The sequence below is a fragment of the Phocoena sinus genome, chromosome 7 (assembly GCF_008692025.1).
Source record: "Phocoena sinus isolate mPhoSin1 chromosome 7, mPhoSin1.pri, whole genome shotgun sequence".
Lineage (NCBI taxonomy): Eukaryota > Metazoa > Chordata > Mammalia > Artiodactyla > Phocoenidae > Phocoena > Phocoena sinus.
In genome coordinates, this window is record NC_045769.1 from 48,390,450 (window position 1) to 48,678,807 (window position 288,358).

Sequence of the window (288,358 nt, forward strand, 5' to 3'; positions counted from 1 at the left end):
TGTGTGTGTGTGTGTGTGTGTGTGGTATCAATATAAGACAACTCTCTCTCTCTTTTTTTTTTTACCAAGCATGAACAACTGTCTCAATTTTATTTAACATTTTTAAATGACTATACAACTTTCTATAATACACAATATAAAAAAAGTGCAAAATATTTACCATAAGCATGTGGTTATGAAAGTGAATACCCACAGCGGTTGCATCATCAACCGAACTAAGTACTTTTACTCATTTAAAGAAGCCACAGCGTTTTCTGAAAGTTTGTTGGACGTTAACAGCTGTTCTACATCTTCTCCCACTACCGTCTTCAGAACTGGTTCATATTGCTTAGCACATAACCACTGGGGGTTAAGAAGGTGGTAAAAAACACCATGAGGGCAATAGCCACCTCTACGGTCGACGCGGGGCACTGGCGGGGAGGCTCCAAGTGGGCCAGGCGCTGACCAGGCTGCAGGACCAGCAGGGTCACATGGCAGCTGGGAAGTAGGCAGAGAACCGGCAGGCGCGGCATGACTCGTTGGCTGAGGCACAGCAAGGCGAAGACGCGAGGCGAGGTGAGGTGAAGTGAAGTGATGTGAGGCGAGGTTTTTTGACATAAGATCTGAGCTCTGTAGTTAGCAAACTGGAGATGCAGGAGAGCCAGCTAGTGGTGTAAGTTCCAGACTGAGCTTGAATGCAGGAGAATACTGATGTCCCAGCTTGAAGACAGTCAAGCAGTTAGAAATAAGTTTTCTTATTGAGTCTTTTAGTCTATTCATTCCTTCAATGGGTTGGTTGAGGCCCATTCACATTGGGGAGGACAGTCTGCTTTACTTGCTTTTATCAATTCAAATGTTAATCTCATCTAGAAACACCCTCACAGACCCATAAATATGTTTGACCAAATATCTGGCCACCCCGTGGGCACCAGTCAAGTTGACATTAAAACTAACCACATCAGGAGCTCAGATGATTGATTTGAGGCAGTTGCTTCTCCATACCTGCAAGGGAATCACAGTGTTGATATTTTAATAGATTGCTTTACATAGTGAAGAAAATGTTTCAATGCATAATTTTATTTTCTTTGCTATGGAACCCTATCTATCCTTACAGCTAAATGAGTAGAAGAGCACTGGTTATTGTTAGATAAGTATCCTTTATTATTAGCATGGTTTGCTTAAACTCTTTCCCAATGCAAGACAACTGGGATTAGCTAGTTTAACTAGATTGCTAGATTTTCAATGTATGAGCTCTAGTAATTCCTAACTAGTACAATTGCAGTTGTATATACAATTAGTTTCATAAATTAGGATGTTTATTTAACTATTGAAGCATAAGCAGGTGGTTAGGTTAATAAAGTAGTGTAACCAAAAATCTTTAATTTAGGCAGTGGTGATAAATTTAGTTTTACTCTTATGATCCATGATAAAATATTATATAATATATAATTTTCTTCCAATAAGAATAAAACAGTTGAATATGGACCAAAAGTTGGTGCTGAAACAAAGTAAACCAAGATAGAATAAAGGTTAACTTTTTTTTTTTTTAAACATCTTTATTGGGGTATAATTGCTTTACAATGGTGTGTTAGTTTCTGCTTTATAACAAAGTGAATCAGCTATACATATACATATGTTCCCATATGTCTTCCCTCTTGCGTCTCCCTCCCTCCCACTCTCCCCATCCCACCCTTCCAGGCTGTCACAAAGCACCGAGCTAATATCCCTGTGCCTTGCGGCTGCTTCCCCCCAGCTAGCTACCTTACTACGTTTGTTAGTGTGTATATGTCCATGACTCTCTCTCGCCCTATCAAAACTCACCCCTCCCCCTCCCCATACCCTCAAGTCCGTTCTCCAGTAGGTCTGCGTCTTTATTCCTATCTTACCCCTAGGTTCTTCATGACATTTTTTTCCCTTAAATTCCATATATATGTGTTAGCATACGGTATTTGTCTTTTTCTTTCTGACTTACTTCACTCTGTATGACAGACTCTAGGTCTATCCATCTCATTACAAATAGCTCAATTTCATTTCTTTTTAAGGCTGAGTAATATTCCATTGTGTATATGTGCCACATCTTCTTTATCCATTCATCTGATGATGGGCGCTTAGGTTGTTTCCATGTCCTGGCTATTGTAAATAGAGCTGCAATGAACATTTTGGTACATGACTCTTTTTGAATTTTGGTTTTCTCAGGGTATATGCCAAGTAGTGGGATTGCTGGGTCATATGGTAATTCTATCTGTAGTTTTTTAAGGAACCTCCATACTGTTCTCCACAGTGGCTGAACCAATTCACATTCCCACCAGCAGTGCAAGAGTGTCCCCTTTTCTCCACACCCTCTCCAGCATTTATTGTTTCTAGATTTTTTGATGATGGCCATTCTGACTGGTGTGAGATGATATCTCATTGTAGTTTTGATTTGCATTTCTCTAATGATTAATGATGTTGAGCATTCTTTCATGTGTTTGTTGGCATTCTGTATATCTTCTTTGGAGAAATGTCTATTTAGGTCTTCTGCCCATTTTTGGATGGGGTTGTTTGTTTTTTTGTTATTGAGCTGCATGAGCTGCTTGTAAATTTTGGAGATTAATCCTTTGTCAGTTGCTTCATTTGCAAATGTTTTCTCCCATTCTGAGGGTTGTCTTTTGGTCTTGGTTATGGTTTCCTTTGCTGTGCAAAAGCTTTGAAGTTTCATTAGGTCCCATTTGTTTATTTTTGTTTTTATTTCCATTACTCTAGGAGGTGGGTCAGAAAGGATCTTGCTGTGATTTATGTCATAGAGTGTTCTTCCTATGTTTTCTTCTAAGAGTTTGATAGTTTCTGGCCTTACATTTAGGTCTTTAATCCATTTTGAGCTTATTTTTGTGTATGGTGTTAGGGAGTGATCTAATTTCATACTTTTACATGTACCTGTCCAGTTTTCCCAGCACCATTTATTGAAGAGGCTGTCCTTTCTCCACTGTACATTCCTGCCTCCTTTATCAAAGATAAGGTGTCCATATGTGCGTGGGTTTATCTCTGGGCTTTCTATCCTGTTCCACTGATCTATCTTTCTGTTTTTGTGCCAGTACCATACTGTCTTGATTACTGTTGCTTTGTAATATAGTCTAAAGTCAGGGAGCCTTATTCCTCCAGCTCCTTTTTTCGTTCTCAAGATTGCTTTGGCTATTCGGGGTCTTTTGTGTTTCCATACAAATTGCGAAATTTTTTGTTCTAGTTCTGTGAAAAATGCCAGTGGTAGTTTGATAGGGATTGCATTGAATCTGTAGATTGCTTTGGGTAGTAGAGTCATTTTCACAATGTTGATTCTTCCAATCCAAGAACATGGTATATCTCTCCATCTATTTGTATCATCTTTAATTTCTTTCATCAGTGTCTTATAATTTTCTGCATACAGGTCTTTTGTCTCCTTAGGTAGATTTATTCCTAGATATTTTATTCTTTTTGTTGCAATGGTAAATGGGAGTGTTTTCTTGATTTCACTTTCAGATTTTTCATCATTAGTATATAGGAATGCCAGAGATTTCTGTGCATTAATTTTGTATCCTGCTACTTTACCAAATTCATTGATTAGCTCTAGTAGTTTTCTGGTAGCATCTTTAGGATTCTCTATGTATAGTATCATGTCATCTGCAAACAGTGACAGCTTTACTTCTTCTTTTCCGATTTGGATTCCTTTTATTTCCTTTTCTTCTCTGATTGCTGTGGCTAAAACTTCCAAAACTATGTTGAATAAGAGTGGTGAGAGTGGGCAACCTTGTCTTGTTCCTGATCTTAGTGGAAATGCTTTCAGTTTTTCACCATTGAGGATGATGTTTGCTGTGGGCTTGTCATATATGGCTTTTATTATGTTTAGGAAAGTTCCCTCTATGCCTACTTTCTGGAGGGTTTTTATCATAAATGGGTGTTGAATTTTGTCGAAAGCTTTCTCTGCATCCATTGAGATGATCGTATGGTTTTTCTCCTTCAATTTGTTAATATGGTTTATCACATTGATAGATTTGCGTATATTGAAGAATCCTTGCATTCCTGGAATAAACCCCACTTGATCATGGTGTATGATCCTTTTAATGTGCTGTTGGATTCTGTTTGCTAGTATTTTGTTGAGGATTTTTGCATCTATGTTCATCAGTGATATTGGCCTGTAGTTTTCTTTCTTTGTGACATCCTTGTCTGGTTTTGGTATCAAGGTGATGGTGGCTTCGTAGAAGGAATTTGGGAGTGTTCCTCCCTCTACTATATTTTGGAAGAGTTTGAGAAGGATAGGTGTTAGCTCTTCTCTAAACGTTTGATAGAATTCACCTGTGAAGCCATCTGGTCCTGGGCTTTTGTTTGTTGGAAGGTTTTTAATCACAGTTTCAATTTCAGTGCTTGTGATTGGTCTGTTCATATTTTCTATTTCTTCCTGATTCAGTCTTGGCAGGTTGTGCATTTCTAAGAATTTGTCCATTTCTTCCAGATTGTCCATTTTATTGGCATAGAGTTGCTTGTAGTAATCTCTCATGATTTTTTTTATTTCTGCAGTGTCAGTTGTTACTTCTCCTTTTTCATTTCTAATTCTATTGATTTGAGTCTTCTCCCTTTTTTTCTTGATGAGTCTGGCTAGTGGTTTATCTATTTTGTTTATCTTCTCAAAGAACCAGCTTTTAGTTTTATTGATCTTTGCTATTGTTTCCTTCATTTCTTTTTCATTTATTTCTGATCTGATTTTTATGATTTCTTTCCTTCTGCTAGCTTTGGGGTTTTTTTGTTCTTCTTTCTCTAATTGCTTGAGGTGCAAGGTTAGGTTGTTTATTCGAGATGTTTCCTGCTTCTTAAGGTGGGCTTGTATTGCTATAAACTTCCCCCTTAGAACTGCTTTTGCTGCATCCCATAGGTTTTGGGTCGTTGTGTCTCCATTGTCATTTGTTTCTAGGTATTTTTTTATTTCCTCTTTGATTTCTTCAGTGATCACTTCATTATTAAGTAGTGTATTGTTTAGCCTCCATGTGTTTGTATTTTTTACAGATCTTTTCCTGTAATTGATATCTAGTCTCATGGCGTTGTGGTCGGAAAAGATACTTGATACAATGTCAGTTTTCTTAAATTTACCAAGGCTTGATTTGTGACCCAAGATATGATCTATCCTGGAGAATGTTCCATGAGCACTTGAGCACGTATTCTGTTGTTTTTGGATGGAGTGTCCTATAAATATCAATTAAGTCCATCTTGTTTAATGTATCATTTAAAGCTTGTGTTTCCTTATTTATTTTCATTTTGGATGATCTGTCCATGGGTGAAAGTGGGGTGTTAAAGTCCCCTACTATGAATGTGTTACTGTTGATCTCCCCTTTTATGGTTGTTAGTATTTGCCTTATGTATTGAGGTGCTCCTATGTTGGGTGCATAAATATTTACAATTGTTATATCTTCTTCTTGGATCGATCCCTTGATCATTATGTAGTGTCCTTCTTTGTCCCTTTTAATAGTCCTTATTTTAAAGTCTATTTTGTCTGATATGAGAATTGCTACTCCAGCTTTCTTTTGGTTTCCATTTGCATGGAATATCTTTTTCCATCCCCTTACTTTCAGTCTGTATGTGTCTCTAGTTCTGAAGTGGGTCTCTTGTAGACAGCATATATAAGGGTCTTGTTTTTGTATCCATTCAGCCAATCTGTGTCTCTTGGTGGGAGCATTTAGTCCATTTACATTTAAGGTAATTATCGATATGTATGTTCCTATTTCCATTTTATATATTGTTTTGGGTTCGCTACTATAGGTCATTTCCTTCTCTTGTGTTTCGTGTCTAGAGAAGTTCCTTTAGCATTTGTTGTAAAGCTGGTTTGGTGGTGCTGAACTCTCTCAGCTTTTGCTTGTCTGTAAAGGTTTTAATTTCTCCATCAAACGTGAATGAGATCCTTGCTGGGTAGAGTAGTCTTGGTTGCAGGCTATTCTCCTTCATCACTTTCAGTATGTCCTGCCACTCCCTTCTGGCTTGTAGGGTTTCTGCTGAGAGATCAGCTGTTAACCTTATGGGGATTCCCTTGTGTGTTATTTGTTGTTTTTCCCTTGCTGCTTTTAATATGCTTTCTTTGTATTTAATTTTTGACAGTTTGATTAATATGTGTCTTGGCGTGTTTCTCCTTGTATTTATCCTGTATGGGACCCTCTGTGCTTCCTGGACTTGATTAACTATTTCCTTTCCCATATTAGGGAAGTTTTCAACTATAATCTCTTCAAATATTTTCTCAGTCCCTTTCTTAAGGTTAACTTTTATATTAAGACAGGCAGAACTAGCATAACTCAGATCAAGCTAGATTTTTTAGATTCCCGTGGAAGAATAACAAAACAAACTAAATATTCAGTTAAATTTAATAATGAAATGAACCTCCCAAAGTTCATGCAATATGACCAACCATCATAGTATTGTATCAGAACTTCAGGACCCACGGTAGACTGATAGAACCCCTTAGTCTATTTCAGGTCTTCCCAGCTTCTACATAGATTAAGATTTGGTCTTCACACCCTTTTATACCTATATTTATATCTATATTTATGTGTATGTGTGTGTATATTTATATATGTGTGAGTATATATATATATATATATATAAAAACTTAACAAATAATATACATATATACTTTTCATATCAAGAGACTGGAAATTTTGTAATATCTAGGCCTGAGACATCAATCTTAACTTCGTGTTCCAGTTTTACTTACAATTTGTGACACATAATATGTGTTAAATCAGTTTTCTAAGTGAAAATGTAACGTCATATATCCATACTCTAGAAGTTGTAAAAGACAGAATTATGGGATGATTCAGGTAATCTAAAATATGCCAATCTACATCCCATAGTATACTTTCAAATTACTTTAGTTTTAACTTTAGCATTCTTATTTTATAGGTTGTTTCTAACTTCTGATTATTTTAAATATTTTGTGTTATAAGGGAGGACAATTACATTCATTGAAAAAAAATTTTCTAATACGCATGTGATTTTGAGTGATTCTTAAAATTTGCAGTCAGGAACCTTTTAGATCTATTGTTTTGAACACCAAAGAAGAGAGTGCTATTACTGAAGTCATTTAATATAATCCACTTTGACCATTGCCAGAATACTGTTTACATGTTTTCTCTCTACTTCAAAATATACTACTCCTTATACAGATAAGTTTTATAGTCACTCACCAATATAATAATAAATTGTCATGACTATGAAAAGGAAAATTCTTTACCTATAATGATAAACTATCAAATTAAATAACAAATTTTGACCCACATCCTTAATATGAATTTTTATTTCATTTACCTATGCTTAATGATAATTTGAGTATTTTTTAAATATGCCATAGAAAATATTTATTCTAAAATTTTAAATTAGTAGACCAGACAAAAAGAACTCATTATATTATATGTAGCACAAGCAGAACTCTTTGCCCATTTGAAAAGATGAATATATTAGTTATGTACCTGGTGTAACATACTCTAAAACATAATTTAAGGGAGTGGCTCTCAAAATTTTCTCTCAGAAACTTATAAAATTCTTTAAAATTGTGGAGACCCTTAAAGTGGGTAAATTCTATCTATATTTTTCATATTAGAAATTTAAATGGAGAACTTTTAGAATTCATTTAAAATAGGTATTGTATATAATATAAAACAATATAATTAAAACAAATATATTATGAAATATTTATAAAATATTCTATATATTTATATAACTATAAAAATAACTTTAAAACACAAAAATAGCAAGAAGAGTGGCATCTTATCATTTTAGAAATCTCATGTTTGGTTCAATAGAACAGAGCTTATTCATTCAGTTGTAGTATACATCATGTGGTCTGGAATACTTAAGAAAGTAGCATGAAAAAGGCAAACTTGTTCTTCTCCCCCTCCCCCTTCTCTTCTTCCTCTTCTTATTCTTCCTCCTCTTCTTTCTCTTCTGCTGCTTCATATTACTGTTATTATTGAGAAAATAATTTTTACTTCACTGACCATTTTATGAAATATAGAAAACCAAGAAGTGGCCTTTTAAGTTACCTATTAGTTTTCTATAATCATGTACTATTCGACAGCTATGGAAAAATTCTCCGATTTGTCCTCAGTGTCAGACCTTTGGGGTATAAAAATTCTTATCAGTATGTACCTGCTGGGCATTTAGTAGCTCAAGCAAGTTGACAAGATTGTCAGCACTCTCAGAATACAGAATTTCTCCACAAATAATATATAATGTGGTTTTATATGCAGAAACCTATTTCAGTTGATACAGTAAAAAGATATAGGATAAAATACTGATGAAAACATGCAAGTTAACAGAAATTCCTTTGTAATCATCTCCTTTCTCCATTATCTATTATAAGCTTTTTTTCCCTATCATTAACTTATTTCCAAAACTTGGTGTATTAGTGTAATGATAATGACTTTGACAGTTATTCTGTGGAATTTTCCCTTTTCACAGTCTAGCAAACAGATTGCAAATGACTGCTATGTAGCATTAGGCTATTATTTACCCTTATGAAATTCATGGTCTCATATCAAGTGGGGCAATAATTCCTTTTTTACTGAGTCCAAGATCATACTGCTCACCTCATGACAGGCCAATAAATGAGAGACAAGTTGTTGGGGCAAGGACTAGTGTCTTTATTTGGAAATCCAGCAGACTGAACCAAAAAGATGGTGGACTAGTGTCCAAAGAGCCCTTACCCGAGTTAGAATTCAGGCTTCTTTTATACTAAAAGGTTGCAGACTTCTTGGTGAAGAAATCCTTTGTTCTTGCAGCTGCCCTTCACAATGTTCTTGTAAGCCTCCAAGAAGGCAAATGTTATTCTCTGTTCTGCAACTTTTTATCTCTATATAAATGGAAAAGTGTTATACCTTTAAAGGTCAGAGCCTATCATGTATATCTCAGGCTATAGGTAACATTCTTTTACAAAGGCACACAGCCAGCATGACTAAACACAGGCAACAGAGCACAAGGGTTAGAGCTAAAAGAATAGATCCAATATGGAGTCAGGTTTGTTTTTCTCTGTTACACTCTCATATCCATCTTACATAGTTATTAAATATATTAATATACAAAAAATATAATGTAAACTATAAGGTGATATCCAAATATAAGCTATAGTTATTTCAATGAAATATGAACACAGTGCATCTTAGTCATTGACATATGTAAATTCAAGACACATACCTGGATCCATGAATAGATGATGCCTTGATCTCTAATATCCAAATATTAGTGTGAAAATATGATTCCAGGTCGATGGTTGAAAAATAATTGTTGGGTAGTTGCCTGGTTTCTCTAGTGAAAATGACATTAGAAAATTCAGTCTAACCATAGATCCTTATAGATTAGTGGTTGCTCGAAAATGCAACTAGTTCTGAAGCCCCTTTGGGAAGTTTTAATTTTATCATAGTAGTCTAACTTGTGATAGTTGATAACTGGGGAAGTGTGTATGTGTGTGTGTGTGTAAAATGATGAATTACCTGAAAGCTTCATATTGGAACATATTCTATTTCCATAGCCCCTAGCTGTTCTAGAAACATGGCAACCTCTGGAGATTCAATATAATTTTATTTTTTTGCATCAATTTTATGAATTTAGTATATTACTTATTTACATTAAAGGACACTCTGGACTCTTTGCCTACAATGGGAAGTGGAAGTTAACTGCTTTGTGGTACCAGCAATGGACTGCCTTCTGTCACTCAATTGTTATCAGTGACCTAAGTGAAATAAGATAGTTTCTTGGTAGTGAATTCAAAAGGAAAGCACTTAAATGTTTTCCACAGGAATCTTAGTATGCCTTTGTGAGCATAATATAGCTGATATAGTGGCAACCTAATTTCCCTGTGAGTATTCACTTTAGCCATACCAGCTGCTAGTCTCTACCACTAGCAACAGCTTTGATATTAAATAGAGATAGTCATTTTTGTAAAGAAGTAAATTGCTTTATTTATTACTGTTGTTGCTTGCCTCATATATTGAAACACTTTGTCACAGCTGGAGAATGCAGCTGCTTTCTTTTTCCTTATACTGCAATAAAAAATAAATCATAAGTGAAATACATTAGAGAGTAAAATAGTTTATTCAGTGTTTAAAATAGGCTGTCAGCAAGTTAGAAATATATAATTTTCAGAAAATGAGTATATAATTTATAGCAAAACATATTGATAATGATCAATTATCTGATTGTGTTATAGTATTATTTTGAAACTCTTATTTCTTAGTTAAGACAATACCCTATTTCAAACTTTTAAAAAAATTGAAGCTTGTGAATTTTGGAATCTTTTGTGTAATCATTGATAAATGATGATCAGATGTAAAATTTTTATAAATATATAATATCAGAGCCTGGCACATATTAGCAACAGGAGTCTTAAACACAAAATATAATTGTTCTGAATGATGTGATGAAACTGTTTAGAACATCAAAAAGTGATTTATCTAAACCACACTTCTCAAGTCAATAAAAAACTAAACTCATACACTCTAACTAAGAGTTCTCTAAGGTCAGGGATATTTAGACTTGGTGTTCTAAGCTCAGAGGAAATTCATGTGCCCCACAAGGAATGTATATAAAACTGTCTTGATCATGAACTGAACTGATTAAACTCTAGTGTATAAAATCTTTTAGTTGATCTGGTAGGAAGTTTTCAACTAAAACTACCTAATAGTTTTCTAATAAAATTTTAAAATAAGAGTAAAAATAAAATAATAACTTCCCTTTCCATCTATGACAGAGTAATGAATTGGATTTACCCTTTCTCCTTCAGCAAAAACAAAATCTGAAGGCAGACGAAAAATATGAAATAATTGTTTTTGGACATTGGACAAAATGCAGTGTAAGTCTGTGATCCTTTGAGAAGAGAAAAGCGAACAACATGATCCTGTGATTTTTTCCAAATTATTAGCTGGAAATGGTTTTCTCACTGCAAGGCAAAAAGGGCTTCTAGGTGTGGAGTGGGGCTGGGTGAGATTTTTACCTTTTCCTCATGTTTTTATAGAGTATGGAACATCTGCACAAGACTCAATAGTGGAGTGAATATTTCTGGCCTGTGAAGGAATATTAGGGCATTGAGGATATTTGATCTGAATGAAAATTATCTGTGAATTATACAATTCATTAATTTTAGAAAAAATTGAAGTAATGGTAAATTTAACTAAAATTCATCAACATACAGCAAAGTAGCTGTTACTTAGAATAAATACTTGTAAATCTGGCCTTAAATTTTATGATCTATGACCTTGGGTAAGTCTGTTAACTTTTTTCGATCTCACTTTTCTCATCTGTAAAGTGAAATTGCTAAACAAAGTCAGTAGTTGATAATAATTAAGAGTAATAACAGTTATTGAGCATCATCTACATGCCTCAATAATTCTTCACTACATCTCTGTGAAATGGGATTTCTTAGTATCCCATTGTACAGCAAGAATAAGTAACCTGTCCCAGGTAGTGGGTGACAGAGAGAAAATATGCACCCAGGTGTGTTTGTTTCTCAACTCTTTGTCATTATTCACCACATTATAATATTTAAATATGGATTAACCAAAACCCACGTGTTTTGACATGTACTCCATAATAGATAATGTAATAACAGAAGTAGTAGATAATTAACATAATAGCAGAAAGGAAGATCAATATAGCTATTCACTTATTAATTTTAACCCCAAGAATATTTTATAAAAGAAAAAAGTAAATGCTCCTCAGAGCTAAAACAACTGTTTCAATTTCCCATATCACTTTCCAGACTTCTACTTATATACATGCATATTTATAAATGTTTTTATATCTGACTTCCAGATTCTTTTCTATGATGGTGATATAATACAGTTCTTTATATTGCTTATATTTCCATCAGTTGTACAGTTATTTTTTTTGTTACAGAAGACATATTTGTATTTTCATTTTCTACAAATTTATTTATATAATTACTATGGAACTGAAAGTTCAGTGATTTAAAAATTATGCTATTTGGTACATTTAGATATGTTTTTCATTTATCTTTCATGTTTTGTTTATATTAGCCATACTACCTATTTTACATTATTGTGATTATCAGTTAATATATATTCCTTGTATACTATACTGAGCCAGAGGCTGCGAACTGTTTTACTTATTTCTGTATTACCCAATGTGAGCAGTGCCTGAGATGTAGTAGAAGCTCAGTAAATACTTGAAGCCATCCCTTTTTGTGGCATTCAAGAGCATTAGGATATATATCTAAAATCCTGTGTGCAATTTAATTTAGTTTTTGAGATCATCAACATAGCATTTGTAGTTTGCATATATTGAGGTGAAAAGTCATAACTACCTCTTGTCTGTCTTAACTCAGATCTTTCTGGATGCAAGTGGCAGTATTCTCTAAGGAAGCCACTGTGCCCACTGAGAGCAATTTATCTGACCAACATAACATCTTTACATGTTTATTGGGGTAAAAAGAGCTAGTTAACGCTTACAAGAACCAAATTTAACTGATACGAGCACTTCCTAAGTATATTTATTATTCTTTTTTATCCCTAGAACTCTTAGCACATTTCCAAATCTATGATTTTACCTCACGTGAAAATACCACAAGACTTCCTTGCCATAGGTCCCTCGGCCGTCACCAACTGCCTTTGAAAAAATTGTATAACTGTTAACTCTGCTTTTGGTCTAAAGTAAACCAGGTGCCTTTCAATATGATTTCCTGGATTGTTTTAATTCTCCAGGGAAGAAATTAGGAATGAGAGTTTAGTTGGGAATATATGTTAATTATTTCATTTGAGCACTCTTGAATTTACTTGTGTCAGGCTGTTCTAAGTGCTTTACACATTGCAAATCATTTAATTCTCATAACTCTTCAATTTTCATCATATCACCTCTCTAGTACAACTTTCTTGGAATTTCAGTCAGTAAGAATTTTTGAAATAAGATTTTTCTTAGAAATTCCAAAGGTGATTTTATTCCATCAAAATAAAGACTTACGTTATATGTACTATCAAAAATATTCTCCTTCACAAAAGTATATTTCACTATGCTTTTCAACTTTTGAAATGCTTTAAATAGCATTATTAAATTAAACGGCATTCTTATAAGTGCTATAGCATAGAAACGTTTGAGAGCACATTTTTTCTTCATGATACTGGAAATTTTATAATTTAGTGTTACTTTTGAACACATGATCAATTTGTAATAACATATGATTAATTTGTAATATAGCTATATTCCAGTTTTTTTTTTTTGCCAGTAAAAGCACTGACATTAAAGTGATAACAAATGATCTATGAAATTTGGGAAGATTAGTAGTTTTGTTCTCTAATATCCTTTTAAGTTAGTAATTACTTTGAACATCAATTGTCTAAATTTACCAATTAAAAGACAAGTTGTCAGATGGGTAAAAAAATAGACTAAGTGTATGTTGTCTACAAGAAATTACATTAATATGAAGACATATATAGGTTAAAAGTAAGGGGATGGAGAAAAATATAATATGCTAATACTAATCAAAAGAAGACAGGAGTAGTTATATTAATTTTAGACAGCAAGGACTTCAAGGAAAGATATCAGAGATAAATAAGGGCATTACATAATAATAGGATAAATTATCCAAGAAGTATAACAATCCTTAACATGTATACACCTAATAAGAGAATGACAAACTACATGAGGCAAAAACTAATAAAGTTGCAAAGAGAAATAGATAAACCAATTATCATCACTGGAAACTTCAACATCCCCATATTATAAATGGGCAGATTCAGTAGGCAGAAAATCAATAAGGACAATCAACTGGATATAACTGACATCTATAACCACTTTCTCCAACAACAGCAGCATATACATTCTTTTCAAGCACACATAATATATTCATCAAGGCTGACTACATTCTGAGCCATAAAACACACCTTAATGAATTTAAAAGAATGGATATCATATAGTGACTGCTCTTAGAACACAATGGAATTAAACTAGAAATAACAGAAAAATAACTAGAAAATTCCCTCTATTGAGTCGTTTTTATCCTATTTTAATTCTTTAAACATATATATAGTTGAAGCATTTATCTACTAAATCCAACATCTAGGCCCTCTGAAAGTCTATTTATAGTGCCTGCTTTTCTTCCAGAGTATGGATCATGGTTTTCTTATTCTTTCATATTTCCTAATTTTATTGACAAAATTGTGCATTTTAGGTAATATGTTATAGCAAGTCTGAATCCTGCTTTACTTTTTGTGACTTTCCTGCATCTCAAAGAATATATCTGGTTATATCTCTTCTCATATTTTTTATTCTAATTATTTTTTAGCCTGGTGTCTAAGAGGCTAAGACTGCAAAGCTGTCAGCCAGTGATAGGGGAAAAGCATGTGCTCCTATAACTCAAGTCCTTAAGAATTTAAACCTTAGCCTAATTACCTGCATGTACGTTGAAATGCATTCAAAATACAGCCAGTCTTCCAGTCTTTCTAGGCTTCCACTTCTCAGATATCTGAAATATCTCATGGATGAGAGATCTCAGGATCTCTCAAGTATCCCTTATGCATGTACATAGTTTCTTTGTCAGCCAGGAATGTGTCAGCCAGGACAGCTTATCTCACCCTTACATAGTTCTCCAGTATCCAGCCTCTCTGGCTAGGGCACTGTGTACCAACTAGGACTACAAACTATTCCTAGCAGAGTTACAGGTTTTGCCCTTTATTTCCCACTCAGTTCCCTACTATTAATGAAAAAAAAATCACCACAAGTTTTTAGCTTTCACCCCAAATCAAGTGTCCCTTTCTGGTTATGGTGGTCAGCCATGCTCTGTGAAAACTGTCCTAGCTGATCAAGATGGGAAGAGAGAAGGAAGGGAGCAGCCCCACACTGCTCCCTGCACTGCCCATGCAAAAAACAGACTCTGTTCTTACCTGAAATTATGAATAATACCTTCCCAAATTTTTTTGCCATTGGTCTATTTCCAGATTCCTAATATGGTTTGTTTTGATAATTCTATCTAATTTTATACGTATTTTTGAGGAGGAGGATTCATTAAACTCCTCAAAGCCATAGCCAAAAGTCCCAGCCACAAGTTCTACACATTAACCCAGGCAATACTTTGGTATTCAGAGAAAACAGTTTCTTCATCTTTCTGTAAGTGTTCTAATATTCCTTCCCTTCGCCTTCCATGGGATCTCACTCTGCTAATGGAAAAATAAACTTATTTGACAACATCCTGTTATTCTTTTTTAAATCTCTTTTGGTTACATGTTCAGTTAATTTAAGCAGTATCAGAGGACAAATAGTCTTTTGGGGATGACTGCTTCAATTGAGCAAGTATTGACAGTTGGGTTTCCTCTCTGATCATTGCTCTTAGCCTGGTGAGGTGATCCTGCTAATCTTCAGTCGTTTCAGGCCCTCTAATGACACCCACCAATGAAATTCATCACCCCAAACTTTGTTTTTGGTCACAAAGCTTAAAGCTGCCTTGCAATTATAATAATGTTTAAATATTCATATATGTGTGTGGGTGTACTTGAATGGGTGCATGTTTATAAAAAATCCATAGGATTGGTAATTTATTTGATATATTTAAGAATCGTAGTGACAAATTTTATAATCGCTATGCTTTTCTTCATGCTTTGAAATACTTGAGTGTTTGATTTTTTAAATTTAAAAGTCTGACTTATTAAATTTAAAAGAGTTTTATAAGTGGTAGGAAGCCTTTGTTGTCTAGATTGAGATGTAGATATTTTGAATGCTTGAGAAAAATAAACTAATTTTTTCGTATAGCTTGAACCATCTTAAGGAATTTACCTAATGAAATTTGTAAACTGGTAAATATCTAAGGTAATTCTCCACTGTCAAAATGATAAACCAAGTATTATTTGAACAAAGGACACAAGTAAAAGTGAGTGCCTTTAATTTTAACACAAATTTACTATATTTACATGTGACTATTATAATTGACAGGTTGTGTTACAAGTTTAAGGAGACTTAGATTTACAAATTGAATAACTGAATACTAAAAACAAAAATGCAAGCTTTGAATCAGTGAATTTTGGGGCCTATAGTACAGGCACTGTATTATTGTTAACTCAGTGCCTGTGTCCCAATTAAATAATCTAACACATTCCAAAAATTTGATCCCTTGCATCACTCTACAACCAAGATGGTCTCAAGAAAAAGAAATAGAAATCAGGGAAACAGGAGTAGGGAAGCAGATGGAAAAGGGAGGTCTAAGAACTGACCTGATGGAGGAATGGTCAAGAAGTCAACAAAGATTGAGGGCTAATCACTGTTTTCCTCAAAGTTTTATCAAGGGCTCCATCTTGCCATATGCTTAATTTACATCTCAGATTTGTAGTTTTTAATTGCCTTTAATTGAATGTAAGCAGCAAATGAAATTAGATCCTCTTGGATATATGAGGGTGAACTCATAATTCTATGTATGAAGTAATGTGTTAGTTCAGTAATTGGTCTCCTTTCTTCTTTAGGAAAAAATGCAAGTCCGGTATTAGAGTTTGGTATAAATTAAGGAAAAAACCCACAAAATTTCCTTAGAAATGCTATAGGCCAGCATTTCTGACCATGCTGCAGTGGGAAACTGCACATTGCATTTGGTCATGATATCTATGTTTTCCAAAAAAATAGAGTATGAGATAAAACTATTGACCTGATAAGCTCCTTATTGAAACTGATGCCTAAGATTAGCAACATTGGGACAGCTAGCTTTAGGACAAGGTGAAAGAGGGAAGAAGTTAGTTTTATTATGAGGATGTGAAAATATATGAGAAAGGTTTATATAATGCAAATATAATAAGCAAAAGTGAGGGAAACCTAGTATTTAACGTCTAATTAATATTGTTAAAATAAGAACAGTGCTACTGTGGAACACTAGTTTGAGGATTTAAAACTATAGTAGAGGTTAGTTTTCCATTATTCTATTTATTAGCCCTTTTGCATCACTACAATGTATGATAAAGAATATCCATAATAAAGAATTACAGAAACTGTAAAAGATTGCATTTCTTCTGAATGGTCAATGAGGATTACAATTTCAGCCAGTCAGTTTTACTGCATTTCCATTCCCAGAGTCCAGTTTAAGAGGGTAACAGAAGAACTGTGTCTCACTGCCCACTCATTTCTTCTCATCATTGCCTTTTTCACTTACCTTTAAAAATGTTGCATCCAGTTGTCTAGGTTTATCTATTAAAATAGGTCTTCCTGTTTTCTGCATTAGATGTGCCTAGTAAGTAACTCTTTTCATTTATTGATGCCTTTCTCTGTTCAGTTATTCTATGTCCAGTTCTAGTTAGATATAACATCTTCAGTTTCTCTAGAAGGGTGAGAGTTTTAAATTTCTTTTATTGTGATAGAGCATACAATATTTTTCATTTTAAACATTTTTAAGTGTAAAATTCAGTGGCATTACATTCACAGTGTAACCATTGTGAGGATTACATCACCACTATTTGATGTATAGTGGTGAGGAATCATCACCACTATTTCCAAAAATTTCTCAGTACTCCAAGTAGAAACTGCAACAATTAAGTAGTAATTGTAAGCAGTAATCTCCATTCCTACCTTCAACCCCTGTTCCTGGTAACCTTTTATCTACTTTTTAGGTCTATGCATTTGCCTATTGTATACAATATATAATTTAAGTAGAATAAATATTTGTCCTGTGTCTGGATTATTTCACTTATTTAGTATAATGTTTTAGAGGTTCATTTCTGTTATAGCATGTGTAAGAGCTTCATTCTTTGATGGCTGAATAATATTCCACTATATGTGTATATCACATTGTTTTTGTCCATTCATCTGTTGACAATAGTTGCTTCCACCTTTTGACAAATTATACTGCAATGAATGTTACTGTATAAGTATTTGAATTCCTGTTTTCAGAGTGGAATTGCTAAGTCATATGGTAATTCTATGTTTAGCTTTTTGAGGAACCACCAAACTTTTCCACAGCAGCTGCAATTCCCAACAGCAATTTAAGAGAATTCTAATTTCTCTATGTCCTGGCCAACCCTGTCATTTTCCTTAAAAAAAAAAAAAAAAGTCATCCTAGTATGTATGAAACAGTAACTCATTCTGGTTTTGATTTCAATTTCCTAATGGTCAATGATACTGCATGTTTACAAAAGCTTATTGACCATTTTTATATCTTGTTTGGAGAAATGTCTATTCAAGTCTTTGTCCATATTTTAATTGTTTTTTATTTTGAGTTGCATGAGTTCTTTATATATTCTGGATGTTACACCTTTATCAGATATATGATTTGAAAATATTTAAATATTTTCATCCATTCTACAAGTTGTCTCTTCACTTTCATGATAATATACTTTGATGCACAAAAGTTTTTAATTTTGATGGAGTCCAGATATGTTGCTCACACTTTTGGTGTCATATCTAATAATGCATTGCCAAAAATATAAGAAATGAAGGTCTTTTCCATTTATTTAATCCTTTTAAAATTTCTTTCAGAAATGTTATGAACTTTTTACTGTATAAGTCTTTCACCTCCTTGATTGATTGATTATTATTTTATTTAGGTATGCTCTTGTAGTGGGAATTGCTCTTAATTTTGGGGGGGATTATTTATTTTAGGTGTATAGAAATACAATTGACTTTTTGTGTTTATATTCTGTTCTGTAACCTTGCTGAGTTCACTTATTCTAGTAGCCTTCTTGTGGATTTGCATATTTGGGGATGTCTTTTCACATCTGCAAATAGAGATAGTTTTCCTTTTTTCTATCCCACTTGGATGCCTTTTATGTCTTTTTATTGTCTAATTGCTGTGGTAAAAAAAAGTTCTATTATGATGTTGAATAGTAGTGATGAAACAGGGCACTAAAAATCTCCCAACAGAGAAAAATCCAGGACCAGGTGGCTTCAGTAGTGAATTATACTGAACACTTAAATGAGACGTAACACGAGTATTTCTCAAACTTTTCCAAAAATGGAAGAGGAAGGAACATTTCCTAACCTGTACTATGAGGCCAGCATTACCCTGACACCAAAGCCATGTAAGGACATCACAAGAAAAGAAAATTAAATACCAGTATTTTTTATGAATATAAATGCAAAAATTCTCAACAGAAAACTAGCACACTGAATTTAATAGCATATTAAAAGGATTAGACATCATGACTCAATGGGATTTATCCCAGAATGCAAGGAAGGTTCAACATGAGAAAACTAACCAATATGATACACTGTGTTATGGTTTGAATTGTGCCCCCCCCAAATTCATATATTGATTTTCTAACCTCTCTACCAAATAAAGTCACTTTATTTGGAAATAGGGTCTTTGAGGATGTAATTATTTGTTGAGATGAAGTTATAGTGGAGTATGATGGGACCCTAATTCAATATGACTAATGTTATTGTAGAAGGAACATCATGTAACAACCCAGACATACACAGGGAAAATACAATGTGAAGACTGGAGTTATACTGCCCAAAGCCAAGGAACTACCAAATGCTAGAAGACAGGCTTAGAACAGATCCTGTTCTAGTGCTTTCAGAGGAAGGATGGCCCTGCAAACTCTGATCTCAGAATTCTAGCTTCTAGAACTGTGAGACATTTCTGTTGTTTAAGCCATTCAGTTTGTGGTGCTTTGTAACAGTAGCCCTAAGTAACTAATTGGGACTACGTTAATAGATTGAAGAAGAAAAGTGATCATCTCAATGAACAGAGAAAAGGCATTTGACAAGATCCACCATTCCTTCATGATAAAAACATTCAGAAAACTAGGAATGGAAGGGAACTTCCCCAACATGATAAAGGGGATTTATTAAAAATCCACAGCTAATAACATCATACTCAATGGTGAAAAGTGGAAAGTTTCCTATTTTTTGGTCAATCTAGCTAAAAGTTTGTAAATTTTCATTTTTTTCAAAAACACAAACATATGGCTTCATAGATTCTATTGTTTTTCTAGATCATATTTTATTTTTCTTCATTCTAATCTTTATTATTTCATTTTCTCTGCTAGCTTTGGGTTTATTTTGCTCCTCTTTCTAGTTCCTCAAGGTGTGAAGTTAAGGTTATTGACTTGAGATCTTTCTTCTTTTTTTAATGTAGATGTTTACAGCCATAAATTTCCCTATGAGCACTGCCTTTGCTGCATCCCATAAGTTTTGTTATGTTGTATCATTATTTTAATTTATTTAAAAGTATTTTCTAAACTCTTGAGATTTCTTCTTTGACCCATTGGTTAAGAGTATGTTGTTTAATTTCCACATATTTGTGAACTTTCCAATGTTCCTTATTGATATCTAGCATTACTCCATTGTGGTCAGAAAAGATACTTTGTTTGACTCAGTCTTTTAGAATTTATTGTGATTTGTTTTGTCGCCTAACATGGTCTATTCTGAAGAATATTCTGTGTGCCCTTGTGGATTCTCTTCCTGGGTGGAGTGCTCGATATGTCTGTTAGGTCTAATCAATTCATAGTTTTACCTTAGTCTTCTATAATACTTATTGATATTCTATATAGAAGTTCTATTCATTATTGGAAGTGGTATACTGAAAAACTGTTTCTCCTTTGAATTCTGTCATTATTTGCTTTATTTATTTTGGGGGCTCTGTTGTTTGGTGCAGATATGTTTATAATTGTTTTATTAATGAATAAACCCTTTCATCAACATATAATGCCATTTTTTGTCTCATAACATTGACCTAGTCTATTTTGTCTGATATTAATATCGCAACCTAGGCCTCTTTTGGTTACTATTGGCATGGAGTATCTTTTTCCATCCTTTAAATCTATTTGTTTCTTTGGATCTAAAATGCGTCTCCTGTAGGCAGTATATAGTTGTATTATTATTATTTTTCTATATGCCTCTGCCTTTTGATTAGAGAATTTATTCCATTTACATGTAAAATAATTACAGATAGGGAAGGATTTTTCCATTTAACTATTTTCTGTGTGCTTACAGCTATTTTTATCCTTCACTTTCTTCATCACTGCCTTCTTTTGTGTGTTGTTGCTTTTTTTGTGATGAACCATTTGACTATCTTTTTATTTTCTGTATATTTTTAGATGTTTTATTAATATCTAAAATGTTAATAAAATAACATTATTTTATTACCATACCATGGAGAGAATACATTTACAAATTTATAACATAATTTGAATTGATGTCAACATAACTTTAATGGCATGGAAAATCATTTTTCTTATACAGCTTTATCTCCTCTTCTCCCCTGTACTTATTGTATGTAGAATACAATAAGTATTGTAAAAAATATATACATGATATGGCCAATACCACTGAATTATAATTTTAATGTATTTGTCTTCTAAATCCTATAGGAAAATATGGAGTTACAAACCAAAATTTAATAACATTGTCTTTTATATTTGCCTATGTATTTACCTTTACCAGAGAACTTTACTTTTTCACAAAGCTTTGAGTTACTGTCTAGCATCTTTTCATTTCAATCTGAAGAATTCTTTTTATAAATCCTTGTAGGGCACGTCTAGTGATAACACACTCCCTCAGCTTTTACCTGGGAATGTCTTAATTTCTCCCTATTTTAAGGACAGTTTTGTTTGACACAGAATTCTTAGTTGATAGTTTTTTTCTTTCAGCACTTTAAACGGGTCATCCTACTGTCTTCTGCCACACATAGTTTGATGAGAAATTACCTGTTAATCTTATTGAGGTTCCTTGTAAATGAATGTGAGGTGTCACTTCTCTCACTGTTTTCATGATAGCTTGTCTTTTGACAGGTTGATTATAATGTTTCTTGGTGTGAGTCTATCCAATTTTGAAACTAAAGTTTTTAGATTCATGAATTTCGATAAATTTGGGATGTTTTGGTCATTATTTCTTCACATATTCTTTCTGTCCTTTTTCTCTTTTCCTTCTGGGATTCACATAATGCATATTTTGGTCTGCTGGACAGTATCACATAGGTCCTTATCTCTTATCATAGGTCCATATATATTTTTTAGGCTCTGTTTATTTTTCTTCATTTTTTTTTCTGCTTCTCAGACTAAATAATTTCAATTTTTCTATCTTCAAGTCCACTAATTATTTCTTCTGTGTGTTTAAATCTTCTGTTGAACCCCTCTAGTGAATTTTCTATTTCAGTTATTGTACTTTCATCTCCAGAATCTGTATGGTTCCATTTTTTACAAGTTATTATTATGATGATGATAAAAATACATAACAAAATTTACCCTTTTAACCATATTTAAGTGTGTAATTCAGTACCATTAAGTACATTTACAATGATCTACAAACATTACCTCTATCCATTTCCAGAACTTTTTCATCATCCCCCAAAGAAACTCTGTACCCGTTAATCAATAACTTCCCAATCCACACTCTCTCCAGTTCCTGTTAACATCTATTTGACTTTTCTCTGTGAATTTTTTGGTTCTGTGTAGCTCAGATAAGTGAAATCATACATTAACCATTTTTTGTTTCTGGTTTATTTCACTTAGTGTAATGTTTTCAAGGTTCATCCATGTTATAGTGTATATCAGAATTTTATTCCTTTTTAAGGCTGAATAATATTTTGTACATTTATACTGTATCTTGTTTATCCATTCACCTATTGATGAACATTTGGGTTGTTTCCACCTTTGGCTATTGTGAATAGTGCTGCTATGAACATTCGTGTACAAGTATCTGAATCCCTGCTTTCAGTTCTTTTGGGTATATACCTAGAAGTGGAATTAATGAAATACGTAGCAATTCTGTACTTAACTTCTTGAGGGACTGCCAAAATTTTCCATGGTGGCTGTTTGGTTCCCTTTTATAATTTCTACTTCTGTATTGATATTCTCATTTAGTTCACATATTATTTTCCTGATTTCCTTCGGTCTATGTCTATGTTTTCCTTTGGCTTTTTGAGGATATTTAATATAATTGTTTCATGGTCTTTGTATAACTACTCCAAAGTCTGGACTCCCTCAGGGAGGGTTTCTTAATGTTTATTTTGTTCCTCTAAAGGGGCTATATGTTTCCTGTTTCTTTGTATTCCTTGTGGGGTTTTTTGGGTTGTTTTTGTTGTTGAAAACTGGACATTTGCATATTATAATGTGGTAACTTGGAAATCAGATCTGCCTCTTTTCCGTGTTTTTTGGTGTTTTTATGTTTTTGATTTTGAAGGCTATAGTAGCCCATTTGTTTGGTGACTTCCCCAAACTATATTTTCAGAGGATGTGTTCCTTATCTTCTGTGGTTACTGAAGTCTCCGTTCCTTGTGTTAAGCTAGAGTTTTCATAGAGATTCCCTTGAAGACCAGGAGCTAAAAAACATACACACCCTAGTCTGTGCAAATTGGATCTATGAAGGGAACTACGTCAAATACTTAGGTAGGCTTACACTGAGCCGGATTGGTTTGAGGTGAAAATTTAGGGTGTTTCATATCTTTTCTGAGCATGAGTTTTGTTCTGGGCTTGTCCATGGCTTTCTAAATTCCTCTCACGGATGCTTTTGAATGCTTAATTTCTTAATGAAACTCCCTAACTTTTGTTCCAGGGCTTTTGGCATCTGTTTTACGTTTCCATCACATTTTTTTCCCCTAAGCATCTGTGAGTTGTTAATTTGGCTTGCAGCTTTTTTGAGCTATGCCTACTGCTTTTCTGGTCTGAGTTCCCGGTTAAGCTGAACAGGGACAAGTGCTTTTCTACATTTCAGGCAGCTCCCAGTTTGTAACAGACAAACACAACAATTTTCCAATGAAGTCTGTTCTGCTTCCTTCAAAAACAGGGACCAAGGACTTACACAAGGAATGCAAGTTTCTTTCTTTAAGACTGCTACTGTGCTGGGGAGGGGGTGGGGCAAGGACAAGTAAAAACATCATAAATCTTTGCTACCATTTGAAAGTTACCTTTTTCTTGATTCAATGTTTGATTAGTTACTGTAAACTTTTAACTGTTTTCCAGAGTTCTGAAAAGTTGGGTTTGACAGTTTTTGCTTGTCAGTGTTTCTGTGGGGGTATGGGAACTTCAAGGTGTATACTCCATTTTGCTGCAATCTAGACTAATGGTGAGGTTTTCACAATGGTGATTACCACGTGTTCTGAAAATATGTCTGGATCCATTTTGATTGGCTATTTCTAAGGTAATAAACAATTTTTACTGGAAATTCAACCTCACATTAAGTCTTGATCTAACTTTCTTTTTCCAACTTTCTTTTTCTAACTCAAGGTATATTTTAGCAGAATGCTCATGTGCCTTCTCAGCAATGTATTCAATATCCAAATTACTAAAAATAAATATTTAAACCTTATGTATTAATTTTTTGTAATAAAATTTGAAACTTCCCTAGTAAAATTCATTGCTTTTGTTTGTTTGGCCTCACTGCACGGATTGTGGGATTTTAGTTCCATGACCAGGGACTGAACCCAGGCCCTCAGCAATGAAAGCTCCAAGTCCTAACCACTGGACTGCCAGGGAACTCCCAAAGTTCATTGTTTTTAGAAATATATGTGCCTTTAATATCAAACTCAGTTTATGGGTCCCAAATTTTCATAGTACATGAGTCAGGAAACTACCACCCATGGGGTAAACCTGGCCTGCCATCTATTTTTGACAAGCCTGCAAAGTAAGAATGGTTTTATAAGTTTTTAATCACTGGAAAAAAATGATGTTTTGGGGTGTAAAAATGTAAAAAAACCCTCAAATTTTACTTTTCATAAATATTCATTGAATTCCCGCCACATTCACTTGTTCATATATTGTCTATGGTTGCTTTTGTGCTAGCAAGGCATAATGAAATAGTTTTGACAGAGACCATTATGCCCTGCAAAAGTATGATGTTTACTATCTATCCCTTCACATAAAAGGTTTGCCAGCCTCTGTACAACAGAAACAGAGTCAACAACCTGAGAACTCATTCCCATGCCTTATGGATTAAGAGGTATTCTTCAGAATCAAAAGCTGGTTACTTATAGAAATTTAAGCTACTACAGACTTTATCAGGTAATATGCATTTTTTCCCACTAAGTTATCTAAACAGTCACAAAGTTGGTTTTTTTTTTTTTTTTTTTTTGGCGGTATGCGGGCCTCTCACTGTTGTGGTCTCTCCCGTTGCGGAGCACAAGCTCCGGACGCGCAGGCTCAGCGGCCATGGCTCACGGGCCTAGCTGCTTCGCGGCATGTGGGATCTTCCCGGACTGGGGCATGAACCCGTGTCCCCTGCATCAGCAGGCAGACTCTCAACCACTGCGCCACCAGGGAAGCCCCACAAAGTTTCATTTAACACATGACATATAACAGAAGCTCTTTGGGATTAAGGTTTTTCCTAGAACTTAAATTTATCAATAATTTAAACCACTTTTTCCATAATTTTGACAGCTTCAAGAATTCTGAACTTTATGCTTCTTTCTCGAGTTGGAGAAAATTGGAAATCTCCTTTATCATTAAAAACCTTCTATTAGAGAGTACATTACTCTTATATGTTAAATCTTTAATTAGAGACATATGTGAACCAGAATGCCTTAAAATCAGTGCATTTCAGCGCTAAAGATTTGATTATTTCCTTATCAACTTTTGAAAACATGGACGAGAACTTTGATAAAAAAATTTTACACTAAAATCTTCTGTTATGTTAAAAGGCAACCTAAAAGTATGTGATTTCTGAAGCTGGGGAGCATCAGTGGTTTGTTTGGATGACATCTGTAAGGATACTTTCAATACCACTGTCAATTTATGCACACTGGAAGAATTAGTTCTCCTGAAAATTGTTTTGATCTGGACTGCCAGTCATTTCTCATCAACTATCATTTTTGAAAAGGTCTACACCTATAAGGTACATCATTTCGTATGATCTTTGAGATCAAATAATTTATAAGAGATTATTATAAATAAACTACTAATTGAGTAGCTTCATCATCACTGGAATGTAAAAATTCTTTATAATTACATTTTTTCCCTCTGGAACTATCTGTCATAACGTCACTGACTAACTTTATTAAAGGAAATCCAATTTTGTAAAACAATTTTCTCAGATGTTTCTGCTTTAGCGCTGGCTACTGTCAAGAAGATTATAGATAAAAGGTACCACATTCTCTAAAAATGTGTGAGTCAGCATTAGGGTAGATAGTGATGATGACTGAAATTCTTTACTGTTTGGTCCACCTTTTTTATCTTTTAAACAAGACTTTTAGAATCCAGAGGCAAACATGCTGAACGAAGTTGGATCCATGTCACAAAGTAGCAAGTTAACTGATTTTGAAAAAATAGCACTAGCTGTCCATCTTTTTGCTTTCCTCAGTGCTTTTTATGTTCTCACAAATAGAATCTTTATATCTATATTCATATAAGGTATCTATATAAAGGATTTAATAACTTTATTGACCAACAATTTATGTATTGATGGTATTTTAGCCACAAAATGTACCTTGTCAGAAAAGTGTTTTTTAGTCACGGGGTCATTTTATGTATATATAATATTTTATGCACAATAATTCTTTACTTCTTGATGGTGCTTTATACATAGTTGGATCTTTCTGGGAGGTGTTTTATAAACTGATGAAATTTTATCTGCAGGTGGTATAGATACTTTTATTTGAACATCCAAATACATCTTTTATAGTGAACCAATCAGTTTCATAGCTATGTCATAGAATTAAGCTTGAGTTTCATCTCAGTTTGCTAACTATTTTGGTGAACATACCCTCTAAAAATTTAACAGGAAAAATTCAAGTTCATTTTCTGATGGGTAATGAGGACTAACTGGTTTACTAGGTACACTTTTTGTCTCTTTATCTTCATGGCATGTCTGTATTGAATAATACTAGCACTCAGCATCTTCTTATACCAAAATGCTTATCAAAAGCATTATCAAAACTTTCTCTCACCCAGGTCTCTAATATGCTTCTCTTGCTTTTAATATTTTGCTCAGCATTACAGGAATCATCTTACAGGACACTATGTTATGTTTTAAAAAACATTTTATTTTCTAAGGGAAGTAAGCATAGTTATATCAGGTATAGAAACTTCAGTGCTTGTCCTGGTGAGGTGGTGAGGAAGATTTGGAAATACTGGTGTTAGTTCGAGAAAACACCTTTGACAGAGCTGAAGATACCTTTGCCAGCATTTTAGATCCTTGTTTAGGAATACTAGCCTTCGGAGTTTCTGTGGACAAAGCAACAAAAGTAGTATAGATAATTATTAGACATTCTAGTTGAGGCAGCCATACTATACAATTAATGATTTAGAATTCAAAAACTGACATTTATAGAATAATTTATGGGATTAAAAAAGAAGGATTCTTTTGATTGGATTCTTCCAACACTCCTGTGAAGGAAACAGGAAAAATATCTCCATTTTTGTATATGAATCTTGGCGAGGTCAGAAACCTTGCCTAAGGTCACATGAGGAGTGGCCAAGCTTGGACGGGGAACAGCTTTCTCTCATGGCATTATTATATGCTGCACTCTGATACTTCGTTAATCAGGTGTACAAAGAATACCTTTCTTTTTCTAGCAGAAAAACCTCTGAAAAAGTCTGATGAGCTAAACTCACATGGGAAAGTAACTTTCAATGCTATACAGTGAGGGTGTCTATTTCAGAGTGCTCACTTGAAAACAGAAGTGCATTAAAACTGCTATAATTTCTCACCACTTTGGGTAAATTTTTAGTTGATAACTTCAAGTATTTTTTATTTTTTGTCATGTAACAGAAAACTGTATAGATAATAAAAATTTCCATTTGGATTCATTTTTCTATACCACTCTTCAGGGCATGGACTCTCAGAATATATTATAATTTAACAAAATGAATATTTTACATGTAAAGACAAGTAAATATGTACTTTTCTGAAACTTTATGATAGGATGTGATAGGACATGAAAACACACATGATAGTAAAAGCCCATCTTTTCTTAATTCCACTACATGCCAAAGTTCATGACTATACCTCTTGCAGTTACCTAGATTTGTCTTTTCTAGCAAGGTAATCTTCTATTGTTAAAGCTAAGATAGCCAACAGCAGATTTAAAACTAAGAAAGCCAACAGAATAAAGAATAAAAATGTATGTTTAGGTTTTTACTGTGCTATAAAAAGGAAAAAGCTAAAATCTGCAGCAGATAAGACAAAAGCATGAATGAAAGAGAAAGATGTATATTCTGAAAAGGCAAGATAAAAATTTTACTAACACGACCGAGGCACTGATACAAGCCTTCTGAAATTCTCGTTGGAGAGGTAAGAGTTAATGTTCTGAAAACTTGGTGGCCTTGTTAAAAATGCAGATTCCTGGGCATCATTACTCTAAGATGCTAACTTAGCCAGCTAGAGAGGGTCCATTGTTAAAAAGTATTCTGGGTGGTTCCAGTATAAAGCAGTTCCTAGAAACACAATGAAGACCCTGCCCAAATCCATATTCACTATTAGAAGACTGGTAGGTTGCTGGTGTCCTAGATTAATAGCATCATCCCCAGAGAGAATAGTGAATGCTTGTGTTTATCAGTTAATAGCTCTTTTCACAGTAAAACTTTAAGCTATCTTTGTCATTGAGGACATAATTCTGGCATGCAATGGCAACTCTATGGAACCACAATGTAGAGGGAAAAAAGAATGTTGGGTCAGAGTCAGAAGATATGTTTTTGAGCCCTAAAAGCTCTCCATTTGTTGGCTGTATAACCTCAGCCAGTTATTTACCTACATTTTCTCATTTGTAAATTAGGGCTCTAAGACTTGCAGGGGGAATATAATATGGTGTAGGAGATATGAACAAGTTTGGTTTGGTCCATAAAGTGTTTTGCATTACTTGATAAAAACTGAAAGTCAGGAATTTTCACATAGAACTTCCATTTCCAGTTTCTTTTGAAAAATGCTAGAAACTGAACTAGAAGTCCTGGCAACAATCCAGCATGCCAATGACTGGACCTGAGTAACAGCTCCCTTCTTTAAACGGGGCATGCCATCTCCAGTGGACCACAGACCCCTTCTCAAAATACTGCTCTTGTTTTTTACCTACCTAGCTCCTGTGAACTTTTGATTATGTGAACTGTGGTCATGTTGAATGAGCTTAGGCTTTGAAGTCGGGCAGATCTGTTATTTGAATCCCAGCTCTGCAGCTTACTAGCTTGGGGTGACCTTGAGTAACCTACTCTCACTTTCTCTTTAGTAAAATGAAGATAGCTGATACCTGTTCAACGTTAGTTCTGTTATCTATTACTCCTTTGGTTTAAGAATTGCATAGAAAACTGCAAATGGAAATAATATCTTACTATTTATATTTTTATATATAGCAATCTCATATTGATAATACATGTCAATACTGCAAGGGAGAAACTACCCATTCTAGGAGTAATGTTAAAAGGATAGTATATTTTGTACCTGAAATGACTTCTTTTGAGGAATTCACACTACCAAGAATATTCTTGTTTCCTTTAAACATGGTGATAAACTGCCAAGACAAAACAAAAATTGACTCGATCTTTTGTTGGATACTACACACTAGAGATACCTAGAAATCCTCAAGAGATGTAGCACAATCATTACAGCATTTTATATAATTTCTGTGTTCTGCAGTCACAAATAATTATTCTCTGAGAGACTCATACGTTTTGCCAATTATGATGGCTAGGATTGACCCTTTTCATAGATATGGGCCTTGGCTACCAAATGATGATTAAAGGTTCAGGCATGTTAAAAGTGACAAAAAAATGTCAGCTCTGTCTCTCCCCCCTCCCCTTTTGGATAAATTGGAGTGAGAAGTAAGTTATAAATTCTTTTCTGATAATAGAGATAAGAGAAGGAAAATGGATGTTTACTATATAAGCCCAATTTCCTTTTATGGAAAGTTTAGCAATTTTGGAATCTAGGGAAGTAAAGTAGGTGTGTGGAGCTAGGGCAGGGAACATGGCTCAGGTACTGGTTTTACTCTGTAGGTCTTTATCATATCTTTGAATGCAAAGGGAGCAATTTTCCCAGAAAGGCATAGAATAGCCTGGGACAGGTACCTGGGCTTCACTGTAACTATTCTATAATGCTAGAAATTTAAAAAGTAAAAAAGTCAATGAAGTGAGGCTAAATACATGTAACATAAAATGTATTGTATATAGATTATGTAAAGACTACCAGATATTAATGAGTTTTACCACAATTCCTCCAAAAGGACTTGAGGTAGTTTATGTATTGAAATATTTTGAACAGGATGCCTGAAGAATAAAATGGAGCAGAGACTACCTAAAGAATTTATTCTCGGCATTGGCTTCACAGAGTTATCTGTGGAAAATTTTTTAAAAATATGAATGCCTGGGTCCCATACCACCACTGGAATTGAAATCCTTGAGGGTGGGGCAGATATTGATATTTTAAAAAATCATGGCTCTAATTTGTGAGAATTAGAGTTGATAAGCCCTAATCTATAAGTAGGGAGCAGATGCTCCCTACTTATGAGATGAGTAATATACTTAAGTTCTGCTAAGAACTTCTAGCGTTGCATTAGATTTAGGAGTATTTGCTATTACTTCATGGAACATTGTTAAAATCACTTAAGGTTTTTGTCTGAAAATTTCAAAATCTTGGCTATGTTGGAGTTGGCATCGCTTGTCCTTTCCCTTGAAAGTGGTAGACATTGTCTTAGTTCTTTGTATGTTAAGTAATATTGGATTGTATCCTGAGCATTTTAAACAATGTATGTGATTCTAAGAACTGTTAAAATTCTTTGTAGAAGGTTGATTTTTTTTAAAGTACGTAATTAACCCATTAAGTTTTAGACCACACATCCTACTCTGCCTTCTATGGCTGTGGTTCCAATGTAAGTTCAGTTTTCAAAGTCTTGGTGGTATTTTTTAGTCTATACCACTATTAAGACTGTAGTTCAAGTTCTCATAGTCTTTTGTCTATAGAACTTCAGGTCAGTCCCTGGCATGCACATCTCAGGAGACAATTTATAAACAGATTTGGAGGGATTCCTTTTTTGATATCCCTCCTCTCTTTGATTTTAGTGTCTCTGACTCTCAGCAGTCCCCTTTTCTGGTTCTATGCCTAGAATGCTGTGTGCTTCTAGCCTTCCTGTGTGCTGTCTCTCACATCCCATGACTGTATCCACGTCTGGGGTAAATTAACAAGAGAAAGCAGAGAAAAAAAGTAGCACGTTTCCCCCTAATGTTCTTCAGGTTACTGGAGCCTTTTTCCTAATTCCTCTGGTCAGAAGGATTTTCTTTCAGTCCTAAGTGCCTCACAGCCTTCGTTGCCATTGTTGTGTAGCTTCATGGCTGAAACTTACCTTGTGGCAGGGGCAGAAGAGGGGGAAAAAGTGGGCTTCCCTATTTTCCATTTCATAGGAACTTCTTCCTAATTCTGGTAAGAGAGCAGTGGATTCTCTTGGAGCTTTCTTATTAGATGTGAGAGGAAAAAACCCAGGAAACTCATAATGGTATTATTTTCTGAGTTTTGATTTCCCTCCTCAAACTCCTTCTATTATTTACTTTTCAGAACCCTCAGTAGTTGTCCAAAGTTTTTAGTTTTAATCAGTGAGAGATACAGGTGGAATGTGCTTACTCCACCTTACTCAGAACTGGACTGAATAACAACTTTAGTTATAGTTTTACCATGGAAAAAGCAGTAAGCAAGGAAAAGAGCAAGAACCAAAAGGGTCCAGATTAGCCTGCAATTCACTTTGGTACAAGGAATGGCCTGTCATCAGACTAGAGAATCATTGTCTCCCCTTTAGTGCCATATGATTTTACTTGGAAAATATGACCTAAGTGCAGCCTGAGGTTGTCAAATAGATGTTTATGTTCAAAAATGAAGATTAGGTTGAGTGAGGAACTAACCCAGCATCTTTAGATATGTGGCAAAAGTTATCTTAAGTATGAGTTGTAGTTCTGAAAATTACTCTGATAATGAGAAGTGGCTGGATAATCGATGGACTGTAATGTCATGGGGTTGGAGAGATTTGCTTAAAAATGGGATTAAATTGAGCGAAGAAACAAACAACACAGAAGAGGATTTGTAGCTTGAGCACTCATTGGAAGGTTTCTGAAAAGGATTAGCAAAGAGGACACTTTCTGAGTTTACACTGGAGAACAGCTGGGCCTTTTGGAAAACTGCCTTTAGACAGTCCTTAGGAATACAGAGAAATAGATGGAATCAGCAATTATTTCTTATAAACTGCTCTCTTCCATTTTTGCTTGTATTTCCTCCCTGCCTCCACCAAGTCCCTCACTTGGGTCTACCTGCCCTAGGCAGGGCCAAGTGACTCACTCCCTCTAGGATTTCCTCCAGAGACTGCAGTAACAGGGTTAAGGGATGGAATTGCAATTAGGTGCTAGGGAGGAACAGTGGCTTATCCAGTGCACTTAAGCAAGGAATGATAACTTAACCCTAAGGTGAGAACTAATGGATTTCTTGGGTACCACCAACAAGTCTCAGCCAGGAGGAGAGATCTGAGCATGAAGAAATTGCAAATAGGGGAATGCTTCCTGATGCCTCTCAAATAGCACCACGTAGTCCCTGGTTTGACCTTGAAAATTGGGCTATGTTCATCTGGACTCCATGTATTCTAATTAGAGGATATTGAAAAATATTTACCTTAACACTGTTTGAATTTTCTGGCCTTCGTTCCCGAGAACTTGCTGTAGAGGGGGGAAAAATAGTATTTTTTCTGAGGCATAAATAGTGTTGACACAAATCTGATCTTATTGTTTTTCACCAAAAAGTCATATAATTTAGGCTGATAGAGGAAATTATTATTATTTTTAGTGTACAATGCGAACAAAACTGAAATAGGTGAGATTGCTAGAATTCTGTGGCATATCTTAGCCCTTCTTTTAGAAATTATGAAAGATGAAGTGTGATGTAGTAGGTAAGGCAGATTCTGTAACTTAGTAGGCATACATCTATGCATGGCCACTCAATCCGTACGGGCCTATTTATTGTACATGTAAAATGAGAAGTTACCCTGTAGGTGATTCCTAAGGGTCTTTCTAGCTTTAACACTCTTTGATTCTACATAGCTAATTAAAAGCAGATAATTGGAACAAAGAGGAAGGTGCTGGTCTTATGAAATACTCTGAGTGAAAATCAGGAGAATTTTGAGGCAATACCAAGAAGAAACCTTGTGGAGTTGCACAGAACTAAAAGTTACCTAAATTTCAGGGGAGGTCAAGACACCAGTAGAAGAATTCAACCCAAGGAGGTATGAGATAAGTTTCATAAAGACCCCAGCTAACGTGTTAGGGAGTCAGAAAACCTGAGTTTGAGTCTTGGCTTCACTACTTAGAGCTGTGTGAATATTGGCAAATTTAATCTAACTTCTCTCCCAGTTTCCTCCTATGTAGAATGTGAATAAGACTATCTTCCTGCCTGTCTCTCAAGAGGACTCAATGAGATATCTCATACGTAAAAAGTATGCATTTTATAGACATGTGATCATCCAGAGTCCACACATGTGATTACTCTCTGAATTACCCTTTGTGTCAATGTAGGTTCTGGAAAAAATAGTAAAACCTCAATTAACTCAAATATGATAAGAGCTGATAATCTGACTTATCTGAGAAAATTGGTAAAATTTCATTGTTGGTTGATAATATTTCTGGAGTGTCTGACTCTATATCACATATAGCTGAACTGACTTTTGCTTTTAAACGACTGAGGACATTTGGGTTTACTACCAGGACTATTATTCCAAACACCAGTTTTTATGTTTCCAGGTTAGATGGCTATCAACTTTCCAGGATATACTAGGAATTTGTTTTGATGAAGAGTCACAGAAAAATTCCTGCTAATTCAGGATCTAACATACTCAGATTTGAGATTTTCTCCCATATTCTATATAAAACTATAAATTAAAATTAGGAATGTATGTGTTCAACCCTAAGCTTGTCACTGAACTCCAGACTGAAATATCCTATTGCTATGTGACACCTCAACTTAAATATCTAATATCTAATACCTTAACATAACCAAAACAGAATTCTTGTGTAACCTCCTTAGATTCCCATAGTCTCTCCTATTTTACTAACTCCTCCTACTATATGCCTGTTTTAGGCTCTTGGGAATATAGCTGTGATCTTCATGGAGCTTACATTCTAGAGGGAGGTAGTGAAAAAACAATTAAAACATACAGTCTGGCATATAGTAATAAATGCTAGGGAGAAAAATAGCAAATAAGTGGAATATGCAGTGCCATCTTGAGAATGAGGTTACAATTTCAAAAAGTGGTCAAAGAAGATGTCACTGAGAAGGTGACATTGGAGCAAAGTTCTGAAGGTGAGGAATGAGCAATGTAGATACAGAGGAAAGAGCACTACATGAGGATCAGCAAGTGCAAAGACCCTGAATTCCTGGAATATTTGAGGAACAGCAAGAAGGTCAGTGAGGCCTGAGCAGGGTGAGCCAGAAAGAAACAGAGGAGGAGGTTAGAGAGGTAATAGGGGTTTGGAGTGATATCCAGATGATGTCTGGTTTTGCAAGCCACTGTAAGTTCTTTGGCCTTTGTCCCAGATGAGATGGGAAATACTTATACTTGGAATTATCTTTGATGCCCTGCCTCAAGTTACAATGTAAATTCTTTGAGATCAAGGACTTTGTCAGTTTTGTTCACACATGGGATTTTAGAACACAAAGGAGGTGCTCAGTAAAATCTTTGAATGAATGAATGAATAAACGATTGAATTGGACAGCTGCAATATTACTGAAGGATATAAGAATTAAGCTGGATCATTGCAACAAAGTTGGAAAAAACAAAACACTGAATTTAGGGTCAGGAGCCTTGGGATCTAGACTGTGTTCTGCCTCTGACTCAAAGTAATCTTGGACATTTTCTCACCTTGAGCTTGAGTTTCCTCATGTAAACAATGAGGGGCGTTATAGTAAGTGATTTCTGTCTAACTCTAGCAGCCTAGGATTCCATAATACAGGAATCATACAGTGATTATTTTGACCCCTGGTTATGGTACATTTATAGAATTTTGGCATGCTTACTGTTACTCTATGAATCCCATCTTAATAAAAATGACTTCCACTTCCAAGTTGAGAGAATATGTTTCTTAAGTAACAACCTAAGTGAGTTGTATGTTTGAAATAGCTGTGGTTCAAATTTCAAGGCCACTTTATAGTAAACATGACACTCAACCTCTTGGACATGCTACCATTGTTAGAACCACATTAATCATCTGAGGTTTCAACAGAGTGCCAAACAGTCGTCACACAAATGTTCTAAGCAGTCAGTACAATTATAGATTTAAAAAACAACAACAAAGTGAGGTCCATACTAGCCATATTTAAATGTAAGCAAATAAATTTAGCTTTAAAAGTCTTTTTTGGGGTACATTTTGATAGGGTTAAGCACAAGTGAAGGATAACTTCTCAAAGAAATTGTTAAATCCTAGTATCATGGATTCTGGTTCAGCTAGAAACTATCATGATATACCCTGATTTGGGGAATATTTCTCACAGGAGCATGGTAAATATAAATTCATATTATACCATATTCTTGACCAAAATCATTAATAAGACAAACTAGCTGACTTATTTTAACACACGTGTGATGTAGTACTGGATCATTTCTAAAAGTAGATAAGCTCATAGGAAAAAAAAATAGTATGAATTTCAGGTTTGATAAATAAAAACACTGATCAAAGCAGTAGAGTGTCCTTTTGAATACTTTCTACTTTAAATCAAGAAATACAAAACTCCAACCTTCCGTAATTTTTGTACTTTTATCTGCCATACAATCTTCAGTCTCACTAAAACAAAAGAAAAAAAAACATTTAATTTTTTTGTGTATTTAATGAATCAAGAAATTACTGGTTAAGTAAAAGAACAATCTGTCAGTCATTCTTCATATGGAAATAAACCTGGAAGAGTGTATCACTGAGTTTCCAAATTGAATGCAAATTATTTATAAATTGGCTCTTTTTTCCCAACTTTTAAAATTTTGGTTAAATACACATAACACAAAATTTACCATCTTAACCATTTTTCAGTGTACAAGTTCTTTGCTTGAGTACATTCACATTATTGTGCAACCATCACCACCTATAGTTCTATAGTCTATAGAACTTTTTCATTTTCCCCAATTGAAACTCTGTACTCCTAAATACTAACACCACATATTCCTCTCTCTCCATCTCCTGGAACCAATATTCTACCTTTTGCCTCTGTGATTTGACTACTTAGGTATCTCATGTAAGTGGAATCATATAATATTTGTCATTTTGAGACTGACTTATTCACTTAGCATAATGTCTTCAAGGTGACATATAGTATGTGTCAGGATGTCCTTCCTTTCTAAAACTGAATAATATTCTTCTGAATGTATGTACCATATTTTGTTTTTCCATTCATCCACCAATGTACTCTTAGTGCTGCTTCCATGATTTGGCTATTGTGAATAATGATGCTATGAATATGAGTGTAAAAATATCTGCTTGAGTCCCTGTTTTCAATTCTTTGGGGTATATACCCAGAAGTAGAATTGCTGGATCATATGGTTACTCTATATATTTAACTTTTTAGAGAAACTCTCACACTGTTTTCCATTGAGACTGCACCATTTTAAATTCCCAGCAGCACTGTACAAGGGTTCCAGTTTCTTTACATTCTTGCCAACGTGTTATTTTCTGAAAATTTTTTTGATAATAGCTATCCTAATGGGTGTGCAATAGCATCTCATGGTTTTGACTTGCATTTCCCTGATGATTAGTGATGTTGAGGATCTTTTCGTGTGCTTATTGCCCATTTGTACATCCTCTTTGTAGAAATATCTATTCAAGTCCCTTGCCCAATTTTTAATCAGGTTGTTTGGTTTTTTGCTGTTGTTGAGTTATAGGAGTTCTTTATATATTCTGGATAGTAATCCCTTATCAGACATATGACTTGCAAATATTTTCTCCCATTCTATGTGCTGACTTTTCACTCTGTCCTTTGAAGCACAAAAGTTTTTAAATTTGGTTAAGTCAAACTTATCTAATTTTTCTTTTACTGCTTGTGCTTTTAGTATCATATCCAAGAAACTATTGTCAAATCCAGTGTCATGGGGCTTTCCCCCTATGTTTTCTTATAAGAGTTCTATAGTTTTATGTAGGTTTTTGATCCATTTTGAATTAGTTTTTATACACAATATAAGGTAAGGGTCTAACTTCATTTTTGTTTGTGTGTGGTTATCTAGTTTTCCCAACACTGTTTGTAGAAAAGACTTTTTTTTCTCCATTGGATGGTCTTGGCATGCTTATCAAAAATTATTTGACCATATATTAAGGATTTGTTTCTGGGCTCTTTATTCTATTCCATTGGTCTACATATCTGTCTTCATGTCAGCACCACACTGTTTTGATTACCATAGCTCTATGGTAAGTTTTGAAATCAGGAAGTCCAAGTATGTTCTTCCTTTTCAAGATTGTTTTGGCTGTTTGGAGTCCTTTGAGATACTATGTAAATTCTAGAATGAATTTTTTCTTTTCCTGCAGAAAAAGGTGATTAAGTATTTTTATAAGGATTCATTTAATCTGTAGAATCCTTTGGGTAATATTGAAATCTTAACGGCCTATTTCCATTAATATGTGTCTCCTTTAATTTCCTTTAGGTATGTTTTGTAGTTTTCAGTGTACAAATCTTTTGCCTCTTGGTAAGTCCATTCCTAAATATTCTGTTTGATACTAGTGCGGATTGAATTTTTCTTCATTTTTGGATCGTTCATTGTTAAGTGTTTAGAAATGCAATTTTCTTCTTCTGTGTTGATTCTATATCCAGCAACTTTGATGAATTCATTTATTTGTTCTAAGAGTTTTCTTTCTTTTTTGTATAGAATCTTTAGGGTTTTCTACATATAAGATAATGCCATCTGTGAACAGAGCTCACTTTACTTCTCATTCAATTTAGATGCCTTTTATTTCTTGCCTAATTGCTCTGGCTAGGACTTCTGGTAATATACTCAACAGAAGTGATAAGAATGGGCACCCTTGTCTTTTTCCTGAGCTTAGAGGAAAATCTTTCAGAATTTCACCCTGAGTACAATAATGTTAGTTGTAGTTTTTCCATATATGGCTTTTATTATTTCAATGTAATTTGCTCTTATTTCTAGTTTGTTAAGTGTCATTATCATGAAAAGGTGTTGAATTTTGTTAAATCGTTTTTCCTGCATTAGTTTAGATAAGAATGTGTTTCTTTTTCTTTCATCCTGTTGATGTCTTGTGTTACACTGACTGATTCTCATATGTTGAACTTCCCTTGTATTCCTGGGATAAATCAACCTTAGTCATAGTGTATAATCATTTTAATCTGCTATTGAATTCTGTTTACTAGTATTTTGTTGAAGATTTTTGTATCAATAGTTTGAAGAGGTTTGTTCTTGTTTTCTTTGGTGGAAGTTTACTTTACATCAATAGTTTGAGGAGGATTGGTTTTAATTCTCCTTTAAATGTTTGCTACAATCCACCAGTGAAATCATCTGGTCCTGTTTTTCTTTGTTAGGAGCTTCTTAATTACTGATTCAATTTCTTTACTAGTTATAGGTTTCTTCAGATTTTTCCATTTTTTCATGAATCAATCTTGGTAGGTCATGTTTTTAGGAATTTGTCTATTTCATTTAGATTATCCAATTTGTTGGCATACAATTGTTAATAGTACTCCTATACTTCTTTTTATTTCTGTAAAATCATAGTACTCTTATAATTCTTTTTATTTCTGTAAAATCAGTTATAATGTCTCTTCTTTCACTTATGATTTTAGTTATTTGAGTCTTCTCTTTTTTTTCCTTAGGCAATGTAGCTAAATTTTGTCAATTTTATCAATGTTTTGAAGAACCAACTCTTGGTTTCAATGATTTTATTTTTGTATTCTCTTATTTTGTCTATCTCTACTTTAATCTTTATTATTTCCTTCCATCTAATAGTTTTGAGTTTAGCTTATTTTTCTTTTTCTAGGTAGGTATTTAAGATGTAATGTTAGGTTGTTATTATAAGATCTTTTTTCTTTTTTATTGGAGTATAGTTGCTTTACAATGTTTTGTTAGCTTCTGCTGTACAGCAAAGTGAGTCAGTTATACGTATACATATAACCACTCTTTTTAGATTTCCTTCCCATTTAGGTCACCACAGATCATTGAATAGAGTTCCCTGTGCTAAACAGTACGTTCTCAATAGTTACCTATTTTATACATAGTAGTGTATATATGTCAATCCCAATCTCCCAATTCGTCCCACCCTACCCTTCTCCCCTTGGTAACCATAAGTTTGTTCTCTACTTATGTGACTCTATTTCTGCTTTGCCAGTAAGTTCATCTGTACATTTTTCTAGATTCCACATATAAGTGATATTATATGATATTTGTTTTTCTCTTTCTGACTTACTTCAATCTGTATGACCATCTCTAGGTCCTTCCATGTCTCTGCAAATGGCACTATTTTGTTCCTTTTTATGGCTAATATTCCATTGTATATATGTACCACATCTTCTTTATCCATTCCTCTGTCGATGGACTTTTAAGTTGCTTCCATGTCTTGGCTATTGTAAACAGTGATGCAGTGAATATTGGGGTGCATGTATCCTTTCGGACCATGTTTTTCTCTAGATATATGCCCAGGAGTGAGATTGCAGGATCATATGGTAGCTTTATTTTCTTAAGGATCCTCCATACTGTTCTCCACAGTGGCTGTACCAATTTACATTTCCACCAACAGTGCAGGAGGGTTCCCTTCTCTTCACACTCTCTCCAGCATTTATTGTTTGTGGATTTTTTTGATGATAGATATTTTGACTGGTGTGAGGTGATATCTCCTTGTAGTTTTGATTTGCACATCTCTAATTAGCAATGTTGAATATCTTTTCATGTGCCTCTTGCCCATCTGTATGTCTTCTTTGGAGAAATGTCTATTTAGGTCATCTGCCCATTTATTGATTGGGTTGTTTATTTTTATGATAGTAAGTCACATGAGCTGTTTGTAAATTTTGGAGACTAATTACTTGTCTGTCACATCATTTGGAAATATTTTCTCCCATTCTGTGCATTTCCTTTTCATTTTGTTTATGATTTCCTTTGCTGTGCAAAAGCTTTTAATTAGGTTCCATTTGTTTACTTTTTTTTTTTTTTTTTGGTGATATGCGGGTCTCTCACTGTTGTGGCCTCTCCCGTCGTGGAGCACAGGCTCCAGACACGCAGGCTCAGTGGCCATGGCTCATGGGCCCAGCCACTCTGCGGCATGTGGGATCTTCCCGGACCAGGGCATGAACCCGTGTCCCCTGCATCGGCAGGCAGACTCTCAACCACTGCACCACCAGGGAAGCCCTACTTTTGTTTTTATTTCCATTACTCTGGGAGATGGATTGAAAAAGATATTGCTGCAATTTATGTCAGAGAGAGTTCTGCCTATGTTTTCCTCTAAGAGTTTTATAGTGTCCAGTCTCACATTTAGGTCTTTAATCCATTTTCAGTTTATTTTTGTGTATGGTGTAAAAGAGTGTTCTAATTTCATTTTTTAATTTTTACATGTAGCTGTCCAGTTTACCCAGCACGACTTATTGAAGAGGCTGTCTTTTCGCCATGGTATATTCTTGTTTCTTTTGTCATAGATTAGGTGACCACAGGTGTGTGGGTTTATCTCTGGGCTTTCTATCCTGTTCCATTCATCTATATATTTTTTTGTGCCAGTATCATACTGTCTTGATTACTGTAGCTTTGTAATATAGTCTGAAGTGAGGGAGCATGATTCCTCCAGCTCTCTTTTACTCTCTCAAGTTGCTTTGGTTATCTGGGGTCTTTTGTGTCTCCACACAGATTTTTTTGTTCTAGTTCTGTGAAAAATGCCATTGGTAATTTTTTTGTTTTTTTTTTTTTTGCGGTACACGGGCCTCTTGCTGTTGTGGCCTCTCCCATTGCAGAGCACTGGCTCTGGACGCGCAGGCTCAGCAGCCATGGCTCACGGGCCCAGCCGCTCTGTGGCATGTGGGATCCTCCCGGACCGGGGCATGAACTCATGTCCCCTGCATCGGCAGGCGGACTCTCAACCACTGCGCCACCAGGGAAGCCCATCCATTGGTAATTTGATAGGGATTGCATTGAATCTGTAGATTGCCTTAGGTAGTATAGTCATTTTGAGAATATTGATTCTTCCAATCCAAGAACCTGGTATATCTTCTGTTTGTGTCATCTTTGATTTCTTCCATCAGTGTTGTATAGTTTTTGGAGTACAGGTCTTTTGTCTCCTTAGGTAGGTTTATTCCTAGGTATTTAATTCTTTTTGCTGCAATGGTAAACGGAATTGTTTCCTTAATTTCTTATTCTGATCTTTCATTATTAGTGTATAGAAATGCAAGATATTTCTGTGTATTAATTTTGTAACCTGCAGCTTTACTTAAATTCATTGACAAGCTCTACTAGTTTTCTGGTAGTGTCTTTAGGATTTTCTATGTATAATATCATGTCATCTGCAAACAGTGACAGTTTAACTTCTTCTTTTCCAATTTGAATTCCTTTTATTTCTTTTTTTTTTTCTGATTGTCATAGCTAGGACTTCCAAAACTATGTTGAATAAAAGTGCAAGACTGGACATCCTTGTCTTGCTCCTGATCTTAGAGGAAATGTTTTCAGCTTTTCACCACTGAGTATGATGTTAGCTGTAGGTTTGTCGTATATGGCCTTTATTATATTGAGGTATGTAATCCCTCATTTCCTCCACTACTGCCTTCCTTTGTGTCAGTTGAGGTTTTGCAGAGATGCGTTTTGGTTACCTTTTTATTTCCTTTCATTTATATTCTATATTTTCTTTGTTACCACACAGATTCCATATAATGTTCTAAAGTTATGACAGTCTATCTTAAATTGATACCAATTTAACTTCAACTTCATACAAAGACTCTACTCCTTTATAGATCAACCCTCATCCCTTTGTTATTACTGTCCCAAATTATGGCTTTATATATTCCATGCCCATCAGCATAAATTTATAATTATTTTTATGCGTTTTTAAAATCTTGTAGAAAATAAAAGTGGAATTATGAACTGAAATTATTATAATACTGGTTTTTATATTTGTCCCCGTGTTTACCTTTACTAGACAGTTTTATATTTTCATATGGTTTTGAGTTACTGTCTAGCATCTTTTACTTTCAATTTGAAGAACTTCTTTTAGTGTTTCTTGCAGTCATGTCTAATGGTAATGAACTTTCTCAGCTTTTTTAGTTTTTGTCTTAGAACATTCTGATTTCTTTCTCATTTTTGAAGGGTATTTTTTGCTGGTTACAGTGTTCTCACTTGATAGTTTTCTTTCTTTTAGCCCTTTAAATATATAATCTACTGCCTTCCATCCTGCAAGATTTCTTCTGAAAATTTTACTGATAACTTTATGGAGATCTCTTGTACAAGTCATTTCTGTCTTGTCACTTTCAAGACTCTCTTTTTGTCTTTGGCTTTTGATGACTGTGATTATAAGATGTCTCAGGTAGTCTCAGAGTGCTTATGCTACTTAGAATTCACTGAACTTATTGTATTTGTATATTCATGCTTTTTCAAATTTGAGGAGGTTTTAGCCATTATTTCCTCAAATAATCTCCCTGCCCCTTTCTCTTCTCTGGAACTCACCATGGTGTGTGTGTGTGTGTGTGTGTATATATATATATATATATATATATATATATACTTACATATGTATATATCACTGCTTGAAGGTATCCATTAAGTGCCACAGAATCTGTTCACTCTTTGTTCAGTCTTTTCTTTTTGCTGCTCAGACTCAATAATTTCAAATGACTTGTGTTCAAGTTCACTGATTCTTTCTTCAACTTGATTGAGTCTGCTCTTGAATCATCTAGTGAATTTTTGAGCTCCAGAATTTCTGTTATTTCTGTCTGGTTCCTTTTTAGTTTCTATCTCTTTGTTTTTATTTATATGTATTTTATTCATATACTTTTGCCCTGATTTCCTTTAGTTCTTTGTCTGTAGCTTTTGAACATATTTAAGACAGTTATTTTAAAGTCTTTGTCATGTATGTCTAATTCTTGTGCTTCTCCATGGACATTTTCTGGGAATTTATTTGGTTTCTTAAAATGTGCCCTATTTTCATTAATATGCATTGTGATCTTATGTCGAAATTTGAGCATTTAAAGAAATAGCTACCTCTTCCAGTTTTTGGAGATTGTTGTAGAAGCCCTTCACTAATTAGTAGGACTCTGAACCTTGGGAACAGTCTGAGGTAAAGCCTTCAAATCTTACTTTTGTTCTGGGTATATGTCCTTCTGGGCCTATGTGTGTACTTTCTTTTTTCCTTCTTCCATTTTCCTGACCTGCTTTTCAATGTTTTATTTCCTAAGTGTCTCATCATGTTTCTTCTAAGGGCCTTAGCTATCCTATTGTTTCCCCCTGCCTGTAATCTCTTTCCCTCAGGTGTTTGTGCATCTGCAGTCCCTTGTGATTTTCATGCACCATGGCATCCATCTACTGACTTCAGTGGCTTCTAGGCTTAGACCCAAACAATGCCAGCATTCCCAATTTGAGCTCCTATTCAGGTGAGACAGAAAACATTCTCTCAGGCAGCCCACAGATAGGCCCAAACATTACAAACAAGTTCTAATCTGCTCTTTCCACCTCAAGAGAGAAAACTGAGAATTGCACCATTTCTTCCCAACTGTGCCACATCATGTTGCAGAAGGGGGTTGGGCAAAAACAAGTAAAAGTGTGTGGAATTTCCTGCCACTTTGAATGTGGCTTTTCTTTGATTGGGCATTCCCTTGGTTGCTGCAGTTATTTGACTGGTTTCCAGAGCTCCTATAAAGTTGTTTTAGCAATCTGTAGTTGTTTATTTTTTGTTCCTACAAGAAAATAAGGGTGTGCAGTTTCTTGGTCTGCTATCTTGCTCTAAATTGTCTTTTATTTGGTATTATCTGTGTCCTCTGTCTCCACTGATATAAACAATAGAGAGGTACCGGCATTACTAATTTTGTATGTTAATATAATCATTACACAGGAAAAAAGAGGCAATGATTGGCCAGGAAAATATGTCCCCAAATAGTGTCAGTGTCAAAAAGAAACAATTCCATCATGTTGAGTGGGAAAAAATTATAACCAAGTAGATTTTTCTCCTATTTATACCTATTGCTTCTCCCACAATAGAAATGCTACCTCTTCTAGGTTATGAATATTCTTATAAACTTAAGAATAATTTTAGACAAGTTCTAACTGTTTTAGATAGTTATTGTTTTAGATATAGTTATTAATTAGATTTCAAGTCTACAGTGTACTTTTTCTCTCTGTCCTCTATAAATGCCATATAGTTCAGACTTTCCTCCTATAGTCATCCGAACTTGGGTTGCCTTCTCCTCATGTAAATGCTGTCCATCTTTACAGGCCCACATCAAACTCCATTGCTTTCTAGAATTCATCCCTGAATGCTTCGGCTTACACTGCTCCCTCTCTTATTTGGATTCTTCTTAGAGGCAGTTATACACACTGGAACATTTTGTTACTTAAAGAGAGTTGAGCAGGAACCCTTTGGGCTGAAAGGCACTGGGTCACAATAGAATCTGCTCTATCTTCCAGGTAAGAAAAACAAAAAACAAACAAAAAAAAACACACTAGCAAATTCTTCATCCAAGACACTGCTATACTAGGAAGAACATAGAGGCCAGGTAACTAGAAATAGGGAATCAGATAGAAAGGAGAGGGTTTAGGGAATGTCCACAGTAGGGAGCCAAGGGAGAAAAGGATAAGTAGTGAGGGAAGGTCTAGGGCTGAATACTTGCCCAATCGTAGTTTTACCAGAGACCTCATTCTTCCCATAAGCATTACTTTCATCTCATATTTCTATTTTTATATTGCTTTAATCTCATGTACCCAGCAGATGAAATCAGGTCTTCTTGGTTGTATGAAGATGAACTCATAATTCTGTGTATGAAGTAATGTGTCGGCTCAGAAATATGGTTTCTTTCTTCTTTCTGGAAAAGTGCAAACCATATGTTACATAAAGCAGCGTTTGATATGCACTTTCTCATATACTTGGCATATTCTGCCCTCTAATCTACACTATTATTAGAAAAAGTTTCAGAGATTACATTAAAAATGGATGAACACTAATTCTAATTAAAATGTCTCTTTCCAATAATTCTTTGGAAATGGCTAGTAAAGATGATCTATATTATAATATTGAAGTCTGAATAAACATTAAAGATTAACCTAGCACAAACTGTGAAGAATATAGTTTTCCATTTCTGTACTTTACAAATATTTTAATGAAAACTTAGTTCAAAAAGAAAAAAAACAGAGATATATATAATTCTGGTCAGTTCAGAAGCTTGTCAAGTCAGTCATCTTAACCGTACTCTGATATGTTTGTTGGGAAGTCATGTGTGATTTTATGGCTATAACTTTTGTAAGAATACCTTAATTGTTATGTCTATTAGAATCTTGAAAAAACAGACTACTATTATTGGGATTACTGTATATGAACAATAATCCATTATATGAAATCCATTTTGACTTTTGGTATTGTTATAACAATTCTTTAGTTATCTATGAAGCCAGGATTTCTGACTATGAGGCTCAAGAAAACTACTCTGCAGACTGCATTTGATCATGTAATCACACATAGATTCCCAACAAATAGGTCAGAGTATGTGTTAAGATGATTTACCTGGGAAACTTCTGAACTGAAGAGTTGTATCTCTTCTTTTTCTCTGGCTCATCTCAGCTTTTGTGTTAACCTAGGAATAATGTCAAATGGATAATCAATAGAGTTGTCTCACCAGGAAATCCTGTATCATATACACTTTTCCAAGACATGTTTTGGTATGGATTTTTGGACAGGAACCACCCAAAGGGTCACTGAAGTCTAGACCATTATGTTATGTGAGGGGTATGGTATTAGGGACAAGAGCTGTTCCCCATGACGAGAGTGGAGTTTATGGGCTGGTTGCAAGGGTGATATTTAAAATATTTTGATTAACTTAACTTTGGGAAAGTTGGCTAACTTGTAAGAAAAAAGTTGGCTATGTAACTGCCCAAAAGATATGTATCTATTAAAGTGAGAGTCAAGATTCAAACTCAGACAATCTGAATTCATGTGGATTCTTTTTTACCTCTTCCTACCTTGGCCCATTTTCTGGTCCCACCCTACCTGCTCAAAAGGTATTTGTCAGCCAAAATACAAAAGGGCTGGAATCTATTAAAAGATGGATGTAAATAATTAGCTTGCATTTCTCTTAAATAGCTTCCATTTTCTGTTATCCCTGGACTTCTAGCTAATATATGTCTCTTTCCATTACCTGCTTTCCCTCAATTGTGTTTTATGGCTTCATCTGTTAGTTATTTCTCTCATACTGTAAGTGTTGCCAGACTAAGGAAGAGACTATCTGGAACCATTTTAGTATTTTTTTCTGCCCAATTAAGGTACATTCTTGGACAGAATTTCTGAAGATCTCTACTCTTTCCATAGATATCTGGTTATTGACAGTCATATTTCTCACTCACCTTCCTCTGTGGCTTTTCCTCCCAAATAGAATTCAGGCTACTTGTGCTTCGTGTTGGCTTGGGAGAAACAACTTTGGTTTCTACTGGCTTTGTGGCTTCTTTCACTTGACCTTCAACTTTTTCTCCTAAGTGTTCTTCTTGTACAATCTCTCTTAAAACAACTTCATTTTCATCAGACATTAGTTCCTCTTCTATGGTACTTTCTGAAACTTCTTGATCAATATCATGAGCTACTAACCGAAGGATGAGTTCTTTTTTGTTCTGAACATCTTTTAAAAGCTCCACCTTGGTGATATCAGGCTTCCTTATATTCTGAAATGAATTTCTGCAAACAGCCTGGAATTGAAGGTATAATGAATATCAAAAACAAATGCCTCAATCACTTTTCCTATGATTCTATTATAATACAGCTATTTTAGTATGATTTCTAGTTTCATTGTTAAAGTAGTATTATCTTAAGATGCCATGCTTACATTAGCAATATTTTAAAAAAGAAGCATGAAAATTGTAAGAAATATTTGTTGGTATCTATCATTTCTTTTACCTTCAGAGGTTATTTTATTAATCTACCATAATTTACTTCAGAGTTTAAAGGAAGGATTAAAATAGGTTCTTTTTCTTCTTTTTTTGGTTAAACTTTATATTTTGTTGCATCATATTTACTTCTTTGTTTTTTGGTTACTTTGAAAGTTTGTGACAGAAGTAGACATGATAATATATTTTTCTAAAATTGTAGGTGGGTTATCACAGAGAAATTGAAATGTACATATTTTCAACAAGAAAGCAAGGTATTATCTGATCTTGACTTTTAAAAATGATGAATAACCAAGATTGTGAAGGTCTTTGACTCTTTAATCCCTATCATTCCACCCCTGATCCTTTGGATATATTTTCCAAAAGAATCTTGAAAATATAAATCTTCATTTTTTTCTCACCTCCCTAGTCAAATCTCACTTTCCATTTTCAATGTCTTAAGACAGATAAAAGACAGTTACAATTAAATAATAGAACTTCCACATTTCAGTAGCCTTTGATGATGCCACAGAACCTCCATATTGTTTTGAGTTAATAATTCTAGACCTCAACATCCCTGTGTAACACTTTAAGCCAGCTTTTCAGATATTGGTGTCCTAAAAGAGTATCTTCTGTGGAAACAAAATATAGAAACAGCTTCCTTAAGAATTTAAAACCAATCAGTTTTGATTTTCTGTGTTAGTGGAGGGGACCAGTGGTTTACAAAATCCAAAATCTTTCTATATGGCTTTGGAATTTGTGACTATATATGGTTTTCATATGTACATGCCTAGTGTGTTGGGAATTTATGGTATCTCAAAACAGAAAATAAAGCCCTTGGGTGAGGCCAACAAGTGTCTAGATTCGCTGATCTAATCTACTGTTCTTTGGTTTCTTCTCTTGTCTCTATGCAGGAGATTGATACTCAGATTGGTACAAATCGTGTGTCGTATCAGAGTTGTCTAGGTCTGCTTCTTTGTGTTTTATTTTGAGGATGGATTTTCTTCCCCTTAAGAGGACAGCAGAAATTATTTTGGTTTAAATATTCCCATCCTGCTTTCCTGTGGTCTATAAATGACTTAATGAAAGAGAACTGGTAAATACGAGTAAGATTTGTGACAGAAAATTCTACAGATAATTAAAAACTGCTTTTGACTAATGTTATTCCATAGTCTGTTCAACAAATTTTACTCCTAAGGGGTTACTTATGTATGAATGAAGACTACCAAATGATATGCTAATGCAAACAATGAGAAACCATGTGGAAGGATAAATTTGAGAGTTTGAAAGGACTGTCATCTGGTTCAAAAAATTTAGGGAAAAGAAGATTAAATTAGTATGTCAGCCCATAATAATCTCAGTATTTGAGTATGAAAACACAAAGTGCCAATTAACATATTTAACAGCCCTGAGACCTAGTTCAATGGGTTGCAGGATAGTGCTGGAGAAAATTTACTTCAAGTTTATGCTCCAGGGAGAATGGTTCTATAAAACTTTGCTCATTGTCCAGGCCACAGACTGTACCCCTAAGCACACTCAGTCCTCTTATGAGTGAATACCATGAGTAGAAGAGGCTCTGATAAAAATCAATATGTGTAGTAGATCAGTGTAACTATTGGCTAGACCACCCTTTGTCCTCAGTGGTATAGTTTCCTTGAAAAAGGACATCATTTTAAAGTCTCAATTAGTTTAATATATTTGGGGCCTAAGTATGGAGCTGCAGGGCAGAGCTAGGGACTAAAGCATGAGGAAACAGGTTCTTAAATATGGCAGCATTAAAGCAGCTAAATCTAGAACAAGGATAGAAGAAGAAAGAAACTTGCCACTTCTTGAGAGTATAGAAGAACTTGAGGAAGGCTAATATATAATTAAAGTGAAATAATAAGAAACAAGTATAACCTAAGAGTTTATAGAGCAGTAGTAATCAGAGTAGTCTGATATGTGTTGATGAATGTTGTTAAAAGTAAAAAGAGTAGTATTACTCCTGTAGGGCCTTAGGTTTGGGAAATCTATTTTAGATAGTTTTTATCATTATAATTTCAGGCAGCCTGATTTTACTGTTAAGGGTATGTCCCTATATTCCCATTATTTTTTTAAAGCCAGTTTAAACTCATTGTCTTAGGAAAACTAGCCTGAGACCTTTAGAGTGAGCCACAGAGCTGATATGGCAAGTCCCAGTAAGTCATATAACTATACGAATGAACTTGTGCAACCAATTTTCCTATTGGGCTAGGCAATAACAACAACAACAAAAAATACATTCCCATATACCTATTTGAGGAAGGGAATCACAGAACAACCATGGCTCACTTTTTTTTTTCTATTGCTTTTTCACTTACCTCAAAGGGTTTTACGTCTAGTCGTCCCGTCTTATTCAATGAGGTACGTCTTTCTCTTTTTAACTGTCCTACAGTAGATGTGTCTGAGGAATAACTTCTTCTACTTATTGATGCTCTTCTCAGTTCTGCTATGTTATGTCCAGTGTTTTTAAAACATTCCACCTTAAGTTTCTCAAGAGGTTGAGTTTTTACAGAAATTACTGCTAAATGTTCTGAGATAATGTTTGGATCTATTTTGAGTGGTTTATTCCCAACGTGTGGAACTATTTTAATTGTAGAGTCCTCTACAATTGAATCTTTATTTGACTCTTCTTTATCTAAGTCAGGGATCACTTTAGCATGCTCTTGTGCCTTTCGAACAATTCTGTTAATGTCTAGATCTCCTAAGAGACCAGCATTTGAATTCTTTGGACTAACGGTATCTAAGGGAAAATTTGAAACTTCATTAATAATTAAACTGGCCACTTTTTTAGGGAAAACTCCATTTGTACTTTTTATATCATAATAAAGATCTTTATGGGTTCTAGGTTGTTGTAGTACATTACTATAAATAGAATCAATAACCTGAGAAATCATTTCTATACTTTCTGGATTTAAAAAGTGTTCTTCAGAATCAGCAGCAACAAGATTAATATTACTCTTAGAAATTTCAGCCGTCACAGATTTTGTCAGTTGAGATGCAATTTTATTTAACTCAGGCTTTGATAAATTTTTTGCATGTTTGCTTGAGGCACTTGGCACCCTTACTATTTTAGCCAAGAACAAAGCCAATGCTTCCTCTAAAAACGTGGCATCTAACACAGAACGTTTTTTGGATGAAGACTTTTCCTGGGACTTAAATTCATTAACCATTTTGGCCACTTTTTCCATAATTTTGATAGCTTCCAGAGCTAATTCTGAACTTGATAATTCTTCCTCTACTTGAGGTTGAAATTTAGAATTGGAAATTTCTTTCACCAATAAAAAACCTATTATATCAGAGAGGACATTACTCTTACCCATTAAATCTTTAAATATAGAAATGTGTGAGCCAGAGTGCTTTAAAATACTGGTATAAACAGAATTAACTACTTTTTCAACAGTTTCATTGTCAGCTAAAGGTACAGTAGGCAATTCCTTCGCTGGTGATACAACTTTAATCTTACTTTTGGAGATAAATTCTTGTATTGAATTTAATATTTTTGAGACAATTTTTTGAATTTCAGTTTCTAGGGATTTGGGTCTTTCATTATCTACTTTTGGAAACATAGATAAAAGCTTCGATAAAAATTTCACAGCAATTTCTTCTATTATGTTATAAGGCAGTATACGAGCATGTGATGGTTGAGGCTGGGGAACATCCGCAGTTTGGATAACATCTTTAAGAATATTTTCAACAACATTGTCAACTTCTGCACACTGATATGGAGTTAGCTCTCCAGAAAAGTAGTTCTGCAACTGATTACCAGTCACTTCTTGTAGAATTAAGTCAACCATGGTTTCTGAAAGAATTCTACATCCACTGGCTGCACAATTTTGTATAATCTCTTGTGATCCAAACTGTGACAAGAGATTATTGTAGAGCGATTGAGCCACTAATTGAATAATTTCATCATCATTGGGATGTAAGGATTCCACATACTGTATAATCATATCTTCATTTTTGGAGATCTCTGTTGTAACTGTACTTAATAACTTCATTTGCAGGAAATCTAGTTCTGTGAACCAGTTGCCCTCAGATGTTTCTGCTTCAGTGTTGGATACTGTTGAGAAAATTTTAGATGAAAGAGTGTAAATCACATTCTCTAAGAATTCATGAGGCAGCATGATGGTATATGGCGATGATGTTTGACATTTTTTGCTGGCTGTTCGAGCCACCTTTTGGACCTTTTTAACAACATCCTTAGTTTCCAGAGGCAAACATGATGAAGGTGGAAACTCATCACACGATATCAAACTTAGCTTATATTGAAAAATTTCACTTATCACTGCACTAGTTAGTCGTCTTGCTAAATTTCCCCCATTACTCTTTATATTCTTACAAATGGAGTCTTGAGATTTATATTCCTTCAAAATATTGCACACACAGGAGTGAACAACTTTGTTGACCAATGTTTTATCAATTGATATTTTATCTAGGAAAAGTATCTTATTTGAAGAGGGTTTTTCAGTCATTTTATGCATATTATCCACAGTTATTTTCTTGACATTGGATGGTGCTTTATCTATATTTGATTCTTTATGCCTGGGAGGTTCTTTAGGAACTGATGACACTTTTTCTACAGGTAGAAAAGACTGATTTTCCTTATCTGGCCTAAATACCTTAATTTGAGCATCTGAAAACTCCTTCAACAGTGAATCAATAAGTCTCATAGCTGTGTCATAGAGTTCAGCTTGATTTTCATCATCACTTACATTTTGACATCTATCATATGTTTGTGTTTCTGGTGAGGAAGAAAAGACCAATTTGTTAACCATTTCGGTGATAACATCTTCTAAAAATTTAGCAGGAAAAATTCCAGGTTCACTTTTTGGTGGGTACTGAGGACTGTCTGATTTACTAGGTTCCTTTTTAATATCCTTAACTTTTACTTTCTTTTTTTCTCTTTTTTCCCCTCTCTCTTTCTCTTTCTCCCTCTCTTTTTCTATTTCTCTTGCTTTCTCTTTTTCTTCTTTTTTCTCTTTGACAGGGAGATTTTTGTTAATTGACAGGTATAAATCCTTTGTTGAAATGGACTGTGCAAAATCCTTGCCAACCTCTTGAACTAGAGGCAATGATATATAACTTGGCAGACTTTGTCGTTTTGAATAATCTGCTAACTCTTGAGAATGATATATTCCTAAGATATTATCATAAATATTTTCAATGACATTTTGAACGTATTCATAATCTGAGCACTGTCCTTCCTTCATATCTATTTGAGCTGGAGAGTCTTTCCTTTCTTCATCGTTTGGCTTTTGGGCAACTGTTTTCTCTATTGTGGTCTTTGTATTTCTTGCTTTGGTTGTCAAAGAAGATAACTGAAAGGGCTTGTCTTCTTTTTTTAATGAATTTTCTCTTGTTTGGTCAATCTTCTTCTCAATGTCTATTGCAAAATCTGGTCCAAGTATTTCCTTTTCACATTCTGTACCATCAGTAGCTACTAGAAATTGTGTGTGTACCTCCTTAACTTGCCCCTCCTTATTTGAAGGTGATACGCTTTTCTTCTCAATTTCATTATTTTTAAGTGTTCCCTTCAAATACAGCTCCTGTTTATCTTTACTTTTCACACTAGTAGTTGGAGAAGTAACTTCTGATACATTATATTTTTGAATTGGAATTCCCATTTTATTTTCATTCTCTTTCTTTTTATTTGCCACATCTGCAGCTGACTCTGATAACAGGTTAACCATGTTGCTTTTCATAATTCTTGTTACAGAGGTAACTATTGGATCTTGGATGTCACCTTTTTTCATTGATGTCTCCTTAGTTTTGAAACTTTTCTTTTTACTCATTGCACCTCTATCTATTTCCAAAGTATCCAACACATTTTTCTGGTCTGAGGTTAGAGATGTGTGTTTATATGATTGTTCTGGTAAAGTAAGTTGGTTCCCTTTTAAGCATCTGTTTATCTGTGTAGAGGTTTTCTGTGGAAGGTGTTTAACCCTTTGGGTGATGTTATCTGGATTTAGAAATGAATAGAAGGTGGAAGACCAGTCTCCTGAAAAAAGTGGTTGAATCTTGAAAGCAGAGATGGCCTTCTGGGCTGAAGCAGCAATCATTTCTGTAACAATGTTGTTTTTATCATCCTTCTGAATAGCATTAGATCCATACTTTCCTATAAACTGATCATACACAAAATTGGATATCTTATCAACTGTCTCTTTATCAATTGGTGGAAAAGAAAAAATTTCTTCAGCATTTGGTAGAACTTTAATTTCACTTTTCCTAAATTCTCCTATCAGAGAGTTTGCAAATTTTATAGCCAAGCTCACAATATCTGGCTCTGGTGTTTCTTTTTTCTTAGAATCTTCAGTAATACTTGGAAGAGAGTAAAACTTGTGAACAAGGTCAACAATTACATCTTCCAAAAATGTAGCTGAATATAGAGAAGGCTGTCTCTTTTCTTTACCAGGTTTAGTATGTACAGAGACATGGTCATAATTAGATAAGTTATTGGAAGATGATTCTTCACCACGTAAAAATGGCCTCAGATGATGATCCATGATTTCCTTCATAATGAAAGCAGCTATTCTACTGAGGAATGAGCCTCCTTTTTTGTCTGCATCTTTCTGGACTTCAGCTTGAAATTCAGATTTTTTCAAAATATTATTACATATAGAGTCAACCAAATTCTCAGTCACTTCTAATTGCATACTCTCTGCATTCTCCTCTGCCGTAGCAAGACGGATCTCATGTTCAGAAATTTCTTTGATAATTTCATCAGTTAATTTTGATGCTGCATCCACAAACTCATAATCTGGTGAAACCTCTTCCTCTTGTAGTTCACTTTCAGTGTCAGTTGAAGGGAAGATATGCACTAGAAGCTTGTAAATCATGTCTTCTAAAAGAGAATGTGACAGCACAGTAATACATAATGGCAAGGCATGGCTATCTCTCATGATGACATTGAGCACATTTCTGATGATTTTATCAGCTTGAGGGGAAGAGTAGGAAGAAGATACTAATTCTCCTGAAACTAATGACTGCACCTGATAATCATAAATTTCTTCCAAAAGCAAATTATATATTTTTCTTCCAAAACAAGCTGTGTCACTTTGTATAGCCCTATATATTTGAATCAGAGATTTATATTCATCTAATATTTTTTCATAAATTAGGTTGACTGTTTTTTTAACCATTTCTTTATATCCTTCTGAAAAACACATATCATCATCAAAGTTATCTGAAACTAAAATCTCCGATGTGGTGAACTCCAGAACAATTGATTTTACTAATGTTGTAACAATGCCAGTAATTTTGTCTTTAACTGTATCTGGATTTTCAGCAGCCAAGACATTATGTGAGAATGCATAAAGAAGTTTACATAAAAGTTCAGAAATTACTTCCTCCAAAAAGACAGCTGAATTCACAATTAAAGACAACTCTTTTTGTTTAGGATCTACTACTTTCTGTTTGTAAGTTTGATCAACTGCGGCTGAAAGGAGAGTTTTATCTCCAGGTAAAAATAACTGAAGATGATGGTTAAAGATTTCTTTTATTATAAAACTTGCTATTTTTGAAACAGGTATATTACTTATATCTTTTTTATTTTTTGTAAGAGACTGGTATATATTTGAATAGGAAAGATCAGCATAAATGGAATCAACCATGGATTGGATATCTTTTTCTGAAATCAAACTATGTTTTTCATTCCCATGTTTAATAATACATATTGAATGTTTTGAAATTATTGACATGATTTCATTTATCAGTTTTATTACTGTATTACTTAAGTCTGATTGAGAAGTATTTGGGTGTTCTGTACTGGAGGCCAATGGACTCATCTGAGATATAAGCTGAGACACAATTTTTTCCAAATGAGTATGTGATAACATAGTAGTATATATTGTTGAAGCCTGTCTTTGGAATCTTGATTTAGTAATGTCACATTGAACTTTCTTTATCAAAATATCAGTACTAAGTTTGGATTGTGATCCAAATGGAAACTTTTCTATAAGATTTGTGTGAATTTGGAAATCAAAGGTTTCGGCTAGGATGGTTTTAGTTATCCTTGCAGCCAGTGTCTTTGTGTCATTTAGAAAATCTTTATCAGGCATCATATCCATTTCATATTCTTGCACAACTTTGCTGTACACCATGTCAATAATGTTTTTGACTACATCTCTCTCCACTGGAGGCAAACATAAATTTTCCTCAGCATTCTCTAAAATGCTAACTTGGGCTTTTGAGAATTCCTCTGTTATGAACTGTATGAGTTTTTCAGCTTTATCAAACAGCTCATCTTCTGAATCTGTTACTGATTTTGTTTGTACAATGCCTAACACCCTGTGGAATATCTTGCCTAAAACCCCAGAAATCACATCTTCCAAAAAAGTTGAGGAATAAACACTGGCATAAAACCACTGCCTTTTCTCATCTCCAAAATATGTATATGATGAAGAAGGTAATGACTTTCTGTTCACAAATGGCTGAAGATGTTGTTGACAGATATGTTTAATGATAAAACCTGCTATTCTGTCAATAAAAACATCATTACTGCTTGTGATATTTTGCTCAACTGATTCTTGAGACTCAGAGTTTGAAATATTTTTGAATACTGAGTCCACAAGATGCTGAACATTGTCTTCTGAATAAACAAACTTGGTTTCTTCATCTCTTGAAAATCGAATTTCATGTTGGGAAATCTTCATCCTAATATCACTGATTATATTTGAAGCAATTTCATTGAAATTAACTTTTGATCTATCTTTTGGAGTTTCTCTGTTTGCAACAATGCTAGATGCAGAAGGGAAAATTCTAGATAATAGTATTCTGATCATGTCTTCTAAAAATGTATATGGCAGCAAGGTGTTATACGGAGATAAAGTCTGACTTGGCTTGGTAGACCTACTGATGTTACTAAGAACATCTTGAATGATATTCTCAGTTGTTGAAATAAAATATGAAGATGACAAATCCCCAGAAAACAGTGGATGAAGAAGGTAATCTGAAATAGCTGCTACAACTAAGTTGGTAATTTTTTCCACAAAAATATCTCTGTCTTCAGACTCTTTATCAACCTCAGGGTCTAATCCATGCTGTTTTAAAACATTTCTATAAACTGAGGTGACGAGTTCATCCACAATATCTGTATCTACAGAGGGGTAAGACTGTTCTTTGTCATTATATAGAATGTGAACTTTAGCTTTGTCAAAATGGTTATTTACTGAGTTTACTATTTTTTGGGTCATGTTTTCCAGCTCAATTTCAGTGTTATGCTTTGGACTGAAAATTTTTGATAAAAGTCTGGCAACAATTTCCCCTACAAATGTCTTAGGGTAAATACCTGAGGGTGATGGTATCTGGGGTCTGTGTGACTCTATGACTTCACTGAGAACCTGTTTAACCGTATTCGATATTGTATCTGATGGAGTCTTTGGACGAGGTAAACCTTCTCCACACAAAAATGGTTGAAGATGATTTTCAATAATCTCTTGGATAATAAAACTGGCTATTTGGTCAACCATAATTGGGCTTCTGCTAACTATACTTTTCTGTATTGAAAGAAGGGAGTCAGATGTTTGCATAATATTTCTATAAACAGAATCCACCATCTTCTGGAGGTTTTTTCCTGTACATAGATATTGATTATCATATATAGTGAACCAAATTTTATGTTTTGAAATGGCTGATATAACCTTATTTATTATACAGGTAGATATTTCATTAAAATCTGAACTCATGAAATATTTTTTTCCCAAAGAGGACGCCTTACTGGGTGGAGGAATGAGTTGAGATAAAAGTCTTCTGATGATATCTTCTAAAAATGAGTGTGATAACATGGTGCTATAGCCCGCTGAAGACCTAGCTTGGGAAGTAAATTCTCTCAGGTTGTTTTGAAGTTTCTGTAATATAATTTCAGCATTGAGAGGGTAGTATGAATTATGTAAGAGCTTTCCCCTGAAGCAAGATGGGAGTTGGTAGTCCAAAATCTCTAACAATATGCTATTCGTTATTTGTTCTGCTATTGAAGTACTGTCACATGCCAGATTACCACCACAGGTCATTTTCAACTTATATTGCTGTAAAACATCATAATAAACTGAGTCAACAATCCTACTAAAAGTTTCTTTATGGATTGGTGGAAAACACAGCCTTTCTTCAGAATTCCGTAAAACAGTGACCCTTGCCTTATTAAACTCATTCACTACATTGTTGATAAATAATGCATTCATCTCATTGAGCTGGGCTTCAGTGATGTTTTCATTTTTGCCCCACAGTGAAATAGAGAGGTTAAAAAACAGTTCTGAAATTATGTCCTCTAAAAATGTGGCTGAATAAACACCCGTATTCATATCTCCTGGATATAGCTTATTATGGATGGCTATTGTATCCATATCCTTTGTTCCCTGTCTTTTAAGAGGTGACACATTAGCAAAATTTGCTGAATACTTCTTGCCAAATGGTGCTTGTATTTTGGAGTTTACACTGAGATTATTCAGGGGTCTTGTCAAAGCATTGCCATCATAACTCGTGAGTCCTAAAGAACCTTTACCTTGTCCTAATTCTGTTAACTCTGGCCTTTTTGTTTTTATGAAACTAGACTGTATTTCTCTCGTTCCATACTTCAAATGCTTGTTTGCAAAAGGTGGACTTTGGGGCAGTTGTATACTGTGACATAATTTATCCATCAATGATTTAACCAAGCTGTGGGAAAGAACAGTAAGAATAGAGTCTGATGACAGTAAATCTTGATCCATTTCTGCCAGATTTTCCAAAACGTCTGACATATAATCCCCTTGAAATTGTTCACAGTCCATCGTTCTCTTACAACAATCAAATTCTTCATCGTTTACACTTTGAAGTATTTTTAAAAGTTGACATTCTTCTGCTGATATCTCTTCAGAAAGAGGGCTATTATCAAGAAAGACAGAGTTTGTGCATTTTTCTAAAAGTGTTCTAATAAGTTTCTCACACACAACATTGAGAAGGAAAACTGATTTGGGGGTGAGCCCTAAGTTATTTCCAAGTATGTTATTACATTGCTGATCATTTGATGATGAAAAAAATATTGCTTTTTTATCAGCATCCATAGCCTCATCTGGCTGTTCATTTGGTAAAAATAAATCCAAAACAATACTGAAAACTTTGTTGACTACTTCTTTGGATTCATGAGGTTTGAGGCTACCAGCCAGACTATCTAACTTATGGGCCAGATAACTTAATTTATTTCTTTGAATGATATGATCAGTTTTGTGAGTAGATAATTTCCAGTCTCTGGAAGCTTTCTGTCTTTGCATGGTATTTTTTTTGTTGCAAATGGGCACACTGTTGCTTCTAAGCATGGAAAATGGTCTATTTCTTCCACTGTTTTCCAGGTGATGATTTAACCCTATTTCTTTGGACAGTACATGAATCACACCTATTAAGAGATCCTGAAAGAGATCATCAAAGTCAGCAGCAGCTACTCCTGGGCAGCAAATGTACTTTCTTTTTAATGAAAACATTTGCTGTGCAATGTCAGTCTCTATGATGTTACTATTTAAAAGGATTTCAGCAATAATTTCAGAAATACTTAAAGCAAGTTCTCCAACAAAAATTGACCTACTCTCAAACACTTGAGAATCAATTAAAATAATTGTGTTAAATGCTGCATGGGAAGCTTTCTCCTTTTCTCTGCTATCTGTAGTGCTATCAGAAATGCTTGAAATTAAATGGCAAATGACGGACTCAGTGAGATGTTCACAAAATTGATAAAGCGAATAATCATTGTATATGCTTCTTAGAGGCTGTTTTGATTCATATTTTTTTCTTGACGGTGTGGAAACAATAGACACCTCCTCACTGGAAACTTAAAAAAGAAAACATTACCATTTTAGCACGCATTAAGGGACATATGGAAAATTCTATATATTGGTAGTTATTTACATATGAATTTCACCTTTGGAACACCTCACTAAAGAAAAAGTAAAATCTAGTCAAGAAAGATATTGGGTTTTCTTCAGATACTTATTTTCCCACCTGTGGAATCTTAGTTTTAGCCATAAAGTTGAGAAAATAACCCTGAAAAATTCAAATCTCTAAGTCTAGTGCTGATACCTGTCTTGCTTAGATGGGTGAAGGTGCTCAAAGAAACTGGAAATCCTGGGGCAGAGAAATGATTTCCAAGTGTGGTGTTACATCTTAACATGTCTGCAGTGATCTCTAGAGACTTCATATAATTATTTAAAAAATATTTTTAGTCAAACATATAATATTATGTATTACTTTTAGGAAGCTAAAGAGTTGTGTTGCAATAACAACTTGACTGAAATAAAAGAGTGCTCACTTCAGAAAGGTTAGGGATGGACTGTAACATCAGCAGTACTTTAACCCCTAGATTAGTTTGTTACAAAGATAATGGGCCAACCCAACCAGGCACAGGACTGTATTCTGCTATTCAACAGAGTACTGCAAATCATATACCTACTTGGTATGGCCAATTTCTTGGAGTGGCAGCCAGAGCTACATACTCTTTTTTTCACAAAACTACCTCAGAATGTAATAACCTATTATACCTCTGCATGTGGAATCAGGCAAGACTCAGTGGAGAGGGGAGGCTTTAAGCTGAACTTTGACAGCTAGACAGGTTTTGGCCATGTTGAGATGAAGGGAGGGAGGAAAGAGTGCTCCACGTGGAAGGAACATGAGTGAAATCGCTGGAAGGCCCTGGACATGTCTGGGAATAGAGAAGATATATGATAGAAAGAGCCAAATACCAGTGGGAGGGAATCATGGATCTTCTCTTGTTTGCTTTGTTTTTCTTATTCTCTAAGTTCAATTAGGCTATGCTTAAAGAAATTCTACTTATAAGCTTGCAATTGCAGACACACAACTGTCCACCTTGAAATCATACCAGTTTTAAGTATAGGAAATGTCCTCATGGTGCAGGTAGGTAGGACTGATAGTATGTGTTCTGCAATTTGAATGATGGGCAAGTGATGTATCTGGACTGGTAATGTAGCAACTAATTATTGGCAACTAGAATTACTGATCCAGTTCAAAGCTATAATAGATTATTAGATTGAATTTTATGAACTTTCCAATAATAAATTTTCACATATGAAAGTAGCTATCACATATGGTTCAACCTCTAGCATATACAGATAAGCCTTTTTAAGAAGGGAATGAAAATATATTTTTAAATATGTTTAGAGTATTATACCTAAAAGGAATTTAGTAACACTGGAATATAAGCAAAATAAGATGTTTAACACTACTGTTCTTATACACTGTGACTAATAATAGCAACGACTTCAACTGTACACATTAAAGTTGAATCACAACGTTCAGTTACCTGTACATTTGGTATGATTATAAAGAAATCATGCATGAGAACTTTAATAATCTTTGGAACTCGTACCTCATGTTCAACCAAAATCCCCTGCTTTAAAAAAGTCACATTTTCTCTCATCTGCAGATATGGAAAATTGAGAGACAGACCTTTTCAGATTCAAACCATATGAATGTTTATTTTTATATATTAATATATATTAATATATATATTAATATATATATATTAAGAAGTAATTAAATACCCTCCTTCTAAGGCTGTTTTCAGAAAAACAGTAAATGAAGCTTCTTGGACAGGAGATCTTTTAAATATATCTATTTTTTTCTAAATTGTGCCCACTCTTACCTCTAGTTTCAAGGTTCTTGAAATATGTGACCACAGATGTGGTGACATGTCTTGCTACCAAATGAATTTCATTTGGACCCAGTTCATGATCAGCAAAAGCAATGACTTCAACTTCCTTCAGAGTCTTTATCTTCAGGTAACTCTTATTTTCCCATTTTTGCATTAAAGAAAAATCTCCCCTGCTGGCTTCAGGTTTTTTGTTTTCTTCTTCAGGTATACAACTGATTCTTTTATCCCACATTCTAAGCAAACTTTTCTCCTCATTCTTTTGACCATATGTTACAGACAAAGGGTTTTGCTTTGTTATGAAAAATGGTTTCATTGTTTCTGTGCCTTCATTAATGTGTGGTTGACTTGGAAAGCCGTAGCTTGACAGCACAGTACTGACAATATTTTCTGCGGCTAAACAAATTTTGAGTGGAGAGACAGTTGTCTGAATTTGGTTTGGCTCAACAACTGGTTTGGAGATCTCATAATGAAACGCTCTTGGATTTTCACCTTTTCTCATTTCTGTGAATGACATGACTTGCTGTGATGCTGTTTCTGTGGATTCATTTGCTTTCTTTAACACTTTTTGTAAGACACTCCCTTCAGGGAGGGAGCTATTTCCTTTCATAGCTTGATCAAAATAGCTCAAGTCAGATTCCTTTCGGCTAAAGTCTTGTACTTTGTTTCTAGAGCATGATGGTATGTTTTCTGAATCAGGCCTTTCCATTGGCTCTGAGCTTCTAACTGTGTCTTCTACAGAGGCTCTGGAATATAAGGGTAAATTTGATGAAGACTTATACCTTTTTTTCTTATCTTCCTCTGAATAAAACCCTAAACCTGGTATGCTGCTTTGTGGAGGATGATTCCCGAATCCTACTTCCTTTAACTTTGACATGGGCATTTTCGTATTAGTTGCTAATTCAACCTGATTAACAATGTAGGTATTTTCTACTCCTTGGAACAAACTTTCCTTTGGAAGGTTTTTGATCAGAGACTCATTGAAATGAGTACACTGGTCCATCAGTGTACCAATGATCTCACTTGCTGCAATATTTTCTTTCAATATGCTACTTGAAGATGGTTCTGCTTGGCTTATTTCTTTGTCCAGCTTGCTCTTAATTATACCAAGCATGTCGCTGACAATATTAATGGCATATGTAAGTAACTCTGAGTGGAACGAATGAACCTGTAGAAGGGTATTCTGTACATTTTCCTTGGAAATAACAGTACTTGACTTGGATTCATCAGAAAACTTTTTTAGTGGTTGTAATTTGGGCAACATCTTTTTGCTTAATAGTCTCTGTTGGACAGGAAAAAGGTTTTCTACAGGCATTTTCGCTACTTCAGAAAACTCATATTTAGAGATATGTTTAAACTGTAAGTCTACAAATGACTCTAACAGGTTTAAAACCCTTTCTACAATTTCTCGAACAATTTGGTTGCTAGAGCCCAAAGGACTTTGGTCTTCGGTTTTAGTGTTATATATTGGTTCATTGCTGAGGATGTCCTTGGTTGGAAAACCACATTTACTTTTAGTAGTAATGTGTTCTTTCCTGCTTGCTGGAGTTTCTTTACCATGTGGAGTGGGCATTTGGGATAAAAAGCACAGCTGTAATTTTTCAAATAGCATTTCAACAATTTCCCTTCCAAACATATTAATTTGTGCTTTGGTGTCTTCAGCTCTCGTAGAAGCTCCCTTAAAACAACTATGAAACCTGTTTTCACAATCTTCAAGATGTGGCAAATTTAAAAGTGAAAGAGAATATTCTAATTCTTTTGCTTTTATTGAAATTTCTGTCAAACCATTTTCAGCTATCATCAAGAGCTTACATTTTTCATTTTCCATGTCATTTGATTCTGCTTGCCATTTGTCAAACATTTTTTTAAATACACCTTCTTCAGGAAAAATCTGTTCTAACCGTGAAGAAACATTTTCCAAGTAAAAACATGCTTGTGGTTTGGCAAGAGACTCTGCACCTATATTCCCCTGTGAAAGTTTGGGATCATCCAGATGACAGAATACGATAGGATTAGCCAAATTTTGGTTATTTGTAGTGTATAATCCTTGCAAAACCGTACTAGCTATTTTATTTGCTGCCATGATTTGATCGGATGGTAAAGCTTTATCACCTACCATTGCTCTAATTTGCGTCACCTTTTCAAATTCTTTAACAGTTGTTTTCAGGATATTACTTATTATATCCTTGGCATATATTTTTAGTTCTGAAGTAGGCAACTTTACTTCCAGTAAGTTTTTGTCATCTCCCGTTGGTAGGATGTGTGGCAGCCCAATGGCAGTCTTGGACCAGATGTCTTTTGGAGTCTTCTCTCCAGGACCTAATTTAGTCTTGCTTTTGGCCTTAGTACGACTAGGTCCTACGTGTGGTTTTGCTCTAAATTTAGGCAAAGGAGTAACTTTTGATCTTGCTTTTAAACTTGTTTTAAAACGTGGCTTAGGGTTGCCCTTAGGGCTTAGTTTAGACCTGTGTAGTCTTAGAGGTTGCAACTCAACAGAACAACCTTTATGGGACAGGGCCTCTTCTAGATAAAGTGAGGCAAAATTTGTGATCTTATTGAGAACCATTTGGACTAAATCCTTCCCCACTTTTAATGGTGAATATTGTAAAAAAGTTTTTTCCAATAGAGAGACATTTTGACTGCCTGCATAAGGATAAACCTGTGGTAGCATATAGCTAGTGAGATTACTTCCTATTCCTGCTTGTGTAGTTTCTCTGATGCATGATGATTTCTTTGGTAAAATATTTTTGTCAGTTGCTTGTACTTTATTACTTTCATATAACAACGTCACAACTACAGAGTACATTTCTCCCAAAACGCTTTCAATTATGTCACTTGCTACACTGTTAATATGGGATTGAAAGAAGTTTTTTTGTGTTATGTCTAATGTTTTAATTTTAGAGCTAGACATAAAGTGGGGGATTTCATTAAATGAAGGCAAATGGCCTATGATTTCCATTATTCTTTGATACACTTTACTTAAAACTTCTTCCACTGCACTGAATAATGCAGTTCTTTCTTTTTGTTTTGATTCTTCATTTTTTATAAATATTTCTTCTAGAACAATTCTCTGGCTTTCCCTTTCCAATGCCATTTGGTTTTGTTCTAATGGATACTTTAAAAACAGAGAGAGTTTGGTGTGTGTTTCCTGAGCTCTTTGTCCCAGTGATATTTCATTTGATGCAGTTCGTTGTGAAAATAAGTTAGGATTGTCCGTTGAGTAAAAACTGATTTCCTTTACAGATCTTTTATTATATAAAATCTTTAAGATACTGTTGACAATTTCACTCACAGTGGTGATTTCTTGGAATGAAATGTTTGGGTATGGATGCATCTTTTGGATTTTGAGGTCTAAGTCATTTTTAATCAGCTTCAAAATGGCACTGGCAATGATGTCAGCATATTCTTTAAGACTAGCTTGTGATAGATGAATTGTAGATCCAAGTTTTTCTCTGTAACTGGCAAAAGTGAAATCTGTGAGCTCTTCACTGAGAACAGTTTCATTTGATATTTTCAGAATATTCACATTTGATTCCACCTGGCTTGATTCATGAAAGATGCTTTCATCTCGTCTACAGTTTTCCAGTTCTGGGCTCAGAAATGACTTTTCTTTAGGCTGGAAAGCAAGAGTAATTAACAAATCCAGTCTTTCTGTGGCAAATGATTCTAACCGATTGAAAATAGTTTTAGTAATGAAGTCAGCACTTTCCTCACATGGGTCAGGAACAGATTTCTTGGGGTCTTCTTTCTCTACTATAGTTATATGAGTATCATTAGCATAAGCTGATTTCAGATTTTTTGAAGATGGAAAATGCCCTGTTTTTCTTTCACTTTTTGACTCCATAAGAAGAGGCTGTTGACATTCTTCTTTTGGAAACATATCACAAAAGGTCAGGGGCAATCTTGTAGAAGTAGGATCCTTTGAATTTATGCTAAGTATGACAGCAGAACTGAGATTATGAAGAACGATATCTACTATATCAGTGGATATCGATATGACATCTGAGTTAGGAACTGAAAAATTTGGAAGAATCTTATTTGCACCCTCAATGAACATTTCAGAATTTGCTCTGGAATGTTTGCCAGCTATGCTACATTTCAAAGTGGGTGTGGCAAATGAGAGATTATTCTGATACAGTAGTTTTTCATAAATATCACATAAGATACTTTCAATGGTATCTTGTATTTGAAACTGAAGTACTTTTTGATACTCAGTCTTAATAAACAGCTTTTCAATAATACCTTCTTGCTGATCTGAATTAATCTCTTTGTCAGGATTGTTTTTGTCACATTTTCCTTTAGATGATACAATATCTAACACTGTGTTAACAATTTGACTTGCAATACTCTCAGAAACCACAATGTTACGAGTTAAAAAAGAATTTTCCCTTTCTTTATCTAATTCATGTTTGATTCCTTGTAAAATTTTTCTGGCCACTTCTGTTGCATATGTATTTAACTTATTCAAAGAGACTTGACATAATGAGTTGGTCTTTTCTGACATAATATGATCCACTGAGCAACAGGAAGATTGATCATCAGAATACAAATCTTTGGCTGATAATGCTTTGCTTAATGTACTCTTATCCTGCTGAATAGGTAAAGCCATTGGAACTGTGAAGTTGATCTGGGGACAAAAGAGAGATTGTACTTTGGAAGTAGCAAAAATTTCTAAACTTATTAATACTGCCTGTATAATATCTTCAACTATGTTTACTTTAGCCTGTTTGTCAACATTGAATCTGGACTGAAGAGTATATGGATTCTTGTTCGGCACAGTGATGGAGGGCTTTCCTCCTCCACTGGTGTGTTCATGAAAAGAAACATTTGTTGAAAAGGTGATGGTCTTATACCTGTTTTCACTTGCATTTCTCCCTGTCATAGCAGCTGAATAAAGTTTATCAAACACAGTCCTAACAACATCATCTGCCACTATGGTTACATCTGCTTCAGACACCATCATTTTATCTATAAATTGAACAGATGTTTGAGCAACTGTCTCTTCAATATTGTGAGGGATGCCACTTAAATAGGAGTGGGAGAGAGAAAGCACATTTAACTGACTGACCAAAGCACTTTGAAAAATTTCATTCAAAATATTTCTTATAATGGGAACAACTGGAGATTTCTGTGGTTCTTTGAGTTTCACTTCAGTTTCGTTTAAGGTTCTTTCTAGAACACATTGTTGAAGAGAATCTGATTTAGTTTCTTCTCGAAGTGATCTTCTCTTTCCAATGAATTCTTTCTCTGTATTTGCATCATCTTCTAGAAATGAATCTGATTCAACTCCACCAGGAAGAAAATTTCCATAGGTTGGCCTGTATCTATAAGTTTGAATGCCTCTCTCTTCAGATTCAGTTTCATTAAGCATATCTGAGGATACTGCATCTAAAATTAAACTGACTATATTCTCAAGCATTTGTTTGTCAGGTGATGGTGTTTCCATACTTGTCCTCAAATCTAATGAGTTCATCTTTAATTCTGTTTGAATAGCTTTCAAAATAGCACTTGATACCTTCTTTGCATGCGTGTATAAAGCAGATTGCAATAGTTCTTCATGTGTGTCCGTGAAAACACTGGGACTTTCACATTCCAAGTCCATCTTACTGATTTTTTTATTTCCATCATTGATAGATGCCTCCAGAGTTTCTAAATTTCCACTGGCAAACCCTTCTAGTTTAGCAAAAACCATATTAAGAATATCTGAAGCCACAGCTTTCAGTTTATTAGAATGAATTTCTTTTTTGCTCCCTGTTTTGGAAGACTTAGGAGCAATAGATTTTCCCTTGCTTTTAGTCTTCTCTTTATTACCCTGATGAACCATCCTGGAAACTATGCTGGAGATTATGTCAGTGCACTTGGCCATTTCCTCAATAATTGAAGTAAACAATAGGCTGTCAATATTAAGAGACTCTGAGACAGCTTTAAATCCCGAACTTACAGAACTACTATCCATGTCAACACTACATAATTTTGCAAGGATATATTCCAAAATTGTTGTGGAAATGAGCTGAATATTAGACTGCATTTCAGTGGCTGTTTGCTGATTCTCATTTGTCTTCTCTCTGCTTAGCTTACTACAAGATGGCTGACAGTGAGGGTGGGCTCCTATGAGCTTGCATAACATTTCATAGAGTGTTTCCCCAATATCATCTAACACTTGCAATCTGGAATTCTCTTTGAGATCTTTTTCTTTAATGACACTGTGGAGAGCACATGGAGTAGCTAAAAATTTGTAAAAAGTGTTTTTATCCTGTCCACTTGGCAAAATGTTCCCTTTATCAACGTTATCAGATCCACATGACGTCATAGGCTTTGGATTATCTGAAGGGAGTGAAATATTGCTTTGATCTGAATGTCCCCTTGATAATATTTCACAAATGCAAGTTAATAATGGAGATGCCATAATGTCATCACTGAGATTTGAGACAAGAGATTCTGATTTATCAGTGTCAGTAAAAAATCCTTTACCTGTAAGGGATTTGGTATGGTCTGTTTCCCTAAGATTTAGGTTTTTCTTACTGAGTTCCAGTTCATTCTGGATAGCATGCAAAACAATGTTTACCACTTTAGTTGTATAAGTACTAAGTTGAGATTGTAATGAAGATTGCTCTGCAAGTGAAGGTTTGAAGCTCATTTGCAATTTTGGACAAACAAATAACTTCAGCCTTTTAAAAACTGCATTAATGATCTTATCAGTAATGGCATCTATAGGCTTAGGTTCACTTTCTTCAGATTTTAACAGGGAAGGCTTTGCAGGATCTATATCGAGTGAAGATAAATATTTTATTTTCTTTTCACTCTCGAACCATATTTTTAATGGCTTTTGATTTGGTGCTTCTTTGACCATGTGGAGAGTGTCAGGACTCTCTAGAGAAGTTTGAAGAACTGATGAAATGGAACTTTTGGTGGTATTAGGAATGCAGCTTGCCTTATAAAGTATATTTAATACAGCATCTGTTATTTCTTGAGCCACTGCACTAATTTCTGACACAGAAAACATCTGGTCCATCCATTCTTGATGTGACAGTTCTTGAGGTTTTTCTGAAACAACAACTGAAGCTTCTTTGCCAGTTTTACTGTCTAAATGACCAAGAGGAATAGAAGATACGTCCTTGAACATTTCCGTTAAAATACTTTTAACTATGTTTTCTGAAGCCTTTTGTATTTGATGCTTTTGATCTTGGCTGAAAAACAAAATGTCTTTATTTAAACAGGGATTTTCCTTTAGAATTTTATTCTTAAAAAATGGTAGCTCAGTCTTTAACCTCCGATCATGAAATGCAGTTTTGCTTCTTGGAGAAGCAGGCTTTGTAGGTTGTTTGCTATTTCTTTTGTATTCAAGACAAGTGTTTCCTTTTGTAAACCAATGCTCAGGAATCTGTTCTTGTGATTTTGCTTTTTCATCTTTAAAAGATGAATCAAGCACATTTTCCACAATTTTGTCTATTTCTTCATTATCATCTTCAGAATAAAGGACCATGCCAGGAACATTAATAGGTGGAAATGGTCTTCCAGACCCAGAACCATTAGATAATCTAGTGCCAGTGAGTCTGTACTTTACTTCAGTGTCAGAAGGACTTCTCAGTCTAGAATGTCTACATTTTTGATTATCTGCTTTTACTGGTTCCTGATGTAACTGAGTAAAGATTTCATCGAGCAGCTTAAGGAGTACTACAGTTTCATCAGATGCAATAAGTCTCTCATTGTTAAGTTCGGTTTGTACATGTCCTAGTATAGTGCTGATTGCTTCCTCTATATAGCCAACCAAAGAGGACTGGGAAAAAATATTTGACATTAAATTTTGTATTTCTTCTTTAACAATTAAATTAGCTGCATCAAGTTCAGGACATTTCTCTTTGTTGGCTTTTATAAAGCACATATATGGTGGGTCTGCCATATATTGCTGATAAGAAAGTTTAGCTGCATCTTCAAGATGAGGAAGTTCATATTGCTTGCAAGATGCAAGAGTCATCAGCTTTTTTAAAATGGCATGCACCATATCCTCTGCAATATCACACATGGGTTCCACAGTATGAGGCAGTGAATCTATTAAAGGTTTTCCATATGATGGAGTGAGAGATTCTCCACTGGGTGTTAAGCTTGGTTTAATGTTGACTGACAAATCTTCTTGTGAAAATATCTGGATACATTTTTTCTCAACTGCAGACTGTAGCTTCTCAAGCATATTTTCCACGATCTCTGAAGCTACTGAGCAGATATCTGCATTAGAAACCAAGTCTCCTTTTTCAGGCTCACTTTGGTCAACAAAAACTTCAGCAGTAACAGAAGAAATAGAAGGAATGGCCTGTGTTAAATCAGACATTATTTCTTGAAAAATGCTTTCCAAAATCAATTCAGTTTCCCCTTTTAAGTGACACTTAAAGTTAACAAAAACATTCTTTAAATTCTTCATTTCATTCATAGCTTTTGTTTTTTGATCAGAAAACAATGGACTCTCTAAGCCATCTGTTTCAGTGGTAGCATCCTTTGATTTTTTTGTGCCCGTTTCAAATGATGCTAGAAGGTGACTATCAGATTTACAACTTCTGAGCTTAGGGTATGTATATATCATGCTTGTTTTATTATATTTGAGTTCAGGTGTTCTAGATTGTCCTTTAATGTGATACGTTTTTCCCACAACTGTTCTTTCCACATGGGCAGATGGTGGTTTTAAAGGTGTGCTTGGTCGCCTTACTGATATGTCAACTGCAAATGCACAGGGCTCTCCCTGAAATGTTTTAGTTGTTGCAGATGTGTAGCTTCCATATGTAAACTCTTCACTGCATGTGCTACAAAAACTCGAACTATCTGAAGAGAGGATGGAGACATCAGACACTGGGTATGCATTATTTTTCAACCTTTCTTCATACTTTGTAATGGCTGGGTATAATATACTGGTCACTGTAGCCACAACCCAGGTCATTATGTTCTGAATTATGCTATTCAGTTCCCCAGAAGTTACCTGGAAAAGAGGCAAGCAGGAATGAAAAGAAAATCATGTTAACAACTTACTCTATTCTGGGACAGAGGATAACATTTAATTTTTTATGTCAAACAATGCATAGCTTGATACCACCATCGTTATAAAAAGAACACAGTGAAAGAAAACCTATTTGGAATTTCAAATTAATTTCAAGTTGGTTTATTCTGTGCTACAGTAAAATACTTTTTGTATAAGTTTCCATTTGACTCCCATTCCCTCAGAAGCTTTTTCTCCCCCCCAACATTTATTGCTAGGATAAATGAATTTCTGGTAAAAAAAAAAAAAAAAAAAAGATCACTAAATAACTAGCTATCCAGGCACATTACAGGCAAGTATTTCGGCAAGAAGAAATATGGTGTCTACAATCCAGCAAAATTACTTTAAAATGAACCAGATTATTTCTTTTTTTTTTTTTTTTTAACATCTTTATTGGGGTATAATTGCTTTACAATGGTGTGTTAGTTTCTGCTTTATAACAAAGTGAATCAGCTATACATATACATATGTTCCCATATGTCTTCCCTCTTGCGTCTCCCTCCCTCCCACTCTCCCCATCCCACCCTTCCAGGCTGTCACAAAGCACCGAGCTAATATCCCTGTGCCTTGCGGCTGCTTCCCCCCAGCTATCTACCTTACTACGTTTGTTAGTGTGTATATGTCCATGACTCTCTCTCGCCCTGTCAAAACTCACCCCTCCCCCTCCCCATACCCTCAAGTCTGTTCTCCAGTAGGTCTGCGTCTTTATTCCTATCTTACCCCTAGGTTCTTCATGACATTTTTTTCCCTTAAATTCCATATATATGTGTTAGCATACGGTATTTGTCTTTTTCTTTCTGACTTACTTCACTCTGTATGACAGACTCTAGGTCTATCCATCTCATTACAAATAGCTCAATTTCATTTCTTTTTAAGGCTGAGTAATATTCCATTGTGTATATGTGCCACATCTTCTTTATCCATTCATCCGATGATGGGCGCTTAGGTTGTTTCCATGTCCTGGCTATTGTAAATAGAGCTGCAATGAACATTTTGGTACATGACTCTTTTTGAATTTTGGTTTTCTCAGGGTATATGCCAAGTAGTGGGATTGCTGGGTCATATGGTAATTCTATGTGTAGTTTTTTAAGGAACCTCCATACTGTTCTCCACAGTGGCTGAACCAATTCACATTCCCACCAGCAGTGCAAGAGTGTCCCCTTTTCTCCACACCCTCTCCAGCATTTATTGTTTCTAGATTTTTTTTTTTTTTTTTTTAATTTTTTTTATTTTTATTTTTTTTAACATCTTTATTGGGGTATAATTGCTTTACAATGGTGTGTTAGTTTCTGATTTATAACAAAGTGAATCAGCTATACATATACATGTGCTCCCATGTGTCTTCCCTCTTGCGTCTCTCTCCCTCCCACTCTCCCCCTCCCACCCCTCCAGGCTGTCCCAAAGCCCGGAGCTTATATCCCTGTGCCTTGCGGCTGCTTCCCCCTAGCTATCTACCTTACTACGTTTGTTAGTGTGTATATGTCCATGACTCTCTCTCGCCCTGTCAAAACTCACCCTTCCCCCTCCCCATATCCTCAAGTCCATTCTCCAGTAGGTCTGCGCCTCTATTCCTGTCTTATCCCTAGGTTCTTCATGACATTTTTTCCCCTTAAATTCCATATATATGTGTTAGCATACGGTATTTGTCTTTGTCTTTCTGACTTACTTCACTCTGTATGACAGACTCTAGGTCTATCCATCTCATTACAAATATCTCAATTTCATTTCTTTTTAAGGCTGAGTAATATTCCATTGTGTATATGTGCCACATCTTCTTTATCCATTCGTCTGATGATGGGCGCTTAGGTTCTTTCCATCTCCGGGCTATTGTAAATAGAGCTGCAATGAACATTTTGGTACATGACTCTTTTTGAATTTTGGTTTTCTCAGGGTATATGCCCAGTAGTGGGATTGCTGGGTCATATGGTAATTCTATTTGTAGTTTTTTAGGGAACCTCCATACTGTTCTCCATAGTGGCTGAACCAATTCACATTCCCACCAGCAGTGCAAGAGTGTCCCCTTTTCTCCACACCCTCTCCAGCATTTATTGTTTCTAGATTTTTTGATGATGGCCATTCTGACTGGCATGAGATGATATCTCATTGTAGTTTTGATTTGCATTTCTCTAATGATTAATGATGTTGAGCATTCTTTCATGTGTTTGTTGGCATTCTGTATATCTTCTTTGGAGAAATGTCTGTTTAGGTCTTCTGCCCATTTTTGGATGGGGTTGTTTTTTTTTTGTTATTGAGCTGCATGAGCTGCTTGTAAATTTTGGAGATTAATCCTTTGTCAGTTGCTTCATTTGCAAATGTTTTCTCCCATTCTGAGGGTTGTCTTTTGGTCTTGATTATGGTTTCCTTTGCTGTGCAAAAGCTTTGAAGTTTCATTAGGTCCCATTTGTTTATTTTTGTTTTTATTTCCATTACTCTAGGAGGTGGGTCAGAAAGGATCTTGCTGTGATTTATGTCATAGAGTGTTCTTCCTATGTTTTCCTCTAAGAGTTTGATAGTTTCTGGCCTTACATTTAGGTCTTTAATCCATTTTGAGCTTATTTTTGTGTATGGTGTTAGGGAGTGATCTAATTTCATACTTTTACATGTACCTGTCCAGTTTTCCCAGCACCATTTATTGAAGAGGCTGTCCTTTCTCCACTGTACATTCCTGCCTCCTTTATCAAAGATAAGGTGTCCATATGTGCGTGGGTTTATCTCTGGGCTTTCTATCCTGTTCCACTGATCTATCTTTCTGTTTTTGTGCCAGTACCATACTGTCTTGATTACTGTTGCTTTGTAATATAGTCTGAAGTCAGGGAGCCTTATTCCTCCAGCTCCTTTTTTCGTTCTCAAGATTGCTTTGGCTATTCGGGGTCTTTTGTGTTTCCATACAAATTGCGAAATTTTTTGTTCTAGTTCTGTGAAAAATGCCAGTGGTAGTTTGATAGGGATTGCATTGAATCTGTAGATTGCTTTGGGTAGTAGAGTCATTTTCACAATATTCATTCTTCCCATCCAAGAACATGGTATATCTCTCCATCTATTTGTATCATCTTTAATTTCTTTCATCAGTGTCTTATAATTTTCTGCATACAGGTCTTTCATATCCTTAGGTAGGTTTATTCCTAGATATTTTATTCTTTTTGTTGAAATGGTAAATGGGAGTGTTTTCTTGATTTCACTTTCAGATTTTTCATCATTAGTATATAGGAATGCCAGAGATTTCTGTGCATTAATTTTGTATCCTGCTACTTTACCAAATTCATTGATTAGCTCTAGTAGTTTTCTGGTAGCATCTTTAGGATTCTCTATGTATAGTATCATGTCATCTGCAAACAGTGACAGCTTTACTTCTTCTTTTCCGATTTGGATTCCTTTTATTTCCTTTTCTTCTCTGATTGCTGTGGCTAAAACTTCCAAAACTATGTTGAATAAGAGTGGTGAGAGTGGGCAACCTTGTCTTGTTCCTGATCTTAGTGGAAATGCTTTCAGTTTTTCACCATTGAGGATGATGTTTGCTGTGGGCTTGTCATATATGGCTTTTATTATGTTTAGGAAAGTTCCCTCTATGCCTACTTTCTGGAGGGTTTTTATCATAAATGGGTGTTGAATTTTGTCGAAAGCTTTCTCTGCATCTATTGAGATGATCATATGGTTTTTCTCCTTCAATTTGTTAATATGGTTTATCACATTGATAGATTTGCGTATATTGAAGAATCCTTGCATTCCTGGAATAAACCCCACTTGATCATGGTGTATGATCCTTTTAATGTGCTGTTGGATTCTGTTTGCTAGTATTTTGTTGAGGATTTTTGCATCTATGTTCATCAGTGATATTGGCCTGTAGTTTTCTTTCTTTGTGACATCCTTGTCTGGTTTTGGTATCAAGGTGATGGTGGCCTCGTAGAAGGAATTTGGGAGTGTTCCTCCCTCTGCTATATTTTGGAAGAGTTTGAGAAGGATAGGTGTTAGCTCTTCTCTAAACGTTTGATAGAATTCACCTGTGAAGCCATCTGGTCCTGGGCTTTTGTTTGTTGGAAGGTTTTTAATCACAGTTTCAATTTCAGTGTTTGTGATTGGTCTGTTCATATTTTCTATTTCTTCCTGATTCAGTCTTGGCAGGTTGTGCATTTCTAAGAATTTGTCCATTTCTTCCAGATTGTCCATTTTATTGGCATAGAGTTGCTTGTAGTAATCTCTCATGATTGAACCAGATTATTTCTAACAAAGCATTTCTCAAACAGATGAAGTCAAAACATTTGGGTGCCTTCAGAGGCATCTGTCTAGCTAAGATGTAAGGATGGAAAAGAAGCCATCTCTCCTCCCCTTCCCTGCTGCAGGGGTGAGCCTGTGATGTGTATATATGGAAATGACTACAGCTAATTGCTAAGAATCATTTGGTAGGCAACAAAAAATTCATGCTTTACAGAGATTGAGTGGCTTTGTATCCAACAAAAAAGTATCAGTGGAAACTGTTAAGAAGGCTGAGAAAAGGTGATGCACTGAGGGAACAGATGAATTTAGATTGAAAACAAGGGTAATCTAGAACTGAGTCTCAAAGAGTCAGGAGGGCTGAGCAAGAATAGGTGTTGGAGAATCCCTCATTTTGGGCTGGAAATGACAACTCAGGGACCAGATTTGAATGACAGTTTCCTTAGTGGTCAGTGGTGCTGTCCTACATTTAAACTGGACCAACAGTAGAAACAAAATCTATCTGTTTCTATATACATCAAATTATGTACTGAAAAAAAATTTTTTTTTATTCATTTATTTTTGGCTGCATTGGGTCTTCACTGCTGTGTGCGGGCTTTCTCTAGCTGCAGCAAGCGGGGGCTACTCTTCGTTGGGGTACACAGGCTTCTCATTGCAGTGGCTTCTCGTTGCAGAGCATGGGCTCTAGGTGAATGGGCTTCAGTAGTTGTGGCGTGTGGGCTCAGTAGTTGTGGCTCACAGGCTCTAGAACGCAGGCTTAGTAGTTTAGTTGCTCCATGGCATGGGGGATCTTCCCTGGCCAGGGCTCAAACCTGCGTCCCCTGCATTGGCAGGCAGATTCTCAACCACTGGGCCACCAGGGAAGCCCCTGAAAATATATTTTGGACTCACAAAACATCCTCTTGCCTATAATAAACTAATAGTATGTTTTAAATTGTTATTACTCTTAAAACATAAAAAGCGGAGGGGGGACCTTGAAGATGGCGGAAGAGTAAGACGCGGAGATCGCCTTCCTCCCCACGGATACACCAGAAATACATCTACACGTGGAACAACTCCTACAGAACACCTACTGAAGGCTGGCAGAAGACCTCAGACCTCCCAAAAGGCAAGAAACTCCCCACGTACCTGGGTAGGGCAAAAGAAAAAACAGAGACAAAAGAATAAGGACGGCACCTGCACCAGTGGGAGGGAGCTGTGAAGGAGGAAAAGTTTCCACACACTAGGAAGCCCCTTCGCGGGCGGAGACTGCGGGAGGCGGAGAGGGGAGCTTCGGGACCGCGGAGTAGTGCACAGCGACGGGTGCGGAGGGCAAAGCGGGGAGATTCCTGCACAGACGATTGGTGCCGACGGGCACTCACCAACCCGAGAGGCTTTTCTGCTCACCCGCCCGGGGCGGGCGGGGCTGCGAGCTGAGGCTCGGGTTTCGGTTTGGACGGAGCTCAGGGAGAGGACTGGGGTTGGCGGCTTGAACATAGCCTGAAGGGGTTAGTGCACCATGACTAGCCGGGAGGGAGTTCGGGGAAAAGCCTGCACCTGCCGAAGGGGCAAGAGACTTTTTCTTCCCTCTTTTGTTTCCTGGTGCGCGAGGAGAGGGGTTTAAGAGCGCTCCTTAAAGAAACTCCAGAGACGGGCGCGAGCCGCGGCTAAAAGCGCGAACCCCAGAGACGGGCGCGAGCCGCGGCTAAAAGCGCGGACCACAGAGACGGGCGCCAGCCGCGGCTAAAACCGCGGACCCCAGAGACGGGCGGGAGACGCTAAGGCTGCTGCTGCCGCCACCAAGGGGCCTGTGTGCGAGCACAGGTCACTCTCCACACCCCTCTTCCGCGGAGCCTGTGCAGCCCGCCACTGCCAGGTTCCCAGGATCCAGGGACAACTTCCCCGGGAATACGCAGGGCGAGCCTCAGGCTGGTACAACGTCACGCCGGCCTCTGCCGCAACGTCATGCCGCCTCTGCCGCTGCAGGCCCGCCCCGCACTCAGTGCCCCTCCTTCCCCCATCCCCCAACCCCCGGCCTGAGTGAGCCAGAGCCCCCGAATCAGCGGCTCCTTTAACCCCGTCCTGTCTGAGCAAAAAACAGACGCCCTCCAGCGACCTACACGCAGAGGCAGGGCCAGATCCAAAGCTGAGCTCCTGTGAGCTGTGAGAACAAAGAAGAGAAAGGGAAATCTCTCCCAGCAGCCACAGAAGCAGCGGATTAAAGCTCCACAATCAACTTGATATACCCTGCATCTGTGGAATACCTGAATAGACAAGGAATGATGCCAAATTGAAGAGGTGGAATTTAGGAGCGAGATCTATGATTTTTTTCCCTTTTCCTCCTTTTGTGAATGTGTGCGTGTATGCTTCTGTGTGAGATCTTGTCTGTATAGTCTTGCTTCCACCATTTGTCCTAGGGCTCTATCCGTCCATGGTTTTTAAAAAAATTTTTTTTCTTAATAATTTTAATTGTAATAACTTTATTATACTTTACCTTTGTTCTTTTTCTTTCTTTCCTTCCTTCCTTCCCTCCTTTAGACAACGAATCACCCCAAATTGAGGAGGTGGTCTCTGAGAGCAAGATTTATGATTTTTCCCCCTTTACCTCTTTTTGTGAATGTGTATGTGTATGCTTCTGTGTAAGATTTTCTCTGTATAGCTTTGCTTCCAACATTTGTCCTAAGGTTCTATCCGTCCCTTTTTTTTTTTTTAATATTTTTTAAATTCAATAACTGTATTATACTTTATTTTATTTTTACTGTATATTCTTTCTGTCTTTTTTCCTTCTGTCCCTCCTTCCTTCCTCCCTCCCTCCCTCCTTTCTTTCCTTCTTTGCTTCTTTCTTCCTTCCTTCCTTTCCTTTCCTTCTTTCTTTCCTCATACTTCTACTAATTCTACTTTTTCTCCCTTTTATTCTGAGCCATGTGGATGAAAGGCTCTTGGTGCTCCAGCCCAGGAGTCAGGGCTCTGCCTCTGAGGTAGGAGAGCCAACTTCAGGACACTGGTCAACAAGAGACCACCCAGCTCCACATAATATTAAACGGTGGAAATCTCCCAGAGACCTCCATCTTAACACCAGCACCCAGCTTCACTCAACGACCAGCAAGCCACAGTGCTGGACAACCTATGCCAAACAACTAGCAAAACAGGAACAGAACCCCACCCATTAGCAGAGAGGCTGCCTAAAATCATAATAAGGCCACAGACACCCCAAAACACACCACCAGACGTGAACCTGCCCACTAGAGAGACAAGATCCAGCCTCATCCAGCACAACACAGGCACTAGTCCCCTCCACCAGGAAGCCTACACAACCCACTGAACAACCTTAGCCACTGGAGACAGACATCAAAAACAACGGGAACTATCAACATGCAGCCTGCAAAAAGGAGACCCCAAACACAGTAAGATAAGCAAAATCTGAAGACAGAAAAACACACAGCAGATGAAGGAGCAAGATAAAAACCCACCAGACCTAACAAATGAAGAGGAAATAGGCAATCTACCTGAAAAAGAATTCAGAATAATGATAGTAAGGATGATCCAAAATCTTGGAAGTAGAATGGACAAAATGCAAGAAACAGTTAACAAGGACCTAGAAGAAATAAAGACGAAACAAGCAACGATGAACAACGCAATAAATGAAATTAAAAGTACTCTAGATAGGATCAATAGCAGAATAACTGAGGCAGAAGAACGGATAAGTGACCTGGAAGATAAAGTAGTGGAAATAACTACTGCAGAGCAGAATAAAGAAAATAGAATGAAAAGAACTGAGGACAGTCTCAGAGACCTCTGGAACAACATTAAATGCACCAACATTCCAGTTATAGGGGTTCCAGAAGAAGAAGAAAAAAAGAAAGGGACTGAGAAAATATGTGAAGAGATTATAGTTGAAAACTTCCCTAATATGGGAAAGGAAATAGTTAATCAAGTCCAGGAAGCACAGAGAGTCCCATACAGGATAAATACAAGGAGAAATACGCCAAGACACATTAATCAAACTGTCAAAAATTAAATACAAAGAAAATATATTAAAAGCAGCAAGGGAAAAACAAGAAATAACACACAAGGGAATCCCCATAAGGTTAACAGCTGATCTCTCAGCAGAAACCCTACAAGCCAGAAGGGAGTGGCAGGACATACTGAAAGTGATGAAGGAGAAAAACCTGCAACCAAGACTACTCTACCCAGCAAGGATCTCATTCAGATTTGATGGAGAAATTAAAACCTTTACAGACAAGCAAAAGCTGAGAGAGTTCAGCACCACCAAACCAGCTTTACGACAAATGCTAAAGGAACTTCTCTAGACAAGAAACACAAGAGAAGGAAACGACCTATAATAACGAACCCAAATCAATATAGAAAATGGGAATAGGAACATACATATCGATAATTACCTTAAATGTAAATGGACTAAATGCTCCCACCAAAAGACACAGATTGGCTGAATGGATACAAAAACAAGACCCTTATATATGCTGTCTACAAGAGACCCACTTCAGACCTAGAGACACATACAGACTGAAAGTAAGGGGATGGAAAAAGATATTCCATGCAAATGGAAACCAAAAGAAAGCTGGAGTAGCAATTCTCATATCAGACAAAATAGACTTTAAAATAAGGACTATTAAAAGGGACAAAGAAGGACACTACATAATGATCAAGGGATCGATCCAATAAGAAGATATAACAATTGTAAATATTTATGCACCCAACATAGGAGCACCTCAATACATAAGGCAAATACTAACAGCCATAAAAGGGGAGATCGACAGTAACACATTCATAGTAGGGGATTTTAACACCCCACTTTCACCCATGGACAGATCATCCAAAATGAAAATAAATAAGGAAACACAAGGTTTAATTGATACATTAAACAAGATGGACTTAATTGATATTTATAGGACACTCCATCCAAAAACAACAGAATACACATTTTTCTCAAGTGCTCATGGAACATTCTCCAGGATAGATCATATCTTGGGTCACAAATCAAGCCTTGGTAAATTTAAGAAAACTGAAATTGTATTAAGTATCTTTTCCGACCACAACGCCATGAGACTAGATATCAATTACAGGAAAAGATCTGTAAAATATACAAACACATGGAGGCTAAACAATACACTACTTAATAATGAAGTGATCACTGAAGAAATCAAAGAGGAAATAAAAAAATACCTAGAAACAAATGACAATGGAGACACAACGACCCAAAACCTATGGGATGCAGCAAAAGTAGTTCTAAGGGGGAAGTTTATAGCAATACAAGCCCACCTTAAGAAGCAGGAAACATCTCGAATAAACAACCTAACCTTGCACCTCAAGCAATTAGAGAAAGAAGAACAAAAAAGCCCCAAAGCTAGCAGAAGGAAAGAAATCATAAAAATCAGATCAGAAATAAATGAAAAAGAAATGAAGGAAACGATAGCAAAGATCAATAAAACTAAAAGCTGCTTCTTTGAGAAGATAAACAAAATAGATAAACCACTAGCCAGACTCATCAAGAAAAAAGGGAGAAGACTCAAATCAATAGAATTAGAAATGAGAAAGGAGAAGTAACAACTGACACTGCAGAAATAAAAAAAATCATGAGAGATTACTACAAACAACTCTACGCCAATAAAATGGACAATCTGGAAGAAATGGACAAATTCTTAGAAATGCACAACCTGCCAAGACTGAATCAGGAAGAAATAGAAAATATGAACAGACCAATCACAAGCACTGAAATTGAAACTGTGATTAAATATCTTCCAACAAACAAAAGCCCAGGACCAGATGGCTTCACAGGTGAATTCTATCAAACGTTTAGAGAAGAGCTAACACCTATCCTTCTCGAACTCTTCCAAAATATAGCAGAGAGAGGAACACTCCCAAATTCCTTCTAGGAGGCCACCATCACCTTGATACCAAAACCAGACAAGGATGTCACAAAGAAAGAAAACTACAGGCCAATATCTCTGATGAACATAGATGCAAAAATCCTCAACGAAATACTAGCAAACAGAATCCAACAGCACGTTAAAAGGATCATACACCATGATCAAGTGGGGTTTATTCCAGGAATGCAAGGATTCTTCAATATACACAAATCTATCAATGTGATAAACCATATTAACAAATTGAAGGAGAAAAACCATATGATCATCTCAATAGATGCAGAGAAAGCTTTCGACAAAATTCAACACCCATTTATGATAAAAACCCTCCAGAAAGTAGGCATAGAGGGAACTTTCCTCAACATAATAAAGGCCATATATGACAAGCCCACAGCAAACATCATCCTCAATGGTGAAAAACTGAAAGCATTTCCACTAAGATCAGGAACAAGAGAAGGTTGCCCACTCTCACCACTCTTATTCAACATAGTTTTGGAAGTTTTAGCCACAGCAATCAGAGAAGAAAGGGAAATAAAAGGAATCCAAATCGGAAAAGAAGAAGTAAAGCTGTCACTGTTTGCAGATGACATGATACTATACATAGAGAATCCTAAAGATGCTACCAGAAAACTACTAGAGCTAATCAATGAATTTGGTAAAGTAGCAGGATACAAAATTAATGCACAGAAATCTCTGGCATTCCTATATACTAATGATGAAAAATCTGAACGTGAAATCAAGAAAACATTCTCATTTACCATTGCAACAAAAAGAATAAAATATCTAGGAATAAACCTACCTAAGGAGACAAAAGACCTGTATGCAGAAAATTATAAGACACTGATGAAAGAAATTAAAGATGATACAAATAGATGGAGAGATATACCATGTTCTTGGATGGGAAGAATCAACATTGTGAAAATGACTCTACTACCCAAAGCAATCTACAGATTCAATGCAATCCCTATCCAACTACCACTGGCATTTTTCACAGAACTAGAACAAAAAATTTCGCAATTTGTATGGAAACACAAAAGACCCCGAATAGCCAAAGCAATCTTGAGAACGAAAAAAGGAGCTGGAGGAATCAGGCTCCCTGACTTCAGACTATACTACAAAGCAACAGTAATCAAGACAGTACGGTACTGGCACAAAAACAGAAAGATAGATCAGTGGAACAGGATAGAAAGCCCAGAGATAAACCCACGCACATATGGACACCTTATCTTTGATAAAGGAGGCAGGAATGTACAGTGGAGAAAGGACAGCCTCTTCAATAAATGGTGCTGAGAAAACTGGACAGGTACATGTAAAAGTATGAGATTAGATCACTCTGTAACACCATACACAAAAATAAGCTCAAAATGGATTAAAGACCTAAATGTAAGGCCAGAAACTATCAAACTCTTAGAGGAAAACATAGGAAGAACACTCTATGACATAAATCACAGCAAGATCCTTTCTGACCCACCTCCTAGAGTAATGGAAATAAAAACAAAAATAAACAAATGGGACCTAATGAAACTTCAAAGCTTTTGCACAGCAAAGGAAATCATAATCAAGACCAAAAGACAACCCTCAGAATGGGAGAAAACATTTGCAAATGAAGCAACTGACAAAGGATTCATCTCCAAAATTTACAAACAGCTCATGCAGCTCAATAACAAAAAAACAAACAACCCCATCCAAAAATGGGCAGAAGACCTAAATAGACATTTCTCCAAAGAAGATATACAGAATGCCAACAAACACATGAAAGAATGCTCAACATCATTAATCATTAGAGAAATGCGAATCAAAACTACAATGAGATATCATCTCACACCTGTCAGAATGGCCATCATCAAAAAATCTAGAAACAATAAATGCTGGAGAGGGTGTGGAGAAAAGGGGACACTCTTGCACTGCTGGTGGGAATGTGAATTGGTTCAGCCACTATGGAGAACAGTATGGAGGTTCCTTAAAAAACTACAAATAGAATTACCATATGACTCAGCAATCCCACTACTGGGCATATACCCTGAGAAAACCGAAATTCAAAAAGAGTCATGTACCAAAATGTTCATTGCAGCTCTATTTACAATAGCCCGGAGATGGAAACAACCTAAGCGCCCATCATCAGATGAATGGATAAAGAAGATGTGGCACATATACACAATGGAATATTACTCAGCCTTAAAAAGAAATGAAATTGAGCTATTTGTAATGAGATGGATAGACCTAGAGTCTGTCATACAGAGTGAAGTAAGTCAGAAAGAAAAAGACAAATACCGTATGCTAACACATATATATGGAATTTAAGGAAAAAAAAAATGTCATGAAGAACCTAGGGGTAAGACAGGAATAAAGATGCAGACCTACTGGAGAACGGACTTGAGGATATGGGGAGGGGGAAGGGTGAGTTTTGACAGGGCGAGAGAGAGTCATGGACATATACACACTAACAAACGTAGTAAGGTAGATAGCTAGGGGGAAGCAGCCGCAAGGCACAGGGATATTAGCTTGGTGCTTTGTGACAGCCTGGAGGGGTGGGATGGAGAGAGTAGGAGGGAGGGAGACGCAAGAGAGAAGACATATGGGAACATATGTATATGTATAGCTGATTCACTTTGTTATAAAGCAGAAACTAACACACCATTGTAAAGCAATTATACCCCAATAAAGATGTTTAAAAAAAAAAACATAAAAAGCAGTAAGTACAAGTAATTGGCAGCAAAGCCTGGAAGGCTGGCTTGTAGACAGGAGGATAAACAATAGGATTCCTGTAATGGAGCTGTTCACACCCAAAATATTGCCTTAAGTTAGTTAGAATTATTCCCATTTCAGACCAACACTGAAAGATAAGTTAACACCTATGTAGCATACTCTCTCCTGATACATTAAAGACTGTTTACGGGCACCCCAAGGAAAGCTATTTTATTCTGCTCTAATCCCTGAATCTCCTAATACATTTTTGCATTTATTATACAGACAATGGCTAGTGGTCTGAAAAACATATTTTGGGCGATAGCATATGTCATATAATACTTATATAATCACATCCAAAATCAAATATTTTAAGAACAAAGCAACTGTTCTAATCTACTATGACATATAAACTAAGACATTCAATGTATATTATTTTTCTTAGTACCAGAGATAATAAACAGTAGCCCTACATTATTACTCTTAGGCTAGGTATGAGAAAAAGTTTCCAACCTTGATATATGAAAGATATTCCTAAAATTTTCTATGTAGTAAAATACGATAAATAGAACCTAGTTTGCAGTTGCTTTCCATTATAATATTAAACTGAGAGATATTCTCCTGAATCAAAGTTTTCATTTTGCTACATGTTCTATGAATTGAGTCCATGTGAAAAAGTATGTCAGAATATATGTTGTTTTCAAACCTCTCTCTCTTTCCTAACTGGTCTGACTGGATCCAGAATTAGGCCTTACAAAAATACCCTCTTATCCAAGTCTCAGCTCATAGGTGACCAGGTCCTTTCTGTGTGACTGGGTGCTTCCCACCAAACTGGCTAGAGACAAACCCAGGCATCCCAACTCATCAGCCAAGTCTGTGAAGTGATTTTGTTAACGGCTTCCCATGACAGACTGGGTTTATGATTATTTGATGGCTAAGTCCCTTAATGACCCTTCCCTGACTTCTTGCTCATCCCCATGAGACATCTTCCTGAAGAGGCAAAATTATATTTTGATGAGAACTTTAGACTACTGTGAAATCTAAGAATTAACTTAAAGTAAACTTATTAAAGAAGAAAAAAAGGGCAAAGAGGGACACTAATCAATAAATGATTACTCATTGTTTGATTCATAGTTTTTTTTCCTATTATGACACATACAAGAGTATCGTTAATATGCTGCTTTATCAATGAGTTTTATGATACATACTTTTTCTTGCAAGCAGTTTTGTAGGAGATTCTGTTGTCTGTAAAGTCAAGAAAGGTTGATGATTTAGTTATTATTTAGGGTCAAGGATTTATGTAGCTTTTTCCAAAACTTCTAATCAGTGAATCAGTTTTTTCTCTTTATATCTAAGAGATTTTTAAAAGAAATTCAAAAGAATAAACGTTTTTATTGTCCACCCCCACCACCTATTTCTCTTCCTTCTTTGATTTTGGCCCACATGATTTATTACTCAGAGGAGTAGAATTGTGGCTGCTGCATAAAAAATATGTCTATTTGAAAATTCCAATTCTGACCCATGTTAACCATTCATGCTTTGAGGTTCTCTGGGGAAGGCCACAGACTTGGAGGGAGACAGTGAGCTAGTCCTTTCTGTTTGCTAAAAGACAGCATGAGGTAGCAAGACAATCTGACGAGAGATTCCGGATAATCCTTACTTACCCTTTCAAATCCCATAGTCCTACCCACACTCTCATCAAACAGTAGTAAGGAATTAAGTGGTGACTATTTAATAACTACAGGTTAAAATCATAAATTTCTAGCCATATTAAATACTAATTTAGATGTAGCCCTTTTCTATGTATGACAATATTCTATCATGTGTTCTAATTAGATTTTTTATCATGATACTAATGAAATAAACAACATAGTTTTCTGAATTGTAAAAATTAAAGAACTCAATGAAAAATATAGAATAACATACAGTTAATGAAACAAGATCTAAGACTTTAGTTCTGATTTATTTTTGTATATTTCAGATATTTATTTTCATAAATTTCAACATAGGTCCTTTGCTTATCTTCCTCCTGCTTTAAGAGAAAATTGATATACCTTTTTTACCTTTTCTAGGCCTGTACTTTACATTATAAAATTAGACACTGAGTTTGTGTTGTGCAGTGATGAGAGCTGGGATCCTGCTCCAATAGCAGTGAGCATCACTGACCTCTGAAGACCACACGCAGAGGAAACAAACTTGGACTGAAATCAGTGATAGCTTACTCATCAACTGTGTTCTCCCAAGATCTCAGAAGAACATGTATACAGTTAAATGGGTTCCTTCAGAAGGGTGGCAAGATGGCCGAGTAGAAGGATTTGAGCTCACCTTCTCTCATGAAAACACCAAAAACACAACTAATGGCTGAAGAACCACTGACAGAAAAGACTGGAACCTATCAAAAAAGATAGTCTACATCCAAAGACAAAGAAGAAGCCACAAAAAGATGGTAGAAGGGGTGCTTTCATAATATAATCAAATTCTATACCCAGGTTGCCAACCCACAAACTTAATTATATCACAGAGGTTCTCCCACAGGACTGAGAGTTCTGAGTCACACACCAGGTTCCCCAGCCTGGGGGTTTGGCACCAAGAGGAGGAGCCCCCAGAGCATTTGGTTTGAAGGCTAGCAGGTCTTGAGTGCAGGAGCTCCATCGGACTGGGGGAAACAGAGACTCCACTCTTGGAGGGTGCACACAAGGTTTCATGTGCACAGGGACCCAGGGCAAAGCAGTGACTCTGTAGGAACCTGGGCCAGACCTATCTGCGGGTCTTGGAGTGTCTACTGGGGGTCAGCTATGGCCCACTGGGGGGCAAGAACACTGGTGGCAGAGGCCCCTGGGAAAATTCCTCAGCATGAGCTCTCCCAAAGGTTACCGTTTTGGCACTGAGACCTGGCCCCACCCATTAGCCTGCAGGTTCAAGTGCTGGGATGCCTCAGGCCAGAAAACCAACAGGATGGGAACACAGCCCCACCCATCAACAGACAGGCTGGCTAAAGTCCTCCTGAGCTCCTTGACACAGGCCTGTCCACCAGAGGGACATGACCCAGTTCCACCCAAAGTGGGCAGGTACCAGTCCCTCCTGCCAAGAAGCCTGCATGAGCCCCTGAACCGACCTAACCCACCAGGGGGCAGACACCAGAAGCAAGAACTACAATCCTGCAGCATGCGGAATGGAGACTACAAACACATTCAGGCCAGATATATGTAAAGTGAAGAAAGGGAAAAATGTACAACCAAGAATACTCAAACCAGCAAGGCTTTCATTCAGATTTGACAGAGAAATCAAAAGCTTTACAGACAAGCAAAAGTTAAAAGAATTCAGCACCACCAAACCAGCTTTATGTCAAATGCTGAAGGAGCTTCACTAGGAGGAAAAGAAAAGGCCACAGCTAAAAACAAGAAAAGTATGAATGGAAAAGCTCACCAGTAAAGGCAAACATACAATAAAGGTAGGAAATCATCCACACACAAATATGATATCGAAACCATCAATCGTGAGAAGAGGAGAGTATAAATGCATGATATATTGGAAATGCATTTGAAATTGAGACCAGCAACTTAAAACAACCTTGCATATATATAGACTTCTTTATCAAAACCTCATGGTAACTGTATCTACAATAGATACATACACAAAAAAGAAAAAGGAATCCAACACTAAAGATAGTCATCAAATCACAAAAGAAGAGAAGAGGAAGGGAAGAAAAAAACCCTACATAAACAAACCCCCCCAAATTAAGAAAATAGCAAGTAGAGGCAAGACAGGACACGTGCCCCTGAGAGGCTGGGGTATGGGGGCAGTTCCCATGCTCAGAGGGGCCCACACATGGAGAGGGGATCAGCAGGGATGGGGAGAGACTTTTGGGGGATCAGAAGGGAACACAGCCAGCATTTTCCCCATTGGCTCCGGACCCTGGGGTCCCAAGCCTAAACCTTTGCCCCCTGGCTGTGCTGAGCCTAGGCCCTGTCCCTCAATCCCCCAAGGCCTTTTCTGGCATGCCAGTCCTGAGCCTATGCCCTGTCCCCCTCACCTAATCCCCGACCCCCCCAGCGAGGTCTTTTCTGGCCCTGTTTTATTTTTGGTTGCTGTTGTCGTTTGGTTTTGCCTTGTTGTTGTTTCATTTATATTTTTATTTTTTCTAATGTATTTTTTATTCTAATTTTATTTTTTACTCTTTGTTGTTCTCCTTTTTGTTTGTTGCCTTTTTTTTTTTGGCTGTGCCACGCAGCTTGCAGGATCTTGGTTTCCCAGGCCAGGCGTCAGACCTTAGCTCCTGTGGTGGGAGCACTGAGTCCAAACCACTGGACTAACAGAGAACCTCAGACCCCAAGGAATATTAATTGCTGTGAGCTCTCTGGGAGGTCCTCATCTTGGCACCAAGACCCAGCTCTACCCAACTGCCTGCAAACTCCAGTGCTGGAAGCCTCAGGCCAAACAACCAGTAAGAGAACATAACCCCACCCATCAAAAAAAATGAGATGACAAAAAAATATGTTACTGATGAAGGAGCAAGGTAAAAAACTACAAGACCAAATAAATGAAGAGGAAATAGGCAAGCTACCTGAAAAATATTTCAGAGTAATGACCGTAAAGATGATCCAAAATCTCAGAAATAGAATGGAGGTACGGATCGAGAAAATACAAAAAAATATTTAACAAGGATGTAGAAGAACTGAAGAACAAACAAACAGTGATGAACAACATAATAACTGAAGTAAAAAATACACTAGAAGGAATCAATAACAGAAGAACAAATAAGTGAACTAGAAGATAGAATGGTGGAAATCACTGCTGAGGAGCAGAATAAAGAAAAAAGAATGAGAAGAAATGAGGACAGTCTCAGAAACCTCTAGGACAACATTAAATGCACCAACATTTGAATTATAGGGGTTCCAGAAGAAGAAGAGAAAGAGAAAGGGTCTGAGAAAATATTTGAAGAGATTATAGTCGAAAACTTCCCTAACATGCGAAATAGGCACCCAAGTCCAGGAAGCACAGAGAGTCCCACACAGAATAAATACAAGGAGATACACACCAAGACACATATTAATCAAACTAACAAAAATAAAATTCAAAGAAAAAACATTAAAAGCAGCAAGGGAAAAGGAACAAATAACATACAAGGGAATCCCCATAAAGTTATCAGCTGATTTTTCAGCAGAAACTCTGCCAGCCAGAAGGGAGTGGCAGGAAATACTTAAAGTGATGAAAGGGAAAAACCTACAACCAAGATTACTCTACTCAACAAGGACCTCATTCAGATTCAACAGAGAAATCAAAAACTTTACTGACAAGCAAGACAAGAAAATTCAGCACCACCAAAACAGCTTTACAACAAATGCTAAAGGAACTTCTCTAGGCGGGAAACACAAGAGAAGAAAAAGACCTACAGAAACAAACCCAAAACAATTAAGAAAATGGTAATAGGAACATATGTATTGATAATTACCTTGAATGTAAATGGATTAAATGCTCCAACCAAAAGACACAGCCTGGCTGAAATGATAAAAAAACAAGACCCATATCTATGCTATCTACAAGAGACCCACTTCAGACCTAGGGACACATACAGACTGAAAGTGAGGGGATGGAAAAAGCCATTCCATGCAATTGGAAATCAAAGAAAGCTGGAGGAGCAATACTCATATCAGAAAAAATAGACTTTAAAGACTGTTACAAGAGATAAGGAAGGACACTACATAATGATCAAGTGGTTCAATCCAAGAAGAAGATGTAACAATCAAATATTTATGCACCCAACATAGGAGCACCTCAATATACAAGGCAAATGCTAAGAGCTGTAATAGGGGAAATTGACAGTAACACAATAATAGTGGGGGACTTTGGTTTCCCACTGAAACCAATGGGCAGATCAGCCAGACAGAAAATAAGGAAACACAAGCTTTAAATGACACAACAGACCAGATAGACTTGCTATTTATAGGACATTCCACACAAAAGGGACAGAATACACTTTCTTCTCAAGTGCACATGGAACATTCTCCAGGACAGATCACATCTTGGGTCACAAATGAAGCTTCAGAAAATTGAAATTGTATCAAGTGTCTTTTCTGAACACAATACTATGAGATTAGAAATCAATTAAAGGAAAAAAACTGTAAAAAACACAAACACATGGAGGCTAAATAGTACACTACTAAACAACCAAGAGATCACTGAAGAAATCAAAGAGGAAAGAAAAAATACATAGAAACAAATGACAATGAAAACACAACAACCCAAAACCTATGGGATGCAGCAAAAGCAGTTCTAAGAAGGAAGTTGACAGCAATTCCATCTCACCTTGAGAAACAAGAACAATCTCAAATAAGCAATCTAACCTTACACCTAAAGCAAGTAGAGAATGAAGAACAAAGACAACTGAAAGTCAGTAAAAGGAAAGAGATCATAAAAATCAGAGCAGAAATAAATGAAATAGAAATTAAGAAAACAATAGCAAAGATCAAAAACTAGAAGTTGGTTCTTTGAGAAGATAAACAAAATTGATAAACCTATAGCCAGACTCATCAAGAAAAAAAGGGAGGACTCAATAAAATTAGGAATGAAAAAGGAGAAATTACAACTTCCACTGCATAAATACAAAGGATCATAAGAGACTGCTACAGGCAACTATATGCCAATAAAATGGACAACCTGCAAGAAATGGACAAATTCTTGGAAAGGTACAACTTTCCAAGACTGAACCAGGAAGAATTAGAAAATATAAATGACCAATCACAAGTAACGAAATTGAAACTGTGATTAAAAATCTTCCAACAAACAAAATCCAGGACCAGATGGCTTCACAGGCCAATTCTATCAAACATTTAGCGTAGAGCTAACACCAATTCTTCTCAAACTCTTCCAAAAAATTGCAGAGGGAGGAGCACTCCCAAAGTCATTCTATGAGGCCACTGTCACCCAAAACCAGACAAAAATATCACAAAGAAAATTATAGACCAATATTACTGATGAACATAGAATGAAAAAATCCTCAACAGAGTACTAGCAAACAGAATCCAACAGCACTTTAAAAGGATTCTACACCATGATCAAGTTGGATTTATCCCAGGGATGCAAGGATTCTTCAATATACGCAAAACAATCAATGTGATACACCATTTTAACAAATTGAAGAATAAAAACCATATGATCATCTCAATAGATGCAGAAAAAGGTTTTGACAAAATTCAACACCCATTTATGATAAAAACTCTCCAGGGGCTTCCCTGGTGGCGCAGTGGTTGAGAGTCCGCCTGCCGATGCAGGAGACACGGGTTCATGCCCCAGTCCGGGAAGATCCCACATGCCACGGAGCAGCTGGGCCCGTGAGCCATGGCCGCTGAGCCTGCGCGTCCGGAGCCTGTGCTCCGCAACGGGAGAGGCCACAACAGCGAGAGGCCCACGTACCGCAAAAAAAAAAAAAAAAAAAAAAAAAAACTCTCCAGAAAGTGGGCATAGAGGGAAACTACCTCAACATAATAAAGGTCATATATGACAAAGCCACAGAAAACATCATTCCCAATGGTGAAAAACTGAAGGCATTTCATCTAAGATCAGGAACAAGACAAGGATGTCCACTCTCGCCACTATTATTCAACATAGTTTTGGAAGTCCTACCTGTGGCACTCAGAGAAGAAAAATAATAGGAATTCAAATTGGAAAAGACAACGTATAAGTGTCACTCTTTATAGATGACATATTATATATAGAGAATCCTAAAGATGCTACCAGAAAAGATGCTACTACTAGAGCTAATCAATGAATTTGGTAAAGTTGCATGATACAAAATTAATGCACAGAAATCTCTTGCACCTCCTATACACTAACAATGAAAGATCAGAAAGAGAAACTAAGGAAATAAACCTAAGTAAGGAGGCAAAAAACCTGTACTCAGAAAACTATAAAACACTGATGAAAGGAATCAAAGACGACACAAACAGATGGAGAGATATACCATGTTCCTGGATTGGAAGAATCAATATTGTGGAAATGACTATCATACCCAGGGCAATCTACAGAGTCAGTGCAAGACCTATCAAATTGCCCGTGGCATCTTTCACAGAACTAGAACAAAAACTTCTACAATTTGTATGGAAACACAAAAGACCCGTAATAGGCAAAGCAATCTTGAGAAGGAAATGCAGAGCTGGAGGAATCAGGATGCCTGATTTCAGACTATACAACAAAGTACAGTAATCAAGAAAGTATGGTACAGGCACAATAATAGAAATATAGATCAATGGAATAGGATAGAAAGCCCAGAAATAAACCCATGCACCTGTGGTCACCTAATCTATGACAAAGGAGGCAGGAACATACAATGGAAGACAGACAGTATCTTCCATAAGTGATGCTGGGAAAACTGGACAGCTACATGTAAAAGAATCAAATTCAAACGCTACCTAACACCAAACACAAAAATAAACTGAAAATGGATTAAAGAACTAAATGTAAGGCCGGACGCTATAAAACTCTTAGATGAAAACATAGGAAAAACACTGACATAAGTCACAGCAAGATCTTTTTTGACCCACTTCCTAGAGTAATGGAAATAGAAACAAAAATAAACAAATGGGACCAATTAAACCTAAAAGCTTTTTCACAGCAAAGGAAACCATAAACAGGATGAAAAGACAACCCTCAGAATGGGAAATATTCTGAGAAAATATCTGCAAATGAAACAACTAACAAAGGATTAATCTCCAAAATATACGAACAGCTCAAGCAGCTCAATATCAAAAAAAACCAAACAACCAAATCCAAAAATGGGCAGAAGATCTAAATAGACATTTCTCCAAAGAAGACATACAGATGCCCTGGAGGCACATGGAAAGCTGCTCAACAACATAATTATTAGAGAAATGCAAATCAAAACTATAATGAGGTATTACCTCACACCAGCCAGAATGGACATCATCAAAAAATCTACAACAAATGCTGGAGAGGGTGTGAAGAAAAGGGAATCCTCTTGCACTGTTGGTGGGAATGTAAACTGATACAGCCACTATGGAGAACAGTATGGAGGTTCCTTAAAAAACTAAAAATAGAACTACCATATGACCCAGCAATCCCACTACTGGGCATAAACCCTGAGAAAACCATGATTCAAAATGAGACATGTACCCCAATGTTCATAGCAGCATGATTTACAATAACCAGGACATGGAAACAACCTAAATGTCTATTGATAGATGAATGGATAAAGAAAATGTAGTACATATATACAATGGTATATTACTCAACTATAGAAAGGAACAAAATTGGGTCATTTGTAGAGATTTGGATGAACCTAGAGTGTGTCATACAGAGTGAAGTCAGAAAGAGAAGAACAAATATTGCATATTAATGCATTATGTGGAATTGAGAAAAATGGTACAGATGAAACCTATTTGCAGTGCAGGGATAGAGCTGAAGACATAGAGAAAGCAGGTGTGGACATGGCGGGAAGGGAAGGATGGGATGAATTGGGAGATTAGGATTAACATAAATATATTACCATGTGTAAAATAGATAGCTAGTGGGAACCTGCTGTAGAGCACAGGGAGCTCAGCTCAATGCTCTATGATGACCTAGATAGCTGGGAGGGGTGGTGGGTGGGAGGGAGGTCCAAGAGGGAGTGGATATATGTATACATATAGCTGATTCACTTCATTGTACAGCAGCAACTAGCACACTGTCAAGCAATTATACTCCAATTAAAAAAAAGATTAAATAAATAAATAACCTAGGGGTAGTAGAAAGCATGTAGAAGGTACTCAATTAAGATCTGCTGACCAATGAAGGCTTATTAATGAACAGACTCCAGTGGAACTTTTCTGAAAGAAAACAATGAGTAAATTAGTATCACCCACATTCAGTGCCCTCTGTGTCTTCAGTTCAACAAGCCAAGCCCCAGGGACACAAATATGAACAAGATGTAGTCCCTGATCTTAAGGAGTGTACAGACTTGTGGGGACACAGATGTGTAGGCAACTGTAATATTTACAAAACACATGGGCACGTCTTATCTCATTTACATCATGAGAACCCAAGGTAGCTGGTATAACACGTGACTTTATACTCAATGTTTAGAAGAGAAACTGAGGTTAAGTGACTTGTCCAAGATCACTCCAGTAGTACGTGGAGTTGTAACAAGAACCCAGTTCTGCTGACTCTAAACCAAGGGCTCTTTCTGCTGCACACTAATGTTCTAGCATAACATGCTTATTTCCCAGTGCCAGTGACGATGGAGAAATCCAGCTCATGAAAAGCATTGATATCTAGTGAGTGAGAGGCAGGCATTGATGGCATCAAGGAAGGCAGGCGAATAGTTAAATATTTTTCTTCTCATTAACTATAATATTTCAAATACCAAAAAGAATTTGAGGTTACTTTTGACAAAGCATGATATCATATACTTTTTTTATGTTTAAAAGAATAAAGTAATGAACAGAAATAGAGATGAAATCCCTGTGTCAGAAAATTGAGGGTAAGAATAGGTGGGCAAAACTCTTAGCTCTGAGCTTCCTGAGAGACAAAGCAAACTGGGAAGTGACAAGGTTCTTGTATATAAAAGGAGGTGGACTAATTTTAATTTTAGCATATATTATCACCATTTGTCCTCTGATTTCTGAATCACACAGCAAAAATCAGTATTCTTACAGAAAACATTGATTTGAAAGTATAGCATTTTACCAATAAAAAAAGTGAATTTGTTATATTTGTAAATTCTGTGGGTTGATCAGAAAAAGATTTGGAAATTTGGTAACAACATACTCAATAGCACATGATTGCCAACATTAATGGTTTAGTCTGTTCTGTAAAGGAAAATGGGAGAAATGGCATCCAGTTTAGAAGGATCATGTAGCAGAGTATCAGAAATATAATGGGGATGGGGGGTGAGAAAAAGATTGCCCTCTTCATAAATAGTACACATTTCAAGTTCTTAACTGAGTGAACAATAGCCAAAATGCCATATCAAACATAAGATGACATTCACCAGCTATAAGGATATTTCATCATTCATTCACTCATTCCACAAACAGTTACTGAGTGCCCAGAGTGGGCATTCAAGCCCTGCCCTTAAGGATGAAGACAGAGCAGTAAACAACACAGACAAAAATGCCTGCCTTCGCCAAGCTTTCATGAGGCAAAGCCTAGCATGTAGCACAAATTAAAGATGGATGTGTACTTTGTCTATGAGAGAGCTGGAGTTCCCACAGTCACACTGGCATCCAAATGAGACATCCTAAAAAGGCTACAGCCCTGTGTTACTGCAGACTGTGAAACACATGCTTGGTTTTTGTCACAGAACTATCTAGAGCATAGGGGCAGCTAGGAAGGGAGGTGCAAACACCGATCCTAACTGCCGTAAAACAGGGCTGAAGAGTGGGTCCCACCTTAGAAGCTCACATCGGATGGAGGGTGGGCCAACCCTCCCACTGCAGAAGTAGCCAACAAGCACCTCCTTCAGTTTGAGGAAATGGTCCTCTCCTGCTATAAAGATGGCTTTAAGGAGCAGTTGGGGTGGGGGGGAGCTACAGCAGCCACAGAAGCTGTTAGACAAGGTAAAAAAAAAAATATATATATATATATATATATATATATTTATATATGGTTTTTTAAGACCCATACATGCACTTATTCAATTAATATTTATTAAATCCTCACTACATATGCAAAAAGCACCGCGGTAGGAACTAGGGAAAGAGAGAGGGGAGTGGGTGGAGACATGGTTCCTGCCCTCATGTCTCTTACCTGCTAGAAAGAGAGTCAGACATTGAACAACTAATCAATTAATTACAAGTAGAACATCTACTAGGAAGAATGATTAGAGTCTATAAGAACTTTAAAAGGGCAAATTAACCTAGTGCCAAAGATAACAGAAACCCTTTACACAATCCCACTCACTTCCTCTCTCCTCTCCCTCTCCTCCATTTCGTCCCCTCCCCCATCCCTCCTCTCTCAGACACATGCACACACACTTGTGGGCACACAGGTGCATACACAGGCACACATAGCTATGATGTAATCAGGCACCTCTTTGTCTTCCTTTCAAAGAGACAATTTTTGAGCTATAAATACTAAAGATACTATTCATTCTGGCTTTTAGGCCAACAGGCTGCAACCCTGGCAAAACCATGCCAAAATTCCTACTCTGAGTTAGGATGCAGTCAGGTCTAGATGAAAAAAGGAATGTTTCAACTGATTACATCTTCAAATATTTCCTAGTTATTTGAGTTTATGGTTGTGCTTGTCCTTCTTGATACTTAATTAGAATGTACAGGCCTCAGATATGAGCTTGCAGGAGACAGACAGTGTTCAAAATGAAAATGACAGCTTTCCATTGGCTTGTGTGCTGTTCTATAGCAGCTCAGTGTCAGGTGCTGAAGTTAAGCTAAACTACATAAAACCAGAAGATGTAAAGGCTAAAGTTGAAAAATTAAAACTTAGAGTCTACATATACTGAACTTTGGCTATTCAGTTATAACGTCAAATTGGGAAAAAAGCATAATAAAAACAAGTAAGGAACATAATTTTGGACAAAGCATTGAGCTGGGCAGATTTTAAAACTTTTCAATTAAGTTATATATCTACAAAATATTTGTGGTAGATAAAAATGAGAAAATACAGGTATATAGAGAGATAAAAATACAGCCATATTTAATAACCAAAGCACTTTCCATAAAATGACTATATCAAAGTATTTAACCAATTCTTTATTATTGGGCATTTATGCTTTTGCCTAATCTTTATTAACACAAATGTTTCAATGAACACCTTTATATACGCATTTCTGCACATCTCTCATTATTTTTTTATAATAAATTCTTAGAAGTGGAATTTCTTAGCTGGGCAGTATTCAGATGTTTAAAATCAGAATTAAAGCAATAGCCAACTTCAGAAAACAGAAATCATAAGTAACACAATAACAGTGGGGGACTTTCACACTCCACTTTCATCAATGGACAGTTCATCCAGAGAGAAAATCAATAAGGAAACACAGGCTTTAAATGACACATTAAACCAGATAGACTTAATTGATATTTATAGGACATTCCATCCAAAAGCAGCAGAATACACATTCTTCTTAAGTGCATATGGAACATTCTGCAGGATAGGCAATATGTGGGGCCACAAAGTGAGCCTTGCTAAATTTAAGAAAATTGAAACCATATCAAGCATCTTTTCCAACTATAACTCTATGAGATTAGAAATTGACTACAAGAAAAAAAAATTATAAAAGCCACAAGCAAGTTAGAGGCTAAAAAATATGTTACTAAAGGACCAAGGGATCACTGAAGAAATCAAAGAGGAAATCAAAAAATACCTAGAGACAGATATTGGAGATTGGTTCAAGATGGCGGAGTGGAAGGATGTGCTCTCAACTCCCTCTTGCGAGAGCACCAGAATCACAACTAACTGCTGAACAATCATCAACAAGACACTAGAACTCACCAAAAAAGATACCCCACATCGAAAGACAAAGGAGAAGCTGCAATGAGATGGTAGGAGTTGCACAATCACAATAAAATCAAATCCCATACTGCTCGGTGGGTGACTCACAAACTGGAGAACACTTAAACCACAGAAGTCCACCAACTGGAGTGAAGGTTCTGAGCCCCATAGCAGGCTTCCCAACCTGGGGGTCTGGCAACAGGAGGAGGAATTCCCAGAGAATCAGACTTTGAAGGCTAGTGGGATTTGATTGCAGGACTTCAACAGGATTTGGGGAAACAGAGACTCCACTCTTGGAGGGCACACACAAAGTAGTGTGTACATCAGGACCCAGGTAAAGGAGCAGTGACCCCATAGGAGACTGAACCAGACCAACATGCTAGTGTTGGAGGGTCTCCTGTAGAGGTGGGGGCGGGGGTGGCTGTGGCTCACCACAGGGACAAGGACACTGGCAGCAGAAGTTCTGGGAACTACTCCTTGGTGTGAGCCCTTCCAGAGTCCGCCATGAGCCCCACCAAAGAGCCAGGTAGACTCCAGAGCTGGGTCACCTTAGGCCAAACAACCAACAGGGAGGGAAGCCAGCCCCACCCATCAGCAGACAAGCTGATTAAAGTTCTACTGAGCTCTTCTCTACAGAGCAACACCCAGCTCTACCCACCACCAGTCCCTCCCATCAGGAAGCTGGCACAAGCCTCTTATCCACCAGAGGGCAGAGAGCAGAAGCAAGAAGAACTACAATCCTGCAGCCTGTGGAACGAAAACCACATTCACAGAAAGACAGACAAAATGAAAAGGCAGAGGACTATGTACTAGATGAAGGAAAAAGATAAACCCCCAGAAAAACAACTAAATGAAGTGGAGATAGGCAACCTTTCAGAAAAAGAATTCAGAATAACAATAGTGAAGATGATCCAGGACCTCAGAAAAAGAATGGAGGCAAAGATCCAGAAGATGCAAGAAATGTTTAATGAAGACCTAGAAGAATGAAAGAACAAACACCTAGAAGAATTAAAGAACAAACAGAGATGAACAATACAATAATTGAAAAATACACTAGAATGAATGAATAGCAGAATAACTGAGGCAGAAGAACAGATATTACCTGGAAGACAGAATGGTGTAATTCACTGCCACAGAACAGAATAAAGGAAAAAGAATGAAAAGAAATGAAGATAGCCTAAGAGACCTCTGGGACAACATTAAATGCAACAACATTCACATTATAGGGGTCCCAGAAGGAGAAGAGAGAGAGAAAGGACCAGAGAAGACATTTGAAGAGATTAAAGTTGAAAATTTCCCTAACATGGGAAAGAAAATAGCCACCCAAGTCCAGGAAGTGCAGAGAGTATCAGGCAGGATAAACCCAAGGAGAAACACATCAAGAAACATATTGATCAAACTGACAAAAATTAAAGACAAAAACTATTAAAAGCAACAAAGGAAAAATGACAAATAAGATACAAGGGAACTCCCATAAGGTTAACAGCTGATTTCTCAGCAGAAACTCTACAAGCCAGAAGGGCATGGCATGATATATTTAAAGTGATGAAAGGGAAGAACCTAAACCAAGATTACTCTACCCGGCAAGGATCTCATTCAGATTCGAAAGAGAAATCAAAAGCTTTACAGACAAGCAAAAGCTAAGAAAATTCAGCAGCACCAAACCAGCTCTACAACAAATGCTAAAGGAACTTCTCTAAGTGGGAAACATAAGAGAAGAAAAGGACCTAAAAAAACAAACCCAAAACAATTAAGAAAATGGTAACAGGAACATACATATCAATAATTACCTTAAAAGTGAATGGATTAAATGCTCCAAACAAAAGACACAGGCTCACTGAATGGATACAAAAACAAGACCCATATATATGCTGTTTACAAGAGACCCACTTCAGACCTAGGGACACATACAAACTGAAAATAAGGGGATGGAAAAAGATATTCCATGCAAGTGTAAATCAAAAGAAAGCAGGTAAAATAGACTTCAAAATAAAGAATGTTACAAGATACAAGGAAGGACACTACATAATGATTAAGGGATCAATCCAAGAAAATATAACAATTATAAATATATATGCACCCAACATAGGATCACCTCAATACATAAGGCAAATGCTAACAGCTATAAAAGAGGAAATCGACAGTAACACAATAATAGTGAGGGACTTTGACACCTCACTTACACCAATGGACAGATCATCCAGAGAATTAATAAGGATACACAAGCTTTAAATGACACACTAGACCAGATAGATTGAATTGATATTTATAGGACATTCCATCCAAAACCAGCAGATAACACTTTCTGCTCAAGTGCACACAGAACATTCTCCAGGATAGATCACATTTTGGGTCAAAAATCAAGCCTCGGTAAATTTAAGAAAATTGAAACCATATCAAGCACCTTTTCCAACCACAACACTATGAGATTAGAAATCTTTTACAGGGAAAAAAATGTAAAAAACACAAACACATGGAGGATAAACAATACGTTACTAAATAACCAAGAGATCACTGAAGAAATCAAAAAATACCTAGAGAAAATAACAACGAAAACATGATGATCCAAAACCTATGGAATGCAGCAAAAGCAGTTCTGAGAAGGAAGTTTATAGCAATACAATCCTATCTCAAGAAACAAAAGTCTCAAATAAACAATCTAACCTTACACCTATTGAAAGTAGAGAAAAAAGAACAAAGAAAACCCAAAGTTCATAGAAGGAAAGAATTCATAAAGATCAGAACAGAAATAAATGAAATAGAGAAAAAGAAAACAGTAGCAAGATCAATAAAACTAAAAGTTGGTCCTTTGAGAAGATAAACAAAATTGGTGAACCTTTAGCCAAACTCATCAAGTAAAAGAGGGAGAGAACTCAAATCAATAAAATTAGAAATGAAAAAGGACAAGTTACAACAGATATTGCAGAAATAGGAAGCGTCATAAGAGACTATTACAAGCCACTCTATGCCAACAAAATGGACAACCTGGAAGAAATGGACAAACTCTTAGAAAGGTATAACCTTCCAAGACTGAACCAGGAAGAAATAGAAAATATGAACAGACCAATCACAAGTCATGAAATTGAAACTGTGATTAAAAATCTTCCAACAAACAAAAGCCCAGGACCAGATGGCTTCACAGGCCAATTCTATCAAACATTTAGAGAAGAGCTAAAACAAATCCTTCTCAAACTCTTCCAGAAAACTGTGGAGGAAAGAAAATTCCCAAACTCATTCTACAAGGCCACCATCACCCTCATATGAAAAGCAGACAAAGATATCACAAAAAAAGAAAATTACAGACCAATATCACTGATGAATATAGATGCAAAAATATTCAACAAAATACTAGCAAACAGAATCCAACAACACATTAAAAGGATCATACACCATGATCAAGTTGAATTTATCCCAGGGATGCAAGGATTCTTCAATACATGCAAAACAATGTAATACGCCATATTAAAAATTGAAGAATAAAAACCATATGATCATCTCAATAGATGCAGAAAAAGCTTTGGAAAAACTCAACACCCATTTATGATAAAAACTCTCCATATAGTGGGCATAGAGGAAACCTACCTCAACATAATAAAGGCCATATATGACAAACCCACAGCAAACATCATTCTCAATGGTGAAAAGCTGACAGCATTCCCTCTAAGGTCAGGAACAAGACAAGGATGTCCACTCTCGCCATTATTATTCAACATAGTTTTGGAAGTCCTAGCCATGGCAATCAGAGAAGAAAAAGAAATAAAAGGAATACAAATTGGAAAAGAAGTAGTAAAACTGTCACTCTTTGCAGATGACATGATACTATACATAGATAATCCTAAAGATGCCACCAGAAAACTACTAGAGCTAATCAATGAATATGGTAAAGTTTCAGGATACAAAATTAATGCACAGAAATCTCTTGCATTCCTATACACTAACAACAAAAGATCAGAAAAATAAATTAAGGAAGCAATCCCATTCACCATTGCAACAAAAATAATAAAATACCTAGGAATAAACCTACCTAAGGAGGTAAATGACCTGTACTCAGAAAACTATAAGACACTGAGGAAAGAAATCAAAGATGACACAGATGGTGAGATATATACCATGTTCTTGGATTAGAAGAATATTGTGAAAATGACTATACTACAAAAAGCAAGCTACAGATTCAATGCAATCCCTGTCAAAGTACCAATGGCATTTTTTACAGAACTAGAACAAAAAACCTTAAAATTTGTGTGGAGACATAAAAGACCCTAAACAGCCAAAGCAGTCTTGAGGGAAAAAAATGGAGCTGAAGGAATCAGACTTCCTGACTTCAGACAATACTACAAAGCTACAGTAATCAAAACAGAATGGTACTGGCACAAAAACAGAAATATAGATCAATGGAACAGGATAGAAAGCCCACAGATAAACCCATGTATCTATGGTCACCTAATCTATGACAAAGGAGGCAAGGATATACATGGAAAAGAAAGTCTCTTCAATAAGTGGTGCTGGTAAAACTGGACAGCTACATGTAAAAGAATAAAATTAGAAAACTCCCTAACAACATTCACAAAAATAAACTCAAAATGGATTAAAGACCTAAATGTAAGATGGGACATTATAAAACTCTTAGAGTAAAACATAGAAAGAACACTCTTTGATAAATCACAGCAAGATCTTTTTTGACTCACCTCCTAGAGTAATGGAAACAAAAATAAACAAATGGGACCTAATGCATCTTAAAAGCTTTTGCAAAGCAATGGAAACTATAAACAACACGAAAAGACAGCCCTCAGACTGGGAGAAATTATTTGCAAATGAATCAACGGACAAAGGATTAATCTCCAAAATATATAAACAGCTCATGCAGTTCAATATTAAAAAAACAAATAACCCGATGAAAAAATGGGCAGAAGATCTAAACAGACGTTTCTCCAAAGAAGACATACAGATGGCCAAGAGGCACGTGAAAAGATGTTCAACATTTTTGCTAATTATTAGAGAAATGCAAATCAAAACTACAATCCAGTATCACCTATACTGGTCAGAATGGCCATCATCAAAAAGTCTACAAACAGGGAATTCCCTCGCTTTCCAGTGGTTAGGAGTTTGCGGTTCCACTGCAGGGCACCTGGGTTTGATCCCTGGTTGGGGAACTAGAATCCCACAAGCTATGCAGCACAGCCAAAGAAAAATGTCTACAAACAATAAATGCTGGAGAGGGTGTGGAAAAAAGGGAACCCTCCTACACTGTTGGTGGGAATATAAACTGGTATAACCACTATGGAGAACAATGGAGGTTCCTTAAAAAACTAAGAATACAACAACCATATGATCTAGCAATCCCACTCCTGGACATGTATCCAGAGAAAACCATACTTCAAAAAGATACATGCACCCCAATGTTCACTGCAGCACTATTTATAGTAGCCAAGACATAGAAGCAACCTAAATGTCCACTGACAGAGGAATGGATAAAGATGTGGTACATATATACAATGGGATATTACTCGGCCACAAAAAAGAATGAAATAATGCCACAACATGGATCAACCTAGAGATTATCATACCAAGTGAAGTCAGACAAAGACAAATATCATAGGATATCACTTATATGTGGAGTCTAAAAAATGATAGAAATGAACTTATTTACAGAACAGAAACAGACTCACAGACTTTGAAAACAAACTTCTGGTTACCAAAGGGGAAATGGGGTGGGAGGGATAAATTCAGAGTTTGGGATTAATATATACACAGTACTATATATAAAATAGATACTTAACAGGACCTACTGTATAGGACAGGGAACTCAACTCAATATTCTATATTAACCTATATGGGAAAAAAATCTGAAAAAGAATAGATATATGTATATGTATAACTGAATCACTTTGCTGTACACCTGAAACTAACACTGTAAATCCACTATACTCCAATATAAAAAAAATTTTTAATAAACAAATTAAATAAAATAAAAAATTTCCCAAAGCCTAAAATTCAGTTACGAGAAAGAGCAAGACAGAGAATTATATCCTATATCTTGGCAGAAAATGAAAACCTCCCTGGTTTCAGCTCAGACATGGGCTTTGTAGCAAGAGTCCATACTCAGACTAGTACTTTTTGCAATATGGAACCTGGAGCCTGAAAGGTAATGTCAGTGACATGTTTTATCTTTTGGCCTCCTTTATTTTTTCAGGATCTGTTTTCTTAGGTCAACCTAAGCACAAGTTTTTTTTTTTTTTTGATATTCTGCAACCTAATTCTCCCAGATTCATTTTTCCATTCTCGTCACATTATACTGTAGGCACCAAATGGAACTCAAGGAGTCCACTGTATTAACTGATACCTGTACCTGACTCCAACAGACTTTCTTCCTCAAAGGCATGCAGAAATATCCAAACAAAGAGAAAAGAACTAAGAATAAAAATAATCAAATAACTGAGAAAACTTCAAAGAAGACCACTAAAAAACAACTGTGATAACCAGATAAAGGTTGACATCAGTGAAAATGGCAGAGTAAAGAGCTCTGAAAATTTACTCCTTCTTAAAAGCAATAGGTAAACTAACAAATTTTTTTCATTATTTTATAGTAAATGGTTTTCATAGTCAATTTTTTTCAGTTTTCAGAACTCTGAAAATTAACCAAAGGCTTTCAGCATTCCAGAGGGAGTTTACTCAAGAAAAATAGATGATCTAGGTAAGAACAGTGAGCTTTGTGGTGTTTTAACTTGTCCTATTTCCATCCTCTTTCTCACCAACAGGGTATCTTTGAAAAAGAACAGCTCACAATCACAGTGGCATAGGTTTCTTCCTTGTGGTATCTGCCCAGTATCTAGCATTATGCTTTGAACATAAATAAATTCCCATTTAAAATCGTTTGGATTTGGGCCTACTCACTCTAACACAAAATGAAGCCTTTGTGCAGGCCACTAATGGACTTATACAACTGGTTCCTAGTTTCTTGCCATCAATTTTTCTTATATATTTCTGTTGGAGTTATCCATCATGTATGCTAATTTGACCATATCATTCCCCTTCCAAAACATCAGAGTATTGCCCAATAAGTAAACTATAAATTTCTGACCACAGTATGCAAGTAGCAGGCAGACTTACTGTCTTCATCACTGTTACTTCCTACATCTTCCATCCCAATAATATAAATATATTCATTATGTAAGTGTAATGCGTAATTGTTGAAACTGTTTATACTCACTGCTATCATACTTGCTTTGTCTTCATTCTCTTGGTCTTGAATTTCCATGTCTATTTTACAAATGTTTCTGTCTTTTGTATTAACATTAGAAAAAACAGAACTAATCAATAGATGAAAGGGAGGGAGAGATAGGGTGGATGATAGAGTACATGTAATGATTCCACAGTAAAGTCTTACGAAATCTGGAATTAAATCAGAATGAGAAGAATGTGAATGTGTATGATGGGCAGAGTCAGACCAGAAAGTATTGTTAGCTGTATTTTGTTTGTATTCTGACAGGATGTTAGGCTGGCTGGCTGCAACTAAAAGTATTTTTCCCTGTCAATTTGGGAGGGTGTGGTGAAGAATCTCCAGGTAATACACAGAGTTACTCATCTTACTGAGCTAAGATTTTTAATGAAAAAGTATCCAAAGTATTTGCTATGGAAGATCCAAATGACTCTGTAGTTCTATAATGTTGGGTGGAGAATAAAGAGGCAGCACTCAAGACTTTATTATGATCTTCCTCTAACCACTTCTATAAAGAGGCAGGTATTTATATTTAATAAACATTTATTAAATAACTAAAATAAAAATGGCCATTTTGTACAAATGATCACCATTCTTCCACCTTGTTCTATTTATTTAAACTGGACTAGTCCAGTTTCCTTCTTTCTGCATCTATTATAGTGCTGTGTATCCTATGAACTCTCAGTAAGTCAGTTAAACTGATGTTCATCAGTCCTAAAGTCAAGATCCTTCCTCCAAGAAAGCTTGGTCTGAATATGTCAACAGCATTTACCATCATATACCACTTAACTCTATCCAACCATTTTCATAGAAATTTGGTGTTTGTAAAGTCTTTCCTGGACCTCAGTTGAGTTATTGATTTTTTTAAAAAAGGCAACAGTGTTGGGTCTAAAATTATAGTCTCTAAAGTTGAGAAAGCCATATATAGACACCAACAGAAACAGGCTGCCACCAGTTTGAGGAATAAAAACCCCTCAGGCTCCCCAAATTTCTTCTCCAGAGACTTGCAAGTTCCATCATTAGAGATTATTATTTTGGATTATATGGCAAATACACTTTAGGTTAGGAATGACTAATTAAAATTTTTAAAAGTAAAACTAATCTAAACTAACCTGTCCTTAGGAAACCAGTAATCTCAAAAGGTTTAAGGAATGGTAAATGTTTCAAAGGGGAGAAAGGCAAAGAGACAAGTCCAGATCCTGGAAAGCTACCTGAAGAGGAGAAGACATGGTTGGATATACTTGAAAGTGGCATGAAGACTCTGAATATAGGGTAAGTGTAGAACCACAGTGGGGTAAGGAAAGAAGGAAAAGGAAGAACATTAACTTTGTCTACTTTACAATTTAAGCTTAGTGAGGAGAATTTGCAAAAGACAAAGTTTCACTAAATCTAAGTAGAAGTATAAGAATGGAGGATCCCACGTAATTATTTGCTTTTTAATATGACCCACGTACTTATTAGAATATTAATTTATCATTATATATTAATTTTCTTAGATACTTACGTATTTGAGAAAACAGAAGAAGGGAAAATACCCTGGACTGTGGCAGGAGCCCTAGGTCCTATTTACCAGAAAAAGAAAATAATTAGTTTGCATCCTTCCCCAACAACTTGTAAAATGATAATATCCTCTAATAGTTCTTTATTCTCTGTTGTCACAGTCTTGTTTAAAAGCCTCCAGAGACTCTCGACAATGAAGTCTAAATTTCTTTGCAAAGCATAAAATATACCATACAATCTGATGTTCTTATCTACCTCTCTAGTGTCTTCTCTGGCTAGTCTTCCATGTGTATTCTATGGATCAGAGGCGCAAAATAACTTATTTCCTAAATGTATCATCTTTTCCATGCCTCTGGGCCCTTGTTTTTGTCATTTCCTCTGTCTGGAGCACCCTATGCCCTCTTTTTTTTTTTTTTTGGTGGTACGTGGGCCTCTCACTATTGTGGCCTCTCCGGTTGCGGAGCACAGGCTCCGGACGCGCAGGCTCAGCAGCCACGGCTCACGGGCCTAGCCGCTCCGTGGCATGTGGGATCTTCCTGGACCGGGGCACAAACCCGTGTCCCCTGCATCGGCAGGCGGACTCTCAACCACTGCACCACCAGGGAAGCCCCCTATGCCCTCTTTTAACTTATCTTTTAGGTCTCAGTCAGCTTGTGTTAACTCTTCTAGAAAGCCTTCCTTGAAACTAAGTAAATCTTCTTCTCTAGTGGTCCTAAAGCATTCTACCCATTTCTATTATAAAACTCATTATGCTATACTGTAATTAAAGGTTTGCTCTTCTGTCTCCCTGATTATGATGTAAATTTCTCACTATATCTTCAGCATTTATTTTTGGAGAATACTACGTAATTAATATGTTTCCTCAACATTTATTCATTGATTTGTTGGCCATTAATCTCTTCCCACTCAAACATCATCTCACTCGCTTTGTATGTAATCTAGCTAGATTTCATTACTGGATTTTGGTAAAGATTCTGGATACAGATGACATAGAAAGTTTTTATGCACAACACCTTCACACTGGATTTGGTGTTTGATAATTATGCAAATACACAAATGAATAAAAATTGTAGACAGAAAGAATGTCCTGGTTACAGAAAGTAGTGTTAGTAATTAAAGCCTGTTCAGTCAAGTTTAAGTGGTAACTCGTGTTTCTCTCAATAAATGAGTAACCAATAGGTACCAGTGATGCATTAAAAAGTCTTACTTAAATCCTATGAACCTTTTTGACTTTGTGTAGATATGTTTTTTTGTGTGTGTTCAGATTTGGAGAAGCAGTACCTGAAATTAAGAATTCATAGACCTGAGAAATTAAGTGTGAAGATAATATAATTTTAAAAGCAAAATAAAAAACAAACTCTTCTGTGGTTTCATTAATATTCTGGAGTAAATATTCTAAAAGTATTTTCCTAGAATTCTATATAAAATATTAAAACCATCCTCTTAAAAACAGCTAAGCTTTCAAGGAGGTAAGCGAAATCTTTGAGAGTAAAAAATTGGGGGGAACACACATATGGAATTGTAAGCAAATGATGAAGCTGATGCCTGCCCTGTACCCACTGGCCATAACTGCAAACTTAATGGATAACCAGGGGACTTAAAACCATATATCAGTCTCAAACCAGATGGGAAATAAAATCTTAGAGCTTGTGAAAATATACTTTATCCCACAAAACTACACCCTTGGTGAAAGAGCTGTCTTAAAAAAATCATGCCACAGAGGTAGCAGCACAAACAAATTATGCCTTGGCATCAGCTGTGGATAGAGGAAGAACAGCAGAAAAGAAAAATATCTCTGAAGAATTCATAACCATATATTATCTCTTACGTGACTTTGAGGTTCAAATTCACTGTATGGTCCATAAAACTCCAAATGAGAAATTTAAAATGAACCTGTTTTTATCGCTCTCCCAGATGCCTAGCAGTAGCATATGAAGAAAACTTAACAGCTTTATTGAAGTATAATTGATATTTGCAAAACTGTACATATTTAACGTGTTCAGTTTGAGTTTCTACATAGTAATATATCCTATGAAAGTATGGAATTCTGTCAAAAATGATGTATTTCTGTCAAAAACAAGCTAACATATAACAACACATCCCTGCCACTCACACACAGACAAATATGAAGAAACAAACCAACATGCCAGTTATCAGGAAAAAAAAAGCATTAAAATTAGATGACAAATATTTCAGATATTGGAATTATCAAATATAGAATATAAAATATGTGCATTTTATATGTTTAAATAAATAAAGTAGCAATTGGAAATCACAGGAATGGAACCTATCAAAAAAGTCCAATCAAATCTGAATAATAATGAGACATTTTATAATATATATTATATATATATGTTTAATCAAACAAATTTAAAAGTGCATTAAATTTATATAATAGTAAAATAGATACAACTGAAGAGAGAATTGGTGAAATGGAAGACAACCTCAAAGAAATTAACCAGAATGCAAAAGAGAGAAATGGAAAATGTGGTCTTTAGACGATGTAGAAGTAGACACACACACACACACACACACACACACAAACACACACATATATAACTGGAGTTTCAGAAGAAAAGAATAAAGAAAATGAGGAGAAGCAACATAGGAGAGAAAAACAGCTGAGACTTGGCCAGAACTGCTCATCATAGTGATACTAAAGTAAAGCAGATGAAAGATCTTAAAAGCAGCCTGTGGTGTGTGTGTGGCAGGGGTGAGAAGGTAGGGAGGGGGATGTGGGAGGAAGGACCACTTACATAGGAATTAAGTAGAACAGAAAGCAGATCATTTAAGTAAAACAATATTTTTAAAGTGCTAAGAAAAAAAGAACTGTCCCTGAGAACTGGTATATCCAGCCATAATTATATCCCATAACATGGATAAAATACAGTTTTATTAAATAAAATCTGAGACTTTACTCCCAAAATACATTCATTAGTGACATTTCTAAAGAATGGATGTATTTTAGGAAAATGAAGGTGATTCTATAAAGTATGAAATGCAATAAGGAATGATGAACAACAATAAAATGGTTAACATGTGAGAAAATATAAATAAAACTTGAAAAATAGAATAGTAATTTAATAGAAAAATAGAAACATAATTTCTATAAAATAGAAAAGTAATTTAATTTTGAATTTTTTACCAGATAAATTATTAAATATGATATGAGATAGTGAGTAGAAGTAAATTATTCTAACTTTGACTTTTACTTTAAGTATACATGTTAAAATTTAAGGGTAATTGTCAAAAGAAATATACATATAGTAAAAAATGTCCAAAACAGTAGAAGGAAAGCTGAATTAAAAAATACACTTAATATTCTAAAAGAGAGGAAGAAAGGAAAAATTAAATATATATATACATATATATATTTAAAAGGAGAACAAACTGAAAGCAAAAATAAGGCAGTAAAAATCTTCCAAAGATCTGTAATTAACATAAATGTAAATGGTTTAAATTCAGTTAAAAATCAGTAATTCTAATACTGAATAAAATAAAGCAAAATCCAAAGTCAAGTATTTGTAAGAGCTACAATTAAACATTGTAGCTCTTAAAGACTCTAAGATTGAAAGCTGATACAACTATAGTAACATCAAATTGAATTTAAGACAGAAAGCATAGCTCAGGATAAAGGTCACTACATAATAATAAGATTAAGTTATTAACTTGGTAATAAGTTACCAAGATAACCCTAGATATGACTAATAACCTCGATCAAGAAATAGAAAAGCAGGGCTTCCCTGGTGGCACAGTGGTTGGGAGTCTGCCTGCCGATGCAGGGGACGCGGGTTCGTGCCCCAGTCTGGGCGGATCCCACGTGCTGCAGAGCGGCTGGGCCCGTGGGCTGTGGCTGCTGAGCCTGTGCTCTTCAGCGGGAGGGGCCACAGCAGTGAGAGGCCCACGTACCGCAAAAAAATAAATAAATAAATAAAAAATAAAAAAGCAAAAATGGATACAACTACACAGAGGAGTTGAAAAACTATCCTATCATTCCCAATAATTTTTTGAAGAATTTAAAAAGTAAGACTATAGACTACTTGAACTACACAACTAAACATCTCAGTTGAACGGAAATATTTAGAATATTGTACTTCAAAGTTGACAATATTCATTGTTTTCAAACAGGACATTAAACAACTTAATCATGTACACTAAGCCAATAAAGCACTTCTTCAGATACTTCAAAAGGCTGGTAACATAAATGTCATGTTCTTAGTCTACAAAGCAATTAGAAATCAGTAACAAAAAGAAAAACAAATCCAATATACTTGAAATTTTAAAACTCATGAATACAAAATAACACACAAAATTAGAATTTAGATATGATTTAGGGAATAAAAATACTGCACATCAAATTTTGCAGTACATTCCAAAATCTCTTTTGTACATACCACCAATTTAGTGTCATACACAGTTCTAAACACTTGACAAATATTAAGTTATTGAATTACCATAGCAATCATATGAACAACATACTATTATTAGTCTCATTTTATAGTTGGAAAAACTAAAGAACAGAGAAGTTAAACAACTTGGCCAAACATAAATTTTAAGTGTGGGAATGTGGATTCAACTTAACTAGTCTGGGGTCAGAGTATGTGTTCTTTCCCGCTATGCCATACTACCTTGCAATAATCCTATCCTTTCAATATGTATGGAGAGGATATATGATAAATTTATGCCAATAAATTTGAAAATTCATATGACTTGAATACATTTTCAAGAAAAGTTTAACATGCCCCAAAAATCTGAAAAGAAATGAAAAATAGGAATAGTTCTGAATCACTAAAGTCATTGAATCTGTAAAGTTTTTGTCACATAGTGAGCCAGGCCCAGGTTATTTTGCCAGTAATTTCTACCAAGCATTTATGAAATATATGATTCTAACTTTAGAAACTTCCAGAAAATAATAAAGAGGTAATATAACTCATAAAGCTAGTGTAAACTTGTACAAAAACCACACCAGAAAACTACGAAAAAGGAAAATTACAGCTGAACTTCTCTCAAGAACCTGGATGCTAAAATCCTACAATAATTACTAGAAAATATAATCTAGAAATGTATACTACATGATGAATAAATTTGATTTAATCAAGGAATGAACGATTGTTCTGAGAATAAAAAGTGATCATTTCAACAAGAGATGCACTAAAAAGTCAACATTCACTGATAAACCTTAGCAAGTTAGAAACAGAAGGGCATTTTCTTAACCTGGCATCTACCAAAATATTGCGGTGGGCATCATATTTAATGAATAATTTTAAAATATTTTAAATCAGAAAGAAGACAAAAAGCCCACTTGCATCATTTTATTCACCATTTCTCTGAAGGCCCTAGAAATGGGAAGAGTACAAGAAATAATTTAAAAATATTAAGATTGCAAATAAAGTAATCTGTCATTATTTACCGGTAATGTTTATATTAAAAAACAAAAGAATCAACAAATAAGGAATAAGAATTAGAGAATTTGAAAAGGTTGATGGACACATAATCATATAAACATCAATCACATTTCTATACATTAGTAACAAGTAGTTAAAGAATATACCATTTTTAATAGCAATAGAAATAGTACCTAGGAACAAATCTAACAAAAAGATGTGTAAGATGTTTCTGGCGAAAACACTAAACTTAAAGAAATGAAATTTCCATAAAATGGAGTGATAGACCATTTACGCTGATAGGGAGAATCAGTATTGTAAAGATATTTGTTCTCCCCTTATTAATTTATAGTTTCAATGCAGTTTCAGTCAACACCTCAGCTGGGTGTGTTTGCATGTGTTTCTGAGACTGGCAGGTCAACTTAAAATTTATATGGAGGAAGACAGATTTAGCCAAGGCACTCCCAGAAAAGTAGAACAAAGTGGTAAAAGTGGTAGCAGATGGGAGCTGGTGGATAAGATGTCTTCTCCTTACTGATGTCAAGACATTGTGAATCATCAACAGTGTGATACTAGTGCAATGACAAACTGATCTTTTGGAACAGAATAGAGAAATCAGAAACAGATCCACACATATATGGTATCTGCATATTAGCAAGCTGGCATTCCAGATAAGTGGGTGAGGACAGATCTTTCAAAAGAATAGTTATCAGGCAGAAAGTCAATAGCAATAGCTGGTATACCCACGGTTAAGCTGGGACTGAGAGCAGTAACAACAACAGTGTACTTTGTGAGCCTGCACAATAGGCAAAAGGGGACACAACAGAGCACACTCACAGGTGAACAGCTCCAGAGGTGGAATACTCAGTGGCTTCTCTCCCCATGGGAGTGCTCCAGTCCCACCTACCTCACATCATAGACCAGAAACACAGCTAAGAAACAGATCTGGAGGCCTCTATGTGAACAACTAGGGAGCAGACCCTGCCCCTGACAGGGCAGTGACAACCACAGAGCAAAGGGGAGGCCCCACTCAATATCCAGGGCAGGCTATAGTCAGCACAACACCAGTCAAACCCTCTATCAAAGGGATAGGGCATACACTGAGAAAAGAGGTGGCAGTCATCCATACTAAAAACAGCCCCTGCACCAAAAACAAAACAAAACAAAACAAAAAAACCCCATTAAACCCAAGCAGGCTACATAGGGATGTTCCCACATAAAAATAGCCCTCCAAACTCTGAGGGTCTGGCATCAGGAGGAAGAACCTCCAGAGAAGTTAGCCTTGAAGCCCAGCAGGGCTTGAGTGCAGGTGCTCCACTCTTGGAGGGTGCACACAAGGTTTCATGTGCACTGGGACTCAGCGTAAAGCAGTACCTCCATAGGAACCTAGGCTAGATCTACCTAGGGGTCTTGGAGGGTCTCCTGGGGAGATGGGGGTTGGTTGGCTGTACCTCACTGTGTGGGCAAGGGGACTGGTAGCAGAGGCCCCAGAGAATATTAATTGGCGTGAGCTCTCTTGGAGGTCCCCATTTTGGCACCAAGAACCAACCCCACCCAACAGCCTGCAGGCTCCAGTGCTGGAATGCCTCAGGCCAAACAACCAGCAAGACAGGAACACAACCCTACCCATCAGCAGACAGGCTGCCTAAAGTTGTACTAAGCTCACAGACACCCCAAAACACACCCCGGACATGGCCCTGCCCACCAGAGGGACAACACGCAGCTCCACCCACCTGAGGGCAGGCACCTGTCCCCCCAACCAGGAAGCCTGGACCAACCTCACCCACCAAGGGGCAGATACCAGAAGCAAGAGGAACTATGATCCTGCAGCCCATGGAAAGGAGACCACAAACACAGTAACTTATAAAGAATTAGATGACAGAAATATATTGCAGAAGGAGCAAGATAAAAACCTACAAGACCAAATAAATGAAGAGGAGATAGGAAATCTACCTGAAAAAGAATTCAGAGTAATGATAGTAAAGATGATCTAAAATCTCAGAAAAAGAATGGAGGATCAGATCGAGATGATACAAGAAATATTTAACAAAGACCTAGAAAAACTAAAGAACAATCAGAAATGAATACAATAACTGAAATGAAAAATACACTAGAAGGAACTGATAGGAGAATAAATGAGGAAGAAGAATGGATAAGTGAGCTAGAAGATAGAATGTTGGAAATCACTGCTGTAGAATAGAATAAAGAAAAAAGAATGAAAAGAAATGAGGACAGTCTCAGAGACCTCTGGGACAACATTAAACACACCAACATTTGAATTATAGTGGTGCCAGAAGAAGAGAAAGAGACTGAGAAAATATTTGAAGAGGTTAGAGTAGAAAAATTCCCTAACATGGGAAACAGTCACCCAAGTCCAGGAAGCACAGAGAGTCCCATACAGTATAAACCCAAGAAGGAACATGCTCAGACACATATTAATCAAATGAACAAAAATTAATACAAAGAAAAAATATTGAAAGCAACAAGGGAAAATCAACAAACAACATACAAGGGAATCCCCAATGGTTATCAGCTGATTTTTCAGCGGAAACTCTGCAGGCCAGAATGGAGTGGCAGGATATGTTTAAAGTGATGAAAGGGAAAAAGCTACAGCCAAGAATACTCTACCCAGCAAGGCTCATTCAGATTCGATGGAGAATTCAAAAGCTTTACAGACAAGCAATGGCTAAGAGAATTCAGCACCACCAAACCAGCTTTACAACAAATGCTAAAGGAACTTCTCTAGGCAGGTGAGGTTAAAAAGAAAAAAAAAAAAAAAGGCCACAACTAGGAACAAGAAAATCACAAATTGGAAAGTACACTGGTAAAAGCAAACCTACAGTAAAAGTAGGAAATCATCCATACACAAATATGATATCAAAACCAGCAAACATGAGGAGACTACAAATACAGGAAATGGGAATTACATTTGAAATTGAGAGACCAGCAACTTAAAACAAACTTGTATATATATATAGACTGCTACATCAAAACCTCATGGGAAATGCAAACCAAAAAATAGATACACACACAAAAAAGAAAAAGCAACCCAAACACAACACTACAGATGGTCATCAAAGCACAAGAGAACAAAAGAGGAAGTGGATGGAAAAAGACCTACAAAAACAAATTCAAAACAATTAAGAAAATGGTAATAGAAACATACATATCAATAATTACCTAAAATGTAAATGGATTAAATGCTTCAACCAATAGACACAGAATGGCTGAATAGATATAAAACAAGACCTGTGTATATGCTGTCTATAAGAGACGAACTTCAGACCTGGGACACACACAGACTGAAAGTGAGGGGATGGAAAAAGATATTCCATGCTAATGGAAATCAAAGAAAGCTGCAGTAGCAATACTTATATCAGACAAAATAGACTTTAAAATAAGAGACAAGGAAGGACACTACATGATGATCAAGGGATCATTCCAAGAAGAAAATATAACAATTATAAATATATATGCACCCAACATAGGAGTACCAATATATAAAGCAAATGCTAATGGCCATAAAAAAGGAAATCAAAAGTAACACAATAATAGTGGGGGACTTTAAGACCCCACTTACACTAATAGCAGCTCATTCAGACAGAAAATTAATCAGGAAACACAAGCCTTAAATGACACATTAGACAAGATAGACTTGATATTTATAGAACATTCCATCCCAAGCCAGCAGAATACACTTTCTTCTCAAGTGCACATGGAACATTCTCCAGGATAGATCACACCTTGGGTCACAAATCAAGCCTTGAAAATTTAAGAAAATTGAAATCATATCAAGCATCTTTTCTGACCACAACGCTATGAGTTTAGAAATCAATTACAGGAAAAAAACCTATAAAAGCCACAAACACATGGAGGCTAAACAATATGTTACTAAACAACCAATGGGTCACTGAAGAAATCAAATAATACCTAGAGACAAATGACAACAAAAGAAAGAGAATCCAAAACCTATGGGATACAGCAAAGGGAGTTCTATGATGGAAGTTTATAGCAATACAATCTTACCTCAGAAAACAAATCTCAAACAACCTAACCTTACACCTAAAGCAACTAGAGAAACAAGAACAAACAAAGCCCAAAGTTAGTAGAAGGAAAATAATAAAAATAAGAGCAGAAATAAATGAAATGGAGATTAAAAAACAGCAGTAAAGATCAATGAAACTAAAAGCTAGTTCTTTTGGAACAACAAAACTGATAAACCTTTAGCTATTACTCATCAAGAAAAAAAGGGAGAGGGCTCCAATCAATAAAATTAGAAATGAAAAAAGGAAGTTACAACTGACACCACAGGAATACAAAGGATCATAAGAGACTATTACAAGCAACCATACACAAATAAAATGGACAACCTAGAAGAAACAAATTCTTAGAAAGGTACAACCTTCCAATACTGAACGAGGAAGAAACAGAATATATGAACAGACCAATCACAAGTACTGAAATTGAAACTATGATTAAAAAACTTGCAGCGAACACAAGTCCAGGAACAGATAGCTTCACAGGGGAATTCTGTAAAACATTTAGAGAAGAGTTAACACCTACCTTCTGGAACTCTTCAAAAATTGCAGAGGAAGGGAAGGAATACTTCCCAAGCTCATTGTATGAGGCCACCATCACTCTGATACCAAAACCAGACAAAGATGTCACACACACAAAAAATTACAGGCCAATATCACCTATGAACATAGATGCAAAAATCCTCAACAAATTACTAGCCAACCAAATCCAACAACACATTAAAAGCATCATACACCATGATCAAGTGGGATTTATCTCAGGGATGCAAGGATTCTCAATATATGCAAACCAATCAATGTGATACACTGTATTAACAAATTGAAGAATAAAAACCATATGATCATCTCAATAGATGAAGAAAAAGCTTCTGACAAATTTCAACACCCATTTATGATAAAAACTCTCCATAAAGTGGGCATAGAGGGAACCTATTTCAACATAATAAAGGTCATATTCAACAAACCCACAGCAAACATCATTCTCAATGACAAAAACTGAAACCATTTCCTCTAAGGTCAGGAACAAGACAAGGATGTCCACTCTTGCCACTACTATTCAACATAGTTTTGGAAGTCCTAGCCACACAATCAGTGAAGAAAATGAAATAAAAGGAATCCAGATTGGAAAAGAAGAAGTAAAACTGCCACTGTTTACAGATAACATGATATTATACATAGAAAACCCTAAAGATGCTACCAGAAAAGTACTAGAGCTTATCAATGAGTTCTGTAAAGTTGCACGATACATAATACACAGAAATCTCTTGCATTTCTATACACTAATAATGAAAGATCAGAAAGATAAATTAAGGAAACAATCCCATTTACCATCACATCAAGACAAATAAAATAAAATACCTAGGAATAAACTTACCTAAGGAGGCAAATGCTTGTACTCAGAATAAGTACTGAGTATAAGGTACTGACAAAAGAAACCAAAGATGACACAAACAGATGGAGAGATATACCATGTTCCTGGATTGGAAGAATCAATATTGTGAAAATAACTATACTACCCAAAGCAATCTACAGATTCAATGCAATCCCTATCAAATTACCAATGACATTTTTGACAAAATTAGAACAAACGTTTACAATTTGTATGGAAACAAGAAAGACCCCGAATAGCTAAAGCAATCTTGAGAAAGAAAGATGGAGCTGGAGTAATCACACTCCCTGATGTCAGGCTATACTGCAAAGCCACAGTAATCAAAACAGTATGGTACTGGCACAAAAAAAGAAATATAGATCAGTGGAACAGGATAGAAAGCCCAGAAATAAACCCACGCACCTGTGGTCACCTAACCTATGGCAAAGGAGGCAAGAATATACAATGGAGAAAATACAGTCTTTTCAATAAGTGGTGCTGTGAAACTGTAAACAAAATGAAATGACAACCTACAGAATGGGAGAAAATATCTGCAAATGATGTGACCAACAAGGGGTTAATATCCAAAATATACAGACAGCTCTTGCAGCTCAGTATCAAAAACACGAACAACCCAATCAAAAAATGGGCGTAAGATCTAAATAGACATTTCACCAAAGAAAACATGTCAATGGCCAAATAGCACATGGAAATATGCTCAACCTCACTGATTATTAGAGGAATGCAAATCAAAACTAAGAGGAGATATCACCTCACACTGGTCTGAGTGCCCATCATCAAAAAATCTGCAAACAATAAATGCTGGAGAGGAGGTGGAGAAAAGGGAACCCTCTTGCACTGTTGATGGGAATGTAAACTGGTACAGCCACTATGGAGAACAGTATGGATATTCCTTAAAAATCTAAAAATAGATTTAACATATGATCCAGCAATCCCACTCCTGGGCATATATCTGTAGAAAACCATAGTTCAAAAAGATACATCTACCCCAGTGTTCACTGCAGCACTATTTACAATAGTCAGGACATGGAAACAACATAAATGTCCATCAACAGAGGAATGGATAAAGAAGATGTGGTACATATATACAATGGAATATTCTCAGCCATAAAAAAGAACTAATGTTATTTGCAGCAACAGGTATGGACCTAGAGATTGTCATACTGAGTGAAGTCAGAGAAAGACAAATATCATATGATAGCACTTATATGTGGGATCTAAAAAAAAAAAAAGGTACAAATGAACCTATTTACAAAACAGAAATAGTCACAGGTGTAGAAAACAAACTTGTGGTTACTATGGGTAAAGGGGGGGAAGGGATAAACTGAGAGACTTGGATTGATATATACACACACTATATATATACACAGTGTGTGTGTATATATATATGGATAACTATATATATAATAGATAACTAATAAGGACATACTGTATATGACAGGGAACTCTACTCAGTACTCTGTAATGTATAATGGCCTGTATAGGAAAAGAATCTAAAAAAGAGTGGATATATGTATATGTATAACTGACTCACTCTGCTGTACACCTGAAACTAACACCGTATTTTAAATCAACTATACTCTAGTAAAAATTTAAAAAGGAAAAAAAAGTTCTCAGGCAAACAGTTATTCATGTGGGGAGGAAGGCAAGGGAGATAACAGTTTTACACTGAGAGGACCTGAAGGGGAGCTCTACTGGTAGACTGGTTTTGCTGTAGGTCCTTAAGGTAAGAAAGGGCTACAAATTATACCTGAGGGGAGGTACAGGAATTTTCTCTTTACAGAGGGTTATTTATGATTCTATTCATCCTGTTCCCCTTATGCAGAAATAATTGTGGTTTCCTCTACTTGCTGATTTCCTGCTAATACCTAGGCCTAACAGCTAAGGTCATTTAAAAAAGTATGACCAAGTAGAGAAAATTAAAAACTCACTTAAGAGAAACCCAGAAATCATAGGGCTAAGAACTACATGTGACATTGTCAAAAGAAAAACTGATGAAAGACTCAAGCTATGCCCATTCACTGCATATTGCCTATGGCTGATTTACAGCTACAGTGGCAGAGGTGAATAGTTGCAATAGAGACTTCATGGCTGGCTAACACATGAATTAAAACCTTAGGTCTCTCAAATAAAGAATAGACATTTTTTTGGTATATCTGTGGAACATTAAAAAATATCAATACATATTTGGCCACGAAGAAAACTTAACTTCAATGAAGAGAGATTTAAAGGCTATATTTTCTGATACTAATTCAAATAAATTAAGAACGTTACCAAAATTATTTATTAGAAATTTAAATATATACACAGATAACTGTTTTGAAAGAGAATTTAAGAGGGGAAGTAAAATCTATGTGTAAACCAATAAAAAACAGAGCAATTTACATCAAAATCTACAGTTGTGAGCTACACTCACAGGAAAATGTTTAGCATAGAGGGTATTATTATTAGAATAAAAAACAAAACAAAATTCCACAGTTTTGGAAGACAGAGTTAATAGCTTGGCTGGGAATGCTCTGTCCTTATCTCTATGGAAAAATGGATGTTTGACTTTGACTTTATTAAATTTACTTTTTGCTTATTTATTTTTTAAATTACAATTGATTTACAATATTTCCTTAGTCTCAGGTGTACAGTAATTCAGTTAAATATATATTTCCAGATTATATTCCATTATAGATTACAAAATACTGAATTTAATTCTTCATGCTATACAGTAAATCCTTGTTGCTTATGTATAGTAGTTTGTATCTGTTAATCCCATACTCCTCTCATTTGTCTCTCCTTCCCTCCCTTCTCCCCTTTGGAAACCATATATTTGTTATCTATCTCTGTGTGACTGTTGTAGTTTTGTATATAGAAGTGATTCTGCTGTATCCCATAGATTTTGTATGGTTGTGAGTTCATTTTTGTTTATCTTGAGGTATTTTCTGATGTCTTCTTTGATTTCATCATTGACCTATTGGTTTTTTAGTATCATGTTGTTTAGTCTCCATTAGTGTTCATTCTTTTCCCATTTTTCTTTCTGTGGTTGATTTCTGGTTTCATACTATTGTGGTCAGAAAAGATGCTTGAAATAATATCTACCCTCTCAAATTTGTTGGAGCTTGTTTGGTTACCTTAGTATGTGGTCTATTCTAGAGCTTTCCATGCATGCTTGAGAAGAATGTGTAGTCTTTTTTTTTTTTTTTTTTGGATGTAGTATCCTACAGATGTCAATTAAGTTAAACTTGTCTACTGTGTCAACGTAGGACCTCCATTGCATTACTGATTTTTTGAGAAGATAAATATCTGAAATAAACACCTTAGCTTTAACAGCTCAAGGAACTAATTAAAGAAGGACAAACTAAGCCCAAAGATAATAGATGGAAGGTAATAACAAAGATCAGAGTGGAAATAAATGAAATAGAGCCTAAAAAGAAAATAGGAAAGATTAATAAGTACTTTTTAAAAAAGATTAACAAAATAGACAAAATTTTAGCTTGACTTAACAGGAAAAAAAAGGGGGAAAGACTCAAAATTAGAAATGAAAAAGACATTACAGTTGATACCACATAAAGTCAAAGGATAATAAAAAACTACCATGAAAAATTATATCCCAACAAATTAGATAACCTAGAAGAACTGGATAAATTATTATAAACGTCCAACCTACCAAGACGGAATTATAAAGAAGTTGAATATCTGACAGACCAATTACTAATAAGGAGATTGAATCAGTAATCAAAAACCTTCCACACAGGGAACTATATTCAATATCCTATGATAAACCGTAATGGAAAATTATATAAAAAAGAACGTATATATGTGTATAACTGAGTCACTCTGCTGTATGGAAGAGAGTGGCACAACATTGTAAATCAAGTATAGTTCAATGAAAAAAATTAAAACCTTCCAGCAAAGAAAAGTGCAGGACCAGATGGTTTCACTGGTGAATTGACCAAACATTTAAAGATGATGAATTAATACAAATTCTTATCAAACTCTTCCAAAAAAAAAAAAACCAAAAGAACCCCAAACCCAGAAGATGAGGGATCAGTTCAATATTCATTATACAAGGCCAGCATTACTGAGATATCAAAGCCAGACAAGGACACTACAAGGAAAAAAAAAAAAAGCTATAGGCCAATATCCCTGATGAACATAGATGCAAATATTCAAAACAAAATATTAGCAAACCAGAGGGGGGACCTTGAAGATAGCGGAAGAGTAAGACGCGGAGATCACCTTCCTCCCTATAGATATACCAGAAATACATCTACACGTGGAACAACTCCTACAGAACACCTACTGAAGGCTGGCAGAAGACCTCAGACCCCCCAAAAGGCAAGAAACTCCCCACGTACCTGGGTAGGGCAAAAGAAAAAAAGAAAAAACAGAGACAAAAGAATAGGGATGGGACCTGCACCAGTGGGAGGGAGCTGTGAAGGAGGAAAGGTTTCCACACACTAGGAAGCCCCTTCGCGGGCGGAGACTGCGGGAGGCGGAGTGGGGAGCTTCGGAGCCGCGGAGGAGAGCACAGCAACAGGGGGGCGGAGGGCAAAGCGGGGAGATTCCCGCACAGAGGATCAGGGCCGACCAGCACTCACCAGCCCGAGAGGCTTGTCTGCTCACCCGCTGCGGCAGGCGGGGCTGGGAGCTGAGGCTCGGAGCGCAGGGAGAGGACTGGGGTTGGCGGCTTGAATATAGCCTGAAGGGGTTAGTGCACCACGGCTAGCCGGGAGGGAGTCTGGGGAAAAGTCTGCACCTGCCGAAGAGGCAAGAGACTTTTTCTTCCCTCTTTGTTTCCTGGTGCGCGAGGAGAGGGGTTTAAGAGCGCTGCTTAAAGGAACTCCAGAGACGGGCGTGAGCCGTGGCTAAAAGCGCGAACCCCAGAGAGGGGCGCGAGCCGCGGCTAAAAGCGCGAACCCCAGAGACGGGCGGGAGACGCTAAGGCTGCTGCCGCCGCCACCAAGGGGCCTATGTGCGAGCACAGGTCACTATCCACACCCCTCTTCCGCGGAGCCTGTGCAGCCCGCCACTGCCAGGTTCCCGGGATCCAGGGACAACTTCCCCGGGAGAATGCATGGTGGGCCTCAGGCTGGTGCAACATCACGCTGGCCTCTGCTGCCGCAGGCCCGCCCCACACGCAGTGCCCCTCCCTCCCCCCCAGCCTGAGTGCGCCAGAGCCCCCGAATCAGCGGCTCCTTTAACCCCGTCCCGTCTGAGCAAAAAACAGACTCCCTCCAGTGAACTACACGCAGAGGCAGGGCCAAATCCAAAGCTAAGCTCCTGTGAGCTGTAAGAGCAAAGAAGAGAAAGGGAAATCTCTCCCAGCAGCCTCAGAAACAGCGGATTAAAGCTCCACAATCAACTTGATGTACCTGCCTCTGTGGAATACATGAATAGACAACGAGTCATCCCAAATTGAGGTGGGCTTCGAGAGCAAGATCTATGATTTTTTCCCCTTTTCCTCTTTTTGTGAATGTGTAGGTGTATGCTTCTGTGTGAGACCTTGTCTGTATAGTTTTGCTTCCACCATTTGTCTTAGGGTTCTATCCGTCCATGGTTTTATAAAAAAATTTTTTTCTTAGTAATTAATTATAATTTTAATAACTTTATTATACTTTACCTTCTTTCTTTCTTTTTCTTTCTTTCTTTCTTTCTTTCCTTCCTTCCTTCCTTCCCTCCTTTAGACAACGAATCATCCCAAATTGAGGAGGTGGTCTCTGAGAGCAAGATTTATGATTTTTTTCCCCTTTACCTCTTTTTGAGAGGGTGTATGTATATGCTGCTGTGTAAGATTTTGTCTGTATAGCTTTGCTCCCAACATTTGTCCTAAGGTTCTATCCATCCCTTTTTTTTCTATATAATTATTTTTTAATTCAATAACTTTATTATACTTTATTTTATTGTATCTTCTTTCTCTTTTTTCCTTCCTTCCCTCCTACCTTCCTTCCTCCCTCCCTCCTTTCTTTCCTTCTTTCTTTCTCTTTCTTTCTTTCTTCCTTCCTTCCTTCCTTCCTTACTGCCTTCCCTCCTTTCTTTCTTTCTTCATACTTCTAGTAATTCTCTCTACTTTTTCTCCCTTTTATTCTGAGCCGTGTGGATGAAAGGCTCTTGGTGCTGCAGCCAGGAGTCAGGGCTCTGCCTCTGAGGTAGGAGAGCCAACTTCAGGACACTGGTCAACAAGAGACCTCCCAGCTCCACATAATATCAAATGGCGAAAATCTCCCAGAGACCTCCATCTTAACACCAGCACCCAGCTTCACTCAACAACCAGCAAGCTAAAGTGCTGGACAACCTATGCCAAACAACTAGCAAAACAAGAACACAAGCCCACCCATTAGCAGAGAAGCTGCCTAAAATCATAATAAGGCCACAGACACGCCAAAACACACCACCAGACGTGAAACTGCCCACTAGAGAGACAAGATCCAGCCTCATCCACCACAACACAGGCACTAGTCCCCTCCACCAGGAAGCCTACACAACCAACTGAACCAATCTTAGCCACTGGAGACAGACATCAAAAACAGCGGGAACTACAAACCTGCAGCCTGCAAAAAAGAGGCCCCAAACACAGTAAGATAAGCAAAATGAGAAGACAGAAAAACACACAGCAGATAAAGGAACAAGATAAAAATGCACCAGACCTAACAAATGAAGAGGAAATAGGCAGTCTACCTGAAAAAGAATTCAGAATAATGGTAGTAAGGATGATCCAAAATCTTGGAAATAGAATGGACAAAATGCAAGAAACAGTTAACAAGGACCTAGAAGAAATAAAGATGAAACAAGCAACGATGAACAACACAATAAATGAAATTAAAAATACTCCAGATGGGATCAATAGCAGAATAACTGAGGCAGAAGAACGGATAAGTGACCTGGAAGATAAAATAGTGGAAATAACTACTGCAGAGCAGAATAAAGAAAAAAGAATGAAAAGAACTGAGGACAGTCTCAGAGACCTCTGGAACAACATTAAACGCACCAACATTCCAATTATAGGGGTTCCAGAAGAAGAAGAAAAAAAGAAAGGGACTGAGAAAATATGTGAAGAGATTATAGTTGAAAACTTCCCTAATATGGGAAAGGAAATAGTTAATCAAGTCCAGGAAGCACAGAGAGTCCCATACAGGATAAATACAAGGAGAAATACGCCAAGACACATATTAATCAAACTGTCAAAAATTAAATACAAAGAAAATATATTAAAAGCAGCAAGGGAAAAACAAGAAATAACACACAAGGGAATCCCCATAAGGTTAACAGCTGATCTCTCAGCAGAAACCCTACAAGCCAGAAGGGAGTGGCAGGACATACTGAAAGTGATGAAGGAGAAAAACCTGCAACCAAGACTACTCTACCCAGCAAGGATCTCATTCAGATTTGATGGAGAAATTAAAACCTTTACAGACAAGCAAAAGCTGAGAGAGTTCAGCACCACCAAACCAGCTTTACAACAAATGCTAAAGGAACTTCTCTAGACAAAAAACACAAGAGAAGGAAACGACCTATAATAACGAACCCAAATCAATATAGAAAATGGGAATAGGAACATACATATCGATAATTACCTTAAATGTAAACGGACTAAATGCTCCCACCAAAAGACACAGATTGGCTGAATGGATACAAAAACAAGACCCTTATATATGCTGTCTACAAGAGACCCACTTCAGACCTAGAGACACATACAGACTGAAAGTAAGGGGATGGAAAAAGATATTCCATGCAAATGGAAACCAAAATAAAGCTGGAGTAGCAATTCTCATATCAGACAAAATAGACTTTAAAATAAGGACTATTAAAAGGGACAAAGAAGGACACTACATAATGATCAAGGGATCGATCCAAGAAGAAGATATAACAATTGTAAATATTTATGCACCCAACATAGGAGCACCTCAATACATAAGGCAAATACTAACAGCCATAAAAGGGGAGATCGACAGTAACACATTCATAGTAGGGGACTTTAACACCCCACTTTCACCCATGGACAGATCATCCAAAATGAAAATAAGGAAACACAAGCTTTAAATGATACATTAAACAAGGTGGACTTAACTGATATTTATAGGACACTCCATCCAAAAACAACAGAATACACATTTTTCTCAAGTGCTCATGGAACATTCTCCAGGATAGATCATATCTTGGGTCACAAATCAAGCCTTGGTAAACTTAAGAAAATTGAAATTATATCAAGTATCTTTTCCGGCCACAACACCATGAGACTAGATATCAATTACAGGAAAAGATCTGTAAAAAATACAAACACATGGAGGCTAAACAATACACTACTTAATAATGAAGTGATCACTGAAGAAATCAAAGAGGAAATAAAAAAATACCTAGAAACAAATGACAATGGAGACACAACGACCCAAAACCTATGGGATGCAGCAAAAGCAGTTCTAAGCGGGAAGTTTATAGCAATACAAGCCCACCTGAAGAAGCAGGAAACATCTCGAATAAACAACCTAACCTTGCACCTCAAGATGCAATTAGAGAAAGAAGAACAAAAAAACCCCAAAGCTAGCAGAAGGAAAGAAATCATAAAAATCAGATCAGAAATAAATGAAAAAGTAATAAAGGAAACAATAGCAAAGAACAATAAAACTAAAAGCTGGTTCTTTGAGAAGATAAACCACTAGCCAGGCTCATCAAGAAAAAAAGGGAGAAGACTCAAATCAATAGAATTAGAAATGAAAATGGAGAAGTAACAACTGACACTGCAGAAATAAAAAAGATCATGAGATTACTATAAGCTATTCTATGCCAATAAAATGGACAATCTGAAAGAAATGGACAAATTCTTAGAAATGCACAACGTGCCAAGACTGAATCAGGAAGAAATAGAAAATATGAGCAGACCAATCACAAGCACTGAAATTGAAACTGTGATTAAATATCTTCCAACAAACAAAAGCCCAGGACCAGATGGCTTCACAGGTGCATTCTATCAAACATTTAGAGAAGAGCTAACACCAATCCTTCTCAAACTCTTCCAAAATATAGCAGAGGGAGGAACACTCCCAAACTCATTCTACGAAGCCACCATCACCCTGATACCAAAACCAGACAAGGATGTCACAAAGAAAGAAAACCACAGGCTAATATCACTGATGAACATAGATGCAAAAATCCTCAACAAAATACTAGCAAACCAAATCCAACAGCACGTTAAAAGGATCACACAACATGATCAAGTGGGGTTTATTCCAGGAATGCAAGGATTCTTCAATATACGCAAATCTATCAATGTGATAAACCATATTAACAAATTGAAGGAGAAAAACCATATGATCATCTCAATGGATGCAGAGGAAGCTTTTGACAAAATTCAACACCCATTTATGATAAAAACCCTGCAGAAAGTAGGCAGAGAGAGAACTTTCCTCAACATAATAAAGGCCATATATGACAAGCCCATGGCCAACATCATCTTCAATGGTGAAAAACTGAAGGCATTTCCACTAAGATCAGGAACAAGACAAGGTTGCCCACTCTCACCACTCTTATTCAACATAGTTTTGGAAGTTTTAGCCACAGCAATCAGAGAAGAAAAGGAAATAAAAGGAATCCAAATCGGAAAAGAAGAAATAAAGCTGTCACTGTTTGCAGATGACATGATACTATACATAGAGAATCCTAAAGATGCTACCAGAAAACTACTAGAGCTAATCAATGAATTTGGTAAAGTAGCAGGATACAAAATTAATGCACAGAAATCTCTGGCATTCCTATATACTAATGATGAAAAATCTGAAAGTGAAATCAAGAAAACACTCCCATTTACCATTGCAACAAAAAGAATAAAATATCTAGGAATAAACCTACCTAAGGAGACAAAAGACCTGTATGCAGAAAATTATAAGACACTGATGAAAGAAATTAAAGATGATACAAATAGATGGAGAGATATACCATGTTCTTGGATTGGAAGAATCAACATTGTGAAAATGACTCTACTACCCAAAGCAATCTACAGATTCAATGCAATCCCTATCCAACTACCACTGGCATTTTTCACAGAACTAGAACAAAAAATTTCGCAATTTGTATGGAAACACAAAAGACCCCGAATAGCCAAAGCAATCTTGAGAACGAAAAAAGGAGCTGGAGGAATCAGGCTCCCTGACTTCAGACTATACTACAAAGCTACAGTAATCAAGACAGTATGGTACTGGCACAAAAACAGAAAGATAGATCAATGGAACAGGATAGAAAGCCCAGAGATAAATCCACGCACATATGGACACCTTATCTTTGATAAAGGTGGCAGGAATGTACAGTGGAGAAAGGACAGCCTCTTCAGTAAGTAGTGCTGGGAAAACTGGACAGATACATGTAAAAGTATGAGTTTAGATCACTCCCTAACACCATACACAAAAATAAGCTCAAAATGGATTAAAGACCTAAATGTAAGGCCAGAAACTGTCAAACCCTTAGAGGAAAACATAGGCAGAACACTCTATGACATAAATCACAGCAAGGTCTTTTCTGACCCACCTCCTAGAGTAATGGAAATAAAAACAAAAATAAACAAATGGGACCTAATGAAACTTCAAAGCTTTTGCACAGCAAAGGAAACCATAAACAAGACCAAAAGACAACCCTCAGAATGGGAGAAAATATTTGCAAATGAAGCAACTGACAAAGGATTCATCCCCAAAATTTACAAGCAGGTCATGCAGCTCAATAACAAAAAAACAAACAACCCAATCCAAAAGTGGGCAGAAGACCTAAATAGACATTTCTCCAAAGAAGATATACAGACTGACAACAAACACATGAAAGAATGCTCAAGATCATTAATCATTAGAGAAATGTAAATCAAAACTACAATGAGGTATCATCTCACACCAGTCAGAATGGCCATCATCAAAAAAATCTAGAAACAATAAATGCTGGAGAGCGTGTGGAGAAAAGGGTACACTCTTGCACTGTTGGTGGGAATGTGAATTGGTTCAGCCACTATGGAGAACAGTATGGAGGTTCCTTAAAAAACTAGAAATAGAACTACCATATGACCCAGCAATACCAGTACTGGGCATACACCCTGAGAAAACCGAAATTCAAAAAGAGTCATGTACCAAAATGTTCATTGCAGCTCTATTTACAATAGCCAGGAGATGGAAACAACCTAAGTGCCCATCATTGGATGAATGGATGAAGAAGATGTGGCACATATACACAATGGAATATTACTCAGCCATTAAAAGAAATGAAATTGAGCTATTTGTAATGAGGTGGATAGACCTAGAGTCTGTCATACAGAGTGAAGTAAGTCAGAAAGAAAAAGACAAATACCGTATGCTAACACATATATATGGAATTTAAGAAAAAAAAATGTCATGAAGAACTTAGGGGTAAGACAGGAATAAAGACACAGACCTACTGGAGAATGGACTTGAGGATATGGGGAGGGGGAAGGGTGAGCTGTGACAGGGCGAGAGAGAGGCATGGACATATACACACTAACAAACGTAAGGTAGATAGCTAGTGGGAAGCAGCTGCATGGCACAGGGATATCGGCTTGGTGCTTTGTGACCGCCTGGAGGGGTGGGATAGGGAGGGTGGGAGGGAGGGAGACGCAAGATGGAAGAGATATGGGAACATATGTGTATGTATAACTGATTCACTTTGTTATAAAGCAGAAACTAACACACCATTGTAAAGTAATTATACCCCAATAAAGATGTTAAAAAAAATTAAAAAAATAAACAGGAAATGTAAGAGCTAAAAAAAAAAATTAGCAAAGCAATTCATTTGTACATTAAAAGAATCATATGCCAGGATCGAGTGGGATTTATCCCTGTGATGCAAGAATGGTTCAACATATGCAAGTGGTTAACTGTAATACACCACATTAACAAACAGATCCGTGTTCTAGAAAGATTGCTTTACACCAAAACGTAGGGTGGATTAAAAAGAGGAAGAAGAGGCTGGAGGAAGGTTACTGAAATAGTCAAGGATGGAGGAAAGAAAGGCAGCAGTTGTGGGAATGCAAAAGAGAGAGAAAGAGGAATGAAGGAGGTAGATTAGACAGAGAGTGGCAACTTGGGGATACAAAATTCAAGAAAGAGGAAGAGTTAAAGATAAGTCAAGTTTTGTGCCTGGGTAAAAACAGGATCAAGAAGTTGAAAAATTTGATTTTTGTATTGAATTTGAGGTGGTCATTGGCCACTGGATGGAGGTGTCTAGTATTTTCTATGTGTGTATATAGGTTTTGCATGAGAGTGTTATTAGTGACTTCCAAAAGTCTAACAAGGTGCAGAAAAACTTAGTTATTGTATATTCCACTCAAGGGGAGATGGGAAATAGGATGTATTGTCTGTGGGGAATAGATGGCAGTGCAGTATGAGGACCTTCCTGGGCATATTTCTCTGTATTATAACCTACTGAACCACAGTATGTCAGTACCTTACTCTACCTATCACTATAAACAGCTACAGCAGAGACTCTAACTTTTCCACACTTTGCAAATTTCAAAAGTCATACTTATCAAGCAATCATTCAAACATATAGGCTAATTATAACATCAAAATTCGTAAACAGTTTTATACCATGCTTTATTTTCCAAAATAACCATGGTTTTTAAAATCCATGGTATAACAAGTAACTTGAGAAACCGTATGGTGAAACCATAATTAGGTACTTAACAAACAACAGAACAATTATGAATGTTTTTTATTTTCTTACCTCTATTATCAAAAACACTTGATTTTTTATTTGTCTCTCCATCTTTCTATATGGTACAACATTAAAGATAAAAACATTCATTAGTAACTTCACTTCTGAAAGATTTTGCCTTCTACCAATCAACCAAATTAATACAGATTTTCTTCCCTTTTATCTTCTAACTCTCTCATGAAAATTGTCTCAGGGACAATACTTATTACCAACCTCCTAGGACACCTTCCACAGGGATCTCAAATTTCACTAGTTCAAAATTGAGTTTAATATGAAGCCACGTATAAACTTTACCCTCTTCTAGTACTCCACATTTTTTTTAAAGACATGGTAATCTATTTAGTGGTTGGTTCTAAAACGTTTAGTCATTCAGTTTGTTTCAGGGAAATACAATCCAACCTATTCTAATCCAATCTAATGCTTTAAGAACACATTGCTAAGAATCAAAATAAAATTTATCATCCCAGACTCTCAATTTACTGTAATAACATTTTTGCATCTGTCTGCCCCATTAGACAATGAGTCCTCAAGGGGAAAGATTATATCTTATTCTTCTTTGTATCCTATGTGACCAATTTATTCATTTTCCCTTCCTTCAGGAAAAAGTCACAGGGCTTTGGCCAACAGTAGATGCTCAATAAATATTAGATATTGCAATTGCTAAATGTTTGTTTGGATTAGTTTCTACTAATGAGAGTGAGTTTAGCACAAAGGTAACTCAACACATCTAGGGAAAGGAATCAGTTCTCATGAATAGATCCTAATACCCCTAACCAATCCATAACACGGTAGAGAGGGAGATGGTTCACAGAAGTAAAAGTTAACTAGATAAATTAATAATCACCATACAGAAGCTTGAGACATAATTTCATACCTTTTGTTCAATATCATTATCTTGTACATCTGGTTGACAAACAAGAGAAGGTACTGATGTTTTGGCAATATTCTTTGAACTACTTAGAGACCGATGAATGGTGTTTACAAAGGGTCCTAAAAGTAAATGAAAGAAACAGTATAGTTTTTAAAAGAACTCACTGAAGTATAATTTAATGGTTTAATTATAATTGTGTGGTTTAATTATAACTTAATTATAACTTAATTATTTAAATTGAACGGTTTCCTCACTTTAAAAATACATCTATAACTGTGAAGTCATCACTGCAACCAAAATAAAATTTCTAATACCCCTGAAAGTTTTCTCATCCACCTTTGTAATCCATTTATCTCTTTCTTCCCATCCTCAGACAACAGTGCTCTCTACCTCTTACACAAGATTAATCTGAATTTTCTAGAATTTTATATGAATGGGATCATATAGTATGTGATATATAGTATTTTTTGCCTGGCTTCTTTCACTCAGTATTGTATGTTTTAATAATTCATTCCTTTTTTAAAAAATTTCTGAGAAGTATTCCATTGTATGGATATGCTACCATTCTTTATCTATTCACCTGTTGTTTGGGTTGTTTCCAGTTTTGGCAACTTACAAATATTTATGAACTTACCTGCACAAGTTTTTGTGTGGGCATACTTTTTCATTTCTATTGGGTAAATATACCTAGTAGTAGAATGGCTGGGTCATATGGTAAGTATATGTCTAACTTTTAAGAAATGCCAAACTGTTTTCCCAAGCGGCTGTACCATTTCATGCCATTCAGCAGTGTGTCAGAGTTTTAATTCTCACACATCCTTGTCAACACTTAGTAGGCAGAAGAAAGGAAATAAGATCAAAGTGAAAAAGAAATAGAAAAACAAGAGAGGAAAACTAACAGTTGACTCCTTGAGAAGTTCAGTAAAACTGATAAAGCCAGACCAGGAAAAAGAGAAGACACAAATTTCCATCATCAGGGAAATTAGAGATAACAGCATAACAGTCTATAGATAATACTAAAAATAACAGATTATGAAAATTTATAGCAATAAACTTATATGAAAGGGACAGATTTTCCTCAAAAACAATCAAATCTCACTCATGAATAAATAGAAAATATGAAGAACCTCATATCTATTAAAGAAATGGAATATATAGTTAAAAACATTTCTACAAAGAAAACTCCAGGCTCAAAAGACTTTACTTCTGAATTACACAAAATACCAAAGGAAGAATTTACACTAATTCTACACAAATTCTTCCAGAAAATTGAAGAGGAGTAAACTCCTCTCCCAACTCATAGTTTGATACCAGAATCACTCAGATATAAAAATCATTACAAGACATTACAAGAAAAGAAAAACTCAGTCAATATTCTCCTATGAATAAAGATGCAAAATCTATAAATAAATTGAATCTAACAATATACAATAAAAGATAATACATAATGAATAAGTGAGGCTTATTCCAAGAATGCAGGGTTAGTTTATCATTCAAAAATAAGCCAAAGTAACTTACCACAGTAAGAGAAAAGAGGAGGAAATGTAGACAATTATCTCAAAGATGAAAGGAAAAACTTGATAAAATTCAACACCCATTCATGATGAAACTTCTTAGTGAATGAGGAGTATGAAGGTATGTCCTTCCTTTGATAAAAGCTATCTTCAAATCTCCAGAACTATATTCTAATTTATATTGATCACTTGGCCTTATATTTTAGAAGAAGATCAGAATGTACACAATCACCATTTTGTTCAGCACTGTTCTGGAGGTCCTGGCCAGCAAGAAAAAGAAATGAAAGGTGAACCCAAATAAAATCCCAGCTGACTATGTTGTAGAAATTGGAGAACTGAAAAGATACATACATGCCAATGTTCACAGCACTGCTATTTACAGTAGTCAAGACATGGAAATAACCCAAGTGCCCATCAAAAAATGATTGGCTTAAGAAGATGTGGTGTATCATGTATGTGTATACACACACACGGAATATTAGGTGACCATAAGAAATAATGAAATATTGCTGTTTGCAGTAACATGGATGGACCTAGAGAATATTATGCTTAGTGCATTAAGTCAGACACAGAAAGACAAATACTATATATCACTTATATGTGGAATCTAAAAAATAATACAAATGAATCTATACAAAAGAGAAATGGACTCACAGACTTAGAAAACAAACTTAATGATTACCAAAGGGGAGAGGGAATAAGGAAGGGACAAATTAGTATTGGATTAATAGATACAAACTATATTCATAAAAGAGATAAGCAACAAGGATTTACTGTATAGCACAGGGAATTATACTCAATATCTTGTAATAACCTATAATGGAATATAATCTGCCAAAAAAAACCCTGAATCATTATGCTGTACACCTGAAACTATTGCAATATTGTAAATCTACTATACTTAAATAAAAAAAATAAAATTTCTATGGAAATGCAAAGGCCCTAGAACAACCAAGTCAACTTAGAAGAACAACAAATGTTGGAGAACTCAAACTGCCAAATTTCAAGACTTATTATAAAGCTATAGTAATTAAGAGAATGCTATTGAATATACCCACATAAGGACAAATAGACCAATAAAAGAAAAGAGCATGTCCAGAAATAGGTCCAACTATATATGATTACTTCATCTTCTCAAAGATACCAATGAAACTCACTGGTGTTGAAACAACTAAATGTGTACAAGGTAAGACTGGATAGTCCAGTCTTCTCAGATAGCAAGGAAGCTAACAAAAATCACTAGGGTTGTGTCAAAAAGGACTCGAAAGTTATCTTGAAGGGGCCCTCACTGGCCAGAGCTGTCACAATTTCAACATTAGTAAGCACAGTAATAGCAAATTTTAAGCACATAAAATTTATATAAATCTGTGAATTCATAATGAAACAAAACTAATTGCTCACTGTTAGAAGATGCTACTGAAACAATACATTATTTTGAAAACTAATAAATGATGGTAAAATATTAAGCATCAGTCTGCTTTTCTCAAGTATCCTGTATCACAAAGTAACCAAATAGTAGTTGGGGGAAAGTTTCTTTTTATTAGAAATTTTCTAGCTAGTTTACGAAGAAGGAAAAATATCCCAATTTTGTAACGCATAATTAATTTGTGGATCAAGGCCTTGAACATAAATGGCTGCTAATATCACAAAGAGAAAGACAATGCAATATTATGTGTCTCCTGATGGAAAGATACACCATCATGTATGCATCAGTCTTGCTAAAGAAACTGAACCTGAAAGTGCATAGATTTAACTAATACTTTACAGGAAGTACAGAAGAAATAACATATACCATATAGATGCAATCAGCAAAAATTCAGTAACTGAGGAGCTCAACAAGACAAGCAACTCAATTCCTTCAACAAATAAACTAATTTTAAAGAAGAGGAGGGAGGGAGGGAGGGAAAGAGAGGAATATATGGAAGGAGAACCTATAGATTAAAAGACTCAAAAGACATACAAACTATCACAGTATGTGTCAATGTAGATTCAAAGTAATGTCAAAATACTTTTGTGACATTTATGAGATTACTGGAAGCTGAATTGTAATTAGATATTTGATTACATTAAGGAATTATTATTTGTGCAATGTGATCATGGTATTGTGCTTACACATTAAAAAAATAATCCTTATCTTTTAGGTACATATTGATAAGTTGATGGATGAAAATAATATGTGTGGGATGTGCTTTAAAACAATATGGCAGCAGGGAGAAGTTGAGGACATAGACAAAACAAAACTGTCCAGGAGTTGCTGAAGCTGAAAGATAGGCACATAAAGATTCTGTTGGGGGGCTTCCCTGGTGGCGCAGTGGTTGAGAATCTGCCTGCTAATGCAGGGGACACGGGTTCGAGCCCTGGTCTGGGAGGATCCCACATGCCACGGAGCAACTGGGCCCGTGAACCACAACTACTGAGCCTGCGCATCTGGAGCCTGTGCTCTGCGACAAGAGGCCGCGATAGTGAGAGGCCCGCGCACCGCGATGAAGAGGGGCCCCCGCTCGCCACAATTAGAGAAAGCCCTCGCACAGAAACGAAGACCCAACACAGCCAAAATAAATAAATTAATTAATAAACGCCTACCCCCAACATTTGGAAAAAAAAAAAAAAAAAAAAGATGGAAACCTTTAAAAAATAAAAAAAGATTCTGTTGGTTTTTGCTTATGTTTGAAATGTTTAATAAGTCTAAAAAAAGTCATTAACAAAATTATGGAAATATGTGCCACAAATAAGACAAAAGATTAATGTCTTTGCCATATCAAAGAGAACTCATAGAAATGAACCTCAAATAAAAAGTAACAAAATATACAAACTATAAGGAAAAATGTAACATTTTATTATACTGAACTAAGAACTTCTGTACATCAAAAGATAAAAAAAGAATAGAAACAAATTACAAATTGGAAGAAGATATTGCTATACCATATATATGTATATAATAGAATGTGTGACCAAAAAAATCTTTCAAATCTGTAAAAGAAAGAAAAATACCCCAATAGGAAAATGGACAAGAGATTTGAAAAAATAATTTCTCAGAAGAGGGAACATGACCCAGAAATCCCATATTGAGGCATATAACCCCTAGAGAATCACCTGTCCATGAATACCAGGAGATATATATGTATAGAATGGTGAAATATTGTTCAAATAACAGATACTTCCACCAAAAGAAAAACATATTAAATTGTGGTGTATTTACACAATGGGATATTCACACAATGGGATAGGATTAGTACTGAAAGGAAGTAAAATGTCAGACAATACATAGGTAAAACTTTTGAAATATAATGCTGAGTATAAAAAGTAAGTCACAAAACACTGTATACAATATCATATCAATTATATTAAAATACCTTAATAATGTTATCTATGTCCATCAGAACCATGGAGAACAACAGTTTTAAAGTTTTTTTGGGGAAAAAAAAAGCCTGACAACTTATAATTCGATATCAAGGGTAAATAGTATAATTCAGGAATGAAGGTAAAATAAAAATACTCTCAGGTGAAGGAAAACTAAGATAATTCAGTGCCAGATAATTTGTTCTAAAAGAGATGCTAAGGGAAGTTCTACAGACTGAAGGAAAATGATACCAGAAAGAAACATGGGACCAGAAACATCAGGAATTAATGGGTGACCAAAATGTTAATTATTTGAGTAAATATGATAGGCTGTTCTTCCCCTATTTAGTCATTTAAATGATGATTACTCTGAGTGGCTGTTTGGTATATGTAGATGTAATACATAAGATAATTATAACAAAGGGGAGAGGAGTAAGGAGACATATATAGTGGTAAGGTTTCCACATTCTACATAAAGAGGTAGAATATCTAGTTAGGGTTGACTGTGATAAGCCAAGTAAGTACACTGTTACTTAGAACAACCACTAAAAAATCTGTACAAAGAGACATAGTAAAAACAATAGCCATGGACAGTTGGAAATCAAACTTTAAAAATACCATGTACAACAGTACCAAAAATGAAGCACTTATGTATACATATAACACAACATATACAAGATTTCTATACTGAAAACTACAAAACACTTATGAAAGAAATCAAGGACGACCTAAAAGTCCTTGATTGGAAGGACCCTGTAAAGATTTCTTTCCCCCTTAAATCGATCTATAGATTGATTTAATATACTTTATTCAAAAATCCTGGCATAATTTTTGCAGTAAAGCTGAGTATAAAGTTTGTACTCAGATAAATGAATTAAAATACCCATAAAAATTTTGAAGAAAAGTAAAGTTGCTGGAATTATGCTACATTTTAATAACAAGCTACAGTAATCAAAGACAGAGCAATATGGGCAAAGGGGGAGACACACTGATCAATCAGAAACAGAAACAGAAAATTAAAAGGCAAGTTACAGACTGAGAGAAAATATTTGCAAGTCACACACCTGAAAAATACTTCTATTCAGAATATACAAATAACTCCCAAAACTCAACAGAGCAAAAAGCTTCAACAGATACTTCACCAGGCAGGATTTACAAAAGGCAAACAGCATATGAAAAGATATTCATCATCATTAGCCATCAGGCAAATACAAATGAAAACTACAATGAGATACCATTATATCTATTAGAATGATTAAAATAAAAAGTACTGATAATACCAACAATTACAAGGATGCACAGCAAACAGGGAATGCAAAATGCTACAGCCACTCTGGAAAACAGTTGGGCAATTCTTTATAAACTTAAACATATACAACAATTCCTTGTTCACACAAAAAGCTTAATGTATACTTCTGATCTTTCTATTCATAATCACCAAAATCTGGAAACAACCAAATTTCCTTCAACTGATGTATGCATAAATAAACCTGGTACATACACACAATGGACTACTACTCAGCAATAAAAAGGAGTCAACTACTGACAAATGAAATAATTTGAAAGAATTTCAAAGGCATGCTGAAAGGAGCAATTATCAAAAGATCAAATTCGGTATGATTCCATTTACAAGGCATTTTCCAAAGGAAAAAGAACTATAGTGATGGAGAACATATCAGTGGTTGCCTGGGCTTATTAGTGGGAGAGAAGACGGTGTGACTGCAAAAGGACATTTTTGGAATGTTGTAAATGTTCTCACATGATTCTGGTAGAGGTCATACTAATTCATACGTGTGTTAAAATTCATGCAATTATATAAAAAATTCCATTTTGCTTTAGGGTAATTTAAAATCCAAAATAAATTACCTCAGGATCTTTTTATGAGAATGAAAAAATACAGAGACAAGATCAGAAGCAGGAACTATAGAGAATTCTGGCCTCTGAACTCTGGATAGTTGCCAATTATGAAACGTGAGGGCAGACTGCCCATAAGAGTGTAAAGGTTGTGACACTGTATGGAGTTCATACTTAGTTCAGTGATGAGATGGAAACTAAGGAGGTATGATTATGGTGAATGGGAAAGAGGGGCACTTTTAATATATAATGAATTATGATATCACTACTGTACATTTCTAAAATTCACACAAAACAAGAATGATTCACTTGCTAATCTCTTAGAGGGTAGAAAAAGATCCTCTCCCCCCCAGATATGTATTAATATAGTTTTAGAATTCATCTTTGTCTCCCAGCTATGCTTAATTAAGTTTATAGTGTTGATACCTGGACGACTGTCACAGATAGAGTGGTACCTTAGTGAGGCTGAAAATCATATTTTCCGTCTATCATTCTTTCCTCCAATAACACTGAGATTTTTTTGACATCAGTAAGACCAGTCTGGCCTGCATTCAACACTAGACTTTTAGAAGACCATTCTGCATGAGATAACTGCTTTAGAGACTGAGAATTTAGTTTTATTGTCTACATTTAGTAGATATGTGGCTTGTATTGTCATAATTGTATGTGTTGTAAGTAACTCTTTGATATTTTATTAAAAAAATCTTTGGACTTTAAAAATGGGACCAAAAAATCTTTGGACTTCAAAAATCTTTGGTCTTTAAAGCTTAGAGCTGAATTAAGTAAACCTCAGTAGTCCTGAGTGGAAGACAGCCTCAGCTAACCCTATCTTATTCCAGAGACTTTATGAGACTAATCAAATTACACAGTCAGGGAAGAAAAGATTTTAAACTTTTTCTTTAGAATTTAACTGATAAAGACAAAGGGATTTAATTTTTATACTTTAATTTTTCCCTGGAAATTTAATATGGGAGAAGAATTCATATTGCTCAATTTCTAACAGTCTTATACTTTTGATAGTATATTATTGGGAGGATATTTATGCTGTTGTTTGGGTTCTGGTCTAACCCAATGAGCTCTAATGGACAACATGAAGTAACATAGAATGATATAAATAAAGAAAGTGATATTTCACTGGGGTCCATAGTGGGTTGAGTGAATGTACATAAACTTAATTTCTGACTCACTTCAGAGTTTTTTTCTTTTTTTTAACATCTTTATTGGAGTATAATTGCTTTACATTGTTGGGTTAGTTGCTGCTGTATAACAAAGTGAGTCAGCTATACGTATACATATATCCCCATATCCCTTCCCTCTTGCGTTTCAGAGTTTTTAAAAATCATTTCAAGCAATATAAAAATTATCTTGCAATTTGTTACATTCATGTATTTTTCATTCAGCAGCAATAGACCATTTAATTTGTCTAAAATGATAAGTTTAGAACACTAAATCTGTAACTTGAGATGAAATTCTGAAAGCAATAGAGGTTATATCATTGTTTGTAAGCATCACTCTAAACCTGTCATTTGACAACAAAGAACAGAGGAATTATCTGAACTTAAGCAAAAAAGGCCATCCAAATTCAGTATTTCCCAAAAATACTATTTAATATTTCTTATCACAATATTAAATTACCATATGCTCCTTTATCTGCTTTCTGGTCACCAACAGGATAAATTATCTTTATGTCATCATTACTCTTCTTTTTCTTCTTTGGAGAATTAGCTTAAAGAAATGCAACAAAACATTTATTTTTAATAATGATGATGACAGAATTACCCAAGACAGGCTCTCTTTTCATGCCCAATAGGAAGTGAGCCTATATGCTAATTTCTATTTAGGATTGTGGGGAGGTATTGGAGAAGATGGAGGAATGCGAAAAACGATTACTCTTCAAATATTATCCCTTCAAGTTAAAAGATAGAAGGACAGAATTTTCCTCTGACAGAGAGAAAAGCTATACCTGGCTCAACTGTAACATGCCATTTCATCTTTGTAGAGATGGATACCAATATAGCTACTGGCTGGAGACCCACCAGCCAACAGTGACAATTGCAACTCTTGAATGTACCTCACAGCCTAGCATAAGCAACCATATACATATTCCTCTTTTGTGATAAAGGAAATTATAGTTCCCGTTTCTAACCATTTAGGAGGGCAAAGGATCCTCACAGCATGTGCGCTCAATGGGTTTTCATTAAGGCTGTCAAATGTGAGAGTGATCTGTCTTCTCATTGGAGCAGGTTCACCCAATGTTCCTGTCCTCTCTTATTCTCTCTGTCCCTCTGGAAGCTATCTACTTGGTGGAAGATGACAACATTACTATAGAGGAATAATTCAATTTCATTTGTCACTTTGATAAAATAAATTAATTTATATCCCACTTCTTCAAAAAAAGGGATTTGAGGCAACAAGTGTTTAAAAATGTCTTCTTGAAACTCTTTTCCTATTAAATGAGAAAATTAATGGTTCTTGATGCAGGGATGTATATAGTTTCTAAAGTGATTTCTTTTTTGAAGGATGAACTTGCTATCATTATCTCAATGAGCTGAATAGGCTGAATTAGTCCATTCAGTAAGCATGCATGTATACAAACACACACAAAGATATACATATATACATACAATACTAGGTGCTCTGTGAAACAGAAAGGTGGGAGTTACGATATAATAGGTAGTTAAGACAGTGGGAAGTATGGAATACATGTATTAAGAATAATACAAAGTACTATAAGTGATTCGAAGGACAGGTATCTTCAAATTACAGTTATCAAGAAAGACTTTTTGTAGTGTCACTTACAGTGGAGCTTAAAGAATTGTAGGAGTTACAGAGATGGACAGTGAGCATGTCATTCCAGGCTAGAAACTTGGATAAAGAGAGGCACAGAAGTATAAAAGTTCACTTGTGTTTTAGGAACGGTCAGCAGTCTCGTTTGATTAGACAATGAAATTAATTGAATGCTTACTATGTGCTAGAACTCTTGGGCTCTTTATGCGATTTAGGAGTATTTTCTTCTCAGATGATGCAACTGTGATTCAAAGAGGTTAAATAATTTTGTTCAAGCTATTTACATGGCTAGACAATGGTAAAGCAGGACTTTGACTTCAGCAGTTTGGCTCTAGAGCCTAAGCATATCACCCCTAGATCATATCTGCCTTATTCAAGGAGGTAATGTGAAATAAAGTTAGGTTTGGGTTTGACCCTAGATGGTGATGAATGGTTGTCTAAAAAGTCTGAGCTTCATTTAAGAGGTAATGGGGATCTTTAAGTTTTGAGGCCAGGAGAAAAAAACTAGAACAGAGTTTTACGTGTAATTATGTAGCAGTGTAAAAAATGGATCTGAGGTAGGTAAAAATGAGAGCCAATGGAGACTAGTTAGTAATATACTTAAGTGACAAAGGGAGGCTCTCACATAGAAACAGGATTGATGGGACAGAGATAGGATTGATCTGATGCTATGATGATAACTCATGGAAGATTATTATCTTCTTTCCTAATACATTTAGTCACAGATAATTAAAACAAGTCTACATTTTGGTATTCTGGCCATGAAATTTTAATATCATTAATTAATTTAATAAATCCTACTATAGTCTTAAAATGTTAAAAATAAAAGGAAGCTGGTAGATACTGGGCATAACAAAGTAATGACTTGATGTTCTTCCTTTAAACTTTCATTTCTTCCCTTTTTTTCCTTTCTTTGTTCCTTTCTATCTTTCTCCACCTCCTTTCCTTCTTCCCTGTGTTCTTTTCTGGTACTGTCTATTCTTTATGGCTGGCAAAATAGTAGAACACATGTTGGTATGTGATAGCAATTATCTTACAAATTTCTAAGGTTTCAGTAGCAAAAAATACATTAAGTATAGGGAAGTTGGTTAGAACTGCAATATAGGCAAGCCTGTCTGCTGAACCACTTGATAAGGTTATTTTAATTTTTACATGTATGTCTACTTTTCAACTTGAACTATTACAGGGAAATGCCTAGAACCCTTCGCTGGCACAAAGCAGGTAGCAAACGTGAGCAAACAGAGTTTTGTAAAAGGATCTTTTACATAAATACACAGACAAGCACTTTCTACATAGCTACATCAGCCCTTAATGTTCTCACATTCATAATGTGGTCCATCTTGTTCTCTGTAATCAATTGTATTTTTCCTCATATCTTCTCTTTTAATGCCACTTCCTTGCATTTTTTGTAAATGATAAGCCATTTTTTTCTCTAGAAGGGCTTGTTTCTAAAATATTAAAGAAGTATATTGGTTAACATCAACTTGCTGTTTAGAAATACAAATAAATATTTAAAATGTGATAGTATGTTGGAAATGAGCAAGCCTTATGACTTGTAAGGTTATTCAGAGTACAAAGTTGGGGGGGTAGTAAGGGGTAAATTGCCACACATGGTCAAACATGAAGAATATATTTAACCCTTAGATGCAATTTATCTCACTGCACACCTTCAGGGTGTCTAGTTTCAGATCAGATAGCATCTCAATGCATTGCTCTCCTGGTGAGTTTAGGCAATTTCAAATCATCTTCAGTTGGAGGATTCCTTAACCAAGAGTCACTCAGGCCTATTATATTATATATTATATATAATTATATATTATAATAATATATTGTTATATATATAATTATATATAATAATAATATAATATATAATAATATATTATAATAGTACATAATTATATATATTATATTATAGGCAAACATAATATCATACATGAAATTTGACTTCTCTCTGTAAATCTCTGGACTAATATTGATACTGGATGTGCCAGAAAAGAGATAGCTGCACAGAGGAAATCACCCAGAAATCCTCAGAGAATTTCCTAAAGTAGTCAGCAATGGAATGGATCACTATGTGTATGTGAGGAGACAATCCAAGACCAAAGACAGGATCATCCCAAAAGATTCAAGAAAACAGTACTTGGCACCTATCTATGATGCCTATTCTCACCAGCCACCCCAGAAAAATTTTGTAAGTCGTAGGGCACTGGGTAGAGTACTAAAATGTTGCCTCAGTAGTGGGGAATAACTAGTCCCAGATTAAACATGATTCTGGCCCCATCTAACAACTATTAAAAAGCAAGACCTATAAAAATCAAACCATTTCCAAATAAACTACCTATCTACATTCAAGAACAAAAGCTAAGGAATATTTATAAAAAGCTGAAAATATTCAGCACACACAATATAAAATTCACGATATCTGGCATCTAATCAAAGAATACCAAGCATATAAAGAAGCACAGAAATATGACCCATAAAGTGAGTAATCAATCAAAAATGATCCAGAAATGATACAGCTGTTAGAATTAAAGATAACATTAAAATTGATAAACTAAAAATAGAGCTATCATATGATGCCACAATCCTACTTCTAGGCATATATCTGGAGAAAACTCTAATTTGAAAAGATACATGCACCCCAATGCTCACTGCAGCACTATTTACAACAGTCAGGACATGGAAGCAACCTAAATGTCCATCAACATAGGAATGGATAAACAAGATGTGGTATATATATATATACATACATACATATATATATACATATATATATATATATATATATACACACATACAATGGAATATTACTCAGCCATAAAAAAGAATTACATAATGCCATTTGCAGCAACATGGATGGACCTAGAGATCATCACATAAGTGAAGTAAGTCAGAGAAAGACAAATATCATATCACTTATATGTGGAATCTAAAAAAATGATACAAATGAACTTATTTACAAAGTAGCAATAGACTCAACAGACATAGAAAACAAACTTATGGTTACCAAAGGGGATAGCAGGGAGTGGGTGGAGAGATAAATTAGGAGTTTGGGATTAACATATACACACTATTATATATAAAATAGGTAAACAACAAGGACTTGATCTATAGCACAGGGAACTATATGCAGTATCTTGTAATAACCTATAACGGAAAAGAATCAGAAAAGGCATCTATCTAGATATACTTATATATGTACAACTGAATCACTGTTGCACACTTGAACCTAACACGACTTGTAAATTAACTATACTTGAATTAAAAAAAAACAGATAACATAACTACACTCCATATATTTACAAGGTAAACAAGAGACACAGAAGATATAAAAAGGGCCCAAATCAATTTTTTTTTAATGTGTGAGATGAGTAATGCAATGGATGCATTAATGGCAGAGTAGATATCGCAGGGAAAGAGATTAATTAATACATGTTCAGAAAAAGAAACCATCTAAAAAGAAACACTGAGAGAAAAAGAAAATTACAAAATGAGAGGCTGTGGCCAAGATGGCAGAGTAGGAAGACCCTGAGCTCACCTCCTTCCATGGGCACACCGAAATTAAAACTATCTGCAGGGCAACTGTGAGAATGACATGAAGACTAGCAGAAAAGATTTTCCACAACTAAAGCTATAAAGAAGTAACCACAATGAGATGGGTAGGAGAGGAAGAGGTGAGGTATAGTCAAGAGCCACACCTTGGGGTAGGTGACCCACAAGAGGATAATCACAATTGCAGAGGTTCTTCCCAAGGAGAAAGAGGTCCAAGCTCAACATCAGGCTCCCCAGCCAGGGGGTCCTGCACCAAGAAGACGAACCTCAAGAACATCTGGTTTTGAAGGTCAGCAGGGCTTGTGTATGGGAGAACCAGAGGGCTGTAGGAAATAGTGACTCTGTTCTTAAAGGGCACATGTAAATCTCACATGTTCTAAGTCCCAGTACAGAGGCAGTAAGTTGAAAGAAGCCTGGGTCAGACCAACTTGTTCATCTTGGAGAGACTCCTGGAGAGATAGGAGGCAGTTGGCATTCCCTTTGGGGATGGAGATGCTGGTGGTAGCCATTTGGGGAGACTTGTTCTACTATGAAGACACCAGAGCTGGCAAGTGCCATTTTGGAATCCTCCCTCTAGCTTATTAGCACTGGGGGATGATCTTCTCACCAGGGAGCTGGCACCAGTCCTGGGATCCACCTGGGCCATACAACCAGCCTCACTGTGACCCACCATCTCCTAACAGGTGACTAGTTCCTAACCCAGCCACCACAGGCCCCATAGCCAGCCTCACCAGGACATGCTTTGCCCACCAGTTGGCTGGCATGAGACATGGGACTCCCTGGGCCTTGTAACCAGCTGCACCAGGACCCAGCTATGTCCATCAGTGGGCAGGCAGCCAACCAGACCAGGGGCCAGCCCTTCCTACCGGTGCACCAAAGTAGTCAGCCCTGCAACTGCAGAAGAGAAGAGCCCATGCAGCCCCCATAGGGGACACTCCTAGAGCATAGAGCTCTCATGACCAGAGGGGAGTGTGCTGCTGGGCGTCATAGAATGGTACTTATATAAGGACACTTCTTCAAGATTGGGAAATGTAACTTATCTATCTAATACACAGAAATAAACACAAAGAATTAGGCAAAGTGAGGAGAGAGAGCAATATGTTCCAAACAAAAACAAAACTTCAGAAAAAGAACTAAATAAAGTGGAGATAAACAATCTACCTGATAAAATTGAGTTCAAGGTAATGGTCATAAACACACTCAAGGAACACAGAAGAAGATGGATGAACAGTGAGAAGTTCAACAAGAGTTAGAAAACATAAAGAAGAATCAAACAGACTGAATAATACAATAACTAAAATAAAAAATACACTAGAAGGAATCAACAGATTAGCTGATACAGAGGAACAGATTGGTGAACCGGAAGACAGAGTAGTTGTAATCACCCAAGCTGAACAGAAAAAAGAGTTCAACAAAATAAGGAGAGTTTAAGACATCTCTGGACATCAACTACACTATCATTTGCATTACAGTGGTCCCAGAGGGAGAAGAGAGAGGGAAAGGCACTGATAACTTATTTGAAGAAATAGATGAAAACTTGTCTAACCTGGGAGAGAAAATAGACATTCAGGTCCAGGAAGCACAAAGAAACCCAATCAAGATCAACCCAAAGAGATCCACACCAAGACACATTATAATTAAAATGGCAAAAATTAAAGAATCGTAAAAGCAGCAGGAGAAAAGCAACTAGTTATGTACAAGGTGACTCACATAAGACTCTGAGCTAACTTTTCAGCAGAAATTTTGCAGACCAGAAAAGAGTGGCACAATATATTCAAAGTGTGAAAGGGAAAACTATAACCAAGAATACCTGGCAAGGCTATCATTCACATTTGAAGGACAGCTCTTAAGTTTTGTAGATAAGCAAAAGCTAAGAGTTCAGCACTACTAAACTGGCTTTACAAGAAATGTGAAAGGGACTTCTCTAAGCAGAAAATAGCACAACTAGAAATATGAAAAACACAAAAGGAAAAATCTCATTGGTAAAGGCAAGCATACAATAAAGGCAGTGGATCAACCACTTATAAAGTTAGTAGGAAAGTTAAAAGACAAAAGTAGTAAAATCATCTATATCCACTGTAAGTAGTTAAGGGATACATAAAACAAAAAGATGTAAAATATATCAAAACATTAAAAGTGGAGGGGAGAGTAAAAATGTAGGGTTGCTAGAATACATTTGAATCTAAGAGATAATCAACTAAAATAATCATATATATATATGGGTTTTTACACAAGAACCTCCCAGTAACCACAAACCAAAAATATATAATAAAACACACAAAAAAGAGGAAAAAATCCAAGCATAATGTTAAAGATACTCATCAAGTCACAATGGAAGAGAGCAAAAGATTAAAGGACAAAACAACCACAAATCAATGAACAAAATGGCATTAAGTACATACCTATCAATAACTGCTTTAAATGTAAATGGACTAAATGTTCCAATCAAATGACAGAGTGGCTGATGAATACAAAAACAAGACCCATATATATGCTGCTTACAAGTGACTCACTTCAGATCTAAAGACACACAAACTGAAAGTTAAGGGGATGAAAAATGTACTCCATACAAAATCTGGGGTAGCAGTACTTTTATCAGACAAAATAGACTTTAAAACAAAGACTGCGACAAGAAACAAGGAAGGATATTACATAATGATAAAAGGATTGATCCAGGAAGATATAACAATTGTAAATATCTATGTATCCAACATAGAAGCACCTAAATACACAAAGTAAATGCTAACAAACATAAAGGGAGAAATTGACAGTAACACAATAATAGTAGGGGACAATAACACTCCACTTACATCAATAGATAGATCATCCAGACAGAAAATCAATAAGGAAACACTAGCCTTAAATAACACATTAGACCCAATGGATTTCATATATACATATAACATTCCATCAAAAAGCAGCAGAATACACATTCTTTTCAAGTACATGTGGGACATTCTCCAGCATAGATCAATCACATGTTATGCCACAAAACAAATCTAAATAAGTTTAAGAAGATTGAAATCATATCAAGCATCTTTTCTGACCACAATGAAATCACCACAAGAAAAAACCTGCAAAAATCACAAATACGTAGAGGCTAGACAACATGCTACTAACCAACCAATGGGTCACTGAAGAAATCAAACTAAACATACCTGGAAACAAAAGAAAATAGAAACACAATGATCCAAAATCTATGGGACACAGCAAAAGCAGTTCTAAGAAGGAAGTTTATAACAATACAAGCTTACCTCAGGAAACAAGAAAATTCTCAAATAAAGAACCTAACCCACACCTAACAGAATTAGAAAGAGAAGAACATACAAAACTCAGTTAGTAGAAGGAAAGAAGTCATAATGATCAGAGCAGAATAAATGGAATAAAGACTAAAAATAAAAAGGTGGAAAATATCAATGAAACTAAGAGCTGGTTCTTTGAAAAGATAAACAGAATTGATAAACCTTTAGCTAGACTCATCAAGAAAGAGAGGGCCCAAATAAATAAATCAGAAATGAAAAAGAAGTTACAACCAACATCACAGAAATACAAAGGATAAGAGATTATTACGAACAATTATATGCCAATAAAATATACAGCCTAGAAGAAATATACATTCCCAGAAATGTACAATCCCCCAAGACTGAATTGGGAGGAAAATATGAACAAATCAATTACCAGTAATGAAGTTTAACCGGCAGGACCTAAGGGCTTCACTGGTGAATTCTACCAATATTTAAAGATGAGTTAACACCTATTCTTCTCAAACTATTCCAAAATATCAAAGAGGAAGGAAGGGTCTTCTAAACTCATTCTAGGAGACCAGCATCACCCTGATACTGAAACAAGACAAAGACACAACAAAAAAGGGAAATTACAGGCATTATCACTGGTGAACCTAAGATGTAAAAATCCTCAACAAAATATTAGAAGTCAGAAATTGACAATACATTATAAGGATCACACACCACAATCATGTGGGATTTATCACAGGGATATAAGAATGGTTCAATATCTGCAAATCAATCTATGTGATATACCACATTAACAGTCTGAAGAAAAATCATATGACTTTCTCCACAGATGCAGAATAAAGTTTTGACAAAATTCAACATCCAGTTATGATAAAAACAAAAACCCTCCACAAAGCGGGTACAGAGGAAGCGGACCTCAACATAATAAAGACCCCTTGTGACAAACCTACAGTCAACATCACACTCAATGGTGAAAAACTGAAAGCATTTCCTCTATGATCAGGAATAAGACAAGGATGCCCCATCTCACCACTTTCCTTGAATATAGTATTGGAAGTCCTAGCCATGGCAATCAGACAAGAAAAGTAATAAAATGCATCCAAATTGAAAAGGAAGATGTAAAACTGTCTGTTTGCAGATGGCATGATACTATATATAGAAAATCCTAGAGATGCCCACCAAAGTTATTAGAACTAGTAAATGAATTCAGTAAAGTTGCAGGATACAAAATTAATATACAGAAATCTGTCCTGTTTCTACACACTAACAATGAGCTATCAGAAAGAGAAATTAAGAATCACATTTACAGTTGCATCAAAAAGAATACAATACCTAAGAATAACTCTAACAAAGGAGGTAAGAGACTTAATACTTGAAAACTATAAGACATTAATGAAATAAACTGAAGACAAATGGGAAGATATACTGTGCTCATGAATTGGAAGAATTAATATTATTAAAATGACCATATTACCCAAGGCAATATACAGATTCAATGTAATCCCTAACCCTAACCAATGGCATTTTTTAGAACTAGAACAAATAATTCTAAAATTGGTATGAAAACAGAAAAGACCCTGAAGAACCAAAACAATCTTGAGAAAGATGACCAAAATCATGGTCCCTGATTTCAAAGTATACTACAGAGCTACAGTTCAAAGCAGTATGGAGCTGGCACCAAAGCAGACACATATATCACTGGAACAGAAGAGAGCCCAGAAATAAACCCACACATACATGGTCAATTAATCTACAATAAAGGAGGCATGAATATACAACAGGGAAAAGACAGCTTCTTCAATTAATGATGCTGGGAAAACTGGACAGCTACAGGGAAAGGATCAAACTAATTTACTTTCTCATACCATATACAAAAACAAATTCAAAATTGGATTAAAGACTTAAATGTAAGACCCCAAACCAATAAACTCCTAGGATAAAACAGGTAGTATGCTCTTTGACATCGATGTTAGCATTATTATTATTACTTTGATCTGTCTCCTCAGGCAAGAAAAACAAAAGCAAAAATAAACAAATGGGATTCCAACAAACTAAAACGTTTTCGGACATGTAGACTATTGGCAAAACAAAAGGCAGCTTACTGAATAGGAGAAGATATTTGCAAACAATACACCCAATAAATGGTTAATATCCAAAATACACAATGGAATCTTAAAAAAAAAAAAAAAACAAGCCAACTTAAAAATGGTCAGAGGACTTGCTCAACATGACTAATCTTCAGGGAAATGCAAATCAAAATCACAATGAGTTACCACCTCACCCCTGCCAGAACAGCTATCATTAAAAAGACAACTAATAACAAATGGTGAGGATGTGGAGAAAAGGCAACCCTCAAGGCACTGTTGATAGGATTGTAAATTATTAGATGGTAGCAGCCACTATGGAAAACAGTATGGAAACTCCTCAAAAAATTAAAAATAGAGCTACCATATGACCCAGGAATTTCACTTCTGGGTATTTAACCAAAGGAAATACAAACACTAATACAAAAGATACCTGCACCCCAGTGTTCACTGCAGCATTATTAACGGTAGCCAAGATATGGAAGCAACCTAAGTGTCCATCCATAGCCAAATGGATAAAGAAGATGTGGTCACACACACAATGGAATATTACTCAGCCATTAAAAATGAAATCTTGCCATTTGTGACAATGTGGATGAACTAGAGGATATTATAGCTAAGTGAAATAAGTCAGAGTAAGACAAATACTGCATATCATGTGTAGCATCTAAAAAATAAAACCAACAACAACAACAAAATAAAACAGATTCAGATACAGAGAAGAAACAGGTGGTTTCCAGAAGGGAGGGGGTGGAAAGTGGGTGAAATAGATGTAGGGGATTAAGAGGTGCAAACCTCAAGTTATATAATAAATGAATCACAAGGACAAAATATATAGCATAGGGAATATGGTCAATAATATCATAATAACTTTGTATAAGGATAGAGGATTACTAGACTTATTGTGGTGATCATTTTATAATGTATGCAAATGTCAAATCATTATATAATACACCTGAAACTAACATAATATTGTACACTGACTATATTTCAATTTAAAAATTACAAAATGAAAAACATATCAGTGAAGCCTGGTACAGTGTCAAGCAGCCTATTATGTCTGTAGAGAGGCAAGATAGGACAAAAAAAATTTGATAATAATATCCATTATAATTGCTTCTATTCTACATAATACTGGAGGTTCTAGTCAGTGCAGTCAGGCAAGAAAAGAAAATAAGAAGACATCCATGTTCAGTGAGAAGTTAAACTACTTTTATTTCTAGCAACATGATTATTCATGTAGAATATCGATTGGTACATAGAATAAAACAACTAGAACTAAAAAGTGCTTTTATCAATACAAGATACGAAATGAATATTAAAAATTGTTTTTCTATATCCTAACCTCAATTGGAATTTGAAATTAAAAATACAAATTACAATAGCATAAATCATGAAATACATAGGGATGAATCTAGCAAAAGATGTGTAAGAGCTGTATACTTCAAATTACATGAGTACACAAGAAGAAAAATTAAGAAAAACCTGAATAAATGGAGAGAGGTATTTGGTTCATGAGTTGGAAGACCCAGTATTATCAAAAGATCAATTCTGCCCAAACTGACCTACAGAGTCAATACAATTCCAATCAAAATCTCAGCAAAATTTCTTGGCAGAAATTGACAAGATGATTTTAAAATTTATACAGAAATGTAAAGGGCTTAGATTAACTAAAACAACTTCAAAATAGAAAAACAAACTTGGAAGGCTAACATTACTGATTTAAACAACTATTAAAGGTATAATAATCAAAGCAATATAATATACAAAGAGGGCAAAGAGCAGAAAAGGAGTAAATTTAGACTAATACAAATGATTTTTGACAAAGAAGCTAAGACAGATCTCTTTAAAGTTTTTGACAACCCTGTAACTTAAGAACATAAATTGGAGTAAAAATAGATATCAAATATTAAAGCAAAAAAATAAATATATTAAGAAAAATATACAAATGAATTGAAAACCTCTCATATTAAAACATGATTCAAAAAAGACAATTTAGAATAGCTGCATTGGAAATATCAATAATTCAAATAGCTCTGCCATTAAGATGCCTCAGGTAGCCTGTGGTGTTACCATGCCTACCATCAGTGGTCATGTTTAATGGACACTCCCAGTGCCATAATTTGATCCACTGCACCAGATGTCACTAAAATTGGCCAAGACTCCTTGAAAAGCAAATGTAATCATGCAAAAATTAAGAGGAAACCTAGGGCACGTTGTTGCTACACGTAAAAGAGTGAAATTAGAACACTCTCTAACATGGTACACAAAAATAAACTCAAAATGTATCAAAGACCTAAATGTAAGTTCGTACATTATAAAACTCTTAGGGGAAATCATAGGCAGAACACTTTTTGACATAAATTGCAGCAATATCTTTTTGATCCACCTCCTAGAATAATGAAAATAAAAACAAAAATAAACAAATGGTACCTAATTAAACGCTTCTGCACAGCAAAGGAAACCATAAATAAAATGAATAGACAAACCTCATAATGGGAGAAAATATTTGCAGATGAAGTGACTGACAAGGGATTAACCTCCAAAATATACAAACAGTTCATTCAGTTCTATGTCAAAACAAAGAAACAACCCAATCAAAAAATAGGCAGAAGATCTAAATAGACATTTCTCCAAAGAAGACATACATATGGCCAAAAAGCACATGAAAAGATGCTCAACATCACTAATTATCAGAGAAATGCAAATCAAAACTACAATGAGATATGACTTCACACTGGTCAGAATGGCCAACAAAAAGTCTACAAACAATAAATGCTGGAGAGGGTGTGGAGAAAAGGGAACCCTCCTACACTGTTGGTGGGAATGTAAACTGATACAACCACTATGGAGAACAGTATGGAGGTTCCTTAAAAAACTAAAAATAGAACTATGATTCTATTTTTGATCCAGCAATCCAATATGATCCAGCAATCGCCCTCCTGGCCACATATCCAGAGAAAACTATAATCTAAAAGAATACATGCACCCCAGTGTGCACTGCAGCACTATTTACAGTAGACAAAACAGGGAAGCAACCTAAACATCCATCGACAGAGGAATGGATAAAGAAGATGTGGTACATATATACAATAGAATATTACTCTGCCATAAAAAATGAAATAATGCCATTTGCAGCAACATGGATGGGCCTAGAGATTATCATACTAAGTGAAGTCAGAAAGAGAAAGACAAATATCATGAGATATAACTCATACGTGGAATCTAATTTAAAAAAATAAGAAACAAATGAACTTATTTACAAAACAGAAACAGACCTACAGATATCGAAAACAAACTTATGGGTAACTAAAGGGGAAACGTGGTGGGGGAAGGGATAAATTAGAAGCTTGGGATGAATACACACACACTACTATATATAGGATAGATAACCAACAGGGACCTACTGTATAGCACAGGGTACTCTACTCAATATTCTGTGATAACCTATATGAGAAAAGAATCTAAAAAAGAATGAATATATGTACATGTGTAACTGAATCACTTTGCTGTACACCTGAAAACTAACAATGTTGTAAATCAACTATACTCCAATAAAAAAGTGGTGAAAAATTAAATACTAGAAAATAATAATTATAGTAAATTAGAATAAGCTGAGCTTGCCATATTACGGGTAATGAGTCCCTGATAATACTTAAAGGTACATGTATGAAGGGTAGAATAAAAGATTACCAACATATTTCAATTTCCAATATTTAAAAAATTATATAGCAGTAGATAGCAGTATAACCAAATTATGTAAATCTTACACTTACAATATAGGTTTCTCAACAACATACTACCTAAAATAATCATTTAGATTAGATTATTTTAGGTTAATACTTATTGACATGAAGAGTTGTCAATGTTATTTTGTTAAATAAAAAAGCAGTCTACAAAACAGCCTATAAGGAACAATAACATGTATTTATTGCAATATATAAATATTCATAGAAATATTATGCAATGTATGTGTATGTAGTTGTGTGTGTATGTATACCAATAAATAGGGTGGTGCTGGGATTACAAATGAATTTTCTTTCTCTTTATACTGATTTATACTCTGAATCATAAAATATTACATATTATTTAAGGTTCAAAACAGTTACTCTAAAAAAATTAACTGGTGGGGAAAAATTGAGAACTTTCTCCAAGAAATTCTGATTCTAAGAAAAACAATCAGTTATGTCATTGTTTTCTATAGGAATTACAAGTGTAGTTTATGGTGTGAGATAAAGTCAAAAGTAGTTATATCAAAAAACAGAGAAGTACTTTTTATATTATAGTTGCAATATGACCAAAATATAGCAAAAATTTTTATAACTTTCAGTTCTGTGTAATACAAATCATTTGGGGTAACATTCTATCGTCTCACAAAGTGAACTACATTCAAAAATCAAAACTATCAAAAGTTTGTCCTCAAACAGCCCCAATTAGAGGTTAAAGCTCACTCTACCTTCCTGTCACTCTCTTCTCTGTTTTTACGCCGTTGTTCCTCTATCCTAGCTTCTCTTTTAACATCTTCTCCGATCCTTGTTAGAAGTAACATCTCTTTTGTCTTCCATTCCTAAAGAGCACGATGTTACTGTATTCAGTATGTATTCACAATAAACCAACAAGCAAGTTAGAACAAGTCAAGAGCCTAACAGAAATCAGGTCAAGCGTAACTGAAGTCATACATTGGCTTTAGAATGCGCTTCCTTCACTGCACTCCTATTAGGAATGCAGAGATGGTTATTTTTAACTAAAGCTAAATTAAAAATTTTTGCCTCTCCACACTGAGGGCTATAGGAGAGTTAAACAGTATCTAGTAACTTTCACCATCATCACTTTAAGAGCAGATATTAGCTCATATATGTAGTTTGTGGTGTCATCCTCATTTTATGTAACAACATACATATCATAGCTGTGAACAAAGATCAATGTGGGTAAAATGCTTCGACTTGAAATGACTTCAAGAAGTATGATGGACAGCTCAAATTATTTACAAATGAAATAACTGTACACAATTTTTCTCTCAATATTTTAAATTTGTTGTGTCTCACCTCTTCAATTTTCCTACGAAGACTAAGTTTTCTTCTTGTGTGTTCTCGCTGTTGTCTTTCTTCTCTATCCATCCGTATTAGGCGTTGCTCTTCTGCTGTGTGCTCAAGATGTTCTAATTCCCTACTTATCATATCCAAATATCTAAGTAAAAATGCAAATGTAAGTGAAGGTGAATTGGGAGTTTTCCTTATTATGGGATCATCTGCTTTGATATTCCCAAACTACCTCCTTTCTTGCTTTTTATTTCTTGAGCTACAGGAATTTTACTGTTTTTCTATCAGCTCTGTTCATGGACTTTAAGCCAGCCTGACCCATGAACTCACCATATTTTATTCATTATACAGATCTCCCTACTATATATATAAGTATCTGTTGTTATGGCCAAGACAATGATAAAATGTGGAGCAGACTGATTAAAAACATTTTGTACAGTACATATTCACAATAGGCTTAGGAATATGAGTTTGCAAAGAAGACTGAAATAACTGAAACACTGACTTCAAATCTGGAAAAATTCAGATTTGAATTTCCTTAGAAAGATGTGTCTTGAGCCCCCTTGTAATTTATAAGGCCTTGAACAAATCTTCCATCTATAGTCTGGGTCTCTGGTATGTCAATCTGTATTATGGAACTACCATGGAACATAAAATCAGGTAATGCAGCTTAATTTCTCACCTTAATGGAGGAGGAGGAAAGAACTATAGTAAGAAATGGTCTTGACCATGGAAAGGTAAAGATTGAATGTAAGTAGATAATATCTAAAGAGCTTGCAGGTTTTGTTTTTTTGAGATAATGCATGTTTATATTAGTATTAAAGTTATACCAAACTCCTTTATTGACTGTGCATTAATTTCCTCAAACTTAATGCTGTCAGAGCTTAAAGAAGACCCATAAAAAATTATTATTAGAGGCATGTGCTAAAGATACTTTCCCACCATCTCCTACTATAGGAAGGATTTTGGATTTGATTAATTCTTCAGTTATCAGCTTGGATTACCTCTTGAACTCCCAGAAACTCTATCTTCTCTAGTAGAAACTCATCTTTAGCCTTGGCACCCAAGTTTCCAATTCCTGTACTTCTTGATCTCCCTTCCTCTCCATACTGAAAGAGTGGAGTTAAATAGCATCCAGTACTTTAAAAAATTTCCTACCTTCAATTATTTGTAGTATTTTCCAACTTATTTGGGTCCACATTATATACATAAAATATGCATTAACTTCAATCTCACCTGTGCCTTATTAATCGTTCCTGGTCCTTAATAGATGGGGTGCCCTCCTGTAACAACCAATTTTGGAACTGTGCAACATCAGAACGTCCAGGTATTTGATTCTCTTCCTGTAGTTTACTTACTTGTTTTGCAAGTATTTTCTATTAAGAAAAAGTGTGTATCACATATATGTATATGTGTGTATATATAAATTTTTTTAAACATTTCCCAGGAAACTGTCGTTTGATATGTCTTTTCATATTTAGCGTTTAGTAAAATTCCCATACTTTGTAAATAACTAATATTGTTTAACTGTATTTAAATCTTTTTTTTTTAAAGATTTTTTTGATGTGGACCATTTTTAAAGTCTTTACTGAATTTGTTACAATATTGTTTTTGTTTTATGTTTTTAGCTTTTTGGCCCTGAGGCATGTGGGATCCTAGCTCCCAGACCAGGGATTGAACCCACACCCCCTGCATTGGAAGGTGAAGTCTTAACCACTGGACTGCCAGGGAAGTCCCTAACTGCATTTAAATCTATTTTGAATCCACTGCAGACATGGACAACTGAACCAAAGTAAAGATTTCTCTCTCTGAAAATAAAAGATAAATATTTCAGCTTATTTTTCTACCCATTCTGAAGAAATTTTAAAAAATGGAAGAAGCGGAGGAGAAACTGTAGGCACAGAGGAGGAAATGGGGGGAAATATAGAACACTTAAAAGTACTGGGGAGTCATCCTCATTTCTATACAACTCTTGACCTTAGAACATAAACTTGTAAAAGTACATATATGAGCACCTTTCTCATTTTTACCCAACTCTCTTGACTCTAACGCCTGAATTCACTCATGCAGGCACACATGTGCACACACTCTCACATGAACTTTGAGTGAAAATGTGAAAGGAAGTCACTAACTTTACCCACTCACTCTATACCAATCATTCCAGTTCACCTTTAAGGACATTTTTTACTGTATGAACACAGCTACATGTGTGTGGGTACAAACATACAGTGTACATGTTCTTTGAGTCACCCTTAGGATATTATAACTATTCATACTGTTACTTAAGCTGTTTTGGTTTCCAGCTTAAGAATCTTGCTACTACAATGGACTCTTCCCATTGGTCCCAGCTCACGTAGAAGGGACACATCTGAGTAGCAATTTAATTACTAAATTTTGTCAGCAACCACTGGCATATTAATAGATGACTTGGTCCCTTTCCTTCTCTTGGCACAAAATAGGAACCTCAAAATATTATTTACTACTGCTCTAAATTTTTACTTGGAAAAATTATCAAAATTCAAAGTAAAATATTATAAGAAAATACTTTGTATACAAACCTTTCCTCCAAACTCTATGTAAAAAAAACAAATTTAAGTATTTAACTTACTTGTTCTCTTATATAGTTTCTTTCAAAGTCTAATTTTAAACTGGTAAGATATTGCCTGTACTTATTCAATTCCCTCAAGGTACATACAATCTAAAAAAAAACACACAAAACAACAACAAAAATATATAAATACAAATATTTTAAAATCAAAGCAATTACTTTCCAGAGCAAAAATAACATTTTGATATCGAGTAATAAATTGCTAACAATTTTGTAAGTAATACCTCTCTAAAATTGTTAATCAATAGGAAACTGCTATCCAAGTAACATTACTTTATTAATATGACTTATGCCATGATAAGGAACTGAGTACACACAATTGGAGCTATTAAAAAATACCAACGTAAAATGTTCAACCCCAATAAGAATAGAGTCTATCAGGACTCTATCAGGCTGATTTTGCTAGATTCTTATTTTGTCTAAAGTTTTCAAAAAGTATATGGGACATAATCCTTGACAAGCATACATGCCATCAGAGACAGAGAAAGAGGACTATGATACAGTTGGGAAAATTATTTGTATATCCTCAAATTATCTGGTAATCATCTTTTGATATAACAAAGAAAAAAGGTAAATGAGGAAGTAGTTTCACTTAGAAAACAACTGCTGTCTGACTTCCTTTGATCCAAAAACTGAATAATTTATGGACTTTTCCATTAAGTATCTCTTATGACCAAGTTAAAGGTGATACAGGTCACCCAGTGAGGTACAGAAGCAAGCTTATACCAAGTCTTGGAGGTTTTCAATGATTAAAAGAAATTATCTTCAACTCACTTTATTATTGCTGGTGATGTAGCCACCTTTCTTTAATCTCCTCAAGATGTCTTTACGCTTATGGTAGGCTCTTAAATGTGGATCATGGAGACTTTTATATTGGTTTTCCAAAAGTCGACAATAAGGATCAGTCAGGTTAAAACCATAAGAAGGTCGGAAAAGCTGCAAACATGGATTTAAACATACAATTAATGAATTTTACTTTTAATATCAACCTATTAGAATACCAGATTGTTCACTGAAAATAAAGTATGCAAGAAGAATGTGAAGTGGGGAAAAACCAGCAGTAGAAGAATTTGGAATGGGCAATGTTAATTTCTTATCCCTACCTCTTTTCTTCACTGACCTGAATTATTCTAAAAATCCACCCTCACTCAATTAATCCACCCCCCCACCCCAATCTCCATCAGCTCCTGACCCAAAGCTAGAAAACGGAGGAGGAAAGGAAAAGAAAGGGAATAGGATAAAATTTGTTTTTAATGTATAAAGCTAATACTAAGATTCTCCCTTTTCCTCCTCCCTCTTCCAGATCAAGGCACTGCATTAGAAGGATAAAGGGATAATATCAATTATCATGATTATATCTCAATAATCTGAAAATGAAGGAAAACAGAAAATCTTTCACAAAAATTCATTGAAACAACTCTGACAAAAAATAGAAGTAAAACTCAGATGTTAAAGATGATGAATTAAAGAGTTACTGTATTTTCAGTTCTTATCTAATACAAGAAACCCAATGATTTCTGAGCACTACAGTCAGGAAAAAATTCAAGGTCTATATTATACAGTTCAACATATTGAAGAACGAATTATAAAGGATATTGATAGGGATTGAGGTTTCTCCATATGTGTAAAGACCAAATACAACCTTATGAAGTAGTCATTAACATACAAAAGAAGGAAAATATCAGCTAATAGTCATAATGCTATATCTGTTACTTTAGAGGAAGCAGATGAATTATTTAATCTCATCTTTAAGTTAAAACATTACAAAGTGAGGGGGTTTAAAATTTTGGGGGGGATGTGAGTACTTAGTCCATTTTTCAAAAATTTTTCAATAGCAGGATGGTGATAATGGGTAATGGGAGAACCTCTGAAAGGGAAAAAGTAGAGGATGGAAGCAGGTGTGGAAGTCATCCGAATGTTGTCTTTGCATCCTATCTTTGTGCTTTCCTTTAGGTTTTCTTGGCCAGAACAACAGAAATTTTAGTCTAAAGTGACGTCAAAGCAGGAATTGCCTCAAGTGAAAGGCAGTTGGAACGTGTGGGAGATGTGGCAAACCTGAGAGCACGTGCCCTGTCTGCAGGCATCTAATTCAATTTATATGACCCCACACATTGTGCATCAATCCAGAACTGTCTGGAGGTACCAATTTGTGCTCAGTCTGTGTTCTGTCTGGTGGTAGCCACCTCAGTCAGATTCTGAACACTAAGGAGCTTGGGTTGGGACCCTAAAAAGAACTCCCTCAAGGTAAGTATGAGGATTCTTCTTATGTGGACAAAAGGGGAGACTGGGGAACCTGATAGGATGCTAGTGTTCCTTATCCATTTAAAAGCTTCCAGGTAAGTTTCTGACCACTTGCTTAATACCAGACTTTAATCTCTTCCAAGCGGTCTAAGTTGTAAAGTAGAATTCCCTAATTACCAAAGCTTCCCTGAGAAGGCAAGAAAAAAAAAAAGGGAATTCTATAAGGCAATGTCTTAAATTCAGTGAGACCAGATAAAAAGTTCATATCTTTCCTGTAAGGGAAATAGTCAAAAATCATGAGTCAAGGAGTGGATTGTTTCTTTTAGATGTTGATGTTTAGCTGTCAACTTCTTTTAGATGTTGAATTTTAGCTTTGATGGCCTATGTTTCTCAAAACCAGCCCTGGACTAGTGACCTGTAAACGAACACCTTTCATATTGGGTTGCCCAAAAAGATCGTTCGGGTTTTTCAGTAACATCTTACCGAAAAACCTGAATGAACTTTTTGGGCAACCCAATACAAACCCATTTATTAGTGTCAGGGTAACCCATCTGTTGTCAATTAAAATAATTGGAAAGAAACAACTAAAAGTGTAAATATAAAGCACTACTTCATTGAGGAGATTGATATCCTTCTTTTTCTTTCAGTACAAAGTCAGTCTTCAGGGAAATTGGGCCTAATTATGATTAAATGAAGAGTCTGGGGGAAAATGAATGTAATAAAGAACAGAGAACATCTTTTTAAAAAGTAGTTGACAAGTGAATTATTATTTGACAGAGAAAATGGTAATATAGCAAACAATATTTGAGGAAGCAGACAGAAGACAGGGCTAAGTTTACATAATAAAAAGGAGTGATATAGGTTTCAAGCATGCTTAGGAAAGCTGGTTTGTGTGTATATGACTTAGTCAAATTGTGTGAGGTTGGCATATTTTTAGTTAACTTGCTGTATTCTAGTAGAAGAGACTTTTTTTAAAAAGGGAAGTTATGTATTTTCCATAAACAAAATTTACTTTAAGAAATCATGTTTATTAGTCAAGTATCAAATATGAAGGGCCCCTACTCATTTCTGATGACATCATAAATACTAGATGAGTAAGGGGGTAACTCAGAATTCTTCCTTGTAGAATTTTTTGCCATACGGATCAAAGCAACTGCTCAAAAAGAATGTATTGAACCTCCTTTAGTGTTAAGTACTGAATCAAGGAATGGGGAGGTTTGAGAGAGGGGGTCACACTGAGGACTAAAAACATGAAAGAGTTTGAGGGCAGTATACACTATAACCCAGTAAGATTTAAATTATAAAATTATAGTGTTGAGTAAAATTATACAAACCAAGGGCAATGCAAATTATAAGGAAATATAAGCTAATTGGGGGGCTGTAATGGTTGAGAAGGAATCTTGAAAGATGGCCCAAATTCATAGTTGGGGAGAAGAGCAAAGGGTATGCCAGGTTTGGGAGGCAAGGTGAACAAAGTCACAGAAGTATTAACATGGTCTGTGTGAGTAGGTATAAAAGACCTCAACTAGAAAAAGCAGAGGTTGTGCACTGGAGAAAAGACTGGATGGGGAGGCTGGGGCAAATCATGGAGTCTCCTCAGGGAGACAGAGCCTTGTTTTCCTAAAGTCAGGTTAAAGGACTAAACACTTTAATTCATTTCAACTCTACTTTTTTTCGCACTTCGTGTGTGAAACAGAATTCAGCTCAAAACAGAGAGGTGTTCTGTAATGAGAATTCTGTCCAAGTTATTATTGGTTAAAATCATAACATATAATTAAATGCCAGCCAGTACAGATAACCTTCCACCTTTCGACCAAACATATTTCTAAGTGAATTAAATCTCAATAAATAGGTATAAGTGAAGTGTTATTATAAAGTTAATTTATGGAATCATATTAAGACAGAACTAAGAATCTAAACTTTCTAGCCCATGATTCTGTCCAAATCATACTAGATGAATTTGCTTGGTACGCATCCTAAACAATAGCTTAAGATAGGATAGGTACGGAACATTAGTGCAAATTCCCTCAATGCACTTCGCCTGATGTAGCTAGCGCCTGAATTTAACAGCAGTCGAAAAGGATAAAGAAACCAACGTAAGCCAATTAAACATCACTTTACCTTTTCACTTAATTTTGTGGTATAGTATAAAGGGTTGCTTCCTGGGATCACAGGCAGCTTCACCCCAAGAGGCAGATCCAGTAGTTGAGCCGCTCCGATCCCCGGAAAGTGGGTTTTGTGCGCGACCTGTCAGGTACAATTGGAGAGTTTTGTCTTTCCTTTAGGTATGTTAGTTTAGGCCAACCTACTGTTACTCCAACCTAAGGAACAGAAGGGTCCAGCCCTGCCAGACAGCCGGAAAGACCTCCGCTTCCGGGTTACCAGCTCCCTCCCACCGCGCCACGGCCAGTTGCGGCCAGTGCAGCCAAAGCCCTGCCACCTGCCGCGCCGCACGAGGGCGCCAGAAGCTGGACGGTTATGGTCCACAGGGATCGCACGTGACCGTCCGCGGCACCGCCCCACCACCGCGCCCACCAGGCCTGAGGCCTGGTAGAGGACAAGGACGACCGGTCTTCGCTGACACTCACTCCGCACTGCTGGCTGGCCGCGGCCAGGCCGCTGGCGGCCGTCTTGGTAGCGGCGACGTTGGCAGCCTTGGAGCAGGCGCTGAGGTACAACTCCATAGCCGGCCTGGGCCCCTCTGCGCCTCTGCCGCCCTACCCTCTCGCTTCCCCTCGCACCCCTTTCCCGTCGTTGTCCCTCAGTCCCCACCGGGCCGGAATGGCCGGTACCCCGAGTTCCAGCTGCCCACCCTCGCGGCGTCACAGGCTCCGAATGCGCGGACGCCGCAACAGCAGTGCCCTCCGCGAGGGCCGGTCCCTTGCGCCGGAGGCTTGGGCGCCTCAGAGCTGGGGAAATCGGTACTAGGGGCCTGGTCCCAGCGCGCCAAGGTCGAAATATCTTTTCTCTCTGAACCCTACAGCCCTCAGTCAAACCAACTCAGAATCAAAATGTATAAAGCTTTGCTGGCATGCCAGCTGGCTAATATCTCCTGGCCTCCGAGAAGGTTTGGTTCCATGCAGAAAACAAACAAAAAAGAGTGACTGTGCAGCCCATTCTAGGGCCAGAGGCCTGGCTTTCTACATGCCCCGCCCCCCCCACCCCCGCTTGCAGACTGTGACCATACCACATCCCCAGGTTCCCATAACCTCGCCCCACCCCACTCCAGGTCCCACAGGACACCGTCCTCCGACCCCACTCTAGTCTTCCTCTTTCATTTATAGCTCTCTTCTCTCTCTCTCTCCCAATCCCTCCTCGCCAACTGTCCACCTCTCTTGCTCTTCTCCTATATGCCTTTCTCCTCTCAACCATCCAGCCAAAATTTATAAAGTGCCTGACACCTTTGGGCCAGTCATCTGAGCTGGGTACTAAAGGATACAGTGATGAGAAGAAAAATATGGTCCCTTTCTTCAAGGAGCTAACTAGACTGTGAGTACTTTGAGGGCAGAGACTGTATCTGATGTCAGGAATTTGGACTTAGTCTCTTAGATTCCTTGGCACACACTTATCTTCTTACTTTGGGGTCATTAGTAATAATACCTACCATTTATTGAGAATTTGCTAACTACAGATTCTGTGCTAAACACTCTCTACATTAACCTTTATAACAACCTTGTCAAGAAATACCCCATTTTTTTCAAAGATTAAAGAAGAATAACAATCACTATTAAATAGTGGCCCCAGAGGCAGTTTCTTAAATCCGTACACTCTACTTTTACATCTGCTCTATTTGTTTTAATGCCATGCAGTTGCTTAGGACTCCTAAATTTGAACAGATGTCTCACAATCATCTCAAATTTAATATATTCAAATCTCAACCCACACCTTCCCCCACAGAACAAAACAAAGACCCTATTCTTCCTGCATTTCTCATCTCAGTGACAATGTCAGTATCTACCCAAACCAGAAGGTGAGAAATTCTAGATACTTCCCCTTCTGAGCCTGCTGATTCAAGACTGACTGTGTCTTTGCTGTGCTGTTTCCTCTGCCTGACAGCCCTTTGCACTTCATTGCTTGGCTAATTGCAATCAGCCTTTAAGACTGCTTAAGTATTCTCTCCTCTAGGAAGCCTTTCTGACATTTCTAAGCTTTTTCAAATTATCTTCCTCTGTGCTTCCCTCCGTTTTAGCACTTTTCCCAATACATCCAAAATGTCTCTTTACCTGTCACTCTCCCTTTAATAGAATGGAAACTCCTTGAAAGCAGGTATTTGCTTATTCAATTTTATATGTACAGTACTTGGCATAGTACCTAGCAAGCATTTAGTGAGTCCTAAGTATATTTTTGTTGCTACATGCTAATGATGGCCCTACCCACACAATAGCAATAGCAAAAATCATTTTCTATGGAATGCTTTTAGCAGGACTTTCCTAAATTGTCTAGAATTGCTTATGGTAAACAAACTGGAATATAAAGATTTATGGATAATGGTTGGTTGGAGAATGTTATATAATCTGCATAACCCAATATAAAATATAAATGTCTCATAATCTAACTGGCTCCTTCTATCAAAGTGAAGTAATGCATTCCTCACAAAAACCTCATCTGTTAACTTGGGCCAGAGTGCATCTGATGTGGTGTAGTAGGACTTGGAGAACTGTGCTAGAGGTCTTGGACCTTTTTTTAAATGTTACCTGTGCCTTATGATTACATATATCCTTGAAATTATTAGTAAAGCTTGATACTGGGTATGAGTCCCTTGAATCTGAATTATCAAGCTAATCCTTTATGTTATCTTAAATTCCAAGATGCATTGATTTCTATGATAGCCCTTCTCAGCTTTCATCCTATTGATTGATTTAGTCATTTGATGTCCCTCAGAAGGCATAAGATGAAGAATTTTATATTGGTAAAGTAACAACATATGTGGGTAAAAATCTGAAGACTAAAATTAATTTGCCCTTATTCTCAGATCCCAAGACTCTCAACCCAGAAGCAACTATTGATATAGTCTGTGTATTGTTATGTACATGCAGACATATCTTATGAAGCATTTAGTGTTCATTTTTACTGAACAATGTCTTGAAGATCATTCCATATGAACAACTGTGATTTAATTTAGTTTTTAACTACACATGTATAGTGTGTAATTACCATAATTTATTCAACTAGTCTTATATTTATGAATTTTTATTTTCTTCTGTTACAAAAATTCTGTAATAAGCATCCTTTTAAATAGATTCCTAGATTAAAGGGTATGTTGTTTGTTTTTCTTACAGATATTGTCATGTTTCCCTCAAAGCAGTTATACTAATTCATCCTACCACAGAGATTTGGTAAGGTACGTGCCTGATGTTATTATCTTCTTTCTGTCCTGAGTAGATATTTCTCATAGGTTGTGGTTTCAAGTAACGGCTAAAACTAGTTTTTATAATTTTTTTTTGTTTCAGAGACAATATAGATTCTTTTCCCTCAATTTTCATGTTCTTTTTTTTTTACTCTTGTATTTTGAAACCTTTACTCTGCTAACTTTAAGCAAAATCACTGGATAATTTTCTGTTAATGTATTTAAAGTTATATAAGCTTAGGGAATGAATAAAAGGAAAGTAGTGGCCAAATTGCTTATTATGGACTAACCGGCAAAATATATTTTTTGTCTCCTTTAAAAATCAAAGCAACATTTAGTAATCATAATAAACATGTGTATATTTAGCCCAAAATATATCACAAATTAAAAATAAGCTTGAACTTGTCAGCCTGTGTACAAAAGGGTTAATACACTACACCTGAGCCTGCTATCTTTTTAGAGAAGTCTGCTTGCAAGATTCTCTCGTGACTAGCATCTGGGAACTTGGCAGTTGAACCTCTCACAAACTGATTACATGGGTTCACTGTTCCTAGACTGTAAAGACAGTGTTTATGCTGGGACACATGCTTTCTATCTGGGCGTCTGGGATTTTGATAAGTGCCAGGGAGCAGGTGCTATCTAATCATCCACCATAAAAACCTTGGGCTCTGTTATGGGCTGAATTGTGTTCCCCTAAAATTCCTATGTAGAAATCCGAACCCTCAGTACCTGAGAATGTCGCCATATTTGGAGGGAGGGCCTTTAAATAGGTGATTAAGTTAAAATGAGATCATCAGAATAGGCCCTAATCTAATATGACTGATATCCTTATCAGAATGGGAGGTTAGGATATAGACAGGCACAGAGGGACGATCATATGAAGACATGGGTCTGTCTCATCACGATAAAATGAAGATTCTTCAGGGAAGATTTGTCTGTCTTGTTCAATGTACTCTTCAATAAGTAGATCAGTGCTCAGTAATTATTATTAAATAGAAAAGACAGTAGGAGGTAATCAATAAACACCATTTCAGTAAATGAGTAAATTTAAGAAAAGGGAAAATTTTTTTTCTTGGTTATTGCTTAAAAGGACATTACCAGTGTTTACTTCAGGATATTTATGCTTTTGTTTTCATTTTATTTTATTGCATCCATTTCTGAGCAATGATCTTTCTAATTGACACTATTTTCTTTAGATAGCATCTCACATTCTTAATCCCTAAATTATTGTTTTCCTACACGGTGTTAAGAACATGAGCTATGGACCTGGAGATTATCATAGTAAGTGAAGTAAGTCAGACAGAGAAAGACAAATATCATATCGCTTACATGCAGAATCTAAAATGAATGATACAAATGAATTTATTTACAAAACAGAAACAGACTCACAGACTTAGAAAATAAACTTATGGTTTCCAAAGGAGAAAGGTGCGGGGGTGGTAGGGGTGGCAAAGGATAAATTGGGAGTATGGGATTGATATATACACAGTACTGTATTTAAACCATATAACAAGGACCTACTGTATAGCACAGGGAACTGTACTCGGTATTCTGTAATAACCTAAATGGGAAAAGAATTTGGAAAAGGATTGATATGTGTATAGCTGAATCACTGTGCTGTACACCTGAAACAACACTGTAAATCAACTGTGCTCCAATATATATTTTAAAAAATGAGCTATAGGGTAGTAAAAAAAAAAAACTGTAATAGCTTGTCATTCCTCTTTTTCTCTCATTTAATTATTTATTTAAAGAATAGATACATCATTAAATTATAGTAATAACTTTCTTGCATACTTCGACTGCATCAGAATATTTTAATTGCAATTGTTCGGCTTTCATACAGTGATACTTATAAAACCTATCAGTATCTGCAAATTAAACAAAGTTCAGGGGCTTACTGATCTGGGTAAAGGTATAGTTATTTTGTTAAATGGAGGATCAAAAACTGTTAGCTACTTGTGAAATTAACTCGGTGGATCAAGGCAATATTTTTAAAGATAAACAAAAGAGAAAAGATAAAAAAATAGTTTTTCAGAATTAGCATGATTACTTTATGCAAATTTTCTTTAGCTATAGATTTATAATTGACATATTTTCCTTATATATGTAATGTGTGTATTATGAATTTAAGGAAGGACAGCCACAAAATAAAATCTAATAATAGATTATGAGCATTTATACTTAAATAAAAAGATTTTAAAACATGAAAATCCTTCAGAATATTAGAACAGAAAATGGTATCAGACATTTAAATGAATACTTTTATTTTATAAATAAAATCACAGGAAATTAGTAAAATGAAATCTTCCAAAATTACCAATAGATTAATGGGAAATTTAAGGTTGTAACTCAAGGCTTCTGTCAGTTTTTCAAATCGTGGCACTTAATATAATGCTTTATGCTGTTCGAGAATATAACTTTGGATCTGTTCTACTCAGACTGAAACTGCAATCAAGTTAAGATTAATCTTTTTTCAATAAGCATATTTGTTTTATACTAGGTGCAATCACCGTAGAAATGTGGTTGTTCAACTTTGTTAAAAAAATAGACGTTCATTTAAATGTGTAACCATAATTAGAGGCATTTATTAATTTAACTTTTTTATCCTTGTAATAATGAATTGAGAAATTTTTGTTAACATGGAATAATTGTCACATTTTCATGTAGTTGGTATCAAAACTATCCTAATATAAGTGTTCAGAATAAGCACCAGTTAAAAATATTACTACGTCCTATCGTCTTCTGTCAGTTGGTCATTTATATTAATGTTGCAGGAAATCACAGGGTTATTTCACAGGAAGCACCTTATCAGTTGCAGGGCTTTTTGTTTGTTTGGTTAATTTTCACCTAATTAGTGAACAGTCTGAAAAAAACTTTTATCTTTAGTATGGTTTCAAAAGTAATGAAGGTGGGAATAAAAAAGACCTTAGAGGACATTGGTAGAAAAAAAAAATCTCTCAATTCTTTTTTGAGACTTTTGTCTGAATTTTACCTTGTCTGATATAGGAGCTCATTTCTGTTTTATTAGTGGTGGCATGACAGACATATGCAGTCGCCTATTTCTTTATTGTAAATCGTTCTGAATCACTTTTAGATATATCTGTGACATACAGAAAACAGTTGGGTTTTGTTTTGTGGGACAATTTGAAATTTTTAAAAAATTTAATAAACCCATTTTCACTTATTAACATAAATATATGTTCTACTGTCAAATTATTTTATGCTGTATTTACTAAGATTCCTTTGGTGACTTTCTTGCTCCCTTTCTTGTTTAACTTTATTACTTAACTGCCCTATTAATGCTTCTAGATTTCTTTGATATCTTTAAACAGAAAGTACTAATAAAATTATTTTGAAATTATTAGGAGAGGTTTATATTGGAAAAGATCTTCAAATCATGTAAGTCTGATTTGGAAATGGAATCCTTTGTGTTATCTCAGGGTTAATAACTTGTTCAAGGTTACAGAATTAGAAAGTGATTCCTCCTTCACTCCAGAACACACTATATATTAGTGTGTTCACAGGAATAAAATTTATCTTTGTCACACTAATTTAAAAAATTTCCAACAGGCTCTTGTACAAGGTAGTCCTAAGTTCACCTTTACCAACTCTTAACTGAATGAGCTATGAACCACAATTCCTTAATTCATAAAATGGCAATGATAATAATATCTATTTTCAATAATTATGTTATTAAAAGGTGAAATAGCATATGTAAAGAAGCTGTGCAATCGTTTGTAGACAGCCCTAAATAGATGTTATTTTCCACTTCTTCTTCTTTATATAATTTTTTCCTCTTCCCTTTATGGAAACAATTATTGTGAGAACTTGAATAGATAATGCCTGCCTGTGATCATAAGATTCAAATGCATATTCTGTGTCTTTGGGCAACTTTCACTTTCCTCATTAATTTTTTACTCAAATAATGCAGTTTTCTATAATTGAGTTTTATCAGATTTCATCAAAGCTTACTTCAAAGATAGTATTTTCATCACATCTATTTGGAGACTATTTTATCACTAAGGAGTAAACTCTTACCAATGAATATCTGATTGTCCAAAGGTATTCAGATAACACATTTAAATTCCTACTTTATTTGCAGCTAATCATAAATAAGAACAGTTTTTGACCTTTGCTAATTATCATCTACCATTGCAAAATGCTAACATTGCAAAATCTTAGTCTCTATAACCATTATGCTTCATAAAATATATTTTAAAACCAAAATTATTTCTTTAACCTTCACGAAGTACAAGAATTAAAAAAAAATCTTTGTTTCGGTAACTCAAGTTTGTTAACTACCTGGTAAAGTTTCCGAAGACTTTCAGAGTGATAAAGGAAGCAGTCTACCTTTATAAATAAGAAGATTGTCACATTAATTAAAAGTTAATAAAGTCTAAGTTTTGCATGTAGAATATAGAAAATATGCTTTCACTAACATTGGTACATTGTGCTTATTATAAATTACATCTCTTTAAATTGTTTTGAAGTGCTTAAATAACATGTCAGTAAGTTATCCTGTTCTTTAACTTAAAAAATGTGAATGTGGCAGTAAAGTTGGAAAACTTCAATGTGTAAAATATCAAAGTGGCTTCTCAGTTAACAAAACTGAGCCATTCAACTTTTATATGAGTGAGGGGTTTAATAAAATGAATTAGAGCTTATACAAAAGCAGGAAAGGCTAGTATGAACATCTGAAATGCTACAGCTGGATGATCAGTGAGACAATAACAACTAGAGCCTAAAGCACTAGAGCAAGAGGAAAAGCTGGTGTTCAAATAGAAATCCAGTTATGCGATGTGTCTAGCCAAAAGGTGGGAGCATGAAGAGAGAGCTCATGAAGAATTCTGCGAAGTCTGCCACAGTGGGACAGTGTGAGCTTGTAAAGTCATCTGCAGCTTCACTCTGATTAAGGCACTATGACTGATCTCTGAAAACAATGACTTTTGCTTCACTTCTCCCTTCTGTATCTCACACAAATTACTTTCATTAGCAAATTCTGACCTAGAGCTTACGGGGAAGAAGATTCCAGAAAAATTAGTTTTTATCCTTAGCAAGATTATGTTAGAGACAGGTATAGAAGAGATAATCTAGCACCGTTATAATGTTTTCTTTATATTTGATAAAATAAGCATTTATCTTCCTGTTTCTAGAACAATTGATCTTTTACGTGTATTATCATAAAATGAAATATAAATAGTCAAACAGTAAGTGATCAGAACTTTAATATGACACTCTGTGATTCCTTTCCACCTTTTCGCCCTGGATTTCTATCTTGTGTATAAAAACTCAGTCCAGGTTACAGCCTCTCTTTGAGTATGAATGTGCTAATCTTAAAATTCTGAGACATAAAATTTTAAAACTTTTCTTAAATAAATGTTGAGCATTCCACACTGCTGTCAGTTTGTGTTTTATCTTTTTGATATTTATTTTCAAAAGTATTATAACAGCTTCTTTAGCTTATTAAAAGAAATAGAAGATTTCTACTGGCTTAGTTCTGTCAGTCTTGGAGCCACAAATTGCAATGAAGCTGACCAAACTGCATGAATTGGGGCTTGATTTCTTGTCTAATTTTTTCTATTGAAGCATACTCTATATCCAGTAAAATGCAAAAATATTAAGCATATATCTCTGAGTTTTACTAAATGAACTCACCTATATAACTGTCACCTAGATCAAGATCTAGAACATTATCAGTATACCAGAAGTCTATCAGTGATGTCGCCAAGCAAAATATTGACATATATCACTATAGATGAAATTTGAATGTTTTATATATTACATAAATAGAATCTAACGACATGTATCATTTGTGCTTGGTTTATTTTATTCAATATTATGTCTGTGAGATTCATTCCTGTTGTTGCCTGTAGGAGCAGTTCATTGAATGGTATCCACTATATGGATATAGCAAACTGTACTTTTACATTTCATTATTGATGGGCATTTTGATTGTTTCTAGTTTGGAGATATTACAAATAATGATGCTACAAAAATTTTTGTACATGCTCTTTGATGCACAAGTATATGTATTTCTGGAATAGAATTGATGAGTGGTAGTATGAATATTTTCAGCTTTAATAAATACTGCAAACTATTTTCCAAAGTGGATTTCTAATTTACAGCCCCACCAGGACAGAAAAGTTCTAGCTCTCCGCATCATCACTAATAATTGGTATAATCGGTTGTTGTTATTTTGTTTTAGCCCTCTGGTAGTGGTATCTAATTTTCATTTCTCTGGTGACTAATGATGCATATTTTCTCATATGCTGTCTGTCATTTGTTTATCCTCTTTTGTGAAGTTTTTGACTTTGCTGGCATGTCTGCTTTTTTATTATTGATTTGTAGTTTTTATGGACTTGCATATATCCTTTGTTGTTTTCACATATTGTAAATATCTGTCATTTTGTGGCCTAATTTTCACTTTCTTAATGTCTTTTGATGGTCAGAATCTTTTTTAGTAATTGTATTTATTTTTTGGCTGCATTGGGTTTTTGTTGCTGCGTGCGAGCTTTCTCTAGTTGCAGCGAGTGGGGGCTACTCTTCATTGTGGTGTGCAGGCTTCTCATTGCGGTGGCTTATCTTGTTTCAGAGCACAGGCTCTAGGCCTGCGGGCTTCAGTAGTTGCAGCATCTGGGCTCAGTGGTTGTGTCTCCCAGACTCCAGAGTGCAAGCTCAGTAGTTGTGGCACATGGGCTTAATTGCTCTGTGGCATTTGGGATCTTCCCGGGCCAGGGCTCAAACCTGTGTCCCCTGCATTGGCAGGCGGATTCTTAACCACTGAGCCACCAGGGAAGTCCCAGAATCTCTTAATTTTTGACATATAATTAATCTATCTTTTCTTTAATATTTTGTTTCTTATATACTTATAAATTGTTGTCTATCTAGGGTCTTGAAGATATTTGCCTGTGTTAACTTCTAAAAGCTTTATTGTTTTAACTTTCAAATTTAGTTTTATAATCTATCTGAATTGCTATTTGTGTGTTGTGGAGGAAAAGATGTATTTTTCACACAGATTCCAACTGATCCAGTACCATTTATTTAAAAAAGAACACCTTTCCTCATTTCAATGCAGTGTCACTTGGACGTAAACCAGGTGACAATAGGAGTCAGTATGTTTCTCTTTGCTCCATTGAGCTATTTGTCTTTCCTTGCACCTGTACCACATTCTCTTCATTACTACAGATTTGCCTGTCACTGTACAACATCCAGCTTTCTTTATCATCTTCAAACCAATCTTAGATTTGTGGACCCTTTCCACTTATATATAAATTTTAGAATAAGTTTGTAAATTTCTACGAAAACAAAAATGTTCCATAATTTTGATTGGAATTGTGAGAGATATTTTAAGACTATATAGTATGTTTCTCAACACATTTTCATCCATGAGTGTTAGTATCCACTGAGGATAGTCACCTGAAAAAATAGGACTGTTATGTTTACCAAATTTTTATTTGTTTCTGATTCTACAATTCATTCTATTTATGTAGAACTTCTTAATTGTGATTATACTGTAGAAATGATCTTTCCCTACTTTATTCATTCCCAATACTAGTTCCTGTTTGTTATTACTGCTTTTGAAACTTTTATTTTAAAAACTTAGACATGAAATGTGCTCGTAGCTTCCAGGTATTTTCATTAGACAGAGATAAGATACACACACATGCACAAAGAGACCTATATCTATTTCTTTGTTTATTCATATCCATTTGTTAACACACAGCTCACACCAATTTATCCAAGTCCAATCAAATGCCACAGGCTTCATTCTTGTCTTCATCTTTCTCATGTTTTAATTCCCTGCTGGTATCCATTATCCTTAATAAATTTACTTATTTTTTTCATGACCCCTTTGTTTAACCATTCCCCAATCCTGCCAGTTTCTTTTACCTCAGTCATATTTGCCTCTTCTATCTTGGTCACCTTGATAAAAGGAAAGAAAATGGAAAGAAATTGAAACAGTTTTCTTTTCTCTTTTTTGAAGAGAAAAGATAGAAGACAAAATGACAGGGAAGAAAAATAGATGAAGTGAGCAAGGTGGAGGAAAAAGAGGTTCTCATTGATATCTCACCTCAGCAACAATAACTTGGCAACCATAAATGGGCAAAAGTGCCTTTGTAGGAGCTTTGGGATCTAGGTGGGAGTTGTGAAACTTCAGTGGAGTCCAAAACATTTTGAGAAGGCATGCCTGCACCCAAGAGGCTGACTTGCCAACTGTGGTCTCAATTAAAGACCCAGAAACAGCTCTGTACCCCTAAGGAGTAGGCTACAGCCCCATTAGCCATGGTCCTGTCACTAGCACTATTTACTAAGGGCCTGGGAGGAGTTGCTCACCAATGCAAGAGTGCATTGATCGTGAAGAAACAGGCAAATATGATACTGCCAAAGGAAACTTTTAAGCTTTAGTAACTTACCCTAAAGAAATGGAGTTCTACAAATTAACTGTTTTGAATTCTTTGTCAGACGTCTTAAGGAAACTTAATGAAATGCAAGAGGACGCAGATGGACAACTAAATAAAATCAGGAAAAAATGCACTAATAGAATGAGAAGTTTTATAAAGAAGTAGAAACCACAGAGCAACTAATTCTGGAATTGAAGAATGCAATGAGCATCTAAATATAAAAAGCAAATATTAACAGAACTAAAGAGAGAAATAGACAGTAATATAATAATAGGGGATTTCAGTACCTTGCTTTCAATATTGGGTAGATCATCCAGACAGAAAATTAATGAGTAAACAGTGGCCCTGAATAACACTTTATACCAAATAGACCTAAAAGACATATATAGAACATTCTAGACAACAGCACCACAATACACATACTTTTCAAGGCACACAGAACATTCTCTAGATCATATTTTAGGCCACAAAGCAAATATTAATAAATTTATAGAAGACTGTAATCCTATCAGTTGTTTTTTTCTGATCATAATATGAAACAAGAAGTCAATAACAGGAAAATGGAAAAACGTACAAATACTTGAAAATTAAAACACAACCTTGAAAAACTAGTGCGTAAATGAAAGAATCAAAAGGGAAATCAGAAAGTAACTTGAGGCACATGAAAATGAAAACAATAAAATTGCTTATGGGATGCAGCAAAATCAGTTCTAAAAGGATAGTTTACAATGGTAAATGCCTATGTTAAGAAACAGACCTCAAATAAATGATCAAATTTTATACCTCAAGGAATTTGAAAAAGAAACTAATTCCAAAGTTAGCAATAGAAAGGAAATAAAAGATTAGAGCAGAAATAAATATAACCAAGAAAAAAAGAACTCAAATATACAAAATTATAAATGAAAGAGAAAAAATTACAGTTTACACCACAGAAATACAAAATATCATAAGAGGCTACTATGAACAATTATATGACAATAAATTGTATAAGCTGGAAGAAATGGATAAATTTGCTAAGATTGAATCATGAAAAATACAAAATCTGAACATACCAATAATGACTTAGGAGATTGAGCAGTAATCAAAACCCTAGCAACAAAGAGAAGCCCAGGACCAAGTAGCTTCACTGGTGAATCCTATCAAACATTTAAAGAATTAATGCCAATTCTTCTCAAACTCCACCCCAAAACTGAGGAGGTGAGAATACTCCCAAAGTGTTCTCTGTTCCCAAAGACAAAATTTCTCTGACACCTAAGTCAGATAAAGACTACAAGAAAAGAAGACCACTGGCCAATATCCTTGGTGAATATAGATGGAAAAATTCCAAACAAAATACTAGCAAACCAAATTGAACAGCATATGTAAATGAGCATACACCATGATCAAGTGGGATTTATCCATGGAATGCAGGGATGGCTCAACCTATATAAATCAATAAACTCCATACACCACCTTAATAGAAAGAAGTATAAAAATCGTATGATTCTCTAAATAGATACAGAAGTAGTATTTGACAAAATTCAACACCTTTTCATGATAAAAGCTCTGAACATATTGGGAAGAACATACCTCAACATAGTAAAAGCTGCATATGACAGACCCACAGCTAACATCATACTCAATGGGAAAGTTTGAAAGCTTTTCCTCTAAGATATGTACAAGACAAGTGTGCCCATCTTCATTCAACATAGTGCTGGAAATCCTAGCCAGAGCAATTAGGGAAGAAAAAGAAGACATCCAAATCAGAAAGGATGAAATAATATTGTTTCTCTTTGGAGATGACATACTATTACATGGAAAACCCTAAAGATTCCACTAAAAAACTGTTAGAATAAGCAAATTCTGTAAAGTTTCAGGATAATTCCTCTTATATGGTAGTTCCTATATCAGATCACTTCTTCAGGGCAAGTCATCCTAGTGAGAGTTAAAGCACTTTTTAGTTCTGTTTCTTACTCTTGTTTCATATAAATCACTGAAGCTCTTAGATTTTGGCCTGGAAACTTCTGGCCATTATATTACAGAAGCTACATAAATCATATAGCTACTTAACATTCCTTAAAAAAATCCAAGATTAGACTTTGAGATCTACAGTTGCAGTACTACTTCTTCTTGTAAGCCAGACACCTGATATGTTTACTCTTTAAATTCTTGCTAAGAGGCAAAAAGCATACCTGGCATGTTTCTTAAAATATATTAAAGCTAACGAGTAATTATAGATATGGACAATTGAGTTGTCATATTTTTAAGCTAGGGTGTACTAGTCAGGACTCATCCAGAGAAATAGAGTCAGTAGGAAAGTGAATATATATATTTGTTTGTTTATTGTGAGGAATTACTGTATGCAGTTGTGGGGGCTGGCTAAACAAGCCCTAAAGTCTACAGGGCAGGCAGCCAGAAAAGGTAGATCATGAGCAGGATGAAATGCCATGAGATGAGCTGAAGCTTACTGTGCACAGCTGGGCAACCAGAAAGGAAGATCCACTGAAAAGGAGAGAAATTGCAGATCCAGCTTCTGTTTGTAGTCTTTGATCAGGGAAGTGCTAAGCCCTCTTTTAATGTTCTTCCAACAGAGGGCAGTGGCCAAGATGGTGGAGTAGGAAGACACTGATGTTACCTCCTTCCATGGACACATGAAATTTAAAACGATTTACAGAGGAAGTATCAATGAGAATGACCTGAAGACTAGCAGGAAAGATCTTATACAACTAAAGATAAAAAGAAGGAAACACAACAAGGTAGGTAAGAGGGGTGGAGACAGTACAGTCAAGGCCCATACCCCCAGGTAGGCGACCCACCAACAGAAGGATAATTACAATTCCAGAGGCTTTCCCCAAAGACTGAGGGGTTCTGGCTCAACATTGGGCTCCCCATTCCAGTGGGTCTGCATTGGAAATATTAGCTTCCAGAGTGTTTGGCTTTGAAGGCTAGCAGGGTTTACTTTCATGAGGGCCAGAGGACTGTAGGAAACAGAGACTCTGTACTTAAAGGGCATATGTAAAGTCTCACACACACACACTCTGAGACCTAGTGCAGAGGCAGTAATTTGAAAGGAGCCTGGTTCAGACCTACTTGGAGATCTTGGAGAAGCCTCTTGGAGAGGCAAGAGGCCAATGGGACTGTTTGGGGACATAGACACTGGTGGCAACCGTTTGTAGGAGCTTCTTCCAATGTGAGGACACTGGTACTGGTAAGCACCATTTTGGAGTCCTCTTTCTAGACTATTAATGCTGGGACCTTAGCCCACCTACAGGCACACCCACAGTAATCATCCCTGCCACAAAAGAAGAGGCCACACACAGTCCATATAGGGAACACCCCTAGAGCACAGGGCTCTGGTGACTAGAGACGAGTGTGTTGCTGGGCTCCATAGGATGTCTCCCACATAAGGCCACTTCTCCAAGATCAGAAATATTATTGACATTCCTAATACATAGAAATAAAACAGAATTAGTCAAAAAGAGGCAATAGAGGAATATGTCCCAAATGAAGGAACAAGATAAAGCCACAGAAGAGCTAAGCAAAGTGGAGATAAGTAATCTACCCAATAAAAGCTCATCATAATCATGCTCAATGAATTCAGGGGAAGAATGGATGAACACAGTATAAGTTTAAAAAAGAGTTAGAAAACATGAAGAAGAACCAAACATAGCTTAAGAATGAAATAATAAATAAAAAATACACTAGAAGGAATCAACAGTACATTAGGTGATACAGAGGCACAAATCAGCAAACTAGAAGATAGAGTCATGGAAATCACCCAAGCTGAACAGAAAAAAGAATTTTTAAAAATGAGGGCAGGGCTTCCCTGGTGGCGCAGTGGTTGAGAGTCTGCCTGCTGATGCAGGGGACACGGGTTCGAGCCCTGGTCTGGGAAGATCCCACATGCCGCGGAGCAACTAGGCCCGTGAGCCACAACTACTGAGCCTGCGCATCTGGAGCCTGTGCTCCTCAACAAGAGAGGCCGCGACAGTGAGAGGCCCGCGCACCGCGATGAAGAGTGGCCCCCACTCGCCGCAATTGGAGAAAGCCCTCGCACAGAAACGAAGACCCAACACAGCCAAAAATAAAAAATAAATAAATTTATAAAAAAAAAAAAAAAAAAAGAAAAAAAAAAAAAAAAATGAGGGCAGTTTAGGAGACCTCTGGAGCAACATCAAGTGTACTAACATACACATTGTAGGGGTCCCAGAAAGAAAAGAGACAGAAAAGGGGGCAGAAAATCTACTTAAATAGGTAATAGCTGAAAACTTACCTTATCTGGGAAAGGAAACAGACATCCATGTCCAGGACTCACAGAGAGTCCCAAAGAATATCAACCCAAAGAGGTCCACAACTTGTAATTAAGATGGCAAAAGTCAAGACAAAGAGAGACTCTTAAAAGCAGCAAGGGAAAAGCACTAGTTACATACAAGAGAACTTCTGTAAGACTGTAAGCTGACTTTTCAGTGGAAACTCTGCAGGCAAAAAGGGAGTGGCATAATATATCAAAGTGAAGAAAAGAAAAGACCCACAACCAAGAATAATCTACCTGGCAAGTCTATCATTCAGGTTTGAAGGAGAGGTAGAGTTTTACAAAAAAGGAAAATTAAGAGTTCAGCACCACTAAACTGGCTTTAAAAGAAATGTTAAAGGGATCTTTCTAAGCAGAAAAGACCATGACTAGAAATATGAAAATTATGAAAGGAAAAATCTTATTGGTAAAGGCAAACATACAGTAAAGGTAGTAGGTCAACCACTTATAAAGCTAGTATTAAGATTAGAAGACAAAAGTAGTAGAATCATCTATATGCATATATGTAGTTAAGGGATACACAAAAAGATGTAAAATATGATATCAAAAGCATTAAACTTAAGAGGAGAGTAAAATGTAGGGTGGTTAGAATGTGTTTGAATTTAGAAAGCATCAACTTTAATCACATATATTTAAGAAGTTATATATATGAATCTCATGGTAATCAGAAATCAAAAAACTATAATACATACAGAAAAAAAGAGAAAGTAATCCAAACATAACACTAAACATAGGAAGAGAGTAAAATAAAAAGGAAAAACATCTACAAAACAACCAGAAAACAATGAACAAAATGGCAATAATTACATGCCTATCAATAGTTACTTTAAATGTAAATGGAATAAATACTTCAATCAGAAGCATACAGTGTCTGAATTGATAAAAAACAAGATCCATGTATATTTGAGTCTCCAAGAGACTCACTTCAGATCTAAAGACACACACAGACTGAAAATCGGCAGATGGAAAAAGGTATTTCAAGGAAATGGATACAAAGGTGGGGTAACAATACGTGTATCAGACAAAATAGACTTTAAAACAAAGATGGTACAAGACACAAGTACATGATATAAAGATAAAGGGATCAATCTAACAAGAAGATATAATTGTAAACATATATGCACCCAATATAGGAGCACCTAGATACATAAAGCAAATATTAATAAACAGAAGGAGGTGTTGATAGTCATATAGCAATAGTCAGGGATTTTAACACCCCACTTACATCAATGGATAGATCATCCAGAGAGAAAATCTGTCAGGAAACTCTGGCCTTAAACAACACATGAGATCAGATTGACTTAATAGATATATAGAGAGCATTCCATCCAAAAACAGAATACACATTCTTTTCAAGTGCACTTGGAGCATTCTTCAGGATAGATCATGTGGTAGGCCACAAAATTAGCCTCAATAAATTTAAGAAGACTGCAGTCACCTAAAGCATCTTTTCTGACACACTGTGGGACTAGAAATCAACTGTAAGACACACAAACACATGGAGGCTAAACAATGTGCTACTAAACAACCAGTGGATCACTGAAGAAATCAACAGGAAATTTAAAAGATACCTGGAGACAAATGACAGTGAAAATACAATGATTCAAAATATATGGGACACAGGATAAACTGTCTAGGAAGGAGGTTTATAAGCAATACAAGCCTACCTCAGGAAACAAGTAAAATGTCAAACAACCTAACTTTACACCTAAAGGAACTAGAAAAATAATAAAACCCAAAGTTAGAAAGAAAGGAATGTTAAAGTCAGGGCAGAAATAAATGAAATAGAGATTTAACAAAAGAAGAGATGAATGAGACTAAAAGCTGGTTCTTAGAAAAAATAAATAAAATTGATAAACCTTTAGCCAGACTCATCAGAAAAAAAGAGGCCCAAATAAAATCAGAAAGAAAAAAGAAGTTGCAATATGTACTAGAGAAATACAAAGGATCATAAGAGATTATTACAAATTAGTTGATTTATACACCAATGAAATGGACAAACTAGAAGGACAAATTACTAGAAATATACAATCTCCCAAGATAGAATCAGAAAGAAATAGAAAATATGAACAAAGTACTAGTAATGAAATTGAATCAGTAATCCAAAAACTGTAAAGAGACAAAAGCCCAGGACAAGAAGGCTTAACAAGTGAACTCCACCAAACATTTAAAAAAGATTTAACACCTATCCTTCTCAAACTACTCCAAAAAAAGGAAGAGGAAAGAATGCTTCTGAACTTAGTCTATGAGTTTAGCATCACCCTGATATCAAAACAAGAAAAAGATGCCACAACGAAAGTTACAGGCTAATAATCATTTATGAATAAAGATGCAGAAATCCTCAAGAGATCAGCAAACCTAACTGTACAATACATTAAAAGGACCATAAAACCTAATCAAGTGAGATTTATCCCAGGGATGCAAGGATGGTTCAATATCCAAAAATCAGTGTGATAAAACACAGTAACAAATTGAAGAAAAATCACATGATCATCTTAGTAGATTCAGACAAAGCGTTTGACAAAATTAACATCCATTTCATAAAAACTCTCAACAATACAGATATAGAGGGAACATATCTCAACATAGTAAAGGCCATATATGACAAGCCAACAGCTAACATCAGACTCAGTGATGAGAAGCTGAAAGAATTTCCTCTAAGATCAAGAACAAGACAAGGATGCCCACTCTCACCACTTTTATTCAACATAGTATTGGAATTCCTGGCCACATCAATAAGAAAAATAAAAGGAATTCAAATTGGAAAGGAAGATTTAAAACTGCCACTGTTTGCAGATGACAGGATGCCATATTGAAATTCCAAATATGCCTCCACTCAAAACTATTAGAACTAGTAGAAGCATTCAGTAAATTTAAAGGATACAAAATACAGAAATCCGTCACAATTGCATCAAAATAAAATACCTAGGAATAAAACTATCCAAGGTGGCAAAAGACTTGTGTTCAGAAAACTATAAGACATTCATAAAATACAGACAACAAAAACATGTGAAGCCACACCATGCTTATTGATTAGAAGAATATTGTTAAAAATGACCATATTACCCAAGGCAATCTATAGATTCAATGCAATCTTTATCAAAATACCAATGGCATTTTTCACAAGCCTAGAACAAATAATTCTAAAATTTGTATGGAAACACAAAAAACCTCAAAAAGCCAAAATAACCTTAAGAAAGAAGAACAAAGCTGGAAGTATCACACCTTGTGATTTACTGAATGGGAGAAAATATTTTTCAAATGATATATCTGATAGGAGATTAATATCGAAAATATACACAAAACTTCCCACAACTCAGTATTAAAAAATAACCTGTATAAAAAATGGGCAGAGAACCTGAATAGACATTTTTTCCAAAGAAGAGATACAGGTGGCCAACAGACATATGAAAAGATGCTCAACCTTAGTAATTATCAGGGAAATGCACATCAAAGCCTCAATGAAATATTATGTCACATCTGTCAGAATGGATATTATAAAAAAGATAAATAAGTGTTGGTGAGGATGTGGAGAAAAGGGAATCTTTGTGCACTGTTGGTAGGAATGCAAAATTGGTGCAGCCACTATGGAAAACAATAGAGAGGTTCCTCAAAAACTTAAAAATTGATCCAGAAATTCCACTTCTGGGTATTTTTCTGAAGAAAACAAACACACTAATTTGAAAAGATAAACACACCCCAGTGTTCATCACAGCATTATTTACAATAGCCAAAATGTGGATGCTACCTTTGATAGATAAATGGATAAGGAAGATGTGGTATATTTATACAGTTAGCCATAAAAAAATGAAATCTTGCCTTTTGCAACAATATGGATAGATGGAGAGGGCATAATGCTAAGTGAAATAAGTCAGAGAAAGAAGAATATGGTATGAAATCACTTATGTGAAATTCAAAACAAAAAAGAACCAACATAATAAAACAGAGTTGTACATAGAACAAACAGGTGGTTGCCAGAGGTGAGGAGGATGGTGGGATGAGGAAAATATTTGAGAAAAATTAAGAGGTACAAACTTCCAGTTATAAAATAAATGAGTCACAGGGATGAAATGTATGGCTAGGGGAATACAGTCAATATTAATCTCTTTGTATGGTGACAGGTAGTAAGTAAACTTATCATGGTGATCATTTTGTAATGTGTAGAAATATCAAATCACTATGTTGTTCACCTGGAACTAACAATTATACTAAATAAATAAATACCAACAGATTAAGTTTGGTATGTGCAGGATGCTCTCTTTTGATTCACTTAAAATCAACTGATTAGGGACTTTAATATTTATAAAATCCCTTTACAGTGGCACATAGAGTAATGTTTGATTGAATAACCAGGAGAAGGTGTGCATATGGTAAAAAATTACTACTGTCACGTTTCTTTTAACTATGTCAATAAAATATTCCCTGTAGCCTACTCTAATTAGAAATATACTAGGAAGAGAATTCTGGGGAATATTGTTCAGCCAAGTTGACACATCATAAAGCCAGCACACAGTCACCCAAAACACCTTAAAACAGGGGAGAGAGGACACATTTCACTAAAACATTTTATTTCCCATTACTCACCTCAAAGTTTATATGAATGAATCCAGCTGTCACCTTGATATTCTAGAATCAACAATCAATTGAATTCTAGAATTCAATTCTCATATGAATTTAGACCTGGGATCTTTGTGTCAATCTTACTGGACACAAATCTGTGTGAGTTCACAGTGGTATAATGAAGAGATGGTCATAAATATGGTACAGAAAAATTAAATGATACGATGTTTGCTTATTAGTATACAATATGGGATGTTGTATAAAAATTACAACATAAGAATATTGAAGAATGAATTTTCATAATATGCTGCCAGAATACATATGACTTCCTAGGTCACATCCAAAGTGTGAACAATCTGTCACTCACAAGGCTTTCCCTTTGTCTTTCTTATGAGGTTTGTATACCTCTTGGTTTACAGTTCTGCCTGAATGTTTCAGATACTCCAGAAAAAAGTGACTAGGTTTTGCCCAATATGTTTTTGGATCTGTATTTTTAATATTGTATTTGAGATTCAGAAGTTTGACATAAATGGTGGAAAATTAAGTTTAGCATATACTGTAATACTCAGGTGATCAGGACTGTTCAGTTATTCTTTATTGAGATTCTATTGTCCCCATGCTTTTACTAAACACTTTACATGTAATTAATACTAATGCACATTGTCTATTTTCAAGGAGCTTATTTTCAAGAGATGAGACATTTTAGTCAAGTACTTACAATACAGTATGATGAGTGCTCTTCATGAATACTATGGGAGGACACAAGAGTCTTGACAAAGTATTAGGTAAAAGGGAGATCTTAGCCAGAGAAGGCGTCTAAACATTTGCAATGGACCAGTAATGAGAAGTAGTAAATTAATGAGGAGATAAATAATTTAAATAATTGGATTTCATAGAAAAAGATGAGCTCATTGAAGAGTTTTAAAGAAGATAATAATATGATTAACTGAGTTTTAGAAAGATTAACCATACACACAAAACAGTGTCTGGTCCCATAGTATATATTAAATACTAGATAAATGAATGAGTGAATGAATGCAATACAGAGAGTGAATCAGAAGAGTTCATTTACAAGAGACTGGTAGCCCAGCTCATAGGCTGTTGAAGTAAACTAAGCTAGAGATCATGGGCTTAGCTAACTATTGGCTTGAAGGAGAAAAGGTATAGATTCCAGAAATATTAAGAAAGTAGAACAAGGAATATTTCATAATTTAGTTGTTTAGGATGAGAGTAGATAAAGGAAAGAAAGGAATCAAAAGCAAATATGTGGCTTAAGTTACTGAGAATGGAAATGTGGGATGAAGAGAAGATAGGAGTATCAGTGAAGAATAACTCCAATAATATTTTCATTAAAACAAAGCCTGTGAGAGGTTTTATAGGATAAAGACACTTCTGTTTTATAATATTCAAGTTTCAGTTAGCAACTATCAAGACTTTAAACGCAAGCAGTATATATTTAACAGTACACTTATAATTTAGAATTTAATGTGCTGTTTTTACATATTATAAAGAATCAATAAGGTTCTTCTGTGAGTTTCAGAGTACAGCTCTCTGTTATGTTTGTACATATGGCACAGTTCTAAATGGGATAAATATGAGGACAGATCTTGTGTAATACACACGTACCTCTCTGTTATGATACTATAATTTAACCAGCTAGTACATGAAACTAGTAGTTATTTTCATAAGGATTTTTTTGAAATAAACTTTGTATTTCTAAGAAGTTAGATCAAAACAAACTATTTTTTGTGTTCTCTGAACAACAGTGATGCCTTAGTCTGGAAAATATATAATGCTGTTGTGAACAATTGCTGATTGAATATACTCATAAAAACACATATTTAGATCTCTCCATGTATATTGATCATCATCATTCTCTTGTAGAACCTGATGTAGGGAACTGTCTCTAAATGGGGTCCTTGTTTTATGATAGAAAAGGGTTTTCAGAAGAAAGATTACTCAATATCAAAAGGGTAAGCCATTTTTCTTAAAATGTCATCAGACACTTTTAGAGAACAAATATCTTTACAGTACTCAGGTTGGCAGCAGATAGAACCAATATGTCTAAATCATGTTTTGTTTTGTTATTTAAAGAGGTATATTTTACAAAATGTCCATCAATGAGATCTCTAAAATTCCTTTACAGTGTTAATTTTATATAGGTAAGTAAATAACATAAGAAATAAATTCACTTAAAATAATTGTTTTCCACACATTTTGAGCATGGAACCCTTTAAATACCAAAATATTTCAGCCATTTACCATGCTAGCATTTGAATTTTCAGATTCAGCTGATTGAAGGAACACATTATGAATAATAAGTTTATAGATTCATTTCTTTAAACATACTATATATTCATTAACCAAAATACTCACTTAATATTTCAAGAATAGTAATACATTTATAATGTATATAAATTCATGCACCTCTTGCTGAATTACCATTACCATTAATTACCATTAACCCATCTGGCAAATGCTGAAATAGAAAATAAAATTGAGTCTGTAAGATATTCAAAAGACAAAAACCTTAAAATGACCTTGTACTTTATCCTACTAATTTCTCTCCCAGGGAAATATCTATTGGATATTGAGCTTGCTGCAATACTATGGAATAGGACTAACATCTATCTCTGGATCTAGATATGGTTCACCTTCTTTGGGTCTTTTCTCCAGAAATGACATATTTTTGTCTCTTTGCCCTATGTCATGTCTAATCTAACCTTGATTTACTTCTAAACTGTTACCTCAGCTTACTACCAATTCAGCGTTAACAAAACATATTGCTAAATGAGATAAGTCAGAGAAAGACAAAGTCTTATGATATCACTTATATATGGAATCTAAAAAAGCCAAACTTGTAGAAACAGAGAGTAGAATGTTGATTACCAGGGGCTGGAGAGGGCGGGGGAATCAGAAGATGTTATTAAAGGATACATAATTGCAATTAGAAGGTGAATAAGTTCTAGAGATCTAATGCATAGCATAGTAATTATAGCCAACAATACTGCATTATATACTTCATAGATGCTAAGAGACTAGATATTAAATGATTTCACCACAAAAAAGAAGGGATACTTATGTAATATTATAGATGTGTTAGTTAATGCTTTGATGGTAATCATATTGCAATATATAAATTTATCAAATCAATACATACACCTTAAACTTATAAAATGTTATATGTCTATTGATCTGTACATCTGAAGGTGGGTGGATTGGACCTCATGGAGGTGGTAGAACTGGAGGAGCAGTGGTGGAACTGGAGGAGCAGTGGTGGTGGTTCCCACAATCCCAGTTCCAGAAATAGCAGTGATACCCATGACCCTGGCATCCCTGGTAGCAGTGGCAACACCTGCAACCCTAGCTCCCCTAGAAGTGGTTGTGGTGCCTGCAATCCTGGTGACCCCAGCAATGGTGGTGGTGCCTGTGACCCTGGCAATTTTGTTAGCAGCAACAGAACTGGTGACCTCTGTGGTACAAGCAAGGACAATGGCACCCACAACCCCTCTGGCAGAAGGAGTAGAGGGTGGAAAGTGTGCACTCACAAATATAGCTGGAGGCAACTCCTTTAAAAACAAGCAAAAGAAAATATGTGGTATAGTGCCACTTGCTAGAAAACAAGAGAAACACCTCTAATTCCCAAGGTAAAGAAGCTTTACCTATATAGGTAAAGAAGCTTTACCTATATAGGTAAAGAAGCTTTTCCTAAATAGAAAGGTGTCCCTAGGGACTTCCCTGGTGGCACAGTGGTTAAGAATCCACCTGCCAATGTAGGGGACACGAGTTTGAGCCCTGGTCCAGGAAGGTCCCACATGCCGTGGAGCAATTAAGCCCTGTGACACAACCACTGATCCTGTGTTCTAGAGCCTGTGAGCCACAACTACTGACCTCTCATGCCACAACTACTGAAGGCCATGTGCCTAGAGCCTGTGCTCTGCAACAGGAGAAGCCACTGCAATGAGAAGCCTGCACACCACAATGAAGAGTAGCCTCCCGCTCGCCGCAACTAGAGAAAGCCCACATGCAGCAATGAAGACCCAACACAGCCAAAAATAGATAAATAAAAATAAATAAATTTAAAAAAATAAAAAGGAAAGGTGTCCTTAGTTCAGATGTGCCAGCAGAGGCACATCTCATCAAATACCATGAAAAATCACAGTAATATGGTATCACAGAAAAGAGAATGGCAATTTTCCAGCAGCCAAAGTCATGGAAGATTGGCATCTAACTGATAGAGAATTCAAAATAGCTGTTATGAAGAAATTCAGTGAGCTACAAGAAAACTCAGAAAGGTAATTCAGAAAGGTAGTTCAGTTAACTCAGGAATAAAATTAGTGAACAGATGTAATTTGCCAAAAATATTGAAATTATAAAGAACATAAATTCTGGAGCTGAAGAACTCAACATATGAGATGAAGAATGCATTGGAACACGTGGAAACAGATCAGGTGGAGGAGCAAATAAGCGATCTGGAAGATAAGAATCTAGAAATGATTCTGGTGGAATAGGAGAGAGAACTAAGACTTTAAAAAAGTAAAGAAACCTTATGAGAACTATCAGACTCCATTAGGAGAGCTAACTTAAGAGTAACAGGTATACCAGAAGAAGAGAAGAGGGCAGAGAGGTTATTCAAGGGTATAATAGCTGAGAACTTCCCAAACCAAGGGGAATAAGTAGACATATAGTCCATGAAGATAACAGATCACTATCTCAATGAGAAAAGACCCCCTCCAAGATACATTACAATGAATCTGCCAAAAGTCAATGATAAAAGATTATTAAAGGCAGTCAGGGAAAAACCTACAGATGAACCCCCATTAGACCATAAGCAAATTTCTCAGCAGAAATTCTACAGACTGGGAGAGAGTGGAATGACATATTGAAAGTATTGAAAGATAAAGACTTCCAGCAAAGAATAATTTATTCAGCAAAGTTATCCTTCAGGTATGAAAGGGAAATAAAAGCTTTCTCAGATAAACAAAAACTGAGGGATTTTACCACTACTAAACTTGCCTTACAAGAAATGTTGAAGGGAGATTTTCTACTTAAAGCCGTAAGACAAAAATACACAAAACTTTGAGTAAGGTGATAAAAGACAGAATCAGAAAATTGTAACTATTTTAGAGTAGGATGTTAAACAATTATAGCATAGAGGTTTAAAGGGAAAAACATTAAAAATAACTATAGCTACTACAGTTTAGTAACAAACTCACAGCATAAAAAAGGATAATTTGTGACACCAAAAATATAAAAGGGGGTGGGAAAAATGATGGAGCCTGTATAAGCAAATGAAGATAAGCTGCTATCAATAGAAAAAGGACTGTTTCATCTTATGACAGTTTATTCAAACCTCATGGTAATCACAAAACCAAAGTCTAAAGCACAAAAGGGGAAACTGAGCAAATCATCATAGAAAACTACCAACCCAAAAAGGCAAACAGAAACACAAAGTAAAAACAAGCAATAGAGATACAAAACAACGAGAAAACAAAACATAAAATGACAGTAATGAGTCCTTATATATCAATAATCACCCTAAATATAAATGAGTTAAACTCACCAATCGAAAGGCACAGAGTGGCTGGATGGATTGAAGAGCAAACTATATGCTGCCTTAGGAGACTCATTTCAACTCCAAAGGCAAACAGATTCAAAGTGAGGGGGTGGAAGATGATACTGCAAGTAAATGTTAACTGAAAGAAAGCAGGTATAGCCATACTTATATCAGACAAAATAGATCAAGCCAAAAATGGTAATAAGAAAGGTAATTATGTAATGAATGATAAAGGGTCAAGAGAACAAGACACTAACAAAGTAATACACTGTGCACTTTAAATATATAAAATGTAACGTGGCAAATTTATCAAAAAAATCAAATCAAAAACAGCCAACAACCTAAAATGTATACATAATAAAATCATAGGATGACATAATACAACAAAAAATATATATATATCTAGTTAAATTCAGCTGTAGACATTCTGGAATGCTTTCACTGTTTATATCTTCAGAAATGTAACATTTCTATTAAATGTTATTCTATTAAGACAAAAATAGATATTTCATGTTTTCAAACAGGTATATTTCATTTTTTTGGTATGTAGTCAACAGATTATGTATACATATCTTTTGAGTTTCTTTATAGAAACAATTTAAAGTACAATGTAATCTCCCTGAGATTGTTTATTTAGGGCAATAGGACATATGGTGTGAAAAATAAAACTCATGCTACGGTTGAGGTCACAGGATAGCACATGCTTAATAGCACTTGAATGATGTTGCGTGGTATCAAAGAAGTAAGGATATGTGAAAGACTTTGTGAAAGTAGACTGAACCGTAAAGAATGTTTGGAGTTCATTAAACAGAAGGACTTTATCAATCTGTATTAAGTTTAGTGTGATTTTCAGTGTATCAAAGTAACTCAAAAGAATTGCAGTTTTAAATTCAATCTATTGCAAAATATATAAAATGATATACCTATAAAATAATCACAAGGATCCTAAGATTCATTTTATTTAAGTAGAAATAATATACAGAATTTCTAAAATCTGGAGTAGATGGGCCATTATTAATTCATAAGTTATAAAACCCATTTGATACAAAAATGAAAATAAAGAAAAATTGACTCTTGAAATTGATTTTAATCAGCAGGTTAGAGAAAGGTTCATAAAATATTAACCTGTGTCAAAATTTAAGGCATATTTATTCTTTTTTTTTTTTTTTTCGGTACGTGGGCCTCTCACTGTTGTGGCCTCTCCCGTTGCAGAGCACAGGCTCCGGACGCGCAGGCTCACATGGCTCACAGGCCCAGCTGCTCTGTGGCATGTGGGATCTTCCCAGACCAAGGCACAAACCCGTGTACCCTGCTCCTGTATCGGCAGGCAGACTCTCAACCACTGTGCCACGAGGGAAGCCCAAGGCATATTTATTCTGGATGCCATATTACGTACAAATGAAGAAAATCATTATGTCTATTTTTTGCATGTGGAATTTTATATATTGTACTTATTTTATGCACTTATTTCATCTCCCATTCTGTCTCCATAATTATATCTTAAACTTCCAACTTGATTAAAAAATACTAATTTACCATGAAAACTTTAAAATTTGACAATTACGTAGTAACTGGATTCTATTTTTTACTTATACTGCTTAAGTTATATTTGAGCACTTAAAATCTGAGGTTTTTGCTGTCAGAGCCACATGGAGTAATACAGTAGCTGGGATAAGCTTAGGCAGGACTAGGTATGTACGATTCACTTCTCTAGCAAAATATTTACTACATAGTAGACACAATCTTCATTTTTCCAGTTTACCTACATATCCTCTATTAAAATGCCTTACTTGTCTAAGCAGTTAGAAGAATTGTAGAAACGAAAAGGACTACTGAAATAGTTGGACTAATAGAATGGTTGCCTATAGCAGGTACACAAATACCATGAATTCATTTGACACCGGTTCAGTAATATAGTTCAAATGAAAGATGAAAGGTCCACAAAAATACTTTTAGGATGGCTAGCCCCTTTAGTAACTAACTGATATTTGTGAAACTTTAAAATGACAGGGTTTTAGTCTGACATAGCAAAGTCTTTATACATAATTGCTGCCAGAATTTGTTGTCGGCCACAGAGGACTAAGCATTTAACACACTGGTCTTTTCACAAGTAAGTTATTAATAATTTGGGAGGAAAAAAGAACACTCCCTGGGGGCGCTATAGCTTTAAAAGAGTAGGCTTTTTTTTTTTCTTTTGAGAGGCGGCAAAACTTGGGAGAATTGATCAACATGGAGTGATTCCTACCATAGTTGCAAAAGTGGCAGCACTGGGTTCCAAAAGCCTAATAGAAAAATGTGAAATCTATGAAGCTAAAGGAACCTTGTGAAGGAACTCCAGGAAACCACAGCTGCTATAAAGTGAGGAAGGAGTCCCTAGTAAGGGAAGAGACAGGAAAAACCTGATTCCTTCATTAACTTAGTCCGTGTTCACTGAATGGTGCCTGAACAAGGCACATGAAGGTCAAATTGAAAGCAGATTACAACTGAAGATTAAGGAATCAAGTGGAAATCTAAACTGCCCCTCAATGCAGGCGTGAGTCAGCAATTTAAGTCTAATAAACTAAAACGAAACATTTTTATTCTTGGAGAAGTATAACAGAATCTAGAATGTACCAAACATACTATTCACAATGTTCAGGACAAAAATCAAGTTAATCACAGGAAAATGTGACCTAGTATCAAGAAAAAGCTCTCAACAAATGGCGATTGCTAGTTAACTCAGATGCTGCAATTTTCAGACGAAGATTTTAAAATAACTTTCGATTATGTTCATTGAAGCAAAGGAAAATATGCTTGTAATGAGTGTAAACATAGGCAATATCAGTAGAGGAATAGCAAATTTGAAAGAAAATTCAATTGAAATATTAGATCTGAAAATAGAGGTGAGGAGCTCCAAATTCTATGTACAAATTCTGATAAAATCTCTGACTGACTCTGAAACCATGCATACATGAGGTAGACTCAAAGCACCACAGTCAACGTGATTAGCCACTAAGGAAATGCAAATTAAAACTGCAATGAGACACTACACACATCCATCAGAATGTCTGTTAAAATGACTGCGAACATCAAATGTCAGCAACAATGTGAAATATCCAGACCTCTCTGGTTGTTTATTGGAACAACCAACCAATATATAGTTGGTTGAATGTAAAATGGTAAAACAACTCCGAAAGACAATCTGGAAGCTTTTTTTCCCCTTCTCTTTTAGTAAAAATAAACTCCCCTTTGACCCAGCAGTCCCCTCCTGGGTATTTATTAAAAAGAAATAACTTACTTTCACAAAAAAATAAGTGTAGATGAATGTTAATAGCAGCTCTATCTCATAATAGGCAAAAACATGGAAACATCCCAGGTGTCCTTCAACAGGAGAACTGCTGAACAAATGTGTTACATTCCTACAGTGGACTACTACTCAGAAATGGAAAGGAACAAACTAGTATTTCACAAGTTTCCAGTAGCTAAATATTTCTCTAAAGTCTAAAACACTTTATCAGCACTTTGCAAAACTGTGTCATCATGACTAACAAGATTTTTCTCTTGTTTTAGTTTGGTTTTTTCCTTAAGAAGCTACAATATAAATATTGTGAACCAAACAAAGACAACCAGTCTGTCTGCTTACCTTCTGTATCTCTTAAGGTCCTGATAAAAGAGCAAAAAAGAAACATAAAGGGAAGCAGAAAAACCAAAACAAGGTTGGAAAATATGAAATGGAAAAACTACAGTCCAACATGCTGAAAAACAGACTGACGGAAAAAATAAAAACCAGGGGAAACACTCACCCAAGAGAGCAGAGGAAAGCGTAGTTCTTCCTGAAAGAGCTCTGAACAAACTGCAGCAGAGAAGCAACCAATATAAGGAGCAGGTGTGGACCTCGGGCCCCCAGGCAGGTTAACTACTAACAACATTTATTCATGACAGGTGGCCATGTGGATGCTCCCTCTCCCCATTCCCGGGTTCTGTAGGGTAGAGGAAAGCTTTAACTTCTTGAATAAAACTTGAGAACCACTCTCAAAAGAAAGTTGTTTGTCTAGGTAGCAAACCAGTGTGGGTTGTCAAGCCCAAGATAAAAGAGCAAAGCTTGAGGAAACTCTGGACTTTATATCAGATGCTGAAAAAAAATACACGTGTAACAAAAGTGTTGAAGGTAACTTTACCCAGGAATAAATGCAGATGTTCTCCCTGGAGATTAGAAGAGCCTTTATTTTGGTAGTTGTGGGGATCCACAGCCTAGCTCCCTCTGTGTTCCACCAACACCAAGACCCACTTCCAAAAAACACCCTATTGGTCCTTACATTAAAAGGAATGGACTGTTAGTAAAACAGGTCTACAGCAGCAAAGGAAAACCACCCAAGACAGCTACTATATTCATCAACCTAATTCTTCATGGTAACCAGTTGTAAGGGGTGATCATCGAGTTTCTAAGGTAAGGAAAATTAATAGAATGTGTTAAAAACAAGACAACAGGCCCAAAATGGAGACACATGCTAAGCCACACGTAGCCAGCCAAGACTTAAACTTAATTACAGCTTCAGCTCTCTGGGAAATGGAATCTTAAACCAGTCAATCAGGAATCACCTGATCAGCACTAGTTAGGTAATCTGTCTGAGTTACTCTTGCTATCTCAAGGAAAGGAAAGGAAAGTAACTTTGTAATAACCAACCTACTTTTTTTGCTTAGTATAACTTCCTTGTTCCCATTCCCCTCTGCCTGTAAAACTTTCATTTTGTACAACTCTTTGGAGCTTTCTATCTGCTATATTGGTTGCTGCCTGACTTGAATGAATTTTTGCTCAAATAAATTGCTTAAATTAAAATAAATGAATAAATAAAGTAAAATTAATCAGAAATAAAAGGAACAAACTAGTGATATATACTGCATCACGGGTACATTGTAAAAACCCTTTGTTGAGTGAAATATGCTTTCTCTAAAGAATGCATATTGAATGATTCAATTTATATGGATTTGTAGGATGCATAAAACTAATGCTTATGGGGAAGATCATAGCAATACTTACATTTGGAGTGTGGGTGAGAATTGAATGGGAAGGGAAAGAAAGGAAATTTCTGAGGTGATGATAATGTTCTTTATCTTGGGTAAGGATTTGGCTTTCATAGGACTATTCATTCATCAAAACTCAGCCAATGTACACTTAAGATTTGTGCATTTTATTGTATTTGAATATTACATTAAAAAAACCCTAAACTTGAACAAAAATTTGAACGAATTTTGAACTCTGTCCATACTGCAGTATTCAGGGGTAAATGTAATAACGTTTGCATTTACTTTGAAACATATCAAAAATATGAAATTAATTATGGGAAAACTAGTTAAAGAGCTGCAAATAGCCAATTGATTTAAAAATTACGGACAAGAAAATCTATAAATATTTGATTCAAAAGTTTATTTTAGTTTGATGCAGTTTGCTATGTCAGTCCCCCCCGGCCCTCCCCACCCCCAGAAAAGAGAAAAAGTTGGAGATAAGATACTGGAGAATGATAAATAATAAAATCATAAGCAAATGTTATACATTTTGAATAATTTATTAAAATATATATCACGAATTTTTCTTAGCATAACTTTAGAATATTAGAAATATCTATGTATAAGGTAAAAATAGTTTTATAAATCCTCATGATGTAGCATACTGGAAGATTTAATACTTTTTTTTTTTTTTGGCCAAACCATGCAGCTTTTGGGATCTTAGTTTCCTGACCAGGGACTGAACCCCGGGCCCTTGGCAGTGAGAGTGTGGAGTCCTAACCACTGGACCACCAGGGAATCCCTTAATACATTCTTGATGTAGATAAAGGGTTTTATAGTTTAGATCTGTGAGGGAGGGCTCTGGAATAGACAAAATGTATTTGGCTAGAGGAAAAAGGATCTGGGAAATGGAATTATCTGGGTTCTGATTTCATATCACCTTGAGGTTTCTTGAAGAAAGAAAGTGCTATAGGACTACTGAGTATATGCATGTCCTCAGATGGAAGAGAGGCACACTTGGTGCCCTTTCAAATATTTTGACGAGAGAACAACGTATACGTGAAATTGGTTGCTTGTTTTCTTTGGAAAGAATAAAATATTGATGTAGATTAAAAAAATAGATTTTACTGTAATTTTTGTACTGAGGAATCCAGAAAGAAGTTATGGAAGAAACCTTCTGACCTAAGGTAGTCTATGCTATTTGCATCCTGATTTCCAGTGTCTCTGTTCTTTACTACTCATAATTTTGTTGAGAAAGGCAATGTGTCCATTTAAATATCCTCACTTCCTCAGACTCTCCTGCAGCTAGTGTGACCAAGTATTACAGTTTTGGACAAAAAGATGTAAAGTCAGTAGAAGTGGATTTCTGGGAAAGGTTTTGCTTCATTCTGCCCTTTTCTTTCTCCTTGGAACATAGCATACTAACAGACTGAAGGCAGAATAGTGTTATTGTACCATGAGGGGAAAAGTCACAGAGGCTCAAATACTGAAAGATAGAAGAAACTCTTTTTTTGGCAGCTAAATAAGCTCTGGACTGCCTATACCAGACAGTATAGGCATGAGAAAAATAAACCCCTATTTGTTAAAGCTTCTATGGGCAGGTCTTTCTTTTGTGTAGCTAAATCCAATTACTAAATAGATACAGAAAGGATGAGCAAATATCCAGAAATAAGTCCTCAGAAAAAGAAGGGGAGTATAAAGTCTGGATTCCAGAGACTAAGAAAAACAGGAATATGATTCTAAGAATCAACACAAAAAGAATGCCACATATGTCTAAATGGAAAGTAGTTTTAAAATAATAACTCAGAAATAACTTTCAAATTTACCTCTTGCATCTTGGGAATTATGGTGTAAATACTTATTAGAGGGAAATGTAAACCTAAAAAAATTTTTTTAAATATCTAAGAACTGGATGAGATGAGCTATACATAGAGTGAGATAATTCAGTGTTAACATAAAGATCCATTTCATTGAGAAGGAAATTATTCCTTTACAGCTAAAAGAGCTGAATCCTAAGTTCTTGAGAAGTAGGGTGGGGTGAAGATGTTGACTAATATTAACCAAAAAAATGATCAGCACTTCTTGAAACTGAGATAACTGAACATATCTTGAAAGAAGCAACATTAAGGCTCGAGGAAGAAACTGGCTTGGGACATAACATATCTGGACCCACTATCTTGCTTTGATTTTCCATTTGCCCCCTCTATTATTTGTTTTTTCTCCTTTTTGAATATTTTCAGTGTTCTATGCTATCTCCTCCGTGTATTCCTATCTGTATCTCTTTGATTTATTTTTTGCCATGCTCTAGAGAATACAGTTTGCCTCTTTATTCTACACAGTCTACCTACAAATACCGTTAAATCATTTCATTTATAATGTAAATTCTTATAAGGATATATTTTCATTTGCTTTTTTTTTTGCTCTTGTCATGTTTTTTCCTATATGTTATGAAACCCACGATGATTGTTATTTTTCCTTTAAGTGTCAATTACCTTTTAATGAAATCATAAACTGAAAAACATCTTTTATTATACTTATCCACAATACTCTGGTATTTACTTTGAGTAGATCCAAGTTTCAATACAACGTCATTTTCTTTCTTCCCGAGGCACATACTTTGATAGTTCTTGTAGTTCACATTTGGTGGCCATGAATTCTTTCAACTTTTTCCATGTAAAAAATTATTTTGCCTTCACTTTTTTTTTTTTTTTTTTTTTTCTTTGCTGTACGCGGGCCTCTCACTGTCGTGGCCTCTCCCATTGCAGAGCACAGGCTCCGGACGCGCAGGCTCAGCGGCCATGGCTCACGGGCCCAGCCGCTCCGCGGCACGTGGGATCTTCCTGGACCGGGGCACGAACCCGTGTCCCCTGCATTGGCAGGCGGACTCTCAACCACTGCGCCACCAGGGAAGCCCTGCCTTCACTTTTGAAGGATGTTTTTCCTCAATATGGAATTCTAGGTTGAAATTTTTATTTAAAAATCTTTTACTTTTTCCATTTTCTCTAGGTATTCTTTTTTTTTTCTCACAAGAAGACTTTTAGACATTCTTTTTTTTCTCACAAGAAGACTTTTAGACATTTTTTAACCTTTATTATTCATATGATAGACTGCATGATATTGTCCTACATATAACAAAAGAATTGTTTGTTTTTGACTACCAAGTGAAAGTTTCATAAATTATATTTCATAAATTATACTTTTCTGCTATAGAGTTAACATTTGGTTCTTTTCTAATATCATTTGTTTCTATTTTCATATTTTAATTCTTTATATTTTTATTTCTTAAAGCATATTTATTTATTCTTAAATATTTATTTATTTTGGCTGCGCTGGGTCTTAGTTGTGGCACATGGGATCTTTGTTGCAGCATGTTTAGTTGTGGAATGCGGGATCTTTAGTTGTGGCACATGGGATCTTTGTTGCAGCATGTTTAGTTGTGGAATGCGGGATCTTTAGTTGTGGCATGCAAACTCTTAGTTGCAGCATCCGAACTCTTAGTTGTGACATGCATGTGGGATCTAGTTCCCCAACCAGGGATCGAACCTGGGCACCCTGCATTGGGAGCGCAGAGTCTTACCCACTGGACCACCAGGGAAGTCCCTCTTTAAGCATATTTATAATAGCAGTTTTAATGTTTGTCTTCTAATTCCATCTTCTCTCTCATTTTGATTCCATTTTTATTGACTGATTTTTTTCCTATTTATGAATCTACTTATGCCGCTTCTTTGCATATAGTAATTTTCCCAACATTATTATTTAAACAACTTTATTGAGATATTAATTTACATAGCATACAATTTACCCATTCAAAGTGAACAATTCAGTGATTTATGGTATAGTCACAGATATGAGCAATCATCCACAGAGTCAATTATAACACTGTTTCATCACCTGAAAAAGAAGCCCATATATTTTAGGTATCATATCCCTATTCTCTCACCCTCCTCAAATCTACTCAACCACTAATCCTCTTGCTCTGTCTATAGATTTTCCTATTTAAGATATTTATAACTGACATATCATACAACATTAGACATTTCATGTTTGTCTTCTTTCACTTAGTGTAACATTTTCAAGATTCCTCCAGATGGTAGTATGTATCTGTACTTCATTCTTTTTATGGCGACATAATATTCTATTGTATGGGCATGCCTCATATGTTTATCACTCATCGGTTAATGAACATTTTAGTTTTTTCCACTTATTGTCTATTAAGAATAATACTGCTGGGCTTCCCTTACGGCATAGTGGTTGAGAATCTGCCTGCTAATGCTGGGGACACGGGTTCAGGCCCTGGTCTGGGAAGATCCCACATGTCATGGAGCAACTAGGCCTGTGAGCCACAACTACTAAGCCTGCACATCTGGAGCCTGTGCTCTGCAATGGGAGAGGCTACGACAGTGAGAGACCCATGCACCGCGATGAAGAGTGGCCCCCACTTGCCACAACTAGAGAAAGCCCTTGCACAGAAACGAAGACCCAACACAGCCAAAAATAAAAATAAATAAAAGAAGGCTCAATATTAAAAAAAAAATTCTGCTATGATAATTGATGTATAAGTTATTGTGTGAAAATATTTTCTGCTCTCTTTGTTACATACTTAGGAGTAGAATTTTTTGGGTCATATGGTAGTTCTATGTTTAACTCTGTGAGGAATTGCCAGTGTTTCCACAGACTGTTTCATGTTCCCACCAGCGCTGTATGAAGGCTTCAATTTCTCTATATCTTTATTAATACTTGTTTTTTGTTTTTGTTTTTTCATAGTAGCTATCCTATTGAGTGTGAAGTGCTATCTCATTGTGGTTTTAAAGGGTCCTTAATGACTAGTAATGATGAGCATTTTTTCATGTGCTTATTGGCCTTTGATTTATTTTCTTTGGAGAAATGTCTGTTCAATTCCTTTGCTCATTTAAAAAAATATATACTTTATTTTTTTTTCAGAGCAAATTTAGGTATGCAGAGCAAAAAAATTGAGTGGAAAGCACAGTGAGTTCCCACATACGTTCTCACTTGCCCTATTATCCCTCTTTTATAACATATTGCATTACTGTGGGACATTTGTTAAAATAGATGAGCCAATATGGATACATTATTATTAACTAAAGTACATAATTCACATTAAGGCTCATTCTGTGTTACAGTTTCTACCAGTGTTGACAAACGTGTAATGACATGAAGTCACCATTACAGTCTCATCCAGAATAGATTCAGTGCTCTAAAAATCCCTTGTGGTCCACCTGTTTATCCCTCCTTTTCTCTATCTCCTCCCCACTAAACCCCAGGAAACCACTGATATTTTTTACAGAATCCGTAGTTTTACCTTTTCTGGAATGTCATATAGTTGGAAACATGTAGCCTTTTCAGTTTGGCTTTTTTCACTTAGCCATATCTGGTTAAGATTTTCTCATGTATTTTCATGGCCTGATAGCTTTTTTCTTTTTATGCTGAATGATATCCCGTTTTCTGAATATACTACAGTTTGTTTATCCATTCACCTTATTGAAGTTTATCCTGGTTGACAATGATGAATAGAGCTGCTATAAACATTTGTGTGCAGACTTTTATGAGGACATAAATTTTCAATTCTTTTGGGCAAAGTAAATACTAAGCAACTCAGCTGTTGGATCATATGGTTAAATGTATGTTTGGTTTTGTAAGAAACTGCCAAAGTGTCTTCCAAAGTGGCTGTAAAATTTTGCATTTCCAACAGCGATGAACAAAAGTTTCTTTTTCTCCACATCCTCACCAAGATCTGATGTTGGCACTGTTTTGGATTTTAGCCATTCTAATGTGTGTGTAGTGGTATCTTATTGTTTTAATTTGCAATTCCCTAATGATACATGATGTTGAACATCTATTAGTGTGCTTACCACCTATATATCTTCTTGGGTGAGGTGTCTGTTTAGATCTTTTGTCCATTTTTTAATTGGGTTGTTTGTGTTCTTATTGTTGAGGTGTTTTTTGAATTTTGCATATTATTGAGTTTTTTGCATATTTGGGTTACCAGTCCTTTATCATATATGTGTTTTGCAAATATTTCTTCCAGTGTCTTTCACAGTGGAGAAGTGTTTAATTTTATTAAATTTCAGCTTACAGATTTTTTCTTTGATGGCTCATGCTTGGTGTGGTACCTAAGAAGTCATCACCAGACCCAATGTTAGCGAGATTTTCTCTTATTTTATATTCTAGGAGTTTTACAGCTTTGTATTTTACATTTATGTCTATGATTATTTTGAGTTGATTTTGTGAAAGGTGAAAGGTTTCTGTTTAGATGTTTGTTTTTTGCATATGGGTGTCTAGGTGTTCCAGTCCATTTGTTAAAAAGACTATCCTTTCTTAATTAAATTGCTTTTGATTCTTCGTCAAAAAGCATTTGACCTCTGGGATTCTCTTTCTTTGTAATTACTTTCCCTATAGAACTTCATTCGGAGTAAATTTTGTTGTGGTCAAACTAGATTTCTTGTAGAGATTCACTTAATATCAATCTTCAGGGAAAAAAAGAAAGCTGATTCTTGCATATTTACTTTCATTAATAAGACAAGTTCTCAAATTTATCTATTCCACTAGGTAAAATTACTTGGAGGAAAGGAAAGTGAACTTAAGGACTAAAATAGCATCCAGAAAACAAAAATGTACTTTTTCTACACAGATCCTAACATTTAAGAAGATCTTCAAAATAGATTTTCTATTGTGCTTTTCATTTTAGTTATTTTACTCTTCAGTTCTGATGGGCTCTTTTTTCTATTTCCTAATTCCTTGTTAAAATTCTCGGTGTGTTCATCAACTCTTTTCATTAATTCAGTTAGCTTTCTTATTACAGATGCTTTAATAGTAATAGCCCACTCCAGATCACACCTGAAGCCAGAGAATGTCACCATTATTTCCTAGCTCTGAAGTTTTCTTCCAGAAAACAATGGCAAGATAGAGGATGTAAACGTATAGATGTCTTAATATTTAGTTTATTTACACTGATTATAACTCATGCCAGTTGGGAAAACTATAGGGTTGTGATGTTTCATAAATGCTCTAATGCATTCTCATTATAGTATAATTTACTTAAAAACCCAAGTCCCCACAGTCTTAATTCTATCCTTTGTTCACTACACAGTACCGTGCAGAACACACTAATTCTTCCTCCAAGTAGAGGTAGGTAAATTGTATGTTGATGTCCATAATGTTGTGGGGTTTTTTGTCCATTTCGTTTCTAATCATCATACAGAAAGAGAAAAAAATTGATAAAACCTTGAGATAATTAAAATTAAGTAAGAAAATGCTGTGTATTGTTAGGGAAAAATCTTCCTAATAAAAACTACAAAGACAGCACCTAGAAAAGGAAATGATAGACAAAGATTTACATGAATTTTTAAAATGTATGGTCAAAACAACAATGAAAAACAAAGATAAAAAGAAAATGCATATCTAATTCAAGATGGCAGAGTACATAATTTACCCTTTCTTTTTCATAAACTCTGATTGACGTGAGATTTGATATATACAAAATAGTAATCACAAAAGTATATCAGTATCAAAATAAGAAATAGTACCATCAACTGAAGAGAAACACTGACAAATTCCTGAGGGGAGAGAGCAGATGATTTATTGACTAAGACATCTGAGGAGTAGAATGTGTAACTCAAATTTTGCACAGAAGGGAATGCAGTAGAAAATCTGAATGCAGTGATAGGCTTTTGGAGAAGAAATCACTGTAATGAATTAAAGAATTGTCTTCAAAAATGCATACATTCTGTGTACAAGGAGCAACAGGCTGTAGCATATGGCCTTAGCTGGACCCAAGAAATACTTTCTAATTAACCATTCCACAGAAGGGAACTAGTGTGGGAATTGGAGAACAGACAGAAGTTAAGACAATTTCAATCCCCAAAATAAACAAGGGAAAAAAAAAGTAGAGGAGCTCAGTGTCACTTAGTTTTGAAATAAGTATTAAATATGCCAACCCCAGAGCAGCTTCCTTGTGATTATAGTGAGTTGGAGAGTCTTAAGCATCTCCCTAATAAATAATTTAAATGGAAGGCTGCTTCTACTTAGAACCTGCCCATTTTGCAAACCTTGTACTATTTGCATGTTGTTTGCAACCTTTTACCCCTGCAAAGGAATAAAACGCCAATACCAATACTAAGCAACATATTTCTTTATTCATAAATATGAAATACTCATCAAGGATGAAAGCCAGGAGCAGAAAGAGAAAGATCAGCATATAAAAACTGAACCAGAGATTCCAAAACATACTGAGATAATGTAAAGAATGGAAGAAGCATTTTTAAAAATGTAATTAATATTCCTTAAAAGGATTAAGAGTACAGTATGTCCAGTATTTTAAGGAACTAAAAAAAACCCTGAAAACAAAAAGGTTAAATAATAGCAATATTGTCACAGGAAAAATTATAATATATATTACATTCATTAAAATATTTTAAACTACTATTATAATTTGTTCAATAAAATGAGAAATTTAACAAAGGTTGTTCATTTCATACATTATCAAAACATCAAGTAATAACTTGAATTTAATAGGCAGTAATATTTGATAATCAAATAGCATGTTGAACAGCAACACAAGGTGAGTGATATTGGTGATATAGAGAGCGTGATGATGATGAGAGATAGGCAGCATGCCTCAATGGAAAGAGGATTAGACTAGGAATTATGAGGTTCAAGTTGTAATTTCAGGCCTGCCTCAAATTTATGGTATGAGTTGACACACGATTTTCTCTCACAAATTTAGTTTCCATCATGTTAGAGTTTCTATATTATTATCATACAATTCATGACAATGTTTGCATAATTCCTTATAGTGTATTTAAATACACAAACTTTATCTAGATATCTAAGAGAGTGAGTTTTAGTTTTTGCCTTCAATGAATATGTTATGCCTTTTAAATTTTCTTTTGTTTTTGTTTTCTTCATCTTTGTGTATTCTTCTGGTACAGCATCTGCAGTTCACATTTTTGTAGTTCATAATTCTTTCTGGCTACTGTGCCGTATTTACCTTGGTGCAGCAGCCAGCCTTTCTGCATCTGCAGCTCTCACAGGGGTGGTGGCTGGAAAGGATGGATGAAGTGCCTGATTGCAGCCTTGGCACACTCAAGCAAACAAGCTTCTCATATTCTTTTGTTTGCTTAACAAATCATGTAGGACAAATTAAAGCAGCCGGCCAAACATGCCTCAGTACTACCCCAGGGTGCAGTCCCCATATTCATGCATGGGCACACGCTCCATTGTGACCCTTTGCAATTTGTCTAATGAACTTATTTTCCTTATCCTATGTGCCAGATGTACTCTAAGCATTTATGACCAAAATTCAAATTCCCTGCAGAAGATAAACTCACATACTTCAAAATAATCCAATTTTCAATATTCATTTTCTCTCAGTTTGGGGGAGGATAAATGAGTAAATTTTCAGCCCCACATCTTGATTTCAACCAATTATAACTATTCCATGCTGGAAGGTAAATTGAACAAGGCACAGAGTGTATTTTTCAGTTACTTGGTGTAGATGACATTTAATGAGTATTTATTATAAAATAACAAGCTGTCAAATCTCTCCCATCCAGAATCCACAAAATCATTTTGAATTGATATATCGTTTAAGCAATTGATGATCAAACTGGTTTCCCAAATAGTGATGTCCTTGGTTCATTAAAGAGTCCCCAGGAGAAAGGAAAGAATCCATGAGAATATTTAAAGCAATTTTTCCATTGTCTACAGAAATAACAAAAAAATCTGCCATGGATTATGAAGTTTACTTTATTTCAGTATTAAATTCCTGGAAACTACCATGCTTTTAAATAGGACACTGAGTTAGCTACTTGGGCCATTAAAATATAAGTAAAAAGCTTTTGAAATACAACAGACTTATGGGAATAATTTCTCTATTAGGTATTCTTATGAAAGAAAAATGTTTTTCCTGTCTCTACTTAGACAGTGTATACTCTATATCATCTTAGTTCAGCATTAAATATAAAATAACTGAGAGTTGATGGTCAATCAGATGGAGTAAACTCTCTTTCCTTTAAAATCACTTTGAGCTAACCTATCTGGAATAGAATACTTTTATTTTTATTGGACCATATCCCCAAGTCAGTGCTACTTAAACACTAGTGTGACCAAGAATCAGCTGGCAATCTTGTTGGATATGTAGATTCCCATAGACTCAGATTAGCCAGTTATCCGATTAGAACGAATCAATTGTGTACCCGTAGAAACACTTTCCCTCTTTCTCATCAGCATTACTTATTCATAAAGATATAACCTCGCTCAACTTTTTATGTGGAAGAAAATTTATTCTAAAACAATGGCTTTAAAACATATTTTGAAATCTGTCATGGCAATTCCAATTCCTGCTTTATGGAGCCAGAAAGGGGAGCTACATGGGTATGAAAAAAATCTACCCTCTCCAAGATCTATAGCTGATTCAAAACTATAGCATCTTCTTACATCTATTTTTTTGAATTTATTTATTCTTTTTTGGCACTTGGTTGTTTCTCTTTATTTTTATCTCAGGTGTATAATTGAATAGTTTATATTTTATTGCTTCTCAATTCAGTGGATCTGGGCTGGATACTTCATTTCTGGGCTGTATACTTCATTTCTTATCAAGGTATAGGTAGTATACACCTCGTATTGTTTTCTCCCAAAGGTTTCAACTGCTCAATTTTCACTATAATTCAAACATGTATTCTTCATAGAGCTGGTTGTTGCATAGGAATTTTACAGTGTATCCTTATCCTTCTCCATTTATTCTTTCCGACTTGTCTCCATTATATATCCATCTGCAGTTAAAGCAACTTCTATGTTATTTTGTTTTTGGGAAACTTTATTTGATTTATTTTCACTTTTTTTCCCTTTATATCTATTTCTTCTTAATAAAATATAGTTTTATGTTTTGAAAATACATCACATATTATCTATTTAAATTATAGTGTTTTCATATGAGGACTCATATGATCTAGATTATTCAGGTGACCTGAGGAATCCTGTCTGACCACATTTTCAGCATCTGGCTTGTTGTATGTGCCGTGTGTGTGTGTGTGTGTGTGTGTGTGTGTGTGCATATAATTAAAACAATTTTGTTAAAGTGTTGAATGACGGTGGGCCCTTGGAGCAAGAACAAGTAAATGTACAAAAATATAGTCTAATGGTTAACATATCCAAAATTATTTTACTGAAAATAGAGCAACCAGTCCTAAGGTTGGATGAAAGCAGGAATTAGCACTATGTATCTACTATAGGCCTGACAAGTATTGTACAGAATATAAGAAAGAAGTCATAGATGTCAAATGTAACACTTGTATTAATTAATAGTCTTATTCAATATTTGAAATTACTTCTCACAGATTATCATTGCATTATACATGAGCACAAACAACAAGGAAAATCAAATTATAATTGAATATATAGTTACCAATGTCGATTTTTTTAGAGTCAGGAAACGTTCCCTTTATCTTTGTTTTCATTTGTTTTTTGTACACTAGAAATACCTTTGTATTCATCCGTCATTCTTAAAACAATTTGATGTTTGTCATGAGACACAGTTGTTTTTCTTTTTAATCCAAGATGAATAACTTTTCATAGAGTTTAGTGTGGGGTCACTTTTAAACTACTTTTTTTCTCATGCTGGTTTTCCCTCTTCTTTTTCAAATGTGAGGTGAACATAGTAGAACAAAACAAATGATAAAAATAGTTCTTTAATTTTTGCATGGCATTTGTTTACAATGAACTACTTTCAAATCTAAGTTCAAAATTATTACATTGTTTATTTACAGCCATTTTTTATAGTAATACAAGCTGCCCATGAATGTAAAGACTAGAATATTTTGTACAATTTATTTGATATGAAAGAAATTTATTTGAAGCCTGAAGCTATGTATGGTGTACTTTCTTTTAGAGTTGATCTCTCTTATTTTTTCCTCATTAATATGTTTGTCTAAAAAGTGGTGAATCATTTATAAAATATAATTTTATATATGTATATTTTCTTTTTTGGAAAGGATTACAGACGTTTATCATTTACCAATCATGGTATCTAGTAAACATGAGTATATATTCTCAAATATATGTTGATTGATTAAATTATCTCAGGGGCTCAATAGGTATTGCCTTAGAAAAAATCAGCAATTACTGCATTTCTTTGTCAGATACGAAGTTATATCAGTGCTTTTAAATGATTTTCTCCATCTATAGCATAAAATTATTTTTTTTGTGTATTTTGGTTGGTTTAAACTTTATGTTTGACAAAATAAAACGTATTGAAAAGAAAAATGGATGCAGAAAATTAACAGAATAAATATATGTAGCGTTTTCATGCTTATACATAAATTGCTTGCTAATCATCAACTTAGAGTAATAGAAAAGGGCCATCCTGATTTCCTCAACGTCATCATATTTTGGGACAATTGAAAATTATTCCAAATGCATATTCTGATGTTTGGATGCTTACATATTTACTTCATGATGTGACTGTTTATAAAATAGTTTTAAATTAAAAATACAAAAATTGTGTTTTATTTAAGAAGACTAGTTTACATCTGTTGCATCTATTACAGTATCTACTAACCAAAGTAATATGACAACTATATTATTCAACATAATTCCAGACAGTTCATAAAATGACATAAGGAGGAGCATAAGGAATAAAAGACAAGTAAGATGTATTTTTCTTTTTTTAGAAGTGGGCCATCATCATTCTTTGAACAGGACATTTGTTTGCACAGCTCTAAATTAGCCATGTTGTGTTAATTTAATATTCATTGAATAAATATATGTAAATGAGCATAGAAAAGGGATGCTTCTTTCTCAGGCATCACTGTGTATTGATTAGAAAAAAAAATGTCTTTGAAATGATGTTGAGTGTGTTGGATTTCTAGAGATAGTGCTGTAGAATGTAAAACTTTTAGATTCTGAGTTCACGTTGTACTTTTTTCTAATATTCCCACAAGATTCCTTCAATAGCATTTACAACTTATTCCTAAAATATTTCGTTAAATTAACAAAATTCAATTTGAAATAAACCAAACTGAATAATTATACAAGATATAACTTTGTAAAACATACAAATACCAACATTTACTTTCCTTTGTTAAAAATTTTGTAATGTTCCATGTGATTATATCTTTTCAGTAGAATAAAGCCATATTGATACAAGGAGTTGCATACTTTATATTACATTAGATATCATGAGGCACAATGCATGCTTGTGTTTGGCAATGCAAGTTATACTTTTAAAAAATGAATTAGATCTTGTAGTATGGGGAGAAAGAATAGATGTAAGAGCAATATTTCTTTATGGACATCTGTTAAACGTATAATACTGTCATGTACTATGATGGGGCTGACATTCTACCCTACTTGTAAGTTAACAACTTGGCTTCATGGAATATAGCTTGAGACTCCTTTGTCAGAGATGAAAGATTTATTACTCACAGCACAGAAGGCAATATGAATTTTATGTTTGTATTAGTTTACTTTGGCCCCAGTCTCCCAAGTGAAGTGGAAGAGGACAAAAGTGGATGCTGAATACACAGTGGGTTTGTGTTAAAACTGAGTAACCCTGAGCTTAGGAAACCCAAGTTCATTATCAGGTTCTGCAAGCAAGCCTGCCCAAACTTTGCCCTGGAGAAAGACATTATCTTTATTATACTGAACAGGAGACAAGTCTGTCCTTTATTCCAATGGGAGATAATACCTCCATCTTCCAAAATTCTTTGCTATACGGACATCCTTGAAAGGGTACTTTGAAGTTGTCAGTGTCTCTGCAGAAATGCAAGAGACCCGTGGAGAAATGTCTTTCAGCAATATCCACCTCACATTTCTACACTGCATTACCTCTGGTGAATCTTTCATGGGAATGTAAATTACTCTGATTAATCTGATTGACAAGGATTGGGACCAGATTTGTTTCATGCAGTATATAATTAAGGCCAGTATCAACAAGACTAGAACCAGCAAGATGAGTCAACCTGCGATGTTGACTTCAGCCTTCCCCTGCAGAGTACCAGTATCAAGTTATTGAACAAATGCTATACACTATTAGGGTCTAACTCAGAGAGAAAGCTGATTGATTATCTTTTTAAGTTTCTTTATTGGCCTTTCCATTTAGCCTAAGGCATTAATCTAGTTAGAGCAAGATGTACAGGGTTTAACTTGGCCCATGAAGAGGCCATCTGAGCAATACTATAATCTCTATCTATATTGTCTAAGCAATCAAAGCTGACCTGAATAACTTCCACGGCCAAGACTGTCATTGATTGCTTCAGCTAAAATCAGGGACAAATTTTGTGTTCACTTTATTAATTGAACAACTTCTATTGTAGGGAAAACTGCCTGCAGCATACACATAAATAAGGGCAGCCTCATCTGGGAGAAATTTCTTCAGTCATTTGAGAGCTACATAATTGCTTGTAAGTTGCTTCTGAGCTCCCCTGAGGTTAAAGTCACTGTGTTTCAGAAGACAGGAGAGTTTATGCCTGGCTTCCACATAAGATGTACAATTCTGGGAGCACATATATACTCCTAGAAAGTGGTGTTTACAATTATTGGGCCTCCCCGCCTCCAGTGGGACCTATATTAGACAGGGGGCACAGTTGGAAAGTGTCTCTAATGTGACCTTGCAACACGCTGGTAAGTCTTAGGGTCCCCCAATTCAGTTTAAATAATTGAGTCTAATCCTTGTTTTTGTTTGCTGCCTGAAAACAGTTAATCTAATGTGTCATTTGTCCACGCCACCAGCTAGGTGGCCTTCTTTTCACACGTGTGGAATAATGGAGAGTGAAAGTGTGGAAGATCTGGAAGTGTTTTGCATAAGAGGTACAGAAGCTGGAGAGATTTCCTGAGTTTTTTGATAACCCTTTCAGTAAGGTTAAAGGGAATGGCAAGCAAGTCATGGCCAGAATTATCTGGAGGAGCATTGCAGACCAAGCAGTTGATTAAATTTGTGATGCTTGCAAGTTTGGGAATTCAGCTTGGGAGAGTGCTACCAGATATTTCCCTTCATGAACAAGGCTGCAGGGGCAGTACTAAAAGATCATCAGTGACAAAAGATCATTAATGCTTCCTCTTCCTCATTCCTCCCAGCGTCTAAGCTGTCCTCTCCCCAGTGGAAATGTGTTGCTCTCCCTATATACACACAGAACCTGTATGCACCATTAGAGTAATTATAACTTTACCTTTTGTCCACTTATTTCCTACCGACACACAGACATTCCATTCAGAAGAGTGAAGTGCAGGAGACAAGGGCATTTATATAGAAATTAATGAAGTGTTCTTGGATGTAGAAATATGTAAAATAATCCTTCACCTTTGAGAACGTAGAATGGGGCAGCCATTCAGGTGAGCAGTCTGGCACATCTCAGTCTAATTAATTTTACTGTTACCCTGTATCCTAGCAATTGTGATCCTAGATACATATTCCACTCTCTACTCTCCTCTCCCACCAAACTTCTTTTACAGTTCAATAATGGGACATGCATTACAATGTCTATTAAATTATCTGTGCTGTCAACAAGATGGAGAAAATGTCTGTGTCTATTACTGGATTAGAGAATAGTTAAATGACATGTAAGTACAACATGAGTTCTGTGCCCCAAATAGAAACAGTAGATTAGATGGACAGAGGAACATAGATAAATATTTTTAAGTTTATATATAAAAAGAATTGTGTGTATATATATATATATATATATATATATATATATATGGAATGTGTAATTATATATAAGACATATATGTGTGTGTGTGTCACAATACGTTTCCATGAATCAAAATATATACACATAAAACAGGGAAATTGGAAATAATATTAGGGATATCTAAATCTATACTGGATGCAAGATATAAAGGAGTGGAAGAGGAAAAGTTTAAGTTTACATTGAAACTGAATTTTAAAGGAATAATATAGGCTTTGTTCATTAATCCGTAGTCCACCTAATTCTTAATAAGAATGAGAATGATATAAATAATTAAGCTTTAAAGTGCACTATGAGACTTGGGACAATTCTGTTGTTCCCCCTTCCTTTGTGGATTCTAAACTGACACTCTAAGATTTGTTATCTAATACATAAAGTATAAATCCTATTATATTTGTGGACAAAACAGATAATGCAAGCAATTACAGTGGATATTAAGGGGGCAAAATTTGTAGAGGATTGTGTTTCTGTTGGATTGAACATCCTCCGGAGCTTCCTGGGTGTAATCTGAAACCAGCCTGCATATACAGAAGGCAAGGAGAGACCAATGAAAGAGGCAGACTACTCTAGATTGGTAGGTGGCAGGTTTTTTTCTAATTTTTAAAAATTGAAGTATAGTTGATTTACAATTTTAAATTAGTTTCAGGTGTACAGCATAGTTATTCAATATTTTTATAGGTTATACCCCATTTAAAGTTATTATAAAATATGACCAAATTCTCTGTGCTTTACAATATATCCTTGTAGGTTAATTATTTTATACAGCATAGTTTGTACCTCTTAATCCTCTACCTCTATCTTATCCCTCACCCCTTCTCTCTCAGCACTGGTAACCACTAGCTTGTTCTCTGTTATCTGTGAGTATGTTTCTTTTTTGTTATATTTATGCATTTGTTTTATTTTTTACATTCCACATGTAAGTGATAATGTAGAGTATTTGTATTTCTCTGTCTGGCTCATTTCACTAGCATAATACCCTCCAGTTATATCCAAGTTTTTGCAAGAGGCAAAATTTCATTCTTTTTGTGGCTGAACAATATTCTATTGTGTGTGTGTATATATACCACATTCTCTCATTCATCTGTTGATGGACATTTAGATTGCTTGCATATCTTGGCTATTGTAATTAATACTGTTATGAACATTGGGGTGCATGTATCTTTTTAAATTAATGTTTCCTTTTCTTCAGATATATACCCAGGAGGGGAATTGATGGATCATATGGTATTTCTAGTTTTAGTTTTTTTGAGAAACCTCCATACTGTTTTCCATAGAGGCTGAATCAATTTACATTCCCAGCAGCAGTGTACTAGGGTCCCTGAATCTCTGCACCCTCACCAACATTTTGTTATTTGTGGTCTTTTTGTTGATAGCTTGATGTGGTCTTTTCATGTAAGATGATATCTCATTATGGTTTTAATTTGCATTTCTATGATGATTAGCGATGTTGCACATCATTTCATATGCCTGTTGACCATCTGTGTGTCTTCTTGGAAAAATGTCTAATCTATTCTTCTGTACATCTTTTAATTGGGGTGTTTTTCTTTTTTTGATGTTGAGTGTACGAGATGTTTATATATTTTGGGTATTAACCCCTTATTGGTCATATCATTTACAAATATTTTCTCCCATTCAGTAGGTAGTCTTTTTGATTTGTTGATGGTTTCCTTTGCTGTGTAAAAACTTTTAAGTTTAATTGGGTCCCATTTGTTTATTATGCTTTTGTTTCTTTTGCCTTAGGAGACATTTCTAAAAAAATGTATTGCTATGATTTATGTCAATGTGTGCTCTGCCTATGTTTCCTTCTAGGAGTTTTATGGTTTCTGTGCTTACAGTTAGGTCTTTAATCCATTTTGAGTTTATTTTTGTATATGGTATGAGAAAATGTTCTACTTTCATTCTTTTATATGTAGCTGTTCCATTTTCCTAGCACTAGTTATTGAAGAGAATGTCTTTTCTCTATTTTATATTCTTGTCTCTTTTGTCATAGATTAATTGACCATAACTGTGGGTTTATTTTTGGGCTCTTTATTCTGTTTCATTGATCTATGTGTCTATTTTTGTGACAGCACCATACTGTTTTGATTACTGTAACTTTGTAGTATAGTCTGAAGTCACAGAGAGTGATACCTCCAACTTTGTTCTTTTTTCTCAAGATTGCCTTGGCAATTCAGGGTATTCTGTGTTTCCATATAAATTTTAGGATTATTTGTTCTAGTTCTGTGAAAATGTTATGGGTATTTTAATAGGGATTGTGTTAAATCTGTAGATTGCTTTGGCTAATATAGACATTTTAACTATATTAATTCTTCCAACCTATGAATATTGGATATCTTTCCATTTTTTGGTATCATCTTCAATTTTCTTCATCAGTGTTTTTTTATAGTTTTGAGATCATAGGTCTTTCACCTCCTTGTTTAAGTTTATTCCTAGGTATTTTATCCTTTTTGAAGTATTGTTATTTTATTTTAAACATTAATGTACTATTTTTTTATTGAAGTATAATTAATTTACACTGTTGTGATAGTTTCAGGTATTTGGCAAAGTGATATATATATATCTTTTCATATTCTTTACCATTATAGGTTATTACAGGATATTGAATATATTTCCCTGTGCTGTATAGTAGGCCCTTGCTGTTTATCTATTTTTATATATAATAGTGTGTATCTGTTAATCCCAAACTACTAATTTATCCCTCCCCCACTTTCCCCTTTGATAACCATAAGTTTGTTTTCTATCTGTGAGTCTATTTTTATTTTGTAAATAAGTTAATTTGTATCATTTTTTTAGAATCCACATATGTGATATAATATAATTTGTCTTTCTCTGACTTACTTCACTTAGTATGATAATCTCTAAGTCCATCCATGTTTCTGCAAATGGTATTATTTCACTCTGTTTTTTAAGATTGAGTAATATTCTATTGTGTGTGTGTATACACACACATATATATATCACATTGTCTTTATCCATTCATCTGTCGATGGACATTTAAGTTGCTTCTGTGTCTTGGCTGTTGGAAATAGTTTTGCTGTGAACATTAGGGTACATGTATCTTTTCAAATTAGTGTTTTCATCTTTTCTGGATATATGCCCAGGAGTGGAATTGCTGGATCATATGGTAACTCTATTTTTAAAGGAACCTCCATACTGTTCTCCATAGTGGCTGTATCAATTTATATTCCCACCAACAGTGCAAGAGGGTTCCCTTTTCTCTACACCTCTCCAGCATTTACTGTTTGTACATTTTTTGATGAAGGCCATTCTGACCAGTGTGAGGTGATACCTCATTTTAGTTTTGATTTGCATTTCTTAGAGCTACTTTTGACATATTTCATAGATATTGGCAAGCTGTGTTTTTAGTTTCATGTGTCTCGAAGTGTTTTCTGATTTCCTCTTTGATCTTTTCATTGACCCATTGGTTTTTTAGCAGCATGTTGTTTAGTCTCCACATGTTTGTGTTTTTCCCATTTTTCTTTCCATAACTGATTTCTAGTTTCACACTGCTGTGGTCAGAAAAAAAAGCTTGATGTTATTTCTGTCCTCTTAAATTTGTTGACACTTGTTTTGTGGCTTAGAATGTGATCTATCCTGGAGAATATTCCATGTGTACTTGAAAAAATATGTATTATGCTGTTTTTGGATGGAACATCCTGTAGATATCTATTAAGTTCAAATGGTCTAAAGTGTCATTCAATACTATGGTTGTTTATTGACTTTCTGACTGGGTTATTGTCTATTAAGGTAAGTGTGTTACCTCAATAGACAATATTGTGTTAAATTCTGTTAAAGTTCTCTACTATTGTATTATTGTCAATTTTTCCTTTTATGTCTGTTAATATTTATATATTTAGGTGAATATATTCTTATATTAGGTGAATATATTCTCTTCTTGTATGGATCCCTTTTTCACTATATAATGCCCTTATTTGTCTTTTATTATAGACTTTGTTCTAAAGTCTGTTTTGTCTAACAAAAGTATTGCTATCCCAGCTTCGTTATCATGTCCATTTACATGAAATATCTTTTTCCATCCTCTCGCCTTTAGTCGATGTGTGCCTTTTGGTCTGAAGTGAGTTTCTTGTAAGCAGTGAATGGATGGGTCTTGTTTTTTATCCAAACAGCCACTCTCTATCTCTTGATAGGTGCATTTAGTCCATTGATATTTAAAATAGTTACTGATAGGTATGTTCTTATTGCCATTTTGTTACTTGTTTTCTGTTTTGTTTTTAATAGTTCTTCTCTGATTTGTCTTCTAATTTCTTTGTGGTTTTTCTCTAATTAATGCTTGTGTTCCTTTCTCTCTAGTCTTTGTGTATCTATTGTACATTTTTGATTTGTGGTTACCATGGGGTTCATATATTTTAACCTATAACTATATCTACTTGTTTTAAACTGGTAGTCGTTTAAGTTTAAAGACATTCCATGAGTTCTATAGTTTTTAGTCCCCTCCCCATATTTTGTGTTTTGATGTCATATTTTACATCTTCATATTTATTCCTTCACTGTTTATTATAGTTATGGTTCATTTTTCAGTTGTCTTTTAAAATCTTCATACTAGCTTATTTAAGTGGTTGATCCTCAGCTTTTACTCTATATTTGCCTGTATCAGTGGAATTTTTCCTTTCCTATACATTCTTATTTCTTTTTTCAGGTTCAGGAAGTTTTCAGCCATAATTTCATCAAATACATTTTTAACCCCCTTCTCTCCCTCTTTTCTTTCTGGGACCCCTATAATGCTAATGTTAACTATGCATGATGTTGTCCTAGAGGTCCCTTAAACTGTTCTCTTTTTAAAAAATTTGTTTTCCGTTTTTGCTGTTCTAATTGGGTGATTTCCATTATCTATCTTTCAGATCACTCATGTGTTCTTCTTTATCAGCTGGTCTACTGTTAATTTTTTTTAGTGTGTTTTTTTTCGGTTATTGTATTCTTCAGTTCTGACTGGTTCTTCTTCATATTTTCTAGTTCCTTGTTAAAATTCTCACTGTGTTCATCTATTCTTTTCCCTAGTTCAGTTAGCATTCTTATTACTAGTGCTTTGAATCTCTTTATCTATTAAATTACTTATCTCTGTCCATTAGTTATTTTTTCAGGGCTTTTTTCTTGTTCTTGCATTTGAAATAACTTACTCTGTCTTATTTTGCTTAACTTTCTCTGTCTCTATGAAATTAGGTGAAATAGTTACATATCCTGGTCTTGAAGGGGTGTCCTTGTGTGAGAGCATTTCTATAGAATGTGCATGGGCCCAGAGCTTTGGTGGGAGAGCAGGATCTGAAGTAAGCATGTCTTCCCCTAGGGTGTGCTGGTAGCTATCACCTTGGTAGTAGTTGGGGCTAGAGATGGAGTGGCTGGAGTCCGAGCCAGGTATGAGCCAGGGCTCCTTCTCTGCTAATTGGCCAACACCACCCTCTCAGGGGCAGGTTTGGGTCCTAAGTTTCTGGAGCCCAGAGAGTCAGGTCTGAGCTGGTTCCGTTCCCTCTAAGTGTGCACTATCATCTTTCTCAGCATTGGCACCTTCTCCTCAAAGGGCAGCAGATTGTAGTGGGATGGGCTGGAGTGGGCGCTGGTGCAGGCCAAGGCATGTGCTGATACAGTCTGGGTACTAGAGGTCCAGACTGCTCCCCATCTGCTGCCTCCACAAATTCCAGTAATGGCTACCCTCACCTGCTGAGATGCTATGTTGAGTCTGGGCCAGATCCATCCCCCACAAAAGTACACACTTCTCAGCAATGGCACCTTTGCCTTAGTGGGGAGCTGCACTGTGGAGCAAGAGGGGCCAGATCAGCTCCCTTGTGTGGGTCAGGGCTCATGCTGGGGTGGTCCCAGTGCACCAGTGTTCCAGACTGCTCCTGATATGCTGCCCCCATGAACACCAGTAATGGTTGCCCTCAACCTGTGAGGATGCTGCACCAGTTCTGAGGTGGCTCTGTTGTCCACAACTGTGCACTCTCCTCACACGGCAGCCTTCACTCTAGTGTGGAGCTGTGTTGTATAGCGTAAGGAGCTGGAATGGGCACCCAGTGTGAGTTGGGACATACACTAGTGTGGTCATGGGAAACTGACCACAGTTCTGAGCAGTGTCAGTATTCTTCCTCCACCTTGTTTTGGGAGTAAGCAAGCATGTGCACACTCTTCATGAGTAGAATATAGGTTTTTAACAGCCCTGCTGTTAGTCCCACTGGTTTTCAAACCACCTAAGGGGACTTGTCTATCCAGTGTTGGACCCCAGGTCTGGGTTGCCCAATGTGTGGTTTGAACAGCTCACTCCCCAGGGAGGATATCTGAGCTCAGTTAATCCCTTTCCTCTTCTGTGCTTCCTGCTAGTGGTGCAGGTCCCAACATGATTGTTTCTCTTCCCTTCCTACCTGACTCCGTAGATCTTTCCCACAGCTTTGGTTGTATTAGTGTCTTTCTGCCAGTTTTCAGTGAGAATTGCTCCACATGTAGGTGTATTTTTGATGTATTTATGGGGGGAAGTGAGTGCCATGTCCTACTCTGCCATCTTGATCTCTTCCCAGTGGCCGGTTTAGTAAGCAAGGAAACTTACTTATCAGGCTTGTCTTGGGTGGCCGCAAGATGTGTAGATTTCTGCACTTGCTTGCCAAATCTTAAAAGTTTATATAGAGGCCTTAACTGGGTTCAGTCACATACACAGTCAGGTTGGTCTCAACACCATATTACCGTCTCAAGGCTGTGCCCCTGGGCAGCTTCTAGCTCAGGAAAAGCAAGTAGAACATACATTCCAAGGACAGGAGTGGGGGTGAGGAGCCTCTGATTGCCCAGGTCCAGGTCAAATGGGCAGTCACATCTTATTAATGACCTCCTCCAACAGTTTTATGTCCACTTAAGGTATTCAAACATAATTTTTAAACCTCCCATACATGGTAAATAAAACCCATCTATTGCTTGGATTCAGCCCTTGCCAAAAATTTGCAACTGTTGGCAATCAAAATGAAAATGGTTTATTAAAATAGAATGTGGAGTTTATCATTTGAGCCAACAAGGGAAATTGAACCACTTGAGATAATCTCAGACTACCACAAAAAGAGACTTTAAGCAGATTAGGAAAAAAAAAAAAAGAGAGAGAGAGAGAAGTTACCTGCTTTTAAAAATACGTCCAACCAGCAAAACATTCCAACCCTAGAAGGAAGCCTTGGTAATTAGAATCTGAAGTAGCCAAGAGTTAATTAGGGATTTTAATTTTGAATGAGGAAGTAGACTGCTTAAACTAAGCTATGAAATTAAATATGGGACTTTCAGTTTCTGACAGGATGACACACTTAGCAAAGAGTTATTCTCTAAAGCAGCATTGGATATTCTATCAAAGAAATGGTATGGAGAGGCACACAGGAGATTCTAAAACTATTGTTAATGTTCTAAGTCGTAAACTGGATGTGAGATACATGGGTGCTTTACTATTAATATTATTGCCATGATATAAAGTGTATACATACATACACATAATTAAAATAAAAATACATAATATGAAATATATAATATTTAGGAGATAAAAGTATATGTGTTTCAGAAAGAGTGAAAAAATGAATGTAATACAGGATATTTTGCAAAAATAATGAGCAAGAATTGTCAAGAATTAAAGACAGTTGTAGTATTTTAGGTTGAAAAATAATTGTAGTTATCAAACATAATTAAGTTAAAAATGGGAAATACCAAAAGAGATATCCTAAAATTTCAGAAAAATAATGAAAGAAGAATTAAATTGACATCAGACAGCTCCACAAAACCTGGTATGTTTGTTATTGTGATGTAACAAACTATGACAAATTTACTGTAATAATTTTCGAGAACTGTTGTAACAAAGTACCACAAACTGGGTAGCTTAAAACATGTAAATGTGTTGTCTCATAGCCCTGAAGGCTAGAAGTATGAACTCAAGGTGTTGGCAGGGCCAAGCTTTCTGAAACTTGTAGAGGAGAATCTTTCCTTGCTTCTTCATAGCTTCTGGTGCTTAACTGGCAATCCTTGGTGTTCCTGAACTTGCAGGTATAGTACTTCAATCTCTGTCTCCAGGGAACATGATTTTCTTTGTGTTCTTCTCCTCTCTCTGTGTACACATTTCTCTCTTATAAGGACACCAGCCATAATGACCTTATCTTAACTTGATTACATCTGCAAAGATCCTATTTCCAAAGAAGTTCACATTCACAAGTATCAGATTCTAGGCATTGGAACTTCAGCACATCTTTTGTGGGGGCACCATCAATCTCTAACATCTACTACCTTAAAAGATCACACAAACTTATGATCACGCAGTTTCCAGGAGTCAGGAATCTGGGCAAGGGTAAGTTGTTGGGTCTTCTGTTCATGATGTCACAAAGTTCAAGCTGTTATCCAGACTATGTTCTCATCTGGAGCTCAGATTTCTATTTGAAGCTCATTCAGGTTTTTGACAGAATTCACTCCTATGCAATTGCCAGACTGAGGTCTCCATTTTCTTGCTAACTGTTGGTCAGAGATTGCTTGCAGCTCTTTTGATGCCACCCTCAAGTCTTTGCCATTTGGCCCCCTATCATAAGATGGTAGTTAATTTCTTCTAGGTCAAACCTCTAACCAATAGGTTTTCTTTGAAAGCGCTCACTTGATTAGTTCAAGACCACTCAAGATAATTCACATTTGATTAGCCTGAAGTCAATTGGTTAGGAACCTAATCACACCTTCACTTTTGCCACACAACATAATCTAATCACAGAAATGACATCACATAATGTTCACAGGTCCTGCCGAACTCAGGAATTATATAGACTATGTACTCCTGGAAGCAGGAATCTTGGAGATAACATTATAATTCTGACTACCACACTTAAGTTCAAGAAAACGTATGATTAATCATGTTTATATCCAGGAAAACTGCTAATTAAATGAACAGGAGAAATAAAAGTATCCCTTGGCATATACAGCCTCAGAATGTTTATCACATGAAGGCTCCTTTGAACGAATTCTTGGAGAAAGTATTCTGGTAGAAGAAGAAACAAATCATGGAGAATTATGGGAAGGATGGGTGAATAATTCTAAATTAAGTTTACCGATGGCATGATAAGCAATGACATTAAGAAAGAAAATATCTAAAGCATTCCTAACTAAAACCTTAAAGTAAAATAATGCTAGAGAATGGGCAGAGTAAAGTAACAGAAGGTATATCCATAGTTTTCAGATGAAATGTAAACATTGCTAAGCTTAAGAAATGAATAAGTAAAAATAACTTAAAATGGGTTATGTTAGGAGTAATCAGAATAATAAAGTAATAATGGAAGTTTTCAAACCAGTAAAATATTATATAAATCTTTTGATATATATAATTGAAAACCAAAAGAAAAATCTAATTTTGGTTAGATATTAAGTAAACATTTTTCTATTCTTCATAAGAATTTGACTCTTAACTTTCTAGCTTTTCTGCCTGTAAACCTGCTAAAATTGGAATATCAACTAGGCAGCATTACTTATGGTAAAATTAACTACTGGTTATTAAATTGAAACTGAACTTGGGGGAACTATAAATATCAAGAGGTAACCTGAACTTTACGTTTTCCTGATGATGGAGCTCATGCCTTTCTAAGAGCTATTCTTCTGGACTTGTTACAAGAGATACCAGCTCATGTGTGACTTGAAATTTCCAGACTAAATGAATCCATTACCACTGGTGGGATTCTGGTCTCCTGACATCTGAACTTACTTGAGAGCTCAGAGAATATCTCCTGGATAGCTATATAAATGCTGCAAAGACAATTCTTAACATAGAGGAAACTTGATACTTTCCTGATGACAAGCAGTTTTCTCTTACCCTATATACTTTTTTTTTTTTTTTTTTCGGTACGTGGGCCTCTCACTGCTGTGGCCTCTCCCGTTGCGGAGCACAGGCTCCGGACGCACAGGCCCAGCGGCCATGGCTCACGGGCCCAGCCGCTCTGCGGCATGTGGGATCCTCCCGGACCGGGGCATGAACCCGTGTCCCCTGCATCGGCAGGCAGACTCTCAACCACTACACCACCAGGGAAGCCCCCTATATACTTTTAAGTAACTCTGATGCCAGATGTGACCTTTTTAGTCTTGTCAGTTTGAACAGTTGGTTGATACTGAAAAGATTCCCTAGTGAGCATTGTAATGGTAAAGAGAAAATAGATAATAAAACTTAATATAATGTTAATTAGAAAATGCAAATTATCAGATTCAATTTTAAACATCTAATAATATATATTATATAACTGATATATAGAAAATGAAAAGGCATGATTATATAGAAAATTTCAAGGATGGTAAATAAAGACCATAAAAATTGAACCAGGACTACCCTGGCAGTCCAGTGGTTAAGACTCCATGCTTCCAAGGCAGGGGGCACAGGTTCGATCCCTGGTCAGGGAACTAAGATTCCACATGCTGCATGGAGTGGCAAAAAAAAAAAAAAATTGAACCAGAGGATAGCCAGAGTAGCAATTTTTTTATAACATCTTTGTTGCAGTATAATTGCTTTACAATGTTGTATTAGTTTCTGCTGTATAACAAAGTGAATCAGCTATATGTATACATATATCTCCGTATCCCTTCCCTCTTGCTTCTTCATCCCACCCTCCCTATCCCACCCCTCTAGGTGGTCACAAAGCACGGAGCTGATGTCCCTGTGCTATGTGGCTGCTTCCCATTAGCTATCTGTTTTACATTTGGTAGTGTATATATGTCAATGCCACTCTCTCACTTCGTCCCAGCTTACCCTTCAGAGTAGCAATTTTAATAAATGTCTAAAAGTATTTAGGCTAAATATCCTAAGGAATGTGAAGAATATTGATAAAATGATTCATAAATTTAAAAGTATTACTGTGGTTTTCAAAATATTTGCACCTACCAACATAGCCTTAAATATTTATTGACAGAACTGCAGGGAGAAATATAATATAATGTATCATTGGGGATTTTAACACACCATCCTCAGAACTTGCTAGATAAAGAAAACAAATAATAAGAGCTATGAATTTTTGTATAACATAGTTAGTAAGCTCTTGGGGGAATCATGGGGGCCATCCTAGAATTCTCCTACCATAGTCTTCCTTCTGGCCATAAAAAATTCACATTCCTCTCACATGTAGCATACATTGACTCCCTCCCAAGGACCCAAGAGTTTAGTCCCATTATAGCATCGACTCAAAGTCCAAAATCTCATTTAAATCATCTAAGGTTATGATGAGGCTCCTGAGCATAATCTATTATGATCAACTCCTGGGACATAATCCCTAGCCTTATGTAGGACTGTGAAACTAAAGAGATGTGTTATCTGCCCCCAGGATTCCCAATGTACAATGATAGGACAAGTATAGAATAATACAACAGTCATTGATCAAAAAAGAGGGGAAATAGAAGCACAAAAATGTCACTAGTCCAAAATAGTTCTGAAATCCAGCCAGGCAAATGTTAGAATTCTCTTCATTAGATATTAAGGCCTAGGAATAATTTTCCTTTGCTCTCAGCTCTGTGGTCTTGGATCTAGCTTCCCATTTCTGAGTCATCCTATTTTATCAAAAAAGTTACTGTATCTTTGCAGCTGAGTTGTTTTATCAACTTGCTTCCTGCCAGTAGAATTTTGATGGTCTGACAGCCTCCCTTCACTTTATACTTTTTCTGTCTCTTTTAGTCCAATTTGGGAGTGTCTCTACTGAAACAATTTTCTCAAGAATTTTGGGGGTCTTCCATGGATTTATCGTGTATTTACCCCATATAGTAAAAGTCAGATCCACAGATATTTTCGAGTTAATTCCTTCTCTACTATGGCTTCCTGTCGAGATGGCTAAGGGTCAGCACCCTTAAGTTTTAGAGATCCTCTGGTTTGGTTGAGGTCTGTAAGACACATCCTTCATTCCTGGAAAGAGCCCATTGTATACTGAATGTCTGACCTTTCATCTTTCTGGGGTTTTAACAAACTGTTACATAGTCACATACTTAGTCATTTCTGTATGCCACACTTTCAGTAGCCATTTCTGACGTTTGGAATATTTTGCCATTTGGAAGCACTGCACATTTTCAAAATCATCTAGTCCTGGTTCTTTTTTTTTTCGTCATACTATTCTTTTCTCAATTTACCTTTCTTCTCTCACATTTTATTATATGCAGCAAGGGGAAACCAGACAAGCACCCTCAACTTTTTGCTTAAAAAGTTCTGAAACTATATATCATATTTGTCACTTACAGGTTCTGCTTTGCACATAATTGCAGGATACAATTTCACTAAGCTTACTGCCATTATGTAACAAGGATCTCCCCTTCTCCAGTTTGCAAAAGCATATTCTTCACTTCCTTCAGAAGTCTTATCAGCAGCGTTTTTAACAGTCTGTTAGAAGCAATATAAAAAACCTTCTCTATCACGCTTCTCAAAATTATTCCAGCCTTCATCTTTGCCAGATCCAAAGCCACTGCCACATTTTTAAAGTATTTGTTAGAGCACCACCCCACAGATACCAAAATCTATATTTTTATTTCAGTGTAGCAAATTCCACAAACTTGATTTAAGAGCACAGATTTAGGGTTAGGAATCTAAGTGTAGTTTGGCTGGTTCCTCTGCTTAGGACCTTGACAGGCCCAAATCAGGGTGTGGGCCAGGATTGTGATATCCTCTGAAATTCAAAGTCCTTTTCCACGTTCAGTTGCTGATGGAATTCATTTCTTTTTGACTGTATTTTGGTCACTGTTTTCTTGCCAGCTCTTGGGCAAGCACTATTCTTAGTTCTTGGTGACCCAGAAAGGGTGAGAAAAATAAATAACAAAAAATAATTATATTAGGATATGGGAAAATCTAGAAAAAATTAGAAGGGAACATAAAGCCAACCTGGGGATATTGCACAAAATACTTTATTAGATATGGAAAGCTTAGCAACAATGGAAACACAAACTGTTAGGAGCTCAGTAGTGTCCCTAAGGCAAAAAACAAATGTTTTTCCTTGGATTTTGTCATTTCTTGGTATAAATTTCAAGAAAAAAACTCTTTGTTTTATGTGACAGAATATTGTAAAATATAGTTGTAAATCCTTAATTATACAAAAATGAATATAATAGTAAGTTACATTTATTTCTTAAAATATAAGAATTAAATCAACAGAAAGAGGTCAAGATATTATAATGAATAATATAAGAAAATTGGGCTTCCCTGGTGGCGCAGTGGTTGAGAGTCTGCCTGCCGATGCAGGGGACGTGGGTTCATGCTCCAGTCCGGGAAGATCCCACATGCCGTGGAGTGGCTGGGCCCGTGAGCCATGGCTGCTGAGCCTGCACGTCCGGAGCCTGTGCTCCGCTATGGGAGAGGCCACAACAGTGAGAGGTCCGCGTACCGCAAAAAAAAAAAAAGGGAATAAAACTAAAAGGAAAGAAGAAAGCAACTGGCCTGGAAAAAATTTTTCTCCTATGATGAGGAGAGGGTGTAGAGGGCAGGTGACTCAGTCTAATATTCTTATAAACATTCTCGTAAACAATTGGAAAATAAATTATTTTTCTTATTGGGAAAGTTAAAGTTGGGGATTGTTTTTTATCATGATGCCCATGGACTGATTGCTTGTGTTAAACAAACATGAAATTTTAGATTTATGGGAAATTCTCTCCCAGAAAGACATCAGATAAGGTACATAACTATCTAAATATTAAATGTAGATTTTCATAACTGAGTTAGTTCCTTCCGTGTAAATAAAGTAAACCACCTTCATCACTTAGAAACCTCATCTGACAAAGAGAAGCAGGACCTGGGAAGATGTGTTAAGAATCCTCGACTACTTCCTGCCCCACCTGTGGCTCTTAATTTCCTCTATCCTTGAAATTATAGTAAAGCTTGACACTGGGTACATTAAAGTGTGATTTAACAGTTTAGTCCTTTGTAAAAGTTCAGAGACCATGGAGGTTTAAAATTGGTGGGATTGTATCATGTTTGTATTCTGAAGGTAAAATATCAGAGGATATGGGAGAAGAGCCAAGAGGATATAATTGGTGCAGCAGCATATTACAAGGGAAGTTAGAAACAACTTCTGTATATCTAATGAGTGAATCTCAAATAAATTGTATCATATATCGAGAAGTTAATTAAAATGTAAGTAGGGAAGATAGATGCATTTAGATTTTGTGTTATTATTCTCAGTTAAATAAAAAAATTGTATTAAACACTAGCTTCCAAAATATTACCTGGAAAAAATGGGAAAAATTCACATTCCCAGGTGATATCCACCCCACTCCCCCAAATTCTGATGCTATAAATTTGAGGTAGAGCCAAAGAAACTTACATTGTAAACAAGCATTTGAGGTGATATTGTTGCAGTTAGTCTACTGAACACAATTTTGAACCTCAACTATGGAAAATTGTGTGAAATACTCCCGGAAATAAAATTTTGTAGTAATTCTGTTACCTACACTATTTTATTTGATAATTTTTCTTGTCTGATAATTTTTGTAAACATTACTGAACTGTAGACTTAGTCTATTTGTTGGATAGTCTAGTGTATTTATTGTACAACCAGATAATGAAGCATTTATTTACTGTCTTAGGTTTAATAGTACACAAATCCATAGAGAGGTTGTTAGTATACTGAATTTATCCTTGTTGTCTAAATGTATATTGTTATCATTATAAACTATATATTTCTAAACTTTGAAAACAAATATTTATTGAGTACACACTAAGTACCAGATACTCTTTTAGTCATTTGGGATATATCAGTGACCAAATCAAACAAAAATTTTTGCCTGTCTGAAGCTTATAGTTCAGGGATGAGAGGCAGATAACATGCAATAAAGATAATAAATAATCTAGCATGTTGTAAGGTGATAAGTGTTGTGGAAGAAAATAAACAGTAGAGCAGGAAGAAGACTCACAAGTTTGTGGAGTGAGATATTGCATATTACAGCATTAAATTTGGTGGTTAAGAATAGAACTTACTGAGAAGCTGACTGTTGAGAAACTCCTTGAAAAGAGTAAGGGACTTCTGTGCAGATATCTGAGGCTGGAGTGTTGCAGACAGAGGACAGGGCTAAAGTAAAGCTGCAAATGTAGCAGTATACCTGGTGTACTTCAGAGGCAATGTGGATGGAATAGAGAATGTGAAGAGGTGATATATGGTGGAACTGAGGAGCGGATGATATCATATGATATCACAAATATTTTGGCTTTTATTTAAGTGAAATGGAGACTGAAGTGGCATATTTTAAAATGATTTTCTGTTAAAAACAGACTGTGGTAGGGGAGAGTGTAGCACCAGGAATAACTTCAGGATGCTATTTTTGTATTTTAAGTGAGAAGTGGTGGTGGCTGAGTGAGATGATAGTTGTGAAGGTGGAAAGAATGGGAAGGAGTTTGCATATACGTTCAGGTAAAGTCAGTGGATTTCCTGATTATTGGATATAAGGTGTAAGAGAGAAATAAAGAAGTTAAGAATGACATTAAGGTTTCTGGCCAGAGCTGTTGGAAAAAATGGAATTACCATTAAATTTGATGGCAAACATGGAGGGAAGAGTTTTATGTTTGGAAATACTGTGTTTGATTTGTCTAATAGACATAAGCATGAGGATGTAGAGTAGTCAGTTGGCAATACAAAATCAGAATTTGGACAGGAGGTCTGGAATGAAGCATATAGATAGTATTTCAAAGCCAGGAGGCCAGATATCTTCTGCAACAACAATATTACTAATCTGGCATTATTAGCCATGCCCCAATTATAGTTTCAGGAACTATTCTTGCAAGGTTACATTTTACCTTGTGCCTTCTGAGCTTTGCATATTCAGTCTTTTAATTTATTCATCGCAGAGAGCTGGTAATAACTTACTAATATAGTCTTTCCCTAGAATTATTACCATTTTACCCCTCTGTTCAAACATTGCAATTTTGCCAGCTCATATCCATTTTAGCATCTTTTTTAAAATTTTCCATTCTGATTTTAAAACTCCCCTTTGTTTCAGTTCCTTCTGCTTCCTAACCCTAATGTATATTTCCATGTTTACATCTAATTTATCAATTAAAAAAAATTTTTGTTTTTGGTTGTGTTGGTTTTTCATTGCTGTATGTGGGCTTTCTCTAGTTGGCGGCAAGCAGGGGCTACTCTTCACTGCGGTGCATGGGTTTCTCATTGAGGTGGGTTCTCTTGTTGCGGAGCATGGGCTCTAAGTGCGAGGGCTTCAGTAGTTGCAGCACGCAGACTCAGTAGTTGCAGTGCACTGGCTCTAGGGTGTGCGGGCTTCAGTAGCTGTGGTGTGCGGGCTCTAGACCGCAGGCTCAGTAGTTGTGGCACATGGGCTTAGTTTCTCCACAGCATGTGGGATCTTCCCAGACCAGGGATTGAACCCGTGTCCCCTGCGTTGGCAGGCAGATTCTTAACCACTGCGTCACCAGGGAAGTCCCTAATTTATTAATTTTTAAAACATCATACCAGAGAAAAGAAGTTTATAAACACATGCCAGGCTCAGGGTAAATTTTAATGGTCCAGATGGAAAACAGAGTTACATAAACATTCCAGGTTCATATCTGAGTTTTATATCAGAAAATAAAATGCAAATATGTGAATAATACCCTTGTGATTTTTTAAGAGAAAATAAACCAAAGTAAAAAGGAAGGAAAACACACTTTAACTTTCTATCATTTTGAGTTATTAGAAAGGATGCAATAAAAATAAATATTGTTTCTGCTGAACAATTTTCCTTAATCAGGTAATTTAAAAGTGCATTTAAATATAAACTAATGTTAAGAAGTTATAGTAAAATACATCCTGTCTGTTCACACTTAAAAAACATAAATCATGTAAGCAGAGCTGAAAAACTCTACTAAGAAATAGGGAATAGTTGAGTAGACATCAAATGTTATTAAAAGCAGAATATATTTGTTTTTCTCTCTTTTTTGGGGAAGGAGAGATAGATGTAAAATTTGGTCCTATTGTAACTACTTAGTAGCATTCACATTTCTACAATTTAATAAACTTTATATATGTATATGTAGAATACACATAATACATGTATATTTTATATGTATATATGTATAGATAGATACAGATATAAAACCATCATCTAATACTTCAATTTATAATGTTGTGTTAGTTTCAGGTGTACAGCAAAATTATTCAGTTATATATCTGTATAATACATGTTTATATTCTTTTTCAGATTCTTTTCCATTATAGGTTATTACAAGATACTGAATATAATTCCCTGTGCTGTAGAGTAGGTCCTTGTTGTTTATCTATTTTATATATAGTAATGTGTATCTGTTAATCCCAAACTCCTAATTTATCCCACCAAGTACTTTTCACTATAGAATTTGAAGAGTAACTAACATATATTACATATAAGCTGAATCATTATTGCATTTTTAGTTTAAACCAGTTTTTGTGCCATCTGTCTTACTTATGGCTGCAATATTGATGTGGTATCTGAACAGTTCCTTCCACAAGAACCAGAAAAAAAGCAGCAACAGTAATCGAGGCAGTGGGGCTCAAAATCAGGTGTTCTTGAGATTTATCTCAGATATTTTCTTAAGGCCTAAAACACCTGGGAATCCCTGTTTTCAAAGGTGACTAGAGTACTTACAACCATGCTGAGAATTTTAAGTGGTTGAATAGACTATCTCAATAATTCCTCAACATTTCTTTTACTTTATTAGAGACACTCCTGATGAAAAAGATGAAAATTCACAATAAACCAAATTTAAAGCGTACTTTGTTGGGGGAGTGTTAAGTTTTTTAGAATAAGATTTCAGAAAAATGTGAAAGCCAAATGGATGCCCTTTCTGGATTTGCACCAAATCATGGAGAACTCCTTTGATTAAAAACCCAGACAATGAAGTATTCACATTGCATGTAATCAGTTCATATTGATTCATAAATAAAAGTTAATGTTGATTGATAGTTGATTCTAAAATGTAATTGTATGTATACTCATTTTACTGTTTTATTTTGCTGATTAGGAAGCTCAATCAAGCCAGCAGGAAGTAGAAAGATATTGAGAAAGATAAGCTATGTAGATACTTGCAGTGAATATATTTTCATTCTCTCTTTAATATCTGTACTATGTGCACTTCAAATATTGTGATAGATGAAATTATAATGAAAATATCCAAAGACTAATTTAGAATTTCCTTTTGTCTCTATGACATCTGTCATAAAATGAAATCGAACTTCATTTTTGCTGTCTCTCTTGTTAAAAATATATTTTTATACATCTTAATATAGCAGTTAAGAATCCCTGTGGGAAATATAATTTTGATCTTTTATGGAAGCAGTAAAATCAGTATATTCTGAAAATGTTAAAATTACCTGTGACTGTTCAGACAGCACACTAAATTCATACCAAGTGTGTCATCCCCCAGGGGTCAAATGTCATGTTATGGAACTGGCATAAGAGCAGTGGAGTAAATGGAATGTATAATAATAAATGTTTACTTTAAAAAATGTATTTATGGGCTTCCCTGGTGGCGCAGTGGTTCAGAGTCCGCCTGCCGATGCAGGGGACACGGGTTCGTGCCCCGGTCCGGGAGAATCCCACGTGCCGCGGAGCGGCTGGGCCCGTGAGCCACGGCCGCTGAGCCTGCGCCTCCGGAACCTGTGCTCCGCAACGGGAGAGGCCGCACCGGTGAGAGGCCCTCGTACCGCAAAAAAAAAAAAAAAAAAAAAAAAAAAATGTATTTATATCCTTACTTTTTATAGTATTTTGCTTTATGGACATAAATCAAGTGCTGAATTATTCTGTTAGATTATGTAATAAATATATTGTGATTATAGAAACCATTTTACTAGTGATAAGGACTTAGTTTTCCACTCCTTGAACAGGACTATCTGGGCTTCAAATACAAAGAGGCATTGTACCAAGACATTAATTCCACCCCCCTTCAAATTATAAAAGCTTTTCCTCAAATATAACATTTAATGCTCCATAGAAATGATGTCATGTTGTAGTCGATGAATATATAAACTCCATGGGTGTTTTTTAACAGAAATAAATTTCAGTCTTCATTATAATCTATTAATTTATCAATAGTCAATGACAAAGTTCACAGATAAAAACTTCTTAGGAGCACAGAGAAAAATACTCTAAGACCTTGCATATGCTATGCATATGTTTGAATATATATAGTTATTTTGCAAACAGATCAACTTATCTGCAAATGTTTATATGATACAATAAAAGTTTTATAAGCAAGGGAAAAATATATATGTAGTATTGAAGGCACTAATGTTAAAACTGTTCAATACTGATATTGAGTTTCTGAGATTTGCATGTAAATAGTTAATATTTTGTTTTTCATTAACAGAGTAATAATTTAAAAAAACTACTAGTGTGAGTCACTTTCTCAATTTGGCCAAAGATTTAATTTCACTTCTTTAACTCCATGGAATTTTCTATTGTATTAAAGTGATTAAAAATAGTATGTTATTTTTTTAATCCCTACACAAGATTTTTCTCTTAGCTTCTTAGGTTCCTCATCTAGTATTCTATTTTTGTGCCCATTTGTAAATGAGTCAGTAGTTCATGCTAAGTAATCACTAGCTGAGATATGTATCTGCTAATGTCTTTACCTCATTTTAGGGATATCTTTGTAGTGACATTCCCAACTCAGATAGAGTTACATGGAACAGCCATATAAATGAGACCAAGAGATGGAATCTCAGAACTAAGGGTACAATTGAGTGATTCTTTATCATGAGTTTGTCACCACTTAAGTCTTAAGGGACTAATTCTCTGGGCAGTGAGTTTCTTTGGAAATAGTATATTTCATCTAACAAACCCTTAGAAAAATGATCTCTTTAAGATCAGATGTATTCTTGAAACCTCATGCTACAATTCTATCCACTTCTAGGGTCTTCAAAAATCCCTCACCATTATTAGAGTTGGAATACTCATGAATCTCACCTGACCTCTGACATTTCCTGGTGTGTGCATACATCTGTTCAAAAATCTTGGATCTAGGTAAACCCATGATTATGCTCATTCTTCAGCATCAACCATTCTCCAAAATGTAAACCACTTAGGTCAATTCCAGTCAATATTATCACATAATTTTACATATTACCTTGTATTTCTTTACATGCCCCTTTATTTTATTACTGACATCTCCTTCCTTGTGTCCTACATAAATTAAACCCCACACCTCCCCTTCAGGATTACTTCACAAAACAAGCTTCATTCTTATTCTCATACCAAACCTGGCTCCCCTAAGAGAATGGTAATTTCTCAGAAATCTCTCATGGGTGTCTCACTCACTGACCTCATATACTGCAGTCCTTAGGTATAGAACCAGCATCAGTACACACCTTGATTTTACCATTTGAGGACACTGAAGATGCCTTGACTTCCACTATGATTTTTACACTCTTTATATTCCTCTATTATATAAAATCTCCTTTTCATTTTGTATTTGTATTTGGTTCTTCCTTTCTCTTTACTGATCCTATTGATACCATCTACTTACGTCCTATCCCCCATACCCACACTTTTCTTTCTTTTGATGAATACCTTTGGAACCAAACTGATAGCTTTTCTTTTAAATTTAAGTAAGGTGGCTTTTCTGCAAAAGTGTAACATTCAATTAGGTGACCTATCTAGTGGCTCAGCCACAATAATTTTCTCTCATTTTGGGTGGATTGCTTCTTCATATAATATTCTAATTGTGTGCCTATTTGTGAATGAGTCAGTAGTTCATGCTTAATAGTCACTACTACTGTGATTAGACTATGTCTACATGTTACTTCATTCATCCACTCCCATTAATGTGGTTACTTATAAATGTGGTTATAATATATATAATATATATATAATATATATAATGTGGTTATATATTATATATATTATTATATAATAATATATTTGCAATTATTTGTAATTATTATATATATAATATTATATATATAATATATATAATGTGGTTACTTTATAAAAGTTAATAAACCTTCAAACTGGATCCTTTTTAAAAACTCTTACCTAACCTACTCTTCTGCCTCTAGAAGCCAGTCTTCTTATTGTCTTATCTCATTCCCTATGTAGCCTAAATTCCAGTGTGCAACACTGCACACAAGTTCTTGCCAGCATCCTCAACATTCTAAATCCCTTGTTTCCATTCTGCTGCTTTGCACCAGCAGCCTGGAAGCAATGCAACTACCTTCTCTGCTTGATATCTGGATTACCACTAGCTAATATTTTAGGGAATCTTTTCAGGCTCTGTTTACAAACTTTTCCAAAATCACTTTGCAATCGATAATTTTTGGACAATTTTTTTGATATTTTTCTCTCTACTTTGTGTTAATACTTTTTCAAATATTTTATTTGATTCTCAATGTACCTTCTTCCATAGGTTTTCTACTTGACTCATTCTGCCAACTTTTATCTCAGGCTACAAACTGGCTCCAATTTGCTTGTAAATTCAACAACTAGCCGGCCTGTAAATGTAGCTAGGTGAAAACACTGTACATTCCAGTTCTTAGTAATTATTGTATTTGTAACCACCACACTATAACAATTTTTTAAGATATCAGTTTTACTTAAGAATCTTCTTGATAAAGCAGAAAAAGATTTTATTAAATCTTGACCCTTGAGTGAAATGATTTTCAATAGGCTCTATGACAAAATGGAAAATATGAAAGAAGCATGATGTTTCATGTAAAAATATGGTGGTTGTCTCCAGGAAAATAATTTGCTTGTTTGAGTTGTGAGCTGACCTAGTTGTTTATTCATGGAACAGCATTTTTCACTAGGCAAACTATGGCTATTTAGATCTCAAAAATGGATGTCACTTCAAGGAAAACAATGAAGATATTTTGCCAGTGATAAAATGTAAGATTTGGTTAAAATTAGAACTTTGGAAAACTTCTGTTCATCACCATGACTTTGACAGCCTCCCAGTACTTCAATATACTTTTATGATGAGAATAGTAGTGATATAAATGAATGTAATTAAAAATATTGTGTTGGGGCTTGCCTGGTGGCGCAGTGGTTGAGAGTCCGCCTGCCGATGCAGGGGACACGGGTTCGTGCCCCGGTCTGGGAAGATCCCACATGCTGCAGAGCGGCTGGGCCTGTGAGCTATGGCTGCTGAGCCTGTGCATCCGGAGCCTGTGCTCCACAACAGGAGAGGCCACAACACTGAAAGGCCTGTGTACCGAAAAAAAAAAAAAAATATATATATATATTGTGTAATGAAATATATTAACAGTTGGAAGATCTTTATTATTCAGTGAACTAATATTTTCCAAATGACTAATGCTTGATGCTACAAAATTATGCTTGGGTAAAAGATCCATTCAAATTACAAAACAAACCAATGGATTTGTTTTTTCTATTGGAGTATAATTGATTTACAATGTTGTGTTAGTTTCTGCTGTACAATGAACTGAATCAGCTATATGTATACATATATCCCCTCCCTCTTGGATCTCCCTCCCACCCCCCCATCCCACCCATCTAGGTTATCACAGAGCACTAAGCTGAGCTCCTTGTGCAATACAGCAGGTTCCCACTAGCTATCTATTTCACAGACCAATGGATTTTAATGTAACATCAATAAGTTTTTGGATTCTGCATTGGGAATACATTTCATGAAATCGCCATTTATTGAGTTTCGGAGTGGTATCAAAGAATAATGTCTGCATAATCTGAGAAGACTTTTGAAATACTCCTCTTATATCCTACTATATAATCTCTTTGATGCTGGATTTTCTTCAACATATTTGCAAAAGATTGAATGCAGAGCAGATAAACAATCCAGTTGTCTTTTACTAATTTAGATGTTAAAGAGGTTTTCAAAAATGTAAAACAGTGCCCTTTCCCTATTTTTTATTTTTCACAATGTAGTTTTTTCATAAAAATGTTATTTAAATGAACATGTGGTTGGTGTATGATTTTATTTTTAAATGATTTAATAGTTTAAAACTTTTCCATTTTCAATATACTAAATATTAGTAGATGTAGCCCATACAAATTAAAGCTCTTTATGGTTTTCAGTAATTTTTATGAAAGTAAAGGAATCTTTAGCAGAAAATGTTTAAGAACTGAATAGTTTTGTTGAAGGTTAAAGATCTTGGGGTTTAAAAGAGGAATTTAGAATTTATTAGTCTAAAATAAATTTATCTAAAAGAAAAAAGTACACGTGAATACCTATAAAGAAAAAAATGAAGGATTAAATTAGCTAATATCTGTATATTTGTGCACATATATTTACATATACTGGAAATTGTATATATTATACTCAATATATCAATCGATATACAAAATTTAAAATTCAGAGCAATACCTCTGAGATAGGAATTTTCATCTTCTTTGATGAGTTAACTGAATCCTGTAGTATTTATTTAATTTGTGAAAATTCATGGCACATGTATGTGATGTACCAGACACGCACCAGTTACTCTCACACAAAAATTTGTTAATTAATCCATCTTTTTACATTATATGGAACTTAATAAAATATACAATAAAATTTTCAAAAGATTTGGAAACCTCTTTCAGATGTAGACATTGAGGTGATAAAGAATGGCATGTTCTCGACCTCATGGAACTTTGAGGGCTGAAAGAGAAGGGAGGTGAGGAAGACACCTGTTAAGATACTATTTTGATATGTAGAAAGTGCTTTGAGGAATGCAAATATACTATGGAACATCTTCCTGAAGACAGTGACATACACACTGAGTTCTAAAATATATGTAGCAAGGATATGTGAAGAGGGGGCAGATTAGAGATAGACCAGAGGTAAACAACACCATGAAGAAAACAACTAATTGTAAATAATCAGCAAGATTGGAGCAAAAGAATGGCTGGTGAGAAGGTTGTGGAGGTGATTACTGCACAGTAAACATCTTTGTAAATCAGATCCAAAGGGCTGTGGAAATCCAATTTATATGTTTTAAGGTGGATTTTGAATGGAAACTCTTACTGCATTGTGGATAGGTCTAACCCTGAGTTTAGGGAGATCTGTTAGGGATTGATAATTCAGAAAAGAGAATAGACGTGGACTAAACTAGGTAGTTACAATGGAGATGTAAAAATTTGAAATATCTAAAAGTTCTTAAGAAGAAAATTTTCAAACACCCAATGAGTGATTAGGTTTGGATAGTAAATGAGAGAAAAGATTGAAGTATTGTTGGAGTCCTGGTGCAAAGAGCACCAGGAACACATTGACTATATTCAAACACAGTGGAGTGTATTAATTTTCCGTAGCAAGGAGAATGCATAACAAAGGGAACCATGGAGCATCTTGGTATGAAAGAATTAGAATGGATTTTTTTAGGTGATTTGGGGGAGTGTTCAAGGATTCAGTACTGCCAGAAAGTAATAGCAATTCAATGACTTTATTTCTTAATAATTTACATGTAGGAGGTGGGAGTAAGGTCATGGAGCGAGAGCTGTCATTGGTAAAGGATTAGCAGTCATTTGTTGTAGGTGACAGAGGGGACTGTTTGATTATTTTTGTGGCAGCATAGAATCCTTCTCTTTGTATTATATTCAGGCATAATTACAGAAGGTTTATGTTCCACCATAGTCATAAAATGATCTTGTTTAATTTTTCTTGACTTTTGTTCAGTAGAGAATACCATAGCCTATTTGATAACTGCTCTCAGGGCCATTTTATTTTCTTTGTGTTTTTTTCCTCTTTCTCATTCTTCTCTATTTTGTCCAAGACAGGCCACAGTATATCAGTCTTCTGATCCATTGCCAAGATTCTGTTGATCAGTACATTGTCTGGAAAATGTTAATTGTAGTTAGTTTAGAGTGGTTCCCTCCTGTTCCTTTTGCTGTAGGATCAATTGTTAAATCTTATGACATAATAATGGTTGTGAGATAGCATTTAAGATTCTTGTAAGGACTCATTATCCAACTATAATTTAGGCAATTTCCAGAGATAAAATGATTATCTGTCCCTGTAATTAGATTTTGGTGTCAAGGACTTAACCCACCTCACAAATACGTTTTTGAAATCTGTCTGATTCTCTTTTAGAGAGCCATGTGGCTTTTTCTTTTGGCCTAGGGAACAGTATGGAAGTACTTTTGCCTGTAGATAACAGAAAATCTTTGGAGAATTTTTTCATGTGTTGAAATCCCAGTGACGGTGCGATGGTATTAGGAGATGGGGCCTTTGGGAGGTGATTAGGTCATGAAGATAGAGCCCTCATGAATGAGATTAATGCCCTTACAAAAAGACACGGAAAGCTTGCTTTCTCTCTCCTGTGCTGTCCTCCATGTGAGGATACTATGAGAAAATGTCCATCTGCAAACCAGGAAGTAAGCTCTCACCAGACACTGGATCTGCTGATGCCTTAATCTTGGACTTCTCAGCCACCAAAACTGTGAGAAATAAATTAAGCCACCCAGTCTATGGTATTCTGTTAGAGCAGCCTGAACTGACTTAAGTTAAAATATACGAACCAGTTGAGTGATTATGAGCATAACGCTTCAGACTCCCTGAGTTAAATGCCAGTTCTAACACTTGTATCTTGTGTGATATTACACAATTTTTTTAAGTTTTCTGTGCTTCAAGTTCTGTATCTGTATAAAGAAAATAACCATTATAAGGATATTGTGAGGACTGATAAAATAAATCTGAAAGGCTTGAACAGTGTGTGATGCATAATGAGCATAATAGAAATGTTAGATGATGATGATGATAATGATGATGATTGCCTCATAATTTTAAATAAGTAATGCTGTCAATTTGTATGATATTATCCTTGTTTACAGCAATAATGCATTCTTTGTATTCTGATGATTGCAAAATTACTCTAAGTAAAAAATGTTTTGAAACATTTTTGGAACAATACTCTTTTTTACGTCCTGTCACATGAGTTAACATATGCGATTTATAAATTTTCATTATCATTGCCTTCAGAATAGAAGTACAGATATATCATTCCAGAAATTAAAAGTGTTTAGGCAAATTCCTAACTTGAATAAAATTCAATATCTATTGAAAAATAAAGAAAATGTGTTTATATGATAGTGCACAGCGACATGTAATAGATTGCTTCTTAATGTAGAAAGAACTATAATTTCTGTACATTTAATTTCACAAACAGAAAGAAAGTAGAATTGTGGATACATCTGTCAGTCTTATTTAATGCATTTTTAAAAAAATGGCTAACTGAAAGATATCAAGAGAGATGAAAGAATGAGAACAAAACTGATTTTTTTAGCAACCACTGTATGGTAGAGGTTATCGTAGTCACGATGGTTATTTAAAGCCATTTAATACACTGATATTATTCTATAAGATGGAAATTAAAGCTTTCGTCCATCTCACTTATCAGTTAAATTCTTATAAAATTATATTGTGTTTCAAATTCTATTCCAATTGTATATCTGATTGACTACATTGGACTTTAGATTTTAAATTCCAAGAAATAGTATAACAATAGGAGCTTTCAGGATCTGTGTTAGATGCCATTCATTAATTTTGCAAAATCTCTGCCATTATCTCAAGTTTTTTATTTACCTCTTTCTCTTTCTTCTTCAAAGATCTGAACTACATACATGTCTTGCCTTTGATATTGTTCTGTGGTTTTTAAATACTCTGTTCTGATTTTTCTTCTTTATTTTTTTCTGTCTGCTTGTTTCAGTTTTGATAATTTCTGTTGATCTATCTTCAAGTTAATTGATTCTTCCCCAGCTATGATCATTCTGCTGATGAGTCCATTAAAGGAATTCTTCACCTCTTACATCATGATTTCCCTCCTAGCATTTTTGTTTAATTATTTTTATAGTTTTCAAATTCCCTATACATTAATGTGTGTTTCTGCTGGTTTGTTTAACTTAAAAATCATGGTTATTTTAAAGTTCCTGTGTGATAGTACCAGTAGTATGATCATCTTTCAGTATGGCTGTATAGTTTACTTTATCTCTTGAAAATGGTTTGCTTTTCCTTGTTACTGTGTCATTGTAATATTTATGCATTATACATTGTATGTGAAAGAAGACTGAGATAACTAGTGTTTGTATCCAGAAATGGGCATGCCTATTCTGTCAGGCCACTAGCATGGGCAATTGATTCTATATAGTAGTACATGAACTGAGTTTGAGTTTTGTTTTTGCTACTGTTACGTTCAGTTCACTACAGACTTCAGATTCCTCAGCAATGGGCTGCTCTTATCCTATGCTTAGAGAAGCATCTATGGTGCCAGAGCGTTTTCCTCAAGTGCTTTGGTTCTTCATCTTCCAGTAATTCATATAAGTCTGTGCCACAAATGGGGCCTGGCTCCATGCTCTTGTCCCTCTCCCAGTGGTAGACTGGTGATGTTTGTTAGCTGACGCTTCATTTTCTCTGTAGTGCCTAAGAGTTAGGCATATGTGCCTGATTCTTGCGGGTAGGTGTTTCTCAGTATTCCTTCCCTTCTCTCCATGAAAGCCAATCTCTGTCCTGTATCTGTGGTGGATCTTGGGTGGAAAACAGTTTCCTTCACCTTCCTCAATGGCAGCAGACCTCTACTTTGTACTGAAAAAGAATCTGGGGCACAAGAGGGTCCAAGTGGGGAAGAGAATTTTCTCCGTCTCCATGAAACCATGGATCTGTCTCCGGGCATCTGCTCTGCTCTGAATTATTTTCATGAGTACTCAGAAGAGGCCATGGAAAAAAGCCCATAAGCGAATGTGAACTCTGTTTACAGCTGGAGTTATCAGTTAGTCCAAACTGACATGCTATCTCATGCTACTCCTTTATGAATTTGTTAAAATTTTACCCAATTTCTTTTTTCCTGCTTTGTATGGCAGCCACCTTTCCCTGCTGTGCTTTCCCAGAGCTGAAAAAGTTTGTGGGTGATGTCTTTCTTTTGTGAGGCTTATTACTCTCTGGAATTTAATTCAGTTGTTTGTCTCGTCAGTTCCTGTTTTTCTGTTTTAATAATAAAACAGAATAACAAATATTGGTGAGGATGTGGATAAATAGGAAACTTTATACCTTGCTTGTGGGAATGTAAATTGTTTCAGCCATTTTGGAAAACAGTTTGGCCATTCCTCAAAAAATTATACATAGAATTACTGTATGATCCAGGATTCTATTCCTAGGTATATACCCCCCCAAAATGAAAACAAGTACTCATCAAAAACTTGTACATGAATGTCATAGCTGTACTATACACAATAACCAAAAGGTAGAAACAACCAAACTGTCCATCAACTGATGGATAGATAAAGAAAATGTGATATATAGGTACAATAGCATGTTTTTCAGCCATAAAAAGGAAGGACTTTCACATGCTACAGCATAGATAAACCTCAAAAGCATTACTCTAAGTGAAAGAAGCCAGACACAAAAGATAATTTATTGTATAATTCCATTTATATGAAATACCCAGAATAAATAAATACATTGAGATATAGTGCAGGTTGGTTTCAGGGGTTGGGGTGTAGATGGGGAGAGCAAAGAATGGGGAATAAATGTATAATGCATATTTTCTTTTGAAGTGAAGCAAATGTCTTGGAACTAGATAGATGCGATGACCGCACAATATTGTAAATGTACTAAATGCTACTGAATTGTTGACTTTCAACTAACTAATCTTATAGCATGTGAATTTCACTTCAGTGAAAACAAAATATGCAAGTGCTTAGGGAGGTTGGGGTGGAACATAAAAGTCATTGATTGAGGAACAAGCTTCTGGAAGAATCAGAAGATGGAAACAAAAGTGTTGACTTAAGATGTTAGACTTGGACAGGCGTGATGCTTGTGCCTTGGTATGTGGAGGAAGGTAGATAGGGTTGTTGACCAACTCTGAGATGACTAATGCTGAAGAAGTTTAGATTCAGACACAAGTACACAGTGTGAGGGCAGGGGTATATAGTTCAGGCTTCAAAAAATTTGAAATATTTTTATTAATTAACCTAGGTTCTCAATTCTCTTGGTTCAGTATCTAAATAATAAGATTTCCAGAAAGAATTCAAAGGTTGGACTAGTAATCAAAAATTTTTAAATCTTCATAAAGGACAGAAATTATTCCACAGATTGATATTTTATGCCAACTTTCAATGTCTAACATAAGACACATTCTTGAAAAATTATAAAATTCAAAGGACCAAGAATCATGTGGACTGATTTAACTACTGGAAGCAACTATTTATTCATTGGAAGAATTAAAATAATGGGAAAATGTATTTAAAATTCTGTTTAATTCTATAATATTCAATACTGACATAAACTACCAATCAAAAATGGTGATGTAATAAAAATGTTTTCAGACACAAAAAGCTTCAAAGTATTTTCTTTCTGTTGTAAATATTTTAAAGTACTTAACAATATTAGACTCCCTTCTTTTTAAAGGGCACCCAGATGGCTATACTTCCTACCTCCTTGCAGTTACCCAATGAGCTAGTGGTGGGAATGACATTTGCCACCTTTTGCATTATAAATTGAAAAGCAGATGGTGAATTTCTAGACTCTTCTCTTTCTGTGGATTTCCACTTTTCTCCTTCTCTGGACTTTTCTCAGAGTGCTATTACAACTCCTGGGAAAATTCAGAATTATTAATCTAGCTACATTTAGTGTCAGCTATTCTCAGTTGTTTTTCCCAAACTGTGACTACTAACTCCTATTCTTGATCTCTCAATATAATTTTTGAGCCAATTAATTTTTTTCAGTGTTTTGCTGCCCTCAGGGGAATGAGCCCTTAGAAAACAGTGCTTCCACGTACATTTTTTACTTTTAGATTCTCTAGCCTTTTTGATCAGCAATTGCTAGACCAATGATAGCTTCAGCACCAAACCCTTTTTAGGTAGAAGGGAAAATGTTTATGCTTTCCCATTTTTCTTTTGTTAATACTTATGATAATATCAAACTGAGCCTCATTCATATTAAATAATTCACTTGAAATATATAATTATAATTTTTTAACTTTTATTTTTAAGAGACTAAAGTAACACTTAACTACTTATGTAAATTATAGATCCTAAATTCATGCACCCTGTGGGAGCTCAATAGTATCACCTCACACCAGTCAGAATGGCCATCATCAAAAAATCTGCAAACAATAAATGCTGGAGAGGGTGTGGAGAAAAGCGAACCCTCTTGCACTGTTGGTGGGAATGTAAATTGATACAGCCACTATGGAGAACAGTATGGAGGTTCCTTAAAAATCTAAAAATAGAAGTACCATATGACTCAGCAGTCCCACTACTGGGCATATACCCTGAGAAAACCATAATTCAGAAAGAGTCATGTACCACAATGTTCATTGCAGCACTATTTACAATAGCCAGGACATGGAAGCAACCTAAGTGTCATTGACAGATGAATGGATAAAGCAGATGTGGCACATATATACAATGGAATATTACACAGCCATAAAAAGAAATGAAATTGAATTATTTGTAGTGAGGTGGATGGACCTAGAGACTGTCATACAGAGTGAAGTAAGTCAGAAAGAGAAAAACAAATACTGTATGCTAACACATATATGTATGGAATCTAAAAAAAAAAAAGGTTCTGCAGAACCTAGAAGCAGGATAGAAATAAAGATGCAGATGTAGAGAATGGACTTGAGGACATGGGGAGGGGGAAGGGTAAGCTGGGACGAAGTGAGAGAGTAACATTGACATATATACACTACCAAATGTAAAATAGATAGCTAGTGGGAAGCAGTTGCATAGCACAGGGAGATCAGCTCAGTGCTTTGTGACTACCTAGGGGGTAGCATAGGGAGGGTGGGAGGGAGATGCAAGAGGAAGGGGATATGGGGATATATGTATATGTATAGCTGATTCACTTTGTTATACAACAGAAACTAACACACCATTGTAAAGCAACTATACTCCAATGAAGATGTTAAAAAAAAAAAAGGTGTATTGAATTGAAAAAAATTAGTATTTCCTACTTTCCTCTCTCTCTCCGCTGTGACAAAGAAGACCTCATTTGGAGATATCAGGACCACAAGAATAAAGCAGCCCAAATGACTAAGTCATTTCTACCTTGGTGACCCATAGTAGAAATGACATGAGGGATAAGAAAGCTTGTGTTGTGTAACGCCACTGATATTTTTTTATTACAGCTTAACTAAACCAGTTATGACTAATAGAGTATATATTCTATTAAAATCTCAAAGGGAAAGAGTTGTTAGAGGAAATAAGAATTCCAACAGAGAGGAGTAGGGCAAGGAAACCAGTGGTAGTTGACAACTAATATTGTTTTAAGTAGATTTTTCAAAGATTGTATGTAAGATCTCTATAAGGGAAATTACACATTTTGGCTTATGTTATTTGAATACACTGATAAGCATTTAAGAAATCTGTTGGAGAATTTGAAGAGTAATTAATGATAAGTGAAGAAAACAAGAAATTTTTTTAAAAATTGAAAAAATTATTAATTCCAGAGAAAACACAAAAGTATATGGTAATCCCAACTGACCCTGTCATTTATCTATAGGCAATACTTATATTGTCATACAGTTACAAAAATTAAATACTTATTTACTCAAATATTTTGGTGTAACTGTATTGGGAAGAAGGAAGGCAACGAAACTTCTTTAGACATTTAGATGTGTGGAGAAAGAGGAGATATTTCACATAGATAAATAATTTTCTTAATAGAGAGCCAACAGATACATTTGAAAGATAAAAAGCAAGATATACCAGTAAAGTATTATTATTTAGAAGTGTGAATCTAATAATTGGAATAATAAAAATATTGAGAGTCTATTCTGGGGAGATGGCACTAGTGAATTAGGAGAATGCTATTTTCCATTATAAGCCTTGAAACACTATTTTGTATGTTTAAACTAGGTGCAGGTGTTATTATTCTAATAAAAATTTAATTAAAAATTATTCTCAAATCATTTTTATGGCTATTTTTTATTGATGCATAATTAATTTATAGCAATTAATTTACAGCATAGAAATTCAATATTTTTATAGATTATACTCTATTTAAAGTTATTATAAAATATTGGCTATAGGTCCATGCTGTACAATGTATCCTTGAAACTTATTTATTTTATACATAGTAGTTTGTACCTCTTAATCCCCTATTTTTTTAATGATCACTGGTATCTAGGATTTTCCCTGTATAAACACACTGCTTAAATATGCCAAACCCTGCAACAGGAGATAAATTTTCTGGCAATGCCTGGACATTAACAGGTGAAAGTATGAAGTTGATATATTAAAATAATTTTACCACCACATTTTTATGCTGATTCTTTGACGCATACTGTAGTATCAAGAAAAAACATTTCAATTATAATCTTGCATCTAGAAAGATTAGTATATGAAATTGATGTTAGTGAGAAGATAGAAGGTAACTTTTTTGTATATATGTCTTATCTACTTTTTTCCTATACTACAGTTTGTAAGGTTAGGGTTAGCGGCTTATTTATCTTCCAGTGTTTAAAAGTGCCTGCCACAGAAATTTAGTAAAAAGTTAGTATCTCTTAGGAAAAAATAAAACAACTCTTGTATATGTTTTGCAACCAGGTTTCTTGGTAGTATAATAGGGTAGATTTATTTGTCATCTATAATTTGAGGCTACTGGGAAAGAAGAGTGAAAGGAAAATGCATGTTGTTAAGATCATCACAAAGTATCTGGAAAGCTATGAACAGTTAAAAAACACACTGCAGTTAAAAACAAGCATTTAATGTTACTTACAAAATAGTTTTTGCGTTAAGTTCATGAAAGTCAGAATTATTTCAATATGTTTTTATATGGGAGAGGGTTTTTTTGTTGTTTGCTTGTTTGTGGTCTCACTTCAAACAGATAACAATGCTAAGAACTAAAAATTTTGCCATCGAATTAGGGAGGGGGAAACTCAGCGTGGCCTTTTTTCCTAATAACACATGTAGCTTGAAAATGATTTGATGAAGGCTTTTTATAAAAACCCTTGCTTTTTTTGATACAAGGACAATTTCAGTGAAAGTTACTGCTACAATGCAAGGGGCACAGAAGGAGGGAGAAAATGTATGCATAACTAAAGGAGCAAAAAAGCAAGGACAAATAAAACATCAGAAAAAGAGTGAAATTGAAGATTTCAATAGGAAACTTAGTTCAAAGAGAGAGAGAGAGAGAGAGAGACACGCTATCCAACATCTCTTTTAGAGGGTTTAACCTGCCCAGTTAATCTTGGTAAGAGGACGTGACGATGGGGTTGGGAGGGCATAGATGGGTGGCGAGGTTGAAGGGGGAAAAAAAGGCCTGGAATTAATGCACGTTTGGGTGCTTATGTGTTTTTCTGAGGATCCACTCTTCCATAGTTTTCATTACCTCCTCAGACTGTCCCTAATCCAAAGAAAGGCCAGGAACATTGTTCTAAAGATATTTATATCTATAAAGGAATATATATATATATATATATATATATATATATATATATATATATTTCAGAAGCTACCAGTAAACATTCCCAGACATACAACGTATTGTTTGCATCAAAAATAATTTTAAATATTTAATATTGAAATAAAATTCAGAAAGTTGGAAATTTAAGTCTATTTCAAAATGATTTGTTTTGGGAAGTGCAGTTTTTTCAATGAACTTTTATTATTAATTTATTTAAAATTTATTTTTTTTCATATTAATGACATTGTTTTCTTTAATTTTATGGGCAATACATATTCACTGCAGGTTTGATAATCATTTTATTCACATGCATTTTTACTGAATTTTTTAGGTCTAGTTTTCTTGTTTTAATTTTGCTTTTCTTTTCTTTCTCGTTTTATATTTTGGTTCTAGTTTCTGAAAGATTTTTCTAACTTTATCTCTTTTTACTTCTGTTATTTTCTTTATGCCATCATAATGTTTTTTCTAATAGCTTCAGAAATGTTATATTTTATCATGTCCTTTTATATTTCAAAGATCCCACATCTCTTAGTTCTGAATTAAAGGTCGTTTAAATTTTCTTGGCTTTTATGCTTAGTCTTTTTCACCTGACCTTCATCTTCTTCCCTTTTTTTTCCCCCTATTTGATTGATTTAAGGGAATTTTTGTTTTTTGTTTTTTTGTTTTTTTTTGGTTTTCTTTCCAAGTTGAAGGCCTTGTCAAAATGTCTAGTCCGTGACTATCCATTTATATTTTAGAATGAGGGACAAACGGGCATGGGCTGGCCTAATCAATTGGTGGCTTTTACTGCAGAGTGATCAAGTGGGGGATAAAGATGTTTTGATGGAGAATCCCACTGCCAGTAAGTATAGATCCTTCCTTTTAGGCCAGCCAGTTTCTGCAGAGAGAAATCCTACACACTTCTACTGGGAGTACAGAAGTATAGCTCCAGTTTTTGGATTAAGACAGAAAAGGGAGATGATGGGCAAGGATGATGGGTCTTTATCTCGTAGTCACCTTTTTTTCAATTCAGCACTTCACCCCTGATCACTATTGTATTCAAAGTTTTTAAGCCCAGAATGTGTCTGGTTCAGAAGCTCTGAAGAAAACATCTAACTCATGACAGAGTCAGGAAATAGTAGGTATCTGTCTGCCAGGGTTTGGGAACATACATCCAGTGATATAACTACACTCACACAGCACTCTTTTCCTTCAGGATTCAATTCTTATTAACATCTAAGGTATGATTACTGCAATATATCAAAAATATGCCTGAGATTTCAGGTATAATGGTTAAGCACCATGCTCCAAATTTTATCAGAACCATATCAGATACTTTTAATGAGTGGCAGACACAGAAAATGGGCTTTTTCCTATTTGAGATGCCATGTAAACATCCATAGGAAAAAGACCTACAACAAACTCACATTTGCCTATGTCAAATCTTAGAAGCTACGACTTATTTGATTTTCTGTTAGACAGCATTTACCCTATCCTTCTTCAAAGAGCTAGAATGGGGAAGTTAATCACAAACAAACTTAGACTAAGCTTACACTAGATGGCATTGCACTTTTAGAAAGCTCAGTCTATGTCTTGTTAATTGTAATTCCTATGGTGTGAGTCTCCAAGCATAACAACTGAAAGCTTGGAAAGTTTACCAGTGCCTTTCTTTCTTGGTGGATCCTAAATTACAGTCTTTCTCCTCAGTATCTTGAGAGTGCCAAAAACTGTTCTGTGTTCCAGTGGCTTTTTCTTGACTTGTTAGCCTCTTGCTCTGCTTAGTAAGAATTCGACAAAAGCCTCAAGGGGAAAACTGTTATGTGCCATGCTTACTTCTGTTCACCTCCATTCTCTCAGAAATCAAACCTCTTTCCTTTTCAAGCTCTTGATCTCTTATGTCCTGGTTACCTTAACATTGACCCTCGCCCAGCCTATTCTCCTGCCCAAGGGACTTTTATATATTTTAGTGAAGTCTGCTGTCAGAAATTCCTGAAGAGAAAAGTTGTACACAGAAAATTGGGTTTACCCTGAAAAAAAATCTCCTTCTTCTCAAGATCTTGGCCCTTCAAGCCCTGTAGGCCTTTGGAGTTCTCTGATTCCTTTAAACTAAAAATATTAAATAATAAATATTAAAAAAATATATTATTGCTGTTCTTGATCTGCACATTGTCCTGCTTACACAGTATTCCATCATAGTTGGAAGTTAGGGTAAGTGGTTTGGTTGAAGAAAGAATATGTTTCTGAGCAAAGAGGGTTTGGAAGAGGGGCATGTCTGTAATTTACAGTGGAAAGACTGCAAGGAAGGGGAGAAGAAAGTATAACATGATCTTTGGGAGAACAGAAAATCAGTTCATATCAAAGTCATCACACCTAGGTGTTCCTTGGACTATGCTACTCATTTCATCTCATGCTGGGGAGAAATTTAGGAAGACTAAAGTCAGGGACCAAAGGTTATCTATCCTTTGTTTTCTCACCTATAGGAAGAAGTAAAGAGGATTGGGTTACTGATGCATTACAGAACATTTGCCACTTGAAGTAACATACAAACATGCATAGGTCTCCTGATATATTACAAATATGATATCTCCTCAGAATTCTTTGGTTTAAGTGATTGTATCAAGTGCTTTTTGCTTAGCTTTTCTATTGCTTCCTGATGTCTCCATGTGAGGCAAAATCTATCTGCAAAAAGTATAAAGATTATTGTTGTTGCTTCTTTATCTCTTCCATGACCAGAACTCTCTGACATGTTGGGGTTGCTATGGTCCTAAAACTTAACTGAGACTTATTACTTTCCATGAGTATGGATATTAAGCATAGTATGAATACTTTGTATGGGTTGAGATATTATAAATATTTTGTCTCAGTTGGGGTAAATATCAGATATGGTTGTTATAGTCCCCTTGTTTTCAAAAATATGTCTTTATCTTGATACTTTGTGTACCTGTTTTGGAATTTCTTACTCAACCAGCTTAAAAGAAAGAAATCTTGGAAGTGTTTCTGGTTCAAGCTGGTATTCTGGCCTTGTGTTTGTACTTCATCAAGCATAACACCTCTGCATTGGTAAAAGTACAGGCTAAACTGCTATACCAAAACTCTATAAGCCTCTAACAAGCTATTACAAAACTTGGTTAATTCTTGCTTAACAGTGAGGAATATTGAAAAACTACATGCAGACATACTGTTAGGCTGTTCTGCTTCACATGGTCACCCAAATACCCAGGTTACTTCAACTTGATTGGTCTACCATCTGCGAGGTTACATATCTGCTCCATCATCTGCATAGTCAGTGAGGATTAGAATCTATCTCACTAGCACAGTTTTATATTGCAGCTTTGTGAACGTACAAATAAAATTCAATAGAAAAGGGATTACCCATCTAATCACTTTATGGGCAAGACTCAATGTATACATTGCTTTTGCTCTCATTTCATTGCTAAGAACTTAGTTACATAACCAAATGAATCTGTGAGGGGGGCTGGGAAATATAATCTGTAGGTGGATGATATGGGCTTGGTGAAAGCCTAGGGAGTTCTATTCCTAAAGAGTTGAGGGAAAGACTTTATACTGGAAGATAATTTGCCATCTTTGGCCCAGGGTTTATCAGGAATTCTTAATTTTCTTATGTTATTTAGGTACTATAAAGATTTTAAAGGACTGCTAGACTTTTTGCTTGATCTCTGCAACCAAGAACCTCTCTATTATACCCTCACTGTTGCAAAGGGTTTGGGATTTTCATTTTTTATATTTTCAGTCACTTCTGATTCTTACATGGCAGCAATAGTACTGACTGATAATTTTGGTTTTGTGGTAAAATTGTAAGATTTCTCTCTCATACGGGTCTAAGGCAAACCTGAGTAATTCATTGCTGACCAAGACCTGTATGGAACTCTGGGTCCTAATGCTGGCTCACAAAAACAGGAAAATTGAAGGAGGTTTAAACTATATGCATTATTGAAAGAATGTCATCGGAAGTTAGATTCCACCAAGTCCAGGTTTCAAATGTAGACTCAGACTTGGTCAGCTATTCTGTGAGTACTGGGTAGTGAATAAAATGATTAGGTTAAGACACACATGGTATGCTTACTCATGAATTTAGTGGAGGAGGCAGATATTAATTAGATTACTGTTAATGGATATATTATTGGAGAGGGACACACTGAAAGAAAATTGCGAGTTTATATGAGGACATAATAAAGGAAGCTGACTTAGACTGGAGGATCTGGGAAGGAATCCTTGTGTAAAATTCATAGCATGGTAATAAGGCTGGCCCAGGCAGCTATCTTGTATGCCGTTTGTGCCACAGAATAGTACCTGTTTATCAGAAATGCATTTCCTTTTCTGCCTGGCAACAGTACTAGACTATGTCCTCTGGCTTCCCTGTAGTTAGGTATGCCAGTGTGACTCATTCCAGCCAATCAGATGTGCATAGAAATCCTGTTTGCCATTCTGGGCTGTTACTGCTAAGAGAGGATGTGGTGCTTCTTTGTTAACTTTTACCTTTCTACTTGCTAAATATAGTGGCAATGAGGCCATAAGGAATAATGGAGCAATACCATAGAAGGAATGCAGGTTCTTGAATCATCATATAAATAAGAAGAAACTTGTATTGTGTTTTACATTTGGGTGTATTTGTTATAGCATCTAGCTTTACTCTAAACAATACACCATGTGACCATACTCTTTCTAACAGTTATAACTAATATTGATACATGTACTAGATTAGATGCAGAAGCAGCTCATCCATTAACTGGCCAAAAGCTATGATTTGGTTGGAATAAAAAGAACTTGAGTAATTTAATTTTATTCCTGGGTAGGGCCAGTTTCATAAGTATGTGACCTTTATAGTCCTCATTTAGAAAGACTCCTTCCCTGGTTTATTTCTGCCTCTTGAGATTCTTAATACTTTTTGAAGACGGAGCCCCTCATTTTCACTTTTCACTGGGTCTTTCAAATTATATAGCTGGTCATGCTACTGAAACTGAGTGAATGAGAGAATTTCCTGCTATGCCAGAGGAATTTAAGTGGAGTATTTATGAGAGGGAGTAAATATCATAGTCAAAGTCATTGTAAATTCCATGCATGTTGAGAAAAAGGGAAGCAGAATCAGAAGTTAGTTAGGTGAGAGGGGAAATGATAATGTGAAATAGAAGGTCCATGAAAGAGAAAAATTAAGAAGTGGCCAACATCTTGAATAAGTTTAGTTTCTGCTCTTCCTGTGGCCTGGGTTCTCAGCTACATGTTTGTTTGTTTTTTTGTTTTGCGGTACGCGGGCCTCTCACTGTTGTGGCCTCTCCCGTTGTGGAGCACAGGCTCCGGACACGCAGGCTCAGTGGCCATGGCTCACGGGCCCAGCCGCTCCGCAGCATGTGGGATCTTCCCGGACTGGGGCACGAACCCGTGTCCCCTGCATCGGCAGGCAGACTCTCAACCACTGCGCCACCAGGGAAGCCACCTTACCTTTTTTAATTAAAGATTTCAGTGTAGTAATGAAAGCTCTCTTCAACACAAGCATCTTTTATGCCCTCAAAAATATTTCTCCTAACTTTATCCAGGGTCAACCTAATGTAGAAAATATTTTAACATATCATAATAAAAATAAGCCCAGACTTAAAAAAGGAAAGATTTTATTCAGAAAGACTGTGGTAGAGGGATAATGCTCTGACTATAGAATCTGTGTCTGTGAGTAAAGAAAGAAGGGGATTCTTTCTTTTATAAGGAGAAGCAAAATCAGGCTAGAAAAGGACTAGGTGTAGAGGAGTGGTGTGAGCAGGTAGCATTATCAAAGAACTGAACAAAAAATGTCTTTGTGGTCAGCTGATTTTCAGAAGGTGCCATTAGCAGGACCTTGGTTTTCATTACAGTGCTTAAGCTCAAGTGTGGGACAAAGTTCAGGGGTCTGGTAAGAGGACAGAAGCCTGACTGAAGTTTCGTCAAGTCAAGTTAGCAGGTGTTTGGTGACTGTTTGGTCAAACACAAAAATAAGAAGCAAAGCATTGAGCAATAATGTCTTTTTCATAATACTGAATGTCCTAGGGCTGCTGTGATAGAATAACATAGACTGGGTAGCTTAAACAACAATCATTTATTTCTCACAGTCCTGGAGTCTGAAAGCCTAAGATCAGACTGACAGGGTGGTTGGATTCTTGGTGAAGACCCCCTTCCTAGTTTATAGATGGCTGTCTTCTCATGTCCTCACATGGTGGAGAAAGAGATTACCTCTCACTTGTCTCTTCTTGTAAAGGCACTGACTTCATCATGAGGGTTCCACTCTCATGACCTAAATACCTCCCAAAGTCTCTACCTCCTAATGTTGAGGGTTAGAATTTCAACATACGATGTTGAGAGAATGTCGATACATCATTTGACACAGTTTTCTCATTTGAAATGGGTAATATTGTATAAAATATAAGAATTATTCAAATGAATAATCATGAAGAACCTAACTTCAAAATATTCTAATAATAAATACAGTCATGTTAGATGTTCTAATAAAAGTTAAGTTTTTAAAAAGGTATGGGTATTCAAGAAACTGGCAGCATAAATGTGCCTTACCTAGGCTCCTGCCCTAACCCTATTTCAGTCCTCTTCCATTCTTGGTCCAAGCAGCCGCTTATGCCAGTATATAGGTCAAGATCAGAAAAGAATAAATCCTCCTTGAGAGAACCAGAGAGGTCTTAGACATTTTGGGAAGGGCCACAGTTACTCCTCTGGTTGTACTCATTCCCCCTGACCCTCAAAGGCATGTGTGTATGATAAAACTAGTTGTATCAGAGCCTCTGATACTTACACCACTTTATCATCTATAATCATGCTTAAGAATAAATAGGTATGATAATGAACAAGAATGTTATGTTTATATTGTGAATAATATTACTAACTTGTCATTTTGCATATATAAATGCTCCCTGTTTTCATTTGTATTTATGCTTAGAATTTTTACTACATTTTTTCCTGCTTCAGTTATACATAGGATGTTTTTATCCTAAAAAATAACAATTATATTTATATACAGGAATGAAATTATTTCAGATGAAGAGAATATTGTGTGTGCACTTGTCTGGTGTATAAGTTGTGAAAACTATAGATCCATCTGGAGATCTTTAAAATGGTAATACACTAATCAAACTAAGATATTTTTATATTAAATTATTTATCCAAGCTCTTTTATTTTAGCTGAGCTTTTAAGGAAAACTGCGTTGTGAACAGTACTTATCTTTAGGTTGAATCTTTATATAAAGTTGGCCAGCATTACAATACTGAAACTCTTGCAGGAGTCAGCAGTAACTGCCACATTGCCAGAGGCATGGCCTGTTTTGTCCTTCATCTCCCTGGCATCCCTGACACTGTTTGCTCATTTGTCCTTCCTGAAAGTTTTTTCTGTCCTGCGGTCTGTGAAACCCACCATACTGGAAGTTACTCCTCAGTAGTTTTAAGCTTATTTTTATCCTTTTCTTACACGTATGACTCCTCTTACTTAGATAAGCCTTACACAGATAACTTCTATAAATTTACTCTTGGTCCTGTTTTTCATACTCTCCTTTGAGAGACTTTACCTACCTATATATCTTCAGGAGCTACAGAACTTATCGAAGTTTCTATTATGGAGAAGAACTTTTGTTTAGGAAAATACAATTGACATTCACTTGGGATAAAAGATAAGTGCCTTATATAGAGACAGACACACAAACAAATATCGTTAGATTTCTAATTGACAGAACGAACAGGAAACTGGGGGTGGGGGGGAGAATAGAAGAAAGGAGAGAGAGAAAAGAGTAGGATATTGTAAGGACAACATAGGTTAGTTGAAGAACCCTCAAGGACAAAGATATGTAATGTTTGACTAATGTTCATTTTGTTTTGAGTTAACTCTCTTCTCTTTCTCCTCTCTTTACCCAGTTACCTAGTTTGACATTCAGGATTAGACTAGTGTTTTTTTTTTAAGTTTAGTTTTGTATGTAGTAATATAAAGAAAAGAGCTGAGTTCCACATTTGTGTCACTGAAGAAACCAACACTTGCAAGGGGCTGAACAAAGAAATGAGCCAGAGATCACCATGTAAATGTTTTTCCCCAGAAATTTGCAGGAGCTTGTTGAAATCATTAGGTTCTTTTTTCACAGGCCTCCCTGCATACCTTTACCATAACATCCATAATTTTCCAGAACTTTATCACCTATCTATTGTCCCACTGGACTCCAAACTACTTTAGCACAGAAGCCGTGCCCTTTGGTACTAAAATAATAACCCATTTCTACCAGGTGCTTAAAAATGAGTGACTACAGCAATGAAGGACTTAATGTTGGCTGTCACTGAGCTTAAGGGAAAAATCAAGAAGTAGACCCAGCAGCACTGACCTAGTTAAAGAATTGGATGTCATGAGGTGAGCCTTCAGTCCAAATTTCCATGTTCAAGAAATTGTGAAAAACCCAGTTTTCTGGCAGGCAGTGTGATAAAGAGTTAAGAGCACTTCTTTTGGAGTTATTCAGACTTGTGTTTAAGCACTCGCTCTATCATTTACTGTCTGTGTAATTTGTTTTCACTTAGCTCCTCTGAATTAAAATTTAGTTCATTTTAATTCACAGTGTTATGAAGAGGATTAAATTGTTTAACACATGCAAAATGAGTTAATGTTCAACTAAGGTAAATTTAATGCCTGAGATGTTTTTCGCAGAAGTGGAAAAATATTACAGCAACTGTAGACAAATTTTGCTTACTCTACAGTTTCACCTGGACCCAGTTGTGCCATGAGGCAGTCACTATTTATTTATGTCTGAAAGAGTATTGCTGAAGAGCTAGAATCAAATTTTATTTTTGTTTAAACAACTCAGCTTTTGCTACCGAGGGCATAAAGCCAAATCAAATGGACAAGTGGGAATGTATGTGTTTATGCTTATGCCTGTGCTTGGTGATAGTAGTGGATTCTAGGAACATTGCAACCTTGGATTCAGCAGAAGTACTCTAACATGCCTTTCCCCCAAGACTTCATGAAATCAACTGTTCATGAGAAAAACAGCTTAATTCACTTTCTTAAAAACATTACTTTGTATTAACTTACCCTCTAACTTATAGGAGGTGGTGTAATGAAAAAGTCTAAAATTTACCTGAAATGTAATATTTGATGGTTGCTGGTATGAGGAAAAATATATCTGTAATTCATTTTGCAAAGCCCATTTCCTGTTACTTGCTACAGAGATTGCTACCGCATCTAATTGTGTTTGTGTACTTCCTTAATTTGAATGAAAGAAGATAACATAAATGAAAAACTCAGGAGGATGACTAATTCACATTACTAGTCCAGGCAAGCTAATTTGTTACTCATTAAATGCTAATGAACCCAGCACCAATATTTTATTTGTTTCACTCTATTTGAGATTTGAAAGGTCTTGTAACATAGTGACAGTCTACAATAAACAGATATGTGAAAGTAAAGGATTACTTTTCTCTTGTTTCTGTTTGGTAGATATGCAATTATTTCTGGACTAGGAAAACCAAGTAAATCAATATGGAAAAGCATGTTTTCTTTCTGTTTAAGAAAACAAATTTAATAACATTAAGCTCTTTACATGCATGTTTTCTTCAGTTCCATAGGATCTAGACATTTTATATATCAGCCTGGAGTCAACCCTAATTTAAAAGAATCTAAAAGTGAAATGGAGTGTGAGTGAAGTGAAACCTGTTATATGTATGCATATGTATATCTGTGTAGGTATATATATATATATATATATATATATATATATATATATATATATATGTTACCATTTAAACATTATTTGTTAACAGGTTTTTTTCTCACTATATTTTCTATGACTGATTTCTGTAAAATGAAGCATTTAGAAAGTGATGATGGCATATGTAATCAAGGTAGGTTTGTTGCTTATTTTTTGACCTAATGTTTATATTAATTAGGTGGATTATTCATTGGTGAACTTGGCCATTATGTAGAATTACTGAATTTACTTACTTTTTTTTTGTAACATCTTTATTGGATTATAATTGCTTTACAATGTTGTGTTAGTTTCTGCTGTATAAAAAAGTGAATCAGCTATAGATATACATATATTCCCGTGTCTCCTCCCTCTTGCATCTCCCTCCCACCGTCCCTATCCCACCACTCTAGGTGGACAAAAAGCACCAAGCTGATCTCCCTGTGCTGTGCAGCTGCTTCCCACTAGCTATCTATTTTACATTTGATAGTGTGTATATGTCCATGCCACTCTCTCACTTCGTTCTGGCTTACCCTTCCCCCTCCTCCTGTCCTCAAGTCCATTCTCTATGTCTGCATCTTTTTTTTCTTAATTTTTTTAACATCTTTATTGGAGTATAATTGCTTTACAATGGTGTGTTAGTTTCTGCTTCACAACAAAATGAATCAGTTATATATATATATACATATGTTCCCATATCTCTTCCCATTTGCGTCTCCGTCCCTCCCACCCTCCCTATCCCACCCCTCCAGGCGTTCACAAAGCACCGAGCTGATCTCCCTGTGCTATGCGGCTGCTTCCCATTAGTTATCTACCTTACGTTTGATAGTGTATATATGTCCATGCCTCTCTCTCGCTTTGTCACATTTCACCCTTCCCCCTCCCATATCCTCAAGTCCATTCTCCAGTAGGTCTGTGTCTTTATTCCTGTCTTACCCCTAGGTTCTTCATGACATTTTTTTCCTTAAATTCCATATATATATGTGTTAGCATGCGGTATTTGTCTTTCTCTTTCTGACTTACTTCACTCTGTATGACAGACTCTAGATCTATCCACCTCATTACAAATAGTTCAATTTCGTGTCTTTTTATGGCTGAGTAATATTCCATTGTAGATATGTGCCACATCTTCTTTATCCATTCATCCGTTGACGAACACTTAGGTTGCTTCCATGTCCTGGCTATTGTAAATAGAGCTACAATGAAGATTTGGGTCCATGACTCTTTTTGAATTGTGCTTTTCTCCGGGTATATGCCCAGTAGAGGGATTGTGCTGGGTCATATGGTAGTTCTATTTCTGGTTTTTTAAGGAACCTCCATACCGTTCTCCATAGAGGCTGAACCAATTCACATTCCCACCAGCAGTGCAAGAGTGTTCCCTTTTCTCCACACCCTCTCCAGCATTTATTGTTTCTAGATTTTTTGATGATGGCCATTCTGACTGGTGTGAGATGATATCTCATTGTAGTTTTGATTTGCATTTCTCTAATGATTAACAATGTTGAGCATTCTTTCATGTGCTTGTTGGCAGTCTGTATCTCTCCTTTGGAGAAATGTCTATTTAGGTCTTCTGCCCATTTTTGGATTGGGTTGTTTGTTTTTTCTTATTAAGCTGCATGAGCTGCCTGTAAATTTTGGAAATTAATCCTTTGTCAGTTGCTTCATTTGCAAATATTTTCTCCCATTCTGAGGGTTGTCTTTTGGTCTTCTTTATGGTTTCCTTTGCTGTGCAAAAACTTTGAAGTTTCATTAGGTCCCATTTGTTTATTTTTGTTTTTATTTCTATTTCTCTAGGAGGTGGGTCAAAAAGAATCTTGCTGTGATTTATGTCATAGAGTGTTCTGCCTATGTTTTCCTCTAAGAGTTTGATAGTTTCTGGCCTTACATTTAGGTCTTTAATCCATTTTGAGCTTATTTTTGTGTATGGTGTTACAGAGTGATCTAATCTCATACTTTTACATGTACCTGTCCAGTTTTGCCAGCACCACTTATTGAAGAGGCTGTCCTTTCTCCACTGTACATTCCTGCCTCCTTTATCAAAAATAAGGTGACTATATGTGTGTGGGTTTATCTCTGGGCTTTCTATCCTGTTCCATTGATCTATCTTTCCGTTTTTGTGCCAGTACCATACTGTCTTGATTACTGTAGCTTTGTAGTATAGTCTGAAGTCAGGGAGCCTGATTCCTCCAGCTCCATTTTTCATTCTGAAGATTGCTTTGGGTATTCGGGGTCTTTTGGGTTTCCATACAAATTGAAACTTTCTGTTCTAGTTCTGTGAAAAATACCAGTGGTAGTTTGATAGGGATTGCATTGAATCTGTAGATTGCTTTGCGTAGTAGAGTCATTTTCACAATGTTGATTCTTCCCATCCAAGAACATGGTATATCTCTCCATCTATTTGTATCATCTTTAATTTTTTTCATCAGTGTCTTATAATTTTCTGCATACAGGTCTTTTGTCTCCTTAGGTAGGTTTATTCCTAGATATTTTATTCTTTTTGTTGCAATGGTAAATGGGAGTGTTTTCTTGATTTCACTTTCAGATTTTTCATCATTAGTGTATAGGAATGCCAGAGATTTCTGTGCATTAATTTTGTATCCTGCTACTTTACCAAATTCATTGATTAGCTCTAGTAGTTTTCTGGTAGCATCTTTAGGATTCTCTATGTATAGTATCATGTCATCTGCAAATAGTGACAGGTTTACTTCTTTCCTGATTTGGATTCCTTTTATTTCCTTTTCTTCTCTGATTGCTGTGGCTAAAACTTCCAAAACTATGTTGAATAAGAGTGGTGAGAGTGGGCAACCTTGTCTTGTTCCTGATCTTAGTGGAAATGCTTTCAGTTTTTCACCATTGAGGACGCTGTTGGCTGTGGGTTTGTCATATATGGCCTTTATTATGTTGAGGAAAGTTCCCTCTATGCCTACTTTCTGCAGGGTTTTTATCATAAAAGGGTCTTGAACTTTGTCGAAAGCTTTTTATGCATCTATTGAGATGATCATATCGATTTTCTCCTTCCATTTGTTACTGTAGTTTATCACATTGATTGATTTGCATATATTGAAAAATCCTTGCATTCCTGGAATAAACCCCACTTTATCATGGTGTATGATCCATTTAATGTGCTGTTGGATTCTGTTTGCTAGTATTTTGTTGAGGAGTTTTGTATCTATGTTCATCAGTGATATTGGCCTGTAGTTTTCTTTCTTTGTGACATCCTTGTCTTGTTTTGGTATCAGGGTGATGGTGGCTTCGTAGAATGAGTTTGGGAGTGTTCCTCCCTCTGCTATATTTTGGAAGAGTTCGAGAAGGATAGGTGTTAGCTCTTCTCTAAATGTTTGATAGAATGCACCTGTGAAGCCATCTGGTCCTGGGCTTTTGTTTGTTGGAAGATATTTAATCACAGTTTCAATTTCAGTGCTTGTGATTGGTCTGTTCATATTTTCTATTTCTTCCTGATTCAGTCTTGGCAGGTTGTGCATTTCTAAGAATTTGTCCATTTCTTCCAGGTTGTCCATTTTATTGGCATAGAATAGCTTATAGTAATCTCTCATGATCGTTTGTATTTCTGCAGTGTCAGTTGTTACTTCTCCATTTTCATGTCTAATTCTATTGATTTGAGTCTTCTCCCTTTTTTTCTTGATGAGTCTGGCTAATGGTTTATCAATTTTGTTTATCTTCTCAAAGAACCAGCTTTTAGTTTTATTGATCTTTGCTATTGTTTCCTTCATTTCTTTTTCATTTATTTCTGATCTTATTTTTATGATTTCTTTCCTTCTGCTAACTTTGGGTTTTTTTTTGTTCTTCTTTCTCTAATTGCTTTAGGTGCAAGGTTAGGTTGTTTATTCGAGATGTTTCCTGTTTCTTAAGGTAGGATTGTGTTGCTATAAACTTCCCTCTTAGAACTGCTTTAGCTGCATCCCATAAGTTTTGGGTCGTCGTGTTTCCATTGTCATTTGTTTCTAGGTATTTTTTGATTTCCTCTTTGATTTCTTCAGTGATCACTTCGTTATTATGTAGTGTATTGTTTAGCCTCCATGTATTTGTATTTTTTACAGATCTTTTCCTGTAATTAATATCTAGTCTCATAGCATTGTGGTCGGAAAAGATACTTGATACAATTTCAATTTTCTTAAATTTATCAAGGCTTGATTTGTGACCCAAGATATGATCTATCCTGGAAAATGTTCCATGAGCACTAGAGAAAAATGTGTATTCTGTTGTTTTTGGATGGAGTGTCCTATAAATATCAATTAAGTCCATCTTGTTTAATGTATCATTTAAAGCTTGGGTTTCCTTATTTGTTTTCATTTTGGATGATCTGTCCATTGGTGAAAGTGGGGTGTTAAAGTCCCCTACTATGAATGTGTTACTGTCGCTTTCTCCCTTTATGGCTGTTAGTATTTGCCTTATATATTGAGGTGCTCCTATGTTGGGTGCATAAATATTTACAATTGTTACATCTTCTTCTTGGATCAATCCCTTGATCATTATGTAGTGTCCTTCTTTGTCTCTTCTAATCGTCCTTATTTTAAAGTCTATTTTGTCTGATATGAGAATTGCTACTCCAGCTTTCTTTTGGTTTTCATTTGCATGGAATATCTTTTTTCATCCCCTTACTTTCAGTCTGTATGTGTCTCTAGGTCTGAAGTGGGTCTCTTGTAGACAGCAAATATATGCGTCTTATTTTTGTATCCATTCAGCCAATCTGTGTCTTTTGGTGGGAGCATTTAGTCCATTTACCTTTAAGGTAATTATCGATATGTATGTTCCTATTCCCATTTTCTTAATTGTTTTGGGTTCGTTATTGTAGGTCTTTTCCTTCTCTTGTGTTTCTTGTCTAGAGAAGTTCCTTTAGCAGTTGTTGTAGAGCTGGTTTGGTGGTGCTGAACTCTCTCAGCTTTTGCTTGTCTGTAAAGGTTTTCATTCGTCCATCAAATCTGCATGAGATCCTTGCTGGGTAGAGTAATCTTGCTTGTAGGTTTTTCTGCTTCATCACTTTCAATATGTCCTGTCACTCCCTTCAGACTTGCAGAGTTTCTGCTGAAAGATCAGCTGTTAACCTTATGGAGATTCCCTTGTATGTTATTTGTTGTTTTTCCCTTTCTGCTTTTAATATGTTTTCTTTGTATTTGATTTTTGACAGTTTGATTACTTTGTGTCTTGGCGTATTTCTCCTTTGATTTATCCTGTATGGGATTCTGTGTGCTGCCTAGACATGATTAACTATTTCCTTTCCCATATTAGGGAAGTTTTCAACTATAATCTCTTCAGATATTTTCTCAGTTCCTTTCTTTTTCTCTTCTTCTTCTGGAACCCCTATAATTCGAATGTTAGTGCATTTAATGTCGTCCCATAGGTGTCTGAGACTGTCCTCAGTTCTTTTCATTCTTTTTTCTTTATTCTGCTCTGCAGTAGTTATTTCCACTATTTTATCTTCCAGGTCACTTATCCATTCTTCTGTCTCAGTTATTCTGCTATTGATCCCATCTAGAGTATTTTTCATTTCATTTCTTGTATTGTTGATCATGGTTTGTTTCATCTTTAGTTCTTCTAGGCCCTTGTTAAAAGTTTCTTGCATTTTGTCTATTCTATTTCCAAGATTTTGGATCATCTTTACTATCATTATTCTGAATTCTTTTTCAGGTAGACTGCCTATTTCCTCTTCATTTGTTAGGTCTGGTGGGTTTTTATCTTGCTCCTTCATCTGCTGTGTGCTTTTCTGTCTTCTCATTTTGCTTCTCTTACTGTGTTTGGGGTCTCCTTTTTGCAGGCTGCAGGTTCGTAGTTCCCGTTGTTTTTGGTGTCTGTTCCCACTGGCTAAGATTGGTTCCATGGGTTGTGTAGACTTCCTGGTGGAGGGGACTAATGCCTGCGTTCTGGTGGATGAGGCTGGATCTTGTCTTTGTAGTGGGCAGGTCGACGTCTGCTGGTTTGTTTCGGGGTGTCTGTGGACTTATTATGATTTTAGGCAGCTTCTCTGCTAATGAGTGGGGTTGTGTTCCTGTCTCGCTAGTTGTTTGGCATAGGCTGTCCAGCACTTTAGCTTGCTGGTTGTTGAGTGAAGCTGGGTGCTGGTGTTGAGATTGAGATCTCTGGGAGATTTTCGCCGTTTGATATTATATGGAGCTGGGAGGTCTCTTGTGGACCCGTGTCCTGAAGTTGGCTCTCCCACCTCAGAGGCACAGCACTAACTCCTGGCTGCAACACCAAGAGCTGTTCATCCACTCGGCTCAGAAGAAAAGGGAGAAAAATAGAAAGAAAAAATTAGTAGAAGTAGAAAGAAAGAAAGAAAAGAAAGAATTGAGGGAGGGAGGAAGGAAGGAAGGAAGGAAGAAGGAAAAAAAGAAAGAAGATAAAGTAAAATAAAATAAGATAAAATATAGTAAAGTTATTAAAATAAATAATTATTAAGAGGAAAAAAAACACAAAAAACATAAAAACGGATGGATAGAACCCTGGGACAAATCGTGGAAGCGAAGCTCTACTGGCAAAATCTCACTCAGAAGCATACACATACACACTCAGAAAAAGAGGAAAAGGGGAAAAAATCATAAATCTTGCTCTCAAAGTCCACCTCCTCAATTTGGGATGATTCATTGTCTAAAGGAGGGAAGGAAGGAAAGAAAGAACGAAGATAAAGTAAAATAAAGTTATTAAAATAAAAAGTAATTATTAAGAAAAAAAATTTTTAAATAAACAAAAAATGGACGGATAGAACCCTCAGACAAATGGTGGAAGCAAAGCTATACAGACAAAATCCCACCCAGAAGCATACCCGTACACACTCACAAAAAAAGGAAAAGGGGAAAAAATAATAAATATTGCTCTCAAAGTCCACCTCCTTAATTTGGTGTGATTAGTTGTCTATTCATGTATTCCACCGATGCAGGGTACATCAAGTTGATTGTGCAGCTTTAATCCGCTGCTTCTGAGGCTGCTGAGGTCTCCTGAGGGCGTCTGTTGTTTGCTCAGACAGGACAGGGTTAAAGGAGCCGCTGATGTGGGGGCTCTGGCTCATTCAGGCCGGGGGTAGGGAGGATCACGGAGTGCAGGGTGAGCCTGCAGCGGCAGAGGCCAGCATGACGTTGTATCAGACTGAGGCGTGCAGTGCGTTCTCCTGGGGAAGTTGTCCGTGGATCCTGGGACCCTGGCAGTGGCGGGCTGCACAGGCTCCCCGGAAGGGGGGTGTGGATAGTAACCTGTGCTTGCACACAGGCTTCTTGGTGGCGGCAGCAGCAGCCTCAGCGTCTCATGCCCGCCTCTGGGATCCACGGTTTTAGCGGCGGCTCACGCCCGTCTCTGGAGCTCCTTTAAGCAGCGCTCTTAATCCTCTCTCCTTGCACACCAGGAAACAAAGAGGGAAGAAAAAGTCTCTTGTCTCTTCGGCAGGTCCAGACTTTTCCCCGGACTCCCTCCCGGCCAGCCGTTGCACACTAACCCCCTGCAGGCTGTGTTCATGCTTCAACCCCAGTCCTCTCCCTGTGCTCTGACCGAAGCCTGAGCCTCAGCTCCCAGCCCCGCCCGCTCCGGCAGGGGAGCAGACAAGCCTCTTGGGCTGGTGAGTGCCCGTTGGCACCAATCCTCTGTGCAGGATTCTCTCCGCTTTGCCCCCCACACCCCTGTTGCTGTGCTCTCGTCTGCGGCTCTGAAGCTCCCCCGCTCCGCCACCCACAGTCTCCGCCTGCGAAGGGGCTTCCTAGTGTGTGGAAACCTTTCCTCCTTCACAGCTCCCTCCCACTGGTGCAGGTCCCATCCCTATCCTTTTGTCTCTGTTTATTCTTTTTTCTTTTGCCTTACCCAGGTACGTGGGGTGTTTCTTGCCTTTTTGGAGGTCTGAGGTCCCCTGCCAGCGTTCAGTAGGTGTTCTGTATTAGTTGTTCCACGTGTAGATGTATTTCTGGTGTATCTGTGGGGAGGAAGGTGATCTCTGCATCTTACTCTTCCGCCATCTTCCCAGAAGTCTCCCAGATCATTCTCTCTACGTCTGCATCTTTATTCCTGTCCTGCTCCTAGGTTCTTCAGAACCATTTATTTTTTTATTTTTTAGATTCCATTTATATGTGTTAGCATATGGTATTTGTTTATCTCTTTCTCACTTACTTCACTCTGTATGACAGTGTCTAGGTCCATCCACCTCACCTCAAATAACTCAATTTCGTTTCTTTTTATGGCTGAGTAATATTCCATTTTATGTATGTGCCACATTTTCTTTGTCCATTCATCTGTTGATAGACAGTTAGGTTGCTTCCATGTCCTGTATATTGTAAATAGAGCTGCAATGAACACTGTGGTACATGACTCTTTTTGAATTATAGTTTTCTCAGGGTATATGCCTAGTAGTGAGAGTGCTGGGTCATATTGTAGTTCTATTTTTAGTTTTGTAAGGAACCTCCATACTGTTCTCCATAGTGGCTGTATCAATTTACATTCCCACCCACAGTGCAAGAGGGTTCTCTTTTCTCCACACCCTCTCCAGCATTTATTGTTTCTAGATTTTTTGATGATGGCCATTCTGAATAGTGTGAGGTGATACCTCATTGTAGTTTTGATTTGCATTTCTCTAATGATTAGTGATGTTGAGCATCCTTTCATGTGTTTGTTGGCAATCTGTATATCTTCTTTGGAGAAATGTCTATTTAGGCCTTCTGCACATTTTTGAATTGGGTTTTTTGTGTTTTTGTTATTGAGCTGCATCAGCTGCTTGTATACTTTAGAGATTAATCCTTTGTCATTGGCTTCCTTTGCAAATATTCTCTCCCATTCTGAGGGTTGTCTTTTCATCTTTTTTATGGTTTCCTTTGCTGTACAGTAATTTTTAAATTTCATTAGGTCCCATTTGTTTATTTTTTTTTAATTTCCATTTCTCTACAAGGTGGGTCAAAAAGGATCTTGCTGTGATTTATGTCCCAGAGTGTTATGCCTATGTATTCCTCTAAGAGTTTTATAGTGTCTGGCCTTACATTTAGGTTTTTAATCCATTTTGAGTTTATTTTTCTGTATGGTGTTAGGGAGTGTTCTAGCTTCATTCTTTTACATGTAGCTGTCCAGTTTCCCAGCACCACTTATTGAAGAAGGCTGTCTTTTCTGCATTGTATATTCTTGTCTTCTTTATCAAAGATAAGGTGACCATATGTGCGTGAGTTTATCTCTGGACTTTCTGTCCTGTTCCATTTATCTGTATTTCTGTTTTTGTGGCAGTACCATACTGTCTTTATTACTGTAGCTTTTTAGTATAGTTTGAAGTCAGGGATCCTGATTCCTCTAGCTCCATTTTTCTTTCTCAAGATTGCTTTGGCTATTAGGAGTCTTTCATGTTTCCATACAAATTGTGAAATTTTTTATTATAGTTCTGTGAAAAATGCCAGTAGCATTTTGATAGCGATTGCATTGAATCTGTAGATTCCCTTGGATAGTAGACTCATTTTCACAATGTTGATTCGTCCAATCCTGGAACATGGTATATCTCTCCATCTGTTTGTACCATCTTTCATTTCTTTCATCAGTGTCTTACAGTTTTCTGCATACAGGTCTTTTTTCTCCTTAGGTAGGTTTATTTCTAGGTATTTTATTCTTTTTGTTGCAATGGTAAATGGGGGTGTTTCCTTAATTTCTCTTTCAGATTTTTCTTCATTAGTGTATAGGAATTCAAGAGATTTCTCTGCAATAATTTTGTATCCTTCTGTTTTACCAAATTCATTGATTAGCTCTAGTAGTTTTCTGGTAGCATCTTTAGGATTCTCTCTCTATACTATCATGTCATCTGCAAACAGTGACAGTTTTACATGTTCTTTTCCAATTTTGATTCCTTTTATTTCTTTTTCTTCTCTGATTGCTGTGGCTAAAACTTCCAAGACTACATGAATAGTAGTGTTGAGAGTGGGCAACCTTGTCTTGTTCCTGATGTTAGTGGAAATGGTTTCAGTTTTTCACCATTGAGAAACATGTAGGCTGTGGGTTTGTCATATATGGCCTTTATTATGTTGAGGAAAGTTCCCTCTATGCCTACTTTCTGGAGACTTTTTGTCATAAATGGTGTTGAATTTTGTCCAGAGCTTTTTCTACATCTATTGAGATGATCATATCGTTTTTCTCCTTCCATTTGTTAATATGGTTTATTACATTAAGTGATTTGCATATATTGAAGAATCATTGTATCCTGGGATAAACCCTGCATGATCATGGTGTGTCAACCTTTTAATGTGCTGTTGGATTCTGTTTGCTAGTATTTTGTTGAGAATTTTTGCATCTATGTTAATTAGTGATATTGGCCTGTAGTTTTCTTTCTTTGTGACATCTTTGTCTGGTTTTGGTATCAGAGTGTTGGTGGCCTCATAGAATGAGTTTGGGAATGTTCTTCCCTCTGCTATATTTTGAAGAGTTTGAGAAGGATAGGTGTTAGCTCTTCTCTCAGTGTTTAATATAATTCCCCTGTGAAGCCATCTGGTTCTGGGCTTTTTTTTGTTGGAAGATTTTTAATCACAGTTTCAATTTCAGTGCTTGTGTTTGGTCTATTTATATTTTCTGTTTCTTCCTGGTTCAGTCTCAGAAGGTTGTGCTTTTCTAAAAACGTGTCCATTTCTTCCAGGTTGTCCATTTTATTGGCATATAGTTGCTTGTAGTAGTCTCTCATGATCCTTTGTATTTCTTCAGTGTCAGTTGTTACTTCTCCTTTTTCATTTCTAATTCTGTTGATTTGAGTCTTCTCCCTTCTTTTCTCGATGAGTCTGAGTAATGGTTTATCAATTTTGTTTTTCTTCTCAAAGAACCAACTTTTAGTTTTATTGATCTTTGGTATTGTTTCCTTCATTTCTTTTTCATTTATTTCTGATCTGATTTTTATGATTTCTTTCCTTCTGCTAACTTTGGGTTTTTTTGTTCTTCTGTCTCTAATTGCTTTAGGTGTAAGGTTAGGTTGTTACTTTGAGATGTTTCTTGTTTCCTGAGGTAAGATTGTATTGCTATAAACTTCCCTCTTCGAACTTGTTTTGCTGCATCCATAGGTTTTGCGCTGTTGTGTTTTCATTGTCATTTGTTTCTAGGTATTTTTTGATTTCCTCTTTGATTTCTTCAGTGATCTCTTGGTTATTTAATAATGTATTGTTTAGCCTCCATGTGTTAATATTTTTTACAGATATTTTTCCTGTAATTGATATCGAGTTTCATAGCATTGTGGTCAGGAAAGATACTTGGTACAATTTCAATTTTCTTAAGTTTACTAAGGCTTGATTTGTGACCCACATATGATCTATCTTGGAGAATGTTCCATGAGCACTTGAAAAGAAAGTGTATTCTGTTGTTTTTGGATGGAATGTCCTATAAACAACAATTTAGTGCATCTTGTTTAATGTGTCATTTAAAGGATCTGTTTCCTTATTTTCATTTTGGATGATCTGTCCATTGGTGAAAGTGGGGTGTTAAAGTCCCCTATTATGATTGTGTTACTGTCTATTTCCCCTTTTATGGAGGTTAGCATTTGCCTTATGTATTGAGGTGCTCCTATGTTGGTTGCATAAATATTTACAATTGTTATATCTTTTTCTTGGAATGATCCCTTAATCATTTTGTAATGTCCTTTTTTGTCTCTTGTAATAGTTGTTATTTTAAAGTCTATTTTGTCTTATATGAGGATTGGTACTCCAGCTTTCTTTTGATTTCCTTTTTCATGGAATATCTTTTTCCATCCCCTCACTTTCAGTCTGTTGTGTCCCTAGGTCTGAAGTGGGTCTCTTTTAGACACCATATGTATAGGTCTTGTTTTTGTATCCATTCAGCCAGTCTATGTCTTTTGGTTGAAGCATTTACTCCATTTACATTTAAGGTAATTATCAATATTCATGTTCCTATTACCATTTTCTTAATTGTTTTGGGTTTGTTTTTGTAGGTCTTTTCCTTATCTTGTGTTTCCTGTCAAGAGAATTTGCTTTAGCATTTGTTGTAAAGCTAGTTTGGTGGTGCTGAGTTCTCTTAGCTTTGGCTTGTATGTAAAGGTTTTAATTTCTCCATCTAATGTGAATGAGATCCTTACTGGGTAGAGTAATCTTGGTTGTAGGTTTTTCCCTTTCATAACTTTAAATAAGTCTTGCCACTCCCTTCTGGCTTGCAGAGTTTCTGCTGAAATATCAGCTGTTAACCCTATGGGGATTCCCTTTTATGTTTTTTTTTTGCTTTTCCTTTGCTCCTTTTAATATTTTTTCTTGTATTTAATTTAATTTCATTTATTGTATTGTTTATCCTTGTTTGTTTGCTCTTTAGTTCTTCCAGGTCCTTTTTAAACGTTTCTTATATTTTCTCCATTGTTTTTCCAAGATTTTGGATCATCCTTACTATCATTCTTCTGAATTCTTTTTCAGGTAGACTGCCTATTTCCTCTTCATTTGTTTGGTCTGGTGGGTTTTTACCTGCTCCTTCATCTGCTGTGTGCTTCTCTGTCTTCTCATTTTGCTTAACTTCCTGTGTTTGGGGTTTCCTTTTCACAGGCTGCCAGTTCATACTTCCTGTTGTTTTTGGTGTCTTCCCCCAGTTAGTAAGGTTGGTTCAGTGGGTTGTGTAGGCTTCCTGGTGGAGGGGACTGATGCCTTTGTTCTGGTGGTTGAGGCTGGATCTTTGCTTTCTGGTTGGCTGGACCATTTCCGGTTGTGTGTTTTGGGGTGTCTGTGAACTTATCATGTTTTTAGGCAGTCGTTTTGCTAATGGGTGAGGTTGTGTTCCTGTCTTGCTAGTTGTTTGGCATAGGGTGTCCAACACTGTAACTTGCTGGTCATTGAGTGGACCTGGGTCTTAATGTTGAGACGGAGATCTCTGGGAGAGCTTTCACCATTTGATATTATGTGGGTCCAGGAGGTCTCTGGTGGAGCAGTTTCCTGCACTCAGTCTCCCACCTCAGAGGCTCAGACCTGAAACCTGGCCAGAGCACCAAGACCCTGTCAGCCACACAGCTCAGAAGAAAAGGGAGAAAAAGAAAGAAAAAAAAAGAATAAAATAAATTTATTAAAATAAAAAATTAAAAAATATGTTAAAAATTAAAAAATAAAAAATAATTTAAAAAAGGAAAGAAGAGAGCAACCAAATGAAAAAACAAATTCACCAATGATAACAAAGCACTACAACTATACAAAAAAAAAAAAAGGATGGACAGAACCCTACGATAAATGGTAAAAGTAAAGCTATACAGACAAAATCACACAAAGAAGCATACACTACACACTCAGAAAAAGAAAAAAAGAAAAAATATATATATATAAAAAGGAAAATAATGACCAAATCAATAAACAAATCTACCAAAGATAATAAGCTCTAAATACTAAACTAAGATAAATATAAAACCAGAAACAAATTAGTTGCAGAAAGCAAACCCCTAGCCTATAGTTGCTCCCAAAGTCCACTGCCTCAAATTTGGGATGATTCATTGTCTATTCAGGTATTCCACAGATGCAAGATACATCAAGTTGATTGTGGAGATTTAGTCCGCTACTCCTGAGGCTGCTGGGAGATATTTCCCTTTCTCTTCTTTGTTAACACAGCTCCCGTGGTTCAGCTTTGGTTTGGCCCCACCTCTGTGTGGGTCACCTGAGGGTGTCTCTTCCTTGGCCAGACACAGTGTGGTTAAAATAGCAGCTGATTAGGGGGCTCTGGCTCACTCAGGCTGGAGAGAGGGAGGGGTATGGAATGAGGGGCAATGGTGGTGGTATATGCTGCCGTGATGTTGCAACAGCCTGAGGCATGCCATGTGTTCTCCTGGGGAATTTGTCCCTAGATCACAGAACCCTGGCAGTGGCAGCCTGCACGGGCTCCCAGCAGCGGAGGTGTGGTCATGACCTGTGCTTGCACACAGGCTTCTTTGTGGCTACAGCAGCAGCCTTAGTGTCTCATGCCCGTCTCTGGTTTTTTAAGCACAGATTCAAAATTTTAGTACTTGTAATTGGTCTTTTCATATTTTCTATTTCTTCCTAGTTCAGTCTTGGGAGATCGTAACTTTCTAAGAATTTGTTCATTTCTTCCAGGTTGTCCATTTTATTGGTGTCTAGTTGCTTGTAGTAGTGTCTTATGATCCTTTATATTTCTGTGTTGTTTGTTGTAACTTCTTTTCTGTTTCTCATTTTATTGATTTGAGCCCTCTCCCTTTTTTTCTTGATGAGTCTGGCTAAAGGTTTATGAATTTTGCTTACCTTTTCAAAGAACCAGCTTTTAGTTTCATTGGCCTTTTCTACTGTTTTTTAATTCTCTATTTCATTTATTTCTGCTCTGGTTTTCATGATTTCTTTCCCTCTACTAACTTTAGGGGTTTTTTTTGTTCTTTCCTAGTTGCTTTAGGCATAAGGTTAGGTGGTTTATTTAAGATTTTTCTTGCTTCCTGGTGTAAGCTTGTATAAACTCCCCTCTTAGAATTGCTTTTGCTGCATCCCATAGGTTTTGGATCATCATGTTTTCATTTTCATTTGTCTCTAGGTATTATTTGATTTCCTCTTTGATTTCTTCAGTGATCCATTGGTTGTTTAGTGGTGTATTGTTTAGCTTCCATGTATTTGTGGTTTTTGCAGTTTTTTTCTTATAGTTGATTTCTAGCCTCATAGTGTGGTCAGAAAAGATGCTTGATATGATTTCAGATTTTTTAAGTTTATGGAAGCTTGCTTTGTAGCCTAGCGTGTGATTTCTCCTCAAGAATGTTCCATGTGCACTTGAAAAGAATGTGTATTCTGCTTTTGGGTGGAATGCTATATAAATATCAATTAAGTTCATCTGGTCTAAGGAGTCATTTAAGGCCTGTGTTTTCTTATTGATTTTATTCCTGAATGATCTATTGATGTAGGTGGGCTCTTAAAGTCCCCCACTATTATTTTGTTAGTGTCAAATTCTCCTCTTATATCTGTCAACATTTGCTTCATATATTGAGGTGTTCCTATGTTGGTTGCATATATATTTACAATTGTTATATTTTTCTTGGTTTGATCCTTTGACCATTATATAGTGTCCTTTATCTCTTGAAACAGTATTTATTTTAAAGTCTATTTTTTCTGTTACAAGTATTGCAACTCTGGCTTTCTTTTGATTTCCATTTGCGTGGAATACTATTTTTCATCCCCTCACTTTCAGTATGTATGTGTCTCTAGGTCTGAAGTGAATCTCTTGTAGGCAGCATATATACAGGTCTTGTTTTTGTATCCATTTATCCAGTCTGTGTCTTTTGGTTGGAGGACTTAGTCTGCTTACATTTAAGGTAATTATTGATATCTATATTCCTATTGCCATTTTGTTACTTGTTTTGGATTTGTTTTTGTAGATTTTTTCTACTTCTCTTGTTCTTTTCTCTTGTGATTTGATGACTATCTTAGTATTTTAAAGATATTCAGTTAGCTTCATATTGATCATAAAAGTTTGCTCTACATGTAGTTTTATCTCTTGCCTATGATTATTTTTGAATTCTCTTTTTTATAGTATTATGGAATTTCACTCAGATATGTTCAGCTGTGAATTCTTATTCATTTATCTTACTTGAAATTTTATGCTTTTTTTCATTGAAAAATCTCATCTTCTATTCTGGTAAATTTTGTCTCTGAGTGGGAGTGTATCTCCACAGTGGGTTTTGGTTTGCTTTCATTAGACATATTAGGAATTCAAATGCCAATAACCAACTTTTATGTTAATTTCATGGCTTGGGGATATCCAGGGCATGTCTAGGCTGAACTGAGAATCCTATTCTTTTGGTTTGTTTTCACCTACAGCCTATGCAGATACAGAGAAGCTTGTAATAGTCTGCATTTCTCTGTCCACCTACTTTTCCTGGTTTCCAGATAGCTGGGGTTCCTGGTTTATCTTCAGTGATCTTATTTTCTACCCTCTGCCCTACATGGGCACAAGGCCTAGTCTGTTGGGTTTATGTGGATGGAACCCTCTCCTGCTGTGTACTCTTATCCCCGAGACCTCATGCAGGAGCAGTATCAGCTTATCTGCTTTCCTCACTAGGTTCCAGTGTTCCACCTAGTACTTAGAAACTGGAAACTTCTTTTTCTTTAACGTAAGATCAGATTTGAATTTGAAATATGTTAGTTTTTACCCATGATTTCCAGATGTTTATGGCAGGAGAATACTTACATTTCTTTAATCCACTGTCTTACAATAACCACAAAATATTCTACGTATCAGTCTCTTTAAGCAGTTAAGGAAAGTTCTTTACTTTATTCAAATAAGAGACATTTCACAGTTGAAATTCACAGAAGAAAAGGAAACAAAAAATAATTACATTAAATCAACATTGGAAACTCTAATTACAGACTTAAAAAGGTATTTCATTTTTTAAATCACTCCATATAAATACCTTGCCAATCCTTGGCAATTACAGATAGTAAGCATTTTTTTAAAATATATTTTTTATGAGAACCATTAGTGTTTATTTATGACCTTATTTTTTATTATATTTTTCTAGCTTGTCGAGGTATGCTTGATAAATAAAAGTTATTTATATTTAGGTTTTACAGTGTGATTTAAGATGCAAATGTGATGATTTAATATACATATACATTGTAAAATGATTACCACATTCAAGTTAATTAACACATCCATCACCTTGCCAAATTTACTAAGACAGTAAGCATTTATTGAATAAAGGAAGAAAGGACACCATAGGTATATGCTTCATGACCCTAAATAGTTAAAAATAATTTTGCTTATTGTGTGGCTGTTATATATGTCATGATGACAATATTCAGTGTTACCTAACTTTTATTAATCAATTCTTCTCCCTTCATATTTTGTAGACTCATAATGGTAACATCTTGTAATTTTGGAAGTTACATGCCCAAGAAGCTTCCATTATGCTTCTAGGAAGAAGCTTCCATGAAAACCTTCCTATTAGCTAAGGATCATGTAGTGAACTCCTATCCTCTATGGCATTTCCTTCAAATATGAATCGTTGCCTATGAATGCATAATTCTGTCAAGTTGCAGACAGTGTTAGGAACGTACAGAAAGACCTACTCATCTGAAATAGGAATCACTATGAGAATAGAGAAGTGTTCTCTTACTATAAACCTAATATTAATTAAGTGGAGTGCATAATTGAGAGAAGAGTATAAAGTTCAGCATCACTTCCTATTATAAAATATTTTTTATTTCCAAAATGTGATATTTTGATTCTTTTTCTTTAACATAAACTTCACTCAGCTGAGTTAAATCCATTGATATGTTTATAGGTACTGCTTTATCTATGCTTTCAAATCTTTTGTACAAGAAATAAAAGTAGAAAAGCCATCTTCCCCGTCTGGAAAAGATGAACATAACTTTTGATATGACTAAAGCATATTTTCTGTTTTAAAAAACTTAGAAAACTACTTAAGAAATGTTACAAAAGTAAGGGAGCACATTAACTCACATCATTCACTCTATAATTTGAGGGATTTAAAATGGGTCATTAACTATAATTTGACAGTGCTATTCTGAGTGCAGGAAGAAAAACAGAAATGTTACTACAAAGCTTGATACTGTATTCCTTTTGAAAATGTATAGTTATCATACTAACAAAAGCATTTGAAAGGCTTTTTCCTTTGACTGTGAAATTTAATTATATATGGCATCTGTCATAAAAAAACTTCCAGTGAGAGCTTGTAGGCAATTGATACTTCTAGTTCATTACAGTCCATCAATTTTATATTATTGAAATTGCATTACTAATTGAAAGCTACAGATATTCAGTTGCAATTGTTTTAGGGAAGAAAATATTCATAATTTTAAAGTCTACTTCTACTATGTGTTGAACCCAAAATAAAGTTGTCATTTTTAGTTCTAATAAATTCAGTCTGTTTTATCAGAACCTATCTAAATAATACCTTAGACTATTTCAGGAGTTCACTCTTAAGAGGAACATCACATGGCTTTAATAAAAATGGATATTTTACATTCAGATATAAACAATTTATTTTAATTTTTTAATTTTTTTTTTTTTTTGTGGTACACGGGCCTCTCACTGTTGTGGCCTCTCCCATTGCGGAGCACAGGCTCTGGACGTACAGGCTCAGCGGCCATGGCTCACAGGCCCAGCCACTCCACGGCATGTGAGATCTTCCCAGACCGGGGCACGAACCCGTGTCCCCTGCATTGGCAGGTGGACTCTCAACCACCATGCCACCGGGGAAGCCCAGCAATTTATTTTTAATGATATTCCAGCAGAGGTTAAACTCTATTTTTGAGATCTAAATAATAAAATAATTCATTATTTTTCAGATCTATGGTTAAATCTAGTAAAATTACTTTCTGTGAGTCAATTATTCTGGTAGATATGTAGTGTATTAATTTAGTTTTAATTTGCATTTCTGTAATTACTATGATATTGACTACCTTTTTATTTATTAGTCATTTATATATATTCTTTTGTGACATACTCATGCAAAGTTTTAACCTGTTTTCTATGCAATTCTCTATTTTAAAAATTGCCATGACATATATGCTGGGTACAAGTCATTTATGCCTCTTATGATCTACAGATATCTCTTCAAAGTTTATACCTTTCCCCTTCACTCTCAGCACTATTTTTTGATAATTCAAATTTTACTTTTTCTTCGGGATTAATCCTCTTCATTTTCTATTTGAAAAACAGCCTTTGCCTGCTTTAGGTTTAGGAAGATATTATCCTACTGACGTCTAGAATTGTTATGGTTGTAATGCAGGTGCTATAATCTGTAATGTTTTATCAGGATATGTGGGAGGCAATAAGAAAACCCATAGAACTCACCATGTGTTATCCTTCATGATTGGAGGTCCCTAAGTTGATTTTCTTCTTCTTTCCATCTATCATAGTCTTCCTGTTCTTGCTTGTGGCAAGAGTGTTTTAGTTGTACAGGGTCTTGAAGAAATAATCTTTGTAGAATCAGAAATCCTCCAGTAATATTTTTCCCTGTTTTATTTGTACCTGTGTCACTGAAATATTAAGAATTATATCTTGAACTGTCTTGTAAAGGACGTGTTTTGCCAGTATTCATTTCTTAGTTATTTATCTCAAGATGTGCATGTCTGCTTACATTGAACTTAGTTGTGAAGTGGTAGAATCAGTACAACTCTGCTTTTTTAGGCTTGTTGTGGTATATGTGCACATTGTTTTTAGAATTAATTTGCTTGCAATGAATGTAATATGTTATACTTCAGCATTTATATTCTATAAGCAGTAAAAAGATCAATCGTCATTTTGCGTAAAGAGATTTAATTCAACGAGCATCTGTAGTGTGGTATGAAAATTTTATCAGATGAATCTATACGGTTTTAATATAGGTGCTAACATTTCTTTCTCATTATTCCTACAAAATGTAATCCTATAAGTCTCAACTATGGGAGATAACTCATAGGGAAACTTCTCTCCACTTACTAACAAGCTGAATTGTTGAAAGCAGGACAATACTGAGAACAGATGTTTTAGTACTCATCCAAAAACTCTGACCATTTAATAGCCATCTGGCCAAAATAATTTTTAGAAGTCCCTGAAAGCATAAGTATTCTTTCTCTCCAGGTAATGTGGCTGATAGGATAGAAAATGGGTTATAAATACAATGCAACATCAGTCAACAATAGAGAATCAGTTTAATTTTACTTAAAAAAATTATTATGTAATAGCACAGTGATAAATATCATACAGGATTTACCTTATGGGTGAGACTCTATGTTACTAAAATTCCTCCATGTTAATACTCAGTGCGGGAGAATTCTGCCTGACTTCAGTGCCATCTGTTTTCAGATAATGTGCTATGATTGACTGATGGGAACTTTAAAACAGAAAATACAGCTGTTCTACATTTGTCCTCTTTGACCAAAAGTAAAATTATCATATTATGCATGTACATAATTACATTTATTTCCACTATAATGTGACCGTGTAGAAGGTAGAGTATTTAATAACCAGATGACACTTGAGTTTCTGTTTATAGAAATTATGTATTAATACTAGAATATCACATCTCAAAACAGTGGCACAGATTTATTTATTTATTTTGTAAACATCTTTATTGGGGTATAATTGCTTTACAATGGTGTGTTAGTTTCTGCTTTATAACAAAGTGAATCAGCTATACATATACATATGTTCCCATATGTCTTCCCTCTTGCGTCTCCCTCCCTCCCACTCTCCCCATCCCACCCCTCCAGGCTGTCCCAAAGCACCGAGCTAATATCCCTGTGCCTAGCGGCTGCTTCCCCCTAGCTATCTACCTTACTACGTTTGTTAGTGTGTATATGTCCATGACTCTCTCTCGCCCTGTCAAAACTCACCCTTCCCCCTCCCCATATCCTCAAGTCCGTTCTCCAGTAGGTCTGCGTCTTTATTCCTGTCTTACCCCTAGGTTCTTCATGACGTTTTTTTCCCCTTAAATTCCATATATATGTGTTAGCATACGGTATTTGTCTTTTTCTTTCTGACTTACTTCACTCTGTATGACAGACTCTAGGTCTATCCATCTCATTACAAATAGCTCAATTTCATTTCTTTTTAAGGCTGAGTAATATTCCATTGTGTATATGTGCCACATCTTCTTTATCCATTCATCCGATGATGGGCGCTTAGGTTGTTTCCATCTCCAGGCTATTGTAAATAGAGCTGCAATGAACATTTTGGTACATGACTCTTTTTGAATTTCGGTTTTCTCAGGGTATATGCCCAGTAGTGGGATTGCTGGGTCATATGGTAATTCTATTTGCAGTTTTTTAAGGAACCTCCATACTCTTCTCCATAGTGGCTGAACCAATTCACATTCCCACCAGCAGTGCAAGAGTGTCCCCTTTTCTCCACACCCTCTCCAGCATTTATTGTTTCTAGATTTTTTGATGATGGCCATTCTGACTGGTGTGAGATGATATCCCATTGTAGTTTTGATTTGCATTTCTCTAATGATTAATGATGTTGAGCATTCTTTTATGTGTTTGTTGGCATTCTGTATATCTTCTTTGGAAAAAGGTCTATTTAGGTCTTCTGCCCATTTTTGGATGGGGCTGTTTTTTTGTTATTGAGCTGCATGAGCTGCTTGTAAATTTTGGAGATGAATCCTTTGTCAGTTGCTTCACTTGCAAATATTTTCTCCCATTCTGAGGATTGTCTTTTGGTCTTGATTATGGTTTCCTTTGCTGTGCAAAAGCTTTGAAGTTTCATTAGGTCCCATTTGTTTATTTTTGTTTTTATTTCCATTACTCTAGGAGGTGGGTCAAAAAGGATCTTGCTGTGATTTATGTCATAGAGTGTTCTGCCTATGTTTTCCTCTAAGAGTTTGATAGTTTCTGGCCTTACATTTAGGTCTTTAATCCATTTTGAGCTTATTTTTGTGTATGGTGTTAGGGAGTGATCTAATCTCATACTTTTACATGTACCTGTCCAGTTTTCCCAGCACCATTTATTGAAGAGGCTGTCCTTTCTCCACTGTACATTCCTGCCTCCTTTATCAAAGATAAGGTGTCCATATGTGCGTGGGTTTATCTCTGGGCTTTCTATCCTGTTCCACTGATCTATCTTTCTGTTTTTGTGCCAGTACCATACTGTCTTGATTACTGTTGCTTTGTAGTATAGTCTGAAGTCAGGGAGCCTGATTCCTCCAGCTCCTTTTTTCGTTCTCAAGATTGCTTTGGCTATTCGGGGTCTTTTGTGTTTCCATACAAATTGTGAAACTTTTTGTTCTAGTTCTGTGAAAAATGCCAGTGGTAGTTTGATAGGGATTGCATTGAATCTGTAGATTGCTTTGGGTAGTAGAGTCATTTTCACAATGTTGATTCTTCCCATCCAAGAACATGGTATATCTCTCCATCTATTTGTATCATCTTTAATTTCTTTCATCAGTGTCTTATAATTTTCTGCATACAGGTCTTTCGTCTCCGTAGGTAGGTTTATTCCTAGATATTTTATTCTTTTTGTTGCAATGGTAAATGGGAGTGTTTTCTTGATTTCACTTTCAGATTTTTCATCATTAGTATATAGGAATGCCAGAGATTTCTGTGCATTAATTTTGTATCCTGCTACTTTACCAAATTCATTGATTAGCTCTAGTAGTTTTCTGGTAGCATCTTTAGGATTCTCTCTCTATACTATCATGTCATCTGCAAACAGTGACAGCTTTACTTCTTCTTTTCCGATTTGGATTCCTTTTATTTCCTTTTCTTCTCTGATTGCCGTGGCTAAAACTTCCAAAACTATGTTGAATAAGAGTGGTGAGAGTGGGCAACCTTGTCTTGTTCCTGATCTTAGTGGAAATGCTTTCAGTTTTTCACCATTGAGGATGATGTTTGCTGTGGGCTTGTCATATATGGCCTTTATTATGTTGAGGAAAGTTCCCTCTATGCCTACTTTCTGGAGGGTTTTTATCATAAATGGGTGTTGAATTTTGTCAAAAGCTTTCTCTGCATATATTGAGATGATCATTTGGTTTTTCTCCTTTAATTTGTTAATATGGTTTATCACATTGATAGATTTGCGTATATTGAAGAATCCTTGCATTCCTGGAATAAACCCCACTTGATCATGGTGTATGATCCTTTTAATGTGCTGTTGGATTCTGTTTGCTAGTATTTTGTTGAGGAGTTTTGTATCTATGTTCATCAGTGATATTGGCCTGTAGTTTTCTTTCTTTGTGACATCCTTGTATGGTTTGGTATCAAGGTGATGGTGGCCTCGTACAAGGAATTTGGGAGTGTTCCTCCCTCTGCTATATTTTGGAAGAGTTCGAGAAGGATAGGTGTTAGCTCTTCTCTAAACGTTTGATAGAATTCACCTGTGAAGCCATCTGGCCCTGGGCTTTTGTTTGTTGGAAGATTTTTAATCACAGTTTCAATTTCAGTGCTTGTGATTGGTCTGTTCATATTTTCTATTTCTTCCTGATTCAGTCTTGGCAGGTTGTGCATTTCTAAGAATTTGTCCATTTCTTCCAGATTGTCCATTTTATTGGCATAGAGTTGCTTGTAGTAATCTCTCATGATTTTTTTATTTCTGCAGTGTCAGTTGTTACTTCTCCTTTTTCATTTCTAATTCTATTGATTTGAGTCTTCTCCCTTTTTTCTTGATGAGGCTGGCTAGTGGTTTATCTATTTTGTTTATCTTCTCAAAGAACCAGCTTTTAGTTTTATTGATCTTTGCTATCGTTTCCTTCATTTCTTTTTCATTTATTCTGATCTGATTTTTATGATTTCTTTCCTTCTGCTAGCTTTGGGGTTTTTTTGTTCTTCTTTCTCTAATTGCACCTTGAGGTGCAAGGTTAGGTTGTTAATTCGAGATGTTTCCTGCTTCTTAAGGTGGGCTTGTATTGCTATAAACTTCCCCCTTAGAACTGGCTTTGCTGCATCCCATAGGTTTTGGGTCGTTGTGTCTCCATTGTCATTTGTTTCTAGGTATTTTTTTATTTCCTCTTTGATTTCTTCAGTGATCACTTCATTATTAAGTAGTGTATTGTTTAGCCTCCATGTGTTTGTATTTTTTACAGATCTTTTCCTGTAATTGATATCTAGTCTCATGGCGTTGTGGTCAGAAAAAATACTTGATACAATTTCAGTTTTCTTAAATTTACCAAGGCTTGATTTGTGACCCAAGATATGATCTATCCTGGAGAATGTTCCATGAGCACTTGAGAAAAATGTGTATTCTGTTGTTTTTGGATGGAGTGTCCTATAAATATCAATTAAGTCCATCTTGTTTAATGTATCATTTAAAGCTTGTGTTTCCTTATTTATTTTCATTTTGGATGATCTGTCCATGGGTAAAAGTGGGGTGTTAAAGTCCCCTACTATGAGTGTGTTACTGTCGATCTCCCCTTTTATGGCTTTTAGTATTTGCCTTATGTATTGAGGTGCTCCTATGTTGGGTGCATAAATATTTACAATTGTTATATCTTCTTCTTGGATCGATCCCTTGATCATTATGTAGTGTCCTTCTTTGTCCCTTTTAATAGTCCTTATTTTAAAGTCTATTTTGTCTGATATGAGAATTGCTACTCCAGCTTTCTTTTGGTTTCCATTTGCATGGAATATCTTTTTCCATCCCCTTACTTTCAGTCTGTATGTGTCTCTAGGTCTGAAGTGGGTCTCTTGTAGACAGCATATATAAGGGTCTTGTTTTTGTATCCATTCAGCCAATCTGTGTCTTTTGGTGGGAGCATTTAGTCCATTTACATTTAAGGTAATTATCGATATGTATGTTCCTTTTCCCATTTTCTATATTGATTTGGGTTCGTTATTATAGGTCATTTCCTTCTCTTGTGTTTCTTGTCTAGAGAAGTTCCTTTAGCATTTGTTGTAAAGCTGGTTTGGTGGTGCTGAACTCTCTCAGCTTTTGCTTGTCTGTAAAGGTTTTAATTTCTCCATCAAATCTGAATGAGATCCTTGCTGGATAGAGTAGCCTTGGTTGCAGGTTTTTCTCCTTCATCACTTTCAGTATGTCCTGCCACTCCCTTCTGGCTTGTAGGGTTTCTGCTGAGAGATCAGCTGTTAACCTTATGGGGATTCCCTTGTGTGTTATTTCTTGTTTTTCCCTTGCTGCTTTTAATATATTTTCTTTGTATTTAATTTTTGACAGTTTGATTAATATGTGTCTTGGCGTATTTCTCCTTGTATTTATCCTGTATGGGACTCTCTGTGCTTCCTGGACTTGATTAACTATTTCCTTTCTCATATTAGGGAAGTTTTCAACTATAATCTCTTCAAATATTTTCTCAGTCCCTTTCTTTTTTTCTTCTTCTTCTGGAACCCCTATAATTCGAATGTTGGTGCGTTTAATGTTGTCCCAGAGGTCTCTGAGATTGTCCTCAGTTCTTTTCATTCTTTTTTCTTTATTCTGCTCTGCAGTAGTTATTTCCACTACTTTATCTTCCAGGTCACTTATCCGTTCTTCTGCCTCAGTTATTCTGCTATTGATCCTATCTAGAGTACTTTTAATTTCATTTATTGCATTGTTCATCGTTGCTTGTTTCATCTTTATTTCTTCTAGGTCCTTGTTAACTGTTTCTTGCATTTTGTCCATTCTACTTCCAAGATTTCAGATCATCCTTACTATCATTATTCTGAATTCTTTTTCAGGTAGATTGCCTATTTCCTCTTCATTTGTTAGGTCTGGTGGGTTTTTATCTTGCTCCTTCATCTGCTGTGTGTTTTTCTGTCTTCAGATTTTGCTTATCTTACTGTGTTTGGGGTCTCCTTTTTGCAGGCTGCACGTTCGTAGTTCCCGTTGTTTTTGATGTCTGTCTCCAGTGGCTAAGGTTGTTTCAGTGGGTTGTGTAGGCTTCCTGGTGGAGGGGACTAGTGCCTGTGTTGTGGTGGATGAGGCTGGATCTTGTCTCTCTAGTGGGCAGGTTCACGTCTGGTGGTGTGTTTTGGGGTGTCTGTGGCCTTATTATGATTTTAGGCAGCCTCTCTGCTAATGGGTGCGGTTGTGTTCCTGTTTTGCTAGTTGTTTGGCATAGGTTGTCCAGCACTGTGGCTTGCTGGTCGTTGAGTGAAGCTGGGTGCTGGTGTTAAGATGGAGGTCTCTGGGAGATTTCCACTGTTTAATATTATGTGGAGCTGGGAGGTCTCTTGTGGACCCGTGTCCTGAAGTTGGCTCTCCTACCTCAGAGGCAGAGCCCTGACTCCTGGGCTGGAGCACCAAGAGCCTTTCATCCACATGGCTCAGAATAAAAGGGAGAAAAAGTAGAGAGAATTAGTAGAAGTATGAGGAAAGAAAGAAGGAAAGGAGGAAAGGAAGGAAGGAAGGAAGGAAGAAGCAAAGAAGGAAAGAAAGGAGGGAGGGAGGGAGGGAGGGAGGAAGGAGGGAAAGAAGGAAAAAAGACAGAAAGAAAGAAGATACAGTAAAAATAAAATAAAGTGTAATATAGTTATTGTATTAAAAAATATTTAGAAAAAAAAAAAAGGGACGAATAGAACCTTAGGACAAATGTTGGAAGCAAAGCTATACAGAGAAAATCTTACACAGAAGCATACACATACACGTTCACAAAAAGAGGTAAAGGGGGAAAAATCATGAATCTTGCTCTCAGAGACCACCTCCTCAATTTGGGGTGATTCGTTGTCTAAAGGAGGGAAGGAAGGAGAGAAGGAAAGAAAGAAAGAAAGAACGAAGGTAAAGTATAATAAAGTTATTACAATTAAAATTACTTATTAAGAAAAAAAATTTTTTTAAAAACCATGGACGGATAGAGCCCTAGGACAAATGGTGGAAGCAAGAGTATACAGACAAGATCTCACACAGAAGCATACACGTACACATTCACAAAAAGAGGAAAAGGGAAAAAAATCATAGATCTCGCTCCTAAATTCCACCTCTTCAATTTGGGATCATTCCTTGTCTATTCAGGTATTCCACAGATGGAGGGTATATCAAGTTGATTGTGGAGCTTTAATCCGCTGCTTCTGTGGCTGCTGGGAGAGATTTCCCTTTCTCTTCTTTGTTCTCACAGCTCACAGGAGCTCAGCTTTGGATTTGGCCCTGCCTCTGCGTGTAGGTCGCTGGAGGGTGTCTGTTTTTTGCTCAGATAGGACGGGGTTAAAGGAGCCGCTGATTCGGGGCCTCCGGCTCACTCAGGCCGGGGGTTGGGGGATGGAAGGAGGGGCACTGCGTGCGGGGCGGGCATGCGGCTGCAGAGGCGGCGTGACGTTGCGACAGAGGCCGGCGTGACGTTGCACCAGCCTGAGGCCCGCTGTGCGTACTCCCGGGGAAGTTGTCCCTGGATCCCGGGGACCTGGCAGTGGCGGGCTGCACAGGCTCCGCGGAAGAGGGGTGTGGAGAGTGACCTGTGCTCGCACACAGGCCCCTTGGTGGCGGCAGCAGCAGCCTTAGCGTCTCCCGCCTATCTCTGGGGTCCGCGGTTTTAGCCGCGGCTCTCGCACGTCTCTGGGGTTCGCGCTTTTAGCCGCGGCTCGCGCCCATCTCTGGAGTTCCTTTAAGCAGCGCTCTTAAACCCCTCTCCTCGCGCACCAGGAAACAAAGAGGGAAGAAAAAGTCTCTTGCCTCTTCAGCAGGTGCAGGCTTTTCCCCGAACTCCCTCGCGGCTAGTCGTGGTGCACTAACCCCTTCAGGCTATGTTCAAGCCGCCAACCCCAGTACTCTCCCTGCGCTCTGTCCAGAACCGAAACCCGAGCCTCAGCTCGCAGCCCCGCCCGCCCCGGCGGTTGAGCAGACAAGCCTCTCGGGTTGGTGAGTGCCGGTCGGCACCGATCGTCTGTGCAGGAATCTCCCCACTTTGCCCTCCGCACCTGTCGCTGTGCACTACTCCTCGATTCCGAAGCTCCCCCCTCCGCCTGCCGCAGTCTCTGTCCGCGGAGGCGCTTCCTAGTGTGTGGAAACTTTTCCTCCTTCACAGCTCCCTCCCACTGGTGCAGGCGCCGTCCTTATTCTTTTGTCTCTGTTTTTTCTTTTTTTCTTTTGCCCTACCCAGGTACGTGGGGAGTTTCTTGCCTTTTGGGAGGTCTGAGGTCTTCTGCCAGCCTTCAGTAGGTGTTCTGTAGGAGTTGTTCCACGTGTAGATGTATTTCTGGTGTATCCGTGGGGAGGAAGGCGATCTCCGCGTCTTACTCTTCCGCCACCTTCAAGGTCCCCCCGTGTCTCTCCTTTTTAGCCATAACTTTCAGCAGACTATGCATGAGAATTTTTGAAAGACTTCTGCAAGATTTGACCCCTGTGCCCAGTGATGCATATCAGTCATTAGAAAAATCAGATATCCAGCTCAGTGGCACAGATTTAAATCCAATTTTAGACCAGTCAGGACTACTGGAGACACTAACAACATCTCATACCTGGAACTAATTTGGCAGTTAAAGGAAGGTTCACCTGCCATGCTGGTAGTATATGCGGTCAGCTATTCCTGTGCAGCAAGCTATACATTTAGTTTTATCTGTGTTTGTGTTTAGCATATAATGTGTATAACAATACATGGGAAGTGATTCTCACTGTCCCCATGAGACTGTATAGTACATGACTTTTTCTTTGAAAGAATTTTCCATGAGATACAGGTAATAAAAGATTTAATTCATCTTATTTATTCACTTATCTATATAGTTGTAGTAGTATGATATTTATATTTTGGAGATCTCCCAAAATGTGCTATAACTGACTAAATTTGAAATTTCAGCTATTGATTTTTTTTAGTTATTTAGATGACAAAATTAGGGCCAATTAAGGGTAATATCATGGAAGTATTTCTCTACCACAGTATACATATTACTATGAGCAACAAGTATTTCACATACACATGCACACACATACATATACATATATAACAGCAAACCCATACCTAAGGTAATATAAAATGCACTGTCTGCTAGAGAGCATGGGGCATTGTAATTGTTCAAAATAACTAAAACACAAGCAACAAATGGAGAAATGGTCAGAGACAAAGCAAAGATTAGCAAGGAACAACTGGAAAAGTTTCATGAAGCAATAACAAATCTGGATTTTATTGAAAGAGTGATAGAATGCTTTTGGACTATTACAAAGGGAAAGTAACATGATATGCCATATATTTAGATATATTGCTAAAGATAATGTTAACTGAGGATGCAGATGGGAGTAATTAACTCTGGAGGTGATGTCAGTGAGTCAAGTGGCAAGCTGAGACTCCACACACAGTTGACATCAATGCAGAACAAAGTTCTTCAAGATGAAATAGTCAGTGCTCTAGTCCTCTTGGTATCAGTGGGGTCCAGTGGATATCTGAGGTTCCACAACCAACCAGCATCAGTGAAGCAGAAAGGTGTGGAATGAGGAAGGTCTAGTTGGCACTGTATTTCTTCCACACTGTCTCCTGGTGTCTGCTGGTCCCAAAGGAGACAAAAGCTTCTGTTCCCAACCTGCAACAACAAAACAGTGTGAGCAGTCCTTCCACTTCCACCTTCCTTGTTGATGGTGATATTACCCTGCCCCCACAACTAGGAGGCACTGAAATGATATGAGTTAGTGTCCTCTCTCACCAGGAAGGTGTCAGGCTGAACCAAAGGGAGCTGAACTTCCATCTACCCATCTGCAATGAAACAGTATGGGTAAGTGCTCCACTTTTGATGAAGTGGAGTTGGTGGGATCTAAGGGAAAGCTGAATATACACAACCACCATGCCAGTGTGCTACACCTCACCAGGGAGATGTCCTGCTATAAAAACAAGGTAAATAAGAATCAGAGTGTCATACTATCTAAGATATTAAGGATGAAGTTAAAGTTATTTGTCATACCAAGAATCAGGAAAATGACAGCATGAATGACAAAAGACAATAGATGCCAGTACTGATATGAGTTAGATGTTGGAGTTATCTTACAAATATTTTAAAGTAATTATAATAATGCTTCAACAAGGAATTAGGGATTTTACAGAAGCAAATTAAAACATAGAAAATCTCTCAAAAGAAATAAAAATTGTATATAAAAATAACCAAATGGAAATAATGAGGCTGAAAAATACAGTAACTGAAATAAAAACTCACTGGTTGGGCTCAATAGCAGAGTGTAGATTACAGAGGATTGAGTCAGTGAACTTAAGGACAAATCAATAGAACGTACCAAATCTGAACAATAGAGAAAATAGTCTGAAAAAATATGAACATCTCACAGAATTTTGAGATAATAATTTTTAAAAAGTTAACCTTTTAATCATCAGATTCCCAAAAGAAAGGACACAGTGTTGAACCAAAAATGTATTTAAAGAAATTATGACTGAAAACTTCTCAAATTTTGGAAATGACATAAACCTAGAGATTTAATAAACTGAACAGACACCAAATGCAATACTCAAGGAAATCCACACAAAAATATATCACAATTAAATTTCTGAAAACTGAAGACAAAAAAAAAGTTTTTGAAATCAACCAGAAAGAAAGGATATGTTACTTATAAGAGAAAACCAATTTGAAATGCATTCAGTTTCTCTTTTGAGACCATAGAAGCCAGAAGTACTCAAAGAAAACACCTATAAACTGTGTAGAACTCTAGACAACAGTCAAAGGTTTATAGCTGAATCAAGAGAAAGGGAAGTTTAGAAAGGTAGAAAAATGTGGTATTTTTACTTGACCTTGTCCTAATTCCCTCCCCTTCATTGTGGTGGCTTGGAGATGGCACTCTTTTTATCTAATATAGAATCCTGGTCCCTGAAAACAGAGGGATCAGAGCAGAATTTATTATCGAAGAATTAATGTCATTTATTCCATCTGGGGGCTGCCTGAAGGACTGACTCAAGGTGCTTACTTTTGTTTTGCCTAAATCAGAATTCACTCAGTGTAGAAATGTGGTGGGTGTTTCTCAAAAATAGTTTAAAGTAAACAAACAACACAAAACCCTGCAATTTCCTGCATCAGAAGGTTACAGTTGAAGCAAACAATGGAACAACCAAAATCTGGCAAAATAAATCTGGGGAAAGAGTTTCTTTGGAAATTAGAGAATTCAAAAGTGCCCATGTACACTGAGAAATTTGTAAAGTCATGTGCATGCCCTGGGCAGGGCACATACCCAGAAGAAACCTTAGGGGACCCTAAGATTTTACCTCATTGCTAGTCTCAGTGCCATCAGGAAGTAAAAGCTAAGGTAGAGTTGTAAACAGCCTAGCTAAGCATCAAAGGAGTCCCACAGTACAGAGCCAGTCTGCAATGACTGAGAGTTCTCTCTCTCTCTCTCTGCATTCTATCATTCAATTAAATATCTGTGAAAACATTAGCTGAACACAAGCTGAAGTAACAGAGAATTCAGAGATTATACATGATAAAGCTCATACATTTACAGAAATAGTTTTGAAGAGTCACTAAGTAAACAGAGAAATTAATGAAAAGTCTAAGGAAGAGAAAGAATCTACTTTTCATAGGTAACACATTAAAATGTTAAAAATGTCAATTTTTTAGTAAAATATTATAAATCATGTAAAAAAAACCAAACTTGTGGCCCATTTACAGAGGAAACTTTCAAAAAGTGTCCCTGAGGAAACAAAGATGTTGGATTAGCTAAATACAGACTATAAATTGACTTTTAAATAGGTTCAAAAAGTTAAAGGAAACCATGGGCAAGAAGTAATGGAAATCAGGAGAATGATGTATAAACTTGAAAATGTCAATAAAGAGATAGAAATTGTAAAAAGGAACAAACTAATTCAGGAGCTTAAAATTACAATAACTGAAATAAAAATTCATTAGAGCATCTCAATAGCAGATTTGAGCAGGCAGAAGATAGTAGAATCAATAGAATAAGGTAGGATTAATGAACTTAAGGATAGATAATTGAAACTATTTCTTCTGAGGAACAGAAAGCCATAAAGAATAAAAAAATTAAACAGAGACTAAAAGACCAGTGGATTATCATGAAGCATACCAACATATGCATAATGGGAATCCTAGGTGTAAAGAAAAAGATAAATGGGGCAGAAAGAAAAAATGAAGATATAATAGCTGAAGCTTTCTGAATTTTATAATCTACACAATAAAGAAGCTCAAAAAGAGGAAAATAAACCCAAAGAAATTCCACACAAAGACATATTACAATAAGACAAAGACAAAGAGAAAACCTTTGAAAGAAGCAAGAGAGAAGTGATTCCTTATGTATAGCAGTGTATCTTCAATAGGATTAATAGGAGATTTCTCATTTTAAACCATGGCAACCAGAAGGGAGTGGATGATAGTTTTTTTAATGGTAAAAGAAAAAATTGTCAACCAAGAATTTTATATTTGACAAAACTATCCTTCAAAAATAAGGAAGAAATTAAGATGCTTCTAGATTAAAAAAAAAAAAAGCTGAAAGAGTTTGGTACCAGTAGACCTGCTCTGCAATAAATGCTAAAAGGAGTCCTTCAGACTGAAAGAAAAGGATACTCATCAGTAACTAAAAGCCATACAAAGAAATAAAGAACCAGATTAAAAGTAACTACATAGGTAAATATAAAAGCCAGTATTATTGTTATTTTGGTTTTTAACTTCTCTTTTTATTTCCTGTATTATTCAAAAGGCAAATGCATAAAACAATAATTATAGAATATATATTTATAAGTGTACTATAGAAAGATGTAATTTGTGATTATAACAACATAAAGGGGAGGTGGAACTTTATAGGAGAAAATTTTATATGCTATTGAAGCTAAGTAAATATCAATTAAAACAAGATTTTAATAAATTTAGGATATTAATTCTGCTCTCCATGTTCTCTATTAAGAAAATATCTAAACAATAACACCAAAGGAAATGAGAACGGAAGCTAAATTGTACACCACAAAACTCTTAATTAAAGAAGTCACTAATGCAAGTACGGAGGAAAAAAAATTTGAAAGACATGTTGAAAACAAATAGCAAAATGACAGAAATAAATTCTTCCTTTATAGTAATTAATTTAAAGGTAAATAGATTAAACTCTCTAATCAAAAAGCAGAGATTGACAGAATGGATAAAAAAAATTATCCAAATACATACTGTCTACCAGAGATTGACTTCACATCCAAAGACACAAATAGATAAAAGTGAAAAGATGAAAAAGACATTTTATACAAATAGTAACAAAAAAAGAGCAGGAGTGACTATACTAATATCAGACAAAATGAACTTAAAGTCAAAAACTGTTACAAGAGACCAAGTCATATGTTACATTTTGACAAAAGGGTCAATTCATCAGGAAGATATAACAATTATAAACATATATGCAGCAACAACAGAGTCCCAAAATATATCAAGCAAATATCCACAGAATTGAAAAGAGAAACAGAGTTCTAAAATAATTGTTAGAGTTTTCATTATCACATTTTCAGTTAGGATAGAATATCTAGACAGAAGCTTAGTAAGGAAATACTGGATTTGAACAACTCTGCATGTTTTCTAGACATGTATAGAACACTTATCCAACAAAAGCAGAATACACATTCTTTTCAGGTGTATATGGAACATTCTGCAGGTTAGACCGTACTTTAGTCCACAAAACAAGTCTCAATAAATGTAGAAAAATTGAATTCATATAGTCTCTTTTTTGATTACAATAAAATTATTTGAATACATAGTTCTCAAAAAACAATACAAATGACAAACACATGAAATAATGGTCAATATCATCAGTCGTTAGGGAAATGCAAATCAAAACTATAAAAGACTACTTCCTACCAACCATAATGGCTATAATTAAAATGAGAGAATAACAAGTGTTGGTGAGGATGTGAAGAATTTGAAACCCTCATATATTGCTGGTGGTGATTTAAAATGGTGCAGCTGCTTTCAAAAATAATTTGGTGGTTCCTTAAAATGTTAACTGTAGTTACTATATCACCCAGTAATATTATTTCTACATGTATACCCAAGGTAAATAGAAACCTATATCCACACAGAAGCTTATGAAGAATGTTCATAACATTATTCGTAATAGCAAAAAAAGTGGAAACAATCCAAATGTTTATCAATTATTGAATGGATAAATAACATGTGACATATCCATACAATGGAATAGTATTTGACCATAGAAAGGAATGACGTAGTGAGTCAAGCCACAATAAGGGTAAACTTTGAAAACATTATGCTTAGTGAAAGAGCCAGTTACTAAAATCCATATATTATATGGTATAATGTATAGAAAATGTTCAGAATAAGCAAATATATAGAGATAGAAAAGAAAATTACTGGTTGCCTAGGCCTGGGGTATAGGGAGGTAAGGAATGAAGAGTGATCGCAAATTAATGTAGTGTTTCTTTGGAGATGATGAAAATGTTCCAAGATTAGATTGAGATGATGTGTGCATAACTCTGTGAATCTAGTAAAACCCTAAATTTTACACTTTAAGTAGATGGATTTTTATGGCATGCGAATTATTCCTCAATACAGCTGTTAAAAAAACAACAATGTTAAGAACTAAATTATGAAAATACATTTGACTAATTATCAATTAAAGTTTTTTCTTTGTGTAGAGTGTGAAAAAGGAATTCTATCTTATAACTGCTGATTAGATGAAAGGGTCTGGAAAAAGTTGTTGGAGATAGGGCTGAATTCTTCTGCTTGATGTCCAAAATTTCTGGTGATTGCTTACAACTTTCAAACTCTGAATGTCGTTCATATATTTCAAGTTGCATGATTCACTCATTTGGATTGTCTTGGACTAACCTCATTAATGCTCTCTGCCTTATTGGATGATCACTTGTTCTTGTTGGGTTGTGTGTGTGTGTGTGTGTGTGTGTGTGTGTGTGTGTGTGTGTAGAACAGTGATTAGGTCAATGACCTAGTCAGTGATTAGGTCATTTCTCACAGGACCAGTTAACATATCTTCTAACACACTATATAAATTGCTTTGCCTACCTGGTTCTCAGAAATCCTCTTTTCTCTATCTTATCCACAAATGTATTTACACACAGACTCGATTGTCACTTTATCACTGTGTTTTAGTAATTTGATTAATATATGCCTTGTGTGAGTTTCTTTGTATTTATGCGGTAGATACTGATTGTACTTCTTGGATCTGTGGTTTTATTGTGCTTCACACATTTGAAAAAAAAATGCTGGTCATTATTTCTTTTTTTTTTTGCGGTACGCAGGACTCTCACTGTTGTGGCCTCTCCTGTTGTGGAGCACAGGCTCCGGATGCGCAGGCTCAGCGGCCATGGCACATGGGCCCAGCCGCTCCGCGGCATGTGGGATCCTCCTGGACCGGGGCATGAACCCGTGTCCCCTGCATCGGCAGGCAGACTCTCAACGACTGTGCCACCAGGGAAGCCTTTAAATATTTTTCTCTGTCTCCTTGCCTTCTCCCTTTTCTGAGATACCAGTTACATGTATGTTAGATTGCTTGCTAATAGCACAGGTCAATTGGTTCTGGATATTCTTCCCCTTGTGCTTCTGTTTGCTATGTCTTAAATTTAGTGAATTACAGTTTCTAATCCACTGTAACTAAAATAAGTTATTTCCCCTATTTTATCTATTTCACTTTTCATATCTAGAAGTATTATTTATTTATTTTTATTTAATTTCTTTTCACACTAAATAATATGCTTTAAATATATGGACATATTTAAAATAAATGTATTGAAGTCCATTTCTAAATCTTTTCTAATTCTTTTTAAATTGGAGATTCATTTTATTTTTTCATTTCTCCTAGTAATATATTTCTCTGTTTATTTGAATGTACAATTGTTTTTAATAAGATGGTCAGTTTTATTGTTGTATATTTTATATTTTCAAGTGCCATAAGTATTCCTTTAAAGATTGTTGACTTTGTTTTGGGAGTTAATTAACTAATGATTGACAGACTTGATCCTTCTGAGGCTGTTTTTAAGCCTTTTGTTTTTCTGGGGAAACAAAACTTTTCTTTATTCTAGGGCTAGCTTAATTCTATATTAAGGTATGAATCTTCTGGAATCTCTGTTGAATGCTCTGGGTTTTCAAAAGGACCCTTAAATCTGGTTAGTTGGAACTTCAGTGTCTCCCAGCCCTGTGTGAACTCAGGATTACTCACCTTACTTCTCCAAAGTCATTTCTCAATATTGTGAAATTTCATTCTACATATGCCTATTTGTATTCTGCTAAGGACCCAAAGTGATCCATGTGAAGATTTATTTCATGCTTCCTCTGCATAGCTGCCTTTTCTCCAGTAGTCTGTCCTGCAAGATCTAGCTGCCTTAGCTTCTCAAAACTCCCATCTTTGTTTTCTCAACTTAGTGAGATAACTCGCTCATCATCGCTATAAATAAGTATGTATATATGTACCTATGTATATGTGTTGTGCGCACACACACACGTACGCACACACGCATGTGCACACATATACACAAGGGATGTAGACCTCAGCATCTTCCTTTGTTCTGATCCAGGAGTAAAGCTTTTTTTTTTTTTTTTAGGAGTAAAGCATTTGACTTCTGTATGTCACAGTTGGGAAGAGGGCTTGTGCTAGACAGCATTTGACATAGCTCCCCAGTAGTTCTCACATCCAGGTTTTCTGGCTCCTGTGTAATCCCCTCTTCCTGAGTGTGCACTGGGTGTAGACTTGCTTCTAAAAAATAGAATATGACAAAGGTGGTAGAATTTACCTCTATGATTACTCTATCAACATACTTTTTATGTTGCTAGCACTATTTCTTGCTAGTACACACTCTCTCTTGCTGGCACTCTCTCGCCCTTTCATTTGGTCACTCTGATGAAGCTAGGTGTCATGTAAAATAATCTATAAGGAGGCAAACCTAAGTAGACATTTCTCCAAAGAAGACACACAGATGACCAAGAGGCACAGGAAAATATGTTCAACATTGCTAATTATTAGAGAAATGCAAATCAAAACTACAATGAGATACCACCTCATAGCAGTCAAAATGGCTATCATCAAAAAATCCACAAACAATAAATGCTGGAGAGGGTGTGGAGAGAAAGGAACCCTCCTACATTGTTGGTGGGAATGTAAATTGGTACAGCCACTATGGAGAACAGTATGGAGGTTTCTTTAAAAATTAAAAATAGAGCTACCATATGATCCTGCAATCCCACTCCTGTGCATATATCTGGAGAAAAACATGGTCCGAAAGGATACATGCACCCCAATGTTCATTGCAGCACTGTTTACAATAGCCAAGACATGGAAGCAACCTAAATGTCCATTGACAGAGGAATGGATAAAGAAGATATGGCACATATATACAGTGGATTATTACTCAGCTTTTAAAAAGAATGAAGTAATGCCATTTGCAGCAACATGGACGGACCTAGAGATTGTCATACTGAGTGAAGTCAGTCAGACAGAGAAAGAGAAATATCGTTTATAAGCGGAGTCTAAAAGAAATGATACAAATGAACTTACTTACAAAAGAGGAAGAGACAGAGTTAGAGAACGAACTTATGGTTGTGGGGGGGAAGGTGAGGGAAGGGATAGTTAGGGAGTTTGGGATTGACATGTACGCACTACTATGTTTAAAATGGATAAACAACAAGGACCTACTGTATAGAACGGGGAACTCGGCTCAATATTATGTAACAACCTAAATGGGAGAAGAATTTGAAGAATAGATACATGTATATATATATAACTGAATCATTTTGCTGTACACCTGAAACTATCACATTATTAATCAACTATACTCCAATGTAAAATAAAAGGTTTTAAAAAAAGAGGCAAGGAATTAGGGGAGGCCTCCAGCAAATGGCTCTTGAAGAACTGAGGCCTCCATTTAAAAGCCTGTGAGAAACTGAATTCTGCCAACTATCTCTGAATGAGTTTGGAAAGAGATCATGCGAACATTGAGACAACTATGTCCGTGGCCTACATTTTGTGCAGTCTTGTGAGTGATCTTGAAGAAATGGACCCAGCTATGCTGTGTCTGGATCCTTGACCATAGAAACTATGAGGTAATAAGTGCTTGTTATTTTAAGCTACTAAACTTTGGACTAATGGGTTATGTAGTAAGAGATAGCTAATATAGGACTACACCTTTGTTCCTTGGAATGTGGAATTAATTTGTCTGATTTTATTGTTTCTATGTAGTGTTCTTAATTTTTGGAGAGGGCAATGTGTATGAATACCATTTTTACATCTGCTTTAACTGGAAAACAAGTCTTTTTTTAGTTTCAAATAAGTAGAAAATTATTTGCATATCAACAAATGCAAACATTCTTTAGTTAATCACAGTAAAATGTTATGGTATGATGGAATCAAAATTAAAAGTTTCTAAAATTCAATTTTATTTATAAGGACTTAAAATAGCAATAATAGCTTTTCTTTCCATGTTTAGTACACATGATATACAAATAAACTATAGAAAACCAATTTTTATAGAAGTATATTTATACCATATCATTGGCCAGACCATTTATCAAAAGAGCAAAGTGTAGAAACAGGAAATATTTCCTTCACAGTATATTAATTTGACTAGAATAATGAATTCTACAAAATATCTTTTTGCATGATAACCATGTCCAGCATTATTGTGATCTTTGTCCTTTCTTTAAAATTAAGAAGTCAAATATGTACCTTATGAGAAGATTTTAATCACAAAGCATTTTTTAAATTAATTTTTATTGGGATATAGTTGCTTTACTATGTTGTGTTAGCTTCTACTGCACAACAAAATGAATCAGCCATACATATACATATATCCCCTCCCTTTTGGATTTCCCTCCCATTTAGGATACCACAGTGCATTAGGTAGAGTTCCCTTGTGACAAAGCATTTTTTTTTATTATTATGGGGATTTAAAACTGATGCTTGCCTTGGTTAAATTATCAACAGCTCTATATTTACATTTAGCAGATACATAATTATTTAAGCATTATTAACAATTAAACACAGAAGGTGTTTTTCAGAATTATTCATTTTATCCAAACCTTTCCTTTTGCTCTTCATAGAATTTTTTATGAAACTGCCTTTGGCTACATAGGAAACAGGAAGAATTGACATTTTAACAATTAGAAGTATTCAAATATTTGATGAGATTAGTATTTCATTAACTAGAAAGTTTTAAATTCTACATAACATTTTCAAATATATTTTTGCTAACTTTGCAATGTATATATTAAACCATTTCCTTTTCAGAGAAGTGGCTAAAACCTATAGTCAAAAAGGAAGTTATTAAGATTTATATGTGAGTGTTAAGGAATTAAAAGGCTCTGTCGCTATAGCAAATGCTTTAGAAATTTGCTTTAAGCATAGAGTTTATCAAGAGTCTCTTTTTATTAAAAAATAGATTTCCTGTTGGATATAGAATCCCATAGTTCTCATCCAGACTCTTGGCAGCACTTTACTTTTAATAAAGAAAAAAAAAAGATCAATCTGGGATTTTTATTGCACTTGATTAAACTTCTTTAATAAAACTTAAAAGACATTAAAATTGTGCATAAGTAATATTAAAACTCACTAAGGCACAAACATACATGAGAAGAGAAATGAAATAATCTTGTTGAAACAAATTACTGATATGCAATTTCAATGAGGATCTGGAGAATCTTTGAAAAGCTTATAAATTTTAACATTTGTTTGCTATTGACAAATTTATTCTTATGAACGTAAAATGCAATTGTACATTAAAATCTCTATTATTTAGAAATGATTGTGTCCAGGTGTTAGTGCGGTAACTGCTCTCAGGCTGTCACATAAAGTAGATTAAAAACATCAGGGGAATTCACTGGCGGTCCAGTGGTTAGGACTTTGCACTCTCACTGCCGAGGGCCTGGGGTTCAATCCCTGGTCAGGGAGCTAAGATCCCACAAGCTGCACACTGTGGCCAAAAAAATAAATAAAGACTATCAGTTTACAATAAAGAGTACCTATTTTTACAAGATGCAGTCTTTTTGTAAAAGAATGTTTATGGAGCTTTATTTGAAAAGTTTAAGGTAAATTTAAAACTTTAAAATTTTAAGATAAAAATTCAAATTTTTGTAACAAATGAACTTAGAAAATAAAAACTCTTGGACTTTTAATATCAGGATATCAGGATTATGATGTAGACATTTGAAATGTACACACATACCATCCTGAAGTCGCTCCCAATGGCCAAATCTGGAACAATTTGCACTCTGTAATAAATAAATAATGATAAATAATGGATTATAATCTAACCCATAGAATCATATAAATATCTATGTAATGATATAAATAGTGTAAATAATTGAATAAATAAATGGG

General features: G+C 35.7%; 2 protein-coding genes across 2 annotated transcripts; both read right to left on the minus strand.

The window, feature by feature from the left end:
• Positions 1-308: 308 nt before the first annotated feature.
• Positions 309-512, minus strand: LOC116756349 (cytochrome c oxidase subunit 8C, mitochondrial). Its single transcript, XM_032636621.1, has one exon. It carries the CDS (start codon positions 510-512, stop codon positions 309-311), a length of 204 nt encoding a protein of 67 aa, XP_032492512.1.
• Positions 513-26,901: 26,389 nt separating this feature from the next.
• On the minus strand, positions 26,902-159,737 carry FSIP2 (fibrous sheath interacting protein 2). Its single transcript, XM_032636622.1, has 22 exons — positions 159,636-159,737; positions 159,175-159,300; positions 155,587-155,748; positions 154,813-154,902; positions 153,441-153,580; positions 152,211-152,352; positions 151,622-151,732; positions 139,597-139,723; positions 137,124-137,213; positions 128,785-128,900; positions 127,920-127,965; positions 104,417-104,474; positions 83,462-83,498; positions 62,987-69,438; positions 60,468-62,938; positions 49,168-58,640; positions 46,316-46,651; positions 44,684-44,784; positions 35,560-35,606; positions 32,449-32,492; positions 29,245-29,314; positions 26,902-27,038 (listed from the first exon to the last, which is right to left on the minus strand). The coding sequence occupies exons 1-22, from the start codon at positions 159,735-159,737 to the stop codon at positions 26,902-26,904; spliced, it is 20,478 nt and encodes a 6,825-aa protein (XP_032492513.1).
• Between the last annotated feature and the right edge of the window lie 128,621 nt (positions 159,738-288,358).

What these genes read in the sequence shown, in the direction of transcription:
- LOC116756349 (XM_032636621.1), bottom strand. Translation starts at nt 512, where the DNA reads ATGCCGCGCCTGCCGGTTCTCTGCCTACTTCCCAGCTGCCATGTGACC.
- FSIP2 (XM_032636622.1), bottom strand. Translation starts at nt 159,737, where the DNA reads ATGGAGTTGTACCTCAGCGCCTGCTCCAAGGCTGCCAACGTCGCCGCT. An exon ending in CCACAAAATTAAGTGAAAAG is followed by an intron (nt 155,749 to 159,174) that starts GTAAAGTGATGT and finishes CCATGTTTGCAG; the next exon opens with CTTTTCCGACCTTCTTATGG. An exon ending in TAGACGTAAAACCCTTTGAG is followed by an intron (nt 46,652 to 49,167) that starts GTAAGTGAAAAA and finishes CTTCAATTCCAG; the next exon opens with GCTGTTTGCAGAAATTCATT.